Genomic DNA, 288,035 nt, shown 5'->3' on the forward strand with positions numbered 1-288,035 from the left:
ATAAAGATTTTTTTTTTTGGCTGGAGATAGTAAAGCAGGTAAAGTGATTGCCTTGCGTGTAACCAACCCGGATTCAATCCCTGGCATTTCATATGGTCCCCCAAACGCTATCATGAGTGATTTCTGAGTGCAGAACCAGAAGTACCCCCTAAGCATTGCCATGTAGTCCCCTCCCCCCAAAAAAATCCAACTATTTTTCAAATGTAGTTTATCTTTTTGATGCATTCAGAGCACCAAGTCTAAACTTTATCATATATCATTTTACATATTTGCTTAGTACACCTTATTATGATCAACAGCAGGCTTGTTTTGTTAAACTTTTGTCAAACGTGATAATTGTGAGCCATAAAAATAACTAACTAAAAAAATAAAAAATATTATTTTTGTAGTACATTAAACCATTCAAATTTCTTGGGCCTATTCTTTTCTTTTTTTTTACTATGTATTCTCGTTTATTCTTCCCTAAAGATTCAAGACACATTTAAGAATACCCATCAGAATTCGACTAAAAAGGCCATATTTTTCCACATTTTTGGATTTCTCTTAGGAATCGTGGTTTCCCAGAGCCATCCGTAACCTCTTGGTCCTGATTGCACAGCCACCTTTCTTATCTAGGATTATAGATTTTGAGCATTTCTGGGTCATCCCTGCTTATCATATAATATCCTTGCCTCCGGCATGCACCTGCCTTTCTTGTTAAACAATCTTTTCAGTACCTTCTCTTAGGTTAGCTTTACATGCCCCCAATTTTGAACACATTCATACCTTGCATGTTAATGCCTCACTAACTTAACTCATACTTTCAATGAGGATTCTGTGAAAGTCTCTTCATCCTGAACAAAAAGGCTTAGAAATTACGGAGAAAATTTTATATTATATCTGTATCTATTGCTGCAATGACGCATTTTTTCACCTGACCTATCTGATATCATTCTCTCAACCACCCTGGAGGAGATAAGCTGTTCTATTAGCAAACAGGGCAACTTGTGTCTTCTTGGATTTCACCAAACTGAACTAGATTTCCACTAATTAAATTGTCCTCCATCTACTGGAGAACCACGGGTTGAATTGGAGGCTTCCTTCTAAACTTCTTCTTTTTTTAATATGTTTATTTTTTTAATTTGTGAGTCACTGTGAGGGTATAGTTACAAATTTACCCATTTTTGTGCTTGTGTTTCCCTCATACAATGTTTGAGAACCCATCCCTTCACCAGTGTCCATTCTCCACCACCAATGAACCCAGTATCCTTCCAACTCTCCAATCCCGTCCTCCCCACCGCATCCCGCCTCTGTGGCAGGGTATTCCATTTTGTCCTCTCTCTCCTTTTGGATGTTGTGGTTTGTGATAGGGGTATTGAGTGGCCATCGTGTTCAGTCTCTATTCTACTTTCTGCATGCATCTCCCTTCCCGCGCAGGATGTCCAACCACATTTTACTTGGTGTTCCCTTCTCTATCCGGGCCGCCTTTCCCCCAGCATGTGAGGCCAGCTTCCAAGCCATGGAGCCAACCTTGGTATTATATACTACTATTCTTGGGTGTTAGTCTCCTACTCTGTTATTTTATATTCCACAGATGAGTGCAGTCTTACTATGTCTGTCCCTCTCTTTCTGACTCATTTCACTTAGCATGATACTTTCCATGTTGTTCCACTTATATGCAAAGTTCATGACTTCACCTTTTCTAACAGCTGCATAATATTTCATTGTATAGATGTACCAAAGTTTCTTTAACCAGTCATCTGTTCTAGGGCACTCAGGTTTTTTCCAGATTCTTGCTATTGTAAGCAGTGCTGCGATGAACATATAAGTGCAGATGTCATTTTGACTATATATTTTTTGTTTGTCCAGGATATATTCCCAGAAGTGGTATTGCTGGATCAAATGGAAGCTCAATTTCTAGTTGTTTGAGAAGCGTCCATTTTGTTTTCCAAAGGGGCTGAACCAGTCGGCATTCCCACTAGAAGTGTAGAAGGGTCCCTTTTTCCCCACATCCTCTCCAGCAGTGGTTGCTTTTGTTCTTTTGGATGTGTGCCATTCTCTATGGTGTGAGGTGGTATCTCATGGTTGTTTTGGTCTGCATCTCCGTGATGATTAGTGATGTAGAGCACTTTTTCATGTGCCCTTTGGCCATTCGTATCTCTTCCTTGGGAAAGTTTCTGTTTATTTCTTCGTCCCATTTTCTGATGGGGTTGGATGTTTTCTTCTTGTAGAGTTCAACCAGTGCTTTATATACCCTTGATATCAACCCCTTATCGGATGGGTATTGGGTGAATATCCTTTCCCATTCTGTAGATTGTCTTTGTATTTTGGTCATGGTATCTTTTGCGGTGCAGAAGCTTCTTAGTTTAATATAGTCCCATTTGTTTATCTCTGTTTCCACTTGGTTGGTTAGTTGCATGTCATCTTTGAAGATACCTTTAGCTTCAATATCGTGGAGGGTTTTGCCGACCTTGTCTTCGATGTACCTTATGGACTGTGGTCTGATGTTGAGATCTTTAATCCATTTTGATCTGATTTTTGTGCCTGGTGTCAGGTCGAGGTCTAAGCCCATTTTTTTGCATGTGGTTGCCCAGGTATGCCAGCACCATTTGTTAAAGAGGCTTTCCTTGCTCCACTTCACATTTCTTGCTCCCTTATCAAAGATTAGATGATCATACATTTGAGGTTGTTCTTGGGCTTATTCTTATGCTTCTCTAACTCAGGGTTGAATTATCTAATAGCTGCATTATTATGTCTGCAAACTTTATTAAATAGTTTCTCTGATAAACCTAAAGAAGATCCAAATACATGTGATTTGTTTGACATACCAGGAACTAATCTCATAGCCATCCCAATGATACATTATGAAAAGTTTTCAAATGTTAATAGTGATTGATGGCATTAATATTTTTCAATTAGCTTGTAACAGTTATAAGATAGATTCTAACATGGACCTTAGTGTTAAATTGTGTTATTAAAAGAGTAAAACTATCAGCACAAAGAATAAATTATTAAATTAGTTCAGTGTTTATATAAACCAATAAGCATGAAGAGCAGGTAGACATTAAGAAAGGTATATTTTACTCAAAAAGTGTAGACTTTAAATCAGAATTTGGAACTTGCTCAATTTTAATCTTAATTTTTCTCTATCTAAAACACTCCTCCTTAATCATAGAGGAAGGTCACTTATCTCTAAGATGCATGTTATTTAAGTCAGCTGTGCATCAATCCTGTCCTGTGGCTGAATCACAGACCCAAGGTTAGTTAGTTTTTAATGATCTGAAATACTTTCAGATTCACAGAATACAGTTGGAACCAGATTATGTTGAATTCATAACTCAACATACTTCAATTCTGAATTCCTAGAAATCAGAATTGCTAGAATTCTGAAGCAGAACCAGGAGTAACCCCTGAGCATGGCTGGGAATGGCCAAAAAATAAAACAGAAGTCATTGTTGATCTGTAAAGAGTCTAACTGGGCAGCAAATATTTCTCTTGAATACTAGGCATTTGGTCCTTGGGGACCAGTGGAATAATCATATTATTATTGTTTATGTGTTTGCTTGTTTGGGGGCATACTCAGAGGTGCTCAAAGTTTACTCCTGACTTTGTGTTCAGGGGTCAGGCCTGGTAAGGCTTGAGGGACCCTATGGGGTGCTGGGGATCAGACCCAGGTTGGCTGCGTAGAAGACAAGTACTTTATCTACTCTACTGTCACTCTGCCCTCCAGTGGAATAATCCTAAATACATGTACTGAGTGAATTTATCTATAGCTATTAAATTAGTATATATATGTATATATGTATGTATGTATGTATATATATATATATATATATATATATATACATAACATACATGTAGAGCGGCCGGAGCGATAGCACAGTGGTTGGTCATTCACCTTTCACGCAGCTGACCCAAATTCGATTCCTCCGCCCCTCTCAGAGAGCCTGGCAAGCTACTGAGAGTATCGAGCCCTCACGGCAGAGCCTGGCAAGCTACCCATGCGTATTGGATATGCCAAAAACAGTAACAATAAGTCTCTCAATGAGAGACATTACTGGTGCCCGCTTGAGCAAATCGATGAGCAACGGGATGACAGTGACAGTGACATATAGAGTAATATATATACATATATGTATATATGTATATATATATATATACACACACACACACATATACATATACCTCTCTGAGAGCCCGGCAAACTACTGAGACAATCCCACTCACATGGGCAGAGCCTGGCAAGCTACCTGTGGTGTATTCAATATGCCAAAAGCAGTAATGATAGGTTTCATTCTCTTGACCCTGAAAGAGTCTCTAGTCATTGGGAAAGATGAGTAAGGAGAGGCTGCAAAATCTCTGGGCTTTGAGGAATGGAGACCTTATTGGTGCCTGTTCGAGTAAATAGATGAACAATGGGATGACAGTGATACTGACATGTACTGAGCTTCATGCCTTATTTATTCTGAATAAATAGTGATGACCACTTCATTTCTCCTTTTGTCAATCACTGTCACTGTCATCCCATTGCTCATCGATTTGTTCGAGCGGGCACCAGTAACGTCTCTCATTGAGAGACTTATTGTTACTGTTTTTGGCATATCCAATACGCACGGGTAGCTTGCCAGGCTCTACCTCGAGGGCTCGATACTCTCGGTAGCTTGCCGGGCACTCCGAGAGAGGCGAAGGAATCGAACTCGGGTCATCCGCGTGAAAGGCGAATGCCCAACCGCAGTGCTATCGCTCCAGCCAGCCTTTTGTCAATCATAGGTGTAAATTTAGGGTTTCCCTGTTCCCTGTCCCACCATATGGCATTCATTTACTGATTACTTATTTGCTTGCCTGGGATTTCTGTCTGTCGATGCTCCCAAAATTCTCCCCAGTCATCTTTCATGATGACAAGCAAGCTCTTTCTTTTTGACAGATGAGGAAGAGTCCATAAGCAACACCAAAGGGGACTTCATGAAGGTTTTACAGGCCCGAAAGACGACAACCAGCACCGAGCTAACCATTGAATCGGAGAACACCTCGCCAGAGAGAAACAGCATGTCCCTTTTAGTGAACGAGCAGCTAGACGTGAATGATGAGAGTGATACCATTACTGGGCTAAATTACGTAGTGCCTTTTCTCCTGGATGGGAACATAGGAGATTTTGAATCAACATTGTTATCCTTCGTTAAGCTCCTTTTTTCAGATATGCAAGATGGAGCAAATCCTCTGGAACATTTGAAGAATAGCACAATTCCGATGTCTCTACAGCTCGAATCCAACAATACAACATACAATAAGTCGAAAAGTCTCCATTTTCTGGAAAGCTTGATAAATGTAGGAACTCAAGCAAAAGTTCACAAAGCTAGAAAGAGAGAGAAAACTGCCACGCTGGTCAGTTCCATACTTTTCGGGCCCAAACTGAAACATCAAATCTTTCCGAAGAAATTGAAAACTGTCTGGCCAAAGAGAAAGCACTTAGGAAAGGTGGAGGAGGGGGAGAGGCAACCACTGCAGATGAGCAGCACGATCAAGAACCCCGGGGGCCTCCAGAAGAGGCGCTTCAAAGAAGGGGGCAATCAGCACAGCCTAAGGAAAGGGGAGGCTCTGCCCGCGACGGGGAACATTGCCCAAAAAATAAGGCTCATGCAGCCGGCCCCAAGAGAACCGAAAGAGCTTCCCTTGGCAGGGACGCCCAGGAAATGGGTGGAAAACTCCTTCAATGAAGAGGCCTCCTCCATCCAGGAGCACAAGGCGGTGTTCTCCATGCCCCTGAAAGAATTCTCCATGGGCAGCCCATCTGCCGCCACTCCTAAAGTCCCACCCGAGAACCCCAAAGACCTAAGGGACATTCTCCGCGTTTTAGAAGACGCAGATGCCAGGGTTCAGAACATGAAGTTTCCCAGGCCCATCCCACACAATGGAACAAATTATAATTTTCAGAAATCTTACTCTCACCTGGGACGCAGAAGGGCCAAAGCCAGATCGAATACAGAGACGAAGGAATCAGCACCGGAGAGGCCGGTGCGAGACGCCAAGCGGCCTCCTTTCGCTGCAGTGAAGAGCCTCATCAAGTCCCCGCCAAGAGAGGAGTCTCTGTCTTGGAGAGATCAGGACAAACCTTTGCTCCAGTCCTTTCAACCTTCACACTCATCTGCAGGAAAAAGGACTGCAGAAAGCACGCATGCTGCAAATGGGACAAACACCAGAGGCATCACGGTGCCAGAGAAAACTGTCGGTAGCAAAGGCACCTCCCATGAGATGGAAGCCCCAATGGTGGACAACCTCACGCCGACTGTCAAGCAGTCCAGCGAGATGCAGTGGGAATATCACAACGTGGCCACAGACATCGTCTCTGCCACACAAAGACCAGACCCAAGAGAACAACTGGAGATGGAATACATCCAGCAGCTGCGGTCCCTTATCCCCAACAATAACGTGAGGAAGCTCATTGCTCACATGATGCGGACTCTAAAAACGGACTGCTCTGAGCCTCAGTTGAAGCTGGCATGTGCCAAGCTCCTCTCTGAAACCGGCCTCCTGATGAAGCGTCTCAGTGAGCAGGAGGAAGGAAAGGTTCCCAAGCCAGAATGGGATACGGACCAGTGGAAGACTGAGAACTTCATCAGTGACAATACCGAAGGCCAGGATGAACAGAAACAGCCAGAGGAAAGTGAGGTGAGGACAGATTTTTTTTCATAGAGTCTCATAAGTGAAATAAGTCAGAAGAAGGACAAACAGAATGATTGCACTCATTTATGGGATGTTAAAAAATAAATTAAATCTTAGTATGAGATTAACACCCAAGGACATTTAGAAACAATGACCAGGATGAACAGTCCACAGTTGAAAGCCTGCCTCAAGGGCTGGGAGAGAGGGCAGCTGGGATAGAGAAGGGATCACGATAACAATGATAGTTGGAAGGGATCCCTCTGGATGGGAGTCGTGTGCTGAAAGTGGGTAAAGGATCAAACATGATGACCTCTCAGTATCTGCATTGCAAACCATAATGTCCAACAGGAGGGTGTGGAGTGAGAGGAGAGAGGAGACAGTTAGAGAGAAGGGAGAGGGAAGAAGGAAAGAGAGGAAAGAGAGGCGGAAATAAAAGGTGAAAGAGAGGGACAGAGAGGAGAGAGAGAGAGAGAAAGAGAGAGAGAGGTGGGTTGAGGGCGGGGGGAGGTGGCAGGAGGGATACGGGGATGTTGATGGGGGGTAATGTACACTGGTGGAGGGTCGGGTGTTGGAGCACTGTATGGCTGAAACTGGCTCACAATCAGGAAAGCTCTGTAACTGTATCTCACAGTGACCAGGCTCAGGGGCTTCTGGGGCTCTCAGGCCATGCCATGAAAGAACACGAGCAGGAAGACCAGGGTCTCTTGGCTCTCCCTCTTTTACTTGCTCGCTCTCTTTTTTGTGGCCACACAATTTTGACTACAATAATGATGGTCCCTGTGCTCATTTATAGAAAGGTAGCACTGTTCCTAGGAGAGGTAAGAGAGGACCTAACACACCAGATAAATAAATTGTAGAAGGAAAGGCTACAGACAAGATGGTGTAACGTATCTGGTGTGCTCTGTAAGAACATATTGGGGCCAAGGAGAAAGTTCAACACGAGTGCCCCTGAGCACTGAGCCAGCAGTAGCTCTGAGGACCCTGGGTATGGGCTGAAAACAAAAACAAAACAACCCCAAAACATATCAAACAAAAGCCTATAGTCCACTCATTTGAGAGAATGGGATTTTAGACTGTATAAGAATAGTTAGCCATTCTTTCTAATGTGCTTAAGAATCCTTCCCATTTTTTTGTCTAATTGTTCTTGGGTGCTGGGGCAATAGTACAGTGGGTTAGGCACTTGCCTTGCATGCCAACACCCCAAATCCTATCCCCAGCATCCCTTTTGGTCCTCCAGGAGTGATTTCGAAGTGCAGAGCCAGGAGTAACCCCTGATCATCACTGGGTGTGGCCCCCAAAAAATAATGCATAAAAATAACTGTTCTTTTTCTTTCAGCTCACAAAAGAAGTTCCAGGATATGGCTATAATAACAAATTATTCTTGGCAATATCTGTGACTGTACTCGTGATGATATTGATTATAATTTTCTGTCTCATTGAGGTAAGAACAGTTCATTCAGACTTCCAGGATTTAATCTGTCTTATAATAGATTCAGGGGCTACAAATGGAAAATAGAAGCCCCTTTTCCTCCTATGACACTTGATTTTCCTCTTCAATCTTGAGTAATGAGGTGTGCTTGCTTTTCATATTGCAAAGATGATCCCAGGGCTTGTGAAGAAACCTGACTCCTGGGAGGTCACTGTGGAAGTGAAACCAAAATAACAAGCTCTTAGATAACTTTGAAGATAAGAAGGATACAGATGAAACAAAAAGATGAACCCCCTGTGTGCTGTTTGCGGACTACACCCTGCAATGTTCAGGTCCTGCCCCCCAGCTCAGTGTGGGGGGCGGGTGGGGGGAGTGTCACTTCTGGTGGTGCTCAGGGCACCTTGCAGAGCTAGGGATCCAGCATGGACCTTCTGCATGCAAAGCATGCACTCTGACCATCAGCTCTCTCACTCTCTGGTCCCAATATAAACTTTTTTTCCTCTTTTAAATTCAAAAGAATGTCAGTGGTTTGATGTACTCACCACTCACTGACATTCTTCTACTGATTACTTTCCTTGTTGACTGGATGGATCAAAATGGAGAGTCACCACCCTCCTGGGACTGAAAGATAAAGGTTTTGTTGTCCTGCTGATCAGTGCAGTAGCCCTCTTTAGGTTTAAGGTCCGTCCTGGTAGATGAAGTTAAAACTGCAGCTAAGACAGGGGTGATAGCTCCGAGGGCTAGTTTCCATACTTTGCATGACGGAGACCTGGATTCTATCCTCAGCACTACATGGTCCCGCAGACCCACCAGGGCCATCAGGAGCTCCTCCCAAAGAGCAAATCAAGTTGTTCCTGCATATGCTGGGTGGGTCCCAAACCAAACATACACATACTGCAGCCTGAGCCCTCATTGGGCTACTCTGATCATGGCAGGCGTGCAGTAGTTACTCCAAGGAGCTCAGCTACATCTGTCTACTGTTCAATTACACACCACTGACTTTTCCCAGCAGGCACATTAAATAAGTGATTTAAGGGCCAGGGAGATAATTCAAAAGACTAAAACTTCAACTCACTTTGCACATGGGAACCCCAGGTGCTAGCCATAGTGCTACCTGGTCCCTGAGTACCACTCCAGAAGTAGCCCCCACAAGTACCAACTGCCAGGTAGAGCCTTAAAAAAAAACCAACAGCAAAATGTGATTGAAGGGGTTCGGGATCTAGGTTTGTGGTGTTGCACTTGTCTTGCGTGTGTGAGGCCCTGGGTTCGATCCCTGGCACCACCACAACAACCAACAAAGAATTAGAATAAATTAGAAGTGACGGTGCTGAGGAAGAGCTCTCTGAGCCTTTGATATGTGTAAGCTGCTCGTCTGTGACATCACCAGCAAGCAGCACTGATTTATGCCAACCACAGTACAAGGCGTTTCCTATATGTTGTCTGGTTTAATCCTCGCAGTCCTCTAAGGGCAGCATTAGCATCCCTCCATTCTTGCTGTTCTTGTCATGCTGGGTACCAAACCCCCGTCTCCTGCATGCAAGGCAGGCATTCTCCCACTGAGCTACCTCCCCAGCCCCATCATCCCACTTTCAAACATGAGGGTCACATGCAAAGCAGCCCGTGCTCCTTATTCCACTGTTCCATTTTATCTCCTTAAGGACAAAAACACGGAAATGTTTAAAGTATTGAAATTTCAGTCAAAGTCGCTCAAAGAGTTGACATATTTATTTATTTATTCATTTATTTATTTATTGGGGGCTATCTGTGCTCAGGGCTTATTCCTGGCTCTGCTCTCAGGGATCACTCCCAATAGGGTTCAGGGAACTATCTGGGGTCCTGGGATCGAATCTGGGTCAACCACGTTCAAGGCAAGTGCCCCATCCACTGTATGATATTTATAGCTCCAGGAATCGACATATATCATAGAAGCTTTATTGGATTTGGTTTGTTTGGGGAGGAAACATTGCAATTGCAACCAAGTTTTGTCTCCTGTAAGACTCGACTCTGCTCGTTGCATTGAGGAGGACTCCTCACTGGGGATGAATAGTGGTAATGGGAAAGGCATCAGACTGGTTCTTGACATTGTTTAGAAAACACTGTTAAAAAGAATCTTTCTGTGTTTGGGTATTGGCAGATACTTTGTTTCCTACCTCAGTTTTTTATTTTAAATCTGGATTAATGTGCTGAATTTATCTAAAACAGTCACTAAGCTGTATTCCTAACTGTGCCCCTTAAGTCATGTGCTGTAGGAGAGTCCAGGGACTATTAATCAGGAGAAAATTCCTGTTCTCAAAAAGTGACATCAGTGAGTAGGTACAGCAAAATCAATGGAATTAAGAAGGTTGTATAGAGATTGGTCACCGCGATAATCATGATCATATTTTTTTAAACAGATTTATTCTCATAGACCAGAGGAGTGTAAAGATGGAAGATCCAGGTAAATATTAGTCTGTCAATCTTTCATTTACCTTGGAGTGTCCTTCCCAGCCGTGCTTAGGGACTCTGGAGCCCTTCCGTGTGCTACTTGGCCCTGTGACCTGGCCTGAGTTGAGCATTAGTGTCTTAGGGCCCCATAAGGCCAGGCTGCTCAGTCCCCCATGTGGGGTGGCTCTGCTCTCAGGGATCACAGCCCACCTGTGCTCAGGGAGGCCATATGGTGCCAGAGACCAAAGTTGGAGGCTCACTCCCAAAAGGCCCTTTTAACTCTCTTTCCAGTAGCTTGGGGCTACTCTAGCCTCAGCGCTCAGTGTGGTGCCAGGAATTGAACCCAGGGCCTCACACATGGAAGCCAAGTACTTTACCATTGAGGCACATCCCACAACCTCTGTCTCTAACTCTTATAAGAAAGAACCGAGGGAAAATGGAAACTACCTTGCCCTTGGGGGTGCACTGCTGGTGAGTGGGAAAGAGCATGGTCCCTGTCCCTTGGGGCCTCTCCATTGATAACCAGAGTCCTTGAACTGGGAGCTGCATTTCTTGCCTCCACTCAGCGCCCTCTTGCTCTGTACACACGCACTGCCTGTAAACCGCGAGACTGCTCTCTCCTCTGTTCACACTCAAAACCCATCGCCGTGCCTCAGTGTGGTTCCTGCCTTTGATGCTGATACCTGTGGCTTCTTTGCTCACTGGCGATTGTCTGCAGGATGAAAGCTAGTGTGCTAAAGAGCTTGGCTAACTGCACACAGGCATTAACTCTAGTTCAGCATCTGGGATAAAGCAGCTGGGACGATAGAATCATCTCCCCCAACCCAACTTCCGGTAAAGGGTGCTTGAGAGACTAAATCCAGAGGCAACCAGTGGAAAGGCTTCTGAACAGACTCTAGTGCTTTCTCTCAGTGTGGTGGGCAGTTTGTTCATTGCACAGGGCATTTGCTGGGGCCATGGTGGTTAGCACAACTACATATAATTCCTGTTTTTCTAGCCAGGCTACATGTAATGGTCTCTTGAGAGACTGTGTGGTCCCTTTGGAAGGACCCAAAAAATGTCTAAAAACTGCCACAGGTATGCATGGAAACTTTGTCAAGGTGTCAGGTCATAGTGGTTTGACTCATTATGGCTCCAGACCAAGGTACCGATGTAGTTATCCTAACAAGACCAGAGACCTCCATCCTAGGAAGCATGGGAAATGGGCGAATGATGAATGATGTGTGTCCGTATTTTCCTCCAAGGATCTTCTTTGGATTATTGTTTCGTAGGAGAAGTTCAGTGGAACATGAGCCTCAGGTAAGCAATGGGAGGGAGGGGCACTGAGGCAGGACAGGAGTGGGCCGGGGTACAGGATCACGAGCTCCCCTTGCCTTTTCCAGGAGGACTTTTTCTGGCGAAGGCGGCCCCTGTGGTTGAGGGACATGTATCAGCCACTCAATGCCACACGTCAGAAAAACATGGCACGGAAGCTACACGACAAAGATTCCTCTGATGAGGATGAGACTTTCAACAGAAACCAAGGGTAAATGATGGGACAGGTCCAATACCAAATTGAAGTCAGGAAGAGGTGCAGAGGGGGGACGTCCATTGCGAGAGCTGACTGTATTCTTCTTGTTCCAGGGAGCTCAGGGAGGTCGGAGTAGTGAAAACAGCAGAACTGACTCCTGAGGAGAAAGCAGCCAAGGAGACCAAGGCAGCCATGAAGTCCCAGGGAGCACGGAAGACTCAGGCATCTCAGCGCCCCCCACCACCACTTGTCCCCCTGGCACGACAGACCAGCAAATCTCTACATGACACCCCGACACCACAGACTCCCCCCCAGTCACGACAGTCCATCAGGTCTTCACAGCCCCTCTCAGCACGACAGTCCATCAAGGCTCCACAGGTCCTCCGTGCACGAGAGTCCTTCAGATCCCAGGAGATCCTGTCATCACTGGAGATCTCAACTCAGATTGATGAGGAGCAATAGGAACCATCACCGGAGGACATGGTGTTAGAGGCCCCACAGTGAACGCAAAAGTTTTTAAATGTGCTACCAGTATAAAATGCGTTACCAGTATATCCTGGCCATTACCAGTCTTACAGGATTCTGGAATACCAAATTGAAAAAATTGACTAAAACAATGACATGATACATTATTAAAGGCCTCGTCAGTTTGTAACGTTTCAAAGATCAGACCTAAATACGTGTCCTCAGAAACATAAATAAATTTCAATTTTGCAAATTAAGGATCATGAGTAACATCCATTTGCCATAATTCATTAGGAAGGAGTCCTCTTGGATTAACCCCATCAGAAACTATTCTGAAATGACGTGCACAGGCAGGGCAATTTTTAACAATTTTTGCCTTTCTAGTAAGTCCAAATTGATATTGAAAGGCTTTTGCATTTTGAGGATGTAATTTATTTGACTGTTCAGGTGTAGCGATAGCCTGGGCTGGAGTGATAGCCTAGCAGCTAGGGCATTTGCTTAGCATGTGGCCAACATGGGTTCGATTCCTCTGCCCCTCTCGGAGAACCTGGCAAGCTACCAAGTGTATCTCGCCCACATGGCAGAGCCTGGCAAGCTACCCGTGGCATATTTGATATGCCAAAAACAGTAACAACAAGTCTCACAATGGAGATATTACTGGTGCCCACTCGAGCAAATCTATGAGCAACAGGATGACAGTGACAGTTCAGGTGTAAGAATAGTATGATATCTAAGAGCAAGGTCTGCTTGCTCATTGCCTTCAGATAAAGGACCTGGTAACTCTGAATGGGCTCTGATATGTCCTATATAGACACCACACGTCTCTGATATGTCCTATATACACCCTAGAGGTCCGGGCTTGCAAGCATTGCTGATTATTAATAAACAAAGTAACAATGGGAGAGGTACTCATTTGAGACAAAATGCCTGTTTCTACTGCTGGCAAATTTTTTGCTATATAGTAGCTATCCATAAAAATATTCAAAGTGTCTTTCCATAATTGCAAAGTTTTCCAAATAGCATATAATTCACTGCTGTGCAGATGCAATAGAAATAGAAAACAACTGAAGTGTATCTTTCACACTATACTAGCAAATCCTTTAGAGGTGCCCTCAGTAAATACAGTTAAGGCCCCTGCAATAGAAGTCTTTAACAACATGGGGAAAGATAAAAGATGTCTTTAAGGCAAGTTGTAACAATCTATCACCAGGATAATGATGATTATAATTCAAGTATTTTTGCTGAGCCGCTTGAAGATACTCCTCTACTGCTTCTAATGCCAAGGAAGCTTCTGGAGTTAACTCCCTGGGGGATAAAGGATCAGCATCTCCTTTTAACATATCAAAGAGAGGTTTTAATTTCCCAGTAGTTAATTTTAAATCAGGTAGAATCCAATTAATATCTCCAAGTGATTTTTAATAATTATTTAAAGTTTTCAAACAATCTCTCCAAATTTGCACTTTTTGTGGCACAATTCGGTTTTGTAATAACCTATAGCTGAAATATTCATATGGGGCTTTCCATTGGATTTTATCTGGTGCTATTACAAGTCCCCATTTCTTAAGATTATCTTGTAATGCCACATATGCTTCTTTTATTAAATCTTCAATTCTGGCAGCCATAAGAATAACATTCAGGGAGCTGGAGTGACAGCACAGCGGGTAGGGTGTTTGCCTGGCACGCAGCCAACCCAGGTTTGATTCCCAGCATCCCATAGGATCCCCCGAGCACCGTCAGGAGTAATTCCCTGAGTGCATGAGCCAGGAGTAACCCCTGTGCATCGCCGGGTTTGACCCAAAAAGCAAATATATATATATATATATATATATATATACACATATATCATTCATATCATGTAATATAATGACACGCTCATATAATTTTCTTATAGGCTGAATAGCTTTAGCTACAAACTTTTGACACAAAGTAGGGCTGTTTTCATTCCTTGGGGTAAAACAACCCAATAATAATGTTCATAAGGTTTTGTAAATTAATGTCAGGAACACAAAAGGCAAAGCAACAACAATATTTTTCTTGCAAAGGTGTAGTAAAAAAGCAATCTTTTAAATCCAAAACAACTTTGTAATACAGACCAGGAATAGCAACAGGACTTGGCAGGCCAGCTGCAGAGCTCCCATAGTCTGCCTATGTCATCAGCTGCTCTAAGATCTCGTCGCCTCCTCCACTTACCAGATTTCTTTTTTATTACAAAAATTGGTGAGTTCCAGGGAGAATTAGAAGGCACGATATGTCCCAAATATAATTGTCCTTGAACTATTCTGCAGCAGCGAGATTTTCTTTATTAAGTGGCCACTGCTCAATTCAGACAGGTGTATCAGAAAGCCAAACTACTGGGTCTGCTCACTCGACAGTGACCGTGGGGGAAAATCCAGGGAGGGTGCGACCCAAACCACACCCATTTAATTTCCTTGAGGGTAAGACTATTATGCACACGGTTTCCTTGCACATTCAGTCTGACAGGATATAGAGTAAATTCCCTGACATCCTCTCCTGCTGCTGTAGCCTTTGCAATCGCTTCCTCCCACACAGATTGCCTCCCAGAATATGGAGGAAGAAGCTGAGTATTTCCTTCTTGAGTCTTAATAGGAATATCACTTGTATCACTTGTCATCCCATTGACCTTCTATTTGCTCTAGTGGGCACCAGTAACATTTCCATTTGTCCCTGTCGCATTCTAGTGTAGCCCAATGACATCTGCTAGCTCCAGGAACAGGAAGAGCCTCAAACTGTTCATTCAGGGTTTTGATGAAGAAGTCTGAACATCTCATTGGTGGGCGGCACGGGGTCTTCTGATGTCCCATGGAATCCAGTCGGTAACAATTCTAGACCAGTCTCTGAATCGCATTACATGTCCGGCCCATCTGATTTTTGATGCCTTGGCAAATGAGACATCGTCCCTGATTCTTGACCGTTGACGGAGGTCTGAACTCCGGATTCCTTCTCTCACTTGAGTGAGACGTGATACTCCTAGCATAGCTCTTTTGATTCCTCTTTGGGATACCCGAATAGCATTCTCATCCTGTTTAATAGGAACAACAGTTAATTTTTGTAACAGATCTGCTATAAGATTGTTAGTACTTTCTTCTAAAACAGCTACTATAGGAGCTGTGGAAGTGGGAGGACCCGAAGGACTGTCCCTTGTTCTGGCTCCTCCTTAGTTTCTATTTTCTCCCTTTTTTGTTCTGGAACACATTTTTCTTCCTGGAAGCAGATCCCTTCCATAATAAATGTCCAGAGAGCAAAATTATCTACTGGAGTTTTATCAGGACCACAATTATTAAAATGCTGCTGGAGATCTTGATCCAAGCTCTTGTTTCCGAGTTGGCTCATTTAGAATTCCTTGGCTAGGAAACCAAGGAGAAACAGAATGTACATGCTGCAAAAATTTTACAATCTGACTTTATTTTACTTTAAACCTCCACTTTGAATCATTAAAGCAAGCATCTGTGCAAACAGTTTTTGATTACTTAATTGTTGCTCCATTGTCCCCCCTTACTCAGCAATATCTGTCCCACCCCAGACTTCCTTACCTATTCCGCAGCTGCCTTGTCTTTTCCAGGCCACACACCTCTGTTCCTCTTGCCCTTAGTTCTGGCACCACTTAGAGGGCATGCGGGCTGTCAAAGGAATGGGCTAAGAGGGAAGGTGAGGATCTTAAAGAGACAGACAAATAAGTGGTTGAGAGGTCTGAGTGCTTGTGGACCAGCAGCCTCGATCTTTATTTCAAGCAGCCTTTTCTACATCTCTATCAGGAACTTGGCAAGCATTGTCATCCATTGTAATGGCAAAAAGCATATTCCTAAGATCATACATTTCTTTGATCTTAACAAAATGCAATGGGGAACAACCTGATCATTCCTAAACCTTTTAATGATTAGCAGACCGTACAGCTACGTGTGTATCCTACTAATCTATTCACTGTCACTATATCACTGTCATCCCGTTGTTCATCGATTTGCTTGAGCGGGCACCAGTAAAGTCTCCATTCATCCCAACCCTGAGATTTTAGTAGCCTCTCCTTGCTTGTCTTTCCCAATGATTGGAGGCTTTTTCGGGGTCAAGGGAATGAGACCTTTAACTATTACTGTATTTGGCATATCGATTATGCCACGGGGAGCTTGCCAGGCTCTTCCATGTGGGCGGTATACTCTCGGTGTTTGCCAGACTCTCTGAGAGGAATGGAGAGTGTATATCAGTGAATAGAAGCAAGTTTGTTAAAACCTAACACATGGGTGTTGCTTTAGGCACATCAGTGGGCTAGACTATAAGTGGTTGTGCAGCCACAAAGTGGCCTCATGCTTCTGGGAGATTTGTTTCATATTGTCTCTGGATCTTGGCCCTTGATGGGATTACTAATCTATTAACACATCTATATCCTGTTAACTTCTCAGCAGGCTAAGGGTGGGAATGTATTAATCTCTATAGGCTTGGGTTGGCAATATAATAGCTTCTCTGCGTACTGGGGGTGGCAGTACAGGGAACTATGCCAAGTGTTCTTGGCCCTCTGTGTGAGGCAGCTCCTAGGGCTATGTCCAAATAAGGACCCTGCATGAGCAGGCAGCTCCCTGCAACACACCACCTGGAAATTTTATTTTCTGAAGAGCCTCTCAGCATTTCCTGTAAAATACCTATTTCCTCACTTTAAAATGCATACATGAATAAGTCCAGCGATGGGCTTGGGAAGTAAAGCCGAAAAGGTCAACGTTCATGTAACCAATAAAGGCTGTTGGCAGGAAATGCTGGACATGAGCTGGAATCCCTCCCCGAGGCGGGGATGAGGTCCACGAGGAGTGGGAGAATGGAAGGATGGGAGCCTCTCCTGTGGCCCCAGAATAATCGTTCCTGAAAAGCTGTTAAAGCCATCATCCTCCAGCAGGGATGAGTATTAAAGCAAATCACAAGCAGTCCTGTCGTTCTGTCCAAGTGCTCCCCAAGTGCCAAAGCAATTAATGACAGCAGATTCAATTCCTACCCCTACTTATGGTCACACTCTCGGGCTCTTGAAATGGTTAGAACTTTTGCAGCTGTGTCTATACTGCTGTTGATGCTAAAGGCCTGTCTGTTTTCCCAAGCTCTCAGACTTATTCACAAGTGCATGCCCTATCTTAGTATTGAAGGTTCTCCTCCCTTAAAACCTTGCAGAAAATTTTCTTTTTTTGGGGGGGGGGGCTTGGTATTCTTTTAAAACACAAACACAATGAAAAACATAGTTTTCCAGGCTGGAAAGAGAGCCCTTTCCTTACAGGTTACTGACCAATGTGTAATTCACTCCCAGCACCACCTCTGGTCCCCCAAGCCCAATTAGGAGTCACCCCTGAATACAGAGCATTAAATATCCTCTGACCACCACCAGGTTGGGACGAAGCCCCACTTCTCTAAAAGCTAAACAAACCAAACCCCTCAGTCCGCAGTGAGCAGGATGCCCAGAGGCACAGAGTAAAGATGAATGTGTGAGCAGTAGTTGACTAAGATGATATTTCTCCACCTCGATTTCAGAAAACATTGGTGGAGGGATGGGAGTAATAGACCAGTGGGTAGGGCACTTGTTTTGCACCCAAGTGACCTGAGTTTGATCCGTGACCCTACAATATGATCCCCTGAACCTTGCCAGTAGTGATCCACAAGCACAGAGCCAAGAGTAAGACCTGGATAGGTATGGCCCCAAAATATTTTTTTAAAAATTAAGAGGGGTCAGAGAGACAGTAGGAAAGGTGGTTGTCTTCCGTGCTGCTGACATGGTTTGATCTCTGGCATCTCATATGGTCCCCGAGCACGGTCAGGTGTGACTCCTGAGTGCAGTCAGGAGAACCCCCTGAGCATTTCCAGGTGTGGCCCCAAAACCAAAAATTGGTGCAGCCAGGTACTGCCCGAGGCTCTCCTGGGTCCAGTGGGCTTATCCCAGTCTCATGCACCCCACCTTCCATCCCACCTGAGATAGATCTGTGGCAGCAAGAACCCCAGTAGCAGTGGAAGAAGCACAGATCTCCCTCTCCAACAAAGATACTCATAACTTCTAGTTACTCCAAAATAATGATCTTTGGGGTCTGAAACAATAGTACAGTGGGTAGGGAATTTGCCTTGAAAACAACTGACCCAGGTTCGATTCCCACATCCCATATGGTCCCCCAAGCACTGCCAGAAGTAATTCCTGAGTGCGAGCCAGAAGTATCCCCTGTGCATCACCGGGTGTGACCCAAAAAGAAAAGTAATCATCTTGATATATCACCCGTGCACTTGTAAGCCAGGAAAAGTTGAATACAAGAGCGAGGAAAATGAGCAGTGAGCCAGATTTGATCACCTACCTAAAGGAGCACAACATCAATGCTGACACTCTGGACATATGAAATGAGTGTGTTGCAAGGAGCCTGGGGCCAGCACATTCTGCAGGTCAGTGTGCTGAGTGAACTGCCCGTCACTTTCTTGTCAGGGCTCTCAGTTTGTGGATGCGGAGCAAGGGATGGCTGTTCTCTAGACAGCCAGTGCTCAAGTGCTCAAGCTCACACATCCAAGTCCATGAGCTGGGGTTGAATTCTGAAGCCTCCCAACTCTCACCCCGCCCTGCAGGGAAGGATAAGTTGGGGCTGCCATCAAAGGTCACACAGGCTGCAGAGATTGCCTTCACTGGCTGAGCACAGAGTTTGCATGCTGGAGGCCAGGGTTCGATCCACAACACTTCATGGTCCCAGAAACGCTGCCAGGAGTGACCATTTCCCAACCACAGACCTGAGAGTGATCTCCACATCCCACCCGGAAAAAGGAGCCAAAGTACTGATTCGTATTTTTATATGTCAGGGAGGTTATTCTGGGTCTCTTCTCCTGACTAATCTGTCCTGATAATCTCCAGATCTATCCACATAAGCAGCAGATTACATGCTATCATCTTTTCTTAGAGCTGAGTAGTATTCCATTCTAGATGTACCTTTAAAGATAGAGACAGCTTCTTTAACCAGTCCTCAATTCTTGGACATTTGGGTCGGCTCTAGATTTTGGCCATTGTGAATAGTGCTGCAAAGACCAGAAGGGTGCAAATGTCTTGGGTCTTTGGGACAGATGCCAAACAGTTGACTATAAAACATCGCGGTGGGCTTTCAGGGCGCGCTCCTGCGCTCCTGTTATAAGGAGTAGGGAAAACACGTTTTCCTGAGAGCCCCCTGGGCAGGAAGGTGCTTGAGCTCTGTTGGTCCCCAGCGCCAACACCCTGGGAAAGCAAAGACGGGCGGCTTCACAAGTGGGCAAGCTTCACTCACAGAAGCCCAGACGGCCCGATCCTTACACAGAAGGTGGCCGGCAAGGGAAGGTAGCCAGTAGGATCTAGAGCCTAAGACACCTGCGACAGTGGCAAGCCCCACTAGGGGGAAGGTCTTCAGGCTCCTCCGGGATCTGGGGCGAAGCCCCTAATGACTGGCCCCGCCCTCAACCTCCTCGGGGCTCCGCGATTGGGCCGTCGCGTGGGGGCGTGGCCCGACCTCCAGACGACGTGCTTGCGTCATCGCCGCGGGCGCTGCTTCCTGTTGTCTGAGGCTGCGAGGCGGCCACCGGGTCCGGAGCGAAGCTGAGGGGCTGCCGCGGCCCTGAGCGCCCGTCACCGCCTCCCGGCTCCCTGTGGTGAGTGACGACTGAGGGGGCGAGCAGAGGGGAAGCGTCGCGGCGGCGGGGAGCCCCCGCGGATCCCCCCGGGCGCCCGCCCCGAGCCCGGCGTCTGCCAGCCCCTTCCCCACCCGAGCCCGCGAGCCCGACCCCGGCCCGCCATCGCCCCGCGACCCCGGGGGCCGCCCTCGCCGCTCTGCCCCTCGCGGGCTCGGCTCCCTTAGCCCAGTTTCCCTCAGCTCCCTGCAGTGCACCCCGAGGCCCGCCCGGGGACCCGGGTTCGATCCCCCGCGGCATCGCGTATGGGATTCCTGAGTGTGGAGCGCAGGACTGAGCCCTGAGCACTGTCGGGTGTCTACCCCAAAAAAGCCAAAAACCAGGGGCTCCTCCTCCAAGCCCCCCTCCACCTCCGCTGGCCACACGTTTACCAGCACAGCCAAGGCGAGTGGCCGGTGGAGCCCAGCGCTTTGGTGACAACCTGGACCAGCCCTTAAATGTGCCCGAGCTCAGCGCCTCACTCCCGTGTCCTCCCGGTTCTCCCTGGCCCCCGTCTCCGCTTCTTCATCGGTCTCATGACAAACCCAGCAAGGTCCTTGCACCTCTGCCCGCGGCCTCAGCTCCGCACCCATCGCCCCTTGACCCAGTCCCCATGCGGTCTGAGAAAGTTCAGAGCCCTCTGCCAACCCCCATCACTGCCCCACAGCAGCCAAATACAGACGCTTGCGCACAACCTGGCAGTGAAGGGGGCTGGCTGGACTGGCCCCTGAAGGTCTCCAGTGGTCAGCTAGCATGGGGGGCCGCCCCTGTTGTGTAGCCAGAGTTTCTCCTCACCTTCTGTCTCCCTGGGCTGTCCTGGGGTTTGTGTGTCTGGCACTGGTGTTGGACTCCCTGTGCTGGCCACCCACCTGGTAGGCAGCAGCCAAATCCCTGAAGGTGAGTGCTGGTGCCTCAGTCGCTCACTCCACTGCAGCTGCAGGACCCAGTCCTTCCAGTCACGTTGCTGGCCTGGGGAAGTGGAGATGCCACTGTGTGGTGGCAGAATGGTGTGTGAGTTGTCCTGCACATGTTAAGGCTCCTCACCTTGTGCTCCCCCAGCCTCCCCTCTCACATGATGTCCATTCCTTTCCATGTAGTCGAAAGACTACCTCCTTCTGGCCCTTGCAAGGGGACCTGTTGGTGGCTGTGGGCCTGGGCTCTCCTGGCCTCTCCATGGGCCCTGCATTCCCTGGGAGAGGCAGAGTGTGAGAACGATGTTTGGATTGTCTGGAAACCAAATTCTGAGGTGTCTTCCTGGGAGAAGCTGAGCTTGCTTTCTCTCCTTGCTGATGTTCCATAATTCTGAGAACTTTCTGCCAGCAAAGAACTTCGAGCTTCAGTTGTGTCTTCTCTCCTCCTGGCCACTGGGACGTCTGTTCCATAGGCTGGTTCTCCTCGGAAGGCCGTTCGCTATGCCACCTTCTCAGTGCTCCTCAGAGGTTGGGCAGAGCCACTGGCTGGCTCTGCATCCTGACAAGGACTGAGTCTTTAGGCAGTAGGCTTCTGGTGCATATGTGCCTTCGTCGTCTATTCCTACCCTACCCTGTCGCACGCCGCTTCGACCAGCGAAGAAACACACAACTCGGAGATCCTTCTTGCCACGATTTATTCAGGGACTTTCAATGAAACGAAAAAACGGAACGAGGAGAGAGGGACCAACAACGGGGAACCGACTAGCTAGGCAGCTTCCCTCCTTATATACCTGTCGCTGCTTGTTTACGCCCAAGTGTCTGCAGCTGATAGGCTAGTTACACCTTGTGGGTGTGACAGGACATCCTGTTTCCTTATTAGGAGTTATTTTCGAAGCACGTTGCAATTAACAAGAAACAGGCGTTGTTTACAAAGCACGGTCCCGTGGAGGCTCTCCACACTATCCCTTAGAAGTTCAGCTGAAGGAAGCATTGTATCTTTGTTTTGTTTTTGTTTGGGGGCCATACCTAGTGGTGCTCAGAGCTTACTGAGCTTACTCCTGGCTTTGCATTCAGGGATCACCTGGCAGCCTCAAGCTCATAGAAGGTACCAGTTGTTAAACCCAGGCCAGTTGCTTATAAGACAAGCGCTACGTACTACATTATCACTCTGACCCCTGATTGGACCTTCTATATAATATAGTAATACTATCTAATGTAGAAAGAAAATTTTAGTTGAACTTCCATAAAGATTTAAAATCCTTTATTCATGGGGGGGAGGAGGTGGGGCATTGGGCACCAGCACTGCTCAGGGTTCAATCCTGGCTCTGTGCCCAGTAAATATTTCTTGCAGTGTTTGGGAGCCCATATGTGGTACGAGCAAATAGAATTGGAGTCTGCCACATGGGAGACAAGTGCCATAACCCCCATACTGTGTCTCTGGCCCAACATCAAAACCTTAAAAGGGTCTCATAGCCAGAATATATAAAGGCCTTTCATACTTCCACAATAAAAAGCAGATCCAGTTAAAAATAAAGGATTTAAAGACATGCTTCTCAAGGTAATATATTAAAATAGTCAATGAGTACATATATGGCATGACATGTACTCATCAGAAATACACAGGTCAGTGGTTTTTAGTTTATTCACACAACTGTGCCACCTACTGTTGCCGCAATCTAAGTTTAGAATATTTGCACCCCCTTGAAAGAAGTACTGCAGCACCCAGTAGCAGTTCCTCCTCTTCCCCTTTCCCTCGGTCTCTGGCAGCCATGCAGATGTTTTCTATTTCTATAGATATTCCAGTTCTGAACATCTCTTGTAAATTAATTGTCGCATCATGGAACCATTTGTGATGCTCTTCATGCTTAGCCCAGAGGTGCTAGCAGGGCACCATGGCAATATTTCGGTGATTTCAGACCATCAGAACAGCATGCCGAGGGGGCCATATGGTGCCGGCACCTACTTAAACTGTCTCCCCTGCCCTCCTTCAAGTTTGTTTATTCTTGATTTCCAGGCCACACTCAGCAGTGCTCAAAGTTCAGGAGCTACTCCTAAGACTTGTGGTGCTCAGGGTTCATGCAGTACTGGGGATCAAACCTAGGTCCCCCACATGCAAAGGCCTTGAGCCATCACCTCTGCCCCACTTAATTTCTTCTTTCAGCAAATACTTACTGAGAGCTTCCATGTACCAGGAACTGTGCCAAATGAGGAGGACAGAAAAGTACATTAAAAACTCCAGCCATGGGGCTGGATCAATAGCACAGCAGGTAGGGCATTTGCCTTGCACGTGGCCAACCCGGGTTCAATTTCCAGCATTCCATCTGGTCCCCTGAGCACCACCAGGAGTAATTCCTGGGTGCAGGACTAGGAGTAACCCCGGTGCATCACGAGTGTGACCCCAAAATGCAAACAAACAAAAAATCCAGCCTTGCCCTCAGTGTAGTAATTTCAGTGCTATAGATGAGGAAATTTATTTCCATCTGATAGAAATTGGGACTCAGGAACCTGAAGTGTCTAGATGTTCCAACTGGTGACAGGCACAGCCGGACTAAATTCAGGCCTCTGCAGTCTCACGTCTTTCTCCCTCTTGGGTGGGAGTGAGGCTCCAGCAGTGCTGCTCTCCACCAGCGGTGCGCCGGAGTTCCTGCATGCGGTGTAGAGGATTGATTGTCAGGCCCTGTACATGCCAGGTATCATGTGCTCAGCCCTTTGAGCATCTCCAACGCCCTAGAATCCTTTCCTGTATTTTGTTTGGGGGCCACATCTGGCGTATGCTCAGGACTTACTCCCGGCTTATACTCAGGAATCACTCCTGCAGGGCTCAGATCATATGCAGGGCAAGGGTCAGCCCTGCTCTATTATTTACCTGGTCCCTGGACTCTTTCTTACCATAGAAAGAAATGCCTGTCTTTCCTTAGTTTTCTGGCTCTAATGCAGTACTTTTTCCTCTTACTGATGCTCTGCAGTCTAGGTCTAGCATCAGGTGAAAAGCTCAGCCCTGCCTAGAGGCATTCCCCAGGCTCCGGAGCAGTCCCTCTGAGGGAGTCTGCCTCTGAATCCCCGTTCCACGTGGCTCTAAGCCCATGTTTCAGAAATAGAGAAGGTGGCCAGTGGCCAAGCTCTTGTCTTTAAGGCCCTGATTTTGAGCCCAGTCACTGCATCCCCAAAACATTCTCAGGCCCACCCAGCGATGCATAACAGGAATAGCCTCTGTTTAAGAAAAAAAAACACACACACACCAAGGGCTATAGGTGGTCCAGTGGCTTAAAGCCTAAATGAGGTCACAAGCTCCTGAGGCCACAAGTCCAAACCCTGGTGCTACTACATGTGCTAAAGTCATCCTGGCAGCCCATTTTCTGGAAGCTTTGGAAAGAGGAAGCATAAAAAACATTTTGTTGGGTAATTTTTGGTGGGGCCACACAGGTGGTGCTCAAGGGCTATTCCTGGATGGGTGTGGCGGGCGGGTGTTGGGGCCTACTCCTGGTGGTGCTCGGCTGGACCCAAGCCTCCTGCTTGTGAAGGTTATGCCCCTTCTGTTGCATAGCTCCCTGGCCCTTGAAAAACTTTTTTTTTTTTTTTTTGGTTTCTGGGTCACACCCAGCGATGCACAGGGGTTACTCCTGGCTCATGCACTCAGGAATCACTCCTGGCGGTGCTGGGGGGACCCTATGGGATGCTGGGAATCGAACCCTGGTCGACCGCATGCAAGGAAAACACCCTACCCGCTGTGCTATTGCTCCAGTCCCTGAAAAACTTTTTAATTGCTACTTGGGACCAGAACAGAGTATAGCAGTTAGGGCAACTCTTAGTGTGCACCTGACCTAGGTTTCATTCTTAGAACCCCTAGCCTCCCAGCATCAGTGGGCATGGCTTGGTGGCACCCAGAATCCAGGGGTGACCCAGCTAATGCCCAGCACTGCACAGTACAGGTAGCACAGACCCTCAGGCCCTCGCTCTGAACTGCCATGCCAGTTACTGAGAATCACTGGAGGGGCCCTTGGGCCTCCTGAAATCCACGTTCTCCACCCCGTATCCAAATAAGTAAACAACCTAACAAACAGCGGCTTCCTCTGAGTGGTGTGTATGTGTGATTTTTCCTTCTGTGCCTCTAGCCTCAAGTGGTGCTAGTTCAGTAGTTCAGCAGGACAAAGCGTTGTTGTGGGTGTGTCTCATCCCGTGTTTGGTGGAGGACAGAGTGGCATTCGAGGGGTGCCACCAACCTCGTGTTTGTCTGCGCCATCCTCCAGGTCATCAAGAAGAGGCTTGTGGGCTCCATGAAGGCCTTGCAGAAGCAGTACGTGTCCTGGGACACGGTGGTGACGAGTGAGGATGCCGACGCCAACACCGTGTACAGTGCCCTGGAGGCCATGTTCATCCACTGTCTGCACACCAAGCACATCCTCGCCGAGGAGGGAGACGAAAGGAAGAAGCATGCTCAGTGGAAGCCCTTGTCGCAGCCTGCCTTCTGGCTCCTCTGAAAGCCATCACCCACAGGTGAGCTTTGGCTGTGGGGTGGGGGCAAAAATGGGGTGGGGGTGGAGCCATCACTGTGCGGGGAAAATCCCCAGCAGTGCCAAGTTCTAGAGCACACAGGGGGCCTCTTACACTCTTTCCACTCGCCGCCCCTCTTGGCTTCTGAGATGCCACCCTGCGCAAGTGCTGCCAGAAGCACCTCGGGTTCGTGAGGAGCTTGATTTTGAATGAGTGCTCAGTTCAGAAAGCTTTTCCTGGGCCAGAGAGATAGGAGAGCGGGGAGAGCACTTGCTTTGCACATGGCCAACCCAGGTTTGACCCTGGCACCTTCTACAGTTCCCCGAACCCTGCAAGGAGTGATCCTTGAGCTCAGACCCAGGAGTCAGCCCTGCGCATCGCCAGGTAAGGCCCCCAAAATAATAACTCTCCTGTGGCCCACATGCTCACAACCCTCTCACATTCAGTTTCCGTGAGTTACCCTAAGGGCTCATGAGCTACAGTCTAAGAAGTTGGGAGCACTAACACAAATGCACAGCAGGGAAGGGGAGGGTGTTGTGCCACACCCTCCCATGCTCAGAGGCTATTTCTGGCTCTGTCCTCAGTGATATTGGGGGGGCATGTGGTACCAGGGATCAAACCGGATTCGCCACATACAGGGTAAGTGTATTAACCCCTCCCTGTACTGTCTCTCCAGCCCTTGGAGTATATGTTGTAGTGTTTAAGATTTTCACCAACATTTACTATATAATTTCTGATAATAACATATAAGTTGGGATGACAAGATAGTATAGCTGGTAGCGCTCATACCTTGCAGCCAATCCAGGCTTGAACTTCAACATACCAGGAGTGATCCCTGAGCGCTGCCAGGTGTGGCCCACAAACTAACAAAAAACTGCCAAAAATTGACAAGTAGAAAATGTTTTGAAAATCCTCCTCTACAACATATATAGACCCAGGACCATTTCACTCTTACCCTCCCTAAATGAACTTTCTTAAACTTGTTTTGAAATTTTTCTTTTTGTCTTTCCCGTTTTTTGGTTTTATTTGTTTAGTTATTTATTTTGGAGGTGTCGTAGACTTAGCGGTGCTCAGGGGTTATTTCTGACTCTGCACTCAGGCAGTGTTCAGAGGACCATATGGGATGCCAGGGATCAAACCCAGGTTGGCCACACTAAAGGCAAACACCCTCCCCACTGTACTATCACTCCAAACCCTCCTGTTGGTTTAACGTCAGCAGCACAAAACCAAAATTTGTTTAACAAGAACAAAAATATTGGCATCCAGATATTTTGGTGCCCTTGATTAAAAAGCTGACCATAAATGTGTAGGTGATCCCCTATTACCTTTGTTTTGTTTTGTTTGGCTGCACTCAGCAATGATCAGGGTTTACTCCTGACTCTGTGCTCAGGGATCACTCCAGGTGGGGGAGTATTTAGGGTGCCCCCAATTGAACTGGGGGAATTGAACCCAAGTCAGCAGTGTGCAAGGCAGATGCCCTGCTCACTGTGCTATGGCTCCAGCCTCTAATCACCTCTTCTTGACTAGGATGTTTTGAAAGATCTGATTCATGAAGGTAGGTCAGAGTAAAGCTCAGCTAGGAGACTATCAGATAAAAGTCTTCTTTCCCATGAGCCCACATTTGGGCGTTTGCACTCTCAGCCACAGGGGCAGATGTGGGCCACCGTTAGGCTACTGTCTCTTGGCCCTACAATAAGAGAAACCTCCACAAGGGAAGAGAAAACACTAGCCTAGTGCCCATTCTAGAAGGCTGAGAAGGAGACTCGTGTGCCTGAATGTGTAAGGGTGTGCGTCCACAGAGACAGGGACACTGGCTCCCTGTGGCCCCAGAAGCATGCAGAGAGGAGAGAAGGCCTTGCTCAAACCCCCTGGGGGGGGACTGAGTGGTGCCCTCCCCCATGTCTGTACTTGTGCCCACATGAAAAGCCTTGAGCTCTGGGCGCAGAGACCAGGAAACAAATGCACTCTGTCCCCACAGCACAGAGGTAAACCAGCAGCACCTCACTGCTCTGAGAATAAAATGGTCCCCACGTGACCAAATTCCAAGTCCCAGGAAGGAGTCTTGGGGCCTGGGCTTCTGATCTAACTGCAGGCCCACAGTTAGGCTGCTTAGGAGTTCAAAGGTACTTACTTCCCTTTCCCATCGCATCCTTTGTCTCTGCTCTGTCAGCTTCCTTTGCCCGAGGTTCTCAGCTCTCATACCTGCTGCCCTCTGTGCTGGGGGAGCAGAGGGACTGCGGGGGAGGAGGCCTGTCCCCATGGGGAGGGCTCAGAGAGATGTTTGCTCTGTGCTCAGATCACAAAGCAGCATATCTCCCTACTTACGATTTCCGTGGTGGGCATCCTAGTGGGCAACTTGTCATACAGGGTATTTTTTTGTTTAAAACTTCCAAAGGTGTTGTCAGAATTCAGCAAAGCCCAGAAGGACTCTGTGCCAACCTGCCAACTAACCCAGGAAGCAGCAAATCCTGTGCCGCCCCGTCCACACCCCATTACATCAGTTCAGCCCTGCCTGACCCAGCCTTTTCTTTTTTAAAAAATTTATTTATTTATTTTTTTATTGAATCACCATGTGGAAAGTTACAAAGCTTTCAGGCTTAAATCTCAGTTAAACAATGCTCGAACACCCATCCCTTCACCAGTGCACATATTCCACCACGAAGAACCACAGTAAACCTTCCCTCCACGCCCCCCTCAGCCCCCCACCCCGCCTGTGTAGCTGATAAATTTCACTTTACTTTCACTTTACTTTGATGACATTCAATATTTCAACAAAAACTCACTATTATTCTTTGGAGTCCCCCCCGCCCCCTGAAGTTGGACCTGCTGAAAAGGAAGCATTTGATAATTCCGAGCATCCTTAGACGGTGGCTCCCGGACTTGCCACCACTGGGAACTCCCCCTGTTGTCTCTGCAGGGAGGACTCCATGCCAGCAGCATTCGGGTCTGGTGGGCGAGCTGACCAGCGCAGCCTGCCAGGGGAGCAGCCAGCCAGAACCTCGGGAGGATGGAGCCGAACTGAGCATCGTGGTTCCCTCACCCGCAAGCCCAGTGAGTTGGGCAAGCTCTGGGCGGGGCTGAAGGGCCCCATGAAGTGAATCAGCTAGTGACTCTGAGTGGTCCCTGCCTTTTCCCCATTAGCCCTGGGTTCCCTCCCAGTGCTGGGATTCATTGCCTGGCAATGATGGAGCCCGGGCTTCTGGGTGTGAGTCGAGGAGATGAGGCAGACACAGTGCTAGACACTTCCTGTAGGTGTGTCCTGTCAACACATATCAGCCCTGGGGGAAGCTAATGCTCATCTGACCACAGACTTCGTGCTGAGGCTCATCTGTGCCAAGACACTTTCCTAAGGCAAGACACTTTGCTCACTGAGCCTTTATTTTCCCCTTAGCCCATGTTAAATTAACAGTTCATATAAATCTCATTCTGCGACATGAATCAGGTTTAGAACCACACACTCTTCAGGGACTGGAGCGATAGTACAGTGGGGAGGGAGCTTGTCTTGTGACATGGCCAACCCATGTTTGATCCCCGACAGCCCATATAGTCCCCAAGCACTACCAGGAGTGATTCCTGAGTGCAGAGTCCGAAGTAACCACTGAGCATTGCCACGTAGGGTACAAAAGACAAAGGAACCACATTGTCTAATAATGTGGTTAGACACTTGAAAGACGGCTAGTCCTGAGCTGGGGAGATAGCTCTGTGGTCATGGGTTACAGGCCTTGCATGCACAGGGACTCATTTATAAGTCCCAGTTCCTCATGCTTCATTCACCACATGGCATGAGCCCTAACATTGGCCCGTGCAGACCAGTTGGCCGAGTATCGCTGCAGTAGTCCAGTGTGTTGATCATCCAAGGGAACCAGCCCTAGACAGCTCCTGGGAGAACCCTGCATGGGCCCTTGTGAGCTTAGACCAGGACCCAGTAGTTCAGCTGGGTGGCCACACCCTTGCCGTTTCCCATTCTCAGGAAACCGGTAAAGATTCCTAGAGAGAATTATGGATCTTTTATAGTGACCCATCTGTTTGAAAGAGAACTTGAAACTTTATTAGACAGGTAGCAGTAAAGGATGCATAGAAAATAAACTCTGTGATTTTACTTAACACCAAATAGATTAATGTGTACTGTCTTAGGGTGTTTTTTGGCACATTCCTCTGGTGCTCGGTTTTTACTCCTGGTGTGGTGCTCTGGATACCATGGGGTGCCGGGGACTAAACCTGGAGCTGCTACAAGCAAAGCAAATACTACAGGTCTTTCAGCTATCTCTCCAGCCCTTACTGAAGTTTTTAATTTGATTATTTGTTTTCTTCGGGCCACACCCAACAGTGCTCAGGAGTTACTCCTGACTCTGTACTCAAGGATCACTCCTGGTGATGCTCAGGAGACCATATGGGATGCTGGGGATCAAACTGAGGTCAGCCGCATGCAAGGCAAGCCCCCTACCCACTGTACTGTCTCTGCCCACCCCACCCCACTATTTTTTTGTAAAATCAAGAAATCTGAAACTTCCAATTAGAGCCTCTCATTAGCACCACATAACCAGGTTAGCAACTTTGAAATTATAGGATGTGAGAAAACACAAATTTTGAAAGCTTTGTGTAATCTGCAAACACTTTGTGACTCAGTAAATGTGTTACCTCAGACTGTGTATCACATGTGCTCAGAAACCAAAATGGGTACAAGGCTTAATATATGAAAGAAAATTATGTGGCCCCTCTATATTTCAAGGGAAATAATGCCAACTCTCAAAATGGGCACGAACAAGTGCCCAGGTCACTAACCTCCAAGGAAGAATGTAGCAGTGTGTTAGTCAAAGGGACAGATGTTCCGTGGTTGTTGATTTGACTTGAGCATTGGTGGAAAAGGTCCAGTGTGAGGTCAGCTCCAGATGGCTGGGCCAGGGAAAGGGAAGGCAGCTGCCCAATGATGCTCAGGGGTTACTCTAGCTCTGTGCTCAGAAGGGTCCAAGGCAAATGCCCTACCGCTGTGCTATCACTCCAACTCTACTTCTTAGATTTATAATTCTTTAACATGTTTATTTTGTGTGTGTGCATATGTGATCCGAGGGGTTGAACCTAGGACCTCACACTTAGAAGCCTGTGCTCTGCCACTGAGCCATATCCCTTCCCTCCGGCCCTCACTGCTAGCACTTTCATGTACATACATACATGCCCTTCATTTTAAGAATAGCTTTATTGGGCTCTAATTCACCAATTAAAGTGTAAAATTTAATTTTTGAATAGACTCACAGGATTGTGTAGCCATTACCAAAGTTTAATTTCTTTTGGTCCTGTGGCCACACCCACCAACACTCAGACTGCTCCAGGATGTATATTTGGCAGCACTTGGGGGCTCAGAGCTGCCAGGAATACCGCCTGGGCCTCCTGTGTGAAAAGCCAGCTCTGTAGCCTGCTGAGCTGTCTCTTGAACCCCACAGTTTCACTTTAAAACCTTGTCATCCCCCCGCTGAAGGAAACACCTTCAATTACCAGTCTCTCTCCAGTTCTCTCTCTGCCCTTGGCCTGTGGCCTTCCCTCAGCCACTTTGCTAGTAGTCAGGCCTGTTCAGGAGGGTCCCTTATAGTGGCATGAACCATACAACTTGCCCTACTGTCACCCCATGACAGGCTCAGCCTTGGAGCAGCATCATTCCCTTTTATTGTCGACTGACATTCCTGTGTAGGTGGCATTGTACGGCCAGGTTACATTTTATTTATCACTGGCTGATGGACTTTCCTCTGCCACTTTTGCAATTATATTTGTGTCTGTATGTTTTTATTTCTCCTCAGTGCATGTAAAGTGGAATATTGGGGGAATCCAGTTTACTTCTTTTGTACTTATTTATTTACTTAACATTTTGTTTTTATTTCTATTTTCATTTTTATATTAAAACAGAAAATGTGGGTTGTTTTATACTTAATACTTTCAAATGACTTCTCACTACCTATATAATGTTCAAACTCCTTAACAAGCTCCTATATAATCTGCTCCAATATCCCCCTCTAGTCACAGTCTGCTCATTCCCTTGTTTAGATTCATTTTGGGCCTTGCAAACACATGCACTTCTAAACTTCTCTTATCTGCTTTTTAAAAAAAAAATTAATTATTTATTTATTTATTTTAATTTTTTTTATTTTAATGAATCATCGTGAGGTACATTTACAGACTTACAGACTTTCATGATTGCATTTCAGTCAAACAATGTTCAAGCACCCATCCCTCCACTGGTGCCCATTCCCAACCCCCAATGTTCCCAGTATCCCTCCCCCCACCCCCAACCCAACCCCTTCCCACCTCCTGCCTCTGTGGCAGACACAATCCCTCTTACTCTCTCTGTCCTTTTGGGTGTTGTTATGGTTTGCAATACATGTAACAAGCAGCCATCATGTTTGGTCCATAATCTACTTTCAACATGCATCTACTATCCCCAGCGATCCCTCCAACCATTATTTATTTAGTGCTCCTCTCTCCAACCCAGCTACCTTTTCACCTAGAGCATGAGATTGGCTATCAAGCCTTGGGGCAGTGCTCCTGACCTTTACTATCCTTTAGTGTTAGTCTCCTGACCCTTACTTAACTATCCTTTGGTGTTAGTCTCCTATTATGTTACTTTGTAGCCCACAAAGGAATGCAGTCCTTTTATGTCTGTCCCTCTCTATCAGACTCATTTCACTTAGCATGATACTCTCCATGTTGATCTACTTCTATGCAAATTTCATGACTTCATTTTTTTTCTACAGCTACATAATATTCCTTTGTGTAGATATACCAAGGTTTCTTTAAGCAGTGGTCTGTTCTCAGGCACTAGGGTTGTTTCTAGATTCTAGCTCTTGTAAATAGTGCTGCAATAGACATACAAGTGCCTATGTCATTTCTACTGTACCTTTTTGCATCTCTGGGCTATATTCCCAGAAATGTTATTGCTGTGTCAAGTGGGAACTGATTTCTAGTTTTTGAGAAGTGTCCTTATTGTTTTCCTGAAAGGCTGAACCAGTAGGCATCTGCATCTCTCTGATGATTAGTGACAAAGAGCATTTTTTCATGTGTCTTTTGGCCATTCAGATTTCTTCTTTGAGGAAGAAGAAAAAGGATTTCTTCTTCTGTTCATTTCATTGCCCCATTTTCTGATGGGGTTGGATGTTTTCTTCTTGTGGAGTTCAACCAGTGCCTTTTATATCCTTGATATGAACCCCTTCTATAGAGGGGCATTGTGTGAATAACCTTTCCCATTGTGTAGACTGTTTTTGTCTCAGCAAAATGGAAATTGAAGAAACTTTTTCAATATACTCAAAGCCATCTACCATAAACCCACGACAAGCTTTATACTCAATGGAGAAAAACTAAGATCCTTCCCTGTAAGATCAGGGACAGGACAAGAATGCCCACTCTTACCACTACTATTTAATATAGTTCTGGAAGTACTTGCCATAGCAGTTAGTCAAGAAAAAAAAAACATTAAGGGTATCCAAATCAGAAAGGAAGAAAAAAAACTCTCATCATTTGCAGATGACATGATACTATATTTAGAGAACCCTAAAGCCTCTACCAAGAAATTCCTAGAAGCAGTAAACATGTAAAGTCGCAGGCTATAAAATCAATACCCATATGTCCATGGCTTTCCTATACACAAATAACGAGAGAGAAGAAAGTGATATGAAAAAGGTCATCCCATTTGTAATCATGCCTCAGAAAATCAAGTACCTCGGAATCAGCTTAATGAAGGAGGTAAAGGACTTATACAAAGAAAACTACAAAATGCTACTTCAAGAAATTTCTGTACATCAAAAGAAATAGTGACCAGAATACCAAGACTATCTACAGAATGGGAATCCAGTTTAATTCCAGGTTTAACCTTTTTCATTTGTTTGTTTTAGTTAGGGGGCACACACAGAGGTGCTCAGGGCCTACACCCAGCTCAGTGCTCAGGGGTGGCTCCTGGAGCTGCTAGGACTGGGGGCTGGGGGAGACCCTCTGCTGCCAGGGATGGAATGTGCATCTCCCAAACATGGACTGTGTGCCCCAGACTATTAAACTCTCCCTCTGGTCCCTCTGGTTAGTCTCTTGAGTACTATCACATTGTTAAAAACTAAAAGGTACAGGGGCTGGAGCAATAGCACAGCAGGTAGGGCATTTGCCTTGCACACAGCCAACCCGGGTTCTATTCCCAGCATCCCATATTGCTCCCTAAGCACCACCAGGAATAATTCATGAGTGCAAAGCCAGGAGTAATCCCTGTGCATCGCCGGGTGTCACCCAAAAAGGAAAAAAAACCTAAAAGGTACAGTACGTTTTACATATCTTCACCACCAATTTTGATTGTCTCTCTCCTTCATTGCTGCCAGCCTCCTGGTGAAAGGGACAGCTCGCCCTGGTTTGGTGTATTTTTTTAAAATTTAATTTAACTTTGTTTTTGAAATTTTATTTTCCCTTACCTTATAGAGACACTATAGTCAATTCTGGGTTGGTTACATGCAAGGCAAGTGTCCTACCTGCTGTACTATCACCCTGACAGAACCTTGAACTTCACAATTTTAGAGCTGTCTTCCTACCAAGAAGCTCAGGGGTATGGGGATGGGAACAGTGTTTCTCCTATTTGGGGATAACAATCTTCTTTGTTCCAAAGTAATCTTTCAAGTATAGATCATGTGTAATCTTCCATTATCCCAGCAAAATCTTCATCTAGATAATGAAATAAACTAATATAAATGTTTTTCCCCCAGAATCTATGGCACTTAGGCTTAGGATATTCAGTCAAAGGCAGGCTGTTAGTGAAAGAACTGGAACAGACTCTGGTAGTTGAATCTTAGGGAGAAAGAAGCTCATCTATGCTACTAACAAATCTTTCTCAAGCTTCTGTTTTTATTTTTAATTTAATTTTATAGAGTAATTCACAATATTTTACTATATTCAATATTTGAACACCAATTCCACCACCATTACACCTTCCTACCACTGTATTTTGGATGTTTTCATCCCAATCCCAAACCCCAGGCCCAAAGCAAAATGAACGAATTCATTTTGTATTGTTTGTTCTGAATCAACTGCTGAAAATGCTCCAAAAGTTTCCTTAGAGGAAAGTATGTGAAGTTTGTTGTATTTCCCCCAGGCACCATTAAGCCTTTCAATAAGAGCTTACTGACATGTTGTTAAAGGCTGTGCCTCCTATGCTTTTATATATACATATATATATATATGTATATATCACATGTATCACTTGTCATCCTGTTGATCTTCAATTTGCTCAAGCGGGCTCCAGTAATGTCTGCATTCGTCTCTGTCACGTGCTAGTGTAGCCCAATGATATCTGCTCACTCCAGGAACACAAAGAGCCTCAAACCGTTCATTCAGGGTTTTGACAAAGAAGTGTGGCCATTCATTGGTGGGTGGCCATGCGGTCTTTTGACGTCCCATGGAATCCAGTCAGTAACAGCTCTAGTCCAGTGGTTGTCTCTGAATCCCATTACACGTCCGGCCCATCTGATTTTTGACGCCTTGACAAACGAGACATCGTCCCTGATTCTTGACCGTTGACGGATGTCTGGACTCCGGATTCCTTCTTTCACTTGAGTGAAACATGATACTCCAAGCATGGCTCTTTCAGTTCCTCTTTGGGATACCTGAATATCGTTCTCATCCTGTTTTTGTAGGGCCCAGGTCTCTGAGGCCTATGTTAGTGCAGGAAGAACCATGGAGTTGAAAAGTGGTGGCCAGCTGGAGGTTCTTTGTCCTCTTAACCACTTCCTCGATGCTCTTGAAAGTGTTCCACACTGCTCTCTTCCTCCTGGGCAATTCTGGCACCAAGTAGTTTCTCATGTTGAGTTCTTGACCCAGGTACACATAACTGCTGCATTCGGAGATCTATGTTCCATTGAGAGCAAATGGAATGTCAGGGACTAGTTCGTTTTTCATGAATACTGTTTTGCTGAGATTCAACTGCAGTCCGACCTTTCATACTCGCAGTTGAAGTCGGCCAGCATTTGTGCCGCTTGCTAATGTTTGGTGTTATGAGAACAATGTCAGTAGCGAAGCAGAGGGGGTATAGTTGCCAACCATCTATATTCACTCCCATTCCTTCCCATTCCAGTAGTTGCATGATGTTCTCGAGGAATATATATTCCCTAAGTTTGGTTGCCTTCTATTTTAAACCCCATCCAATCTGGAGTTCTACTCTTGGAATATTAGCAGTATGAGATATGTCAAATTCTGTTCTCTTTTATCATTCCTTGATTTATTCTCTCAACCAACGAACGATTGATACACTTCTGGTAACAAACTTTTCTCACTTCAAAGAATGAGAAAGGATACAATATGGATCCTTTGAGCACTCAAGGTGCTTATAAACTGGTAATAGTGATAGGCACATAAATCAATAATTAATATTGCTTTGCTTTTATTTGTATTTAAATTGTTTTTCTTTTTTGTTTGGCAGTGCTCAGGGCTTTCTTCTGACTCTGCTCTCAGGGATCACTCCTGGCAGGTTTGGCGACACCATATGGGGTGCTGAGGATCGAATCCAGATTGTCCATATGCAATGCAAAAATTCCTTACCCATTGGACTATCTCTCCACCCTTGCATTTGAATTTTTATAATATGTTCATATACTACATGCTGGCTGAAAGTTGAATTTGACATTTAAGAACTAATGATGTAAGAAGTCCACAATAATGTGTATCTAGAGAATTAATAACAGACATAGCTTTTATTTCATAAGGAAGCTCTTATGCAGATGAGAGTTACTCATAAATTGCTATAAAAATAACTATACTGTAGTCTCTTCTGGACTGGAGCGATAGCCCAGAGGGTAGGGCATTTACTTTGCACGCAGCTGACCCGGGTTCGATTCCTCTGTCCCTCTCGGAGAGCCCAGCAAACTACCAAGAATATCCCGCCCACAGGGCAGAGCCTGGCAAGCTACCCATGGTGTATTCAATATGCCAAAACAGGTAACAAGAAGTCTCACAATAGAGACGTTACTGGTGCACACTAGAGCAAATCGATGAGCAAGGGGATGACAGTGCTACGACAGTGCTGCATAGTCTCTTCTAGCAAGGCTAATAATTTGGAGAGGGGAGTGTTACACATGGAGGTCCTTCCTTGGGGGCATGTCTGTCTTAGCTCTCCTTCAGCTTATAGTTTCAGACAAGAGCTGCTAGATAGAATCACTGAAGCAATTTACTTCTTTTGCTTATCTACAGTCTTGAAGATCTTCCTGACTTATACTTTCACTGACCAGCAGAATCAGGGAAACAAACGCTCAAATTAATGGGAGACTATGGAAATAATGCAGAAAAGTACCATGGCTTGAAAATGAGTATTAGTCCTTACTATGAACTTAATGCCTAAAATGTTTAAGGACCAAAGAAATAGGCCAGGAGTTAATGTGCTGACCTTGCTGCTGCCAGCTCAGTTCTATACCCAGTAGCATATATGATTGCCCCAACCACCACCTGGAGTGATCCCAGAGCACAGAGCTAGGAGTAACTGATTACTGCTGAGTATGGCTCTAAAACAACAGCAACCACCAAAGTTTGTTTGATTTGCTCTTCACAGCCACTTTATGAAAGTTGTATTGAGAAGTCTTGGGTCAGCTGAATTAGATCTCTGTGGCAAGTCGTTCCTATCCTCGAGTATGTCTCTTATGTCTTTAGGTTCGTCTCAGCAGACATAAAGCAGTTCAACATCGTGTCCTTGCCCTAAACAGCTCCCAGTGCCAGGAACTGGCAGACTACTATTTTGGTTTCAATGGATGGTATAAAAGGATTGTCAAGGTGGAAGTGGAGAGAGAGTTCAAGTGTAGAGTCTGTGCTGAAAGTTCAAGTGCAGAGCCTGTGCTGAAAGTGAAAGTTTCTGAGCACCGTTCACACCCCAGAATCAATCAAGATCTCAGTGAATTGATGGTGGTGTCATATAGCACTTTTGTGCTCTGTATGTGCGTGGCTGGTGTAGTTCATGGAAAGTTTGGCTTAATGTTGAAGTCACAGGTTACTTCAACTGTTAGCACGGATTGCTGGAATTGAGGTTTTGCTTTTAATTAAACAGTTTAAAATCTGCATTGAGATGTTCAGAAGGACCTTCAATCTAAAATCCAGCTTCAGGATCTTTCTGACCTTGAAGAAAGGGAAAATGAAGATATTGTGGCACCATTTCAGAAGAAAAGCATAAAGATCTTCTGTGCTTAGAGGTGGTATTGTCACCCTTTGATTGCAAGAGCCCTGGAGTTGGCATAGCTGAGGAGACTTTGGATAAACTGTGAGGTCTCTGTGGGGACTGGAATGGGGGTGTGGGTAAGAATTCTCTCTCTCTCTCTCTCTCTCTCTCTCTCTCTCTCGCTCGCTCGCTCTCTCTCTCTCTCGCTCGCTCTCTCTCTCTCTCTCTCTCTCTGTCTCCCCCCCCTCTCTCTCTCTTTCTCTCTCTCCCCCTCCCTCATCATATTTTCAGATACATCAGAAACAGCCCTCTCCTTGCTAAACTGCTAAAGCCTTAGGCAGATGTTTTTAACAATACTTGTTTAAACCTTAGGTAGTAACGAACAGAATTTTTGGGGGTGGGGTGGGGGAAGTGGACGTACTGGGGACACCTAATGATGCTCCTGGCTCAGCACTCAGAAATCACTCCTGACGGTGCTCAGAGGACTCTGTGGGATGCTGGAGATCAAACCTGGGTTGGCTACATGCAAGGCAAGTGCTCTACCTGCTGTACTATCACTCTGACAGAACCTTAACTTCACAATTTGAGAGCTGTCTTCCTACCACGAAGATTAGGGGCATGGGGATGGGAACAGTGTTTCTCCTATTTGGGGCAACAATCTTCTTTGTTCCAAAGTAATCTTTCAAGTATAGATCATGTGTAATCTTCTGTTATCCCAGCAAAACCTTCATCTAGATAATGAAATAAACTAATTAAATGTTTTCCCCCCAGAATCTATGGCACTTAGGCCTAGGGTATACAGTCAAAAAAACCGGGCTGTTAGAAAAAGAACTGGAACAGACTCTAGTAAGTGAATCTCAGGGAGAAACCAGCTCATCTATGCCACTACCAAACCTTTCTCAAGATCCTGTTTTCTTTTTAAATTTATAGAGTAATTCACAATATTTTATTACATTTAATATTTAAATACCTCCACCATTACACCTTCCTATCATGGTATTTTGGATGTTTCCATCCCGATTCCGAACTCCAGCCCCAAAGCAGAACAAAAGAATTTATTTTGTATTGTTTGTTCTGAATCCCGTTGCTCATCGATTTATTCGAGCGGGCACCAGTAACGTCTCTCATTGAGAGACTTATTGTTACTGTTTTTGGCATGTCCAATACGCACGGGTAGCTTGCCAGGCTCTGCCTCGCAGGCTCAATACTCTTGGTAGCTTGCTGGGCTCTCTGAGAGGGGCGGAGGAATCGAACTCGGGTCATCCGAGTGAAAGGTGAACGCCCAACCGCTGTGCTATCGCTCCAACTGTTGAAAATGCTCCAAAAATGTTTCCTTAGAGAAAGTATGTGAAGATTGTTGTATTTCCCCCAGGGACCATTAAGCCCTTCAGTAAGAGCTTACTGACATATTGTTAACAGTTGAGCCTGTTGTGCTTATATATATATATATATATATACACACATATATATACATACATACATGCATACATATATATACATATATATGTTATATATATTTTTTCCTCGAAGGAAACTGAAGAATCAGTAGAGAATCCACAAACAGAATTGCTCTCCTTGCTCTATATACCTGCAGTCTTAGAAATTTTAAGTTGTCAGAGATCTTATATTGTTACACGAGTTGACGCTGGGTTGACTTCAGCCTTGTAGTCTGGGCAGTTCTTCTAGTAAAAGTGACTTCGTTGGTCATCTAGTAAAATTTCTATCAACTATAAGAACCTTTAAGAACCATTCAGGGCTTAAGAAGATGGTACTGGAGCCAAGGTACCTGCCTTGTATATCCCTGGCACAGCATGTGGTCCCCTCTAGCACCACCAGGGAGCACAGAGCCAGAAATAGCCCCTGAGTACCAGAGGATATGATCCCTACACCCAAAATATAAAAGAAGTAAAAGAAGCAGTGGGTGGGAAAGATAGCTCAGAAGACTGAGTACACTCTTGGCGTGCAGGATGCATAGTTTCAGTTCCAGCTCAGCACAGCATTGCCAGGAGTGACTCCCAAGTTCTAAGTGGGTAAAATTCTTGAACACCATTGAGTCTGGCCCAAAACAGAGAAACAAAAAGAACCAAACTTAATGTCTGCATTGAAAAGGAAAATGCTCTTATTTTATGCTTTCAAAATAAAATTATTGGGGGGGGGGTGTCGCTGTAGCGATAGCACAGCGGGTAGGGTGTTTGCCTTGCACTCGGCCACCCAGGTTAGATTTCCAGCATCCCGTATGGTCCTCCAAGCACCATCAAGAGTAATTCCTGAGTTCATGAGACTGGATAACCCCTGTGCATCGCTGGGCATGACCGAAAAAGCAAAAAATAAATAAAATTATTTGATGTATAAAGGAAGAACACACCTAATATCATTGAGTACTACCTTCAGAGAAAGGTCATTTTAGACAATTATTTTGAATTGATCTCTGTTAACTCTATTTCAGAAAGTGGTCAAATAGCTGTGGAAGATAGGACTTTTGAGGAGCTTACTGAAGGACTCAATTGTTTGAACTATTGACCTAGTTTTGAACAATAATTTTTAAAATAGTTAAATCAAACTCATCAAGAAAATTCAAACACCTACAATGGAGTCTTAACAAGACTAGCTTAGGGGCCTGAGACACAGTTCATCAGGCTGGAGCATGGACTGGACTGTGCGTGAGGGAGACCTGGGTTTGATACCTGCCACTGCATGGCCTCCAGAGCACTGCCAGGAGCAACCTCAAACACCTCCAGGTGTGGCCCCCAAACAAACAAAAAACGTCCACCTTACTGTGAAACGTGAGAAGACATTTAGTCCTAATGCCAAAGAATTCAGAAAACTAACATCCATCCCTAAATGAGGCCACTCTTGGAACCAACTCCATTCAAAGCTCTCTACTCAATTAGACACTGGGAGGAAGCCCCTTCTCACTGAATTTATATTCTAGAAGTGTGAGATAATGAGAACTGAAAATGATGAGAAGGACTGTGAAGAAAGTAAATTGGGTGCTAGTCACAGTATGGCAAGAGAGTCTTGTTACATTCTGATGTTAGGGTCTTCAGTGGTCTCTCTAGGAGTGCTAGAAAGGCAGGCAGCCCTCTAGAAAGGGGCTTGCTACTTTTTCTCTATGGTTAATGTTGAGCTCCATGCAAGACAAGGGGATTTTCCCCAGGCCTGTGTAAAGGAGTGTATATGAGTGTTCATTCAGTTTAAGGTCGGTCTCCCAGAATAAACTGTTTATGGCCCCAGATCTTTCCTTCAGAAAATTTTGGGTCATTGATTCCATGCTATCCCCTCTCTCGGAGACTGATAAATAATCAGAGATACTGAGAGTTCAAAGGAAATGAGAAGGGGCTGGAGCAATAGCACAGCGGGTAGGGCATTTGCCTTGCACCTGGCCAACCCGGGTTCGATTTCCAGCATCCCATATGGTCCCCAGAGCACCACCAGGAGTAATTCCTGAGTGCATGACCCAGGAGTAACCCCTGTGCATCGCCGGGTGTGACCCAAAAAGCAAAAAAAAAAAAAATAATAAAGGAAATGAGAACATTTGTGAATCCCCATCCACCCTAAGTAGTGCTCCTTTTGCAGGTCAGCTAGCTTTCTTGGAAGCAGGATGGCCAAGGGGTGGAAGAATGTGTCTCGGATTTCAGTAGTGAGGAGGACGCACCAAGACCACCACAAGTGGACTAGTACTGTTGAATTCGCCAGCGTGCCCACCCAGGGACACACTGTTCCTTCCCCTCCTCACCTCCACCATGGGGCTAGGCCCAGAGTAGTTGGCAGTCCCAGTCCTGTTTGGCTGGCAGGGGTGGGGAGGGGAAGCTGGGGGTGGGCGGAGGGGGTGGGAAGAGGACCTGATTGAACATCTTTTGTGCCTGCCAGGGAGGAAGGAAAGCCTGGCTCCTGCTGTTTACAGGGACCAGGCTCTGCCTGGACCCAATAAAGGCTGCTTAAGGGCGGCATAAAGGTGCTCGGGGGACGGGCTTGCAGTTGCTAAGGTCAAGCAGTGCCTAAGTGTGCGCGCATGCATCTCCAGGCTGCCATAATGGCTGGCCTCAGGTCAGGACGCCAGCGCCCTAGTCGCTTGGACTATGTCTCTCCAGTTAATCCACGTGTCATGTCCTGGTGATGTCGGTGGGCCCCACAGGTGACTCGACGGTCACTTTCTCCCCAACCGCCTCTACCACCCAGGACCCAGGGTTACTTGGTTCTTGTCTCACTTGCGGTAAAGAATTTCAGGAGAAGACAAGCAGTGAAGTAAATTGATTTTATTCAGAGATTTCTGAGGATAGGAGGAAGGGATAAAAGAAAGGGAGAGACAGGTAAGAGTAACGCGATCAGGAGAGAACAGGGTCTTCTCCAAGGGTGGAGGAAGCCCCGACACATAACCGAGCTTTAGACACAAAAGTATGAAAGCATGAAAGTACACATCTCAAGAGGGGAGATGCGGGCAACACATGTGCTTGGGCGACACATGTGCTCGGCCACGTGGGCACAAGCAGCACAGGGGCTCAGGCAGCTTCCTTTGTTCAAGGTGTCTTTTATAGGGTTTCTTCAACCTGCCCCCACGTGGGGTTTCTTTCTAGGTAAAAGTTCCTTGCTAAGGTTACCAGGGAGGTTGGGAGTGCTGATGGCCTTCTTTGGGAAACTTCCTGGGGAGGGGCCCATTATCCTCAGGGTCTGCTGATGGTTTCCTCTGGGTCTTTTGTTTTCTTGAATCTGCAAGTCTTAAGATTCTCCTTCCCAGAGACTGTTAAATCTAAATTTTCATTGCCCAGGGCTTTTCCCTATCTACCTGCCTATATCATATCCCCCCCCCCCCCTCAGAGATTTCACCACCTTAAATCTTTAAGGGAAAATGGCTGAAGGTCCATCTTCTGGAGCTGCTTCATGCTGACAAAGGGGCGCTGGCCCTGCCTGCACAAGGGGTGAAACCTCATGCTACCTTAGTTTTAGTGGGCCCCAGGCAATGAACTGGTTGGGTTCCTGAAGTTATCTGAAAGACAAGATCAGATCAATTAGACTGAGGGATGGCACTTTGAAATGATTAGACCCTGGAGATGTGGAAGGTCCTTTCTGACCTAGTAAGGACAGAATAGTTTGCTGTCTTAGGAAACATTAAGAGTTAAAGCAACAGAAACCAAAGCAATATAATGCCATACCTATTTCTGTCATAAAAACAATGGAAAGGAATAACTGCTTCACCCATGGTTGATAGAAAATGGCTTATATCCAGACTTTTCTAGTGGCATAGAAGCACCAAGCTACTTCTCAGATTTGAAAAGCTACCCATACACTGAAGCTATCAACTGGAATCAGTAGATATTTATACCTTGAATATGAGCGTTTGATCATTTGCATGTCAAGCTGCCAATCCTCTCCTTGGTAAGTTCCTTGACGCTGAACAAGTGTTAGGAAAGGAGGCCCAGGTTTTCCACTAGGTTCAGTAATGGCACAGAAAGCACAGTTCTGAGTTCCTCCCCATGAATGAAGGCTTTCACCAGTGTTATTAAAGCAATCTCTTCCCATGTTGGAAGCTTAGTGTAACCCTTTATCTGTCAATTTCCTTTTGAAAACCTTGTTCCAATGCCTATTGTTCCTCTTTTGCAGAGTATCTTATATGAGTATTCTCTGGATGGGGTATTAATCCCATGATGGACGAGAATTAAGAGCTGTTAAAAAAAATTCTAGTTCTCTCCAAATGACTGTGTTCATAGAACTAAAATTGAATACTTAGAACCAGTTTAGATGTCCACTCTTGGCACTATAGCCAATTGACAAGTTGGGGGAAATCAATTAATTCTGCACTTTGAGCTGAGGTTCCCCCTACTAAAGCTCTGGCTTCCAATACCCTGGTCAGACTAGTGACAGCTTGTTCAACCTTGAGTCCCAAAGACTAGGCTGCTTACTTTACAGTTGGTAAAACACATTTTACCTGAATTACCCAAAGGGGATACCTTTTAGATCAAGATTAGAATACATTTACTAGATCACTCTGTAGAATTTGAATCTGATTCTTTAAAAAGCAAGTTACAGAAACATGGTTTTCTCTCCACCCTCATTTTAAAATTTGCCTCATGGCTTAACAAATCTGACTTGTTCCTTTGCATAAATACAGCAAGATTGGAGAACTCTCCATTTGGGGTACCCCAGTTATTTACTCAGAAGTCCTGGTGGTTGGCTAAAGACAGGAAACACCAATAATGGCATTAATCTTATGTGTCACGTCAGAGTTACCCAGGCCTGACCTGTCCCACGATGAACTGGATGGCCTCAAGTCTTCAGGTTGAACTGGAGGTGGCCTTGGGCCTCATTTTCCATAGAGGCATCCTGGCAGAAAGGAGTCCATCCCCTCCTTCTTCAGGGCTGGGAGAGATCCTGGTCTCCAGGATTTTTCTTGATGCTAAGAGTAGGCCCAGGCTGTGTCAGTCACACAGATTTCCGGATTCCTCATTCTCCATAGCAGTGGTGATTTCCATTCTTTCTTTGAGCCAGCCGGCCTCTAGGGTCTCCCTGAGGTTTGTAGAGTCCTTGAAACAGTACCTGTTAAATACCTGCTCCTGTCATTTAGACCAATCCCTTGACTGTTTCCCTGAAAGAGGGCTTTGGGGTCCCATAACTGATTTTCCTGTCTGCAGAGGGGTAGACCCTATTACAGAGAGGAAAGACTTTTATCTGGATTTATGCAAACCAACATAGTGCCATGAAGCATCAAAAACATACTGAAGGTACAAAAGAAGAGAAAAGCAAACATTTCACTTTACTCACAATGAGATGCAATACACCCATTTGTTGTGGGTCCTAGTCAAAGAAGCTAAAATCTGTAGAGATAAAGTATACAATTTAACATCATATTTAACCCATTCAATCCCATGTTGAAAACCTTGACTTCCCATTAATAAGAGCACTGTACCAGAAGTCCAGTGTAGAGTAAAACATGTCTAAACCATTTAATCACATTTGAAAAAACTTTGATTTCCTGCAACTTTTGAAGAATTCTATTCCCTAAGAGCACTGTAATAGGAGTCCAGATAATCCATCCAATATCGTCTTCATAGATTCTACCAAAAAGGTACTAGAACAAGATTTCACACTTGTGTATGAAGGTCTCTGAAGGTCAAGAGACAAAACTTTGTCTGGTGACAAAACTTTGCATGGAATAAAGTTATCAGAATAATAACATGCATTTTTATGTACTGGACAGACTGATTAACAGCCAGTCTGATTAACAATAGTCAGTAAAAGTTCCCACATTTTCCACAAAAATCTCCATTCTTATCTCAAGCTTTAACCTAGGCGCAATGCTATGGCTTCAGACTATCAGACTGACACCTGAGATTAATCTATTATAATTCTTTGCTAAGTATCTCTAGAAAGTTTAGTTACCAAAAGTCTCAGAGATCAAATAAAATACAGTAGGATAAGTTTTGCAACCAAATTCATACCTCTAGAAACTCATATTTTAACTAAACCATTACTCTTTGAACCTGTTTTTCCACAATTATTTCAGCTCACATTCTAATAATCCAATGCAGATGCATATGTACATTGACACAACAGCATAAGACCATCGATTTTTTTTAAAACCATCAATTTTTATGAAACATGAGTAAACCTTCTTTGGCTTAAGTTCAATAGTTCTTGTACCTTAGTTATTTCAAATCATGAGCTTTCTAACTTTAACAATTCCACAATACAAACATGCTTTCAGACACAGAAAGAACCCTTTGTTTTTTTGTTTTTTGTTTTTTGTTTTTAACCAAACTTTGATATAGCATAGAAAAAACACTTGGACTGTCAATGTTTATGGAAACATAAGAAAACTTAATTTTGATAGCTTCTGTACCTCTGTTACTTGTAAAACAGCTAAATTCCTCATTAAGATTGGCTGAGGCTTGTAAGATAAAGCCTTGCATCCTCTGAACTCTTATTTCACTTTAGTTTTAGTTTTACTTCCGCAGCTCTTCCTAGATAGTACAGATTCTGAAGTTCAGAAGAATTACAACTTTTAATAGCCATTTTAATAGCCATTTCTTACAATAAGAAATCTAGATTGAGAATTTTGCTTTCTCTGTAGGCTCAACATTCTCATAAGAAATCTTTGTTTAAACCTGGTCTAACAAGTTCCAAAAAGCACCTCTTTGACCCTTTAAATTGCTGGACTGCATATCACTTTGATCTCTTGTGGTGATCCTGCTTCCCCAGGTCTAATTTTTACTACTGATTTTCACTCTGGCTCCAACACTCGAGTATACAACATAGAGACAGACAGACAGACAGACAGACAATGAACTGACTAAAAAAACACCACTACATGTGCACACGTCTGTAGTTGATTGATCGATCTAACCCTTCAAAAATGGCAGGGAGAAAACTGATATACTGAGAAAGGAAGGAGCAGTCCCCAGGGCAAAGTTAAGCCCTGTCAGCTTAACTGTTAAATCTAAATTTTCATTGCCCAGGGATTTTCCCTATCTACCTGCCTACATCATTGGCAACAGCTATATGTCCTATGTCTCATGTCTCCTCATGTGGCGACCAATGTGGTTGCTGATGCAGGGACCTCTGATCCTGAAGCAGGTCCTGCACCCAGTCCTGCTGATACGCAACCCCTCAGGGCCCTCCAAGCCCTGGATTTCACCTTCCCGTGTTCTTGCACCTGAATTGCCTCATGCCCTTCAACTCCAGACCAAGTCCGGGTTTTTTCATCACCATTTCACCTCAACTGTTCCCTGGATGTTGTTACCGCCACAGAAGTTTAAGAGTTTCATTCCCACCCTGGATGAAGATTCAGGTAAAGAATTACCCTCTGTAGGGGGCTGGAGCGATAGCACAGCGGGTAGGGCATTTGCCTTGCACACGACCGACCCAGGTTCGATTCCCAGCATCCCCTATGGTCCCCTGAGCACCGCCAGGGGTGATTTCTGAGTGTAGAGCCAGGAGTGACCCCTGTGTATCGCTGGGTATGACCCAAAAAGCAAAACAACAACAAAAACAAAAACAAAAACCCAGAATTACCCTCTACATCCCATCGATTTGCCATTCCACACCAGGGTTTGAATGACAAGCTGGCAACACATCAGAGGCTCCCAGTTGATCCAATGATAAGATGGACTCAGGATCAGAGTCCACCTCTAGATTTGTCTCCTAGAGGGACAAGCACAATTCCAACTGTAGATCTAGAACAACCTGAAGACCAGACATTTGAAATGCCTGCTCCACCTCTAGTGCACAGATTCCAAAAGTACTAAACTTCATTATTTCTCCTGAAAACAGGAGGGAGGGTCTAGTTGGCCGTCACCATGCCGCTAAAATTGTTGGAACTCCCAGAAAATCTAAGAGACCCCATCGTCTGCCACAGCAAATGCAGAATGATTTAGATTCTGGTATGGATATCTTATCCTGAGTAGAGTGAAACTTTGGATGTACTGGGAGGTTCAGAGCAACATCCACAGATCCCTCACAAGATTGAATCCTTTTCATCCCAGTCCCAACATCCAGAACCCTCTGAAAAGATAGAACAGCTTCCCTTTAAGGCCCTGGAAGCTGAAGTTTCAGCAAGCACACAACAGACCCCAGCTGCACTTCCAGTATCTCCTAGAAACAAAACCCTCTTTAGTTCAGGACTCAGATTTGCTGTCCAGTACCCCTGAAGAGGGTCATACTGCTTCAGTCCTGCCAAAAACCCTAGTTCAGCCTACATTGGCTGCTGAGGAAGGGGGATCTCCAGTGCCTCAGGAGGTGGAAGCTCAGCCTTCAGAGTCAGGCCCGAAACTTGTAGTGCAGTCTTTACTGCAGCATCCAAAGAATGAGCTGTCTGCAATCCAGAAAGAAGCCCATCTTTCAAATATATCTTCTGTCACCATCAAACCTGCCTATCTGCAGATTACCAGAACTCCAAGAGTCATCAATGAGGGTGAAACATCAAGCCAGCCAGAAACCCTAAATCTAATTCACACTGCAGAGAGACTTGAAGAGAATAAACAATCTCTAGGCTAAGAGGAGGCCCTGCAGTGAATCTACTTCCTGGAACTTTGATGCTACACGTTGTGGAGAAGGGAATGTCTAGAGCTGGGAATGTTCCCTGATTTTGTGGGGCCTGGGGCTGGCCCCACTGTAAGTTTCCCGAATTGGGGTCACCAGCCACGCCAAGATGGGAGGGACAATCTCTGGCCCAATGGATGTTTTCCCTTACAACATCATGGACGAGGTCCAGGTGGTGGTCTCACAGTGGCACTGTTTGGAGGTGCCCTGCAGTCCTTATGGAAGTGGCCTGATCTCCCACAATTAAAACATTTGCCCTGATCTGTCCTCTGTATGGCATAGGCCTCAACAGCATTCATAGGTGCCTGGTGCTTGATAGAACCAACATTCCCACATGCCTTAAAGTACCCCATAATGTCCTCCTCCTCCTCCTTAATGGGGCACAGCACGGCCTGGCAATCCTCATTAGCATCTTCAAAGGCCAGTTCTTTTGACAGAAGCTCCTGAGTTTCCTTACCCTTCACCTGCTTTTCTATGGCTTCCATCAACCTCCCTGTGAAGTCTGCATAGGGTTCTGAGGCACCCTGAATAATCTTAGTATAGCTTATTATAGCTTAGTATAGCTTCCCTTCAATTCTGCACTGCCTTGGATATTCCCTGCCGTGATACAGTTACCATTTCTCCCACCCAGAGTCCCCACAGATTAAATTCTGGTGTACAGGGACAAGATTTGAGCCCTGAGGTAGAAAGGGAGCTTGTTCAAGAGAACCTTAGAAGCAGCACATCAGGTTTTCACGGTTGTCTGGAGGATTCCCTGACAGTGCAGGTAAAGGCGTCTCTGATCCCTGACTCCATTCCTCATGGAGCATCTAGAGGCTCACCGACAAGTGAGCCTTCAGGGAACAAGAAGCTATCCCACACATGGGATATGCGGAGCTGAGTTCTGTACCTGATGGGCATCAGGTTCTGAGCCAGGTTTTGAGCCACGACAAAGACTACATTTTCATCATATGAAAGCACCGACCTCACAGTGCTCGGGGAACCTTCTGTCCTACATGAAGTGCAGACTCAAGGACCAGAGCACCCAGAGAAAAGCTTTTCTACTATGGAGCAAGAATCGTCCCAGCCTGTAGAGAACCTTCATGATTACCTTCATAACCACTCAAGGGGATCTGCTCCACCCTCTATCTGGGACTGGCTCCCTGTCATCCAAGTTTTCTTTATCAGCACCTAAAATTTCCAAAAGTTATCAGTTGCTACCTCAGACTGCAAGGAGGTATAAGGCTCATCGTAAGAAACCTGAAAGTAACAAATCTGAGACCACTAAAACTGGTTTATCTTCCGCAACCCAGCAGGACGTCATGCTTAAGATTCCTGAACATCTTGAGGTAGTCATTTCTTCGACTCAGCCAGGCACCTCTCCTAAAACTCCAAACTCTCCAGCTCAGACTTACGAAGCATTCCCAAGCCAGACTCTGGAGAATCAGAAGATGACAGTTTCACCAAGACCCCCTCACGCTTCACCTTCACACATCCCCAGTGTCGTGATTGAACCTGCCAAAGTGGTTGTTGCCGTAACAGTGCACCCCAGTACAGTAGCAGGGCATTCTCCACGTGGGCAGCAGGCTACAACACACTCAGCCCCTCTTTATAATATGGAATCTTTAACCCCGAATGAGGCCCCGCCCCCTTACCCAAAAAGGGAACCACAAATCAAAATCTAGGGCTCTCTAATGAAATAACTTATCCTCCAGAACCTGATGTGTCAACAGATTCTGTTGTGAGTCGGGATCAACCTCTGCCTCTGACATTGCCCAAAGTTAAATCTGAGGCTCAGAGGGTTAGCACAACTTCACCACCCCAGTGAGAGACCCCAGCCAACTCTCTGGTTTCCACAGGAAAGCTGGGACTTTTGGCACTGCAACAAGATGGCCCAGATCTGTATTCAACTCCCTCTGAAATGATGAGGGAATCATTTCATACTTTCTTCAGTCAATCAAGAAGTCCCGACACAGTCTGAAGGACTTCAGTCTTCTCAAATTCAGCAGGAGGGCCCACTTAAGAATCCAAGCTGACAGTGAGGTTCCAAGGTGCACAAAGTGTAGATCTGTCTACAGAGTTAACTATGGATCCTGTAGCTAAATCTGTACATCAGAATGTCACAGCGTCACCTCTAGATCTGGGTGAAGCTCAGCAACCACAACCAGTGTTATCTAAAATGACACTTTCTCTAGGTTCGGGGTCCATGAGGAAGACTCTGATCACCCTGCAGTCAGCCTTGAAAAGATTGAAGCTACGCCAGGTCAACAAGGGGCCATTGCTCAGACTCCAGATCTTCCTGAGGTGAACACTTATGCAGTCTCTCAGGAGATCCCAAAAAACTCACTAGAGCACCCTGAGATTAAACCATTTGTTCAGGATCCGGTCTCAGCTCGTCCTCTACAGACTACTGCAACAACCAGATCTGTAACCCAGAAAGAAACCCCACCGCAACATTCAGTCTCTCAGGAGGACTTGACTACAGATGAGCCTTCGAATGATTCTCAAATATTTTTATTCCAACAAGAAAATGCAGCTTAGGGCCGGAGCGATAGCACAGCGGGTAGGGCGTTTGCCTTGCACGCGGACGACCCGGGTTCGATCCCTGGCATCCCATATGGTCCCCCAAGCACTGCCAGGAGCAATTCCTGAGTGCAAAGCCAGGAGTAACCCCTGAGAATTGCTGAGTGTGACCCAAAAAGAAAAAAAAAAAAAAGAAAACGCAGCTCAGTCTACAGAGCACCCTGAGATGATAGCATCACAGTCTGTTCCCCAAGAGAGCCAAGCGCAATCTCCAGGCTTCTAGGAGAACCCAACTCTGTTTCCTGGATCTCCCCAGGAGGATGAATCATCTCCATCTCAGGAGGTCCTGGCTTCATTTCCAGGCCTCTCTGAGAACATGGAATTATCTGGCAGGCAGATTGTATCTTCAACCACTTCAGAAACACAGATGTTCCAGAGTGAGAGGGTAGTTCTACATTCAGGACAGACTCAAACTCAGCTTTCACCAGACAAGGAACCTGCTGAGGAAATGGAAATTTCTTCACCTATGCAGGAGACCCTCACCCAGCTTTCAAAGCTACCAACTGATATCCTTTTGCCTCAGGCTCCAGAGCATTTGGAACAAACAGTTTCAGCATCAACTCAGCATCCATCATCAGCCCATGTCACGACTATCACGGCAGAACCAAGTAGGAAGAGCAAAGGTTCTGCGACCCTGAAGAAGACTACCACTCCCACAGAGCACACCGTGACAAAACCATCAGGGCATGTGCAGACTCATTCAATCTGGCCAACTAAAGTTTCAGCTCTACCCAGTCTGGGGGTTCAAATCAATATTTGGCTGTAACTCCAGAACGCGCAGTGAAGAATAAACCCTTGCAACCCTGACGAGTACCAGTGCTACAGAACACTCAAATGAGACACCTATCACACCGTCTCTGAGTCCTCATTCAAACCTGAGTAAAGTTGCATATCCACCTATAAACAAGAATGTTACTGTCACTGAAGGCAGTTCAGTTATATCTCCATCGTGCAAGAGACTCCAGGTCAGCCTACAAAGGCCCCAAAGAAAGCTGAGGTAGCATATCAACAAGTATCACTTCGACAATCCCCACACAGGGATTGCCATCAGAACAGCGTCAGCAGCAGCACACAGATCTGGGTGAACACACATCTGTATCTTTGGACGAAACTCCACAACCAGAAACATCAACCAGGACAGCTCATTCTTCCCTGTCTCACTCTTCTGCCCTGCCCTGTGTACGATCTTCTTCAGAAAAGGCACATGTAGATTTTCCTGAGCAACTGGAACAGAATGTACCCATGACCTTCAACATATGTGAGCTCTTTACCTGCACAAAGAATACCCTCTCCTGTACTGGTCTCAGTCCAGAGAAGTGGCTCGTAGGATGCTTGTGCCAAGGACCAACATCAATAGCACCTTCACTATACTGTACGAATCACTATACTGTAAGAAATATGTTTTTTTGTCTTTTTGTCACATGTATTAGTACAGCACACTGGCTTGTGAATGTGGGCAGATTGGTCTGTTTAATAGATATTTAGAAATGGATTTTCTGGGCTGAAGAATGTGTCGTTAAGAAAATTTAGTTGACATAAAGATATTTGTGCTAATTTAACTGTTTATGAAAGCATTGATTCTCCATGCCATCCACCTCTGGACATTCTTCATTTGGGGGCTGGTCTGATGACTGTACAAAAGGGATCCAGTCCATATTTTAATTTTTCTCTTTATTTTTAAATTTAAATACTTTTCATGTTCACTGAACCTTTTTTGAATTGGTGGTCCTTTGCCCATTTTACTGTGTTTATTGCTTTTTTATTGATAAGTCACTTTAGACACAAGTGATATATAGAAAAATATTGACATCCAAAGTAGCCGACTTGAGTTTTGTATGTCATTAAACTTGAATACAACTTGAATACAAGCAATAAATGACGTTTTAGCTAATGAAAGCATGGTAATCATAGGAATTTGATGCCAATTGGCAAGAATGGAAAAGGCTATAACTAGTTAGTTCATATCTTAAAATATCTTTTTATGTAGCCATTATGGTTTACTGTTTTACAGTACTGTCCATGGTAGTGTTTCATGGTAGTTGCTCATGAGTAGGTTTCAGTCGTATACTGTTTCAACACCCATCCCTCCACCAGTGTGCATTTCCCAGCATTAGTGTTCCCATGTTCCCTCCCATCACCCCACCCCCCACACTCTGCCTGCCTTAAGGCAGGCACTTTTCTTCTCTCTGTCTCTGCCTCTCTGTCTCTGTCTCTCTGCTTTTGGGAATTGTGTTTGCAATATTGATACTGAAGGTTATCAAGAATATCCCCTTATCTACCTTCAACACTCAATGTTTGTCCAATGTGATCATTCCCAACAATTACTGTCATACTGGCGTCTTCTCTTTCTTGCATACCCTCTGCCCCACACACATCTGTGGTTGAGTTCAACCATTGACCCAGTCTTCCTAGCCCGTTTTCCCTGGTTGTTGGTGTACAACATCCCAGAATCTCTGGCCTAGCTAGGCTTGAATGTAAATATCGTTTTCCTGTGCATAACACAATTCTCTCCCTACTTTTATCCATAAATCTAAATTGAAATTTTCCATATTTTTTGACTTAAACCAATGACAGTACTTTTGTATTCTCTCAAGGAGGCATCTTATTATCTGTTCCTTTAAAGGCAGACCAGCTGCTTTTGTTAGAGAGTTCAAAGTGTCAACATAGGCATCCTGCTGAGATGTTACAGAATTACCCATTGCCCTTTTTTCCCTTTCTTCCTTTATTTATTCTTTATTTCTTTCTCCCTTTCTTTCTCCTTTTCTTCTTTTCCCTTTTTTTCTTAAGTCCTGCTTATCTTTCTTTGTTCCCTTTCTTTCTCTTTTTGTTTTTCTGCCTTTTTTTCTACCTATATTTCTTTAATCCCTTTCCTTTTCTTCCCTTTCTTTTTTCTCTATCTATATTTCTTTATTCCCTTTCTACTTTTCTTCTTCCTTTCTTCACTCTTTCTTTCTTTTCTCTCTTTCTTTCTTTCCTTTCTCTCTTTCTCTCTTTCTTTCTTTCTTTCTTTCTTTCTTTCTTTCTTTCTTTCTTTCTTTCTTTCTTTCTTTCTTTCTTTCTTTCTTTCTTTCTTTCTTTCCTTTCTTTTCTTTCTTTCCTTCTTTCTTTCTCTCTCTCTCTTTCTCTCTTTCGTCACACCCAGCGATGCACAACGGTTACTCCTGGCTCTGCACTCAGGAATTACCCCTGGCGGTGCTCAGGGGACCATATGGGATGCTCGGAATTGAACCTGGATCGGCCTCGTGCAAGGCAAACGCCCTACCCGCTGTGCAATCACTCCAGCTGCATTGGGCACCATGTGTTGCAATAATGTTGCTGTAAGGTTTGGTCAGACAGTCTGAGGCATTTAAGATATGAATGCAAAAGAAATATACATTTTCTGGGAGGATCACATAACTGTCTCCAGCGTTTTTGTGTTGTGGCCTGCTGGAGAGCAGCCTGTTCAGTCCCCTTTTATTAACTAGGTTGATGTTTTAACCAATGATATTCAGCCACATAGGCAGAATATGCAAATTAACTTCCTCAACGGAAACAGTATCAAAGTCAGTTACAGCCCTTAGTATGGTCCGTTAAAGTTACAGCAACAGGAAAAACGATTTTTTTTTTTTTTTACTTTACTTCCAAGCCTAGCTAGGCCTGAGATTATGGGATGTGTACACCAACATTTCCCCCTTTTTTGTTTAAAATGATCAGTAATAAAAAATACAAACATTTTCACAAATCCTTCCAGTAATACCTCAAGAAAATCTTAAGAAAATCTAAACTTATTCTACAGAAATTGTTTTTCATTTTACAATACAGAGTTTACACACATTAAGCAATATATCAGTTCCAGTCCTCGTTCAGAGACATTTGTCAAAAAAGACCGATTAGTCTCTAAACAAAAACAACACTTTCATGCCTTTTTGGACGAACTTCACAGTCCAGCTTTTTCTACAATCAGTAACTGCCGAAACACTCTCGGTATCAGATTCTTCTTTCATAGACAAAGAAGAATCGCCAGCATCCATAAGCCAAATTAGAAACTTCCTCTTTCTCAAACTTCACAGATGCCCGGATAAAATATGCATGGAATATCATCCAGTCTTATATAATAAACCTGTTTTCTCTTAAAACTTATGTTTTGAACTAAACCAGTATCTTTTGAACCTACTTTTATGTACAATTATTTCAATTCTCTTTTTAACAACTCAATATAATGCAGATACAAACAAAAATTATAATGTACATATTTAGAGAAAAAATGTACTGACTAATAAAAACTTGTATTATTTTTACAAAGCATGAGGAAAACATCTTTTTAATTAATTTTAATAGTTCTTATACTTTAGATATTTCAAATCATGAATCTTTTACACCAATCTTTAACAATTTTTACCTTGGTTTCATGCTCTAATTTTACAAGTCTTCATAAGCTCCAAAAAACAGTCAAACTTTAAAAAATTTTTTGGAGTACTTATTACTTACCTTTAATTCTGATTTCAATCTGACTTCAATATTTAAACACTTAACACAGACAGACATACAGAAAAGGCTACAAAATCATATGCATGTGCATTCATACATACCTGATCGATCGATCTAACCCTCCAAGAACCAGGGAAGAAAATCTGATGGACAGAGAAAGGAAGGGCAGTCCCCAGGGTAAAAATTTCCCCCTAAGATTGGTTACCTTTTACTTTAAACCCCATTAAATGTGGAGTGCTACTCTTGGAATATTAGCCTTGTGAGGTATGTCAAGTTTTTGCTTTCTAGTAGAGTAGTCTATAGGTGTCAAGTTTCAATTTGCCCATTTGAAATATATCATCAGTGTGAGATCTGTGCCATGATCTTGACTAATTTCTCCCTTCCCATTGACCTATTCAGGAATGTCCAGAATAGATCAGACGTCAAAACTGTATGGTAATAGCACTGACAGAATATACCTACCACAGAGCCTTTGAGACATAGCCTTGTATAGTGCCTTCCCTTTGTCACTAAAATCATGATTTAGTTCTCTTTTTAATTTTTTTAATTTTAATTCTTGTTTTTTTATTTTTTGCTTTTTTGGGTCACACCTGGGTGTGGCCCCCAAACAAAACAAAGCACCAAAGGAACCCCACCAAATAATAAAGAAATGTTCATTAAAGCCAGTGGTGTGTGATAGAGGAAAGTGTGATGGGGAGGGGCACATTTGGGGCCTCTGTGAATCTGTACTTCTTGTCAGGAATATGTCTTGGGGCCTTTGCTTTACTGTTCTTTCATGTTGGGGGGTGCACAGCCACTGGTTCTGGGCTCAAGGTTTACTCCTGAGGGATCATATGGGGTGCCGGGTCTGACCCAGTAAGCCATGTGCAAGGCAAACGCCCTCCCCTCTGTACTATTGCTCTGGCCTCAATCGTTCTTGAGTATTTGTCATGTGCATTTTGTGCTCATTTTACTTCCCAGAACAACAACAAAAATTTAATGGTGTTCAGTTTCGAAGGGTTTCCTTTACAGGCTTAATTTTATTCTTTATGAGGTATCCAGAGTAATGTTTGGGAAGAGAGGAGGGAGTGGCAATCCTGTGGTCCTGGTGTCACTCAGAATTTGGATCTGACAGATTTTGTGACCTAGATAATATGCTTTATATAGGTTACTTGGTGAGAAGAGTCAATAGCTGTGTTGTGTGCATGATGGATATAAGTGTGGACAAAACAAAGAGTATAAATAGAGATCACTATTCCTAAGTTAAATAAGAATTGGGGTCTTTAGAAAGCACCATTATTATGTGTAAGAATTAGTCTTATGTAGTAAATAGTCATAGTTATTTTGCATTTTGGTCCAGAAATAATTTTTCCATTTCTCAGATTTCTCAGTGACAATTCTTTGACTGAATTACATAAGGATTCATTTGAAGGTCTGCTATCCCTCAAGTACTTGTAAGTTAATCATTTATTTATGAGTTTCTAGATCTGTTGCTTATAAAACAAAGGGTGTACAAGTTAATCTTTATCATTTCTTCCAGCAATACTATTCCATAGTTTTGTGATTATAGCATTAACAACCTCTCATGTCATTTCTGGCACTAAATTACATTTGCCTGTACATGTATATATATATATATATATATATATATACATGTACATATATAAAAAACCTCTAGGCTTACTCTTCAAGCCCATGTTCTCCCTGGATCATGTACTTTTCTTACTTGTCCCCATGACTCTTTGTTTGCTTTTTCTGCTCTGGAGAATTCTGGGTTATCTCGTGAACACATTCTTTCTCTTTCCCACCCTCCACATCTTTCTAAGAAAGTTTCTTTCAATATAAACTATTTTGCTTCACAAAAGGTTTTTTTTCAAATTTTACTAATAGATGAAAAGTACTTATATCTGTAACACCCATATAAACCTAAAGTAAGTGCTAATTTACCATCTCTTCTATGTCCATGTAGAGTTCCTTTAATCCTGAATCCAATCCAACACATGGTCCTGTTTTACATAGCCCATTAAGTTAAGAATTGTTTTTGTCAGCTGGGGAGATTGCACAAATGGTGAGTGTGATGCTTAGCAACAGGAGGCCCAGGATGGACTCCCAGCAGGACATGGTTCTGGGCTCTCCATTCCCTGACCCCCCAGTAATGTCCCTGAAGTAGCCCCTGAGCACTACTAAATAAAAACAAAGATCTATGCAAATATGTTCATGTTTTTATTTTTAATTTTTACTTATTTATTTATTTATTGCTTTTTGGATCACACTCAGCGATGCTCAGGGGTTCCTGCTGGCTCTGCACTCAGGAAACTCAGTAATTACTCCTGGCAGTGCTGGGGGGACCATATGAGATGCCCGGGATCAAACCCGGGTCAGCAGCGTGCAAGGCAAACGCCCCACCCGCTGTACTATCCCTCCGGCCCCATGTTTTTATTTATTTTTTTAAATTTTGTCTCTGAAGCAAGATAGATTTTATTAAAACTTATTTAGAAAGATGTGAGGGAGAGAAATTAAGAAGTATGTGTTCAAGAGAGAACACAGGCTCTCCAGAGTGCAAATAAGCCAGCAAAGAAACAGAGAAAGAAGCAAGTGAGATATTCAGGGCGTGAAGAGCAAGCCCTGAGAACTTTCAGGAGGTGCTTTTATTCAATCCTTCCAAAAGGTTGTTCTCTCTCCTTTGGGTGTTGTGGTTTGCGATAGGGGTATTGAGTGGCCATCTTGTTCTTTCCTGGAGTTGTGCATACTAAAACTTAGTCTGGGTGTTGAACAGGAATGTCTTGCACTGTTGATGTTCTCTTTATAATCTCATGGATTCTTGTGTAACTTCTCCTTTTCTGAGGGGACCAGCCCTTTCTGGGTGGGGCCTTGGATTTTTGCATCCTGGTGGTACCTCAGTTTCTCTTCCAAGAGCTCAGGATTTGTATTTCAAATGATGTGATCATCAAGCCTTGAGCTACTTTGGGGCTAGGGAATTTCTTCTTTAGTTTTATTATTCCCACAAAGCACATCTGCCAGCCTGCACCAGCAGGAACAGGAAAGCAGTCCTAACCTCATCACAGGCATCCTGGGTCCACCACCTGTCCCTTGCAGGAAAGAATTTCAAGAGGTGCAACAGTGAAGCAGGTTAGTTTTTATTGAATGAAACGTGCTGAGAAAGATGTGGGAGGAGAGAAAAGAGGGCGATGTTGGAGAGAGAGCACCGGCTTTTCCAGAGTGCAAGTGAATAAGCCAAGGAACATAGTTGCTAGCAAGCGAGACACACGGGAGAGCACAGCTTGAAGAGGAAGCTCAAACTATGTTTGTGTATATAAAGTCGATGTTTGTGTTTTTCTGTAAAAGAAAAAAAATCATAAAAATATGCTCTGCAAAACCTAGAATATTATTATTTTTAAATTTCTGACCTTTATTGAAAACTTTTAAAAGCCGGTTTAATAAAAAAATTATTTTAAAAATGAAAATAAACCTGAATTATAGAAAAAAAATAAAGAACTTAACTTGAATCCCATTAGCCCAGAATTTTAAAACATATGTGTAGTTTCATCATTGTGATTTACAATACATTCTTTTTTTTTTTTTTTTTTTTTTTTTGCTTTTTGGGTCACACCCAGCGATGCTCAGGGGTTACTCCTGGCTTTGCACTCAGGAATTACTCCTGGCGGTGCTTGGGGGACCATATGGGATGCCGGGAATCGAACCTGGGTCGGCCGCGTGCAAGGCAAACGCCCTACCCGCTGTGCTATCGCTCCGGCCCCTACAATACATTCTTAAACCCTATGTCAACATATTTCTGAATTATCTATAACTTAAATGAAAATTTAAATATGAAATACTTGGGTTAAACAGAGTGATTCTATAGCAGTAGTATTAAGAACATGGGAGATTATCACGAGGAGAGTTCTGTTGTAGGAATAGTTGGGCTATTGTCAGACAGACATCTTGGACAGAATCTTGTAAAAAGAGAGTGGGAGAAAGGTAGAACACAGGAAAAACACCACAATGCTCTCAGAATACCAAAAAAAGGGTAGACACCTAGACCCAGGAGTTGTAAGCCAGGGCTAGCATGCAGAGCTCCCTCGTGCCCACCTGCGCTGCGTCACTCAGGCCTGCAGTAGATCACTTGGAGGGCCTGTTAACCCCCCACCACAGTTCCCGCTTCAGCTGATTTGGAGTAGGTTGATTAGAGAACAGGCATCTTCAATCAGCTCCCAAGTGAGACTGGTGTTTGAGAACTATTTGGAAAGTTAATACATGACGGTGTGCATTGTGGGTCAGAAAAGGAAAGCCTGGGACTGGAGTGATAGGACAGGGGTAAGGGGCTTGCTTCTGCACATGGGTGACCCAGATTTGATCCCCAGCACCATGCAGGGTCCCCTGAGCCCCCCAGAGTGATGTGTGTGCAGTCAGGAGTGAGCCCTCAGCACTGCTAAGGAAGGGAAGAAAGGCAAGAAGGGAGGCAAGAGGAAGAAGAGGAATGAGTTTGAAGATAGTTATACCCATCTTAGTCATATGTGAAAGAACTTAAGTAGAATTCATAGATATAAAACAGTCAACTGTAATCAAATAAAAATTGAGCACTCTGCTTTTGTTTGTTCCACCACTGTATAAAGAAAGCAGTGAAATTCATGAAATATTCAGAAAATAAAAATTTAGAAAATAAAATAATAATTTTCTTTTATATTATATAAATGATATAATTTTGTTTTATATTTTAATTTTAATATATTATATATCTATTTATATATTTTATTTATTATCTTTTATCTATTGTTTATTATAAATTTTAATATATTTTATTTAATTCAAGATATTCAGAAAATATTCAAAACTAAAAATTCAGAAAGTAAAATAAAAGTTGAATTTCTATTATGATAGAAAAGTTTATTTCTAAATTAGTTCAAAATTCTGTCTGAAAGAGTAACTTCATCTCATATTATCTGAAAATGGGTCAACGTTTTAGCCTAGAAAACAGTTAAATAGTAAGGTATATAAACATGAGATTGTTTATATGAATTTTTGAAATAATTATATTAAATTTAGTAATTTTACATGAAGATAAAAAAATTGAATTCCATCTATCATTGAGAACATAAAAATCACCGAATCAATTCTCTGCTCTGAGAAAAGTTTAAGTCCAATATTAGAACCAAGTAGTCATATACTTTATTCATGAAGATTTGTGGTTGAGAGAAATGAAAGCAAGGTTAGGAGTTCTGGAACATTCAAATCTACTCATTCAATACTATTTTTTCTTTACTGGTTATTCCTAAAATTTGATATTTGGTAGTTAATTGGAGCAATATTTTCCTTTTCCTTTTTCTAGAGATTTATCCTGCAATAAAATACAGTTTATTAAAGGCATATATTTGAAGCACTACTATATCTGCAGTATGTGTAAGTTAAAAATATGCTTCATTATTTTTGGAATTTTTAGAACACTTAAATGTCAGCTTCTGTTATTCATTTGAATATCATTAGAACATTATAAATAGCTACGAAAACTGTACAGCAAATCCATTTTGCCTGTAAGTAAGGATTACTATGAGAATTACTAGTCAGAGCAATGTGAACAACAGAACCGTGGCCCTCAACCAGGATGATTTTGTACCCACATGACCCTTGATAGTGCCTTGAGGGTTTTTTTATTGCTTTAATGATCAGATCTATAATGATACTGTTGGTACCTAGTGAGCAGAGGCCTCCAGATACACTGCTGAATAGCTACAATGCAATGGACAGCCCCCCCATAACTAGCCAGCCCCCATGTGGCAGTAGTGCTGAAGTCATGAATCCCTGTTTTAGAGAAATTAAGTATTTGTTAAGCATTTGCTATTTTGTGTCTAATGCCCCCACAGCATCATAAACATCAAATAATAAACCTTAAGCTTAGGTCTTCCACAGTGATGTTTAGTGCATGAAATGCTGTGTTTATGTGAATTGAAAGTAACGCCTGGTGTGACCCCAAAAGAAAAAATATTTCTTCTTTTTCTTCTTTCTCTTCTTCCTCTTCAACTGCTTCTTCCTCCTCTTCCTCTTCCTCCTCTTCCTCCTCTTCCTCTTCCTCCTCTTTCTTTTCCTCTTCTTTCTCCTCTTCCTCCTCTTCCTCTTCTTCCTCCTCTTCCTCTTCCTCCTCTTCCTCCTTTTCCTCTTCCTTTTCCTCTTCTTTCTCCTCTTTCTCCTCTTCCTCTTCTTCTTCCTCTTCCTCTTCTTCCTCTTCCTCTTCTTCCTCCTCTTCCTCTTCCTCCTCTTCATCTTCTTCTTCCTCTTCCTCTTCTTCCTCCTCTTCCTATTCCTCTTCTACCTCTTCCTCCTCTGCCTCTTCCTCTTCCTCATCTCCATCCTCTTCCTCTTCCTCGTCTTCTTACTCTTCCTCGTCTCCTTCCTCCTTTTCCTCTTCTTCCTCTTCTTCGTCTTCTTCCTCCTCTTCTTCCTCCTCTTCCTCTTCCTCTTCTTCCTGCTTCCTCTTCCTTTTTTCCCTTACTCCTCCTCCTCCTTCTTTATCTTCTTCTTCTTCTTCCTTCTCCTCTCTTTCTTCTTGCTCTTCATTCTTCTTCTTCCTTCTTCCTTTTCCTTCTTCCTCTTCTTTTTGTTTTTGTCTTCATCTTCTTCCTCACCCTCCTCCTCTCTTTCTTCTTCCTTTTTCCTTCTTCCTACTTCCTCTTCCTTCTTCTTATTCCTCCTTTTTCTTCTTCCTTCTTCTGTCTTCTTTCTTCCTTCTTCATTCTTCTTCTTTCTTCTTTTTCTCCTTCCTTTTTCTTCTTTCTTCTTTTTTCTACTGCTGCTGCTTTTATTTTTTCTTTTTCTCTTTGATAGGAATCTTGGTTGCGAGTTAATCACCGAACTGAGCTTTGGAACGTTTCAGTCTGGCATGGAATGACTTTTTACAAAAGATGAAAGTGAAAAAAGCAGATAAATATATATTGAAACTGTGCATAAAAACATCACACAGTTATTATTAACTCACTGGTATAAGGCCAGTGTGAACTCTAACAAGTATGTCCTGAGATCCAATCCCTTTTTTTCAAATGAGGAAACTAAGGAGGCCAGGAGATCTGCATGGGGCGTGGCAGGCTTTGCTTTCCCTATTATTGATTATTGGCGCGAGCACTAACAGAAAGGCACCTGTTAGCATTGTCACTGGTATGCGCTGAATTGTGAATGAGATTTTAAATTCCCAATTTAGTCCCAACTTTGGTTCCTGTTCATGTGCAAAGTTCCAAACCACTTAAACGTATGCAACAAAGATAGGTCATTTTATTACGTATCTGACAAATGACTGGGTTGATTAGAGGCTGGGTTGATCATAATTTACTCCCTGCATTAAATATAGCTGAGGAAAGGTCAAGGTGAGAGCCAGACAGAGAGCTCAGTGGGCTGAGGCATGCCAGGTGTAATCCAAACCTAAGCACAAACAAAACAAAAAGGTCCAGCTGAGGTGAATTGATAAGGAATTAAAGGAAGCTGAACTCCAAACCTTACTTGCAAGATCTCGGGAAGATCCCAGCAATTTTTATATTAATAATTTTGCATTTCATTAATTTGTTAAACAGGATTTTAATAAACTAGATGAATTTCAGGGCCCACAAAACCTTAATTCTTCCTGGGTTCCGGGTAATTATCTCTCAGTCAGTTTCTTGAATGAAGCATCTATAATATTAATAGACATTGAGTGGTGAACATGTCAGTTAAATAAAAATCAGGTCACCTACAATATGCCATAATAATTTGCAACTGTAAATTAATAAATTTTCCATAAATTGTCAAAATATTAATAAGATGCCATTGTTTTTGAAAGGGTGATAATCACATCTCTTACAGATGAAATCAGGAATGAAGTATGTTATGGAAATCCAACAGTGTTTGCTAATCCTAAATGTTCAGTATCTCTTTTTTTTCTTTTGTTTTTGTTTTGGGGCCACATGGCCATGCTCAGGCAGGGGTTGTTCCTGACTCTCTTCTCAGGAATTACTCCTGGCGGTGTCTGGGGAACCATATGTCATGCCAGGAATTAAACCCAACTCAGCTGTGTGCAAGGCAAACGCCCTACCTGCTGTTCCTCCTGTACGATTGCTCCAGCCCCAAGAATTTTTTTTTCCTTCTGACTTTCAAGTGTTTCTTCATTCACCTACACAGGTCTACACTGATGACTTGTTTAAAAAATTCTTTTAGTCATTTCATCGGTACAAGTTCCATGATTGTAGCAACTGAAGACTTGACAAAGTAGAAAGGCGATGCCTTACTCAGACAGAGCAGTGGACACTCTGGCTTGTTTGTGGAACATCAGTATTTTGCCAAGACATAAGTACTAAGAGAGAACAAAGGAAACCCAAACCTTGTTCCTACTGACCGCTTGACCCCACTGTGGAGATTGTCAGTGAGGTGGGGAGCTGCACTGTGAAGGCAGACGGAGCTGGGGTCACCTCGAGGCCCTCACGCTCTCCCAGCCACATAGCATAATGGCCTGTCTTTAGATGAGTGTCCACACGAGAGCTTACTCTAAGGCATTGTTATCACTTTGGGGTATGTACTGAAATCCTGGCAGCAGCTTCTCACCGTTCAAAAGCTTCTACCTTAAAGATGAAGACCACTCAGGACCTTGGAATGGTTTAGGGGTGACTGGATTCTTTGTTATAGTTGGAAAGTTGAGGAGTTGATCACATTCAGCAACTGAAAGCATCTGTTCTCCCAAGTGCGTCTTTTCCTTCCCATCTTCATAAGGAGATATCTTCTGTTTCAACTTACAGTGCTGCTGGAGCACTGTAGGGGTCACATCTGAGCACCACCCAGATGTGGTCCAGCTGCTCCCTTTAGGCTCCCTGCTGCCCCCACACCCCCAAACAGGTTCTACCTTCACTCCTCATCTTTATTGTTGAGAGATGTCTGAGGGTCATACACACCCCTGGCTGTGATGCTCAAATTCAGTTGCGGTGCTCACTGGAAATCCTACATCAGGGCCAGGCACTTGCCCCCTGGGCTGATGTTTGCTAAAGGCCTCCATGCTTTGGGGTGGGGGGGGAGGGCGGGAGGCTCACACACACACGACCAACAGGTGTCGCTCTTCTAATCCTCGTGTATTAGAGCACCTTCTATGAGCCATGCTCACACCTGTGCTTGTCAGAGGCACCACTTCTCGGCATGGTTCTTGCACACCCTTTCTCTTTTATATCAAAGATCAGCAAAGACCTTTGTTGCCTGAATTTTGAGGTGGATTTATATGCTTCTTGGGGTCTTGCTTTTCCTGAGACTGAACTCCACCCATGCCCACTGGCAGAGAGCCATCTGCTCAGCCACAGTGACCTAGGCAGGAAGCCAAGACAGGGTCTGTGGTTTCTAGCAACAGAGGGCAGTGTCCCCAGATAAGATCTATTTTAAAAAGTCATTTAAAGTAATATTGGCTGGAGCCGGAGAGATGGTACAGTTGGGAGAGCACTTGCCTTGCATGTCACTGACCCATGTGTAATCCCCAAAACTGAATGTGCTCCCCAGAGCACCACCGGGGTTGATCCTTTAGTGCACGGCCAGGAGTCAGCCCTGAGCACAGCTGGGTGTGGCCCAGTAACCAAAAGAAAGGTTTTTGGTTACTGAAAGAGATCAGTCTTTTTTACTGTTTTTGGACTATACCCTGCAGTGCTCATGGGGTGCTGGTCCCTGAGGGGGTGCTTGAAGGGGGCCAGGTAGTGCCATGAACCTGCCCACCCCACCCCCTTGGGCAAGGCATTTACCCCAGCCCTTTTTGGTTTGTTTGTTTGAACCCTCTTTTTGTTGATTTTTAAATAGGATTCTCCAATAATGTCCAAAGGACCTAGGAACCAATTATGGTGGTGCTCACGGATCTGATTATACCAGGAGTCAAACTCAACCCCTCGCAAATGCCAGGCATCTGCTCTGCCACTTTGAGCGAACTCCCCAACTCAGTCATGCTCTCTGAGATTGATAAAAACTGTTGCTCCTTTATTTGCCGGGCTGGGGATAGAAGCTCAGATTTTATTCCTGCAAGACAAGTGTTTTACCTCTGAGCCATACTTCTTAGTCCTTTTGCCACAGTTTACTCCATAAAGCATAAAGATAAGGTCATGAATATAAAAGAGGCAATGAATGAGCTAGGCGTGCGCATACATTTATTTTAAAATGCAGAATAAGTCAGCCAGAGAAAGTACTGATATGCAAAGCATGTGCTCAGGTGCCCCTTCCATTTTTCAACTATGAATACTCATTTTTGTATAGATACATTTCCATTTTTCTTGGGCACATATCCAGGTATTACATTGCTGAGTCTTTGGTAACTATGGCTAACTTTTTTTAGGGAGCATCAAGCTTTTCTGCAGTGCCTCTTTTTATATTTTCACCAGCAGTGCATAAGGATTTCAATTTCTCCATCACCCTGGTTGCACTTTTGTCTGCTTTTAGCCATCTTACTGAGTATGAAGTAGTATCTGATGTGACTTGGATTTGTGTTCTGCTAATGGCAAGACATTAACTATCTTCTCAGGCTTATTATAATCATTTTAAAATCCACTTTGGGAGCTGAGCGATAGTACAGCGGGTAGGGCACTTGCCTTGCTGTGGACAATCTGTTTTTATCCCCGGTACCACAGATGGTCCTTTAGCACCTCCACAAGAGACCCTTGAACACAGAGCCTGGAATAAGCCCGGAATCCTGCTAGATGTATCCCTGACCTCCATAAATAAATAAATAAATAAAGCTGGGATTTGTACAAAGATGATACTAAAAGCATAGCTCAGTTTGATGAATACTATCACCAATAGGGTTCTGGCCAGGACGTGTCTTTCTGTTTATTTCCATCTTTAATGTCTCCCAGGTATTTTTAAATTTATGTTTGGTTTTTGGGTTTTGTTCACTTGGGGACCACACCCAGCAACATGCTTTGAGGCCCCGGGATATCTTTGGCCTACTTCTCCCTCTGGGAGAAACTGGCAATGCTCTGAGAGTTTCCTGCCCACATGGGACAGCCTTGCAAGCTTCCCATGGTGTATTCATATGCAATTCATATGCAAAATCCAGTAACAAGCTGGATCTCATTCCCCTGACCCTGAAGAGCCCCCAGAGCAACAACTTTAGGAGGGCCGAGTCCAGATGGATTTCTAAGATCTCAGGGAAAGGTCAAAATGAGATGTTACTGAGCCCGCTTGAGAAATCGGTGATTAATGGGATATCATGATCGTAATCGTGAATGTCTCCCAGGTATTTTTAAATTTATGGGTGGTTTTTGGGTTTTGTTCGTTTGGGGACCACACCCAGCAGCTCCCAGGGCCATTCCTGGCTCTCTGTACTCAGGAATGACTATTGGTGGTAACCATCTGGGTGTGGGGGATTCAACCCTGGGTCAGTGGATGCAAGACAAGCACCTTAACCCATGTATGCTCTCTCCAGTCCCTTTATCCTTTAAAAAATTTTGTTTTGAATCCCTGTGAATTACAAAGTTACAAAGATATTTATGATTGAGATGCAGGCATACATTGTTCTAACACCAATCTCTTCACTAGTGTCCACTACTCTCCACCCGTCTCCCCTGCTCCCCCTTACCCCCTCTGCCCCTGTAGCAGGCACTTTATCCAGCCATCTCATTGTCCTACTGTTCCCCTCACAAACTTTTCTCCCACCTCTGCCCCAGTGGCAAGTTCCTACTGAAGACCAGTTCAGCTCATTGTTTCCATTGCCATTGGACATTTGAGGTTCCCCTACAAAGTTTGAGATAGATGGTTCTGAGTCCTTTCCTCTCCCTCTGACTCATTTCACTCAACACGATGCTCTTCAGATCCATCCACATTGCAGCAAATTGCATGACTGTATCTCCTATATGGCTGGGCAATATTCTATTGTGAATCTATACCATAGCTTCTTTATCCAGTCATCTATTCGTGGGTATTTGGACTGTTGTCATATTTTGGCGGTTGTATATAGTGCTGCAATGAACCTAGGAGTGCAGACGTCTTTTATGCATTGTGCTTTTGGGCCCTTAGGATATATTCACAAGAGTGGAATTTCTGGGTCATCACTGTATCACTGTCATCCCGTTGTTCGTCGATTTAGTCGAGCGGGCACCAGTAACGTCTCTATTTCTCTCAGCCCTGAGATTTTAGCAGTCTCTTCTTACTCATCTTTCCCAATGAATGGAGGCTCTTTCAGGGTCAGGGGAATGAGACCTAGCTTTACTGTTTTTGGCATATTGAATACGCCACGTGTAGCTTACGAGGTTCTGCCCGAATGGGCGGGATACTCTCAGTAGCTTGCTGGGCTTTCTGCAAGTATGTATTACTGTCATCCCGTTGATCAACGATTGCTTGAGCGGGCCCAGTAATGGCTCCTTCATCCTAGTCCTGAGATTTTAGCAGCCTCTCTTTACTTGTCCTTCCCAACGGTGCCTCATTAGAGGCTAGTCAGGGTCAGGAGAATGAGACCCATCATTCTTATTCTATTTGGCATGTGAATACATCATGGGGAGCTTGCCAAGCTTTCCCGTGTGGGCAGTAAACTCTCGGTAACTTGCCAGGTTTTCCAAGAGGGATAACTAGGGTATCAGATGTTGTGTGATTGCATCCGCACGCTTCTGGGAGCTTGGTTTTATATTCTCTGGATGTTGGCTGTTGAAGGGATTACATGGTATGTGTGTGTGTGTGGGAGCTGGGGTGGGAGGTTTCTGGGTGTGACTGCCTAGCTATGGGAAAATGGAGAATCTGTTTAGAAGAGGCCCAGTCCCAATCTGAGCAGCCTTGGAGATCTAGGCCCCAGGTCCCACACACCTGGGTTCCTTTGCCAGTCATATGGAAGTTTAATTCTTAGTGTTTTGAGGAATGTTCATATTGTCTTCCCAGAAAGGCTGGGTCAGTTAGCATTCTCACAGCAGTGAATGAGGAGCCCTGTTCCCCCAAATCCTCGTAAACACTAGTTATTGTTGTTCTCTTTGATGAGTACCAGTCTCTGTGGCATGAGATGATCTCCAACTGTTGCTCTGATCTTCATTTCTCTGATGATTAGTGATATAGAACATTTTTTCCATATGCATTTTGGTCATTTGTATTTATTTTGGGCTGGGAGTTGGGCCATATTTGGCGATATTCAGGGCTTACTCCCAGCTCTGCACTTAGTTATCACTCTTGATGCTGCTTGGGGAACCATATGGGATGCTGGGGATTGAACCCAGGTTTGCTGCATCCAAGCAAACACCTTACCCACTATGCTATCTCTCGGACCCTGACCATTTGTATTCTTTTTCGAGGAAGTTCCTGTTCATCTCTTCTCCTGTTTATCATTTTTTATGACATTATATATGAAACCTTTAAAATTTATTTTTTAAAATTATTTTTCTTTTTGAGCCACATTGGGTGACAAATTGAGTGACACATTGGGTGACTTCCTCCTGGCTCTGCACTCAAGGATATCTGCTGAAGTGTTGTGGGGGACAATAGGATTTACCAGGGACCACACCCAGATCAGCTGCATGCAAAGCAAACGCTGTACCCGCTGTACTATAGCTCTGAGCCCTTTATGTGAAACTTGAAAAAATGTTCATCTTTAATTACTTCTAGCGAGTGTCTAGAAATATGACTAATTTTGGCATATTGCTCCTGTATCTTACAACCTCATGGAATTCATCTATTAATGATAGTAGTCTTTTTTGCTACAGTCACATACACTTTGGGTCTCATGGTCTAGTTTCCCAGGAATTTGCCAGAGCATTTAAAAAAATTTTTTTTAATCTTTATTGGTGAATCACCGTGAGATACAGTTACAAACTTATGAACTTCCATGTTTGCATTTCATTTACATCCCTCTAAAATTTTTTATTAATGAATCACCATGAGGTACAGTTACAGACTTACAACTTTTTATGCTTATGTTTCAGTCACACAATGCTTGAGTACCCATCCTTCTACCAGTGCCCATTCTCCACCACCGATGATCCCAGTATCCCTCTCACCCCCTCCCCACCCTACCCCCCTCACCCACCCAGCCTCTGTGGTAGGGCATTCCCTTTTGTTCTCTCTCTACTTTCAGGTGTTGTGGTTTGCAATAGAGGTATTGAGTAGCCATCGTGTTTGATCCATATTCCACTTTCAGCGCGTATCTCCCATCCCCAGTGGGTCCTTGGACCACCCTTTACCTGGTATTCCCTTCTCTATCTGAGCTGCCTTTTCTTCCAACTTGTTTGGCCAGCTTCCAAGCCGTGGGCAGACCTCCTGTTACTTACCGATACTACTCTTGGGTGCTAGTCTCCCATTCTCTTACTTTATATTTTACAGGTGAGTGCGATCTTTCTATGTCTGACTCTCTGTTTTTGACTCATTTCCCTTAGCATGATACTTTCCATGTTGATCCACTTATATGCAAGGGTCATGACTTCATTATTTTTCTAACAGCTGCATAGTTATCCATTGTGTAGATGTACCAAAGTATCTTTAACCAGTCATCTGTTCTCGGGAACTCGGGTATTTTCCAGATTCTGGCTATTGTGAGCAGTGCTGCAATGAACATTCGAGTGCAGATGTCATTTCGACAATACTTTTTTTTTTTTTTTTTGCTTTTTGGGTCACACCCGGCGATGCACAGGGGGTACTCCTGGCTCATGCACTCAAAAATCACTCCTGGCGGTGCTCAGGGCACCATATGGGATGCTGGGAATTGAACCGAGGTTGATCACGTGCAAGGAAAACGCCCTACCCGCTGTGCTATCGCTCCAGCCCCACGACAACACTTTTTTGCCTCTCTGGGATATATTCTCAGGAGTGGTATTGCTGGGTCAAATAGGAGCTCAATGTCTAATTTTTTGAGAAGCATCCATACTGTTTTCCAAAAGGGCTGAACTAGTCAGCATTCCCACCAGCAGTGTAGGAGAGTCCCTTTCTCCCCACATCCACGCCAACAGCAGTTGCTTTTGTTCTTTTGGATGGGTGCCAGTCTCTGTGGTGAGAGGTGGTATCTCATAGCTGTTTTGATCTGCATCTCTCTGATGATTCGTGATGAAGACCTTTTCTGTTTTTCCTTTTGCTCTTTGTGTCACACCCCGAAATGCACAGGGGTTACTCTTGGCTCTGCACTCAGGAATTACCCCTGGCGGTGCTCAGGAGGCCATATGGGATGCTGGGAATCGAAGTCAGGTTGGCCGCATGCAAGGCAAATGTCCTATCTGCTGTGTTATTGCTTCAGTTCCTTGGAACAAAATTTTTTTTGTCAAAAATGAGCTGCTTCTGGGACTGGACTGAGAATATAGCAGGAAAAGAGTTTGCTTTGCAGGTGGCTGACCCAGGTTCATGCCTGGCATTCCCTATGTTCCCCTAAGCACCATCAGGAGTAATCACTGAGCATTCCTGGGTGTGGCCCACAAACCAAAGAAAGAGAGAAAGTAGTGAGGAACTGAGGGAGGGAGGGAGGGAAGGAACTGGTTCATTTGACCAATATATCCATAATGTTTTTTCTGAAGTATCTAGTAACTACCGGATATTGTCAGACCAGTGACAGTCAAGTGGCCCTGGCATTCAAGAAATTGAAAATTCAGGAGGCTGACAGGTGAGTCAGTGATCACATACAGTGTGATAAAGGTCAGGGCACAGAGATCTCTGTGGGAATGACTGGTGACATGACAGCTCCCACCAGCTCCTCTTAGAGTGACCCTGTCTTCTTTGTTCAAAACCAAGGATTGACCCTACTTTTATCTTTAGCTGGTTATGTTAAGCCATGAAATGGTTTGAATTTCTCAGGGTGTAAGAAACATTTTGAATTGTAGTGGCAGCCATTATAAATATCTGTGGGGGTATGATGCCACCAGCAGATCAACCTGTACCTGGGGCAAGTGTATCAACAGCCTGATGGTGCCTTCAGATTTCCATTTACCCCAAAATTGCTGCAGTGCCTTTGGCCAGACCCCAACTACTTGGGGCCAAGTTTACCAAGAACTTAAATGGCCAAAAGTTAGGTATGTGGGAGTCACACCCACAGACCACATCCGGCTCAGCTTTATAAGCTCATTTATTGGCCTTATTTCAGATGCCCATAAATCTCAAAAGATATCAAAAGACACAGTTAGGGCCCATAGTGCAGAGGTAGGCAGGAACCCATGCCACGCTCAAGGCTGCTCCCCACACGCTCTGGCCGAGTTCACGCATGAGTGAAGTCCTATATGACCTAGGTAATGCAGAACTTTGTGACCTTGGACTCTAGATTCAATGGGACCAGGAGAGGAGATCTTCTGCTCACTTTCTCCAGTCTCCGGTGACCAGGGGTCATGCCATAAGCCACCTCCTGCTGGCGCCAGATAATCTCATCATCAGCCACTGTCCAGATGACATGGCTGCTTCTCCCGAAAGGGAGCATAACATGAGTTCCCCATAACCATGCCACTGGACTCCGCACCAGGCTGTTTCACACAGTGCACCCCAGAGGGGTGTGGGTGAGAGCCCTTCCCACCCCAAGGACCCAGCTCTGGCAGCCAAAAACCTCCACAACCCAACAGCCGCCACACTCAAGGCCGTGCCCCATGCACTCAGGCTGTGCCTCACCTATGAGCAAACATATTCCTGGATTGTGCAGCGGCAAAAGTGGCCTCGCAACACATCGTGCAACACTTCCTACCCATTCTCCATAATTACCACACCACATTTGATGGAGTTCAGATAGTAGACAATAAAAAATAGGGGGAAATGTATATATATATATATATATATATATATATATATGCACATATATACATATTTTCAGAGATGTACACCAAAGTTCATGCCACACAAACTTCAACAACATGTTAGTGATATCCTCCAGAATGCCTTAATGGTTCCTGCCAAAATAGAACAATCTTCACGCTGTTTCCTATATGAATACTTTTTTGTAAGCATGTTCAGCAGTTCTTCATAACAACACAAAATATATTACTTCGGTTGTGTTTTGTGACAGGGCTTGGGGCTTGGGATGGAAACATCCGAAATTTGGTGGACAGAAGGTATAATGGTGGTGGGATTGGTGTTTGAATGTTGAGTGTAATCAAACATTGTGAACTAACTTATAAAATTAAAAATTTTTTAAACGTAATGTGGAGTTTATGCCCAATTTAATCAGCTTAACCAATGGCTGAATAAATAGCAGTGCTCCTATGTAGTGGGATTGCTTAGAGCACATAGACTAGAGACTAGAGACCAGCGTGGGACAATGAACTTTGTATGACCTGCACTGGGGGCTTGGGAGAGTCCTGTGCAGAGGGCCTCTTGAAAGAGGGGCCTTGAAGGTAAAATCTACCAGCAAGATAAGCAGGACACATCCTGCACGTACATACTCCTCGTGCTCTAAGTAACCTTGGGAATAATCTGACTTGGTATTTTTTAATGAGAGCATCCTGAGACAAACACAAAATATGTCTGTTTGGTGTATAACTCATGAGAACATCTTTTGACTTGGCTACGTGCCTGGGCAAATGTATGTTAAGAATATAAAAACTGCTTGCTTGAGAAAAAACCTTGCCTTCAGCCTCGATAGCTGCTGGTCAATGCTTCATCTCTGAGTCGGTGGTCTTCATGCCGGAGCTGGACTCCGGCACTCCTACATTATAAAACTTTTTTAAAAAGAAAAAGAAATAATATTTGCTGCAGAGCAAGGACTTCCTGCAGACATCATCACTCCTCGGGTTTTCTTTCTTATTTGGTGATGGGGTGATGGGAAGACACAACCAGTGGTTCTCAGGGCTTGCTCCTGACTCTGTGCTCAGAGATCACTCCTAGGATGTTCTGGGGCCTATATAAGATTCCAGGAATGAAACATACAAGTCAACTGCATGCAAGGCAAGTGCCCCACTTGCTGTACTATGCTGTACTATTTGGCCCCTATCACAGAGTTTTCAACATGGAAAAATTTGTTAGCATATTTTTTTTGCTGTACATTTGTTTTGTTTCCCCCCTCCCGCCCACCCCCACCCCCACCCCCATTTGCCCTTCACTTTATCATCTTGAGAAGTGGCTGTTTCCCAAAGGGAGAATGCTTAGTGCTGGAGAAATAGCACAGCAGGTAGGGTGGTTGCCTGGCATACAGCTGACCCGGATTCAATTCCCAGTACCCCATATGGTCCCCCAAGCACCACCAGGAGTAATTCCTGAGTGTATGAGCCAGAAGTAACCCCCTGTGGATCACTGGTGTGACCCAAAAACAAACCAAAAAAAAGGGGGAGAATGCTTTATGGATTCTAAGTGTGATTATAGATAATCACAGAAAATAAAGTTTTTCACCTTCAAGTTCCATGCCAGTAATATAAATATAAGCTTTAATGCTAGCTACTGATTATGCAGATAATTTTCATTTTATTGTACTTTTTTAGAATTCTCAGTCATAATCCTCGAACAACTATGGAAGATTCATATCTTTTTCAATTGCCAGCATTAAAATATCTGTAAGTATTGTAATAGTTTGTAGCTCATATGATTTTTGCTATAACTTGTGGTCTTTAATTTTCTCCATTTTTGTCAAAGATTAAGTGTCTTGCATTGAATTTAAAAGTTATCATTTGAATTTTAACACTGGATTGTTGAAATGAGATTTATTGTCAAAGGAAAAGATTAAAAAAGAATGTACACGGGTAACAGCCAACAGAGCAAAAGAGCAATGTTGAGTACATATAGATAAGAACATACAGATGCATGTAGAAGTATTATTTATTCCAGAAAGTAACAAGTAATAATGTAAACATTATTTTTAAAAAGAAAATAAAGAAAAGAGGACCGGATAGGTCAGTGGTTGGAACCCATGCACTGCGTGCTAGAGGCCTGGATTCAATCTCTGGCACCATATGTGTTCCCTGGAGTCCTACTCAGAGCAACCCACAAGTACAGCACCCAACATATCTCCCAAGTACTGCCAGATGGGGCCAAAATCCAAGGCCACCCCCAGCTCACATGAAAAAGAAACATTAAAAGAAGTAGATGCAATTTAGAATGAGAAGTCTAAATTGACAAGAGAAGGAAGGACAAGAGAAGGGAGGTAGGAAGGGAGGGAGGGAGCAAGGGAAGGAGGGAACAAGGGAAGGAAGGAAGGAAGGACGGAAGGAAGGAAGGAAGGAAGGAAGGAAGGAAGGAAGGAAGGAAGGAAGGAAGGAAGGAAGGAAGGAAGGAAGGAAGGAAGGAAGGAAGGAAGGAAGGAAGGAAGGAAGGAAGGAAGGAAGGAAGGAAGGAAGGAAGGAAGGAAGGAAGGAAATTTATTTAGTCTACCAAATTGTAATTAATTTGGTGACAAAGAAATCTCTTATCAGTAAGAGCTCTCTGGAATTATGGTCTAGAGTAAACCATTGACCTGACTTTACAGCAAGGCCAGAATCAAAGTTATGCCTCTTTAATCTCATCTATGTAACTCTAGAGCTTCTGTATTTGGATTCACATCATGCTTGTGCTTTCTCCCTCAGAGACATGGGAGCAACACAAGTGTCACTTGGACCAGTCCAAAACATCCTCATGATGACTCTTAAATTGGAAAAACTGTAAGTTGATTTTTCTGACATTTATTTTCACTTTGTTTTTTAAGGCTTTTTATTTTTGTTTCTCTCGCTCTCTTTTTTAATGTAAGAGTACTGCTATTTATTCAGCCATTAAGCTAATACAACATGGCATGAACTCCACATTACTATTTTTTATTCAGAATGTTAATTTAATTTATTTTTTAATTTTTTTTGAATCACCGTGAAATACAGTCACAAAGCTTTCCTTGTTGAGTGTCAGTCATACAATGATAGGATACCCAACCCTCCACCAGTGCACATCTTCCACCACCAGTGTTCCCAGGATCCACCTTCTCATCCCACCAGACAATCTTCCCCATACTCTCTTTTGTAATGCTTGTTATAAATAGTATAAGATGTCATACGGCCACAAGAGCGGCTGTGTGCTCCTGGAATTCTAAAAGTTTAGACAATTAAGGTGTGGAGAAACCTCTGCAGAGAACTTCTCAGTTAAGAGATTATTTTGTGTGTCTCTGGATCGTGGCCCTTGTTTTCATCTTTTCCAGAGAAATAACTATTGGCATATGCCCTGCAGAGTATGCCCGCTTGGCCGTAGGGTGCCTCACGACCAGCCCTAATTGCAGCTTTTGATCTCTTTTGAGATTTATGGGTCTCTGAAATATGGCCAGTAAATGAGCTTGTATAACTGAGCAAGACGTGCTTTGTGGGTGTGGTTCCAACATACCAAACTTTTGGCAGTTTAGTTTCTTGGTAAACTTGCCCTAAGTTGTTGGAGTTCGGCCACAGGTACATCAGCAATTTCGGGTTATCAGGAAGCCAGAAGGCTCCATCTGGCTGCTGCTGCACTTGCCTCACAGGTATAGATTGACATTCTGGTGGCACCATACCCCTTCTTGTTTATTTTTCTTAAGCTATGTTTAATTGAGATGTAATTTTATTTTTAAAAAATATATTTTTTTAAAAATTCTTTTATTGAATCACCATGTGGAAAGTTACAAAGCTTTCAGATATAAGTCTCAGTTATCCAATGCTCAAACACCCATCCCTTCACCAACGCACTAAAAAATATTTTTAAAATGAGATAGTCAAGAATCATTTTTGGTGTCTCATGGATGCTGCGATCAAACCCAGGTCGACCGTGTTCAAAGCAAATGCCAGACCTGCAATACTATAATATTACTCTAGTCCCTGTTTTTTCAAAGTCTGGAAAAGTGATTTCAGATTTCCCCAGGTGATAACTGGAATTTTTATCATTATGTGGGAGCTGGAGAGATAGAATAGTGATTACGTATTTGCCTTGCATGTGGCTAACCCTTGTTCAGTCTTTGGCACTGTCTGTAGTTCTCTGAGGCCTGCAAGGAATCGTTCTTGAGCCAAGAGCCGAGAGCAACCCCTGAGCACCACCAGATATGACTAAAGAACAAAACTCAATTTTCTGAGAGCTGAAGTGATAGTAGAGGAGTTCAGGTACAAGCTTTGCATGTACCACCTCCCAGTTGGGTTCCCACCACCACCGAGTTCGAGCAGCACCTCATTCCTGGTTCTCAGGAACATTTTGAATAGCTGCACAATGGCTTTGGCTGCCTCTTCTACCTATTTAAAGTAACCCCTTTACTCTGCACTTAATTCTCTGTGTTTCCATTCATAGGATATTACCTAGGCATCTCACCTGCTGCCTCTGCCAATTTAAGAATAAAATAGACTCTGTCTGCAAAGTAGTCAAACTACATTGTGAATGTACCAGCAGCACACACTGCGGTGAGTCTGAATTGCCTGCTGATAGCTTTTTAATTTATGTTTCATTTTAATTTTAATCACTGAGGGTCCATTGTAAACTGATTATGCAGTTGCATTATTTTTATTAGAGTTCAACTCCCTATATTTCTAAGAACTATTTCTCTTGGTAAAAGTCAGAATCTCAGTTACATCATTACCTTAGCAGTCTATTCATGACCTGAGACATCAGAGGAATGGAAGAAAAGGATGGAAGAAGGGAAGGGAGCTAACGATAATGGTCACAAATGAGGGCCACACTCTGGGCAAGGTACTGGTCCTCCAGATGAGAGCTCAGCCACAGAATGCAGATCTCAAGTTCCCTTTTCTTCATAGGACAGGTGTAAGTATTTTATTGCATGTGTTTTTGTAATTTTATAGGCAAGTACAAGTCATACTGTCTTATGAAAGTTTTGCTTAGAGCCTGAGAATTTCTGGTTTTCTAAGCAGAGGTTGCCACTCAATCCTTCTAATGATGGATGGGCTCGTGGATTCTTAGACCATCCTCACCTTTGGGCCTACTTTGAATTTTAACCCTTCCATCTACAAAGCACTCAGGTGCTCTTAAGTATCTTTCCACATAGTAAGTTTACTGACCTTAGCTTGATAACTTCCAAAATGTGCTTTTAGGGGCCCAGGAAAATAGATCAATAGGTTGTACCACATGCTTTTCATGTGGGAGGTGGGGATTCAACCCCCCACAAAACAGTTTCCCAAGCACTGCTGGGAGTATCCCTTGGGCACCGCTGAGTGTGGCACATTCACGAGTGCCCACGCACTCACGCGAGCACACACACACATACACACACACCCCACCCATAAAAGTGTTTTCACGCTGGAATATTATGAATCAGATTCGCTATCAGCAATTGGGCACATCAAATCACTTTGCTTCTTACACAAAGATAGTGTTATTTTCAAAATAAACTTTTCGCAATCTACCACTCTCTTCTCAGACTCTCTTCTGCATTCTGTGGCTGAGCTCTCCTCTGGAGGACCAGCACCTTGCCTAGAGTGTGGCCCTCATTTGTGACCATTATCGTTAGCTCCCTTCCCTACTTCCATCCCTTTCTTCCATTCCTCTGATGTCTCAGGTCATGCATAGACTGCTAAGGTAATGATGTAACTGAGATTCTGACTTTTACCAAGGGAAATAGTTCTTAGAAATATAAGGAGTTGAACTCTACCACTCTCTTCTCAGAGGTGGGCATAAGAATCATTTACGAATCACCTTTCATAAGATGAACATCAAACCTGGGGATTTGTTGGGGGTGGCGGGGAGAAGAGGGAGAAGAGTCAGACTGGAGGTGCTGTAAGGACCATGGTGTCTCGGCACTTCAGCGGTGGTCCAGGTGAAGTTTACTTTGTACATGGAAACCAATAGCATTGGTACTATTAAAACCATGTTACTCCAACTGCAATAATGTTTTAGAGAATAACTAAACCAAATAATAAAAATTCAGAATAAAATACTAATAACATTTTTTTAGGTGAGGAAAAGCAAAACTAAAAGTGTTAAATGTGCCTAATGCCTAGGTCTTGTGATCCCAGTCTTGGATTCTCTGCAAGTCCATGCTTCTTCCTCACTTCCCTTAACTCCCCCTCTAAACATCACTCCACCAAAAGCACTTTGAATTCTTCAGTAAAGGCTGGTTGGAGAGATAGTCTAGTAGCTATGACACTTGCCTTCCATACAGCAGACCTGGATTTGATCCCTAGCATTCCAGACGATCCTAATTACTAGCAGCAGTGATCCCTGAGCACAGAGAGAGAAGTAACCCCTGAACATTTCTGGATTTGGCCCCACTGTCCCCCCTAGAGAAACCCAACTGCACAATGTTATACTTGACCTTGAAGCAGTCAGAAACTTTCTATGGTTCCCTAAGTAGAGATGAAAATAGTAGGAAGTAGGTGAAGGCAAAATACACATCTAATCAGAGTTGTTTTCCCCCAATTTTGGGAGCTCAAATATTATTTCAGGAGCCAGAGAGATAGTACAGTGGGTAGGGGACTTGCCTTGCACACAGAAGACCTGGGTTCCATTGCCGGCATCCTATACAGTTTCCCAAGCACCACCAGAAGTGATTTCCTGAGCACGGAACCTGGAGTAACCCCTGAGCATTACCGAGTGTTGCCCCCAAACAAAACAAAACAAATCATTTTCTAGATTTTCTCAACATTGCACATTGACATATACTCTGGCAAATCCATTAACATATCCTTAGACATCTTCCCAGATTCAACAATATGAGACTAAGGCCTAGTAAGCAAAGGAATTAGTGGATAGTGGAGGAAGGGTGCATTCAGATAAGGACCTGATTTCTGGAGGAATTTCTTTGTTGGCTGTGATGGTAATAAGAATATTAGCACACGAAAGAGGTAAAGAGAAAGAGCCCTCTCTCCTCATGTGGGCAGGACAGGATAAAGGTATGGGAGTATAATAAGTCATAGTTGAGGGTCTAGAGAGATGGTATAATGGAGAAGGTGCTTGCATTTTTCTTTTTATGCTTTTTGGCGTCACACTTTGGCGATGCACATGGGTTACTCCTGGCTCTGGCTGTGTTCAGGGAACAATATGGGATGCTGGGAATCGAACCCGGATTGGCTACATGCAAGGCAAACAACCTATCTACTATGCTATTGCTCCAGCCCCAGGGTGCTTCCTTTCATGCAGTCAACCGAGTTTCATTCCCAGATTCCCATGTGGTCCCCCAGGCACCACCCAGAATAATTTCTGAGAGCAGCACTGTAGCACTGTAGTACTGTTGTCCGTTGTTCATCGATTTACTTGAGCGGGCACCAGTAATGTCTCCATTGTGAGACTTGTTGTTATTGTTTTAGGCATACCAAATAGCCACGGGGAGCTTGCCAGGCTCTGCCATGTGGGTGGGATACTTTGGTAGCTTGTCAGGCTCTCCGAGAGGAATGGAGGAATCGAACCCGGGTCAGCCAGGTGGAAGACAAATGCCCTACCTGCTGTTCTTATCGCTCCAGCCTGGTGGCCATAATTAGCAAAAAAAGATTTGTTGATTAGTTTTTAATTTGCTTTTGGGAGAAACACGCATTAATGCTCAGAGATTACTCCTGGCTCTGCACTCAGGAATTACTTCTGCTGGTGTTCAGGGAACATGTGGGATTCCAGGGATCAAATCTGGGTTGGACACATGCAAGGTGAATGCTCTACCTTCTGTACTCTCTCTCTAGCCCTGCATTTATCTACTTTCATAAGGTGGTTCTAGATTACTTAAAAAGTATGCTATCAACAATTATGCAAACAAGTATAAGTAATAGACACATGTAAAATTTAATTAAAGTAAAAATTTAGCCATTATAAAAATGTTTTCTCTTGGGCTGGAGATAGTAAAGTGGGTAAGGTGATTGCCTTGCATGTAACCAACCCGGATTCAATCCCCAGCATCTCAAATAGCTCCCAAACACTATCATGAGTGATTTCTGAGTGCAAAACCAGAAGTAACCCCTAGGCATTGCTAGGTAGCCCCCCCAAAAAAAACCTCAATTATTTTTCAAGTGTAGTTTATATTTGGATGAATTCTGAGCACCAAGTATAAACTTTATCATGTATCTTTTTACCTATTTGATTAGTACACCTTGTTATGATCAAGAGCAGGATAGTTTTATTAAACTTTTGTTAGACATGTGATAATTGTGAGCCATAAGAAAACTAACTAAAAAATGATTATTTTTGTAGTCCATTAAACCATTCAAAGTTCTTGAGCTTAGCTACTCTAGCTCGGTGTTGAATTATCTAATAACTCCATTATTATATCTGTAAACTTTATTAAATGGTTTCTCTGATAAACCTGAAGAAGATCCAAATACGTGTGATTTGTTTGAAATACCAGGAACTAATCTCATTGCTCTCCCTGTGATACATTATATAAAGTTTTCAAATGTTAATAGTGATTGATGGTATTAATATTTCTTCAATTAGCTTATAAGTTATAAGATAGATTCTAACATGGACTTTAGGGTTAAATTGTGTTACTAAAAAAGTTAAAACTATCAGCATAAAGAATAAATTATTAAATTAGTTCAATGTTTAACTCTATATAAACCAATAAGCATTGAGAGCAGGTAGACATTAAAAAAGGTATTTCTTAACAAAAAATGTAGACTTTAAAACAGAATTTGGAACTTGCTCAGTTTTAATCTTCAATTTTATCTATCTAAAACTCCTCCTTAATCATAAAGGAAGGTCATTTATCTCTAAGATGCATGTTATTTAAGTCATCTGTTCTTCAATTCTGTGTGCTGTGGCTGAATCACAGACCCAAAGTTAGTTAGTTTTTAATGATCTGAAATACTTTCAGATTCACAGTATACAGTTGGAAACAGATCATGTTGAATTCAAGAACTCTGAGAGCAGAACCAAGAACAACCCCTAAGCATGGCTGGGAATGGCCAAAAAATAAAACAGAAGTCAGTTGATCTGTAAAGAGTCTAACTGAACAGCAAATATTTGTCTTGAATACTGGGTACTTGGTCCTTGGGGACCAGTGGAATAATCAAATTATTATTGTTTGAGTGTTTGCTTGTTTGGGGGCATACTCAGAGGTAGTCAAAGTTTACTTCTGACTTTGTGTTCAGGAATCAGTCCTGGTAAGGCTTGAGGGACAGTATGGGTGCTGGGGAACAGACTCAGGTTGGCTGCGTACAAGATAGATACTTTATCTGCTCTTCTGTCACTCTGCCCCCCAGTGGGATAATCCTAAATACATGCACTAAACTTCATGCCCTATTTATTCTGAATAAATAGTGATGATCACTTTGTTTCTCCTTCTGTTCTTGCCAATCACAGGTGTAAACTTAAGGCTTCCCTGTGCCCCCCTCCCCCAATATGGCTCTTGTTTCCTGATTACTAATTTGCTTGTCTGGAATTTATGTCTGTGCTCCCAAAATTATACCCAGTTACCTTTCTTGATCAAAAGCAAGCTCTTTTTTTGATAGAGGAGGAAGAGTCCATAAGTACCACGAAAAGGGAGTTCATGAAGGTTTTACAGACTCGAAAGAAGAATACCAGCACCGAGCTGACCATTGAACCGGAGGAGGCCTCAGCATAGAGAAACAGCCTGTCCGTTCTCATGAATGAGCAGCTAGACTTAGGGAACATTGCCTGAGAGAGAAGGCTCAGGAGTCGGCCCCAAGAGAACCAAAAGAGCTTCCCTTGGCGGAACACCCAGGAAATGGGTGGGAAACTCCTTCAATGAGGAGTCCTCCTCCATCCAGGAGCACGAGGCGGTGGTGTCCACCACCTGGAGCAGTTCTCCGTGGGCAGCCCGTCTGCCGCCACTTCTCCGAAAATCCCAGCCTAGGCGAAAAACAAACCCAAAGACTTGAAAATCACGCTCCTCGTTTTGGAAGACGCAGACGCTCGAGTTCGGAACATGAAGTTTCCCAGCCCCGTGTCACACACTGAAAAAAATTACCGTTTTCATAAATCTTACTCTCGGCTTTGCCCAGAATGCCCAAAGCCAGAGTGAGTACAGAGACGAAGGAATCAGCACCCGAGAGGCCGGTGCGAGTCGCCAAGCGGCCTCCTTTCGCTGCGGTGAGAACCTCATCAAGTCCCCGCCAAGAGAGGAGTCTCTGTCTTGGAGAGATCAGGACGAACCTTGGCTCCAGTCCTTTCAACCTTCACACTCATCTGCAGGAAAGAAGACCGCAGAAAGCACGCATGCTGCAAATGGGGCGAACACCAGAGGCATCGCGCTGCCAGAGAAAACCGTCGGTAGCAAAGGCACCGCCCATGAGAAGGACGCCGGGATGCCGGGCAACCTCGTGCCGGCTGTCAAGCAGTCCAGCGAGACGCAGTGGGAATATCACAACGTGGCCACCGACATCGTCTCTGCCACACAGAAACCACACCCCGGAGACCAACTGGACATGCAACTCATCCAGCAGCTGTGGTCCCTCATCCCCAACAGTGACGTGAGGAAGCTCATTGCTCACGAGATCCGGACTCTGAAATGGACCGCTCTGAGCCCCAGGTGAGGCTGGCGTGTGCCAAGCTCCTCTCCGGAACCGGCCTCCTGATGAAGCGTCTCAGTGAGCAGCAGGAAGTAAAGGTTCCCGAGGGAGAATGGGATACAGACCAGTGGAAGACTGAGAACTACATCAGTGAGAGAAGGAAGACCAGGGTGAGCAGAACAGCCAGAGGCAAGTGAAGTGAGAACAGATCTTTCTTTCTTTCTTTCTTTCTTTCTTTCTTTCTTTCTTTCTTTCTTTCTTTCTTTCTTTCTTTCTTTCTTTCTTTCTTTCTTTCTTTCTTTCTTTCTTTCTTTCTTTCTTTCTTTCTTTCTTTCTTTTTCTCTCTCTCTCTTTCTTTCTTTCTTTCTTTCTTCTTTCCTTCTTTCTCTCTCTCTTTCTTTCTTTCTCTCTCTCTTTCTTTCTTTCTTTCTTTCTTTCTTTCTTTCTTTCTTTCTTTCTTTCTTTCTTTCTTTCTTTCTTTCTTTCTTTTTTCTTTCTTTCTTTCTTCTTTTTCTTTCTTTCTTTCTTTCTCTCTCTCTTTCTCTCTCTCTCTCTTTCTTTCTTTCTTTCTTTCTTTCTTTCTTTCTTTCTTTCTTTCTCTCTTTCTTTCTTTCTCTCTTTATCTCTTTCTTTCTCTCTCTCTCTTTCTCTTTCTTTCTTTCTTTCTTTCTTTCTTTCTTTCTTTCTTTCTTTCTTTCTTTCTTTCTTTCTTTCTTTCTTTCTTTCTTTCTTTCTTTCTTTCTTTCTTTCTTTCTTTCTTTCTTTCTTTCTTTCTTTCTTTCTTTCTTTCTGTGTAAAACTAAAGTTCGTCGTGGAGTGAGTGCACTTGCGGCCTCCGGGCGGCTCTGTCTCACCGCCCACGTTCGGTGCCCTGGAACCACAGTGTGTAGACTGGATTGGGACAGCCAGTGGTCAAGGAAAGGCGAAGGAAGAACGAAGACCATGCTGGTTCCTGATTAGTTACCGTTTATTCAATCTTTAATCTTCCATCTCCCGCACTCCCAGCTCCGGCCTCTCTCTGGATCTACCGCCACCTCCTTCTCTAGTCTCTCCTCCCTTGTCCCTCTCTGGGAACCCCTTTTACTCAACCCCGCACTTCCAAAGGGTGCAATACATTGAAGTCACCAAAGGCACCAAAAGATCTTACAGGAAGAACATTGAGGCAACATTATTCTCTTGTATCTGCAGGCCATTAATCTAGCCCCCCCCCCCCAAAGAAGATACAAAACCAAAATGGAAGCCTTCCTTGGGCTGAAAGCACTCGGATTTACATCCCAAAGACATCCCAAAGACTGGGCTAGGCTGCCACAGGAAATGTACATGTCAATTACAAACTGGACAGCACCTGAAATTTACATCCCAAAGACTAGGCTGGGCCAGAGCCTGGAATCTACAATGTCAAGTCAGGCCTGGCTAGCACCTAAGATCTGCATGTCAAAGACCAGCTAGGCTTCTTGTGAAAAAAGGGAAACTGCCTCTGAAATTATCTCCAGAAGGCAGCTTTTCAGGAAAAATATTCCAACATATTCTTTCTTTCTTTCTTTCTTTCTTTCTTTCTTTCTTTCTTTCTTTCTTTCTTTCTTTCTTTCTTTCTTTCTTTCTTTCTTTCTTTCTTTCTTTCTTTCTTTCTCTTTCTTTCTTTCTCTCTTTCTCCCTTTCTCTCTTTCTCTCTCTCTCTTTCTCTCTTTCTTTCTTTCTTTCTTTCTTTCTTTCTCTCTTTCTTTCTTTCTTTCTTTCTTTCTTTCTTTCTTTCTTTCTTTCTTTTTTAAATTTTTTATTGAATCACCATGTGGAAAGTTACAAAGTTCTCAGGTTTATGTCTCAGTTATACAATACTCAAACACCCATCCCTTCACCCGTGCCCATATTCTACCACCAAAGACCCCAGTATACCTCCCACCCCCCGTCCCCCGCCCCCATCCCTGCCTGCTTAGTTGATAAATTTCACTTCATTTTTACTTTACCTTGATTACATTCCATATTTCAACACAACATTCAGTATTGTTGGAGTTTTCACCCAAGAAAGACAGCCCTACTGCCAATGCAGCATTTGATAATTAGTTTTCCATTGTTGAGACTGGAGAGATGTGGGGTCCCCCCTGCAGGCATCATCCTGTCCCGCAGGGAGGACCCTTCGTGGGGCTAAGGAGGGGACGTAACCGAATGAACAGACGCAGAGCCAGAAGGAGGAGGAGGAGCGAGAGAGAGAGTTTATTCACAGCAGTTGCAATACTTATACCTCTTGGTTGGGGGGGGGGGCGGTATGCATGCTTGGACCCCCATAGGAACAATAGTAAAATGCAGATCAGGCATGGGCATTGGGCAGATCAGGCATGGGCGTTGGCTAGTGAGAGAGGAATGGCGAACTGATAAGATCAGTAAGGTCAGCAGTGGTGACCTTGTTACAGGAATCCCAAGTAAGCCTCCACTTGACTAGAGGATAAGAGCCGGGCTTGTAAAATGTCTCCCTATAGAGAGATATGAAGTCCCATTGCTTCAAGTACATAGAATTTTTCCCCCCTCCTTCCTGCGCCACCAAGTTCATGCCTGCTTAATGAATAGTCCTCATATTATGGCTGACACCACGCCACCCGACGAGAAAAAAGGATATTTCCAGTTCTCAGCCGGCGTGGGGCTATGGCTTAGTTTAGTCTAGAGACCTGGTTGCAAGTAGTTTCTGGAACCGGAAGTAGTCTAGTTAGGCTCTGGATTCTGGTTGATCAGCAGCATCGCAACCACACAAAAGTATGGCCACCCGGGTCGAGTCTCGGCGGAGCATGCACTGGTATGGGCCTGAGACTTCCCAAGCATCCCGCTGTTCCAAGTATATAGTTGTTTTTTTTTTTCCCCCTCCCATTCCCGCGCCTCTAAGTTTGTGCCTGCTTAATAGACTTCATAATATGGTGGACACCACACCGCATTTCTCCCAGAAAAGGGAAAAGAATCGAGAAAGAAGGATATTTCCTCACCTCAGCCGGTATGGGGCTTTGGCTTAGTTCACAGTCTAAAGAAATAGCTGCTACTTTGATTACCTTCAATACTTCAACAACAAACTCAGTACTATTGATTGGAGTTTCCCCCTACAGTAAGACCTGCTAAAAAGGAACCTTTTCACGTTGCTGACAATCAAGAGATATTAGGTCACGTGGCTGCAACAGCAGCCTCGAGGTTTTGGATTTCTATATGAAGTCCAGGGAAAATTCTTTTGGTAATTGCATCACTGCAATCTTTTACTTCCCTTTTGTGGTGCTCACATGATGGAGGAGGCTGGAGAGAAGAACCATGCCCCGCTGGAGGCGCATGGGCCAGTAGCTCCGATCACACAATTTGGAGGCATTTTGGGAGCGCTGCTCGTGTCCAAAGTAGTTCAGTTGCCTCCGGGGTCGAGCTCCTGCGGTGGCAGAAAGGAACGTACCTACATGGCCCTGTGCTTAAATATCGGCACAGGGCGGATCTGGAAATCCTGCCCCCTCGGCTTTCCCGGGCTTCCCGTGGGTACCTGCATACTCTAAAAACCGGCAGTTGCCTCGCTGCGTTCAATAAGAAAGAGTTGAGAGAGAAAAGACCGTACCCCGCTGGAGGCACATGGGCCAGTAGCTCCAATCACACAGTTTGGAGGCATTTTGGGGGCGCTGCTCGTGTCCAAAGTAGTTCAGTTGCCTCCGGGGTCAAGCTCGTGCGGCGGCAGACTCTTTCTTTCTTTCTTTCTTTCTTTCTTTCTTTCTTTCTTTCTTTCTTTCTTTCTTTCTTTCTTTCTTTCTTTCTTTCTTTCTTTCTTTCTTTCTTTCTTTCGTTCTTTCTTTCTTTCTTCATTCGTTTCTCTTTCTTTCTTTCCTTTTTTCTTTCTTCCTTTCTCTTTCTTTCCTTCTTTCTTTCTTTTTTTTAAAAAAATAATAACCACTTTATTATGCTTGATTTTAGATATCAAAATTACTAGAGGAAAAATACACAAACAATACAAATGTATCAGTATACAAGGCAATTTGAATGGAATTACAAAACTACCTGTATTAACAATGGTGTAATGGATGACTAAAACAGTATAATTAAAGTCATAAACAATCTATGCAAATATGCTTTGCTACGCACTATAATTTTAACCAAATAATCTTCTAAAGCTATTTTGAACCAGAGAGATAGCTCAACGAGCTAGAGTGAATTCTTTGTATGTAGGAGGCCCAGGTTCTATCTCCAGCCCCAAGGACCCCCCACCCAAAACAGTACCTATAGTGAGTCCAAGTGCAAAGCAGAGAGTAGCCTTTAAATGACATCGGGATTGATGTCTTACCACTCCCATGATCTCAGTTGAAACAATGATAATTGATATTTATCAAGAAACCATGATATTTCATTCAATAATTAAAGTGATTTTCATGCTCCCTCTCTTTTTGAGATAACTCCTCATGAGAAAACTGCAGAACAAACAGGTTGAATTCTCAGGATCACCAGAAGATTTCATATGTAAAACTAAATGCTCTCTTTTGAGGAAAGTCTTGAAATTGTTACCAGAAAGTCAGAAGGACATTTTAAAACCAAGGTCTGGGCTACAGAGATAGCTCAAGGAGATTGGGTGTCATGTTTAATGTCCCTAGTTACAGTCAGGTACCACATGGTTTGTTGAGCATCATTGGGAAAGACTCAATGGCTCTTAGCACCCAGCCATGCAGCATTGAGTTGTCCAGGTGGGCACCAAATTGTTAGAACCATACTGCTTACTAAGTATCCCTGTGAGTTCACCTAGGTTCTGAACATTGCAGGGAAGCCTCTGAACCCTCCAGAAGGTAAGGCCTGTTTGTTTGAAACAAAATGATTGAAATTCAGGATATATAAATTCAGGGAGAAATTTAAAAGGTGCCCCAAGTCAGATGTTTATGTTTTTATTGGTTTTGGTGTTTTGTTGCAGTTTTGGTCTTTGGGTCCCACCCAGCTATGCTCAGGGCTTACTCCTGGCTTTGCGCTGACCTTCCTTCTTTCTTTCTTCCTTTCTCTCTTTCTTTCATTCTTTCCTTCTTTCTTTCTTCCTTCCTTCCCTTCTTTCTTTCTCTTTCTTTCTTTCTTCCTTTCTTTCTTCCTTTTTCTTTCCTTTCTTTCTTCCTTTCTCTCTTTCTTTCTCTCTCCTTTCTTTCTTTCCTTCTTTCTTTCTTCCTTTCTCTCTTTCTCTCTCTTTCTTTCTCTCTCTCTTTCTTTCTTTCTTCCTTTATTTCTTCCTTCCTCTTTCTTTCTTTCCTTCTTTCTTTCTTCCTATCTCTCTTTCTCTCTTTCTTTCTCTCTTTCTGTCTCTCTTTCTTTCTTCCTTTCTTTCTTCCTTTCTCTTTCTTTCTTTCCTTCTTTCTTTCTTTCCTTCTTTCTTTCTTCCTTTCTCCCTTTCTCTCTTTTTCTTTCTTTCTTTCTTTCTTTCTTTCTTTCTTTCTTTCTTTCTTTCTTTCTCTCTCTCTTTCTTTCTTTCACGAAGAGGCCTATGCTGAGTGAACAGAACAGCCAGAGGCAAATGAAGTGAAAACAGATTTCTTTCTTTCTTTCTTTCTTTCTTTCTTTCTTTCTTTCTTTCTTTCTTTCTTTCTTTCTTTCTTTCTTTCTTTCTTTCTTTCTTTCTTTTATTCTTTCATTCCTTTCTTTCTTTCTCTTTCTTTCCTTTTTTCTTTCTTCCTTTCTCTCTTTCTTTCTCTTTCTTTACTTCTTTCTTTCTTCCCTTCTTTCTTTCTTCCTTTCTTCCTTCCTTTCTTTCTTCCTTTCTCTCTTTCTTCTTTCTCTCTTTCTTCCTTTCATGGAGAGGCTCATGCTGAGTGAAATAAGTCAGAAGAAGGACAGACATAGAATGATTGGGCTCATTTATGGGACGTAAAAAAAAGTAAAAAGATAGTATGAGATTAACACCCAAGGACAGTTAGCAACAAGGGCCAGGATGAATGGTCCGTGGTTGGAAGCCTGCCTCAAGGGCTGGGAGAGAGGGCAGCTGGGATAGAGAAGGGATCACGATAACAATGATAGTTGGAAGGGATCACTCTGGATGGGAGATGTGTGCTGAAAGTGGGTAAAGGATGAAACATGATGACACTGGTGGGGGGAGGGGTGTTCTAGCATTGTATGGCTGAAATTGGTTCACAATCAGGAAAGCTTTGAAACTCTATCTCACTGTGACCAGGCTCAGGGGTTTCCGGGCTCTCAGGCCATGCCATGAAAGAGCACAAGCAGGAAGACCACGGTCTCCTTCCTGACTCTCCCTCTCTTGCTTGCTCTCTTTTTTCATGGCCACACAACTTTTTTTTTAATTCAGAAAGTTCACTGTCATCCCATTGCTCATCGATTTGTTTGAGCGGGCACCAGTAACGTCTCTCATTGAGAGACTTATTGTTACTGTTTTTGGCATATCCAATACGCACGGGTAGCTTGCCAGGCTCTGCCCTGCGGGCTCCATACTCTCAGTAGCTTGCCGGGCTCTCGGAGAGGGGCGGAGGAATCGAACACGGGTTGGCCTCGTGAAAGGTGAAAGCCCAACCACTGTGCTATCACTCCAGCCCCAGAATGTTAGGTTACCATATTATTTTATTATTACTTCCCTGCTTTTAATTGATTCACCGTGAGATAGTTACAAAGCTTTCATGTTTGACCTTCGGTCATATAATCATCAAACACCCATCCGTTCACTAATGCACATTTTCCACCATCAAAATCCCCAGTATTCCCCCCAAACCCCATTCCAACCCCTCCCCTGCCTGGTGGTAAACAATTTCCCCCATACTCTCTCTCTACTTTGGTTACATCCGATATTTAGACACCAGTCCCACCATGACTCAAACCTGCCAGAAAGACAATGCTAGAATTTCATGGCATTCCTATACACAAATAACGAGAGGAGAAAAAAGTGATATGAAAAAGGCAACCCCGGGGCTGGAGCGATAGCACAGCGGGTAGGGCATTTGCCTTGCACGTGGCCGACCTGGGTTTGATTCCCAGCATCCCATATGGTCCCCTGAGCCCGCCAGGAGTAATTTCTGAGTGCAAGCCAGGAGTAACCCCTGTGCATCGCCAGGTGTGACCCAAAAAAGCAAAAAAGAAAAAGAAAAAGAAAAAGGCAACCTCATTCACAATCATGCCTCAGAAAATCAAATACCTTGGAATCAGCTTAACTAAGGAGGTAAAGGAACTGTACAAAGAAAACTACAAAACACTATTTCAAAAATAAAAGAGAACACAAGTAAATGGAAACACATCTCCTGTTCATGGATTCGGAGAATTAACAATGTCGAAATGGCAGTGCTCCCCAAAGTATTATACAGATTCAGTGCGATCCCTATATGGGTACCTGTCCCAAGAGTGCACTCGCCCCTCGGCGAGCTTTAGTTTTTTTACAGGTACCCATGTCATTCTTCAAAGACATGAATCAAACACTCCTGAAATTCATATGGAACAACAAGCACCACAAATAGCTAAAGCAATTCTCCAGAAGAAGAAGATGGGAGAGGGCATCACCTTCCCAAACTTCAAACTGTACTTCAAAGCAGTAATAATTAAAACAGCATGGTATTGGGACAAAAGTAGACCCGCAGACCAGTGGAATAGGATTGAACATCCTTACACATACCCTCAAATATATGAGCATATAATCTATGATAACAGCAAGAAATGAGAAGTAGAGAAAGGAAAGTCTCCTTAACAAATGATGCTGGCAAAACTGGACAACCACATGCCAAACAATGGGTGCAGACCTCTACTTAACACCATGCACAAAAATCACATCAAAGTGGATTAAAGAGCTCAACATCAGACCCGAATCCATAAGGTACATTGAGGAAAAGGTCGGCAAAACCCTCTACGACATTGAAGCCAAAGGTATGTTCAAGAACGAAATGCCATTGACCAAACAAGTGGAAACAGAGATGAACAAATGGGACTATCTTAAGCTACTAAGTTTCTGTACCTCAAAGAAACCGTGACCAGAATACAAAGACAGTCTACAGAATGGGAATCCAGTTTAATTCCAGGTTTAACCTTTTTCATTTGTTTGTTTTAGTTAGGGGGCACACACAGAGGTGCTCAGGGCCTACTCCCAGCTCAGTGCTCAGGGGTGGCTCCTGGAGCTGCTTGGAGTTGAGGACTCGGAGGTACCATCTGCTGCCAGAGATGAAATCTCATCTCCCAAGCATGTACCATGTGCCCCAGACTGTTAAACTCTCCCTCTGGTCCCTCTGTTTAGTCTTTTGAGTACTACCACATTCTGAAAAACTAAAAGGTACAGTATGTTTTTCCACCTCTTCGCCACCAATTTTGATTGTCTGCCTCTTTCATTGCTGCCAGCCTCCTGGTGAAAAGGGACAGCTCGACCTGGTTTGGTGTGTTTTTTCTTTTTGTTTTTAACTTAACTTTTTTTTTTATTTTATTTTCCCTTACCTTATATAGACACTGTGGCTTACAAAATTGTTCATGATGATTTGTTACAGACATTCAATTCCACCATCACTGCACCTTCCCACCACAAATGATCTCCAGTTTTTCCAATCATCCCTTCAGCCTATCCCCAAAGCAGGTACTCAGTAATTTATTTTATATTGCTTCTTATAATTTGCTAAAAGAATAATGAAAAAATATTTCCTCAGAAGAAAATTAGTGAAGATTGTGTATCTCACCCTGAAGCTGTTTTTTTAGTTATTTTTAGTTTTGGGTGTTTTTTTGTTTTTTGTTTTTGCCTTTTGGGTCACACTTGGCGATGGACAGGGGTTACTTCTCGCTCTACACTCAGGAATTTCTGCTGTTGGTGCTCAGGGGACCATATGGGATGCTGGGACTTGAACCTGGGTTGGTCGCGTACAAAGAAAATTCCCTACCTGCTGTGCTATCATTCCAGCCCCTTACCCTGTAGCTATTAAGCAATTGTACAAGACATGGCTAAGATATTGTTATAGGGTATGCTTTCTATGTTGGTACTTTCCTAATCAAGATTGGATGCCTTCTACTTTACATCCCACCCAGTCTGGTGTGCTACTCCTGGCTAATCAGTGTTTTATAGTTTGAGGTGTCACGTGGCTGCAATGCCCCTGTGCATTCCAGTAAGTCCAAAGTTTTCAAGGGTGTGATAGAGGTGGAGTGAAATTTTTAACTGCTCATCTAGCCAAGGCATGCGATTCCGTGCCAGAGCGAAAGAATGAGGTCCTTTTGTGCCAGAGACCACCAGTGTGACAGTGATCCTCAAGGGTCTCCAGAGCTATACCTAGTGATGCTTAGAGTCACATGGTGCCCGGCGTCAAATCCAGGCCTGGTATGCACCACGGCCCCTAAACTTGGTCTTTATCATTTGCCACATAAATGTTTTCAGTTTATTTCAGTTTTGGGACCATACCCGGTGGCACTTAGGGCTTACTCCTGGCTCTGTGCTCAGGGGTCACTGCTGGCTGAACACCGGAGACCATATATGGTGCTGGGGATCGAACCCAGGCTGTTCATATGCAAGGCAAATGGCTTACCCCCGTCCCATAGCTCCATGAAAAGTTTTGAGTTTTTATGTAGACCAGTGTCTATTTCCTTTTGTCACTTTGGGTTTGAGTGTTTGTAATTAAGATCCTAATTGCCAGGTGTAAGGTCATGAAAATTTATTTCTGTGCTTTTTCTCGGGAACGTGATTATTTTCTTTGGACTAGTTGTATAGGGAGACGACTCTTGGCTCTCTGTTTGGGGGTCACCCTGGCGATGCTGAGGGGAACCTGCCATGCTGGGGATCAAACTGGGCTTCCCCTGTACAACTCATGCATTCAGTCTTCTGGGCAGCCCTCTGGCCCACCGCTTCATAGTTACGGAGTTAGCTCTTATTTTTAGATCCATGAGCCGCTTGAGCTCCCTTCTATGTCTGTTGTAAAAGGCCCAGCGTCCGCTTACCCCTGCCCAGTCACTGAAGTCTGTTTTTCCTGCCTCTTCCTCGCCCCCTTAACATTTCTCTGTATTTACAGTTCCCTTATTTTTGTGTACACCTCAGTAATATTTACATAGGGCATATACTCTGTGGCTACTTTCTGTATCCAATTCTGGAACATTTGTAGCCCACGACAACAGTGGTTTCCCAACCCGGGGTCTGTGGGTAGGTGCCAACCTGTCCTGCCAGAAGGTTTCTGCCACTTTGTGACAAGTGATGGCCACTTTCCATGTGGCAAACCAGAGGCACGATTTTCACTTTGTAATGTTAGACTTTAAAATGAATCCACAAAGTGACATTATAAATAATGCCTTTTGTTCCTGCCTTGTTGGTCTGCAAAAGATCACTCCCCTTTTCGCTGGTTCCACAGAAAAGGGTTGAAAACCACTGGCCCCCTGCCTTGGTTGTAACTGCCGGGCTTTGGACTATGTGCAGGACAGCTGTCGGCCCACCATTGTGACAAGGTCAAAGAACGCTGCTCTCGAAGGTTCCCTCCCCCACACAGAAAACACACTCTGACTGATCCCTTTTCCCCGGATGGCAGCACACAGAGTCTACTGTTTATGCCTGACATCTTCGGCTGAGTGAAATGACCGGGATCCACCTGTAAATACAGCAGGAGGCTGCGCTTGTCAGTTTTCCCTCTGTGCAGTAGTATCTATCCCCTAGGAATACTCTAGCCAAATGTATTATCCATTCTTTCCTTAACAGGCAGTTGGATTATTTCCAGGGTTAGGTTATTATGAAGAAAGTTTCAGAGGTGGACATTGGTTGTTGTTCTGTTGACACAGCCAGGTGTGTGGTCTGGGACTGAGGATTGGGTCCCCACATCCAACATGCCAAGCATGCGCTCCAGCCCTTTCGACTATCTCCCCAGCCCAGCTTTTGTGTTTTGTCATGGTGGCCATCCACGTGGGGCTGGGGCTGATGGTGCCTGCGCATTGAGGGCCGACCAGTCTCTTCCTGGGTGACAGAGTGTCCCCTGGAATGAGGCGGGGGAAGCCGGCCTGCTGTGGAGTTTTCCAGAACTACTCTTGCTCCTCACTTGGGGATTCTCCATTTCTTTTGTCCTTTGCTTTCATTCTCTATCACTTTCTTCCCTTCCCCTTCACAAGCCAAATGGAGCCAGAGCCCCAGGACTACAGGGTTTCCAAGGGCTGCCTCCTCATTCCCATGCAAGTCCGGGCCCCTAGCTCCTGACTGTCATTCGTAAAACCAAGGCGACCCCAATGAAATGTCTATATTTGGGGGTTCATTAAAGTATTCCTTGTACGAAGAAAGCGTTCACATTTTCCTGATTGAATTTGAGTGTCAAGGGCAATCGGATCACTCAGGGTACTAAAAGAAAGATAAAACTATTGTCTGCGAATGTTCATTTTGAAGTAGAGACCTGTGTGAACAGTTTCACAGGGTATTGGGAGAGGCAGTGAACTCTGCAATTACTGGTTTGAAACAATATCAGACTCCAGGTAACATATCCAAAGCCAATCGTTTTTTATGGAGAGAGAAAGCTCGGGTACAGCTTAGTGATCTGGTATTGATTGAGGCATAGAAAATAGTGGTGGGTGGAGGAAGTGTGTCAGAATGCCAAAGATTTCAGCCTGCTCTGGAAGAATGAACTCGAATTCAGATCATCTTTACAAAGTCCTGGATAGGGCTGGAGCAATAGCACAGCAAATATTTGCCTTGCACGCAGCCAATCCAGGTTTGATTCCCAGCATCCCATATGGTTCTCTGAGCGCTGCCAGGACTAATTCCTGAGTGCATGAGCCAGGAGTAATCCCTGTGCATCACCAGGTGTGACACAAAAAAGCAAAAAAAATATATTAAAAAGAGCTGGATCTATATCTATATCTATATCTCTGTTTTGTTTGGGGCAGGGCTATTTGGCACCACACCCAAGTGTCTGGGGCTATTCCTGAATGTCTTGCTCAGGAGTGACCCCTTGGAGTGCTGGGGATACACTCCCAGTCATCAGCCAAAAAACAGGAACATTAATGATTAAGGTGATCCTTTCTAAAAAGACGAGGGTGGGGGGCTCCCAACATGTTCCTTTGTATTTGACATACTATTCCAAGGATCAGAGTTGGGTTGGCCACATGCAAGGCAAGCAGCCCCTCTGTCCTATCTATCTTACCCAAGATCTAACTTTTTTGTTTTTGCACCACACCCAGTGATGTTCAGGGATTACTCTTGACTGTGCATTCAGGAATCACTCTTGGCAGTGTTCAGGAGACCATATGGGATGCCGGGGAATGAACCAGGTCAGTCACATGCAAGGCAAGCACCCTACCACTGTCGATTTCATTTTCTTAGGAGGTGCCAATATGGAATAAAAACAGGGCAATTTTCAGAAAAGGATCAGATGGAGGCATGTCCTACATGTAGCAGCTATCAGTCTTGATAAAACTGGGGTGTGCCTTGAATCACTCATGTTCCTACTTCTGAGTCTTAACTACAGCAGCCATAAAATGAGAAATGATGATGTGGTAGTTTCTAGACATCTAGTTTCTAGAACAGAAATAACAAGATTAAAATTAAGACCATGATCAAAGATTTTCCATTTTTAAAGCAACTTTAAGACTGAAGGGAATCAATTAAAATATTTTTTAAATTCTTCTCTATAAAACAATTATTAGCATTGTAAAGAGGTCACACTTGACTAATGGACTCAGTTTTTGTCTTAGAAAAGAAGAACATTGGTTATATTATCCTTTATGTTTTTTGGGAGGGGCCAAACCTGGCAATGCTCAGGGGTTTCTCCTAGCTCTGCACTCAGGAATTACTCCTGGTGGTCCTCAGGGGACCATATGGGATGTTAGGGATTGAACCTGATCAGCTGCATGCAAGGCAAATAAATACTCTCCCTGCTGTACTATTGCTATTGCTCTGACCCCTGATTATATTATCCTTTTTTTCAAGGACTAGGGAACGTTTCACAGATGGAATTTGGTGCTGTCCTGACTCTGCTGACCAGGATTCAATTTCCAGCTCCATAAATGGTCCCCCAAGCCCTGCCAGGGGTTCAGTTATGCCTGAGCACAAAGCCAGAAGTCAGCTTTGAGCATCACTGAGTGTGGTCCCAAAACAAATGAACACAGTTCCATCTGACACTAACATTTTTTTTTGACATTTTTCGGTCACAGGGGTTACTCCTGACTCTGCCCTCAGGAATTGCTCCTGGTGGTGCTCGGGGGACCATATGGGGTGCTGGGAATCAAAGCCAGGTCAGCCACATGCAATGCAAATGCCTTACCAGCTGTGCTATCACTCCAGCTCCCGACAGTAATATTTTTGAATTACAGATGGGTAAGACCTGCTTGCCTTCTCAGGCCCTTGCTCCACCAAATAGCAACAAGAAAGCTAAGAGTAGTCTCTCGGGTGGGCTGCAGTGATAGCACAGTGGTAGGGCGTTCGCCTTTCTCGTGGCAGACCGGTGTTTGATTCCTCTGCCCTCTCGGAGAGGCCACAAGCTACCGAGAGTATCGCTCCCACCTGGCAGAGCCTGGCAAGCTACCCATGGCGTATTAGATATGCCAAAAGCAGCAACAAATAAGTCTCACAATGAGAGACGTTACTGGTGCCTGCTCGAAAATTGATGAGAAACGGGACCCACAACTTGAATCAACTAGATTCCCCAGTTTCTGCCCTGCTCTCAGCTCCCACATCATCCCAGCCCCACAAACACAACTTCACAATGGTCCAGTATCATGTGGGGTCGGGATGGGGTGAGGAGGAAAGAAATTGTTTTTTAAGGATTCAGGGGGACTACCAATCACAAAGATTTTTATGACTTGCCTCTTCCAGGGTAGTTTTCCACACAAAGTCAGTGCTCCTCATTTTCCAGTTTCACTAGGTGGTGCTCTCTGTCTGCTACCCAAGTGTCCAGGATGAACAAGAACCAGCTGCTTCCTAGAGGTCCTTGCCCCTAGGTCCTTAAATTAGCTCTCTGGTCTCTAATCCCGGGACTCAATGGTAACAAGATGACATACAATTTTCACACACTTTCCTCTAAGGAAACCGTTTTGCATCATGTTTAGTCTATTATTTATAACAAGCAATTCTTTAACAAAACAAATTCTTTAACATCTTTTTGGACAGAATTGGGTCGTGGTATGAAAACTCAAAATAAAGGTAGTTGGAAAGGTGTAACGGAGGTGGAACTGGTGTTGAAATATTGAACGTAACCAATTACTACGAACAACTCTTAGAACAAAAAAAGAAAGAAAATTAGCCATCTGGCCTCTTCAAGAAAGACTTGTGCTGATTGGACTCCATGGAGTTCTAAGGTGGGGATTTAGCACCTCGCCCTGCACACTGTGGGCTGGGCCTGGCCACAGTAGACCCGCCCCCAGCACGCCCCACCCCTCGGGCGCGCCCCCTTTAAAAAAGCGCGGGCGAGTCCTGCGCAGGCGCAGTGCCGCCATGAGCCTGGTCACTCAGGCACAGTGAAGCCGAGGAGGGCTGAGGTGGTACCTTTCACGGTTCCCAGCAAGAGTGACAAAACCCTGTTGGTGTGGGAGCTGAGCCTTGACCCTACGGTCAAAGCCTTGCATGTGAGCCGGGTCCGGAGGGCAGGACGGGGTGTTCCGGGAAAGGCGACCCCGGAGCCCGACTTCCCGCCGTGGCCCCGCGCCCTGCACTGTGCCAAGGGAACCGTGGCTGTCAGCTCGCCGCGACACTTTCTGCTGCTGCACCTCGGCCCGTGGCCGTGCGACTCTGCTGCAGCCCGGGCTTGCAGAGTGCAGCGTGCTGGGGATGTGGCCCCCCGCGCGGGGCCGGGGCGTGTGCGGGGAGGGTGGCCTCGCATGCCAGACTGTACGGTGGGTGACCGCGGCGGCCCCGCATCGTTCTCTGTCTGCAGCCTTTTCCCGCTTCGCCTTCTGTGTGCGGTGCGCGTCTTCCCCAACGCTGTGGCCGCCCCGCCCGGTTTTTACGCAGCGGTCATTTTATTCTGCGCGCGCTGCTCACTCAGCCCAAGGGGCCTGCGGCCGGCAGCCGCTCTTCCAGTTCTCTCCGCTGAAGGTGGGTCGTCACTTGGCAGGGGCCCCGTGGGAAGCAGTGCTGGGCGGGGGCACCTTACACTGGCAGCTAGCCGCCCCCACCCACCAGCCTCCCGCTGCCTTGCAGAGTGTCCCCCAGAATCCGGGTAGCAGGCAGCCTGTCCCCCAGGGCTGCTGCTGCAGAAAGGCCAGGGCTGGTTGCAGGAAGAGACTCGCTGACAGGGTCAGAGCCAGTTCCCAGCCTCCTCTGGGCTTTGATGGGGTCCACGTGTGCGCTTGGCAGTCCTGTTGGCTGGAGGAACTCGTGGCCAGAGTCATCGCTCTGTCTTAAGCCAACCATTCCCGATGCCCAGCCCCAGTTCCCAGTTCCCACTGTAAACTTCCTTCCCTTGGCGTGCACCCCAGCTCCGCGGTCTCCAGCTCCAGAATTCCGTCTCACTTGGGCCTCATTTTAGTCCCATTCTTTTGTCTGGCCCATTTCCATTCTTCTGTGGTTCGTTTCAGTTTTGGTGGTGCAGGGTTGGGTGTGGAGGGGATGGGGGTAAGAACCTAGTGGTCTGCCGATCCGCTGTTTTCCCGTATATACCCCCCACACTTCCCATGCCTCTGAATATATGAATGAGAATTTTTTTTCAAACCTTTCACTTGATAATTCTAAACCTTCTCTGATTGACTCCCCGAACTGGCTTCTCACTCCTTGTCTTACAGCTCATTCTCACTCCCCGTCCTTTCCTCCATGCCTGCGCCTTCATCAGACATGAGAGCACCCCTCCATGGTGACCATAGACTCAGCTGTTCAGATTAATCAGAGACTATGGAAATAATGCAGAAAAGTACCATGGCTTGAAAATAATGAGTATTAGTCTTTAGTATGAACATAATGTCTAAACTGTTTAAGGAACAAAGAAATAGGTCAGGAGTTAATGTGCTGACCTTGCTTGCTGCTAACCCAGTTCTATACCCAGCAACACATAGATTCCCCCAACCAACATGTGGAGTATACCCAGAGCACAGAGCTAGGAGTAACTGATTACTGCTGAGTATGGCTCTGAAACAAGAGCAACCACCAAAGTTTGCTTGATTTGCTCTTCACAGCCACTTTATGAAACTTGTATTGAGAAGTCTTGGTCGGCTGAATTAGATCTCTGTGGCAAGTCATTCCTATCCTTGAGTATGTCTCTTATGTCTTTAGGTTCGTCTCAGCAGACATAAACCACTTCAGCATTGGACACTTGCCCTAAAATGTTCCCAATGCCAGGAACTGGCAAAATGCTATCTTGGTTTCAATGGATGGTCTGAAAGGATTGTCAGCTTTGGAAGTGGAGATAGAGTTCAAGTGCAAAGCCTGTGCCCGCCGTGTTCAAGGCCCTGGCTTTTGTCCTGAGTACTTCATGACTCCACAGCACTGTGAGGTGTGACCCCAGCGGGCCCTGAGGACCGACAGACCTGCCAGATGGGAGTTGTCTAAGTGAAAGTGTCTGAGCATCGGTCACACCCCAGAGTCAGTAAAGATCTCAGTGAATTGACGTGTTGTCCATATTCTACAACACTTGTGTGCTCTGCATGTGCATGGTTGGTGTAGTTCATGGAAAGTTTTGCTTACTGTTGAAGTCACAGGTTACTTCAACTATTGGCAAGGATTGCTGGAATTTAGTTATTACTTCTAATTAAACTTTTTAAAATCTACATTGATGGGATTATACGGCAGCTGGGGGCAGTTTCTGGGTATGACTGCCTAGCGACTGGAAAATGGAGAATCTGGGTGGAAGAGGCCCAGTCCCGAACATCCACACTATAAAACCAAGCTCCCAGAAGCATGCGGCCATGATGCGGCCACAGGACATCTGATAGGCTAGTTCTCCCTCTTGTAGAACCTGGCAATCTATGAGAGTTTACTGCCTGCATGGGGGAGAGACCTTGTCAAGCTCCCTGTGGTGTATTCATATGCCAAATACAGTAACAATGATGGGTCTCATTCCCCTGACCCTAAAGACCTCAAATGCGGCACCACTGGGAAGGACGAGTAAAGAGAGGCTGCAAAAATCTCAGGGCTAGGATGAATGGACGTTATTGGGCCCGCTCAGGCAAATCGATGATCAATGGAGTGACAGTGACAGTGAAAATCTACATTGAGATATTCAGAAGGACCTTTAATCTAAAATCCTAACAGCTTCAGGATCTTTCTGACCTTGAAGAAAGGGAAAACGAAGATATTGTGGCACCACTTCAGAAGCAAAGTGTGAAGTTCTGTGCTTTAGAGGTGGTATTGTCATCTTTTGATTGCAAGAGCCCTGGAGTTGGCATAGCCGAGACTTTGGATAAACTGGAAGGTCTCTGTGGGGACTGGAATAAGGGTATGCGTAAGAACTCATTCTCTATCTCTCTCTTTCTCTATCTCTCCTCTCTCTCCTTGTCTCCTCTCTCTCTCTTTCTCTCTCATCATATTTTCAGATATATCAGAAATAGCCCTCTCCTTGCCAAGCTGCTAAAGCCTTGGGCAGATGTTTTTTAGCAATACTTGTTTAAATCTTAGGTAATAGCCAACAGAACTGAAATTTCTGGAGGGGGTGTATGCTGGGGACACCTGATGATGCTCCTGGCTCAGTACTCAGAAATCACTCCTGGCAGTGCTCAGAGGACTCTGTGGGATGCTGGGGATCAAACCTGGATTGGCTACATGCAAGGCAAGTATCCTACCTGCTGTGCTATCACTCTGACAGAACCTTGAACTTCACAATTTTAGAGCTGTCTTTCTACCAAGAAGCTTAGGGGTATGGAGATGGGAACAATGTTTCTCCTATTTGGGGTAAGAATCTTCTTTGTTCCAAAGTAATCTTTCAAATATGAATCATGTGTGATCTTCTGTTATCCCAGAAAAATGTTCATCTAGATAATGAAATAAACTAATACAAATGTTTTTACCCCCAGAATCTATGGCACGTAGGCTTAGGGTATACAGTCAAAGGCAGGGCTGTTAGTGAAAGAACTGGAACAGCCTCTGGTAGGTGAATCTTAGGGAGAGACCAGCTCATCTATGCCACTACCAACCCTTTCTCAAGCTCCTGTTTTTTCTTTTAATTTAATTTTATAGAGTAATTCACAATATTTGATTACATTTAATATTAGAACACCAATCCCACCACCATTACACCTTCCTACCACCGTACTTTGGATGTTTCCATCCCGAACCCGAACCCCTGTCCCAAAGCAGAACTGAAAGAATTTATTTTGTATTGTTTGTTCTGAATCAACTGCCAAAAATGCTCCAAAAAAAGCTTCCTTAGAGGAACGTATGTGAATATTTTTGTATTTCCCCCAGGGACTATTAAGCCCTTCAATAAAGCTTACTGACATGTTGTTAAAGGTTGAGCCTTCTGTGCTTTTATATATGTTTCCCTCTAAGATTGGTTGCCTTCTACTTTAAACGCCATCAATTGTGGAGTGCTACTCTTGAAATATTGGTGTTGTGAGGTATGTCAAGTTCCTGGTTTATAGTAGAGTAGTCTATAGGTGTCTAGCTTCCATTTGCCCATTTGAAATATATCATCAGTGTGAGCTCTGTGCCATGATCTTGACTAATTTCTCCCTTCTAGTTGACCAATTCAGGAATGTCCAGAATAGATCAGACAGCAAAAATGTATGATAATAGCCCTGACAGAATATACCTAGCACAGTGGCTGGAGAGATAGCACAGCGGATAGGGAGTTTGCCTTGCACACGGCCGACCCGGATTTGATTCCCAGCATCCCATATGGTCCCCCAAGCACCGCCAGGAGTGATTCCTGAGTGCAAAGCCAGGAGTAACCCTGAGCATTGCCGGGTGTGACCCAAAAAGAAAAAAAAAAAGAATATACCTACCACAGAGCCTTTGACACATAGCTTTGTGTGGTGCCTTCCTTAATCACTAAGATCATGATGTAGTTCTCTGGGGTTTTTTTTGTTGTTTTATTTATTTTTATTTTTTATTTTTTGGGTCACACCCAGTAATGCTCAGGGGTTCCTCCTGACTCTGAACTCAAGAATTACTCCTGGAGGTACTGGGCAGACCAAATGGGATGCCACGATCGAACCCGGGTTGGCCACGTACAGGCAAATGCCCCACCTGCTGTATTATCGCTCCAGTCCCAGTTCTCTTTTTAGACTTCATAAAAATCAGTTATACATATTGACATGGTAAATCTATTTGTTTTGGTCAGATTTAGGACTATTATCATTCCGTATGAAAAGAAAGATGACTCAGAAGTTTGCTATTTAAAAGGCTATGTCCCATGCATTTCAGAAACTGCTCATTGTGGTTTTAGGTAAGACTTTTCTTGTCTGTCCTCGAAGTACTGGAGTTTTCTTCTTTGAAGAGCAAATAAATTGATTTTGAGAAGTCAATTACAATGAAAATAATGGAAATATAAGTATTTCCTATTCTTTTAGTCACTAGATGCTTTTCAGAAGTAGTCTCAAATTTGTCCTTTGTGGAATCTGTGAAAAATAATTACAGCAATTACCCCCAATGTATAAACGTAGAATAGTTTAGATTGTAGAGAGTATTTGATCCAATTCTTCTTTCTCAACTGCTTGTCAATAAAGCAGAATAGTATAGTGGTTATAAACTTCAGAGTCCTCTATTTAAGTACTAACTGTTCCCTTTTTTCATTTTTTCTTTTCTTGTTTTTTTGGGCCACACCTGCTGATGTTTAGGGTTTACTCCTGGCTCCTCAGTCAGGGACCACTGCTAGCAGGACTCGGGGAACCATATGGGGTGCCAGGGACTGAACCTGTGTTGGCTGCATGCAGGGCAAATGTCCTGCCCACTGTAAAAGCACTCTGGCCCCTCTGTCAAATTTTTTAAAGGCAACTGAAGGTCTTCTATTCAGATATGTGAAGGTATTTCTAAGCTGTAATTTTCTGAAAAATTTGACTTTGTCATTTAGCTTAACTTATGGGCAATATGATAAAAGTCAAATACTTAAAACATACCTAGAATTTAGCAGTGGACAAACTATTCCAATTATTGCTACTATTTCCTACTGAAGAGAAAACATAACTGGAATCAGCTCAGGGTTGGTTTTCAGCACTGACATATTGAGTGGCTGTGATCCTGTGTAACACCAACTATGTATTGTGAACCTTCACGGTGATTCTGCTGGGGCCAGGAAGACAGCTGAGAGGCCTCGTGCACATGCTGTACATGTAGAAGGCCAAGGTTGGGTTCCTGGCAACACATGAGTGTCCAGGAGCAAACCCAAGTACACAGCTCGGGAGAAGACTCTAAACACTTCTGGGTGTGACCCCCAACAACAACAACAAAAATAGTGGTCATACTATTTAAGATTTTTGAATTTTCTCCTCTTACGGAATTGTAGAGTGCGATGAATATTACTGGCTATGCCCAAAGGAAACTGAATAGTCAGTAGTGAATCCACAAACAGAATTGCTCTCTTTGCTCTATAGCCCTGCGGTCTTCATCATCATCACCATCATCCCGTTGATTGGCTATTTTCTCGAGCGGTCTCAGTAACGTCTCCATTCGTCCTAGCCCTGACATTCTATCAGCCTCTCTTTACTCGTCCTTTCCAACGGTGCTGCATTGGAGGCTCTTTTAGGGTCAGGGGAATGAGACCCATCATTGTTACTGGTTTTGGCATCTAATACGCCACAGGGAGCTTGCCAGGCTTTCCCATGCGAGCAGAAAACTCTCGGTAGCTTGCCAGGTTCTCTGAGAGGGAGAACTAGGCTATTAAAAAGATAATTTTACATATCTTTAAGAATACTCTTCAGAAAAGTGTGGTTATGGTCATCTGTTTTAGTTTGTTTTGGTTTTAGGATCATATCTGGCAGTGGTAGCTATGCTACTCCTAGCTTTGTGCTCCAGGAACCATCTGGTACTGGGATCAAACTGCAACCTGTAGTCTGCAGAGCATGTACCCAGCCTAGTGAGATCTCTTTTGAGCCCAACTTCTTTTAATATCTGCACTGAAGCCTCAGCGCTTGGTGAGGTTTCCCTGACTCCCTAGCACCCTGCTCTACTTGTCTGTCTCCCATACAACTGGAGATTCCTTTGGTACGGGAGACATCTGTGCTTCTGGTACTCCCAATCATATGTTGTTTGGAGGTAGGAGACCATGTACATTGTATAAATGAAAAGGAAATTCCCTTCTTCTCCAGGAACCCCGGAACCTCCAGCATTCTAGATGTTAACAGTTCTGCAAATATCTAAGGGAAGAATTTTCGTGGGGCTGGAGTTTTAGAACATCAGGTAGTAGCTCTTGCCTTGCACGCAGCCAACCAGGGTATGATTCCTGGCATCCTATATGATACCCTGAGCACTGCCAGTAGTGATCCCTGAATGCAGAGCCAGGAGCGCTGCCAGATGTAGCCCTGCAGTCTTAGAGGCAGAAATTTTAAGTTGTCAGAGACCTTATATAGTTACATGAGTAGACTTTGGGTTGACTTCAGCCTTGAAGTCTGGGCAAGTCTTCTAGTAAAAGTGACTTCTTTGGTCATCTAGTAAAATTTCTATCAACTAGAAGAATCTTTAAGAACCAATGGGGGCGGTGGAGCAGGTGGGATCCATCGCACAATGTAGGGCATTTACCTTGCACGAACCAACCCGGGTTCGATTCCCAGCATCCCATATGGTCCTCTGAGCACTACCAGGAGTAATTCCTGAGTACAGAGCCAGGAGTAACACCTGTGTATTGCTGGTGTGACCCAAAAAGAAAAAAAAAACAATGGGAGCTTAAGAAGATGGTACTGGAGCCAAGGCACCTACCTAGCATATCCCTGGCACGGTATATGGTCCCCTCTAGCACCACCAGGGAGCACAGAGCCAGCAATAGCCCCTGAGTACCAGAGGATATGATCCCCACACCCAAAATATAAAAGAAATAAAAGAAGAAGTGGGTTGGAGAGATAGCTCAGCAGACTGGGCACATTCTTGGCATAAAGGAAGCATAGTTTCAGTTCCAGCTCAGCACGGCGTTGCCAGGAGTGACTCCCAAGTACTAAGTGGGTAAAATTCTGTTTTTTTGGGGGGTCACACCCAGCAATGCACAGGGGTTACTCCTGGCTCTGCAGTCAGGAATTACCCCTGGCAGTGCTCAGGGGACCATATGGGATGCTGGGAATCAAACCCGGGTTGTCTGCGTGCAAGGCAAACACCCTACCTGATATGCTATCGGTCCAGTACCCAAACTGGGTAAAATTCTTGAACACCATGAGTCTGACCCCAAAACAGAGAAACAAAAAAAACCAAACTTAATGTCTGCATTGAAAAGGAAAATGTTCTTATTTTATGATTTAAAACTAAAATTATTGGAGGGGCTGGAGTGATAGCACAGCGGGTAGGGTGTTTGCCTTGCACGCGGCCACCCAGGTTCGATTTCCAGCATCCCTTATGGTCCCCCAAGCACCGCCTGGAGTAATTCCTGAGTACATGATACAGGATAACCCCTGTGCATCACAGGGTAACTGAAAAAGCAATAAATAAATAAATAAATAAATAAATAAACAAATAAATAAAATTATTGGATGTATAAAGGAAGTACACACCCAGTATCATTGTGCTCTACCTTCATAGAAAGAACATTTTAGACAATAATTTTGAATTGTTCCTTGTTAACTTTATTTCAGAAAGTGGTAAAATAGCTGTGGAATATAGGCCTTTGAGGAAGTCACTGTTGCCAGAACTGAAGGACTCCGTGATTTAATTCAAAGTATGTGAAGAGAAAAATGTAAGGATGACATACATTGGATGGCTGTAATTCAGAATAAAGAGCAGATTTTGGAAGTTTTTAGCATATGTAGTCAATTCTATCATCCGCAGGAAACTATGAAACTCTAAAACTGTATTTGAGGGAATTTCTGGAGTTTTTCTGAAGTCCTGACCGTTGGTTCTAAACCCTTATTTGAAATTTGGAGAGTTCTGAGTGCCCTCTGAGTTCTGTCAGACAAATAACTTTTTGAACTCCCCTTAAAAAGAATCCTAGTGATTTGGGGCCTTAAATGTGATTATGTTAGAGCATTTGAAAAGTTACGTTTTTTTTTTTTCAAGTACTTAGAGCTCAGCATCTCATGCATATCTTACATGAAATATTTTATGAAAGAACCTTTCTGTTAAACAATTGCACTGTGTTGCAAATTAGGAATTAATTTACTAATTTCCAGGAGAACACATGAATGCACTATTTGAATGTGTGTTCTAGTGATGGGGGTGTGGAGGGGGTGGAACAAAATGTGTTTCATATCATTGGTAACAAATTTGGAGTTGGATAAATGTAATTAACTTGGCTCATAGTCAGAAAATTTGTTTCCAAGGTTAGGGAAAGAAAAGGAGAGAAAAGGTGGTTGTGTTCCTCTTGTTGAAATTTTTTTTTCTTTGTAAAATAATTTTTTGTGTGTGGGGGGAAGGTAGCGTGGCTCACACTTGGCAGTGCTCAGGAATTACCCAGCCTGGCTCTTTGTAATAATCACTTGTTGTATTGCTCAAGGGACCAGGTGATGGTAGGGAGCAAATTCAAACCTTTCTCATGCAAAGCATGTGCTCAATCTTTTGAACTATTGACCTAGGTTTGAAAAATAATTTTTAAAATAGTTTAAATCAAACCCATCAAGAAAACCTCAAACGCCCAAAATTGGGTCTTAAGAAGATTAGCTTAGGAGTCTGAGACACAGTTCGTCAGGCTGAAGCATGGACTGTGCGTGAGGGAGACCTGGGTTTGATACCTGCCACTGCATGGCCTCCGGAGCACTGCCAGGAGAAACCTCAAACACCTCCAGGTGTGGCCCCCAAACAAACAAAAAACATCCACCTTACTATGAAACATGAGAAGACATTTAGTTCTAATGCCAAAGAATTCAGAAAACTAACATCCATCCCTAAATGAGGACTCTCTTGGAACAAACTCCATTCAAAGGTCTCTACTCAACTAGACCCTGGGAAGTAGCCCCTTCTCATAGAATGTTTATTCTAGAAGTCTGAGATAATGAGAACTGAAATCCATGAGAAGAAGGACTGTGAAGAAAGTTAAATGGGTGCGAGTCACAGTATTGCAAGAGAGCCTTGTTACATTCTGACGTTAAGGTCTTCAGTGGTCTCTCCAGGAGTGCTAGACAGGCAGGCAGCCCTCTAGAAAGGGGCTTGCTACTTTTTCTCTATGAATTAATGTTGAGCTCCATGCAAGAAAGGGGGATTTGCCCCAGGCCGGTGTAAAGGAGTGTATATGAGTGTTCATTCGTTTATGGTCGGTCTCCCAGAATAAACTGTTTATGGCCCCAGAGCCCTCCTTCAGAAAATTTTGGGTCAGTGATTCCATGCTATCCCCTCTCTCAGGGACTGATAAATAATCAGAGATACTGAGAGTTTAAAGGTAATGAGAACATTTGGGAACCCCCATCCATCCTAAGTAGTGCTCCTTTTGCAGGTTAGCTAGCTTTCTTGGAAGCAGGATGGCCCAGGGGAGGAAGAATGTGTCTCGGATTTCAGTAGTGAGGAGGACGCACCAAGACCACCACAACTGGACTAGTACTGTTGAATTCGCCAGTGTTCCCAATGGGGGACACACTGTTCCTTCCCCTCCCCACCCCCACCACGGGGTTTGGCTCAGAGTAGTTGGCAGTCCCAGTCCTGTTTGGCTGGCAGGGGTGGGGAGGGGAGGCTGGAGTTGGGCAGAGGAGGTGGGAAGAGGACCTGATTGGACGTCTTTGGTGCCTTTCAGGGAGAAAGGAAAGTCTGGGTCCTGCTGGTTACCCAATAAGGGCTGCATCAAGGCAGCATAAAGGGGCTGCGGGGGAGGGGCGCGGGGTTGCTAAGGGTGTGTCGTTGCTAAGGTTGCACAGTGCATAAGGGCGCTCGCCCGCCTATCCTGGCTGCCACAATGGCTGGCCGCAGGGTAGGATGCCTGCCCTCTAGTCGCTTGGACTTGTCCTGGCCACGAATTTATATAATATCTGTGTTAATAGGGCGACCAGCATGGCTGCTGGGAGCTCCGATCCTAACGCAGATTCTGCACCCCGTCCTGCTGATCCCCGACCCGTCCGTCCCCAAGCCCTGGATTTCTCCTTCCCGTGCTCCTGCACTTGAATCCCCTCATGCCCTTCAACCCCGGGCCAAGTCCGGGTTTTTTGATCGTTTCACCTCGACTGTTGGCCGGATGTTGTTCCCGCCGCAGAAGTTTAAAGGTTTCATTCCCATCCGGGATGAATACTCAGGTAAAGGGTTGCCCTCTGCGTCCCATCGATTTGCCCTTCCACACCAGGGATTGAATGACCAGCCGGCAACACATCAGAGGCTCCCAGTTGATCCAATGATAAGATGGACTCAGGATCAGAGTCCACCTCTAGCTTTGTCTCCTAGAGGGACAAGTACAAGTCCAACTTCAGGTCTAGATCAACCTGAAGATCAGACATCTGAAATGCCTGCTCCACCTCTAGGTGGACAGGTTCCAAAACTACTAAACTTTATTATTTCTCCTGCAAACAGGAGGGAGGGTCTAGTTAATGTTGGGTCCGGAGCCGCAAGAAGCAGAGACGGGCCAGTCTTGCAAGACAAAAGTTTATTCAGACCAACATGCGGGGGCTGCACCTCTAGTAGATGCAGCGGTTTGTGCTAGTTAGGGCAGCCTTTTTATAGGGCTTGTGTCCTCCAGGCCAGTCACGTTAGTCACGTAGCCTCGCCCGGAGCCACTATCTTGGGATTCGTGTGTCTGGAGACATTCTTTCATTCTTCTTGCCCTTCGTCAGGAGTTACTTTCTGTAGAGCCCTGGGACCGGAGTCACTATCTGGGCTCTGTGTCAGGGGCCGGAGTCACTATCTACTGGGCCGGATTCACTATCTGCTGGGCCGTGGGACCGGAGTCACTATCTGGGCTCCTTGTTCTCAGCAACTCCTTCTGTGAGCGGGTCCCTATCTTTTAGGTACATACGTGAATTCCAGCCCAACCGACAGGCAGATGTCAGGATGTATGTGACAGGACCCAGGCATAGTACATTATTATATACAGTTCAGGGTCATAAGCATGGTTACAGAAGCAGAACAAAGCGAGGTTACAAAGGTCAAGAGTGGGCTTTAACCCAATATAATTTCTTTTAACTTAACAGTTGGAACTCCCAGAAAGTCTAAGAAACCTCATCATCGACCACAACAGATGCAGGATGAGGACTTAGATTCCAGTATGGATATCTTTTATCCCGAGGGGAGAGAACCCTTGGATGTACTGGGAGATTCAGAGAAACACCCACAGATCCCTCACAAGACTGAATCCTTTTCACCCCAGTCCCAGCATCCAGAACCCTCTGAAGAGCTAGAACAGCTTCCCTTTAAGGCCCTGGAAGCTGAAGTTTCAGCAAGCACACAACAGACCCCAGCTGCACTTCCAGGATCTCCTGAGGAATCGAAACCTTTAGTTCAGGACTTAGATTTGCTGTCCAGTACCCCTGAAGAGGGTGATACTGCTTCAGTCCTGCCAGAAATCCTAGTTCAGCCTACATTGGGTCCTGAGGAAATGGGGTCTTCAGTACCTCAGGAGGTGGAAGCTCAGTCTTCAGAGTCAGGTCTGAAAGCTCAGTCTTTACTGCATCATCAGCCAAATGAACTGTCTCCAGTCCAGAAAGAAGCCCATCTTTCAAATATATCTACTGTCATCATCAAACCTGCCTATCTGCAGATTACCGGAACTCCAAGAGTCAACAAGCAGGATGAAATTTCAACCCAGCCAGAAACCCTAAGTCTAAGTCACACAGGAGAGACCCGTGAAGAGAATGAACACTCTCTAGCTCAAGAGGTGGCCCAGTCTCAGCCTCTAGAGAGCCCTAAGGGTGACTCTGCCATACAGCAGGAGGCAGTGGCTCAAGCTCCAGAGATCCTTGAGGTGACTGAATCTTCTATCCAGCAGGAATCCCTAGCTCAGCCTCCTGAATCTTCTATGGAGTTGGAAGCTCAACCATTTCTTCATCCTGCGGAAAATCTTCCAACTCCAAATCAGAATGGAACTTCACACTTAAACTTGCCCCATGTCACTGCTCAGCATTTGAGTGTGACATTTTCCATTTTTTCAGAGGTTGGTGATGAGCTTGAATCTTCTCCAGTGCCACAGGAGGCCCTGGATCAGCCGTCTGAGCCATCTGAGGAATCTGTCACTAATCCACCTCCGCATCCCGAAGAGTTTATTACATCTTCACGTCACAATGAATCCCCAAGCTTAAATTTGACATATGTCAGTGCTAAAGCTATTGGTGTGACATTTTCCATATCTACAGAGATCAGTAATGAGGATGAACCTTCAGTCCAGCAGGAGATGCAGGCTCAGTCTCCTGAGCCATCTGAGGAATCAGTCACTCACCCTTTCCCGCATTCTGAAGAAAATATTCCATCTCCAAGTCACAGTAAAGCTCCACACATCAACTTGCCCAGTGTCACTTCTAATCCTAAGGGTGTGACTATTTCTGAAACTACAGAGGTCATAAATGAGGTCAAACCTTCAGTTCAGCAGGAGGCCCAGGCTCAACCTCCATCCCAAGAGGTCCAGGCTTCATTTCCAGGCCTCTCTGAGAACATGGAATTATCTGGCTGGCAGATTGTATCATCAACCATTTCTGAAACACAGAAGTTCCAGAGTGAGATGGTAGCTCTACATTTGGGTCAGACTCTAACTCAGCTTTCGCCAGACAAGGAACCTGCTGAGAAAATGGAAATTTCTTCAGCTGTGCAGGAGACCCTCACTCAGCTTTCAGAGTTACCAACAGATATCGTTTTGGCTCAGGCTTCAGAGCATTTGGAAGGACCACTTTCAGCATCAACTCGGCATCCATCATCAGTCTGGGTCACGACTCTCACGGCAGAACCAAGTAGGGAGAGCAAAGCTTCTACGACCCTGAAGAAGACTACCGCTCCCACAGAGCACACTGTGACAAAACCAACAGGGAATGTGCGGACTCATTCAATCGCCACTAAGATTTCAGCTCTACCCAGTCTGGGGGTTTTGAAGACAGTACCTTCTCCAACCACACAAAAGACTACAGGTCAGACTTCTCATCAAAATCAACCTTCTACACACCAATATATAACTGTAACTCCGGAACGCACTGTGAAGACTAAACCCTCGACAACCCTGACAAGTACCAGTGCTACAGAACACTCAGATGTGACACCTATCACACCATCTCTGAGTCCTCATTCAAACCTGAGTGAAGTCACGTATCCACCTATAAACAAGGACGTTCCTGTCACTGAAGGCAGGTCAGTTACAGCTCCAACCATGCAAGAGACTGGAGTTCCGTCTTCAAAGGCCCCAAAGAAAGCCGAGGTAACAGTTTCAACAAGTACCACTCTGACAACCCCCACAGAGGGATTGCTGTCAGAACAGGGTCAGCATCAACACACAGATCTGAGTGAACAGACATCTATAACTTTGGACGAAACGCCACAACCAGAAACATCAAGGACAGCTTCCCTGACTCACTCTTCAGCCCTATCTTCTGGACGATCTACTTCCGAAAAGGCACATGTAGATTTCCCTGAGCAACTACAACAGAATGAACACATGACCTTCAACATATGTGAGCTTTGTACCTGCACAGAGGATACCCTCTCCTGCACCGGTCTCAGTCCAGAGAAGAGACTCCGTAGAGTGCCTGTGCCAGGGCCCAACATCAACAGGACCTTCACTATACTGTAAGAATCACCTTTCCTCTCATCTCTGCATTCTGCCTATTGACGTAGCAAGCCTTTGCTTCAATGTCTTCCTGTATCTGCCTCATCCCCCATGGCCACGTTAAATGATTCTCTCTCTTTTTTCATCTTTTGTCAGTCAAAAGATATCCTCATTCTTCTTATCTGTTGTTTCTTCTTCCCCAGTCTTTTGCTTATAATTGTCCATACTCTCTTTCCTTCACTATTTTTATCTCACCCTCAACCTATCCTTCATCCCATCAGCTGTTCATTTAATTCCTTAACCTTTGTTTTCTCTTTACTCCAGCCTCTTTTTTTTTTAACAATAGTATGTTCTCCTTATCTTTTATTGCTGGTGTCACAACGTGTGCTATGGACATGATTTCTGGAGCCAGACTACCCGAGTTTGTCATTTGTTAGCTTTGTTTATTTAGCTCTGTGACTCAGTTCCTTTTTCTTTACGTGGAGATTATGGTAAGTTTTCACCTCCTAGTATTTTGATACTTGTTCATTTTGATACTTATGAAATTAGTACCTTTAAACAACTTTCACATTAATCCCTATGGAGATGAGGCCAAGGTGGTGGAGAAGGGTTGATTGTGAGATCTAGCCAGCTCCAATGGCAATCAAAGTAATACTTAAGAAATCGATGTAAATACTTTGGGCCAGAGTGATTGTACAGTAGGTAGAGCATTTGCTTGCACTTGTTCCAACTGATCTGATTCCCCAGCGTCCCATAGGGTCCCCTGAGCACCACCAGAGGTGATTCCTGAGTGCAGAGCCTGGAGTAACACCTGAGTATTGCCGGGTGTGGCTCCCCACAAAACTATAGACTTAAATTGGGAACTAGCATATACATGAATGCTGTCTGTTATTGTTACTTAATCTCTCATTTCAGAGTTAAATTTTTTACATCGACTTTTCATAGAAAGCATCCATTTCCCCCAACCTAGCCACAAGAATATGTCATCAGCTCTTAAACATGATGCTGTTGGGGAGAAAGGGAATACACACAAAAGGAAAGGCAGCACCAACAGAGGCACAAAAATGTACAGTGTCTCCTCAGTTGGGGAAAGCTGCAGAGAGCTGACATGGAGCAACTTTAGCTGGGAATTAGAGGTTGATGGTAATTTGTTAAATCAAGTGTGTGGGGGTGGGGGAAGGGAGAGTAAAGTCTAAGAAAAAGCATAGCTCTAGAAAGTTCTGGGATTTAAAAAACAGGCAGACTAAAAAATATCTGTTAGAGGCTGGAGAGGTGGTACACAGGCTAAGGCATTTGTCTTGTATGTGGCAATGGCAGCTACCATGGTTTGAATCCCAGCACCACGTATGGCTCCTGATCATCATCAGATTGTGGTTCCTGACCACTGCTGGATGTGCCATGCCCTGCAAAAAAAATTGAACTGAGTTAGGAAGTAATGAAAATATGCTTGTGAAAAATCTGAAGTATCAGGTATGGGGTTTGAAATTTGCATTGTGAGGTATAGAGTGCTATTGAAAGTTTTCAAGCAAGAGAGATAAATAAGAATCGTTTTAGATTCTATATGTAGAGAAATCTAAGAGGAAAGTCGGTTGAAAAAAGACCAAATGTGCTCTTAATAAACTCTAGGAGTAAAGTGAGAAGGGGCTGAATAAGCGATTGTAGCAAGAGTAGAAAAACATCCTGGATGGGGGAGAGAGCTCAAAAGGCTGAGCACAGGCTGTGCATGTGGGAACCCAGGGTTTGATCCCTGGCACCTCATGGTTCTCTGAGCACCACCAGAGTGACCCCTCCAAAGCACTGAGCCAAGGGTGGTCCCTGAGCACCAGAGGCTGAGCCTCCCCAAAGCCCAAAAAGATACAAAGAAAATCCTGAGGACATTACAAAGAAAGAACCAATCAAAGTTAGTAACTGCCCAGTTGAGGGAGAAGGAAGGAGAAAAATCCAATATGATTGAAGTTTGTGTTCTTATTGAGAGAATGATAATGGTGTTAAGGTGGAAATATAGTAGGTAGGAGGGACAGCCAGTCTGATGAGACACACTGAGTTCCAGGCATCTTTTTTTTTAATATTTATTTAATTTTATTGAATCACCATGACAAAAGTTACCAAGCTTTCAGGTTTAAATCCCAGTCATATAATGACCAAACCCCCATCCCTTCACCTGTTCCCCCACCAAGAACCCCAATCTACCCCCCTCGCTCCTCCCCCGCACTAAAGTGGCCAGTGATCTTCACTTTATTCTCTCTATAATTTGGATACATTCAATATTTCAACAGAGAACTGACTGTTATTATTTGGAATTTTCCCCCAACAATCAAACCTGCAAAAAAGGAACCATTTGATAGTTTGTATTCCATTGCTGAAAATGAATATTATAGGATCTCGCGCAGCCGCTTTCGCGTCTAGGCATCTTTTTTAGGTTAAAAAATGATTGATGTGCTTGGCCTATGAAAAACGGTGCATGTTAGGTATGACTTATGTGTTTGGAGATAAGTAATATACCTGTGAAACAGTTACTAATCTGTGCCTTAAACAGATCCCTCAACTTGTGGCCTAGGCATCATAAAGCAGCCAGAAGATTTGATGGAAATGTCCACTAGGTTGATGGCACAGGTTTCTGTTTCAACATTTTCACCTGAAAATGTGTGCATAAACTTATTAGGTTTATATTTGGATTATATACATGTTTGCAGTTGATATACACATGTTGCTGGGGGAAGTTGACAAAACTAGATTCAAAGTGATCCACAGAGTTAGTGGTTAAAACTGAACTCAGGGAGCCAGAGTCACAGCACAGTCATACCAAGGGCTCTTGCCTTGCATGTGGCCAACCCAGGTTCATCCCAGGCACCCCATATGGTCCCCCTCCATCACCACCAGGAGTTTAATTAAAAATTATTGACACAGAAAAAAAATGATAGACCCTGAGTCCAGAGCCAGGGGTAAATCCTGAGCACCATCCCCTCCCCCACCCCCACCCCACACTCCCACCAACTGCATTCATCTATACATGTGTAAATTCATGAACATATTCTCTTTGTTACAATAGGTCAGTAAAGTTAACAGGATAATGCGTGAAAATCCCACTTTCCCACTCTACCACCTGTGTGACTACCGCACAGTAACTCCTGTTACCATCTTGGGTTTTCTTCTACTCTCTTTCCTGTGCATTTTCCCCGCACTGAAGGTCATTCTTTGTGATTTGTTCTTTTCCTGGTGAAGTATGTTGAATATATCTCTCCTCACTAGTCCCCCTCATTTTCTCATTTCCCTAGTCTCTATCTAGAAATTTCTACTATCTCGAAATTTCAACAGAGAACATTGACCAAAATCTTTGGTGGTCTCTGGCAATATTTTTAAATATGTATTTGCTGGTAATTTTATTCATTTCTCTGTATAATTATGAAATTAAACTTTCTCTATTGATTTACAGGAGGAGTTACAATAGGTGTGAGCTTGGAAAAATGACTTACATGCTAACTAGCTGGCATTATTGAGCTACTCCAGGAATTAGGAAGTTCAGATTGTGAGATATTTCAATGTTTGACCAGTGGCCCCACATCATGTCTTTAGTTGGGCAAAATGGGAAGCTGATAGCTGTGGAAAGAAGCTGGTGTTTTCTGTGTTTCCATGATTCTTTTACTTAGCCTGTTCATTCTTTTCCTACCTATTCAAGACTGTAAACTGTGTTTCTTTACAGGAATTTCCAAGGAAACTCTATTTCTTCCATTGATGGAAATACATGGAAGGCATACCCTTGGGTTGAGAAACTGTGAGTATATTCTCTCCAAATATGAATATTAAAAAATAATTGCACCATAAATCCTCCTTAGTGGGACTGGAGCGATAGCACAGCAGGTAGGGCATTTGCCTTGCACGTATGTGGTCAACCAGGGTTCGATTCCCAGCATCCCATATGGTCCCCCGAGCACTGCCAGGAGTAATTCCTGAGTGCATGAGCCAGGACTAAACTCTATGCATCGCCAGGCGTGACCCAAAAAGAAAAAGAAATCCTCCTTAGTATACAATTTAAGATTAATACCTCTGATAAAAGGTATTCTCCCCTCATGTCCCAAAACAACCTCTGTTAGTTATAATGGTTTTTTTCTTTTAAAAATTTTAGTTTACCAAGATCCTATTTAAAATGTCTTTTTGTTTTCCATTCTATAACAAGTAGAGTTAATTTTATACACACACATACATATGCATATATAAGAATCAGAAAACAGACCACCAAAAAATGATTGATAGCAGTTATAAGGTTTTTTCTTTGAGTATATTAAATATCGCATGCAATATCTTTAGCCTACTTCTCCCTCTGGGAGAAACTGGCAATCTTCTGAGAGTTTCCTGCCCACATGGGACAGCCTTGCAAGCTTCCCATGGTGTATTCATATGCAAAATCCAGTAACAAGCTAGATCTCATTCCCCTGACCCTGAAGAGCCCCCAGTGCAACACTGTTAGGAGGGCCGAGTCAAGATGGACTTCTAAGATCTCAGGGAAAGGTCGAAATGAGATGTTACTGAGCCCACCCGAGAAATCGATGATTAACGGGATTTTGTGATTCGTCATATTAAATAATACATATTGGTATATCTAACAACCACCTGTATGTCTAACAACTAACTTCAAATTTTTGATGAAAAACCAAAAGTTTGAGATGTCTATAGTAAATGCAATGTGAAAAGTATCTATGGTTTCTATTAGAGGCCAAATGAATGATATTGCTAATCTGTCATTGTCGGTTGACATTCATAATGTGAGAAATGACCATTTTAGGGCCAGTGCGATAGTACTGCGGGTAGGGTGTTTGCCTTGCACGTGGCCTACCTGGGTTCACTCCCCAGCACCACATAGGGCCCTCCAGCCCTGCCATTAGTGATCCCTGAGCACAGAGCCAGGAATAAGCCTTGAGCACAGCCAGGTGTGAGCCAAAATCAAAACCAAAACCAAACAAAGACTGTTCCAGTGTGTTTATTTTCATCCAGTCTATGAACCTTAGACCTAGAGAGAAAGTCTACAAATAGAAATCGCTTGCATACTTTGCTAAGTGTTAAAAAAGTGGAAATTCTGGATTTTTTTCTTTTTCTTTTTTTTTTTTCAATTTTGCTTTAGGGCCACACCAGTGGTGCTCAGGGGTTACCCTTAGCTCTGAAAGGTGGAATTTTCTAAACAAAAGGGGACATTGGAGCAGGGAATCCAAATCACAATTGGTAAGAACTGTAGGTTTCCATCATGGGAATCCCCCAACAGACAGTAAGAGCTTTCCAGTTCTGGGGCCAGGGATGGTGGCAGACAGTGTGGTGAGATGCCCTTTGACACTTGATGGGAAGGGAAGCCGAATTTCAAGTCTTTGTTTGAAAATCTTGGTTAGCTTTCCTGCCCTCTGGTCCTGCCTGTCCAAGACAACCCAAGTCCATGGACCAGGACAAACTCTGCCTCTGGAAAGGCTTCTTTGCTTTGCAGACTGCTGATCAGAGTTTGATCCCCAGCACCCCATACGGTCCCTTGAGCAGCACCAGAAATGATCCCTGAGTGCAGAGCCAGGATTAACCACTGAGCACTCCTGGATGTGGCCCCAAAACAAAACAAAGCACCAAGTAAACCCCAAAATAACAAATGCTCATTAAAGTCAGGGGCGTGTGACAGAGGAGGGTGTGATTGGTAGGGCCACACTAGGGTCCTCTATGAAGCTGTGTTTCTTGTAAGGAATATGTCTTGGGGCCTTTGCTTTACTGTTCTTTCGTGTTGGGGGGTGCACAGCCACTGGTTCTGGGCTCAAAGTTTACTCCTGGGGGATCATATGGTTGCCCGGGCTGACCCAGGTAAGCCATGTGCAAGCCAAGTACCCCTCCCACTGTACTATTGCTCTGGCCTCAATAATTCTTGAGTGTTTGTCATGTGCATTTTGTGCTCATTTTAATTCCCAGAACAAAAAAAATTAATGGTGTTAAGTTTCAAAGGGTTTTCTTTACAGACTTAATTTCATTCTTCATGGGGTATCCAGAGTAATGTTTGGGAAGAGAGGAGGGAGTGGCAATTCTGTGGTTCTGGTGTCACCCAGAATTTAGATCTGACATTTTGTGACCTAGAGAATATGCTTTGTAGAGGTTATTTGGTGAGAAGAGTCAATAGCTATGTTCGTGTGCATGATGGATAGATATCAGTGAGGAAAAAGCAAAGAGCCTAAACAGAGATCACTATCCCCAAGTTAAATAAGAATTGGGATCTTTAGAAAGCACCATTATTATGTGTAAGAATTAGTCCTATGTAGTAAATAGTCATAGTTATTTTGCATTTTGGTCCAGAAATAATTTTTCCATTTCTCAGAATCCTCAGTGACAATTCTTTGACTGAATTACATAAGGATTCATTTGAAGGCCTGCTATCCCTCAAGTACTTGTAAGTTAATCATTTATTTATGAGTTTCTAGATCTGTTGTTTATAAAACAAAGGGTGTACAAGTTAATCTTTATCATTTCTTCCAGCAATACAATTCTATAGTTTTATGATTCTAGCATTAAAAACCTTTCATGTCATTTCTGGCACTAAATTACATTTGCATGTACATATATATATAAATACATATATGTACATATATAGAAAAAACTTTAGGCTTACTCTTCAAGCCCATGTTCTCCCTGGATCATGTACTTTTCTTACTTGTCCCCATGACTCTTTGCTTTTTCTTCTCTGGAGAATTCCAGGTTATCTCGTGAACACATTCTTTCTCTTTCCCACCCCTCACATCTAAGAAAGTTTCTTTCAGTATAAACTATCTTGCTTCACAAGAGTTTTTTTTCAAACTTTACTATATAAACCTAAAGTAAGTGCTAATTTACCATCTCCTCTATGTCCATGTAGAGTTCCTTTATGTCCCCTGAATCCAATCCAACACATGGTCCTGTTTTACATAGCCCATTAACTTAAGAATTGTTTTTGTCTTTAAACTTTAATAATAAATGAAAAGTACTTATATTTGCATCACCCATGTAAACTTAACTTAGAGTGCTAGTATACCATCTCCTCTATGTTAATATAGAGTTCCTTTATGTCCCCATGGATCAAAACCAATGCATGGTCCAGTTTTACATAGCCCATTAACTTAAGAATTGTTTTTGTCAGCTGGGGAGATTGCACAAATGTTGAGTGTGATGCTTAGCAACAGGAGGCCCAGGTTGGTTTCCCAGCAGAACGAGGTTCTGGGCTCCGCATTCCCTGACCCCCCAGTAATGTCCCTGAAGTAGCCCCTGAGCACTACTAAATAAAAACAAAGATCTATGCAAATATGTTCATGTTTTTATTTTTTAATTTTTACTTATTTATTTATTTATTTATTTATTTATGTATGTATTTATTTATTGTTTTTTGGATCACACTCAGTGATGCTCAGGGGTTCCTCCTGGCTCTGCACTCAGGAAACTCAGAAATTACTCCTGGCAGTGCTGGGGGGACCATATGAGATGCCCGGGATCAAACCCAGGTCAGCTGCCTGCAAGGCAAACGCCCCACCCACTGTACTATCGCTCCAGCCCCATGTTCTTTTTTTTTTTTTTAATTTTGTGTATGAAGCAAGACAGCTTTTATTAAAACTTATTTAGAAAGATGTGAGGGAGAGAAATTAAGAAGTATGTGTTCAAGAGAGAACACAGGCTCTCCAGAGTGGAAATAAACAAGCAAAGGAACAGAGAAAGAAGCAGGTGAGATATTCAGGGCTTGAAGAGCAAGCCCTGAGGACTTTCAGGAGGTGCTTTTATTCAATTCTTCCAAAAGGGTTGTTCTTTCCTGGAGTTTTGCATACTAAAATTTAGGCTGGGTGTTGTCACAGGAATGTCTTGCACTGTTGATGTTCTCTTTATAATCTCATGGATTCTTGTGTAACTTCTTTTCTGGGGGGACCAGCCTTTTCTGGGTGGGGCCTTGGATTTTTGCATCCTGGTGGTACCTCAGTTTCTCTTCCAAGAATTCAGGATTTGCATTTCAAATGATGTGATCATCAAGCCCTTGAGTTATTTTGGGGCTAGGGAATTTCTTCTTGAGTATTATTATTCCCCCAAAGTACATCTGCCAGCCTGCACCAGCAGGAAAGGGAAGGCAGTCCCAACCTCATCACAGGCATCCTGGGTCCACTGCCTGTCCCTTGCAGGAAAGAACTTAAAGAGGTGCAACAGTGAAGCAGGTTAGTTTTTATTGAATGAAACGTGCTGAGGAAGATGTGGGAGGAGAGAAAGGAGGGCGATGTTGGAGAGAGAGCACCGGCTTTTCCAGAGTGCAAGTGAATAAGCCAAGGAACATAGACTCTACAAGCGAGACACACGGGAGAGCACAGCTTGAAGAGCAAGCTCAAACTATGCTTGTGTTTATAAACTTGATGTTTGTGTTTTTCTGCAAATGAAAAAAATCATAAAAATATGCTCTGCAAAATCTAGAATATTATTATTTTTAAATTTCTAGCCTTTATAGAAAACTTTAAAAAGTTGGCTTAATAAAAAAATTATTTAAAAAATGAAAATAAACCTGAATTATTGAACAAGAAAATAAAGAACTTGAATGCCATTAGCCCAGATTTTTTTTAAAAAAACTTTAGTTTTCTCATTGTGATTTGCAATACAACATTCTAACACCCTATGTCAGCATATTTCCAAATTATCTAGAACTTAAACAAACATTTAAATATGAAATACTTGGCTAAAACAGTGATTCTATAGCAGTAGTATTAAGAACATGGGAGATTATCACGAGGAGAGTTCTGTTGTAGGAATTGTTGGGCTATTGTCAGACAGACATCTTGGACAGAATCTTGTAAAAAGAGAGTAGGAGAAAGGTAGAACACAGGAAAAACACCACAATGCTCTCAGAATACCAAAAAAGAGGGTAGACACCTAGACCCAGGAGTTGTAAGCCAGGGCTAGCATGCAGAGCTCCCTCGTGCCCACCTGCGCTGGGTCACTCAGGCCTGCAGTAGATCACTTGGAGGGCCTGTTAACCCCCCACCACAGTTCCTGCTCCAGCTGATTTGGAGTAGGTTGATTGGAGAACAGGCATCTTCAATCAGCTCCCAAGTGAGACTGGTGTTTGAGAACTATTTGGAAAGTTAATATATGACGGTGTGCATTGTGGGTCAGAAAAGGAAAGCCTGGGACTGGAGTGATAGGACAGGGGTAAGGGGCTTGCTTCTGCACATGGGTGACCCAGGTTTGATCCCCAGCACCATGCAGGGTCCCCTGAGCCCCCCCCCCCCCCGAGTGATCTGAGTGCAGTCAGAAGTGAGCCCTGAGCACTGCCAGGGAAGGGAAGGAAGGCAAGAGGAAAAAGAGGGATGAGCTAGAAGATAGTTATACGCATCTTGGTCATATGTGAAAGAACTTAAGTAGAATTCATAGATATAAAACAGTCAACTGTAATCAAATAAAAATTCAGCACTGTGATGATTTTGTTTGTTCCACCACTGTACAATGAAAGCAGTGAAATTCATGGAATATTCAGAAAATATAGAACCAAAAATTCAATTTCTATTATGATAGAAAAGTTTAATTCTAGGGGCTGGAGCAATAGCACAGCAGGTAGGGCATTTGCCTTGCATGCAGCTGACCCGGGTTCAATTCCCAGCATCCCATATGGTTCCCCGAGCACCGTCAGGAGTAACCCCTGAGCATAGCTGGATGTGACCCAAAAAAAGCAAAAAAAAAAAAAAAAAGTTTAATTCTAAATTAAGTTCTGGCTGAAAGGAGTAACTTCATTTCAATTATATGAAAATGGGCCATTTTTTAGCCTAGAAAGCAGCTAAATAGGAATGCATATAAACGTGAGATTATTCATATGAATATTTGAAATAATTATATTAAATATAGAATTTTACATGAAGATAAAAAATTGAACTCCATCTGTCATTGAGAACATAAAAATCACCGAATCAATTCTCTGCTCTGAGAAAAGTTAAAGTCCAATATTAGAACCAAGTAATCATACATTTTATTCATGAAGATTTGTGGTTGAACTGAAAGCAAGGTTAGGAGTTCTGGAACATTCAAATCTACTCATTCAATATTATTTTGACTTCTACTGGTTATTCCTAAAATTAGATATTTGGTAGTTAATTGAAGAAATATTTTCCTTTTCCTTTTCCTAGAGATTTATCCTGCAATAAAATACAGTTTATTGAAAGGCGTACATTTGAAGAACTACCATATCTGCAGTATATGTAAGTTAAAAATATGCTTCATTATTTTTGGAATTTTTAGAACACTTAAATGTCAGATTCTGTTATTCATTTGAATATTATTAGAACATTATAAATAGCTATGAAAACTGTACAGCAAATCCATTTTGCCTGTAAGTAAGGATTACTATGAGAATTACTAGTCAGAGCAATGTGAACAATAGAACCGTGGCCCTCAACCAGGATGATTTTGTACCCACATGACCCTTGATAGTGCCTTGAGGGTTTTTTTTTTATTGTTTTAATTGTCAGATCTATAATGATGCTGTTGGTACCTAGTGAGCAGATGCCTCCAGATACACTGCTGAATAGCTACAATGCACTGGACAGCCCCCCCATAACTATCCAGCCCCCATGTGGCAGTAGTGCTGAAGTCATGAATCCCTGTTATAGAGAAATTAATTAAGTATTTGTTAAGCATTTGCTATTTTGTGTCTAATGCCCCCACAGCATCATAATCATCAAAGAATAAACCTTAAGCTTAGGTCTTCCACAGTGATGTTTAGCGCATAAAATGTTGTGGTTCTGTGAATTAAAAGTAATACTGGGTGTGACCCAAAAAGAAAAAGAATATTATTTCTTCTCTTCTTCCTCCTCCTCCTCCTCTTCCTCCTCCTCCTCTTCCTTCTTCCTTCTTCCTTTCTTTTTCCTTCCTTCTTCTTTCTCTTCTTCTTCCTTCTTCCTCTTCCTCTTCTTTCTCTTCTTCCACTTCCACTTTCTCTTCTACTTCCTCCTCGCTTTCTTCTTCCTCCTTCTTCCTTCTTCTTTCTTCCTCTTATTCCTCCTTTTTCTTCTTCCTTCTTCTGTCTTCTTTCTTTCATGTTCCTTCTTCTTCCTTCTTTTTTTTTTTTAACTTTTTGGGTCACACTTGGCGACACACAGGAGTCACTCCTGGCTCTGCCCTGAGAAATTACTCCTGGTGGTGCTCAGGGGACCATATGGGATGCTGGGAATCAAACCTGGGTCAGCCGCATGTAAGGCAAACACCCTATCTGCTGTGCTATCGCTCCAACCCCTTCTTTCTTCTTTTCCTCCTTCCTTTTTCTTCTTTCTTCTAAAAACTGCTGCTGCTTTTATCTTTTTTTTCTTTGTTTTCTTTGGTAGGAATCTTAGTTGCAATTTAATCACCGAACTGAGCTTTGGAACGTTTCAGGCCTGGCATGGAATGCAGTTTTTACATAAGATGTAAGTCAAAAAGCAGATAAGTATACATAATAACACTGTGCATAAAAGCATCATGCAGTCATTATTGCCTGACTGGTATAAGGCCAGTGTGAACTCTAGTAAGTATGTCTTGAGATCCAGTTCTTTTTGTTCAAATGAAGAAACTAAGGTACAAAGAGTCCAAGAGATTTGCATGACACCTGGCATGCTTTGCTTTTTTTTATTAATGATTATTGGAGCGAGCACTAACAGAAACGTATTCGTTAGCATTGTCTTGTGATTCCCACTGGTACGGCGCTGAACTGTGAATGAGGCTTTAAATTCCCAGTTTAATTCCAACTTTGGTTCCTGTTCATGTGCAAAGTTCCTAACCACTTAAATGTATGCAACAAAGAGCCGGGAAGAAGTAAGTATAACAGTTTTTACTGGGAGTTGGCTGGGAAGGAGAGTTATGGATTTATTCCTAGCTGGTAGCTTCTTTTACATGGTGAAGCCAAAGGGTTCCTGAACATCTATCTTAGCATAGTTCCCTCCCTAATACTCTAGAACATTCTTTTGAAGAAAAAAATATATATGAATATATACATAAAGTGAATTCACTGTGGTCACTATAAAGCTTTTTTTTTTTTTTTTGGTATTTGGGTCACACCTGGTGATGCACGGGGGTTACTCCTGGCTCTGCACTCAGGAGTCACCCCTGGCGGTGCTCAGGGGACCATATGGGATGCTGGGAATTGAACCTGGGTCAGCCCCATGCAAGGCAAACGCCCTACCCCGCTGTGCTATTGCTCCAGCCCCGGTCACTATAAAGCTTTGAGCTGTGGTAAAAGGTGGTAAAAAGCTATGGTAAAAACACTCCATAGACTTCGCACCTGGCAGTGCTGGGATCCAGGATCACTCCTGGCAAAACTGGCATCACACTGGCCAGCTGAGCTAGAAGGCGGCCATGGGAGGCACCTGGAGTTCTGTGGTGTGGTGGGATCAAACTCTGGGTTTATACATGGCAGACATGTGCTCCATCTCTGAAACTATCTCTGTGACCCCAAAAGTGTTTGTGTTACATCAGAGTGAGTGAAAAGCATTCATCAAACATACATTGCTGGGGGCTGGAGCAATAGCACAGCAGGTAGGGCATTTGCCTTGCACGCGGACGACCCGGGTTCGATTCCCAGCATCCCATATGGTCCCCTGAGCACCGCCAGGATTAATTCCTGAGTGCAGAGCCAGGAGTAATCCCTGTGCGTCGCCAAGTGTGACCCAAAACGCAAAAAGCAAAACAAACAAACAAAAAAACCAAAAACCAACATTGCTGTTGTCTAATTTCATTATACTTACTTTTCTAATTACTCGTGTGTAAGAAGCGTGTGGTTCTATACCCTTTGGGTGAAAAGGTCCCTCTGATTTCTCTCTGATTTGATGTAACACAAGCAGATCAAAATTCAGATCAGAGGCTTAAAGGGAATTCTGTACTCAAGCGGAAGATCCTCCTTTCAGTCTGACTTTGAAAAAGGGTCTTCACCTGCTTGTGTTTCAGAAATCCAGTTTTACACAGCTTCCTGCAGATTAGATGAAGGAAGGGCAGGAAGGCAGCTCGGTGATTCTGCATGGGTATAAACCTGAGTTGATCCCCCGGCAGACAGATTTGATGAGGCAGGCGAGGGGTTGGAATGTGTCTGGGTCGGGGTCACGGTTCCTGCACGTGCCCACCTGTAGCAGCTCCCCTTCACCAATCCTTAATTGACTGACAATGTGGGAAAGAACCCTGAAGACCAGTTGTCTTTTTTTACTTTTTGGGTCACACCCGGCGATGCACAGGGGTCACTCCTGACTCATGCACTCAGGAATTACTCCTGGCGGTGCTCAGGGGACCATATGGAATGCTGGGAATTGAACCCGGGTCGAACACATGCAAGGCAAACAAACGCCCTGCCCGCTGTGCTATCTAACTCCAGTGCTAACTGTGCTAACTCCAGCCCAGACCAGTTTTGTAAGAAGCAGGCTTTGAGATTATAGTCACCTCAGTGCCTTTAATGCCACATTTTTACTAAGCATTTTATTATACCAAGCATCACAAGAACCCCAGTTTCGGTATAGTTTTGTAGGAGACAGTGGGGGCAGGGGGAAAATGGCATCTTAGTTCATAAAAATTAAGACATTCAAGAACATTCACAGAGTGCCATTTCTTCTGAGTGTCAGGCCTATCTATATGGAAGAATAGAGCAGGGTGTTTGTCACCAAGAACCTTGAGTACTGGAAGAAAGAAGACAGATGCTGGTGGGAAAACATGAGAGCCCTACTGCTAGTGCAGACAGCAGGGTAACAAGATAGTGGGGTGACACTGGAGATAATGGTGGGTGGTGTACTGAGAAGGACTCATCATGAATGAGGTTGAGGAGACAGCTCAGAGAGCTGGAGCCTGAGCTTTGCATTGCCAGCAGTCACTCCCATTCACACCTCCAAATGTGGTCCCCAAACAATGAGAAGAAAACCCAACGAATTTATAATGGAGAAGGTGATGATTTACTTGTATTGCATATATTGAAATTTTACTCTCAAATGAGAGAAAAAGGTAATGAAAGAATCATAGATACCTGGAAAGAAATGATCATCCCAGTCATGTGATTTAAATAGAACTAACTCTTAAGATTAATTCAGTCACCTCAGCAGATTGTCATGGAGTCTGGGGAGATGGTGCACACTCTAGGTGCTGGAGTCCCAGGTTCAAGCCCCTGCACGACATGGTTCCCCAGCACTGCACCGAGTAAGCCCCAAACACCAAGTATGGCACTACCCACCCACCCCAGCACCGAATGTGTTGGGGCCCAAATGTGTTGGGGGGTGGACTCCTTTCTTTGGGGCCCAATCTTTCCAAATGACCAAGCTCATTCCTTTCACATACAATTTGCCTGCGTGATCAAAACTCTGTGTCTGGAGCGCAAGTACAGTGGGTGTGTGACTTGCCTTGCACATGGCTGACCTGGGTTCAGCCTCAGCACCCCACATGCTCTTCCTGAGCACAGCCAGGAGTAAGCCCTGAGCACCCTGCTATGTGTGGCCGAAAAACAAGAGGAAATAATGTTACATCTCTTTCCAAAGGCAAGGGATGCTGGTCCTTCAGTTAGGTCTTTTTATTACCTATCTGACAAATGACTGGGTTGATTGGAAACTGCGTTGATCATAATTTACTCCCTGCATTAAATAGATCTGGGGAAAGGTCGAAGTGAGAACCAGATAGAGCTCAGTGGGCTGAGGGCATGCCAGGTGTAACCCAAACCTAAGCACAAACAAAACAAAAAGACCCATCTGAGGTGAATTGATAAGGAATTAAAGGAAGCTGAACTCCAAACCTTACTTGCAAGATCTCAGGGAAGATCCCAACAATTTTTATACTCATAATTTTGCATTTTATTTATTTTGTTAAACAGAATTTTGATAAACTAGATGAAATTCAGGGCCCACAAAAACCTTAATTCTTCCTGGGTTCTGGGTAATTATCACTCAGTGAGTTTCTTGAATGAAACATCTATATTAATAAACATTGAGTGGTGAGTACATTATCAGTTGAATGAAAAACAGATCACCTTCAATATGCCATAATAATTTGTAACTGTAAATTAATAAATTTTCCATAAACTGTCAAAATATTAATAAGATGCCATTGTTTTTGAAAGGGTGATAATCACATCTCTTACAGATGAAATCAGGAATGAAGTATGTTATGGAAATCCTACAGTGTTTGCTAATCCTAAATGTTCAGTATCTCTTTTTTTCTTTTGTTTTTATTTTGGGGCCATACCTCCATGCTCAGGGTTTGTTCCTGGCTCTCCTCTCAGGAATTACTCCTGGCGGTGTCTGGGGAACCATATGTGATGCCAGGAATTAAACCCAGGTCAGCTGTGTGCAAGGCAAATGCCCTACCTGCTGTACCTGCTGTACGATTGCACCAGCCCCAACTATCTTTTTTTTCCCCTTCTGAATTTCAAGTGTTTCTTCATTCACCTACACAGGTCTACACTGATGACTTGTTTAAAAAATTCTTTTAGTCATTTCATCGGTACAAGTTCCATGATGGTAGCAACTGCAGACTTGACAAAGTAGAAAGGCGATGCCTTACTCAGACAGAGCAGTGGACACTCTGGCTTGTTTGTGGAACATCAGTATTTTGCCAAGACATAAGTACTAAGAGAGAACAAAGGAAACCCAAACCTTGTTCCTACTGACCGCTTGACCCCACTGTGGAGATTGTCAGTGAGGTGGGGAGCTGCACTGTGAAGGCAGACGGAGCTGGGGTCACAGCGAAGCCCTCACGCTCTCCCAGCCATATAGCATAATGGCCTGTCTTTAGATGAGTGTCCACACGAGAGCTTACTCTAAGGCATTGTTATCACTTTGGGGTATGTACTGAAATCCTGGCAGCAGCTTCTCACCGTTCAAAAGCTTCTACCTTAAAGAGGAAGACCGCTCAGGACCTTGGAATGGTTTAGGGGTGACTGATTTCTTTGTTATTGTTAGAAAATTAAGTTTGTCACATTCAGCAAGAACTGTCTCCCAAGTGTGTCTTTTCCTTCCCATCCTTATAGGGAGATATCTTCTATTTCAACTTAGTACTGCTGCTGGAGCACTGTAGGGGTCACACCTGACCATCACCCAGATGTGGTCCAGCTGTTCCCTTTAGTCTTCCGCTGCCGCCCCCCCCCCAGCCCCAAACAGGTTTTACCTTTCCTCCTCATCTTTATTGTTGCGAGATGTCTGAGGGTCATACGCCCTGGCTGTGATGCTCATATTCAGTTGAGGTGCTCACCGGAAATCCTACATCAGGGCCAGGCATTTGCCCCCTGGGCTGATGTTTGCTAAAGGCCTCTGTGCTTTTGGGGGCGGGGAGCTCACACACACAGCCACCAGGGGTCGCTCTTCTATTCGTGTACAAGAACATTCTAAGAGCAGTGTTCACACCTGTGCTTGTCAGGGGCGCCACTTCTTGGCATGGTTCTTGTGCACCATTTCTCTTTTATATCAAAGATCAGCAAAGACCTTCGTTGCCTGAATTTCAAAGTGGATTCATGTGTCTCTTGGGGGTCTTGCTTTTCCTGAGACTGAACTCCACCGTGCCCACTGGCAGAGAGCCATCTGCTCAGCCACAGTGACCTGGGATGGAAGCCACTACAGGGTCTGTGGTCCCTAGCAAGAGGACAGTGTGACTCTGTCCCCAACTAAGTATCCATGTTCATTCAGGTATCCTGGGGGATTGGGGGACAGACATGAAGTCCACTGTGTGCACATCTCTTTTTTTAAAATATATTTAAAGAACCACGATTTACAAAGTTATTGAGAGTTGGGGTTTTGTTTGTTTCTTATTGAATCACTGTGAGCTACAGTTACAAACCTTTCATATCTGAGTTTCAGTCATACAATGATTGAACACCCATTCCTCCACCAGTGCACTTTCTCCACCATCAATGTCCCCAGTATCTTCCCTCTCCACAATCCCAATCCCCTCCCCGCCTCTATGGCAATGTTCCCCATACTCTCTCTATACTTTGGGGCATTATAATTTGCAATATAGATAATGAGAGATCGTCGCATTTGATTTTTTTAATCTACTTTCAGTACACATCTCCCATCTCGAATGATCCCTCGAACCATCATTGACTTAGTGATCCCTTCTCTATTCCAGCTGCCTTCTCTCCCAGCTCATGAGGCAGGCTTCCAACCCAGAGCAATATTCCTGGCCCTTCTCTCTACTCTCCTTGGTTATCAGTCTCATGTTATTTTATATTCCACAAATGGGTGCAGCCATTCTTTGTCTGCCCCTCTCTTTCTGACTCATTTCACTTAGCATGATACTCTCCATGACCATCCACTTATAAGCAAATTTTATGACTTCATCTTTCCTAACAGCTGCATAGTATTCATTGTGTAGATATACCAAAGTTTCTTTCACCAGTTGTCTGTTCTCGGACACTTTGGTTGTTTCCAGATTTTGGCTATTGTGAACACTGCTGCAATGAACACACAGGTGCAGATGTCATTTCTACTGTGCTTTTATGTACCCTTGGAATATATTACCAGAAGTGGTATTGTGGGCTCGTATGGAAGCTCAATTTCTAGTTTTTTAAGGAATGCCCATATTGTTTTCCAAAAAGAGTGGACCAGTCGGCATTTCCACCATGGTTGTTAGGTTTTAGGCATACAATATTTTGACACCAATCCCACCACCAGTGTTCCTACACTTCCCTTCACCAGTGTTCCTACACCCAATCTGCCACATTGACAGGCACATTTCAAGGTTCAGTGGTTATAGTTTATTTGGGGGGGGGGGGCAGGGGAGTACACCCAATGGTGCTCAGGGATTACTCCTGGCTCTGTACTCAGGGATTGCTCCTCACAGGCTCAGGAGACCATATAGGTTGCTGGAGATTGAAGCCAGTTCAGCCATGTGCAAGGCAAGAGCCTTACCTGTTGGGCTGTTGCTCTGACCCAGTGGTGGTTCTTTAAGGCTCATGTTTTCAGTGTTGAGCCTGTGCTTTGGGTAGAGAGCTATACCACTTTCCCATATCATTGGTAAAATAAAGCCCTGGCCCTTGTTCCGCCCTTTATCTTCTACCACCTGTTGATTTCTTTGCTTTGCTCTCATTCTCCTCCCTGTACTCTGGGGTCAAGACTGATCTAGCCATCCTCTTCTACTGCATTGCATTCCCTCATCCAGTTATTCTATCTACCACAGAGAAGTGAGATCATCCTTTATCTATCCTCATCTGACTTCACTCAATATGATGTCTTCTGGTTCCTAGCAGGTTGCAGCAAATTACACGATTTCATCGTTTCTTGCAGCTGCATAGTATTTCACTGCATATCTATTCCACATCTTCACAAACCTGTCGTTGGACACCTACGTTGATTCCGTATCTTAGCTATTGCACTGAGTGCTGCGAAGAATGTGTGTTCGTGTGTCCTTTTGAATGTTTTTCTATCCTGAGGTAGCATACTCAACAGTGTTTCCACACCTTTTAGTAGTGTTGCCTGCCAGGGATTGGGCCTCTTTTGTTGTGATGTTAAGGTCCTTCTGACTGACTGCAGTGCAACTGGTAAACAATTGCCAGGGACAAGGAATGGCAGAGCTGCAAGACTCAGACCCCCCCAGAGCTGCCAGGAATCTCACTCAGCCAATGTGGTGACACGGGGGATTGAATTCCAGGCTGAATGCTTGCAGTGAGGGGGTCAAGCCGGAGTCCCCAGATAAGATCTATTTCAAAAGGGCATTTGAAGTAATACTGCCTGGGGCCAGAGAGATGGTACAGTTGGGAGGGCACTTGCCTTGCACGTCACTGACCCATATGTAATCCCCAGCACTGAATGTGCTCCCCAGAGCACCACTGGGGCTGATCCCTTAGTGCACAGCCAGGAGTCAGCCCTGAGCACAGCTGGGTGTGGCCCAGTAACCCAAAGAAAGGTTTTTAGTCACTGAAAGAGATCAGTCTTTTTTACTGTTTTTGGACTATACCCTGCAGTGCTCATGGGGTGCTGGGCCTTGAGGGGGTGCTTGAGGGGGGCCATGTAGTGCCATGAACCTGCCCACCCCACCCCCTTGGGCAAGGCATTTACACCAGCCCTTTTTGGTTTGTTTGTTTGAACCCTCTTTTTGTTGATTTTTAAATAGGATTCTCCAATAATGTCCAAAGGACCTAGGAACCAATTATGGTGGTGCTCACGGATCTGATTATACCAGGAGTCAAATTCAGCCCCTCGCAAATGCCAGGCATCTGCTCTGCCACTTTGAGCGAACTCCCCAACTCAGTCATGCCCTCTGAGATTGATAAAAACTGTTGCTCCTTTATTTGCCGGGCTGGGGATAGAACCTCAGATTTTATTCCTGCAAGACAAGTGTTTTACCTCTAAGTCATACTTCTTAGTCCTTTTGCCACAGTTTACTCCATAAAGCATAAAGATAAGGTCATGAATATAAAAGAGGCAATGAATGAGCTAGGCGTGCGCATACATTTTAAAATGCAGAAGAAGTCAGCCAGAGAAAGTACTGATATGCAAAGCATGTGCTCAGGTGCCCCTTCCATTTTTCGACTATGAATACTCATTTTTGAGTATTTACACGTTTCCATTTTTCTTGGGCACATATCCAGGTATTACATTGCTGAGTCTTTGGTAACTATGGCTAACTTTTTTGAGGGACCATCAAGCTTTTCTGCAGTGCCTCTTTTTATATTTTCACCAGCAGTGCATAAGGATTTCAATTTCTCCATCACCCTGGTTGCACTTTTGTCTGCTTTTAGCCATCTTACTGGGTATGAAGTAGTATCTGATTGTGGCTTGGATTTATGTTCTGCTAATGGCAAGACATTAACTATCTTCTCATGCTTATTATAGTCATTTTAAAATTCACTTTGGGAGCTGTGAATTTTAAGTGCCCTACTCACTGTACACCCATCTCCCCCACTCCCTCCCCCACGCCCCCTCTGCCCCTGTACCAGGCGCTTTCTCCAGCCATCTCATTGTCCTACTGTTCCCCTCACTAACTTATCTCCCACCTCTGCCCCAGTGGCAAGTTTCCTACTGAAGATCAGTTCAGCTCTTTGTTTCCGTGGCATTGGACATTTGAGGTTCCCCTACAAAGTTTGAGATAGATGGTTCTGAGTCCGTTCCTCTCCCTCTGACTGATTTCACTCAGCATGAAACTCTTCAGATCTATCCACATTGCAGCAAATTGCATGACTGTATCTCCTCTTATAGCTGGGTAATATTCTATTGTGTATCTATACCATAGTTTATCCAGTCATCTGTTTGTTGGTATTTGGACTGTTGCCATATTTTGGCTGTTGTATATAGTGCTGCAATGAACCTAGGAGTGCAGACGTCTTTTATGCATTGTGCTTTTGGGCCCTTAGGATATATTCACAAGAGTGGAATTTCTGGGTCATCACTGTATCACTGTCATCCCATTGTTCGTCGATTTACTCGAGCGGGCACCAGTAACGTCTCTATTCCTCTCAACCCTAAGATTTTAGCAGTCTCTTCTTACTTGTCTTTCCCAATGATTGGAGGCTCTTTCAGGGTCAGGAGAATGGAACCTATTGTTACTGTTTTTGGCATATCGAATACGCCACAGGTAGCTTACCAGGCTCTGCCCAAGTGGGCAGTATACTCTCGGTAGCTTGCCGGGCTTTCTGCGAGGTATGTATATACTGTCATCCCATTGATCAGTGATTTGCTTGAGTGGGCCCAGTCACGTCTCCATTCATCCTAGTCCTGAGATTTTAGCAGCCTCTCTTTACTTGTCCTTCCCAATGGTGCCTCATTAGAGGCTATTCAGGGTCAGGAGAATGAGACCCATCATTGTTACTGTATTTGGCATATGAATACGCCACACGGAGCTTGTCAGGCTTTCCTTAATGGCAGTAAACTCTCAGTAATTTGCCAGGTTTTCCAAGAGGGATAACTAGGCTATCAGATGTTGTGTGATTGCATCTGCACGCTTCAGAAAGCTTGGTTTTATATTCTCTGGATGTTTGCATTGAAGGGATTACATGGTGTGTGTGTGTGTTGGGGGAGATTTCTGGGTGTGACTGTCTAGCTACTGGAAAATGGAGAATCTGGGTGCAAGAGGCCTAGTCCCGATCCGAGCAGCCTTGGAGATCTAAGCCCCGGGTCCCGCACACCTGGGTTCCTCTGCCAGTCATATGGAAGTTTAATTCTTAGTGTTTTGAGGAATGTCCATATTGTCTTCCCAAAAAGGCTGGATCAGTTAGCATTCTCACAGCAGTGAATGAGGGGCCCTGTTCCCCCAAATGCTCGTCAATACTAGTTATTGTTGTTCTCTTTGATGAGTACCAGTCTCTGTGGTATGAGATGATATCTCACTGTTGCTTTGATCTTCATTTCTCTGATAATTAGTGATATAGAACCTTTTTTTCCATATGCATTTTGGTCATTTGTATTTCTTTTGGGCTGGGAGTTGGGCCATAGTTGGCCATGTTCAGGGCTTACTCCCAACTCTGCACTTAGTAATCACTCTTGATGTTGCTTGGGGGGCCATATGGGATGCTGGGGATTGAACCCAGGTTTGCTGCATCCAAGCAAGCACCTTACCCACTATGCTATCTCTCGGTCCCTGACCATTTGTATTCTTTTTTGAGGAAGTTCCTGTTCATCTCTTCTCCTGTTTATCACTTTTTATGCCCCATGCGCTTGGGCTGTGCCTCACCTATGAGCAAACATATTCCTGGATTGTGCAGCGGCAAAAGTGGCAGCACAACACGTCATAAAACACTTCCTACCCATTCTCCATAATTACCACACCACATTTGATGGAGTTCAGATAGTAGGCAATAAGTCATATGGGGAAATATGGGGAAATATATATATGCATATATACATATTTTCAGATATGTATACCAAAGTTCACACCACATGCTAGTGATATCCTCCAGAATGTCTTAATGGTTTCTGCCAAAATAGAACAATGTTCACACTGTTTCCTATATGAACACTTTTTTGTAAGAATGCTCAGCAGTTCTTCATAACAGACAATACAAAATATATTACTTCGGTTGTGCTTTGTGACAGGGTTCAGGGCTTGGGATGGAAACATCCCAAATTTGGTGGAGGGAAGGTATAATGGTGGTGGCATTGGTGTTTGAATGTTGAGTGAAATCAAACATTGTGAACTAACTTATAGAATTAAAAAATTTTAAAAAAAGTAATGTGGAGCTAATGCCCAATTTAATCAGCTTAATCAATGGCTGAATAACTAGCAGTACTCCTACATTATAAATTTTTTTTAAAAAAAGAAAAAGAAATAATATTTGCTGCAGAGCAAGGACTTCCTGCAGACATCATCACTCCTCGGGTTTTCTTACTTCTTTGGGGGTGATGGGAAGACACACCCAGTGGTTCCCAGGGCTTACTCCTGACTCTGTGCTCAGGGATCACTCCTGGTGTGTTCTGGGGCCTATATAAGATTCCAGGGATGAAACGTACAAGTCAGCTGCATGCAAGGCAAGTGCCCCACTTGCTGTACTATTTGGCCCCTATTCCTAGGGTTTTCAACTTGGGAAAATTTGTTAGCATATATATTTTTCTTTGGTAGATTTGTTTTGTTTCCCACTCCTCCCCACCCACCCCACCCCCGTTTCCCCTTTACTTTATCATCTAGAGACTTGAGTGTTTCCCAAAGGGAGAATGCTTAGTGCTGGAGAAATAGCACAGCAGGTAGGGCGGTTGCTTGGCACACAGGTGACCCGGATTCAATTCCCAGTATCCCATATGGTCCCCCAAGCACCACCAGGAGTAATTCCTGAGTGCATGAGCCAGAAGTAACCCATGTGCATCACTGGCGTGACCAAAAAAGATTAAAAAAAGGGAGGGGGAATGCTTTATGGATTCTAAGTGTGATTATAGATAATCACAGAAAATAATGTTTTTTACCTTCAAGTTCCATGCCAGTAAAATAAATAAAAACTTCAATCCTACTTACTGATTATGCAGATAATTTTCGTTTTATTGTATTTTTTTAGAATTCTCAGTCATAATCCTCTAACAGCTATTGAAGATTCATATCTTTTTCAATTACCAGCATTAAAATATCTGTAAGTATTGTAATAGCTTTGTAGCTCATATGATTTCTGCTATGATTTGCTGTCTTTATTTTTCTCCATTTCTGTCATAGATTATGTGTCTTGCATTGAATTTCAAAGTTATATTTTTAATTTTAATACTGGATTGTTGAAATGAGATTTCTTTTCAAAGGAAAACATTAAGAAAGAATGTACATGGGTAACAGCCAAAAGAGGAAAAGAGCAATGTTGAGTACATATAGATAAGAAACATACAGATGCGTGTAGAAGTATTATTTATTCCAGAAAATAACGAGTAATAATGTAAACATTATTTAAAAAAGAAAGTAAATAAAAGAGGACCAGATAGGTGAGTGGTTGGAGCCTGTGCACTGGGTGCTGGAGGCCTGGATTCAATCTCTGGCACCTTATGTGTTCCCCAGAGTTCTACTCAGAGCAACCCACAAGTACAGCACCCAACATATCTCCCAAGTACTGCCAGATGTGGCCAAAATCCAAGGCCACCCCCAGCTCACATGAAAAAGAAACATTAAACGAAGTAGATGCAATTTAGAAAGAGAAGTCTAAATTGACAAGAGAAGGAAGAGACAAGAGAAGGGAGGGAGGAAGGAAGGGAGGGAAGGAAGGAAGGAAGGAAGGAAGGAAGGAAGGAAGGAAGGAAGGAAGGAAGGAAGGAAGGAAGGAAGGAAGGAAGGGAGGGAGGGAGGGAGGGAGGGAGGGAGAGGAGGGAGGGAGGAAGGAAGGAAGGAAGGAAGGAAGGAAGGAAGGAAGGAAGGAAGGAAGGAAATTTATTTAGTCTACCAAATTGTCATGAATTTGATGATAGAGAAATCTCTTATTTCTGTAAGAGCTCTCTGGAATTATGGTCTAGAGTAAGCAGTTGACCTGGCTTTACAGCGAAGCCAGAATCAAAGTTATGCCTCTTTAATCTCATCTATTTAACTCTAGAGTTTCTGTATTTGGATTCTCATCATGCTTGTGCTTTCTCCCTCAGAGACATGGGAGCAACACAAGTGTCGCTTGGACCAGTCCAAAACATCCTCATGATGACTCTTGAATTGGAAAAACTGTAAGTTGATTTTTCTGACATTTATTTTCACTTTGTTTTTTAAGACTTTTTATTTTTGTTTCTCTTTTTTTTTTAATGTAGGAGTACTACTATTTATTCAGCCATTAATTAAGCTAATTCAATTTGGCATGAACTCCACATTACTATTTTTTATTCAGAATGTTAATTTAATTTTTTAAATTTTTTTTAATCACCGTAAGATACAGTCACAAAGCTTCCCTGTTTGAGTTTCAGTCATACAGTGATAAGACACCCAACCCTCCACCAGTGCACATCTTCCACCACCAATGTCCCCAGTATCCCTCCCAGTCCCACCCGTCCCCCTGCCTCTGGCTGACAGTCTCCCCCATGCTCTTTTGCATTGCTTGTTATGAATAGTATAAGATGTCATACGGCCACAAGAGGGCTGTGTGCTCCTGGAATTCTAAAAGTTTAAATAATTAGGGTGTGGAGAAATCTCTGCAGAGAGCTGCTCAGTTCAGAGATTGTGTATCTCTGGATCATGATCATTAAAGAGCTTAAGTGGCAGCCGAAGGCAGTTTGTGGGCATGACCTCCAGGTTCCCACGGGGACTCGGGGGCATGAGAGGGACAGGCCCATCCCCTATCCCTTGAGGCCTGGAATTTGCTGTCACTGAACCTTCGTACCTGCACTTCTCATTGGGTTCTGGAAGTTGGTGGCTGTCGGGGTTTTTAAGGGGCAGGTGGAGGGATGACGCCTGCCTCTGTCTGAGGCTCCCCAGTGAAGTTGGCCTGGCTTAAAGTCCGGAGGCATCTCGCAGAGAGCTGCTCGGTTCAGAGATTCTTTTGTGTGTCTCTGGATCGTGGCCCTTGTTTCTATCTTTTCCAGAGAAATAAACTATTGGCATATGCTCTGCAGGGTATGCCGGCTTGGCCGTAGGGCGCCTCACGACCAGCCCTAAGTGCGGCTTTTGATCTCTTTTTGAGATTTATGGGTCTCTGAAATATGGCCGGTAAATTAACTTGTATAACTGAGCCAGAGGTGTTTTGTGGGTTGGCTCCCACATACCAAACTTTTGGCTGCTTAGTTTCTTGGTAAACTTGCCCTAAGTTGTTGGAGTTCAGCCACAGGTACATCAGCAATTTTGGGTTATCAGGAAGACAGAAGGGTCCATCTGGCTGCTGATGCACTCGCTCCGCAGGTATAGACTGACCTGCTGCTGGCATCATACCCCTGCTTGTTTATTTTTCTTAAGCTATGTTTAATTGAGGTGTAATTTTATTTTTTTTCAATTTTTTTTAATTAGTGATTCACAGTGAGGGTACAGTTACAGATTCACACATTTTCGTACTTGTTTTTCCCTCATGCAGTGTTTAAGAGCCCATCCCTCCACCAGTGTCCATTCTCCACATTCTCCACCACCAATAAACCCAGTATCACTCCCACCCCACCCCCAATACCATCCCCCCCACCCACCCCACCTCTGTGGCGGGGCATTCCAATTTGATATCTCTCTTTCCTTTTGGGTGTTGTGGTTTGCAATAGGTGTATTGAGTGGTCATCCTGTTCAGTCTCTAGTCTGCTTTCAGCACGCATCTCCCTTCCGAGCAGGATCTCCAATCACATATTACTTGGTGTTCCCCTCTCTATCTGGGATGACTTTCCCTCAGCATGTGAGGCCAGATTCCAAGCTATGGAGCCAACCTCCTGGTATTATATACTACTGTTCTTGGGTATTAGTCTCCTACTCTGTTGTTCTATATTCCACAGATGAGTGCAATCTACCAAGTTTCTTTAACCAGTCATCTGTTCTCGGGCACTCGGGTTTTTTCCAGATTCTGGCTATTGTAAACAGTGCTGCGATGAACATATAAGTGCAGATGTCATTTCGACTATACTTTTTTGTTTCTCCAGAATATATTCCCAGTAGTGGTATTGCTGGATTAAATGGAAGCTCAATTTCTAATTTTTTGAGAAGCGTTCATATTGTTTTCCAAAGGGGCTGAACCAGTCGGCATTCCCACCAGCAGTGTAGAAGGGTCCCCTTCTCCCCACATCCTCTCCAACAGCGGTTGCTTTTGTTCTTTTGGATGTGTGCCATTCTCTGTGGTGTGAGGTGGTATCTCATGGTTGTTTTGATTTGCATCTCCCTGATGATTAGTGATGCAGAGCATTGTTTCATGTGCCTTTTGGTCATTCATATCTCTTCCTTGGAAAAGTTTCTGTTCATTTCTTCGGCCCATTAAAAAATATTTTTAAATTGAGATACTCAAGAGTCACTTTTGGTGTCTCATGGATACTGGGGATCAAACCCAGGTCGACCATGCTCAAAGCAAATGCCAGACCTGCTACACTATACTATTACTCTAGTCCCTGTTTTTTTTACAGTCTGGAAAAGTGCTTTCAGATTTCCCCAGGTTATAACTGGCATTTTTATGTTATCGTTATCTGGGAGCTGGAGAGATAAGATAGTGAATTAGGTATTTGCTTTGCATGTGAATAACCCTTGTTCAGTCTTTGGCACTGTCTATGCATTCTCTGCCTGCAAGGAATGATCCCTGAGCGGACTGCCAGAGAAACCCCTGAGCACCACCAGATATGACTCAAAAACAAAACTCAATTTTCTGAGGGCTGAAGTGATAGTAGAGGAGTTCAGGTACACACTTTGCATGCATCACCTCCCAGTTGGGTTCCCACCACCACCGAGTTCGAGCAGCGCCTCATCCATGGTTCTCAGGAACATTTTGAATAGCTGCACGGTGGCTTTGGCTGCCTCTTCTACCTATTACAGTAACCCCTTTACTCTGCACTTATTTCTCTGTGTTTTCATTCATAGGATCTTACCTAGGCATCTCACCTGCTGCCTCTGCCAATTTAAGAATAAAATAGACTCTGTCTGCAAAGTAGTCAGACTACATTGTGAATGTACCAGCAGCACACACTGTGGTGAGTCTGAATTGCCTGCTGATAGCTTTTTAATTTATGTTTCATTTTAATTTTAATCACTGATGGTCCATTTTAAACTGATTATGCAGTTGCATTATTTTTATTCAGAGTTCAACTCCCTATATTTCTAAGAACGATTTCCCTTGGTAAAAGTCTGCATCTCAGTCACATCGTTACCTTAACAGTCTATGCATGACCTGAAGACAAGAGGAATGGAAGAAAAGAGATGAAAGTGGGGAAGGGAGCTAACACTAATGGTCACAAATGAGGGCCAGACTCTGGGCAAGGTACTGGTCCTCCAGATGAGAGCTCAGCCACAGAATGCAGTTTGTAAGCAGATTTTATATAGAACAGATCTCAAGAGCCCTTTTCTTCACAGGACAGGTGTAGGTATTTTATTGCATGTGTTTTTGTAATTTTATAGGCAAGTACAAGTCATACTGTCTTATGAAAGTTTTGCTTAGAGACTGAGAATTTCTGGTTTTCTAAGCAGAGGTTGCCACTCAGTCCTTCTAAGGATGTATGGTCTCCTGGATTCTTAGACCATCCCCACCTCTGAGACTTTTTTGAATTTTAACCCTTCCATCTACAAAGCACTCAGGTGCTCTTAAGTATCTTTCCACACAGTAAGTTTACTGACCTTAGCTTCATAACTTCCAAAATGTGCTTTTAGGAAAATAGATCAATAGGTTGCACCACATGCTTTTCATGTGGGAGGTGTGGGTTCAACCCCCACAAAAGTCTCCCAAGCACTGCTGGGAGTATCCCTTGGGCACCGCTGAGTGTCGCACATTCACACATGCTCACGCACTCACGCGCACACACACACACACACACACACATACACACACACATACACATACCCCGCCCACAAAAGTGTTTTCACCCTGGGATATTATGAATCAGATTCGCTATCAGCAATTGGGCACATCAAATCACTTTGCTTCTTACACAAAGCTAGTGTTATTTTTAAAATCAACTTTTAGAAAGTCTATTACTCCCTTTTCAGAGGTGGGCAGAAGAATCATTTAGGAATCACCTTTCATAAGATGAACATCAAACCTAGTGGGGTGGCGGGAAGAAGAGTCAGACTGGAGGTGCTGTACGGACCATGGTGTCTCGGCACTTCAGCGGTGGTCCAGGGAAGTTCACTTTGTACATGGAAACCAATTGCATTGGTACTATTATAACCACGTTACCCCAACTGCAGTGATTTTATTTAGAGAATAACTAAACCAAGCAATCAAAATTCAGAATACAATACTAATATTTTTTTTTTTAGGTGAGGAACAGCAAAACTAAAAGTGTTAAATGTGCCTAATGCCTACATCGTGTGATCCCAGTCTGGGACTCTCTGCAAGTCCATGCTTCTTCCTCACTTCCTTTAACTCCCCCTCTAAACTTCACCACCACCAAAAGCATTTCATTAAAGTTTGGTTGGAGAGAGTCTAGCAGCTAGGGCACTTGCCCTCCATACAGTAGACCTCGGTTGGATCCCTAGCATTCCAGATGGTCCCCAATTACTGCCAGGAGTGATCCCTGAGCACAGAGACAGAAGTAACCCCTGAACATTTCTGGGTTTGGCCCCACTTCCCCCCAAAAGAAACCCAACTGTACAATGTTATACTTGATCTTCAAGCAGTCAGAAACTTTGTACGGTTCCCTAAAGTAGAGCTGAAAATAGTAGGAAGTAGGTAAAGGCAAAATACACATCTAATAAGAGTTGTTTTCCCCAATTTTGGGAGCTCCAATATTATTTCCGGGGCCAGAGAGATAGTACAGTGGGTAGGGGACTTGCCTTGCACACAGATGACCTGGGTTCCATTGCCGGCATCCTATACAGTTTCCCAAGCATCTAGATTTTCTCAACATTGCACATTGACATATACTCTGGCAAATCCATTAACATATCCTTAGACATCTGCCCAGATTCAACAATATGAGGCTAAGGGCTAATCAGCAAAAGATTTAGTGGGTAGGGGGAGAAAGGGTGCATTCAGATGAGGACCTGATTTCTGGAGGAATTTCTTCTTCGTCTATGATGGTAATAAGAATATTAGCACCCAAAAGAGGTAGAGAGAAAAGTCCTCTCTCTTTATATGGGCAGGACAGGATAAAGGTATGGGAGTATAATAAATCATAGTTGAGGGACTAGAGAGATGGTATAGTGGAGAGGGTGCTTGCCTTTTTTTTTATGCTTTTTTGAGTCACACTTGACGATGCACAGGGGTTACTCCTGGCTCTGGCAGTGTTCGGGGAACCATATAGAATACTGGGATTCGAACGCAGATTGGCTGCATGCAAGGCAAACAACCTACCAGCTGTGCTATTGCTCCAGACCGAGGGTGCTTATCTTTCATGCAGTCAACCCAAGTTTCCTTCCCAGATTCCCATGTGGTCCCCCAGGCACCACCCAGAATAATTTCTGAGAGCAGCACTGTAGCACTGTCGTCCTTTGTTCATCGATTTGCTCGAGCGGGCACCAGTAATGTCTCCATTGTGAGACTTGTTGCTATTGTTTTAGGCATACCAAATACGCCACAGGGAGCTTGCCAGGCTCTGCCATGTGGGTGGGATACTTTGGTAGCTTGTCAGGCTCTCCGAGAGGAATGGAGGAATCGAACCCGGGTCAGCCAGGTGCAAGGCAAACGCCCTACCTGCTGTTCTTATCGCTCCAGCCTGGTGGCCATAATTACCAAAAAAAGATTTGTTGATTAATTTTTAATTTGCTTTTGGGAGCAACACGCATTAATGCTCAGAGATTACTCCTGGCTCTGCACTCAAGAATTACTTCTGCTGGTGTTCAGGGAACACGTGGGATTCCAGGGATCAAATCTGGGTTGGACACATGCAAGGTGAATGCTTTACCTTCTGTACTCTCTCTCTAGCCCTGCATTTATCTACTTTCATAAGGTGGTTCTAGATTACTTAAAAAGTATGCTATCAACAATTATGCAAACAAGTATATGTAATAGACACATGTAAAATTTAATTAAAGTAAAAATTTAACCATTATAAAGATGTTTTCTCTTGGGCTAGAGATAGTAAAGCGGGTAAGGTGATTGCCTTGCATGTAACCAACCCGGATTCAATCCCCAGCATCTCAAATGGCCCCCCAAACACTATCATGAGTCATTTCTGAGTGTAAAACCAGAAGTAACCCCTAGGCATTGCTAGGTAGCCCCCCAAAAAAAACCTCAATTATTTTTCAAGTGTAGTTTATCTTTTCGATGAATTCTGAGCACCAAGTATAAACTTTATCATATATCTTTTTACATATTTGATTAGTACATATTATGATCAAGATCAGGCTAGTTTTATTAAACTTTTGTCAGACACGTGATAATTGTGAGCCATAAGAAAACTAACTAAAAATGATTATTTTTGTAGTCCATTAAACTATTCAAAGTTCTTGGGCTTATTCTTATGCTTCTCTAACTCAGGGTTGAATTATCTAATAACTCCATTATTATATCTGTAAAATTTATTAAATAGTTTCTCTGATAAACCTAAAGAAGAGCCAAATATATGTGATTTGTTTGAAGTACCAGGAACTAATCCCGTTGCTCTCCCTGTGATACATTATGTAAAGTTTTCAAATGTTAATAGTGATTGATGGTACTATTTTTCAATTAGCTCATAACAGTGATAAGATAAACTCTAACATGGATTTAAGTATTAAATTGGGTTATTAAAAGAGTAAAACTATCAGCATAAAGAATAAATTATTAAAGTAGTTCAATGTTTAACTCTATATAAACCAATAAGCATTGAGAGCAGGTAGACATTAAAATAGGCATTTTTTACTCAAAAAATGTAGATTTTAAAACAGAATTTGGAACTTGCGCAGTTTTAATCTTCAATTTTATCTATCTAAAACACTCCGCCCTAATCATAGAGGAAGGTCACTTATCTCTAAGATGCATGTTATTTAAGTCATCTGTGCTTCAATCCTGTGTGCTGTGGCTGAATCACAAACCCAAGGTTAGTTAGTTTTTAATGATCTGAAATACCTTCAGATTCACAGAATACAGTTGGAAACAGATTATGTTGAATTCAAAATTCAATTCTAAATTCCTAGAATTCTAAGAGCAGAACCAGGAGCAACCCCTCAGCATGGCTGGGAATGGCCAAAAAATAAAACAGAAGTCATAGTTGATCTGTAAAGAGTCTAACTGAGCAGCAAATATTTGTCTTGAATTCTGGGCACTTGATCCTTTGGGACCAGTAGAATAATCATATCATTATTGTTTCTGTGTTTGTTTGTTTGTTTGTTTGTTTGTTTGGGGGCATACTCAGGTGCTCAAAGTTTACTCCTGACTTTGTGTTCAGGGGTCAGGCCTGGTAAGGCTTGAGGGACCCTATAGGGTGCTGGGGATCAGACCCAGGTTGGCTGCATACAAGACAAATATTTATCTGCTCTTCTGTCACTCTGTCCCCCAGTGGAATAATCCAAAAGACATGTACTGAACTTCATACCCTATTTATTCTGAATCAATAGCGATGACCACTTTGTTTCTCCTTTTGTTGTTGTCAATCATAGGTGTCAATTTAGGGTTTCCCTGTGCCTCCCCCCCACCAATACAGCACTTGTTTACTGATTACTCATTTACTTGCCTGAAATTTATGTCTGTAGATGCTCCCAAAATATTCCCCAGTTATCTTTCATGATCAAAAGCAAGCTCTTCCTTTTTGACAGATGAGGAATCCATAAATAATATAGAAGGGGAGTTCATGGAGACTTTACAGGCCCGAAAAAAGAACACTAGCACCGAACTGACCATAGAACCGGACAAGGCCTCATCAGAGAGAGACAGAATGTCCTTTTTCATAAATGAGCAGCTGGACTTCAATGATAATGATATGATGAATAAGCTAAATTACATAATGCCTTTTTTCCAGGAAGGTAACATAAAAGATGTTGAATCAACCTTGTTACCCTTCCTTAAGCTCCTTTTTAAAGATGTAAAAGACAAAGCAAATCCTGGGGTTCATTTGAAGAACAGCACAATTCCGATGTCTCTACAGCTTGAATCCAACAATTCAACATACAATAAGTTGAAAAGTCTCCATTTTCTGAAAAGCTTGATAAATGCAGCAACTCAAGCAAAAGTCCACAAAGCTAGGAAGAGAGAGAAAACTGCCACGCTGGTCCGTTCCATACTTTTCGGGCCCAAATTGAACCGTCAGATCTTTCCGAAGAAATTGAAAACTGTCTGGCCAAAGAGAAAACACTTAGGGAAGGTGGCAGAGAGGGAGAGGAAACCACTGCAGATGAGCAGCGTGCTCAAGGACCCCGGGGGCCTCCAGAAAAAAGAGCTTCCCTTAGCGGGGAGGCCCAGGAAATGGGTGGAAAACCCCTTCAATGAGGAGTCAAACTCCATCCAGGAGCACAAGGCGGTGTTCTCCATGCCCCTGGAAGAATTCTCCATGGGCAGGCCATCTGCTGCCACTTCTAAAGTCCCACCCGAGAACCCCAAAGACCTAAGAGACACTTTCCGCGTTTTAGAAGACGCAGATGCCAGGGTTCGGAACATGAAGTTTCCCAGCCCCGTGCCACACAATAAAATAAATTATAATTTTCAGAAATCTTATTCTCACCTGGGAAGCAGAAGGGCTAAAGCCAGCACGAATAGAGACACGAAAGAATCAGCACCCGAGAGGCCGGTGCGGGTCGCCAAGCGGCCTCCTTTCGCTGCGGTGAAGAGCCTCATCAAGTCCCCGCCAAGAGAGGAGTCTCTGTCTTGGAGAGATCAGAACAAACCTTTGCTCCAGTCCTTTCAACCTTCACACTCATCTGCAGGAAAGAAGACCGCAGAAAGCACGCATGCTGCAAATGGGGCGAACACCAGAGGCATCACGGTGCCAGAGAAAACGGTCGGTAGCAAAGGCACCTCCCATGAGAAGGACGCCCCGATGGTGGACAACCTCACGCCGACTGTCAAGCAGTCCAGCGAGATACAGTGGGAATATCACAACGTGGCCACGGACATCGTCTCTGCCACACAAAGACCAGACCCAGGAGACAAGCTGGAGATGGAATACATCCAGCAGCTGCGGTCCCTTATCCCCAACAACAACGTGAGGAAGTTCATTGCTCACTTGATGCGGACTCTCAAAATGGACTGCTCTAAGCCCCAGGTGCAGGTGGCGTGTGCGAAGATCCTCTCTGAAACCGGCCTCCTGATGAAGCTTCTCAGTGAGCAGGAGGAAGGAAAGGTTCCCAAGCCAGAATGGGATACGGAACAGTGGAAGACTGAGAACTACATTAGTGAGAATACCGAAGGCCAGAGTGAACAGAAACAGCCAGACGAAAGTGAGGTGAGGACAGACTTTTTTTTTTTTCCATAGAGTCTCACAAGTGAAATAAGTCAGAAGAAGGACAAACGTAGAATGATTGCACTCATTTATGGGATGTAAAAAAAAATTAAAACTTAGTATGAGATTAACACCCAAGAACAGTTAGAAACAACAACCAGGATGAATGGTCCACAGTTGAAAGCCTGCCTCAAGGGCTGGGAGAGAGGCAGCTGGGATAGAGAAGGGATCACGATAACAATGATAGTTGGAAGGGATCGTCTGGATGGGAGACGTGTGCTGAAAGTGGGTAAAGGATCAAACCTCTCAGTATCTGCATTGCAAACTATAATGTCCAACAGGGGGGTGTGGAGTGAGAGGAGAGAGGAGACAGCAAGAGAGAAGGGAGAGGGAAGAAGCAGGAAAAGAGAGAGGCGGAAAGAAAAGGTGAAAGAGAGGGACAGAGAGGAGAGAGAGAAAGAGAGAGAGAGAGAGAGAGAGAGAGAGAGGTGGGTTGAGGGTGGGGGGAGGTGGCAGGAGGGATACGGGGATGTTGTTGGGGGGTAATGTACACTGGTGGAAGGTCGGGTGTTGGAGCACTGAATGGCTGAAACTGGCTGGCTCACAATCAGGAAAGCTCTGTAACTGTATCTCACAGAGACCAGGCTCAGGGGCTTCTGGGGCTCTCAGGCCATGCCATGAAAGAACACGAGCAGGAAGACCAGGGTCTCTTGGCTCTCCCTCTTTTACTTGCTCGCTCTCTTTTTTTGTGGCCACACAATTTTGACTACAATAATGATGGTCCCTGTGCTCATTTATAGAAAGGTAGCACTGTTCCAAGGAGAGGTGTGAGAGGACCTAACACACCAGATAAATAAATTGTAGAAGGAAAGGCTACAGACAAGATGGTGTAACATATCTGGTGTGCTCTGTAAGAACATATTGGGGCCAAGGAAAAAGTTCAACACGAGTGCCCCTGAGCACTGAGCCAGCAGTAGCTCTGAGGACCCTGGGAATAGGCTGAAAACAAAAACAAAACAACCCTAAAACATACAAAACAAAAACCTATAGTCCACTCATATGAGAGAATGGGGTTTTAGACTGCATAAGAATAATTAGTCATTCTTTAGAATAGGTTTAAGAATCCTTCCCATCTTTTTGTCTAATTGTTCTTGGGTGCTGGAGCAATAGGATAGTGGGTAAGCCTCTTGCCTTGCATGCCGCCAACCCAATTTTTTTTTTTTTTTTTTTTTTTTTGCTTTTTGGACTGGAGCAATAGCACAGCGGGTAGGGTAGAGGGTTTGCCTTGCACGCAGCCGATTCCTCCATTCCTCTCAGAGAGCCCGGCAAGCTACTGAGAGTATCTCGCCCACACAACAAAGCCTGGCAAGCTACCCATGGTGTATTTGATATGCCAAAAACAGTAACAAGTCTCACAGTGGAGACATTACTGGTGCCCACCCAAGCAAATCAATGAGTAACGGGATGACAGTGATACAGTGATACAGTGCTTTTTGAGTCATACCCGGCAATGCACAGGGGTTGCTAATGGTTCATGCACTCAGAAAATACTCCTGGCGGTTCTCAGGGGACCATATGGGATGCTGGGAATCGAACCTGGGTCTGCCACGTGCAAGGCAAACGCCCCACCCACTGTGCTAACGCTCCAGCCCCCTCGCCAACCCAAATTCGATCCCCAGCATCCCTTTTGTTCCCCCAGGAGTGATTTCTGAGTGCAGAGCCAGGAGTAACCCCTGATCATCGCTGGGTGTGGACCCCCAAAAATAATGCATAAAAAAAATTGTTCTTTTTCTTTCAGCTCACAAAAGAAGTTCCAGGATATGGCTATCATGATGGCTATCATGAGGCCAAAGCAATCGTGGTAATATTTGTGATTGTAGTCGTGATGATATTGATTATAATTATCGGTCTCATTGAGGTAAGAACAGTTTATTCAGACTTCCAAGATGTTTTTTTTTTCTTTTTGGGTCACACCCAGCAATGCACAGGGGTTACTCCTGGGTCTGCACTCAGGAATTACTCCTGGCGGTTCTCAGGGGACCATATGGGATGCTGGGAATCGAACCTGGGTTGGCCGAGTTTAAGGTAAACGCCCTACCCGCTGGTGCTATCGCTCCAGCCCCAAGACTTCCAAGACTCAATCTGTCTTTACAATCGATTCAAGGGCTACAAATGGAAAATAAATGCCCCTTTTCCTCCTACTGAGGCTTGATTTTCCTCTTCAGTCTTGAGGTGTGTTTGCTTCTCATATTGCAAAGATGATCCCAGGGCTTGTCAAAGGAACCTGACTCCCTGGAGGTCCCTGTGGAAGTGAAACCAAAATAAGAAGCTCTTAGATAATTTTGAAAAGTTAAGATAAGAAAGCTGGAGCTGAAACAAAAAGCAGTCTTCCTGTGTGCAATCTGGAGACTACACCCTGCGATGTTCAGGGCCTACCCCCAGCTCAGTGTGGAGGGGGGAGGGGGTGTCACTTCTGGTGGTGCTCAGGGGACCTTGCAGAGCTAGGGATCCAGCCTGGCCCTTCTGCATGCAAAGCATGCACTCTGACCATTCAGCGCTCTCTCTGGTCTCAACATAGACTTTTTTTCTTTTTAATTCAAAAGAGATTCTGGGGATCAAACCTGAGTCAGCCACATGCCAGGCAAACACTCTATCCCCTGTACTATTGTTCTGGCCCCATGTTTTTTATGTATAGTTCCCTCACCTCTGCATCACAAAAACATCCAAAACCTTGACCAATGCCCTTAGGTCATGGCCTCAAAAGATTTGGGGGCTTGAGATAGTACAATGGATAGGGCATTTGCCTTGCATGTGGCTGACCAGAGTTAGAACCCTGGCACTCGGTATGGTTTCCCAAACCTGCCAGGAGTAATGCCTGAGCACAAAGCCAAGAGTAAGACCTGAATCGCCCCGGTTCCTCAAGCCCCATATTGGGTTCATTTAGACTGTAACAGAGATAGTTCGGGTGATAAGGCACTTGCTTTGCATGCTGCAGCCAACCTCAAGTCAATCCCCAGCACCACGTATGGTCCCCAGGCACAACGAGGAGTTGCTCCTGAGCACTGAGCCAGGTACTTGAAACTGGATATATTAAAGAATGCCTTCCAAGGCTCTCAAACTTTTGGCAATCATCAGAATGACCCAAAGAACTTGCTGAAACACAAACTATTGGGATCTAACTGAATTTCAATACTTTGTTCAGTACATTAAGTTTGAGGTGAGCAGGGTATTTCGCACTTTTCAAAAGTCCCCAGGAGATGGTGATGTGCTAGCACAGGAATCACAGACTAAGAACCAATCTGAAGTTAACGATTCTCCCCCTCCTAAGCAGTGCTCGGGGCGGTGTTGGGGCACTCCCAGCTATGCTTCTCTAAGCATGTTCGGGACGGAGGATATAGAACTTGTGGTGGGTGCCGTGTCGATTGCACTGGGGCACCATGGATGGAGTGGGTGTTCTCTCTCTGCCTATTCCAAATGAACCCCTGGCAGTCACAAACTTTTAGAAGAAAAGCACAGGTACACGGAACCAGAGACTGAAGCCTCCAGGCCACAGGGGGCGGGGACTGGCTGGTCCTTCCTGACTCCCGCCCTTCGGGGTCCTGGCTCTCAGGCCCACAAACTGCCTCCGGGAGCCACTTAAGAACACTAATGGCCTTGGGGGCTGGAGTGATAGCACAGCGGGTAGGGCGTTTGCCTTGCACATGGCTGACCCAGGTTCAATTCCCAGCATCCCATATGGTCCCCGGAGCACCACCAGAAGTTATTTCTGAGTGCATGAGCCAGGAGTAACCCCTGTGCATCACCGGGTGTGACCCAAAAAGCAAAAAAAAAAAAAAAAAATGGCCTTGATCCAGAGACTCACAAATGAATCTTGGAATGGATTCGCTCACTGTAGAGGTGTCTCCGGACCCCAATCATTTCCAAATTTAGAATTCCAGGAGCACACAGCTGCTTTCGCAGCCATGCGACATGTCATGATATTCATAAAAAGCAATAGAAAATAAACTATCTAGCATCTGCCTGTGGCAGGTAGGCTTAAGTAGTGGTGGGAAAATTTGAAATAAGGATGGTGGGAAGATGTAATGGTGGTGGGATTGGTGTTGAAATACTGAATGTAATCAATTCATGTGAACAACCTTATGAAAGTACAATTAGAAAAAAAAACTGTTGGGGGCCTACAGTGCTAAGGATCACACCTGGTGGGGGTGCTCAGGGACCACATGTGGGGAAGACCCAACACAGGCACCTCTAACTGCTGAGCTATCTACCTGGCCCCAGTTAATGGTTTTTATTTATTTTATTTACTCTTTTGCTTTTTATATGGTTCCCTGAGCACCACCAGGAGTGATTCCTGAGTACAGAGCCAGGAGTAACCCCTGAACATCACCGGGTGTGACCCAAAAAGGAAAAAAAAATCATTAAAGTCAGCACTCTGTGGGTCTGGAGTGATAGCACAGCGGGTAGGGCGTTTGCCTTGCACGCAGCCAACCCGGGTTCGAATCCCAGCATCTCATATGGTCCCCTGAGCACCGCCAGGAGTAATTCCTGAGTGCATGAGCCAGGAGTGACCCCTGTGCATCGCCAGGTGTGACCCAAAAAGAAAAAAAACACACATAAAGTCAGCACTCCGTAAGCATGTGGCCCAAACTATGTCACTGTCACTGTCATGTCACTGTCATCCCGTTGCTCATCTATTTGTTCGAGTGGGCACCAGTAATGTCTCTTGATTGTGAGACTTATTTGTTACTGTTTTTGGCAAATCCAATACGCCACGGGTAGCTTGCCAGGCTCTGCTATGCGGGCGCGATACTCGGTAGCTTGCCGGGAGGAGGTGAGAGGGGCGGAGGAATCGAACAGGGGTCGGCCGCGTGAAAGGCGAACGCCCTACCGCTGTGCTATTGCTCCAGCCCAAACTATAATAAGTAAATTAAAAAGCAAAGCATGAGTTTGCAAAGGAAGTGGGGTGGATAAAGGGACAGCCTCAGGTCTTGATTAGTGTAGGAATGTTGACACTAGAGGGGGCTTTGGAGTTAACATTGATATTGCCTTAAACTCTATTATTAATGGTTTTACAAATCACAATGTCTAAATTTTTTTTCACCAGTAATTTTTGAATTGGCTCTAATTACCTGAGAACTATGTTAAGTCATTATTTTTACTGTTTTAAAAGGTACATTGCTATGGTCTTTAAGGGAGAATTAAGGAAATTGAAGGCAGTTTTTTATTGACTATGAATGAGGGAAAAGTACAAAAATAAACATGTGTAGCACTATGACAAGCATACATATTTTCTTTCAGTGTTAGATGTATTTCTGTTTGATAAATACAAGGTCAGCAGATTTTTCAACTAAAAACTTGGATTTGCTTAGACTGTACACCAAAGAACAAAAGAGTACCTTTATAGCATGAAAGGTATCATGTCTTCTCATCAGTGTAGCTGACTCTTTTAATGATCTTCTTCCTAGTTATAATTACTAATAGCTAAAACATGGAGTATTAATCTCTTCTCCTTTTGTTTTCAGGAAGCAGTTACTATACTTATGTCATTTCCCCTTTGCCTTGAAAAAACAGTTTAGTTCTGATTAGAATATAGTTTATTTTTCAGAACCAGAGTAATAGCACAGTGGGTAGGGTGTTTGCTTTGCACACAGCCGACCTGGGTTTGATTCCTCTGTCCCTTTTGGAGAGCCCAGCAAGCTACCAACAGTATCCTGCCTGTAGGGCAGAGCCTGGCAAGCTACCCGTGGTGTATTCAATATACCAAAAACAGTAACAACGAGTCTCACAAAGGAGATATTACTGGTGCCCACTCAAGCAAATCAATGAACAACGGGATGACGGTGCTACAGTGCAATTCAAAAGAATGTCAGTGGTTTGATGTACTCACCACTCACTGACATTCTTCTACTCATTGATTACTTTCCTTGTTGACTGGAAGGATCAAAAATGTAGAGTCTCCACCCTCCTGGGACTGAAAGATAAAGGTGTTATCTTGCTGATCCAGTGCAGTAAGATCTCTTTACTTTTGTTTTTTAATTTATTTTATTGAATCACCATGTGGAAAGTTACAAAGTTCTCAGGCTTATGTCTCAGTTATACAATGCTCAAACACCCGTCCTTTCACCAGCGCACATATTCCACAACCCCCCCCAAAAAAAAACCCGATATACCTCCCAACCCCCCACTCCCCAACTCCCCACCCCCCTAGGTAAAGAGAAAAGGAAGTGAAATTTATCTCTTTAGGTTAAAGCGCCATCTCAGTAGATGAAGTTAAAACATTGCAGCTAAGACTGGGGAGATAGCTCCCTCCAAGGGCTAGTTTCATGCTTTGCGTGAGGAAGACCTGGGTTCGATCCTCGGCAGTACACGCCCTCACCCCTAGAGCCACCAGGGCCACCAAGAGCTACTCCTAAACAGCAAATAAAATTGTTCCTGCATATTGCTGGGTGGCTCCCAAACCAAACATACCCGCACTGCAGCCTGAGCCCGCGCTGGGCTACTCTGATCATGGCAGGCGAGCGGTAGTTACTCCAGGAGCTCGCCCACATCTGTCTTCTGTTCAAGTACGCACCACTGACTTTTCCCAGCAGGCTCATTAAAAAAGTGATTTGAGGGCCAAGGAGATGACTCAAAAGACTAAAACTTCAACTCACCTTGCAAGTGGGAAGCCCAGGTGCTAGCCATAGCGCTACCTGGTCCCTGAGCACCACCCCAGAAGTAGCCCTCCCGCAAGCACCAACTGCCAGGGAGAGCCTCAAAAAATAAACAACAGCAAACTGTGATTGAAGGGGTTCGGGATCTAGGTTAGTGGTGTTGCACTTGTCTTGCGTGTGTGAGGCCCTGGGTTCGATCCCTGGCACCACCACAACAACCAACAAAGAATTAGAATAAATTAGAAGTGACAGTGCTGAGGAAGAGCTCTCTGAGCCTTTGATACGTGTAAGCTGCTCGTCTGTGACATCACCAGCAAGCAGCACTGATTTATGCCAACCACAGTACAAGGAGTTTCCTATATGTTGTCTGGTTTAATCCTCGCAGTCCTCTAAGGGCAGCATTAGCATCCCTCCATTCTTGCTGTTCTTGTCATGCTGGGTACCAAACCCCCGTCTCCTGCATGCAAGGCAGGCATTCTCCCACTGAGCTACCTCCCCAGCCCCATCATCCCACTTTCAAACATGAGGGTCACATGCAAAGCAGCCCGTGCTCCTTATTCCACTGTTCCATTTTATCTCCTTAAGGACAAAAACACGGAAATGTTTAAAGTATTGAAAGTTCAGTCGAAGTCGCTCTAACAGTTGACATATTGATTTACTTATTTATTGGGGGCCACAGCCATCTGTGCTCAGGGCTTATTCCTGGCTCTGCTCTCAGGGATCACTCCCAATGGGGGCTGAGGGAACCATCTGGGGTCCTGGGATTGAATCTGGGTCAGTCACGTTCAAGGCAAGTGCCCCACCCACAGTGTGATATCTATAGCCCCAGGAATCAACATATCTCCTAGAACCTTTATTGGTTTTGGTTTGTTTGGGGAGGAATCATTGCAAATGCAGCCAAGTTTTGTCTCCCGTAAGACTCGACTCTGCGCGCTGCATTGATGAGGACTCCTCACGGGGGATAATAGCGGCGATGGGAAAGGCATCAGACTGGTTCTTGGCATTGTTTAGAACACAGTCACTGTTAAAAGGATGTTTCTGTGTTTGGGGCTTGGCAGATACTTTTAGTTTCCTACTTCATAGTTTTTTATCCGGATTAATGTGCTGAATTTCTCTAAAACAGTCACTAAGCTGTATTCCTAACTGTGCCCCTTAAGTCATGCCCAGGGACCATTGAACAGGAGAGAACTCCTGCTCTTAAAAAGTGATGTCAGTGGGTAGGTACAGCAAAAAGCAATGGAATTAATAAGGCTGTATAGAGATTGGTCACCGCGATAATCATGATTTTTTTTTCAAAACAGATATATGGTCAGAGACGAAGAAAATTTAAAAATGGAAGATCCAGGTAAATATTAGTCTGAGAACCTTTCATTTATACTGGAGTGTCCTCCCCCCGGTGCTTGGGGACCCTGGAGCCCTTCCGTGTGCTACTTGGCCCTGTGACCTGGGCCTGAGTTCAGTGTTAGTGTCTTAGGGCCCCACAAGGCCAGGCTGCTCAGTCCCCCATGTGGGGTGGCTCTGCTCTCAGGGATCACAGCCCACCTGTGCTCAGGGAGGCCATACGGTGCCATCGGCCAAAGTTGGAGTCTCATGCCCAAAAGGCCCTTTTAACTATCTTTCCAGTAGCTCGGGGCTACTCCAGCCTCAGTGTTCAGTGTGGTGCCAGGAATTGAACCCAGGGCCTCACACATGCAAGCCTCACACATGCAAGTACTTTACCATTGAGCCATATCCCCCAACCTCTATCTCTAGCTCTTATAAAAAGGAACAGAGGGAAAATGGAAACTAGGCAAGGCCCTTGGGGGTGCACTGCTGGTGAGTGGGAAAGAGCATGGTCCCTGTCCCTTGGGACCTCTCCATTGATGACCAGAGTCCTTGCGCTGGGAGCTCCGTTTCTTGCCTATACTCAGCGCCCTCTTGCTCTGTACACACGCACTGCCTGTAAAGCGCGAGACTGCTCTCTCTTCTGTTCACACTCAAAACCCATCGCCGTGCCTCAGTGTGGTTCCTGCCTTTGATGCTGATACCTGTGGCTTCTTTGCTCACCGGCGATTGTCTGCAGGATGAAAGCTAGTGTGCTAAAGAACTTGGCTAACTGCACACAGGCATTTACTCTACTTCAGCATCTGGGATAAAGCAGCTAGGACGATAGAATCACCTCCCCCAACGCAACTTCCGGTAAAGGGTGCTTGAGAGACTAAATTCAGAGGCGACCAGTGGAAAGGCTTCTGGACAGACTCTAGTGCTTTCTCTCAGTGTGGTGGGCAGTTTGTTCTTTGCACACAGCATTTGCTGGGGCCACGGTGGTGAGCAGAACTAAATATCCTGCCTGTTTTCCAAGCCAGGCTACATATCAAGTTCTCTCAAGAGACAATGGGGTCCCTTTGGATGGACCCAACAAATGTCTAAAAACCGCCACAGGTATGCATGGAATCTCTCTCAAGGTGTCAGGTCATAGTGGTTGGACTCATCATGGCTCCAGACCGAGGTACCCATGTTGTTGTCCTAACAAGACCAGAGACCTCCATCCTAGGAAGCATGGGAAATGGGTGAATGACGAATGATGTGTGTCCGTGTTTTCCTCCAAGGCCCTCTGGAAGTTCTCATAAGAGAGTAGAAAGAAGAAAGAGTCAGGTAAGCACAGGGAGGAGGGGGCACTGAGGCAGGACAGGAGTGGACCGGGGTGCAGAATCATGAGCTTCCCTTGCCTTTTCCAGGGGGGCTTCATCTGGCGAAGGTGGCCCCTGTGCGTGAGAGACACATACCGGCCACTCAGTGTCACACATAAGAAAAGCAAAAAACTGCATGACAAGGATTCCTCTGATGAGGACATAATTTTCAGCAGATATCCAGGGTAAACAATGGGGACAGTTCCAATACCTGCCTGAAGTCAGGAAGTGATGCAGAGGGGGCAGGTCCCTTGTGAGAGCTGACTGTATTCTTCTTGTTCCAGGGAGCTCAAGGAGGTCATAGTAAGAAAAACAACGGAATTGACTCCGGAGGAGAAAGCAGCCAAGAAGACCAAGGCAGCCAAGAAGACCCAGGGAGCACAGGAACCTCAGCGCCCCCCAACACGTGTCCCCCTGGCACGACAGACCGGCAAATCTCCACTTGGAACCCCGACATCACAGACACCCCAGTCACAACTGTCCATCAAGGCTCCACAGGCCCCCCATGCACTCGAGTCCTTCAGATCCCAGGAGATCCTGTCATCACAGGAGATCTCAACTCAGATTGAGGAAGTACAGGACTCCTCAAAAGGAGCCACCGTGTCCGAATGAACGGCTCCCGCCTCAGACCACCTGGAAATTTGTCTTTCATAGTGAAAGACTCCATGCTCTTCTAATAAAATCACGACGAGCCACATCCAAGTACTGTACTAATAAGTTCTTTACATGCTTGGAATTTGAAACCTCATAACAACCCTATACTTTATTACAAAACAGAGGCTTGGTTAGGTTACATAATGTCCCATATTCTTACTACTTACAATGCCTAGATCTAAATCTTTGAAATGACTGTCTATACTCATGATCAGTATTCATCCTTTTTCTTGTCCTTTGCTAGATCTCCAATCAAGTCTCCTAAAACATTTTTTAAAAATCATCTTACCAATCATCTTTTTTAAAAATCATTTGAAAAAAAATCATCTTACCTCTGCCTGCTTCCCCCAATCTTATCGACCCAGGGGTCACACCCATAAGCCACCTCCTGTAGGCACCAGATAATCATCTCATCAGCCACTGTCCAGAATTCTGCTGCTTCTCCTGGAAGGGAGAATAAAATGAGGCCTCCCGTAGCCATGCTACCGGACTCCTCACCAGGCTGTTTACATTCAGGGGTGCACAAGAGGGGCGCAGGTGAGAGCCCTCCCCACCCCAAGGGTCTCAGCCCTGGCAGCCGACCTCCACTACCCAACCGCCGCCATACTCTGAGCCGCTTTTCACATGCTTGGGCCGAGCCTTACGCATGAGTGGACATATTCCTGGATCTCGCAGCAACTTGATGGCCGTGTGACACATCATCATAGAGGGAAATTTATGTAAATGCCTCTTGGAGAGCCCAGCAAGCTACCAATAGTATCCTGCCCACATGGCGGAGCCTGGTAAGCTCCCTGTGGTGAATTCAATATGCCAAAAAATAAACAATAACAGGTCTCATTCTCCTGACCCCAAAAGAGCCTCCAATCATTGGGAAAGACGAGTAAGGAGAGGCTGCTAAAATCTCAGGGCTGGTCGAGTGGAGACGTTACTGGCACCTGCCCAAGTAAATCAATGAACAACAGGATGACAGTGATGCAGTAAAGAGCTTCTCAGCAATTCCTATAAAATACTTATTTTATCATTTAAAAATGAATATATGAGTAAGTCCAGCAATGGACTTGGGAATTAAAGCTAAAAAAAGAGGTCAACATTCGTGTAACCAATAAAGGCCATTGGCAGGATGCAGGACTGGAGCTGGAATCCCTCCCCTAGCAGGGATGAGGTCCGAGAGGAATGGGTGGGATGGGAGGATGGGAGCCTCTCCTCATGCCCCCAGAATAATCGTCCCTGAAGAGCTGTTAAAACCACCATGCTCCAGCAGGGATGAGTATTAAAGCAAAACACAGCCAATCCTGTCGTTCTCTCCAAGGGCTCCCCAAGTGCCACAGCAGTTAATGACAGCAGACTCAACTCCTGCCCCTACTTATGGGGTCACTCTAACGGGCTCTTGAAATGACCAGAACTTTTGCAGCAGTGTCTATACCGCTGTTGATGCTAAGACCTGTCTGTTTTCCCAAACTCTCAAACTTATCCACAAGTGCATGCCTGTAGGATAACATAGCCTCTGATAGTTTAGATTTATTGGGTTACTCCCGTTACGGTGCTCCCATTCCTCTGTGTTTATTTGTAGTTTCTTAGTATTCTGTTGACTTGTAAATATTGTTTTGTATTTCTGTTCTCCTTGAGTCCTTTGCATAGTTTATTCAGAGCCATGTCCTTTCTTGTATAGACACAAGAAGACAATATTATGCCTTTGTAACTTGGGACTTAATTGGCCTCGAATATTATTCCCTCCCGGGCATCTGCTTTCTCCAGTTAAACCTCAGTTGCCCTCAGTTCCTAGCACCCCCAAAACAGGGTCCCGATGAGGGATGGGATGGATCCAGGGCAAGCGGTGAGTTATGTGCTACCCTGGCATCCAGATGGGCCTGGCCAAAGTGCCTAATTCTTTTTTCTTTTTTTTTTTTAATATGGAACTCTTCGCGAATTTGCGTGTCATCCTTGCGCAGGCCATGGTAATCTTCTCTGTGTCGTTCCAATTTTAGTATATGTGCTGCCGAAGCGAGCACCAAAGTGCCTAATCTAAACTATAAGTTAAGAGCTTGATCATGGGCAAATGCTATCATGATCCAAAAGTAATGACGAGACTAGGACCCTGTTAGGGATAGGAAAGACTAATCTGGCTTGAGCACTGTAGTCTGAGATCGAGATGGCTCCAGGAGAGCAATTCTATAAGCTTTAATACATTTCTTATAGTGTCCATACAAAATGATTAATATTATGAATGCTTATATGCTTGCTAGATGAGGAGAAGAGAAACACACTCATGGGTCTCCGCCCTTGGGTGGATCCTCCTGCTGAAAGAGAATCAGTCCTAGGAGAAGCATCCCCTGAGGGAAAGGAACCTTACCCCTATTGATTGTGACCACACCTCTGTGTAAGCCCCAACCCCCTCATGCTGGGGGGATTTAACTAGGCTGTAAAAGTGGGTTGGGGGGCCAGATCCACAGATCCAGGGAGAGATCTAGAACTGGGACAGAAGCAGAGAGTGAGAATGAAATAAACTGATCGAGCAACCAGTTTGGCCTTCTCCTTCCTTCGCCAGCCCTTGACCGACAGCCACACACAGTGGTTCCAGAGCACCGAACGCGGGCAGTGCGACAGAGCTGCCCGGAGAGCCTGCGAGTGGCACACCCGACAGCGTGCCTTAGTTTTTTACACATGCCCTATCTTGGTACTGAAGGTTCTTCTCCCTTAAAACCTAGCAGAAAATTCGCTTGGGGTGTTTTGTCTTGATTTTCTTTTTAAAAATAAACAAAACAAGGCCCTGCCCTCCACGCAAAGGGGACCCTGAGCAGCCGCCCAGGATCGGCTCCTCCTCTCCTGATCCCAGAGTCACACAAACCAATCTCAGAACGCAGCGGCTGCTGGCAGAAATCCCTCTGGACTTAATTACTAAAATACCAGAAATCCAAAAAAGACATCATATGCACTTCATTATCAGCAATCGAAAGCAAATGATTTAATGATGCTTTTTCGGCACGTCTGATTGTTGGGGGGAATATTCCAAGTTATAGTGGATTTTCTGTTGAACATTGAATGTAAACAAAGCAAAGAGTAAAGTGAAAGTCATCTGCCACACAGGCAGGGTGGGGGTGGGAGGGTATAATGGGATTCTTGGTGGTGCAATATGTGCACTGGTGAAGGGATGGGTGTTTGATAATTGTATGATTGAGACTTGTAACTGTTCTCACGGTAATTTAATAATAATTTTTTTAAGTGTTCAAAAAAAAAAAAACCCCAAAACGTAGTTTTCAAGGCTGGATAATTAGCCCTTGCCTTACAGGTGATCAACCCATGTGTAGTGTAGCCCCAGCACCACCTCTGGTCCCCCAAGCCCAGTTAGCAGTCGCCCCTGAATACAGAGCAATGAGTAGCCCCTGACGACCACCAGATTGGGCACCAAGCCCCACGTCACCAAAAACTAAACAAGCCAAAACCCCTCAGTCCTCAGTGAGCAGGATGCTGGGAGGCACAGAGTAAAGAAGAATGTGTGAGCAGTAGTTGACTAAAATGGCCTTTCTCCACCTCGATTTCAGAAAACATTGGTGGAGGGACAGGAGTAATAGTACAGTGGGTAGGGCACTTGTTTTTCACACAAGTGACCTGGGTTTGATCCCTGATCCTACAGTATGATGCCCTGAACCTTGCCAGTAGTGATCCCTGAGCACAGAGCCACGAGTAAGACCTGGATAGGTGTGGCCCCAAAATACTGGAAAAAAATTAAGAAGAGAGGGGCCAGACAGATAGTACAGTGGGGAGGGCGGCTGCCTTGCATGCGGCTGACCTGATTTGATCTCTGGCATCCCGTATGGTCCCCAAGCATGGCCAGGAGTGACTCCTGAGTGCAGAGCCAGGAGAAACTCCTGAGCATCTCCAGGTGTGGCCCGAAAACCAAACATTTGTGCAGCCAGGTACTGTCTGAGGTTCTTCTGGACCCACCAGGCTTATCCCAGCCGCAGGCACCCCACCTTCCTTCCCTGCCTGAGACAGATCCGGGGTAGCAAGAACTGCAGCAGCAGTGGAAGTAGCACAGACCTCCTCCTCCTCAACAAAGATAATCATAACCTTTTTATACTCGAAAATAATTGTCTTCAGGGGCTGGAGCAATAGCACAGCGGGTAGGGCGTTTGCCTTGCATGGGGCTGACCCTGGTATATTCTTCGGGTCAGTGTGATCAAATTTAGCTAACTACTAATTTTTCTCACTAATGTATTTAACTTTTCCTGGCTTACTAGTGCACAAGGTGACATGTCATTGACGATTTTTTTGTCTTTTTGGGTCACACCCGGCAATGCACAGGGGTTACTCCTGGCTCTGCACTCAGGAATTACTTCTGACGGTGCTCAGGGGACCATGTGGAATGCTGAAGATCAAGCCCAGGTTGGCCATATGCAAGGCAAAGGCCCTTCCTGCTGTACTATCACTCCAGCCCCTGCTCTGCATTTTAAGTGAACTTCTACATTTTTAGGTTGGGACTCCCAACAGTCCCAACAGTCTCAGAAGACTCTGTAGATTCCCTTTCCAAACAGCTAATACCTGCCACTAAGATGTCATTTGAAATGGATATGACTGTCATGACCAAGGAGAGCCCAACAAGAAGGTTGTCAGAACAGCGTAGCTTTGATCAGGGAACTGCATGCAGTTGAAGATGAGTTTAAGAAAAATAAAATTCAGTGTCACAGTTCTTTTAGAATTAATTAATCTGGCAGGTTTTCTGATTCTTACCAGAAATTCCCCACACCTACACCCAATGCAAAAAAAAAAAATAGAGAGAGAGAGATTTGCCATCAGAGGTCCATAGCTTCCCCACAGCCCTTCTCAACTTTTCATTGGCCCCAAGGACCAGGGCACAAGCCAGCTGCTCTATTGAGAAGCCTACAGCTCTTTGAGCCCTTACTGAAGTTTTTTGTTTGTTTGATTTTTATTCTTTGGGCCACAACCAACAGTGCTCAGGAGTTACTCCTGGCTCTGCACTCAGGGATCACTCCTGGCAGTGCTCAGGGGACCATATGGGATGCTGGGGATCAAATCCAGGTCAGGCGCATGCAAGGCAAGACCCTATGCACTGTACTAACTCTGCCCCTGCCACTTTAAAATTTTTTTTTATTTTCATATATTTACTTATTTGTTTGTGGGTTTTTGAGTCACACCAGGGAACGCTCAGGGGTTACTCCTTGATCGTGCACTCAGGAATTAGCCCAGGAGGTGCTCAGGGGACCATATGGGATGCTGGGAATCGAACATGGGTCAGCCACGGGCAAGGCAAACTCCCTAACCTCTGTACTACCACTCCAGCCTCCTGCTACTTTTCTTTTTAAATCAAGAAATCTGAAGCTTCCAATTAGAGCCTCTCATTAGCACCACATAACTAGGTTGGCAACTTTGAAATCATAGAATGCGAGTAAACACAATTTATAAAAACTTTGTGTAATCTGCAAACACTTTGTGACTCGGTAAATGTTTTGTCCTCAGGCTCTGTATCATATGGGTTTGCAAACCAAAATGGGTACGAAGTTTAATATATGAAATAAAATTATGTGCCCCCTCTGTATTCAGAGGGGAATAATGCCAAGTTCTTAGAATGGGCACAGACAAATGCCAGATCACTAACCCTCAGGGAAGAATGTAGCAGTGTGTTGAAGGGACAGATGTTCCGTGGTTGATTTGACTTGAGCATTGGTGGAAAAGGTCCGGTGTGAGGTCAGCTCCAGGTGGCTGGGCCAGGGAAAGGGAAGGCAGCTGCCCAGGGATGCTCAGGGGTTACTCCAGGCTTTGCGCTCAGAAATTATTGGCAGTTCATGGGGGACCAGATGGGGTACAAGCCAAATGCCCTACCGCTGTACTATCTCTCCAGCTCCACTTCTTAGATGTTATGATTCTTTGACGTGTTTATTTTGTGTGTGTGCATATGTGTCCGAGGGATTGAACCTAGGACCTCACACTTAGAAGCCTGAGCCATATCCCTGTGACACTTGCACACACACACACACACACACACACACACACACACACACATACATACCCCTCATTTTAAGAACAGCTTTATTGGGCTCTAAGTCACCAATTAAAGTGTAGAATTTAATTTTTAAATAGACTCACAGGATTGTGTAGCCATTACCAGAGTATTAATTTATTTTGGTCCCGTGGCCACACCCACCGTCACTCAGGCTGCTCCAGGATGTGTATTTGGCAGCACTTGGGGGCTCAGAGCTGCCAGGAATACCGCCTGGGCCTCCTGTGTGAAAAGCCAGCTCTGTAGCCTGCTGAGCTGTCTCTTGAACCCCACAACTCAATTTTAAAACCTTGTCATCCCCTGCTGAAGGAAACACCGATCCCTGTCCAGTTCTCTGCTCTTAGCCTCTGGCCATCCCTCAGCCACTCTGCTGGTAGTCAGGCCTGTTCTGGAGGGTCACGTTAATAGTGGCATGAACCACACAGCTTGTCCTGCTGTCACCCTATGACAGGCTCAGCCTTGGAACAACATCATTCCCTTTTGTTGACTGACATTCCTGTGTAGGTGGCATTGTACGGCCAGGTTCCATTTTATTTATTACTGGCTGATGGACTTTGCCCTGTCTAATTTGCTATTATATTTGTGTCTATGTATTTATTTCTCCTCAGTTCATGCAAAGTGCAATTTGTGGGGAATCCAGTTTAATTCCAGTATTAACCTTTTTTGTTTGTTTTGGTTGGGGAGCAACCAGAGAGTTGCTCAGGACCTACTCCCAGCTCAGTGCTCAGGGTTGGCTCCTGGTGGTGCTAGGAGTTGGGGCGTGGATGAGACCATCTGCTGCCAGAGATGGAGCCTGCATCTCCCAAGCATGCACGGTGTGCCCCAGACTGTTAAGCTCTCCCTCTGGTCCCTCTGTTTAGTCTCTTGTTTAGTACAACCGCATTGTTAAAATCTAGAAGGTGCAGTATGTTTTTCCACATCTTCACCACCAATTTTGATTGTCTCCTCTTTTATTGCTGCCAGCCTCCTGGTGAAAAAGGAGCTCACCTTGGTTTGGGTTTGGTTTATTTTTTTTTAATTAACTTTGATTTTTAATTTTATTTTCCCTTACCATATATAGACACTGTGGTCTACAAAATCGTTCATGATGATTTGTTACAGACATTCAAACCCACCACCATTGCACCTTCTGTCCACTATGATCTGCAATTTTTCCAATCATCTCTTCCCCCAGAGCAGATCCTCAGTAATTTACTTTATATTGCCTGTTTTGATTTACTAAAAGAAGAATGAAAAATATTTCCTCAAAATAAAATTAGTGAAGATTGTGTATCTCACCCTGTAGCTATTAAGCAATTGTACAAAAGATTGCTAAGATGTTCCAGGTTAAGCCTTCTATGTTGGTACTTTCCTAATCAAGATTGGATGCCTTCTACTTTACATCCCATCCGGTCTGGTGTGCTGCTCCTTGTTTATCTTTGTTGTACAGTTTGAAGTGTCACGTGGCTGCAAATGCCCCTGCGCATTGCAGTAAGTTCAGTTTTCAGCGGGATGACAATAGGTGCAGTTACTTTCTTTTCTTTTTGGGTCACACCTGGCAATGCAGAGGGGTTACTTCTGGCTCTGCACTCAGAAATGACTCCTGGTTGTGCTCGGGAGACCATATGGGATGCTGGGAATCGAGCCCCTGGTCGGCTGCATGCAGGGCAAACGCCTTACCACTCCAGCCCCAGTGCAGTTAAATTTTTAACTGCTCATCTAGCCAAGGCATGCAATTTGGTACCAGGGCTTAAGAATGAGGTCCTTTTGGGGCCGGAGCCATAGTACAGGGGTCGGGCATTTACCTTGCACGCAGCCGACCCAGGTTCGATCCCCAGCATCCCATATGGTCCCCCAAGGACCGCCAGGAGTAATTCCTGAGTGCAGAGCCAGGAGTAACCCTTGAGCATCACTGGGTATGACCCAAAAAGCAAAAAGAAAAAAAAATAAGAATGAGGATGAGGTCCTTTTGGGCCAGAGACTACCATTGTGACCTGGTGATATTCAAGTAGGGCTATACCCAGTCATGCTTAAGAGAGGATCACAGGACTGGATCGATAGCACAGCAGGTAGGGCATTTGCCTTGCATGTGGCTGACCCGGGTTTGATTCCCAGCATCCCATATGGTCTCCCGAGCACTGCCAGGAGTAATTCCTGAGTGCATGAGCCAGGAGTAACCACTGGGTGTAACCCAAAAAGCCAAAAAAAAAAAAAAAAAGAGGATCACCTGGTGCCAAGGGGTCAAATCCAGGCCTGGTGTGCACCGCAACCCCTGAGCTCTGTCTTTATCATCTGCCACATAAATGTTTTTAGTTTGTTTCGGTTTGGGGACCATACCTGGTGGCACTCAGGCCTTACTCCTGGCTCTGTGCTCAGGGGTCACTTCTGGCAGAACACCAGGGACCTTATGTGGTGCTGGGGATCAAACCCAGGTTGGCTGTATGCAAGGCAAATGCCTTACCCGCTGTCCCATAGTTCCATCCAGAGTTTTCAGTTTTGATGTAATCCAGCCTATTTTCTTTTGTCCAGTCTATTTTCTTTTGTCACTTAGGGTTTGGGTGTTATAATTAAGATCCTAATTTCCAAGTCTAAGGTCATGAAGATTTATTTCTGTGCATTTTCTCAGGAACTTGATTATTTGCTTTGGGACCACAGCTAGTTGTATAGGAAGGCGACTCTTGGCTCTCTGTTTGGAGGTCACTCCTGGCAATGCTGAGGGGAACCTGCCATGCTGGGGATCAAACTGGGCCTCGCGTATACAACACAGGTATTCAGTCTGCTGGGCAGCCCTCTGACCCTCTGCTTCATCGTTACGGACTTAGCTCTTACTTTTAGGTCCATGAGCTACTTGAACTCCCTTCTGTGTCTGGTGTAAAAGGCCCCACAAAGGCCCAGCGTCCACTTACCCCAGTCCACTTACTGAAGTCTGTTCTTTCTGCTTTTTCCTCGGCCCCCTTAACATTCCTTTGTGTTTACAGTTCCCTTATTGTTTGTGTAAACCTCAATAATATTTGCATATGGCATATATTCTGTGGCTACTTTTTGTATCAAATTCTGAACCATCTGAACCCACGACAATAGTGGTTTCCCAACCCCTGGTCTGTGGGGGTTGTGAATAATGATTTTTGTTCCCGCCTTGTTGGTCTGCAAAGTTTTCTCCCCTTTTCTCTGGTTCCGCAGAAAAAGGTTGAAAACCACTGGCCCCCTGTCCTGGTTGTTACCACCGGGCTTCAGACTATGTGCAGGACAGCTGTCAGTCCACAGGTGTGACAAGGTCGAAGAATGCTGCTCTGGAAAGTTCCCTGCCGCCAACAGAAACCATTGATTTTCCTGGGATGGCAGCACACAGAGTGTACTGTTTATGCCTGACATCTTGTCTGAGAGAAATGACCGGGATCCACCTGTAAATACAGCAGGAGGCTGCGCTTGTCAGTTTTCCCTCTGTGCAGTAGTATCCCCTAGGAATACTCTAGCCAAATGTATTATCCATTCTTTCCTTAACAGGCAGTTGGATTATTTCCAGGGTTAGGTTATTATGGAGAAAGCTTCAGAGGTGGACATTGGCTGTCCTGTTGCCAGAGCCAGGTGTGTGGTCAGGGACTGGGGATTGGGTCCCCGCCTCCTGCATGCCAAGCATAAGCATGCGCTCCAGCCCTTTCGACTCTCTCCCCAGCCCAGCTTTTGTGTTTTGTCATGGTGGCCATCCACGTGGGGCTGGGGCTGATGGTGCCTGAAGTCCCCGTGCATCGCTGCTCACCCTGGCTCTGCAGGCCTGATGCTCTGGCACCCAGAGGTGTGGTACTTGAGCCTGACGGGACTTAGGCCTGGAGGTGTTTGAGTCCACCAGAACTCCTCCTGACTGTGCATGGGAGAGCACACGAGTTGGCCATGGAACCCTGGCCTCGCACATGCCAGCCCTATGCTCCACCGCTGAGCCCTACCCTGGCCAAGTCTAAAACCTGAGAGCCACTGGCTTTGCTTCTTTACCAAAAAGAAGATGGTGGCTGGAGAGAGAGTGCAGCAGGTAGGGCACTTCCTGGCGTGCATAACCTGGGTTTAACCCTCAGCACACATATGGTATGTTTAGCCCACCTGGAGTGATCCCTGAGCACAGAGCCAGGAGTAATATCTGAGCACCACTGGGTGAGGCCAAAAAACCAATAATAAAAATAATACTACAGAGAAGAAAAGGAGTGGAGCTATAGTACGATCGGGAGGGCGTTTGCCTTGCTGTGGCTGACCCGGGTTCAATCCCCAGCATCCCATATGGCCACACGTCCCACCCCACCCACACCAGAACCACCAGGAGTGATTCCTGAGTGCAGAGCCAGGAATAACTCCTGAACATCACTAGGTGGGATCCAAGAAATTAAAAAAAAAAAAGAGTGAGAGGAAAGGAGCCAGCCCAGAAGCTAGCTGGAGGCACTGGGATGAGGAAAGCCCAGGAGAGGCCCTGTTGGGAAAGGTCCTAGAGCCACTCCCTCCCTGCCCCCACCCGTTTTCCTCGGGGAGTTGTGCCAGTGACTCTGGCAGCTTTGTTCAAGGCTGTGCTGTGAATGGGCCCCAGTGACATGCTGTCCCCGTCACCAGCGAGGAAGCACCTGTGGGTCTGAGGGTGGAAGCCCAGGAGGCTTAGTGCTGAGGCTCCCCAGTGCCTGGCTCAGGTCCCATCTCTCTGGGCCCAGGGAGCCGAACCCCCCGGGAGCCTCGCCCCTGCTGGGCTGCAGCAGAAGGTGGGCAGTCCTGATGGGCATGTTGGAAACTGCGGCAGCAGGCGGAGGTGTGTGTGCTGGGCCCAGCCTTCACGTGACAATTTTCTCCCTGGTCAGCCACTGCGGGCGCCCAGCCAGCTTCCTGGCCTCTGCCCTCCCATGCCAGGCACCAGAAAGCAGGGAGGGCTTGGAAAAATGAGAAAAGAAACCAGAAAGGGGCTGGAGTCCATTCTCCCGAGCTCAGTGCCCCAGCCAGCGAGTCACTGGCGACAGGAGAGACAGTCATGGCAGGGAAGGGGCCGGGTCTGGCCATCCGCAGCTCACATCCACATGCAGGGCCTAAATGTCCACGACCCATTGAACAAACAATGCTGGACTCACTAGAGGCCCCCATGCCAAAGTCAGAGGTGGACCCCTTCCTCAGAACACACACACAAGTGCGCTCAGAGTGTGAAGTGGAACGATTAAGCTCTGAGTGGACAGGACTGGAGCAATAGGATAGTGGGTAGGGCACTTGCCTTGTATCCAACTGACCCAGGTTCAATCCCCAACACCACACAGGATGCTCTGCGTCCCGCCTGGAGAGAGGACGAGGAGTCTTATTTTTACAAATTGTATTTAATTTATTCACGTCACACCCAGCAGTGCTCAAGGGTTACTACTGGCTCTGCACTCAGGAATTACTCCTGGCAGTGCTCTGGGGACTTTATGGGATGCTCAGGATCAAACCTGGGTTGGCCGCATAGAGGGCAAATGCCTTACCCATTGTACTCTCTCTCCGACCCAAAAAATGAGCAGTCTTACAGAGCCCAGCCAAGGGGCTCAGGGGAACCTGGGGAAACAAATGGAAGTAAATCTGCAAAGCTGCAAAGTGTTTGCAGGAGGAGCCAGAGCCACAGTGGGTAAGGAGCTTCCTTAGCATGCAGCTGACCCGGGTATGATGCCCAGCATCCTTTAAGGTCCCCTGAGGCTGGCAGGAGTAATTCCTGAGTGCAGAGCCAGCCAGGTGGGACCAAAAACCTGACTCAGCCTGCCTCTGCTTCTCTGGGAACCAGGCTCCACAGCGCTCCCTGCACTCCAGCTTTCTCCACCCCTGATGGGCCCTCAAGTTCCACCACTAAAATCTTAAGCAGCCATGAGGGTGGCTTTGGTCCAGCCTAAGTACCTGGGATGCAAAGTCCGATGGATCAGCTCTTGGTTCCGTAGTTGGAGCCATGGGAGCATTTGCACCAAAGAGTTGTGTCTGGTCTCAGCTAGCCACAACATTTTTAGTGGAAAAAAGAAATGTCTCATTCCCCAGAGAGGTAGACACCCTCAAACAGTCAGCTCAGCCATGGCGGGTGTTCCCATGGTTACTGAACTTCACTGCCCTTCACGGTGAACAGATAAAGTAATTGTAGAAGGGCCTGTCCTCTCCGGGTGACTGTGTGGTGTTGGGCAAACTCAGGTACCTCAGGGGTACTTATGACTGACTCTTTCGAGAGAGAGAGTCTGTGGGGCAAGGGTGGGGGCGACGTTTTTTTTAGTAACTCTCAGCCCAAGCAAATAGGGCCCATTCCTGTCATGGGAGAAAACTGTTTAAAATGTGGAAGCCTCCGAATGGGGTAGAGCAAAGGCCACAGATGAGGGCAATTAACAGGAAGCATCAGAAGGGCCACAAGAGGCTGGAGCAGAGATCCACAAAGGAGACCCAAGGAGTGGCCACGGGGGCTCACAGAGCACTGGGTCAGGATGGATGAAGCCAGAACCAGTGTTTTGTCTCTACAGGCTGATGTGGAAGCTGCACAGTGAGGGCCGACCACTCTCTTCCTGGGTGACAGAGTGTCCCCTGGAATGAGGTGGGGGAAGCCGGCCTGCTGTGGAGTTTTCCAGAACTACTCTTGCTCCTCACTTGGGGATTCTCCATTTCTTCTGTCCTTTGCTTTCATTCTCTGTCATTTTCTTCTCTTCCCCATCACAAGCCAAATGGAGCCAGAGCCCCAGGACTACAGGGTTTCCAAGGGCTGCCTCCTCATTCCCATGCAAGTCCGGGCCCCTAGCTCCTGACTGTCATTCGTAAAACCTAGGGGACCCCGATGAAATGTCTATTTGGGGGATTATGGAAGTATTCCTTGTACGAAGAAACCGTTCACACTTTCCTGATCAAATTTGAGTGTCAAAGGCAAACAGAGCCCTCAAGGTACTAAAAGGAAGATAAAAACCTATTGTCCGTGAATGTTCATGGTGAAGTGGAGACCTGTGTGAACAGTTTCACAGGGTGTTGGGAGAGGCAATGAACTCTGTAATTACTGGTTTGAAACAATATCAGAGTCCAGTTACCATATCCAAAGCCAATCTTTTTTATGGAGAGAGAAAGCTCAGGTGCAGTTTAATGATCTGGTATTGAGGCATAGAAAATAGTGGTGGGTGGAGGAAGTATGTAAGAATGCCAAAGATTTCAGCCTGCTCTGGAAGAATGAACTAGAATTCAGATCATCTTTACAAAGTCCTGGATAGTGCTGGAGCTATAGCACTGCAAATAGGGTGTTTGCCTTGCATGCGGCCAACCCAGGTTTGATTCCCAGCATCCCATATGGTCCTCTGAGCACTGCCTGGACTAATTCCTTAGTGCATGAGCCAAGAGTAATCCCTGTGCATCACAGGGTGTGACACAAAAAAGCAAAAAAAAAAAAAAAAAGGGCTGGATGGAATCTATGTCTCTGTTTTGTTTGGGGGAGGGGTATTTGGGACCACACCCAAGTGTCTGGGGCTATTCCTGAATGTCTTGCTCAGGAGTGACCCCTTGGAATGCTGAGGATACACTCCCAGTCATCAACCAAAAACAGGAACATTAATGATTAGGGATGATCCTTTCTTAAAAGAGGAGGGTGGGGGGCTCCCAACATGTTCCTTTGTATTTTACATACTCTTCCAAGGATCAGACTTGGGTTGGCCACATGCAAGGCCAGCACCTTACCCTCTGTCGTATCTATCTTACCCAGGATCTTTTTTTGTATGCTGTTTTTGCACCATACCTAGCAATGTTCAGGGGTTACTCTTGACTGGTCATGTAGGAATCACTCCTGGCAGTGCTCAGGAGACCACATGAGATGCCGGGGAAGGAACCAGGTTAGTCACACGCAAGGCAAGCACCCTATCACTGTTGATTTAATTTTCTTAGGAGGTGCCGATATGGAAAAAAACCCGCTTAAGGACCATACAGGGCAATTTGCAGAAAAGGGACAGATGGAGGCATGTCCTACGTGTAGCAGCTATCAGTCCTGATAAAACTGGGGTGTGCCTTGAATCACTCATGTTCCTACTTCTGAGTTTTAACTACAGCAGCCATAAACTGACAAATGATGATGTGGTAGTTTCCAGACATCTAGTTTCCAGAACAGAAAAAACAGAATAAAATTAAGATCATGAAAAAAGTATTAAGATCATGATCGAAGATTTTCCATTTTTAAAGCAACTTTAACTGAAGGGAATCAATTAAAATATTCTTTTAAATTCTTCTTTATAAAACAATTATTAGCATTCTAGAGAGGTCACACTTGACTAAAGGAATCACTTTTAGTCCTAGAAAAGAAGAACATTAGTTATATTATCCTTTATGTTTTGGGGGAGGGGCCAAACCTGGCAATGCTTAGGGGTTTCCCCTAGCTCTGTACCCAGGAATTACTCCTGGTGGTTCTCAGGGGACCATATGGGATGCTAGGGATTGAACCTGATCAGCTGCATGCGAGGCAAATAAATACTCTCCCTGCTGTACTATTGCTCTGACCCCTGATATTATTATCCCTTTTTCAAGGACTAGGGAAAGTTTCACAGATGGAATTTGGTGCTGTCCTGCCTCTGCTGACCTGGATTCAATTCCCAGCTCCATACATGGTCCCCTAAGCCCTGCGAGGGGTTCAGTTATGCGTGAGCACAAAGCCAGGAGTCACCCTTGAGCATCACTGAGTGTGGCCCCAAAACAAATGAACACAATTCCATCTGACACTAACATTTTTTTTTAACATTTTTTGGTTACAGGAGTTACTCCTGGCTCTGCTCTCAGGAATTACTCCTGGCGGTGCTCGGGGGACCATGAGCTCCCATATTGGACCCACAAGTTGAATCAACTCAATTCCCCAGTTTCTGCCCTGCTCTCAGCTCCCACATCATCCCAGCTCCACAAACACAACTTCACAGTGGTCCAGTATTATGTTGGGTCCGGATGGGGCGAGGAGGAAGGAATTTGTTTTTTAAGGATTCAGGGGGGACTACCAATCACAAAGATTTTTATGACCTGTCTCTTCCAGGGTAGTTTTCCACACAAAGTCAGCGCTCCTCATTTTCCAGTTTCACTAGGTGGTGCTCTCTACCCAAATGTCCAGGATGAACAAGAACCAGCTGCTTCCTAGAGGTCCTTGCCCCTACATCCTTAAATTAGCTCTCTGGTCTCTAATCTTGGGACTCAATGGCAACAAGATGAGATAGAACAATTTTCACACACTTTCCTCTAAAGAAGAGGGCAGGTTAAGGGTTAAATTTGCCTTTGTAACTGCTTGTCTGCTTTGAAAGATGTTTTTGCAACCTGCCGCTGGGCAGGAAACTGTCACCAAATGGACCAACAAACTGCCCTAGGAACTGTAAGCAAACATTTGCAGGGAAACAGTCAACAGTCAACAAATGTTGAGATAGTCCCATTTATTTATTTCTGTTTTCACCTGCTTTGCCAGTGGTGTGTCAGCTTTGAAGATACCAGTATCTTCAATGTTGTGGAGGGTTTTTCCGACCTTGTCTTCAATGTACCTTATGGTTTGTGGTCTGATGTTGAGGTCTTTAATCCATTTTGATCTGACTTTTATACATGGTGATAGGTGGAGGTCTAAGCCCATTTTTTTGCATGTAGCTGTCCAGTTTTGCCAGCACAATTTGTTAAACATGCTTTCCTTGCTCCACTTCACATTTCTTGCTCCCTTATCAAAGATTAGATGGTCATATATTTGGGGGGATGTGTCAGAGTATTCAACCCTGTTCCGTTGGTCTGCTGCTCTGCCTTTGTTCCAGTACCAAGCTGTTTTAATGACTACTGCTTTGTAGTAGAGTTGGAAGTTGGGGAGGTTGATTCCTCCCATTTTCTTTATCCCAAGAATTGCTTTAGCTATTCGTGGGGGCTTATTGTTCCATGTGAATTTCAGGAGCACCTGCTCCATTTCTTTGAAGAACGATAAGGGTATCCCTATAGGGATCGCATTGAATTTGGACAATGCTTTGGGGAGAATTGCCATTTTGACAATATTAATTCTTCCAATCCATGAGCAGGGGATATTTTTCCATTTCCTCGTGTCTTCTTTTATTTCCTGAAGTAGCGTTTTGTAGTTTTCATTATACAAGTCCTTTACCTCCTTAGTTAAGCTGATTCCAAGGTATTTGATTTTTTGAGGCACAATTGTGAATGGGATTGCTTTTATCATGTTGCTTTCTTCTCTCTCACTATTTGCATATAAGAAAGCCATGGACTTTTGGGTATTGATTTTATAGCCTGCAACTTTACTATATGAGTCTACTGTTTCTAGGAGTTTCTTGGTAGAGGTTTTAGGGTTTTCTAAGTATAATATCATATCATCAGCGAATAGTGAGAGCTTGATTTCTTCCTTTCCTACCTGAATGCCCTTAATATCTTTTCCTTGCCTAATCGCTATTGCAAGAACTTCCAGTACTATAATGAACAGAAGAGGAGAGAGTGGGCATCCTTGTCTTGTCCCTGTTCTCAGTGGGAAGGGTCTTAGTTTTTCCCCATTGAGGATGATGCTTGCCGTAGGCTTGTGGTAGATGGCTTTGGCTATATTGAGGAAGGTCCCTTCTATACCCATTTTGGCGAGAGTTTTCATCATAAACGGGTGCTGGATCTTGTCAAATGCTTTCTCTGCATCTATTGATATGATTATATGATTTTTATCTTTTCTTTTGTTGATATGATGGATTATGTTGATTGATTTCCGGATGTTAAACCATCCTTGCATCCTCAGCACCTCAAGAGAAACAGTGACCAAAGTACAAAGACAATCTACAGAATGGGAAAGGATATTTACGCAGTACCTATCCAATAAAGGGTTGATATCAAGGATATACAATGCACTGGTTGAACTCCACAAGAAGAAAACTGCCAACCCAATCAAAAAATGGGGTGATGAAATGAACAGAAATTTTCCCAAAGAAGAAATCCGAATGGCTGAGAGGCACATGAGAAAATGTTCAACATCACTAATCATCAGGGAGATGCAGATCAAAACAACAATGAGATATCATCTCACACCACAGAGACTGGCCCACATCCCAAAAAACCAAAACAACCGGTGTTGGCGTGGATGTGGGGAGAAAGGGACTCTTCTTCACTGCTGGTGGGAATGCCGACTCGATCAGCCCTTTTGGAAAACAATATGGACAATTCTCAAAAAATTAGAAATTGAGCTTCCATTTGACCCAGCAATACCCTCTTGGGAATATATCCCGGAGAGGCAAAAAAGTATAGTAGAGATGGCATCTGCATTTCTATGTTCATTGCAGCACTGTTCACAATAGCCAGAATCTGGAAAAAAACAGAGTGCTCCAAAACAGATGACTGGTTAAAGAAATTCTGGTACATATACACAATGAAATACTATGTAGCTGTCAGAAAACACGAAGTCATGAAATTTGCATATAAATGGATCAACATGGAAAGTATCATGTTGAGTGAAATGAGTCAGAAAGAAAGAGACAGACATAGAAAGATTGCACTCATATGCGGAATATAATATAATTGAGAAGAGCAAGTTTGCAGTTATGCAATTCCTGGCAGATATTTCTCTGGACTTAGTTACTAAAATACTAAAATACAGAAACCCAAAACCATGAGGCCACTAGGTGCGGTCACTCGACCTCATACCTCTTCATTCTCAGCAATGGAAAACAAATTGTCAAATGCTTCCTTTTCAGCAGGTCTGACTTTAGGGGGGAGACTCTCCAAACAATAATAGTGAGTTCTGTTGAAATATTGAATGCAATCAAAGTGAAAGTAAAGTGAAATTTATCAGTTACACAGGCAAGGGGGGGGGCTAGGGGTGGTGGAGGGCTAGGGATGTGGGGGGGCTAGGGGTGTGGGGGGACGGGGTGGAGCTATACTGTGATTCTTGGTGGTGGAATATATGCACTGGTGAAGGGATGGGTGTTCAAGCATTGTATAACTGAGACTTAAACCTGAAAACTTTGTAACTTTCCACATGGTGACTCAATAAAAAAATTAAAAAAAACACAAATGTTGAGATAAGCAAATTAAGTGACCTATGTGTGATTCCCTTTGATTCAATAGGTGTGATTGTTTCCCTTTGATCCAATAATATGTGTGATTCCCTTTGTAATATGTGTGTTTCCCTTTTCACCCCAAAAGGGTATAAAAACAGCTCGCTTTTTGAGTTCGGAGCCTTCAGCTATGCAGCGCTATTCAGGCACAGTTGGGCTTGAATAAACCCCGTGCCTTTGCAGAAAGAGTTGTCTTGATTTTGTTCTTTTGTTTCTCCGAGCCTCCCCCGGGGCAGAGATCTGCCACCCCTAACACCTCTAAGGAAACCTTTTTGCATCATGTTTAGTCAATTATTTATAACATGCGATGCAAAATAAATTCTTTAACATCTTTTTGGGCAGTCTTTGGTAGTGGTAGGAAAACTCAAAATAAAGGTGGTGGAAAGGTGTAACGGTGGTGGAATTGGTGTTGAAATATTGAACGTCACCACTTACTATGAACAACTCTTAGAACAAAAAAAGAAAGAAAATTAGCCATCTGGCCTCTTCAAGAAAGACTTGGGCTGACTGGACTCCATGGAGTTCTAAGGTGGGGATTTAGCACCTAGCCCTGCACACTGTGGGCTGGGCCTGGCCACGGTAGTCCCGCCCCCAGCACGCCCCACCCCTCGGGCGCGCCCCCTTTGAAAAAGCCTCCTTGAGGCTGGGGCGCGCAGGCGCAGTGAAGCCGAGGAGGGCTGAGGTGGTACCTTTCACGGTTCCCAGCAAGAGTGACAAAACCCTATTGGTGTGGGAGCTGAGCCCTGACCCCACGGTCAGAGCCTTGCATGTGATCCGTGTGGGAGGGCAGGGCGGGGTGTTTCTGAAAAGGCTCCCCTCCAGCCGCGACTTCCCGCCGTGGCCCCACGCCGTGACCTATGACGAGGGAAACATGGCTGTCAGCTCGCCGCGACACTTTCTCGGGCTGCACCTCGGGGCCGTGGCCGTGACACGCTGCTGCAGCCCGGGCTTGCAGAGTGCAGCGTGCTGGGGACTTCCCCCACACACACACCTGCGCAGGACCGGGGAGTGTGCGGGGAGGGTGGGCCTCGGCCGCACACTGTGCGGTGGGTGACCACGGCGGCCCCGCAGCATTCTCTGTCCGCAGCCTTCCCCCGCTTCTGGAATTACAGTCAAATACTGATTTGTAGAAGGTTAATTTTAATTAGAAGTCTGAGCGTGGTCTTCTGTGTGGTTGGAGAAGGTCCTGTCTTCAAAACCCCCAGACTGGGTAGAGCTGAAACTTTGGTCGGGATTGAATGAGTCTGCACATGCCCTGACGGTTTTGTCACGGTGTGCTCTGTGGGAGCGCTAGTCTTCTTCAGGGTCGTAGAACCTTTGCTCTCCCTACTTGGTTCTGCCGAGATAGTCGTGACCCGGACTGATGATGGATGCTGAGTTGACGCTGAAACTGTTCCTTCCAAATGCTTGGGAGCCTGAGGCAAAAAGTATCAGTTGGTAGCTCTGAGAGCTGGGTGAGGGTCTCCTGCATAGCTGAAGAAATTTCTATTTCCTCAGCAGGTCCCTTGTCTGGTGAAAGCTGAGTTTGAGTCTGTCCCAAATGTAGAACTACCCTCTCACTCTGGAACATCTGTGTTTCTGAAGTGGTTGATGATACAATCTGCCAGCCAGATAATTCCATGTTCTCAGAGAGGCCTGGAAATGAAGCCTGGACCTCCTGAGCTGGAGATGATTCATCCTGGGGAGATCCAGGAAACAGAGTTGGGTTCTCCTGGGAGCCTGGCTCTCTTGGGGAACAGAATAATTCTATCTTCTCAGGGTACTCTGTAGACTTAAGTGCGTTTTCTTGTTGGGATAAAAATATTTTCAGTCTCATTTGGAGGCTCATATGTAGTCAAGTCCTCCTGAGAGACTGAATGTTGAGGTGGGGTCTCTTTCTGGGTTACAGATCTGGTTGTTGCAGGAGTCTTTAGAGGATGAGCTGAGGCCAGATCCTGAGCAAGTGGTCTAATCTCAGGTTGCTCTAATGAGTTATTTGGGATCTCCTGAAAGACTGTGTTAAGTGTCCACCTCAGGAAGATCTAGAGTCTGAGCAATGGTCTCTTGTTGACCTGGAGTAGATTCGGTCTTTTCAAGGGTGACTGCAGGGTGATCAGAGTCTTCCTCATGGACTGGAAAAGGGCCAATTTCAGTTGTGGCCCCCGTACGTGTAGAGACTCATTTTAGATAAAACTGGTGGCTGAGATTCCCCCAGACCTAGAGGTGAGGTTGTGACATTCTGATGTAGTGATTTACTACAAGATCCATAGTTACCTCCGTAGATAGAGCTGGTTGTGCACTTTGGAACCCCACCGTGGGCTCTGGATACTTAAGTTGGCCCTCCTGCTGACTTTGAGGAGACTGAAGTCCATCAGACTGTGTTGGGACTTTCTGATTGACTGAAGGAAGTATCATCATTTCAGAGGGAGTGAATACATCTGGAAATCTTATTGCAGTGCCAAAAGTCCCAACTTTCCTGTGGAAACCAGAGAGTTGGCTGGGGTCTCTCACTGGGGTGGTGAAGTTGTGCTAACCCTCTGAGCCTCAGATTTCACTTTGGGCAATGTCAGAGGCAGAGGTTGATCCCGACTCACAATAGAATCTGTTGACACATCAGGTTCAGGAGGATAAGTTATTTCATTAGAGCCCTAGAGAATGATTTGTCGTTCCCTTCTTGGGTAAGTAGATGGGGTCCTCATTCTGGGTTAAAGGTTCCATATTATAAAGGGGGGCTGAGTGAGTTGTAGCCTGCTGCCCACTCGGAGAATGCCCTGCTATTGTTCTGGGGTGTACTGTTATGGCAACAACCACATTGGCAGGTTCAATCACAACACTGGGGTTGTGTGAATGTGAGGCGTGAGGGGGACCTGGTGAACCGTGGCTGTCAGCTCGCCGCGACACTTTCTCGGGCTGCACCTCGGGCCCCGTGGCCGTGGCCGTGCAACGCTGCTGCAGCCCGGGCTTGCAGAGTGCAGCGTGCTGGGGATGCAGGTTGTGTGCGGGGAAGGTAGGCCTCGGCCGCACACTGTGCGATGGGTGACCACGGCGGCCCCGCAGCATTCTCTGTCCGCAGACTTCTCCCGCTTCTGGGGTTACAGTCAAATACTGATTTGTAGAAGGTTGATTTTGATTAGAAGTCTGAGCGTGGTCTTCTCTGTGGTTGGAGAAGATACTGTCTTCAAAACCCCCAGACTGGGTAGAGCTGAAACTTTAGTTGAGATTGAATGAGTCTGCACATGCCCTGATGGTTTTTGTACGTTTTGCAGAGGTCTCAAGGTAACGCCACGCCTTTAGACAGGTGTTATTAACAGCTTCTAAAATGTTTGCCTCTAAACAGACTTGTTCTTCCACTAAAGCCTAGTTGCCAGTGCCTAAAATCTGGTTCACAATGTTATCAGCTTGTTTTGGTGTTTTAATTCTAGCAAATTTCTCAACCTCTTCCCTCCACCAAGGTTTAAATTGTACAGATTGAGAATTTTCTAACACTGCCTCTGCAAGAGTTTGCCAATCAAGCGGAATTACAGTATTAGCTTCTGCAAAATTTTCAAGAAGGGCTAAAACATAGTTAGAAGTAACACCATAGGTGGTCACAGCTTGCTTAAATGAGGAAAGAAACTTAAAAGGAACAGGCTCTATTCCCCTTCCTGGTTTTTTCCTTGCACATCAGGATTACAAACGACTGGAAAAGCCATAAACTGACTGAGCAGGCTGTTGGCTCAATTTTGCTTTATATAAAGGAGCTTCATATTTTTGCATCAGAGAATGCAACTCAGGAGTAAGCTTAAAAAGGGAACACAGAGATTCCTCTTTTCTATTCTTATAATAGCGAGGGGAAAGAACTGCTAAAGGGTCAGGATCAGTGATACCCTGTACAGCAGGCATTATCTTTCTTTCAGAAGGGTGGTGCATCTCAAGGTACTTCATTTGTCTAATTAATTTAACTAGGTTTTAATTAAATTTTCTCAATTCTTGGGCGCTTACAACCTCTTTTGAGACTGAATTTTCTGTGTCTGTCTTGACGCTGTCAGACTCAGACCGGGCAGGTGAATCATCAATTTGATATGAATCACCAGACAATACAGATGCTGTTGGCTTAGCACAAAATTTTGGCAATATCAGAGATTCTTCCCCACTTTTCTCCTCTAACACAGGAGTTTCTCTGTAAGTTGCCTTGAAAACTTGTGCATGATGCAACTTTCCCTTACTTTTTCCCATAGTTTTAAATTAAATTGTTCTCTTTTTGCTTAAATAAATGACAATACTTTTTTACCCTCTCAATGAGGCGTAGCTTTATCTGTTCCTTTAAAAGCAGACCAGCTGCTTTTGTTAGAGAGTTCAGAGTGTCAACATAGGTATTCTGCTGTGATGTTACAGAATTATCCATTGCCCTTTTTTCCTTTTCTTCCTTTATTTATTCTTTATTTCTTTCTCTTTTTTTCCCTTTCTTTCTTTCTTTCTTTCTTTCTTTCTTTCTTTCTTTCTTTCTTTCTTTCTTTCTTTCTTTCTTTCTTTCTTTCTTTCTTTCTTTCTTTCTTTCTTTCTTTCCTTCTTTCTTTATTTCTTTTTTTCTTTCTTTCTTTCTGTATTTTCTTTCTCTTTTTCTTCTTCTACCTTTCTATCTATATTTCTTTAATCCCTTTCTTTCCTTTTCCTTCGTTTCTTTCTTTTTTCTCTATATTTCTTTATTCCCTTTCTTTCTCCTTTTCTTCTTCCTTTCTTTCTATTTCTTTGCTTCCTTTCTATCTGTATTTCTTCTTTCTCCCTTTCTTTCTATTTCTTCCTTTCTATTTCTTTACTTCCTTTCTTTCTATGTTTCTTCTTTCTCCCTTTCTTTTTCTCTTTCTTCTTCTTCCTTCCTTTCTTTCTTTCTATCTATAGTTCTTCTTTCTCCCTTTCTTTTTCTTCTTCTTCTTTTCTATTTCTTTGCTTGCTTTCTATTTTCTTTCTTTCTTTCTTTCTTTCTTTCTTTCTTTCTTTCTTTCTTTCTTTCTTTCTTTCTTTCTTTCTTTCTTTCCTCCTTTCTTTCTTTCTTTCTTTCTTTCTTTCTTTCTTTCTTTCTTTCTTTCTTTCTTTCTTTCTTTCTTTCTTTCTATGTTTCTTCTTTCTCCCTTTCTTTTTTTTTTTTTTGCTTTTTGGGTCACACCTGGCAATGTACAGGGGTTACTCCTGGCTCTGCACTCAGGAATTACCCCTGGCCGTGCTCAGGGGACCATATGGGATGCTGGGATCTGAACCTGGGTCGGCCGCATGCAAGGCAAACGCCCTACCCGCTGTGCTATCTCTCCAGCCCCTTCTTTCTCCCTTTCTTTCTCTTTTTCTTCTTCTTCCTTCCTTTGTTTCATTTTCTTTCTATCTATGTTTCTTCTTTCTCCCTTTTTTCTTCTTTCTATCTATATTTCTTCATTTCTTTCTCTTTCCTTTTTTCTCTTCTCTTTCTCTCTATTTATTTCTTTGTCCCTTTCTCTTTTTCTTCTCTTCTTTACTTCTATCTCTATTTCTTTATTCCCTTTTTTCTTCTTCCTTTATATTTCTATATACTCTTTTTCTTCTTCCTTCTATTTCTTTCTTTCTATCTCTTCCCTTTTTTCTTCTTTTCTCTCTCTCTTTTTCTTTCTTTCTTTCTCTTTCTATATCTCTTTATCCCCTTTCTTTTTCTTCTTTCCTTTCTTTCCATCTATATTTCTTTATTTTTTCTTTCTCTTTGCTTCTTTCTCCCTTTCTCTTTTTCTTCTTTCCTTTCTTTCTATCTCTATTTCTTTACCCCCTTTCTTTTTCTTCTTTGCTTTCTTTCTTTCTACCTCTATTTCTTAATTCCCTTTCTTTTTTTTTTTTTTTGCTTTTTGGGTCACACCCGGCAATGCACAGGGGTCATTCCTGGCTCATGCACTCAGGAATTACCCCTGGTGGTGCTCAGGGGACCATATGGGATGCTGGGATTCGAACCCGGGTCGGCCACGTGCAAGGCAAAGGCCCTACCCGCTCTGCTATCACTCCAGCCCTTAATTCCCTTTCTTTTTCTTCTTTCCTTTTTTTCATTCTATCTTTCTAGACAGTCTGAGGCATTTAAGATATGCACACAAAAGAAATATACATTTTTGGGGAGGATCACATAACTGTCTCCGGAGTTTTTTGTGTTGTGGCCTGCCAGAGAGCAGCCTGTTCAGCCCCCTTTTATTAACTAGGTTAATGTTTTAACCAATGATATTCAGCCACATAAGCAGAATATGCAAATTAACTTAGTCAAGGGAAACAGAATCAAAGTCAGTTACATAGCCATTAATAGCTCTTAGCATAGTCCCTTAAAGCAACAGTAACAAAAACAAAAAAGCAACAGTAACAGAAAAACAATGTTTACATCCAAGCCTAGCTAGGCCTGGGATTATGGAATGTTGTACACCAACACATGTTGCTGGGGAAGTTGACAAACCTAGATTCAAAGTGATCCACAGAGTTAGTGGTTAAAACTGAACTCAGGGGCTGGAATGATAGCGTAGCGGGTAGGGCGTTTGCCTTGCACGCGGCCTACACGGGTTCAAATCCCAGCATCCCATATGGTCCCCTGAGTACCGCCAGGAGTAATTCTTGAGTGCAGAGCCAGGAGTAACCCCTGTGCATCGCCAGGTGTGATCCAAAACAAACAAACAAAAATAAATAAATAAATAAATAAAACTGAACTCAGGGAGCCAGAGTCATAGCACAGTCATACCAAGGGCTCTTGCCTTGCATGTGGTTCAATCCCAGGCACCCCATATGGTCCCCATCCATCACCTCCAGGAGTTTAATTAAAAATTATTATTATTATTATTATTATTATTATTATTATTATTATTATTATTTTCTTTATGGGTCACACCTGGCTCTGCACTCAGGAATCACCCCTGGCGGTGCTCAGAGGACCATATGGGATGCTGGGAATCGAACCCGGGTCGGCCACGTGCAAGGCAAAAGCCCTACCCGCTGTACTATTGCTCCAGCCCCTAATTAAAATTTATTGACGCAGAAAAAAAATATAGGCCCTGAGTCCAGAGCCAAGGGTAAATCCTGAGCACCATCACCTCCACCACCTCCACCCCTACTCCCACCAACTTCATTCATCTATACATGTGTAAATTCATGAGCATATTCTCCTTGTTACAATACATCAGTAAATTTAACAGGGTAATGTGTGAAAATCCCACTTTCCCACTCTACCACCTGTGTGACTACCGCACAGTAACTCCTGTTACCATCTTGGGGTTTTTTCTAGTCTCTTTCCTGTGCATTTTCCCCCCACTGAAGGTAATTCTTTGTGATTTGTTCTTTTCCTGGTGAAGTACGTTGAATATATCTCTCCTCACTAGTCCCCCTCATTTTCTAATTTCCCTAGTCTCTACCTAGAAATTTCTACTATCTCAAAATGTCAGCAGAGAACATTGACCAAAAACTTTGGTGGTCTCTGACAATATTTCTAAATATGTATTTACTGAAAATTTTATTCATTTCTCTGTGTAATTATGAAATTAAAACTTTCTCTATTGATTTGCAGGAGGAGTTACAATAGGTGTGAGTTTGGAAAAATGACTTACATGCTAACTAGCTGGCATTATTTAGCTACTCCAGGAATTTGAAGTTCAGATTGTGAGATATTTCATTGTTTGACCAGTGGGCCCACATTATGTGTTTAGTTGGGCAAAATGGGAAGCTGATAGCTGTGGAAAGAAGCTGGTGTTTTCTGTGTTTCCATGATTCTTTTACTTATCCTGTTCATTCTTTTCCTACCCATTCAAGACTGTGAATTGTGTTTCTTCACAGACATTTCCAAGGAAACTCTGTTTCTTCCATTGATGGAAATACATGGAAGGCATACCCTTGGGTTGAGAAACTGTGAGTATATTCTCTCCAAATATGAATATTAAAAAATAATTGCACCATAAAATCCTCCTTAGTGGGGCTGGAGCGATAGCACAGCAGGTAGGGCATTTGCCTTGCACGTACGTGGTCAACCAGGGTTCGATTCCCAGCATCCCATATGGTCCCCTGAGCACTGCCAGGAGTAATTCCTGAGTGCATGAGCCAGGAGTAAGCCCTATGCATTGCTGGGCATGACCCAAAAAGAAAAAAAATTCCTCCTTAGTAAACAATTTAAGATCAATACCTCTCATAAAACATACATTTAAGTGGTTAGGAACTTTGCACATGAACAGGAACCTAAGTTGGGATTAAACTGGGAATTTAAAGCCTCATTCACAGTACAGCACGTACCAGTGACAATGCTAACAGGTGCTTTTCTGTTCATGCTCCTGCCAATAATCAGTAATAGGGAAAGCAAAGCCTGCCATGCACCATGCAGATCTCCTGGCCTCTTTGTTCCTTAGTTTCCTCATTTGAAAAAAAGGTATTGGATCTCAGGACATACTTGTTATAGTTCACACTGGCCTTATACCAATGCATTATTAATAACTGTGTGATGTTTTTATGCACAGTTTCAACATATATTTATCTGCTTTTCCACTTACATCTTTTGTAAAAAACGCATTCCAGAACTAAAATGTTCCAAAGCTCAGTTCGGTGATTAAATTGCAACCAAGATTCCTAACAAAGAAAAAAAGAAAAAATAAATAAAAGCAGCAGCAGCAGAAAAAAAAGGATGAAGAAAAAGGAAGAAGAAAAAGAAGAAAGATGAAGAAAGAAGGAAGAAGAAGGAAGACGGAAGAAAGAAGACAGAAGAAGGAAGAAGAAAAAGGAGGAATAAGAAGAAGGAAGAGGAAGAAGGAAGAGGAAGAAGAGGAAGGAAGACGGAAAAAGAAACCGAGGAGGAGGAATAGAAAGAAGATGAAGACAAAAACAAAGAAGAAGAAGAGAAAGAAGAGGAAGAGGAAGAAGGAAAGGGAGAAGGAAGAGGAAGAAGGAAGAAGAGAGGAGGAGGAAGACAAAGAAGAAGAAGAAGGAAGAACAAAAAGAAGAAGAAGGAGGAGGAGGAGGAGGAGGAGGAACAGGAGGAGGAGGAAGGGGAGGAAGAGGAGGAAGAGGAGGAAGAGGAAGAAGGGGAAGAGGATGAAGAAGAAGAGGAAGAAGAGAAAGAAGAAATATTCTTTTTTTCCTTTTTGGGTCACACTGGGCGTTACTTTTAATTCACATAACCACAACATTTCATGCGCTAAACATCACTGTGGAAGACCTAAGCTTAAAATTTTATTCTTTGATGTTTATGATGCTATACGGACTTAGACACAAAATAGCAAATACTTAACAAATACTTAACTAATGAAGTTCTCTAGAACAGGGATTCATGACTACAGCTCTACTGCCACATGGGGGCTGGATAGTTATGGGGGGGCTGTCCAGTGCATTGTAGCTATTCAGCAGTGTATCTGGAGGCCTCTGCTCACTAGGTACCAACAGAATCATTATAGATCTGACAATTAAAACAATAAAAAAACCCTCAGGGCACTATCAAGGGTCATGTGGGTACAAAATCATCCTGGTTGAGGGCCACGGTTCTATTGTTCACATTGCTCTGACTAGTATTCTCATACTAATCCTTACTTACAGGAAAAACAGATTTGCTGTACAGTTTTCATAGCTATTTATAATGTTCTAATGATATTCAAATGAATAACAGAAGCTGACATTTAAGTGTTCTAAAAATTCCAAAAATAATGAAGCATATTTTTAACTTACACATACTGCAGATATGGTAGTGCTTCAAATGTATGCCTTTCAATAAACTGTATTTTATTGCAGGATAAATCTCTAGGAAAAGGAAAAGGAAAATATTGCTTCAATTAACTACCAAATATCTAATTTTAGGAATAACCAGCAAAGTCAAAATAATATTGAATGAGTAGATTTGAATGATCCAGAACCCCTAACCTTGCTTTCCTTTCTCTCAACCACAAATCTTCATGAACAAAATATATGACTATTTGGTTCTAATATTGGACTTTAACTTCTCTCAAAGCAGAGAATTGATTAGGTGATTTTTATGTTCTCAATGATAGGTGGAGTTCAATATTTTATCTTCATGTAAAATTGCTATATTTAATATAATTGTTTGAGCTTGCTCTTCAAGCTGTGCTCTCCCGTGTGTCTCGCTTGCTAGAGTCTATGTTCCTTGGCTTATTCACTTGCACTCTGGAAAAGCCGGTGCTCTCTCTCCAACATCGCCCTGCTTTCTCTCCTCCCACATCTTCCTCAGCACGTTTCATTCAATAAAAACTAACCTGCTTCACTGTTGCACCTCTTTAAATTCTTTCCTCAAGGGACAGGCTGTTGACCCACTATGCCTGTGGTGAGACATTGGGACTGCTTTTTCCCTTCTTGCTGGTGCAGGCTGGCAGATATACTTTGGGGGAATAATAAAACTAAAGAACAAATTCCCTAGCCCCAAAGTAGCTCAAGGGCTTGATGATCACATCATTTGAAATGCAAATCCTGAGTTCTTGGAAGAGAAACTGAGGTATCACCAGGATGCAAAAATCCAAAGCCCCACCCAGAAAAGGCTGGTCCCCTCAGAAAAGGAGAAGTTACACAAGAATCCATGAGATTATAAAGAGAACATCAACAGTGCAAGACATTCCTGTGACAACACCCAGACTAAGTTTTAGCATGCAAAACTCCAGGAAAGAACAACCCTTTTGGAAGGATTGAATAAAAGCACCTCCTGAAAGTCCTCGGGGCATGTCACTTGCTTCTTTCTCTGTTTCTTTGCTGGTTTATTTCCACTCTGGAGAGCCTGTGTTCTCTCTTGAACACATACTTCTTAAATTCTCTCCCTCACATCTTTCTAAATAAGCTTTAATAAAAGCTGTCTTGCTTCATACACAAAATTAAAAAAATAAATAAATAAAAACATGGGGCTGGAGCGATAGTACAGCGGGTGGAGCGTTTGCCTTGCAGGCAGCTGACCTGCCTTTGATCCTGGGCATCTCATATGGTCCCCCCAGCACTGCCAGGAGTAATTTCTGAGTTTCCTCAGTGCAGAGCCAGGAGGAACCCCTGAGCATCGCTGAGTGTGATCCAAAAAGCAATAAATAAATAGATAAATAAATAAGTAAAAAATAAAAAATAAAAACGTGAACATATTTGCAAAGATCTTTGTTTTTATTTAGTAGTGCTCAGGGGCTACTTCAGGGACACTACTGGGGGCTCAGGGAATGGGGATCCCAGAACCATGTCCTGCTGGGAATCCATCCTGGGCCTCCTGTTGCGAAGCATCACACTCACCATTTGTGCAATCTCCCCAGCTGACAAAAAACAATTCTTAAGTTAATGGGCTATGTAAAACAGGACCATGCCTTGGTTTGGATTCAGGGGACATAAAGGAACTCTACAGAGACACAGAGGAGATGGTAAATTAGCACTTATGTTAGTTTTATATGGGTGATGCAGGTATAAGTACTTTTTTCATCTATTAGGAAAGTTTGAAAAAAAACTCTTGCGAAGCAAGGCAGTTTCTATTGAAAGAAACTTTCTTAGACAGATGGGGAGGGTGGGAAAGAGAAAAAATGTGTTCAGGAGATAACACGGGCTTCTGCAGAGCAGAAAAAGCAAACAAAAAGTCGTGGGGACAAGTAAGAAAAGTACATGATCCAGGGAGAACATGGGCTTGAAGAGTAAGCCTAAAGTTTTTTATATATGTACATATATATATTTATACATATATATATACATGCAAATGTAATTTAGTGCCAGATATGACATGAGAGGTTTTTAATGCTGTAATCACAAAACTATAGAATTGTTTTGCTGGAAGAAATGATAAAGATTAACTTGTACACCCTTTGTTTTATAAGCAACAGAGCTAAAAACTCATAAATAAATGATTAACTTACAAGTACTCGAGGGATTGCAGGCCTTAAATGAATCCTTATGTAATTCAGTCAAAGAATTGTCACTGAGGATTCTGAGAAATGGAAAAATTATTTCTGGACCAAAATGCAAAATAACTATGACTATTTACTACATACCACTAATTCTTACACATAATAATGGTGCTTTCTAAAGATCTTAATTCTTATTTAACTTAGGGATAGTGATCTCTGGTTAAACTCTTTGTTTTGTCCTCACTTATATCCATCATGCACATGAACACAGCTACTGACTCGTCTCACCAAGTAACCTACACAAAGCATATTCTCTAGGTCACAAAATCTGTCAGATCCAAATTCTGGGTGACACCAGAACCACAGGATTGCCACTCCCTCCTCTCTTCCCAAACATTACTCTGGATACCCCATGAAGAATGAAACTAAGTCTGTAAAGGAAGCCCTTTGAAACTTAACACCATTAATTTTTTGTTCTGGGAAGTAAAATGAGCACAAAATGCACATGACAAATACTCAAGAACGATTGAGGCCAGAGCAATAGTACAGTGGGGAGGGCGTTTGCCTTGTACATGGCTTACCTGGGTCAGACCCGGCACCCCATATGATCCCCCAGAAGTAAACCTTGAGCCCAGAACCAGTGGCTGTGCACACCCCAACATGAAAGAACAATAAAGCAAAGGCACCAAGACGTATTCCTGACAAGAAACACAGATTCACAGAGGCCCCATATATGCCCCTACCAATCACACTTTCCTCTATCACACACCCCTGACTTTAATGAACATTTCTTTGTTATTTGGGGGCGGGGGGTTCCTTTGGTGCTTTTTTTTTGTTTGGGGACCACACCCAGGTGTGACCCAAAAAAGCAAAAAAATATAAAAACAAGAATAAAAATTAAAAAAATTAAAAAGAGAACTAAATTATGATCTTAGTGACAAAGGGAAGGCACCATACAAGGCTATGTCTCAAAGGCTCTGTGGTAGGTATATTCTGTCAGTGCTATTACCATACAGTTTTGCTGTCTGATCTATTCTGGACATTCCTGAATAGGTCAATGGGAAGGGAGAAATTAGTCAAGATCATGGCACAGATCTCACACTGATGATATATTTCAAATGGGCAAATTGAAACTAGATACCTATAGACTACTCTACTAGAAACCAGAAACTTGACATACCTTGCAACGTTAATATTCCAAGAGTAGCACTCCACATTGAATGGGATTTAAAGTAGAAGGTAACCAATATTAGGGGGAAATTTTTACGCTGGGGACTGCCCTTCCTTTCTCTGTCCATCAGTTTTTCTTCCCTGGTTCTTGGAGGGTCAGATCGATCGATCAGGTATGTATGAATGCACATGCATGTGATTTTGCCGTCTTTCTGTATGTCTGTCTGTGTTAAGTGTTTAAATACTGAAGTCAGATTGAAATCAGAAGTAAAGGTTAGTAATAAGTACCCCCAAATTTTTTTAAAAGTTTGAATGTTTTTTGGAGCTTATTAAGAGTTGTAAAATTAGAGCATGAAACCAAGATAAAAATTGTTAAAGACTGGTGTAAAAGATTCATGATTTGAAATATCTAAAGCATAAGAACTATTAAAATTAATTAAAAAGATGTTTTCCTCATGCTTTTTTGGGAGCTGCTTTACAACTAGTCTGGCTCTTATTTCCTAGTCAGACAGCCTGGCTCTTCTGATTCAAACAGAGGCTTGTATCAAGGTTGCCACTATAGTTGCCATTTGTTTCTCAATAGCCTATTGACAAAGGGACATGTCAATCTGCATCTGTATGTGGGTCCAGACACCATTTCCTCCCAGCTGAGAGGTATAAGTATTGTAACTGCCAGTAGAATAGACTCTCTCTCTTCCTCCTTCTTGATTTCTGGCTCTGTGTCTGTTCATTTGGCTGAGTCCCCTTCTCAGCCCCACATGCGGTCCTCCCTGCTGGACAGGATGGGACCCCACAATGCTTTGTAAAAATGATACAAGTTTTTATTAGTACATTTTTTCTCTAAATATTTATATTATAATTTTTGTTTGTATCTGCATTATATTGAGTTGTTAAAAAGAGACTTGAAATAATTGCACATAAAAATAGGTTCAAAACGTAAGTTTTAAGAGAAAACAGGTTTATTATATAAGACTGGATGATATTCCATGTATATTTTATCGGGGCCTCTATGAAGTTTGAGAAAGAGGAAGTTTCTAATTTGACTTATGGATGCCCATGAAAGAAGAATCTGATAACGGGAGTGTTTCGGCAGTTACTGATTGTGGGAAAACCTGGACTGTGAAGTTTGTCCAAAAATGGCATGAAAGTGTTGTTTTTGTTTAGAGACTAATTGGTCTTTTTTGACAAATGTCTCTGAACCAGAACTGGGACTGAAATATTGCTAAATGTGTGTAAACTCTGTATTGTAAAATGGAAAACAATTTCTGTAGAATAAGGTTAGACTTTCTTAAGATTTTCTTGAGGTATTACTAGAAAGATTTGTGAAAATGTTTGTATTGTTTATTACTGGTCATTTTAAACAAAAAAGGGGGAAATGTTGGTGTACACATCCCATAATCTCAGGCCTAGTTAGGCTTGGAAGTAAATATTGCCTTTTCTATTGCTGTTACTTTAAAGGACCATACTAACGGCTGTAACTGACTTTGATACTGTTTCCGTTGACTAAGTTAATTTGCATATTCTGCCTATGTGGCTGAATATCATTGGTTAAAACATAAACCTAGGTGATTAAAGGGGGCTGAACAGGCTGCTCTCCAGCAGGCCACAACACAAAAAACTCCGGAGACAGTTATGTGATCCTCCCAGAAAACGTATATTTCTTTCGTGTGCATATCTTAAATGCCTCAGACTGTCTAACCAAACCTTACAACAACATTATTGCAACACATGACGCCCACAATGCGAGGCTCGAGGCTCGAAGATAAAGGCCCGGTATGGAAGAAATAGAGAAAGCGGAGAGATAAAAAAAGGGAATAAAGATAGAAAGAAGAAAAATAAATGGAGAAAGGAGAAAGAAAGAAAGAAAGAAAGAAAGAAAGAAAGAAAGAAAGAAAGAAAGAAAGAAAGAAAGAAAGAAAGAAAGAAAGAAAGAAAGAAAGAAAGAAAGGGAATGAGGGAGGGAGGGAGGGAGGGAGGGAGGAAGAGAGGGAGGGAGGGAGGGAGGGAGGAAGAGAGGGAGGGAGGGAGGGAGGGAGGAAGGAAGGAAGGAAGAAAAAGAGAGAAAGAAAGAAATAAAAAGAAGAAAAGGAGAAAGAAAGGGAATAAAGAAATATAGAGAAAAAAGAAAGGAAGAAAAAGAAAGGGATTAAAGAAATATATATTGAAAGAAAGGTAGAAAAACAAAAAGAGAAAGAAAGGGAACAAAGAAAGATAGGAATTAAGAAAGAAAGGGAAAAGAAGAAAAGGAGAAAGAAAGGGAGAAAGAAATAAAGAATAAATAAAGGAAGAAAAGGAAAAAAGGGCAATGGGTAATTCTGTTACTTCTCAGCAGGATGCCTATGTTTATACTTTGAACTCTCTAACAAAAGCAGCTGGTCTGCCTTTAAAGGAGCAGATAATAAGATGCCTCCTTGAGAGGATATAGAAGTATTGTCATTGGTTTAAGCCACAAAATATAGAAAAACTCAATTTAGATTCATGGATAAAGGTAGGGAGAGAATTGTGTTATGCACAGAAAAATGATATTTACATCCAAGGCTAGCTAGGCCTGAGATTATGGGATGTTGTACACCAACAACTAGGGAAAACAGGCTAGGAAGACTGGGTTAATGGTTGAACTCAAGCACAGATGTATGTGGGGCAGAGGGTATGCAAGAAAGAGAAGAGGCCAGTATGACAATAATTGTTGGGAATGATCACATTGGACAAAAATTGAGTGTTGAAGGTAGATAAAGGGGTATTCTTGATAACCTTCAGTATCAATATTGCAACCACAATCCCAAAGGAGAGAGACAGAGACAGAGACAGAGAGGGAGAGAAGAAAAGTGCTTGCCTTAAGTCAGTCACGGTGTGGGGGGTGAGGGTGATGGGAGGGAACCTGGGAACACTAATGCTGGGAAATGCACGCTGGTGGAGGGATGGGGGTTGAAACAGTGTATGACTGAAACTTAATCATGAGCAATTACCATGAAACACTACTATGGACAGTACTATAAAACTAAACCATGATGGCTAAAATAAAAAGATATTTTTGTTGTTGTTGTTGTTGTTGTTGTTTTTTACTTTTGGGTCACACCCGGCAATGCACAGGGGTTACTCCTGGCTCTGTACTCAGGAATCACCCCTGGCGGCGCTCAGGGGACCATATGGGATGCTGGGAATCGAACCCGGGTCGGCACGTACAAGGCAAACGCCCTACCCGCTGTGCTACTGCTCCAGCCCCCCAATAAAAAGATATTTTAAAATATGAACTAATTATAGCCTTTTCCTCTCTGCCAATTGGCATCAAATGCCTATAACTACCATGCTTTTATTAGCTTAAATGTCCTTTATTGCTTGTATTCAAGTTTAATGACATACAAAACTCAAGAAACATTAGTCTGCTACTTTGGATGTCAATATTTTTCTATACATCCCTTGTGTATAAACTGACTTATCAATAAAAAAGCAATAAATATCAGGAAAATGGGCAAAGGACCATCAATACAAAAAAGGTCCAGTGAACATAAAGTATTTAAATTCAAAAATAACCAGAATTTGATTCAGCAATACCACTTCTGGGAATATATCCTGGAGAAACAAAAAAGTATAGTTGAAATGACATCTGCACTTATATGTTCATCGCGGCACTGTTTACAATAGCCAGAATCTGGAAAAAATCCGAGTGCCCTAGAACAGATGGCTGGTTAAAGAAACTTTGGTACATCTATACAATGGAATACTATGCAGCTGTTAGAAAAGATGAAGTCATGAACTTTGCATATAAGTGGATCAACATGGAAAGTATCATGCTAAGTGAAATGAGCCAGAAAGAGAAGGACAGGCATAGAAAGATTGCACTCATCTGTGGAATATAAAACAACAGAGTAGGAGACTAATACCCAATGTAGTATATAATACCTGGAGGTTGGCTCCATAGCTTGGAAGCTGGCCTCACATGCTGGGGGAAAGTCATCCTAGATAGAGAAGGGAACTCCAAGTAAAATGTGATTGGTGATCCTGCACGGGGAGGGAGATGCGTGCTGAAAGTAGACTAGAGACTGAACATGATGGCCACTCAGTGCCCCTACTGCAATCCACAACACCCAAAAGGAGAGAGAGAGAGAACAAATTGGAATGCCCTGCCACAGAGGCGGGGTGGGGCGGAGGGAATGGGATTGGGGGGGGCGTGGGGGGGGAGGGATACTGGGTTCATTGGTGGTGGAGAATGGACACTGGTAGAGGGATGGGCTCCCGAATACTGCATGAGGGAAAAACAAGCACGAAAAGGTGTGAATCTGTAACTGTACCCTCACTGTGACTCAATAAAAAAAAATTTTAAAAAACCAGAAAAATTAAAATATGGACTGGATCCCTTTTGTACAGTCATCAGACGAGTCCCCAAATGAAGAATGCCCAGAGGTGGATGGGCATGGAGAATCAATGCTTTCATGAACAGTTAAACTAACACAAATATTTTGAGGTCAATTAAATGTTCTTAACTACATACTCTTCAGCCCAGAAAATCCATTTCTAAATATCTATATAACAGACCTATCTGCCCACATTCACAAGCCAGTGTGCTGTACTAATACATGTGACAAAAATAAAAATAAAAACATCTTTCTTACAGAATAGTGATTCTTACAGTATAGTGAAGGTGCTGTTGATATTGGGCCCTGGCACAGGCACTCTACGGAGCCTCTTCTCTGGACTGAGACCAGCACAGGAGAGGATATCTTCTGTGCAATATAGAGCTCACATATGTTGAAGATCATGGGTACATTCTGTTCCAGTTGCTCAGGGAAATCTACATGTGCCTTTTCTGAAGTAGATTGTACAGAAGGCAGGGCTGAAGAGTGAGTCGGGGAAGAATGAGCTGTCCTTGATGTTTCTGGTTGTGGAGTTTTGTCCAAAGATACAGATGTGTGTTCACCAAGATCTGTGTGCTGCTGCTGACGCTGTTCTGATGGCAATCCCTGTGTAGGGGTTGTCAGAGTGGTACTTGTTGAAACTGTTACCTCCGCTTTCTTTGGGGCCTTTGCAGGCTGAGTTGGAGTCTCTTGCAAGTTGTAGATGTAACTGAACTGCCTTTAGTGACAGTAACATCCTTGTTTGTAGGTGGATATGTGACTTTACTCAGGTTTGAATGAGGACTCAGACAGTGTGATAGGTGTCTCATTTGAGTTGGGTTCTCCTGGGAGCCTGGAGATTGCACTTGGCTCTTTTGGGGAACAGAGTATGATTCTATCTTCTCAGCTGTAGTCTGAGCTGGTTCCTGAGCTTCACCCAGACCTAGAGGAGAGGCTGTGACATTCCGATATATTGATTTAGCTACAAGATCCATATTTAACTCTGTAGACAGATCTGGTTGTGCACTTTGGAACCCCACTGTGGGCTTTGGATACTTAAGTTGGCCCTCCTGTTGACTTTGAGAGTAGTGAAGTCCTTCAGACTGTGTTCGGACTTCCAGATTGACTGAAGAAAGTATCATCATTTGAGAGGGAGTTGGATTATCTTGTTACAGTGCCAAAAGTCCCAACTTTCCTGGGGAAACCAGGGATTTGGCTGGGGTCGCATGTTGGGGTGGTGAAGTTGTGCTAACCCTCAGAGCCTCAGATTTAACTTTGGGCAATGTCAGAGGCAGAGGTTGATCCCAACTCACAATAGAATCTGTTGACACATCATTTCATTAGAGAGCCCTAGAGATTGATTTGTGGTTCCCTTCGTGGGTAAGGGGATGGGGGCCTCATTTGAGGTTAAAGGTTCCATATTATAAAGGGGGGCTGAATGCATTGTAGCCTGCTGCCCACTCGGAGAATGCCCTGCTACTGTACTGGGGTGTACTGTTACGGCAACAACCACGTTGGCAGGTTCAATCACGACACTGGGGATGTGTGAAGGTGAAGCGTGAGGGGGACCTGGTGAAACTGTCATCCTCTGATTCTCCAGAGTCTGGATTGGGAATGCTTTGTGAGTCTGAGTTGGAGAGTCTGGAGCCTTAGGAGAGGTGCCTTGCTGAGTCTAAAAAATGAATCCTCAACTCCCTCTGAAATGATGAGGGAATCATTTCATACTTTCTTCAGTAAATCAGGAATCTTAAGCACGACATCCTACTGGGTTTCAGAAGATAAACCAGACTTGTTACTTTGAGATTTCTTATGATGAGCCTGATACCTCTTTGCAGTCTGACATAGCAACTGATAACTTTTGGAAATTTTAGATGTTGATAAGGATAATATGGATGTGTTGATAAAGGTGTTGATAAAGAAAACTTGGATGACAGGGACCCAGTTCCAGAGAGAGGGTGGAGCAGATCCCCTTGAGTGGTTATGACATAATCATGAAGGTTCTCTTTAGGCTGTGACGATTCTTGCTCCATAGTAGAAAAGCTTTTCTGTAGTCCTTGAGTCTGCACTTCCTGTAGGACTAAAGATTCCCCACCTGCCATGAGGTCAGTGCTTTCATATGATGAAAGTATAGTCTTTGTCCTGGCTCAAAACCTGGCTCAAAACCTGATGCCCATCAGGTACAGAACTCAGCTCCACATATCCCATATGCGGGATAGCTTCTTGTTCCCTGAAGGCTCACGGCTCACTTGTCGGTGAGCCTCTAGATGCTCCATGAGGAATGGAGTCAGGGATCAGAGGCGCCTTTACCTGCACTGTCAGGGAATCCTCCAGACAACCTAAGGTTTGCTGCTTCTAAGGTTCACTTGAACAAGATCCCTTTCTACCCCAGGGCTCAAATCTTGTCTCTGTACACCAGAAATTAATCTGTAGGGACTCTGGGTGGGAGAAATGGTAACTGTATCAGGGCAGGGAATATCCAAGGCAGTGCTCCCTGCCGTGGCCGGTTGAAGCGAATCTACTGACTGGAGCTCTGAAGCTCCACGTAGGGGAGAAGGGATGCAGCTGGGAATGTCCCCTGATTTTGCAGGGCCAGGGGCTGGCCCCACTGCAAGTTTTCAGAATAGGGGTCACCAGCCTTGCTAAGATGGGAGGGACAATCTCTGGCCCAATGGTTTCCCTATGTCATCATGGACGAGGTCCAGCTGGTGTTCTCACAGTGGCACTGTTTGGAGGTTCCCTGCAGTACTTACGGAAGTGGCCTGATCCCCACAATTAAAACATTTGCCCTGATCTTGCCTCTGTATGGCATAGGCCTCAACAGCATTCATAGGTGCCTAGTGTTTGATAGAACCCACATTCCCACATGCCTTCAAGTACCCCATAATGTCCTCCTCTTCCTTAATGGGGCACCGCATGGCCTGGCAATCCTCATTAGCATTTTCAAAGGCCAATTGTTTGGACAAAAGCTCCTGAGTTTCCTTACCCTTCACCTGCTTTCCTATGGCTTCCATCAACCTCCCTGTGAAGTCCTCATAGGGTTCTGTGGCACCCTGAATAATCTTAGTATAGCTCCCCTTCAATTCAGCATCTGCATCAATCTTCTCCCAGGCTCACAAGGTGGCGTCACGGACATGAGTAAAAACAGCAGGAGGCAAGGTGACTTGCTTTAGGGTCGTGCCATTTCCCTTCACCTATTAACATCTCATAAATCAATTTAGTCCCTGACAATTTTCGTCCAGCATGGCCTTGGGTCTATAGTTTTACCTTGGCCTCACCACTGAACTACATCCTCCATTGCATATACTGAGAAGGGCTTAAGCAAGTCTTAGCAACCACATGAAAAGCTTGAGGTACCCAATGAGCCTTTTTACTCCAGCCTGTAAAGATACTCCTTACAGTATGGATGTGTAGGTCCATATGAGGCACAGGCCTTTTTTAAATTACTGAGTGAGTCCATTCTTAACCCTTCCTAAGATGGAGACTGATTTTCCTCCACCTGGATGGGAAAAAAGAGAGACGGAGCTCATGGGGCCTGGGTGGGATTGACCATTTACGGTCGAGAGGTCTCAACTGTAAGCTTCTATCGGGAGCATGTCCCGAGCTACTGGGAGGTCGCTTGGTTGAAGGGCGGTGGCTCCTGTGAAATGCCTTGCGTACCATGCCGCTCTCAGGCTCTCAGACTCAGAATCTGAGCAAACTGGTAGCTGGCTCATCATACCCATCACTTTCTTCTGATTCACTGGAAGTGCAGTCACACCAGGGAGGTGGTGGTCTCTCTGGCTTAACATCAGTAGGGAACGTTAACTCATGAGTGGCAGAGAGATTTTTGCTCTGAGAACGTGTTTGCACTGGAAATGCCTTGAGCTGCTTTCAAGGCATGGGTACGGGTGTAGCCAAGCCTTGAACATTGGGCTCAATGAGAAATGAGAATCATTTCAGTTGGGCAGGGGGAGTGAGGCAGATACAGGAAGACACTGAAGCAAAGGCTTGCTACGTCAATAGGCAGAATGCAGAGATGAGAGGAAAGGTGATTCTTACAGTATAGTGAAGGTGCTGTTGATGTTGGGCCTTGGCACAGGCACTCTACGGAGCCTCTTCTCTGGAACGAGACCGGTGCAGGAGAGGGTATCCTCTGCGCAGATACAGAGCTCACATATGTTGAAGATCATGGGTACATTCTGTTCCAGTTGCTCAGGGAAATCTGCATCTGCCTTTTCTGAAGTAGATCGTACACAGTGCAGGGCAGAAGAGTGAGACGAGGAAGAATGAGCTGTCCTTGATGTTTCTGGTTGTGGAGTTTTGTCCAAAGATACAGATGTGTGCTCACCCAGATCTGTGTGCTGATGCTGACACTGTTCTGACGGCAATCCCAGTGTGGGGTTGTCGGAGTGATACTTGCTGAAACTGTTACCTCCGCTTTCCTTGGGGCCTTTGCCGACTGAGCAGGAGTTTCTTTCATGGTTGGAGATGTAACTGAACTGCCTTTAGTGACAGTAACATCCTTGTTTGCAGGTAAACACGTGACTTTACTCAGGTTTGAATGAGGACTCAGAGACGTTGTGATATGTGTTGTTAGGGCAAGGTTCTGGATCTCTGACCGCCGATAAGGACCACACAGGAATGCAATTAGCAAGCGGGTAGTTTATGAAGCTGGCTAGCCAGGGTCGTGCACTTGCACACAGCGACACGCAGGTCCCATGTGCCAGGCACGGCCCCAACCCAGGGTGCAGGGGTAACTTCGTTAGGCCCATGTTGGCCGTTTCTGCGAGAGTGTGAACCCCCGCGCATTCCCTGGCCAATAAGTTCATAATTTGAAAAAAAGGGGCTGGAGTGATAGCACAGCGGGTAGGACGTTTGCCTTGCACGCGGCCGACTCGGGTTCGAATCCCAGCATCCCATATGGTCCCCTGAGCACCGCCAGGAGTAATTCCTGAGTGCATGAGCCAGGAGTAACCCCTGGGCATCGCCGGGTTTGACCCAAAAAGAAAAAAAAAAAGTTCATAATTTGACATGCCTCTCCCTCCAATCCCATTAGGCCCATCTGCTTGTCCAGCCTATAGATTTACAGGTCACAATTGCATGAGCACCCGCACGGGTCCGAGGGCTGAGCCTGGGTCTGGGAGGCTATCTGTTTAGATTATATCCTTATATGGTCGTAGCTCAGGAGCCCGCACATTCCTCTTGGAGAAAGCACATAGCAGAAGGCTGAGGGGAAAATATACGGTTTTCATTGTCTTTGGCCCAGCCCTGGGCCGACCTGCCCTGTTAGTGTCTCATTTGAGTGTTCTGTAGCACTGGTACTTGTCAGGGTTGTCGAGGGTCTAGTCTTCACAGTGTGTTCTGGGGTTACAGTCAAATGTTGATTTGAAACCCCAGACTGAGTAGAGCTGAAACTTTAGTTGAGCCAGATTGAATGAGTCTGCACATGCCCTGACGGTTTTGTCACAGTGTGCTCTGTAGGAGTGGTAGTCTTCTTCAGGGTCACAGAACCTTTGCTCTCCCTACTTGGTTCTGCCGTGATAGTCGTGACATGGGCTGAGGATGGATATTGAGTTGATGCTGAAACTGTTCGTTCCAGATGCTCTGGAGCCTGAGCCAAAACGATATCAGTTGGTAGCTCTGAAAGCTGAGTGAGGGTCTCCTGCACAGGTGAAGAAATGTCCATTTCCTCAGCAGGTTCCTTGTCTGGTGAAAGCTGAGTTTGAGTCTGTCCCAAATGTAGAACTACCTTCTCACTCTGAAACATCTGTTTTTCTGAAATTGTTGGAAGATAAAATTTGCCTGCCAGAAAATTCCATGTTCTCAGAGAGGCCTGGAAATGAAGCCAGGACCTCCAGAGATGGAGATATTCATCCTCATGGGGAGATCCAGGAAACAGAGTTGGGTTCTCCTGGGAGCCTGGAGATTGCGCTTGGCTCTCTTGGGGAACAGACTGTGATGCTGCCATCTCAGGGTGCTCTGTAGACTGAGCTGCGTTTTCTTGTTGGGATAAAAATATTTGAGAATCATTTGAAGGCTCATCTGTAGTCAAGTCCTCCTGAGAGACTGAATGTTGAGGTGGGGTCTCTTTCTGGGTTACAGATCTGGTTGTTGCAGTAGTCGTTAGAGGATGAGCTGAGACTGGATCCTGAGCAAATGGTTTAATCTCAGGGTGCTCTAGTGAGTTATTTGGGATCTCCTGAGAGACTGTGTAAGTGTCCACCTCAGGAAGATCTGGAGTCAGAGCAATGGTCTCTTGTTGACCTAACGTAGCTTCAATCTTTTCAAGGCTGATTGCAGGGTGATCAGTCTTCCTCATGGACTGGAAAAGGGCCAATTTCTGTGGTGGCCCCATACCTGGAGAAACTGTCATTTTAGATAACACTGGTTACTGAGCTTCCCCCAGACCTAGAGGTGAGGTGTGACATTCTGATGTACAGATTTAGCAACAGGATCCATAGTTAACTCTGTAGACAGATCTACACTTTTTGCACTTTGGTACCCCACTGTGGGCTTGGATTCTTAACTGGGCCCTCCTGCTGACTTTGAGAAGACTGAAGTCTTTCAGACTATGTTGAGACTTCCTGATTGACTGAAGAAAGTATGAAATGACTCCCTCATCATTTCAGAGGGAGTTGAATACAGATCTGGACAATCTGTTGCAGTGCCAAAAGTCGCAGCTTTTCTGGGGGAATCAGGGAGTTGGCTGGGGTTGCATGCTAGGGTGGTGAAGTTGTGCTAACCCTCTGAGCCTCAGATTTCACTTTGGGCAATGTCAGAGGCAGAGGCTGATCCCGACTCACAATAAAATCTGTTGATACATCATATGAGAAAGATTTCACTCATATGTGGAATATAATGTAACTGAGAAGTACAAGTTGGCAACGATGCAACTTCTGGCAGATATCCCTGTTGACCTCTTTTTTTGGCTTTAATTCCCAAGTCCATTGCTGGACTTACTCATATATTCATTTTTAAATGATAAAATAAGTATTTTATAGGAATTGCTGAGAAGCTCTTTACTGTATCACTGTATCACTGTCATCCTGTTGTTCATTGATTTACTTGGGCAGGCGCCAGTAACGTCTCCACTCGTCCCAGCCCTGAGATTTTAGCAGCCTCTCCTTACTCATCAAAGGGTTTTTAAAGTCAAAGGGTTTTTATGAGGTTTCAAATTCCAAGCATGTAAAGCATGTAAAGAACTTATTTTTTTTTAACTCTTTATTATATCACCATGTGGAAAGTTACAAAGTTCTCAGGTTTATGTCTCAGTTATACAATATTCAAACACCCATCCCTTCACCAGTGCCCATATTCCACCACCAAAAACCCCAGTATACCCCCCGCCCCCACCCCCTACCCCCTACTGTATAACTAATGAATTTCACTCCATTTTCTCTTTACCTTGATTACATTCCATAATTCAACACAAAACTCACTATAGTTGTTGGAGTTTCCACCCAAGAGAGACCTACCTACTACCAAGGAAGCATTTGATAATTAGTTTTCCATTGCTGGAAATGATGAGATATGTAGCCCCACTGCTACCAGTACATAACTCTTTTTTTTTCCTTTTTCCCTTTTTTTTTTCCCCCTCATCCCCCTTCCCGCGCCTCATAGTATGGTGTACGCCATGCCGCGTCGGCCAGCGTGGGGCTTTTGCTTAGTTCACAGTCCAGAGAGGTGGCTGCTACATTAATAACCTTCAATATTTCAACAAAAACTTACTGTTATTATTTGGAGTTCCCCCGCCCCCCAAGTCAGACCTGTTCAAAAGGAACCATTTCACATTGCTGACAATTATAAATGTTAATTCGCGCGGACGCAGCAGCCGAAATACAGGGTAAACAATGGGGACAGTTCCAATACCATGCGGTATTGGAACTGCAGCAGCGTCCGCGCGGCTTTGGATTTCTGTATAAGGTCCAGAGAAAATTCTGCCAGAAATTGCATAGCCCAGCTCACAGTCCCAGTGCATTGCTATAAGAAGTCTGGAATCAAAGTCTTCAGGCGCAGAGGGTCCGCTTCATTCTCAGCAGCTCGGGATTTATCTGGGCCAAGGTCGTGCCAGTTACGCCCCCTTCCCATGAGTCCCTGGGAGCCCCAAGTGTAAAAATCGAATACCTCTGGGTTTGGAGTCTTAGAAGACGGTGCCTGCCAAGTGGGTGCCGCCAAGCCGCCATTTTCCGTGCAGGAAGACAAGGTGGGGAGGAAAAAATCCACCCCCGGGCAGCACAGAGTTGTAGCCCAGTTCGCAGTCCCAGTGCATTGCTATTAGATGCTCCCTTTGAGGAGTCCTATAGTTCCTCAGTCTGAGTTGAGATCTCCTGTGATGAGGAGATCTCCTGTGCTCGAGTGCATGGGGGGCCTGTGGAGCCTTGATGGACAGTCCTGACTGGGGAGTCTGTGCTGTTGGGGTGCCAAGTAGAGACTTGCTTGTCTGTCGTGCCAGGGGGACAAGTGTTGGGGGGCGCTGAGGTTCCTGTGCTCCCTGGATCTTCTTGGCTGCCTTGGTGTTCTTGGTTGCTTTCTCCTCAGGAGTCAATGCTTCTGTTTTGGTTACCATAAACTCCTTGAGCTCCCTGGAACAAGAAGAATACAGTCAGCTCTCACAAGGGACCTGCCCCCTCTGCGTCACTTCCTGATTTCAGGCAGGTATTGGAACTGTCCCCATTGTTCACCCTGTATTTCGGCTGAAAATTATGTCCTATTAAGAGGAATCCTTGTCATGCAGTTTTTTGCTTTTCTTATGTGTGACACTGAGTGGCCGATATGTGTCTCTCACGCACAGAGGCCACCTTCGCCAGATGAAGCCCCCCTGGAAAAGGCAAGGGGAGCTCATGATTCTGCACCCCGGTCCACTCCTGTCCTGCCTCAGTGCCCCCTCCTCCCATGCTGAACTGCCCCTGGTGTTCCACTGCATTTCTTCTATTTGAACTTCCAGAGGTTCTTGGAGGAAAACACAGACACACATCATTCATCATTTACCCATTTCCCTTGCTTCCTAGGATGGAGTTCTCTGGTCTTGTTAGGACAACAACATGGGTACCTCGGTCTGGAGCCATGATGAGTCCAACCACTATGACCTGACACCTTGAGAGAGATTCCATGCATACCTGTGGCGGTTTTCAGACATTTGTTGGGTCCATCCAAAGGGACCCCATTGTCTCTTGAGAGACCTTGATATGTAGCCTGGCTTGGAAAACAGGCAGGATATTTAGTTCTGCTCACCACTGTGGCCCCAGCAGATGCTGTGTGCAAAGAACAAACTGCCCACCACACTGAGAGAAAGCACTAGTCTGTCCAGAAGCGTTTCCACTGGTCGCCTCTGAATTTAGTCTCTCAGGCACCTTTTACCGGAAGTTTGGGTTGGGGGGGAACTGATTCTATATCTCCTAGCTGCTTTATCCCAGGTGCTGAACCAGAGTAAACGATGGGACCGTATGGCCTCCCCGAGCACAGATGGGCTGTGATCCCTGAGAGCAGAGCCACCCCACATGGGGGACTGAGCAGCCTGGCCATGTGGGGCCCTAAGACACTAACACTGAACTCAGGCCCAGGTCACAGGGCCAAGTAGCACACGGAAGGGCTCCAGGGTCCCCAAGCACCGGCGGGAGGACACTCCAGTATAAATGAAAGGTTGTCAGACTAATATTTACCTGGATCTTCCATTTTTAGTTTTTATTCTTCTCTGACCGTATATCTGTTTTGAAAAAAAAAGTCATGATTATCGCGGTGACCAATCTCTATACAACCTTATTAATTCCATTGCTTTTGCTGTACCTACCCACTGACATCACTTTTTAAGAATAGGAGTTCTCTCTTGTTCAGTGGTCCCTGGCCATGACTTAAGGGGCACAGTTAGGAATACAGATTAGTGACTGTTTTAGAGAAATTCAGCACATTAATCCGGATAAAAAACTATGCAGTAGGAAACTAAAAGTATCTGCCAAGACCCAAACACAGAAACATCCTTTTAACAGTGTGTTCTAAACAATGCCAAGAACCAGTCTGTTGCCTTTCCCATCGCCGCTATTATCCCCCGTGAGGAGTCCTCATCAATGCAGCACGCAGAGTTGAGTCTTACGGGAGACAAAACTTGGCTGCATTTCCAATGACTCCTCCCCAAACAAACCAAAACCAATAAAGTTTCTAGGAGATATGTTGATTCCTGGGGCTATAGATATCACACTGTGGGTGGGGCACTTGCCTTGAACGTGACTGACCCAGATTCAATCCCAGGACCCCAGATTCCCTCAGCCCCCATTGGGAGTGATCCCTGAGAACAGAGCCAGGAATAAGCCCTGAGCACAGATGGCTGTGGCCCCCAATAAATAAGTAAATCGATATGTCAACTGTTAGAGCGACTTCGACTGAACTTTCAATACTTTAAACATTTCCGTGTTTTTGTCCTTAAGGAGATAAAATGGAACAGTGGAATAAGGAGCACGGGCTGCTTTGCATGTGACCCTCATGTTTGAAAGTGGGATGATGGGGCTGGGGAGGTAGCTCAGTGGGAGAATGCCTGCCTTGCATGCAGGAGACGTGGGCTGGGTAGCCAGCATGACAAGAACAGCAAGAATGGAGGGATGCTAATGCTGCCCTTAGAGGACTGCGAGGATTAAACCAGACAACATATAGGAAACTCCTTGTACTGTGGTTGGCATAAATCAGTGCTGCTTTCTGGTGATGTCACAAAGGAGCAGCTTTGATATGTGTAGACTTAGCTACACATATCAAAGGCTCAGAGAGCTCTTCCTCAGCACCGTCACTTCTAATTTATTCTAATTCTATGTTGTTGTTTTTTTTTGGTTTTTGGGTCACACCTGGTGATGCACAGGGGTTACTCCTGGCTCTTCACTCAGGAATTACTCCTGGCGGTGCTCAGGGGACCATATGTGATGCTGGGATTAGAACCCGGGTCGGCCGCGTGCAAGGCAAACGCCCTACCCGCTGTTCTATCGCTCCAGCCCCTCTATTCTTTGTTGGTTTTTGTGGTCGTGCCAGGGATTGAACCCAGGGCCTCACACACGCAAGACAAGTGCAATACCGCTAACCTAGATCCCGAACCCCTTCAATCACATTTTGCTGTTGTTTATTTTTTGAGGCTGTCCCTGGCAGTTGGTGCTTGCGGGAGGGCTACTTCTGGGGTGGTGCTCAGGGACCAGGTAGTGCTATGGCTAGCACCTGGGCTTCCCACTTGCAAGGTGAGTTGAAGTTTTAGTCTTTTGATTCATCTTCTTGGCCCTTAAAGCACTTTTTTAATGTGCCTGCTGGGAAAAGTCAGTGGTGTGTACTTGAACAGAAGACAGATGTGGGCGAGCTCCTGGAGTAACTACCGCTCACCTGCCATGACAGAATAGCCCAGCGGGGGTCAGGCTGCAGTGCGGGTATGTTTGGTTTGGGAGCCACCCAGCAATAGCAGGAACAATTTTATTTGCTGTTTAGGAGTAGCTCTTGGTGGCCCTGGTGGCTCTAGGGGTGAGGATCAAACCCAGGTCTCCCTCACGCAAAGCATGAAACTTGCCCTGGGAGGGAGCTATCTCCCCAGTCTTAGCTGCAGTGTTTTAACTTCATCTACTGAGATGGTGCTTAACCGTAAAGAGAGCTACTGCACTGGATCAGCAAGATAACACCTTTATCTTTCATCCCAGGAGGGTGGAGACTCTACATTTTTGATCCTTCCAGTCAACAAGGAAAGTAATCAATGAGTAGAAGAATGTCAGTGAGTGGTGAGTACATCAAACCACTGACATTCTTTTGAATTGCACTGTAGCACCGTCATCCCGTTGTTCACTGATTTGCTTGAGTGGGCACCAGTAAGGTCTCCTTTGTGAGGCTCGTTGTTACTGTTTTTGGCATATTGAATACACCACGGGTAGCTTGCCAGGCTGTGCCGTGCAGGCAGGATACTGTTGGTAGCTTGCTGGGCTCTCCAGGAGGGACAGAGGAATCGAACCCGGGTCAGCTGTGTGCAAGGCAAACGTCCTACCCGCTGTACTATTGCTCCGGTCACAAAAAATAAAACTATATTCTAATCAGACCTAAACTGTTTTTTCAAGGCAAAGAGGAAATGACATATGTATAGTTACTGCTTCCTGAAAACAAACGGAGAAGAGATTAATACTCCATGTTTTAGCAATTAGTAATTATAACTAGGAAGATGATCATTAAAAGAGTCACTGATGAGAAGACATGATACCTTTCATGCTATAAAGGTACTCTTTTGTTCTTTGGTGTACAATCTAAGCAAATCCAAGTTTTTAGTTGAAAAATCTGCCGACCTTGTATTTATCAAACACAGAAATACATCTAACACTGAAAGAAAATATGTTTGTATGCTTGTGGTAGTGCTACACAGGTTTATATTTGCACTTTTCCCTCATTCATGGTCAATAAAAAACTGCCTTCAATTTCCTTAATTCTCCCTTAAAGACCACAGTAGTGTACCTTTTAAAACAGTAAAAATAATAACTTAATATAGTTCTCAGGTAATTAGAGCCAATTCAATAATTACTGGTGAAAAAAAGTTAAACATGATTTGTAAAACCATTAATAACAGTTTAAGGCAATATCAATGTTAACTCCAAAGCCCCCTCTAGAGTCAATATTCCTACACTAATTAACAACCTGAGGCTCTCCCTTTATCCACCCCACTTCCTTTGCACACTCATGCTTTCCTTTTTTTTTTTTTTTCTTTTTGGGTCACACCCAGCGATGCTCAGGGGTTACTCCTGGTTCTGCACTCAGGAATTACTCCTGGCAGTGCTTGGGGGACCATATGGGATGCCAGGGATTGAACCCAGGTCGGCCGTGTGCAAGGCAAACGCCCTACCCTCTGTGCTATCGCTCCATCCCCACATGCTTTCCTTTTTGATTTACTTATTATCCTATGGGCTGGAGCGATAGCACAGCGGTAGGCCGTTCGTCTTTCACACGGCGGACCCTTGTTCGATTCCTCCGCCCCTCTCGGAGAGCCCGGCAAGCTACCGAGAGTATCAAGCCCACATGGCAGAGCCTGGCAAGCTACCCGTGGCGTGTTGGATTTGCCAAAAACAGTAGCAAATAAGTCTCACAATCAAGAGACATTACTGGTGCCCGTTTGAGCAAATTGATGAGCAACGGGATGAGAGTGACATGACAGTGACACTGACACAGTTTGGGCCACATGCTTACGGAGTGCTGACTTTAATGATTTTTTTTTTCCTTTTTTGGGTCACACCTGGTGATGTTCAGGGGTTATTCCTGGGTCTGTACTCAGGAATCACTCCTGGCAGTGCTCAGGGGACCATATAAAAAGCAAAAGAGTAAATAAAAGAAATAAAAACCATTAACTGGGGCCAGGTAGATCGCTCAGCAGTTAGAGGTGCCACATGTGGTCCCTGAGCACCCCCACCAGGTGTGATCCTTAGCACTGCACGCCCCCAACAGTTTTTTTTTCTAATTTTTCTTTCATAAGGTTGTTCACATGAATTGATTACATTCAGTATTTCCACACCAATCCCACCACCATTACATCTTCCCACCATCCTTATTTCAAATTTTCCCACCACTACTTAAGCCTGCTTGCCACAGGCAGATGCTAGACTATTTTCTATTGCTTTTTCTGAATATCATGACATGTCGCATGGCCGTGCAAGCAGCTGTGTGCTCCTGGAATTCTAAATTTGGAAATGATTGGGGTCCGCAGACACCTCTGAAGTGAGCTAATCCATTCCAAGATTCATTTGTGAGTCTCTGGATCAAGGCCATTAGTGTTCTTAAGTGGCTCCCGGAGGCAGTTTGTGGGCCTGAGAGCCAGGACCCCGAAGGGCGGGAGACAGGAAGGACCAGCCAGTCCCCGCCCCCTGTGGCCTGGAGGCTTCAGTCTCTGGTTCCGTGTACCTGTGCTTTTCTTCTAAAAGTCTGTGACCGCAGGGGTTCATTCGGAGTAGGCAGAGAGAGAACACCCGCTCCATCCATGGTGCCCCAGTGCAATCGACACGGCACCCACCAACAGTTCTATATCCTCCGTCCCGAACATGCTTAGAGAAGCATTGCTGGGAGTGCCCCAACACCGCCCCGAGCACTGCTTAGAAGGGGGAGAATCGTTAACTTCAGATTGGTTCTTAGTCTGTGATTCCTGTGCTAGCACATCACCATCTCCTGGGAACTTTTGAAAAGTGTGAAATACCCTGCTCACCTCAAACTTAATGTATTGAACAAAGTATTGAAATTCAGTTAGATCCCAATAGTTTGTGTTTCAGCAAGTTCTTTGGGTCATTCTGATGATTGCCAAAAGTTTGAGAGCCTTGGAAGGCATTCTTTAATATTTCCAGTTTCAAGTACCTGGCTCAGTGCTCAGGAGCAACTCCTTGTTGTGCCTGGGGACCATACGTGGTGCTGGGGATTGACTTGAGGTTGGCTGCAGCATGCAAAGCAAGTGCCTTAACACCCGAACTATCTCTGTTACAGTCTAAATGAACCCAATATGGGGCTTGAGGAACCGGGGGGTTCAGGTCTTATTCTTGGCTTTGCGCTCAGACATCACTCCCAGCAGGTTTGGGGAACCATACCGAGTGCCAGGCTTCTAACCCTGGTCAGCCACATGCAAGGCAAATGCCCTATCCATTGTACTATCTCAAGCCCCCAAATATTTTGAGGTCCTGACATAGGGACATTGGTCAAGGTTTTGGATGTTTTTGTGATGCAGAGGTGAGGGAACTATACATAAAAAACATGGGGCCAGAACAATAGTACAGGGGATAGAGTGTTTGCCTGGCATGTGGCTGACTCGGGTTTGATCCCCAGAATCTCTTTTGAATTAAAAAAAAAGTCTATGTTGAGAACAGAGAGAGCGCTGAATGGTCAGAGTGCATGCTTTGCATGCACAAGGGCCAGGCTGGATCCCTAGCTCTGCAAGGCCCCCTGAGCACCACCAGAAGTGACACCCCCTCCCCCCTCCGCACTGAGCTGGGGGCAGGCCCTGAACATCGCAGGGTGTAGTCCCCAGATTGCACACAGGAAGACTGCTTTTTGTTTCAGCTCCAGCTTTCTTATCTTAACTTTTCAAAATTATCTAAGAGCTTGTTATTTTGGTTTCACTTCCACAGGCATGTCCAGGGAGTCAGGTTCCTTCGACTAGCCCTGGGGTCATCTTTGCAATATGAGAAACAAGCACACCTCAAGACTGAAGAGGAAAATCGAGCCTCAGTAGGAGGAAAAGGGGCATTCCTTTTCCATTTGTAGCCCTTGAATCGATTATAAAGACAGATTGAATCTTGGAAGTCTTGGGGCTAGAACGATAGACAGCGGGTAGGGCGTTTACCTTAATGGAACCGGCCGACCCAGGTTCGATTCCCAGCATCCCATATGGTCCCCTGAGAACCGCCAGGAGTAATTCCTGAGTGCAGACCCAGGAGTAACCCCTGTGCATTGCCGGGTGTGACCCAAAAAGAAAAAAAATCTTGGAAGTCTGAATAAATTGTTCTTACCTCAATGAGACAGATAATTATAATCAATATCATCATGACTACAATCACAGATATTGCCACGATTACTTTGGCATCATGATAGCCATCATGATAGCCATATCCTGGAACTTCATTTGTGAGCTGAAAGAAAAAGAACAATTATTTTTATGCATTAGTTTTGGGGGTCCACACCCAGCAATGATCAGGGGTTACTCCTGGCTCTGCACTCAGAAATCACTCCTGGTGGGACAAAAGGGATGCTGGGGATAGAATTTTGGTTGGCGAGGGGGCTGGAGCGTTTGCCTTGCACGTGGCAGAACCAGTTTCAATTCCCAGCATCCCATATGGTCCCCTGAGAACCGCCAGGAATAATAGTAATTCCTGAGTTCATGAACCAGGAGTAACCCCTGTGCATCGCTGGGTGTGACCCAAAAAGCAAAAAAAAAAAAAAAAAGAGAGAGCCTTAGATTTTGATTTGTGATTCCCTTATTGGGTAAGAGTGCAGGGGCCTCATTAGGGGTTAAAGCTTCCATATTATAAAGGGGGGCTGAGTGCGTTGTAGCCTGCTGCCCACTCGGAGAATGCCCTGCTACTTACTGTACTGGGGTGTACTGTTACGGCAACAACCTCGTTGGCAGGTTCAATCACGACACTGGGGATGTGTGAAGGTGAAGCGTGAGGGGGACCTGGTGAAACTGTCATCCTCTGATTCTCCAGAGTCTGGATTGGGAATGCTTTGTGAGTCTGAGTTGGAGAGTCTGGAGCCTTAGGAGAGGTGCCTTGCTGAGTCTAAAAAATGAATCCTTAACTCCCTCTGAAATGATGAGGGAATCATTTCATAGTTTCTTCAGTAAATCAGGAATCTTAAGCACGACATCCTTCTGGGTTTCAGAAGATAAACCAGACTTGTTACTTTGAGATTTCTTATGATGAGCCTGATACCTCTTTAAGGTGTGAGATAGCAACTGATAACTTTTGGAAATTTTAGGTGTTGATAAAACTTGGATGACAGGGACCCAGTTCCAGCGAGAGGGTGGAGCAGATCCCCTTGAGTGGTTATGATATAATCATGAAGGTTCTCTTTAGGCTGGGATGATTCTTGCTCCATAGTAGAAAAGCTTTTCTGTAGTCCTTGAGTCTGCACTTCCTGTAGGACTAAAGATTCCCCACCTGCCATGAGGTCAGTGCTTTCATATGAGGAAAGTATAGTCTTTGTCCTGTCTCAAAACCTGGCTCAAAATCTGATGCCCATCAAGTACAGAACTCAGCTCCACATATCCCATATGCAGGATTGCTTCTTGTTCCCTGAAGGCTCACTTGTCAGTGAGCCTCTAGATGCTCCATGAGGAATGGAGTCAGGGATCAGAGGCGCCTTTACCTGCACTGTCAGGGAATCCTCCAGACAACCGTGAAAACCTGATGTGCTGCTTCTAAGGTTCACTTGAACAAGCTCCCTTTCTACCCCAGGGCTCAAATCTTGTCCCTGTACACCAGAATTTAATCTGTAGGGACTCTGGGTGGGAGAAATGGTAACTGTACCAGGACAGGGAATATCCAAGGCAGCGCTCCCTGCCGTGGCCGGTTGAAGCGAATCTACTGACTGGAGCTCTGAAGCTCCACGTAGGGGAGAAGGGATGCAGCTCGGAATGTCCCCTGATTTTGCGGGGCCTGGGGCTGGCCCCACTGCAAGTTTCCCGAATAGGGGTCACCAGCCAGGCCAAGATGGGGGGGACAATCTCTGACCCAGTGGTGTCCCTTTCGCCATCGTGGACGAGGTCCAGCTGGTGTTCTCACAGTGGCACTGTTTGGAGGTCCCCTGTAGTCCTTACAGAAGTGGCCTGAACTCCCACAATTAAAACATTTGCCCTGATCTTGCCTCTGTATGGCATAGGCCTCAACAGCATTTATAGGTGCCTAGTGTTTGATAGAATCCACATTCCCACATGCCTTCAAGTACCCCATAATGTCCTCCTCCTCCTTAATGGGGCACAGCATGGCCTGGCAATCCTCATTAGCATTTTCAAAGGCCAATTGTTTGGACAAAAGCTCCTGAGTTTCCTTACCCTTCACCTGCTTTCCTATGGCTTCCATCAACCTCCCTGTGAAGTCCACATAGGGTTCTGTGGCACCCTGAATAATCTTAGTATAGCTCCCCTTCAATTCAGCATCTGCATCAATCTTCTCCCAGGCCCACAAGGCGACGTCAGGGACATGAGTAAAAACAGCATGAGGCAAGGTGACTTGCTTTTTAGGGTCGTGCCATTTCCCTTCACCTATTAACATCTCATAAGTCAATTTAGTCCCTGACAATTTTCGTCCAGCATGGCCTTGGGTCTATAGTTTTACCTTGGCCTCACCACTGAACTACATCATCCATTGCATATACTGAGAAGGGCTTAAGCAAGTCTTAGCAACCACATGAAAAGCTTGAGGTACCCAATGAGCCTTTTTACTCCAGCCTGTAAGATACTCCTTACAGTATGGATGTGTAGGTCCATATGAGGCACAGGCCTTTTTAAATTACTGAGTGAGTCCATTCTTAATCCTTCCTAAGATGGAGACTGATTTTCCTCCACCTGGATGGGAAAAAAGAGACGGAGCTCATGGGGCCTGGGTGGGAGTGACCATTTACAGTCGAAAGATCTCAGTTGTCAGCTTTTATTGGGAGAATGTCCTGAGCTACCTGGAGGTCACTTGGCTGAAGGGCAGCGGCTCCTGTGAGAAGCCTTCTCTACCATGCTGCTCTTGGACTCAGAATCTGAGGAACTGGTAGCTGGCTCATCAGACCCATCACTTTCCTGTGATTCACTGGAAGTGCAGTCACACAAGGGAGGTGGTGGTCTCTCTGGCTTAACATCAGTAGGGAACGTTAACTCATGAGTGGCAGAGAGATTTTTGCTCTGAGAACATGTTTGCACTGGAAACGCCTTGATCTGCTTTCGAGGCTTAGGTACGAGAGTAGCCAAGATTTGACCATTGGGCTTCTTTCTAGGCTTGTGTATGGGAGGAGCTGAGGGTAAGGCTCTCTCCATAGTAGAAACTTTCTTTACTTCATCCTTATACTTAAGATCCTCTCTGTTTAACTCTTGAGGAACGTCTCCCATAGTATATCTAACATCCTCCTCCTCAGAGGTACCTTTCAAAGCCTTGAAAATGGAGTTAACAATTTCCCAAGTTACCCAGAATTGTTTGGGGATTCTAGCCCCTTCTTTAAATTCCTTGAAGATATTATCCTTAATCTTTCCCCAAACCTTAGGCTCCAAAGTATCCTTATCTGGAAACCAAGGATGAAATTTGTAGACAATTTTTATGCAGGACCGGAATTGGTCCGAGAAACAGGTTGTCCAGTTCTCTTTGCAAAATGCTTAATCAATTCAATAAAAAACTTGCCAGGTTTAGTTTGCCTCGAAAGTATTTGAACGGGCTTCATGCGGCACTGTTTTTGTCCCATCTTAGTGGGGGCGTATGACTAGTATTTAACCACAAAATCCTGTTCTCCCCCTAAACTTTTTTAGAGTGGGGTTCTACTGAATGCTATTCTTACCTTTAGTTGCACACCAGTTGGATGTTCGTGCCCGCCCAAGGACGCCAGTTGTGTAAACACACAAAAAGGGGGGGTTGCACACTGGGCACAGAGCAGCGGCGCTCTATCTCTCCCTCCACCCGCATTCGGTACTCTCTAGCTGCTTTTCCCCCTCCCCGGGGAGGTTGATGGTGATGATGAGGCAGGCGAAGGAAGGAAAGAGGACCAGGCTGGTTTTCTCAGTTGCAGTTTATTCCATTCCCATCTCCATTCTCCACTGATTCTCCTCCTGCTTCTTCCTCCCCCATGCTGCTTCATTCTCCTCCTCTGGATCTGGATCTGGCGTCTCCAGATCTGGCACTGGGACCCCCAGCCCACTCTTACAGCCTAGTTAAATCCCCCAGCATGAGGGCTTGTGGCTTACACATAGGTGTGGTCACAATCAATAGGGGTAAAGTTCTTTCCCTTGGGGGATGCTACTTCTAGGACAGATTCTCTTTCAGCAGGACACCCGCCCAAGAGGGGAATCCCATGGGTGTGTTTCTCCTCTCCTTGTCCAACTAACATATAAGCATTCATAATATCAATCATTTTGTATGGACACAGCTAAAAACGAATTAAGCTTATAGAATTGCTCTCCTGGAGTCATCTCGATCTCATACTACAGTGCTCAGGCCAGATTAGTCTTTCCTATCCCTAGCAGGGTCCTAGTCTCATCATTACTTTTGGATCATGACAGCATTTGTCCATGACCAAGCTCTTAACATATAGTAAAAGATCAGGCACTTTGGCCAGGCCCATCTCAATGCCAGGGTAACACATAACTCACCACTTGCCCTGGGTCCATCTCGTCCCTTGTCGGGACCCTGCCTTTGGGGTGCTAGGAACTAAGGGCAACTGAGGCTTAAGTCAGATGCCCAGGAATAAATAATATTCAAAGCCAATTAAATCCCAAGTTATAAAGCATATTAACAACAGTCTTTCTTTGTCGATACAAATAGGACATTGCTTTAAAGTAAACTATTCAAAAAACACAAGTAGAGGAGAAAGGCAATATTAACTTAAAATACAAATTCAGTGTCCTAGAAAGATCTGAACTTACAAATTAACAGTCTTATTGGGGGGGGGGAAAGTTGATTAACTGGCTGTGGAAGGGAGCATAGAGAAGTGGTTACAGATAGACAAAGGAATGGAAGTGACTCGGGAGCACTTTGAGGGGTGTGACCCAATAAACTTAAGCTCCTTATGGCAAGGGGAACAGGACATACCAATGTTGTCTTAAAATGTTTAGAGACTATTACCAGATAAACCTAAACTCATTGTGGCAAGGTAAAAAGGACAAACTAATGATATCCTACAATTACTGACCTCTGTAGTTACAGTAATAGTCACACCCATAGGTTTAGCAGTGACATAGGGCAAATTTAAGCTTACAGCTTCATTCTGACTTGGAGATGGAACATTTTCTTCTGAATGCAGAAATGCTCAGATGGTTCAGGAGGCTGATCAAGGACCCCTTGTGGCACTGGAGAAGGTTCAGTCTCATTACTGATTTTTTAAAAGATAGAAACTCCTCCGAACTGTGCATGGGAGAACACATGAGTTTGCCATGGAACCCCAGCCTCGCACATGCCAGCCCTATGCTCCACCACTGATCCCTACCCGGCCAAGTCTAAAACCTGAGAGCCACTGGCTTTGCTTCTTTACCAAAAAGAAGATGGGGCTGGAGAGACAGTGCAGCAGGTAGCCAGTCCAGAAGCTAGCTGGAGGCACTGGGATGGGGGAAGCCCAGCACAGGCCCTGTTGGGAAAGGTCCTAGAGGCACTCCCTCCCTGCCCCCTCCTGTTTTTCTCGGGGAGTTGTGCCAGCGACTCTGGCAGGTTTGTTCAAAGGCTGTGCTGTGAATGGGCCCCAGTGACATGCTGTCCCTGTCACCAGTGAGGAAGCACAAGTGGGTCTGAGTGTGGAAGCCCAGGAGGCTTAGTGCTGAGGCTCCCCAGTGCCTGACTCAGGTCCCATCTCTCTGGGCCCAGGGAGCTGAGCCCCCCAGGAGCCGCACCCCTGCTGGGCTGCAGCCCCAGGTGGCAGTCCTGATGGGCATGTGGGAAACTGCGGCAGCAGGGGGAGGTGTGTGTGCTGGGCCCTCAGGTGACAATTTCCTCCCTGGTCAGCCACTGCGGGTGCCCAGCCAGCTTCCTGGCCTCTGCCCTCCCATGCCAGGCACCAGAAGGCAGGGAGGTCTTGGAAAAGTGAGAAAAGAAACCAGAAAGGGGCTGGAGTCCATTCTCCCGAGCTCAGTGCCCCAGCCAGCGAGTCACTGGTGACAGGAGAGACAGTCATGGCAGGGAAGGGGCCGGGTCTGGCCATCCGCAGATCACATCCACATGCAGGGCCTAAATCTCCACGACCCATGAACAAACAATGCTGGGCTCACTAGAGGCCCCCATGCCAAAGATCAGAGGCGGACCCCTTCCTCAGAACACACACACAAGTGTGCTCAGGGTGTGAAGTGGCACGATTAAGCTCTGAGTGGACAGGACTGGAGCAATAGGATAGTGGGTAGGGCACTTGCCTTGTATCCAACTGACCCAGGTTCAATCCCCAAGACCACACATGATGCTCTGCATCCCGCCAGGAGTGATCCCTGAGCTCATAGCCAGGAGTAAGCCCTGAACACCACTGACTGTGGCTCAGAACCATAATAAATTAAGCTTTATAAGTTCATAAAGAAGACCAGAAGCAGTTTAGCAGTTGCTTAGGACAAGAGCATAGAGACCAAAAACAGGCTAGTTCTAGTGGACATCCTCAAAACAAAAACCTCGTTAGTTCCTAAGGTGCCATCAGGAAAGTAAAAACACAGCCCAAGACATAAGCAGTTGGGCCAGAGCTGTAGCATACTGGGCTGGTGTTTACCTTGCAGCACCTGACCAGGTTTGATCCCCACCACCCCACAATTTTGATAACTCCTGAGCATATCCAGATGTGACTGGGAAGAAAAAATCAATGCAAGCTTAGTATTGCTTCTATAGATGCAACCATCACCATCAGAGTGACCTAGTGGCATAGTGTTTCCCACTGGTCTGTGGTGGGCCTGGGGACACAGGGTCAGCTGGAGCCACAGGAGTCCAAGCAGGTGTGGAAAACGGCCCCTGAACTAAGACTCGGGGAGATGAGCAGCATCTGAGGATGTGGCGACAGAGGAAGGAGCAGTGGGCAGGAACTGGCAGAGCCTAGCGAGCTTTGACTCACAGGGCCTGGGATTTTCTGGTTCTTTCTTGGATACAGTGTGGAGCAACCCTGGGTTGGTTGCAGTAAGCGACCCACTTAAGCTAGAGGAGGGAGAGCACGAGGAATACCAATTGTATTTAATTAATTTATTTTGTTTTGTACGTCACACCCAGCAGTGCTCAAGGTTTACTACTGGCTCTGCACTCAGGAATTACTCCTGGCAGTATTCTGGGGACTGTATGGGATGCTCAGGATCAAACCTGGGTCGGCCGCATGGAGGGCAAATGCCTTACCCATTGTACTATCTCTCCGACCCCGAAAATGAAAATGAGCAGTCTTGCAGAGGCCAGCCAAGGGGCTCAGGGGAGCCTGGGGAAACAAGTGGAAGTAAATCTGCAAAGCGGCAAAGTGTTTGCAGGAGGGGCCAGAGCCACCGTGTAAGGAGCTTCCTTAGCATGCAGCTGACCCGGGTTTGATCCCCCAGCATCCTTTAAGGTCCCCTGAGGCTGGTAGGAGTAATTCCTGAGTGCAGAGCCAGCCAGGTGGGACCAAAAACCTGAGTCAGCCTGCCTCTGCTTCTCTGGGAACCAGGCTCCACAGCGCCCCCTGCACTCCAGCTTTCTCCACTCCTGATGGGCCCCTCAAGTTCCACCACTAAAGTCTTAAGCAGCCATGAGGGTGGCTTTGGTCCAGCCTAAGTACCTGGGATGCAAAGTCTGCTGGATCAGCTCTTGGTTCCATAGTTGGAGCCACGGGAGCATTTGCACCAAACAATCGTGTCTGGTCTCAGCTAGCCACAACATTTTCAGTGGAAAAAGAAATGTCCCATTCCCCAGAGAGGTAGACACCCTCAAACAGTCAGCTCAGCCATGGCGGGTGTTCCCATGGTTACCGAACTTCACTGCCCTTCACGGTGAACAGATAAAGTAATTGTAGAAGCGCCTGTCCTCTCCGGGTGACTGTGTGGTGTTGGGCAAACTCAGGTACCTCAGGGGTACTTATGACTGACTCTTTCGAGAGAGAGTCTGTGGGTCAAGGGTGGGGGCAACATTTTTCTTTAGTAACTCTCAGCCCAAGCAAACAGGGCCCATTCCTGTCATGGGAGAAAACTGTTTAAAATGTGGAAGCCCCTGAATGGGGTAGAGCAAAGGCCACAAATGAGGGCAATTGACAGGAACCATCAGAAGGGCCACAGGAGGCCGGAGCAGAGATCCACAAAGGAGACCCAAGGAGTGGCCCTAGGGCCTCACAGAGCACTGGGTCAGGATGGATGAAGCCAGAACCAGTGTTTTGTCTCTACAGGCTGATGTGGAAGCTGCGCAGTGAGGGCCGACCACTCTCCACCTGGATGACAGAGTGTCCCCTGGAATGAGGTGGGGGAAGCCGGCCTGCTGTGGAGTTTTCCCAGAACTACTCTCGCTCCTCACTTGGGGATTCTCCATTTCTTCTGTCCTTTGCTTTCATTCTCTGTCACTTTCTTCCCTTCCCCTTCACAAGACAAATGGAGCCAGAGCCCCAGGACTACAGGGTTTCCAAGGGCTGCCTCCTCATTCCCATGCAAGTCAGGGCCCCTAGCTCCTGACTGTCATTCCTAAAACCAAGGGGACCCCGATGAAATGTCTATATTTGGGGGATTATTAAAGTATTCCTTGTAGGAAGAAAGCGTTCACATTTTCCTGATCAAATTTGAGTGTCAAGGGCAATCGGGGCGCTCAGGGTACTAAAAGGAAGATAACACCTATTGTCCGCGAATGTTCATGGTGAAGTGGAGACCTGTGTGAACAGTTTCACAGGGTGTTGGGAGAGGCAATGAACTCTAATTACTGGTTTGAAACAATATCAGGCTCCAGGTAACATATCCAAAGCCAATCGTTTTTTATGGAGAGAGAAAGCTCAGGTACAGCTTAATGATCTGGTTTTGATTGAGGCATAGAAAATAGTGGTGGGTGGAGGAAGTGTGTCAGAATGCCAAAGATTTCAGCCTGTTCTGAAAGAATGAACTAGAATTCAGATCATCTTTACAAAGTCCTGGATGGGGCTGAAGCTATAGCACAGCAAAAAGGGTGTTTGCCTTGCACGCGGCCTACCCAGGTTTGATTCCCAGCATCCCATATGGTCCACTGAACGCTGCCAGGACTAATTCCTGAGTGCATGAGCCAGGAGTAATTCCTGTGCATCACCAGGTGTGACACAAAAAAAGCAAAAAAAAAAAAAAAAAAAAAAGGTGCTGGATGGAATCTATATCTCTGTTTTGTTTGAGGCAGGGGTATTTGGCACCACACCCAAGTGTCTGGGGCTATTCCTGAATGTCTTGCTCAGGAGTGACCCCTTGGAGTGCTGAGGATACACTCCCAGTCATCAACCAAAAACAGGAACATTAATGATTAGGGATGATCCTTTCTAAAAAGATGAGGGTGGGGGGCTTCCAACATGTTCCTTTATATTTTACATACTCTTCCAAGTATCAGAGTTGGGTTGGCCACATGCGAGGCAAGCACTTTACCCTCTGTCCTATCTATCTTACCCAGGATCTATTTTTTTCTTGCTTTTTGGGTCACACCCAGCGATGCTCAGGGGTTACTCCTGGTTCTGCACTCAGGGATCACTCCCGGTGGTACTCAGGGGACCATATGGGATGCTGGGATTTGAACCCGGGTCGGCCGCGTGCAAGGCAAACACCCTACCCTCTGTGCTATCACTCCAGCCCCGGATCTAATTTTTTTGTTTTTGCACCACACCCAGTGATGTTCAGGGGTTGGGTTACTCTTGTCTGTGCACTCAGGAATCACTCCTGGCAGTGCTCAGGAGACCATATGGGATGCCGGGGAACGAACCAGGCCAGTCACATGCAAGGCAAGCCCCCTACCACTGTTGATTTCATTTTCTTAGGAGGTGCCAATATGGAATAAAACCTGCTTAAGGACAATACAGGGCAATTTGCAGAAAAGGGACTGATGGAGGCATGTCCTACAGGTAGCAGCCATCAATCCTGATAAAACTGGGATGTGCCTTGAATCACTCATGTTCCTACTTTTGAATTTTAACTGCAGCAGCCATAAAATGAGAAATGATGATGTGGTAGTTTCTAGACTGTTGGATATCATTGGTTTGTCCTTTCCCCCTTGCCACTAGGAGCTTAGGTTTATCAGTCACACTCATCAAAGTGCTCCCGAGTCACTCCCATTCCTTTGTTTATCTGTAACCAATTCTACCAGTTTATCTGCTCTTCCCTTAATCAAACTCTGTTAATTGGTAAGGTCAGAACTTCCTAGGACACTGAATATTATAACATTGCCTTTCTCTCCTCTTTATGCCTTTTGAATAATTTACTTTAAAGCTATGTCTTTTTTGTATAGACACAAGAAGACAATATTATGTTTTTATAACTTAAGACTTAATTGGCCTCGATATTCCCTCCTGGGCATCTGCTTTCTCCACTTAAGCCTCAGTTGCCCTCAGTTCCTAGCACCCCAAAGTAGGGTCCCCGACGTGGGACGGGAAGGATCCAGGGCAAGCGGTGAGTTATGTGCTACCCTGGCATCGAGATGGGCCTGGCCAAAGTGCCTAATTCTTAACTATAAGTTAAGAGCTTGATCATAGATAAATGCTGTCATGATCCAATAGTAATTATGAGACTGGGACCCTGCCAGGGATAGGAAAGACTGATCTGGCCTGAGCACTATAGTCTGAGATTGAGATGGCCCCAGGAGAGCAATTCTATAAGCTTTAATGCATCTCTTATTGTGTCCATACAAAATAATTAATATTATGAATTCTTATATGTTTGCTGGCTGAGGAGAAGAGAAACACATTCATGGGACTCTGCCCTTGGGTGGATCCTCCTGCTGAAAGAGAATTAAGTCCTAGGAGAAGCATCCCCTGAGGGAAAAGAACCTTACCCTATTGCTGACCACACCTAGGTGTATGCCCCAACCCCCTCATGCTGTGGAGATTTAACTAGGCTGTAAGAGTGGGTTGGGGCCCAGATCCACGGAGCCAGATCCACGGCGCCAGATCCACCGGGGCCAGATCCATGGGAGCCAGATCCACCGGGGCCAGATCCACGGGGCCAGATCCACAGATCGAGAGAGAGACCGAGAGCCGGGAGAGAGGCAGAGAGAGAGAGAATGAAGTAGGATGGGGGAGAAAGAAGCAGGAGGAGAATCAGAGGAGAATGGAGATGGACATGAAATAAACCGATCGAGCAACCAGCTTGGCCTTCTTCCTTCCTTCGCCTGCCTCGCCCGCCCGCGCGCCTTTTCTTTTTCTTTTTCTTTTTATACACTAGACTTCTAGGTTTCCAGAACAGAAAAAACAAGAATAAAATTAAGACCACGATTAAAGATTTTCCATTTGTAAAGCAACTTTAGACTGAAGGGAATTAATTATTTTTATAATTCTTCTCTATAAAACAATTATTAGCATTGTAGAGAAGTCCCACTTGACTAATGCAATCAGTTTTTGTCTTAGAAAAGAAGAACATTGGTTATATTATCCTTTATGTTTTTTGGGAGGGGCCAAACCTGGCAATGCTCAGGGGTTTCTTCTAGCTCTGCACTCAGGAATTACTCCTGGTGGTCCTCAGGAGACCATATGGGATGCTAGGGATTGAATCTGATCAGCTGCATGCAAGGCAAATAAATTAACTCTCCCTGCTGTACTATTGCTCTGACCCCTGATTATATTATCCTTTTTTCAAGTGTAAAAAACTGAGCAAGCTGAAGGGCATGTGCACTCACGGGCTCTCAGGGAGGCTCTGTCTCACCGCCCGCATTTGGTGCTCTGGAACCGCTGTGTATGGGCTGGATCGGGACGGCTGTTGGCCAAGGACAGGCGAAGGAAGAAGGAGGACCAAGCTGGTTGCCGATCAGTTACCGTTTATTCAATCTTCCATCTTTCTCATCTCCTGCACTCCTAGCTCTGCCCTCTCTCTGGATCTACTGCAGCCTCTATCATCTCTTCTTTTTCTCTCTCCCTTTGCCCCTAGGCTACACACAGCCAGGTAGCAAAGTCAACATAAGAAAGCCCTTCCTGAGGGCTCTCAGGTTCAAAGCCAATACTACCTAAGGTCATTCCAAAGCCCTTCCCCACTGTCAGCAGGCAAAATACCTCTTAAGGTGTTTTTCTCCTTTCCTTCCTCCAAGAACTTATTCACGTCTTAATACTAGTTATTTTTGTATGGACATAGCAAGAGATACACTGAGGCTTGCAAGGCAGCTCTCCTGGCAACATCTTGCCACAGACTCAGACTACAGCACTCAGGTTAGATTAATCACTCCTAACCCTAGCAGGGTCCAAATCTAGTTATCACAGTTCGGATCATAACAGCATTTGTCCATGACCAAGCTCTTCACTTATAGTTAAGCATTGGGCACTTTAGCCAGGCCCATCCCGATACCAGGGTAGCACACAACTCACTGCTTGCCCTGGGTCCATCCCGTCCCTCGTAGGGACCTTGCTTTTGGGGGTGCTAGGAAGTAAGGGCAGCTGAGGCTTAGGTCAGAGAACAGATGCCCAGGAGGAAAATATGTAGAGTCAAATGACTCCCAGGTTACAAAAGCATAGCATTTGCTAAGTCTTCCTGTGTCCATGCAAAAGGACATGGCTCTGAATAAATTATGCAAAGGACTCAAGAAGAGAAAAACAATATTTACAAGTCAACAGAACACAAAGAAAGAAGTTATAAATAAACACAGAGGAATGGGAGCACTGTGATGAGAGTAACCTAATAAACCTAAACTACCTGAGACTATGTTATCCTACATATCCCCCTTTTTCTTTTACAAAAACACAAAAATTTGAATAAGGAACAATTCCAAATCACAACATAATTCCAAATCACAGTACAATCTTATTAGTTGTACTACGATTTCAGTCCAACCCTGGGCCCAGAGCAGTGCTTGTAGTAAAGCGTCCAATTGTCCTGCACTTTCCAGTGCTGATAAGAGTCACCAATGATAAGTCATTTAGTCCCATTTTGAAGAAATGAAGTGTCTGGATCAAAATTGAAGAGTTGTTCCTATAACAGCATCAGTAGTAGTTGCAGCAATGAGTCTCAGGGGAGCAGCTATTAGGAGTCTGATAAATTTCAGGAATCAGTCAGGGAGCACTGGAACAGGAGCATCACAACTCCTGGCAGGAGAACTTCAGCAGGGGAATGCAGCCATTCTTTGGTCAGGTTCCTCGGTAGTCCTAGAGGTGCAACCTAGCTTATGTCTGAGAAAAAACACTTTTTTAAAGTTATCAGAGGCTTTGACAGTTGAGGTTTGGTCTCCATGCCTGTGAATAGAAAGAGTCAGAGGGAAGCTCCAATACAAATGGATATCCTAGAGAGAAATGAAAAGGTGTTCCTGTTAAAAGCCATTCCTTTCTCCTTCAGGAAACTGTGAATTCCAAGGAAAGAGTAAAAGTAAAATACTGTTAATTCAGGATACTTGGTGTGGCATTGTCCAATCCATAACCTGTAAAAGAGGGTATAAGAGATGCTCTTAATGTGATCTCATGTTATTTTAAAGGAGTAAGAGGCCTTTTCTTCAGGTCCTCTGACGCTGGCTCATCTTCTTTCCTTGTGATTTCCAGCTTGGAGCTGGAATTTGAAGGGTTGTGAGTCTCTGGAGGTCTGAGATCCAAATCAGGTGGATGAATTCTACTTCTGATGAAACATAATGGGATCCAAAGTTTCTCAGTGGGGTTATCATCTGTTGAAACAAAAGCATAGCCTTTTCCTTGAATGAGAAGTTTTCCTGCTACATTCAATTGAGAAAATACCTCCTTTTTGTATTTGATTTAACATTCCATATGTCCACTGAAAATGCAGAGGTGGTGGGCTTATTGAAAAGGGGTTGTAGTAACTGTACTGGGGCAGGAAATATCCAACGCTGCGCTTCCTGCCGTCACTGGCTGCAGCAATTATACTGATTGGAGCTCTGAAACTCCACACTGGGAAGAGGGGCTGAAACTGAGAACATTCCCAGATTTTGTGGGGCCTGACTCTGGCCCCCTTGCAGGTGTCCCGAGTTGGGGTCACCCACTGCATCAAAATTAAAGCGACAATCTCTGGCCCAATGATTTCCCCTCTTACACCGGGGACAGGGCCCAGGACGTGCTCTCACAGTAGCACGGATGGGGGGCGTTCTGCAATCTTTACAAAAGTGGCCTGGTTTTCCACAATTAAAACATTTTTTTTCTGAGCTTGTCTCTGTAAGGCATAGACCTGCACCATATGTTTAACAGAACCAACATTCCAGCATGCTTTCAAGTATCCCATTATGTCTTCCTTCTCCTTAATAGGGCGCAGAACAGCCTGGTGATCCTCACTGGCATTTTCAAAGGCCTATAGTTTAGGGGCTGGAGCAATAGCACAGTGGGTAGGGCGCTTGCCTTGCACGCGGCCGACCCGGGTTCGAATCCCAGCATCCCATATGGTCCCCCGAGCACCGCCAGGAGTAATTCCTGAGTGCATGAGCCAGGAGTAACCCCTGTGCATCGCCGGGTGTGACCCAAAAACCAAAAAAAAAAAAAAAAAAAAAACCAACAAAGTCCTATAGTTTAGTAACAGCTCCTGAGTTTCCTTGTCCTTAACCTGCATTTCAATGGCTTTCATCAACCTTCCTATGAAATCTGCATAAGGTTCTGAGGCTCTCTGGAAAATCTTTGTAAAACTTCCCTTAAATTCTGCATCTGGGGCTGGAGTGATAGCACAGTGGGCAGGGCGTTTGCCTTGCATGCGGCTGACCCAGGTTCGATTCCCAGCATCGCATATGGTCCCCTGAGCACGGCCAGGGGTAATTCCTGAGTGCAGAGCCAGGAGTGACCCCTGAGCATTGCTGGATGTGACCCAAAAAGCAAAAAAAATAAAATCGGTATCTGCATCAGCCTTCTCCCATGCACGCAGGGCTGCATCATGGATATGAGCAAAAACAGCACACGGCAAGGTGACTTGCCATTCTGGGTCACGCCATTTCCCTTTACCAATTAACATCTCATCAATCAACTTAATTCCTGAAAAGTTTTGTCCAGCATGGCCTAGGCCTTGAAGCTTTGCCTTGGCCTCATCACTGAGCCACATTCTCCACTCCAAGTACTGAGAAGGGGTTAAGCAAGTCTTAGCAACCACATGAAAATCTTGAGATACTCAGTAGGTCTTTTTGCTCCAGTCTGTAAGATACTCCCTACAGTATGAAGATGTAGGCCCATATGAGACACAGGCCTTTTTGAAATGACTGAGAGAATCCATCCTTAACCTGCGATAAGATGGATGCTGCTGCTTCTCTGCCTGGACTGGGCGATTGGGAGCATGTCCCAAGTGGTCTGGAGTCCCTCTCGGACTCAGAATCTGAGTAAGTGGTAGCAGACTCATAACCCGCATCACTTTCATCTGATGCACTGGAAGTAGAACTATATTCACCAGCCTCAGAAATATTTTTACTATGAAAACCCTTTCGAGACTTAGGTGTGGAAGGAGCTGAGGTCGTATTATTTATAATATTCTCCTCCACATCAATTGTACTTTTCAAAAACAGGAGAATAGAATTAACAATCTCCCATGTAATCCAGAATCCCACGGGGATCTTAGTCCCTTCCTTAGATGCCTTGTAGGCATTATTCTTAACTTTTTTCCAAGTCTTGGTTTCTAGAGTTCCTTCATCTGGGAACCACGGGTTAACCTTATAAACTACTTTAAAGCAGGACCGGAGTTGGTCTCTGGAAATGCAGAGTTCTGGGTCTCCTGTTCTGCGGGAGAAAAATGGAATCAAATCCATAAATGGTCTGCCCTGTTCAGTCTGGCTCGAGAAAATATGAAAGATGTTGGGAAGGCCCAGAATCTGCCCCATCTTAGCGGGGGAATGCTGTTAGGATTCTAATCCCCAGCACACTAAAAATCCTGTTCTCCCACTCACTTTCTAGACTGGGGGTGCACCGAACGCTATTCTTACCTTTAGCCTGGGGCGCGCAGATGCAGTGAAGCCGAGGAGGGCTGAGGTGGTACCTTTCACGGTTCCCAGCGAGAGTGACAAAACCCTGTTGGTGTGGGAGCTGAGCCCTGACCCCAAGGTCAAAGCCTTGCATGTGAGCTGGGTCCGGAGGGCAGGACGGGGTGTTTCGGGAAAGGCGCCTCGAGCCCTGACTTCCTACCGACCGTGGCCCCGAGCCCTGCACTGTGCCAAGGGAACCGTGGCTGTCAGCTCGCCGCGACACTTTCTCCTGCTGCACCTCGGGCCCCGTGGCAGTGGCCGTGCGACGCTGCTGCAGCCGGGGCTTGCAGAGTGCAGCGTGCTGGGGATGTGGCCCCCCGCGCGGGGCCGGGGCGTGTGCGGGGAGGGTGGGCCTCGGCCGCGCACTCTGCGGTGGGTGACCTCAGCGGCCCCGCATCGTTCTCTGTCCTCAGCCTTCTCCCGCTTTGGCCTCCTGTACGCGGTGCGCGTCTTCGCCAATGCTGCGGCCGCCCCGCCGGGTTTTTACGCAGCGGTCATTTTTTTTTAAAATTTATTTATTTTTAATTAGTGAATCACCGTGAGGGTACAGTTACAGATTTATACACTTTTGTGCTTATGCTTCTCTCATACAAAGTTCGGGAACCCATCCCTTCACCAGTGCCCATTCTCCACCACCAGTAAACCTAGCCTCCCTCCCACCCTCCCCAATCCCATCTCCCCCCACCCCACCCTGCCACTGTGGCAGGGCATTCCCTTCTGTTCTCTCTCTCTAATTAGCTGTTGTGGTTTGCAATAAAGGTGTTGAGTGGCCACTGTGCTCAGTCTCTAGCCCTCATTCAGCCCGCAACTCCCTTCCCCCACATGGCCTTCGACTACATTATAGTTGGTGATCCCTTCTCTGAGTTGCCCTTTCCCCAGAATGTGAGGCCAGCCTCCAAGCCATGGAGTCAACCTCCTGGTACTTATTTCTACAATTCTTGGGTGTTAGTCTCTCACTCTGTTATTCTATATTCCACAGATGAGTGCAATCTTTCTATGTCTGACTTTCTCTTTCTGACTCATTTCACTTAGCATGAAACTTTTCATGCCCATCCACTTAAATACAAAATTCATGACCTCCTTTTTTCTAACAGCTGCATAGTATTCCATTGTATGGATGTACCAAAGTTTCTTCAGCCAGTCATCCGTTCTAGGGCATTCGGGTTTTTTCCAGATTCTGGCTATTGTAAACAGTGCTGCGATGAACATACATGTGCAGATGTCGTTTTGATTATACTTTTTTGCCTCTCTGGGATATATTCCCAGCAGTGGTATTGCTGGGTCAAATGGGAGCTCAACCTCTAATTTTTTGAGAGTCGTCCATATTGTTTTCCAGAAGTGCTGAACGAGTCGGCATTCCCACCAGCAGTGTAGAAGGGTCCCTTTCTCCCCACATCCTCTCCAACAGTGGTTGCTTTTGTTCTTTTGGATGTGTGCTAGTCTCTGTGGTGTGAGGTGGTATCTTGTGGTTGTTTTGATCTGCATCTCTCTGATGCTTAGTGATGTAGAACACTTTTTCATGTGCACTTTTTTGCCAAAAGCAATTTTGGCCATTCGTATTTCTTCCTTGGTAAAGTTTCTGTTCATTTCTTCGCCCCATTTTTTGATGGGGTTGGATGTTTTCTTCTTGTAGAGTTCAACCAGTGCTTTATATACCATTGATATCAACCCCTTATCTGATGGGTATTGTGTAAATATCCTTTCCCATTCTGTGGATAGTCTTTGTATTCTGGTCACTGTATCTTTTGCAGCACAGCGGTCATTTTATTCTGCGCGCGCCGCTCACTCAGCCCAAGGGGCCTGCGGCCGGCAGCTGCTCTTCCAGTCTTCTCCGCTGAAGGTGGGTCGGCACTTGGCGGGGGCCGGGGCCCGTAGGAAGCAGTGCTGGGCGGGGGCATCTTACACTGGCAGCTAGCCACCCTCACCTAACAGCCTCCCGAAGCCTTGCAGAGTGTCCACCAGAATCTGGGCAGCACGGCCGGTCCCCCAGGGCTGCTGCTGCAGAAACGCCAGGGCTGGTTGCAGTAAGAGACTCGCTGACAGGGTCAGAGCCTGTTCCCAGCCTCCTCTGGACTTTGATGAGATCCACGTGTGTGCTTGACAGTCCTGTTGGCTGGAGGGACTCGCGGCCACTGTCATCGCTCTGTCTTAAGCCAGCCGTTCCCGATGCCCACCCCCAGTTTCCCACTGTAAACTTTCTTCCCTTTGCGTGCACCCCGGCTCCACAGTCTCCAGCTCCTGAATTCCGTCTCGCTTGGGCCTCATTTTGGTCCCATTCTTTTGTCTGGCCCATTTGTTGGGTGTGGAGGGGATGGGGATAAGAACCTAGGGGTCCCCCTCTCTGCTGTTTTCCCGTGCATGCCCCCACCACTTCCCATGCCTCTGAATATATGAATGAGGATTATTCTTTTACAAAACTTTCATTTGATAATTCTAAGCCTTCTCTGATTAGCTCCCTGAACTGGCTTCTCACACCTCATCTTGCTGGTCATTCCCACTCCCCATCCTTTCCTCCTTGCCTGCGCCTTCACAGACATGAGAACACCCCTCCGTGGTGAACATAGACTCTGCTGCTCCTCTGCAGGCTCAACGCCTGCTTCAGTCCCTACTCTATGCCCTATACATACCTATACCCAGGAGCACATATGATTGCCCCAACCACCACCTGGAATGATCCCAAAGCACAGAGCTACAAGTAACTGATTATTGCTGAGTATGGGTCTGAAACAAGAGCAACCACCAAAGTTTGTACAATTTGCTCTTCACAGCCATCTTATGAAACTTGTGTTGAGAAGTCTTGGGTCGGCTGAATTAGATCTCTGTGGCAATTTGTTCCTATCCTCGAGCATGTGTCTTATGTCGTTAGGTTTGTCTCAGCAGACATAAAGCAGTTCAACATCGTGCCCTTGCCCTAAACAGCTCCCAATGCCAGGAACTGGCAAGCTACTATTTTGGTTTCAATGGATGGTCTGAAAGGATTGTCAGGGTAGGAAGTGGAGAGAGTTCAAGTGCAGAGCCTGTGCCCACCGTGTTCAAGGCCCTGGCTTTTGTCCTGAGTACTGCACGACTCCACAGCACTGTGGGTTGTGACCCCAGCAGGCCCTGTGGACCGACAGATCTGGCAGATGAGAGTTGTCTAAGTGAAAGTGTCTGAGCCTCGGTCACACCCCAGAATCAGTAAAGATCTCAGTGAATTGACGGTGTTGTCCATATTCTACAACACTTGTGTGCTCTGCATGTGCATGGTTGGTGTAGTTCATAGGAAGTTTTGCTTAATGTTGAAGTCACAGGTTACTTCAAGTGTTAGCCTGGATTGCTGGAGTTTCATTTTTATTTCTAATTAAACATTTTAAAGTCTACATTGAGATGTCCAGAAGGACCTTCAATCTAAAATCCAGCTTCAGGATCTTTCTGACCTCGAAGAAAGGGAAAATGAAGATATTGTGGCACCACTTCAGAAGCAAAGCATGAAGATCTTCTGTGCTTTAGAGGTGGTATTGTCACCCTTTGATTGCAAGAGCCCTGGAGTTGGCATAGCCAAGGAGATTTTGGATAAACTGGAAGGTCTCTGTGGGGACTGGAATGGGGGTGTGGGTAAGAATTCATTCTCTCTCTCTCTCTCTCTCTCATCACATTTTCAGACATCAGAAAAAGCCCTTTCCTTGCTAAGCTGCTAAAGCCTTGGGCAGATGTTTTTAACAATACTTGTTCAAATCTTAGGTAGTAACCACAGAACCATTTGTTGTTTTTTGGGAGGGGAGGTGCTAGGGACACCTGATGATACTCCTTGCTCAGCACTCGAAATCACTCCTGGAGGTGCTCAGAGGACTCTGTGGAATGCTGGAGATCAAGCCTGGGTTGGCAAGTGCCCTACCTGCTGTTCTGTCACTCTGACAGAACCTTGAACTTCACAATTTTAGAGCTGTCTTCCTACCAAGAAGCTTAGGGGTATGGAGATGGGAACAGTGTTTCTCCTATTTGGAGTAATAATCTTCTTTGTTCCAAAGTATCTTTCAAGTATAGATCATGTGTAATCTTCTGTTATCCCAGCAAATTCTTCATCTAGATAACGAAATAAACTAATATAAATGTTTTTTTCCCCCAGAATCTGTGGCACGTAGGCTTAGGGTATTCAGTCAAAGGCAGGGCTGTTAGTGAAAGAACTGGAACAGACTCTTGTAGGTGGATCTTAGGGAGAGACCAGCTCATCTATGCCACTACCAACCCTTTCTCAAGCTCCTTCCTACCACCTTATTTTGGGTGTTTCCATCCCGATCCCGAACTCCAGCCCCAAAGCAGAAAGAAAGAATTTATTTTGTATTGTTTGCTCTGAATCAACTGTTGAATATGCTCCAAAAAAGTTTCCTTAGAGGAAAGTATGTGAAGATTGCTGTATTTCCCTCAGGGACCATTAAGCCCTACAATAAGAGATTATTGATAATCTCTTATTAAAGGTTGAGCCTTGTGTAAAATGTAAAATGTATTTCCCTCTGTAAAAATGTATTTCCCTCTAAGATTGGTTGCCTCCTACTTCAAACCCCATCAACTGTGGTGTACTGCTCTTGGAATATTAGTGATGCGAGGCATGTCAACTTCCTAGTTTATAGTAGTGTAATCTGTAGGTGTCTAGCTTCACTTTGCCTATTTGAAATACATAATCAGTGTGAGCTCTGTGCCATGATCTTGACTGATTTCTCCCATCTAGTTCACTTATTCAGGAATGTACAGAATACATCAGACAGCAAAAATGTATGGTAATAGCCCTGACAGAATATACCTACCACAGAGCCTTTGAGACATAGCCTTGTTGAGCGGTTTGGGCCATGTAGCAGCAAAGGATAGGGTTAATGTTTTGCTAACTTGCTTGATTGCTTTCTGTAACTTGCTAAATTGCCTTCTGTAACTTGCTAACTTACTTGATCACTCTCTGTAAAACAATACCTTGCAGTATGACCTAAGCTACACAAAACAAGGACCTGTTTCAGGAAATGAAACTGCCCAGACGCCTGGTAATGTCCAGGAAAGGCACGGACATATGGCGAAATTTTCTCTAGCAAAGCAGAATGTCCCTTGATCCCAAAAAATGAGGATGTTGATCTAAGTGACCTGGGAAAAATGAAGATGTTGATCAAAGTTACCTTGGAAAAATGGGAAAAATGAGAATAATGATCAAAGTAATCTTATTTACTAAGGTGTATAAAAAGAGTCTGAACTCTGTATACGGGGCTCTCTTTCTCTCTCTCTCTAACCCTCCTCTGCGTAGGAGTGAAAGCAGAGGGAGAGCCCCAGCGCGTTGGCCTGAATAAATCCCCTTGCTGTTGCAGAAAGAGCAGTTTCAGTTTTGTTCCTTCACGCCTCTCCCTGGCAGAGATCTGCTCGACCCTAACATTGTGTGGTGCCTTCCCTTACTCACTAAGATCATGATGTAGTTCTCTTTTTATTTATTTATTTATTTATTTATTTATTTATTTATTTATTTATTTATCTGTCTATCTATCTATCTATCTATTTATTTATTTATTTATTTCCCTCACAGCAGAGCCTGGCACGCTACCAGTGGTATATTCAATATGCCAAAAACTGTAACAAGTCTCAAAATGGAGACATTACTGGTGCCCGCTGGAGCAAATCAATGAGCAAAGGGATGAGAGTGATACAGTGATAGAGTGATTTATTTATTTTTAATTTTTAAAAAGTTTTGGGTCACACCCAGCAATGCTCAGGGGTTACTCCTGGCTCCGAACTCAGAAATTACTTTTGGCAGTCCTGGCTCTGCACTCAGAAATTACTTTTGGCAGTGCAGGGGAAACCAAATGTGATTCCGGGGATCGAACATGGGTCCGCTGCATACAAGGCAGAGTCCATACCTCCTGTAGTATTGCTTCATCTCCAGTTCTCTTTTTAGACTTCATTTAAGTCAGTGAATACAGATTGGCATTGTAAATCTATTTGTTTTGGTTGGATTTAGGATCATAATTACGACTCAGAAGTTTGCTATTCAAAAGGCTGTGTCAGATGCATTTCAGAAACTGCTCATTGTGGTTTTAGGTAAGACTTTTCTCAGTTGTCCTTGAAGTACTGCAGTTTTCTTATTTGAAGAGCAAATAAATCGAATTTGAGAAGTCAATTTTATTGAAAATGCACTATGGCACTGTCATCCCATTGTTCATCGATTTGCTCAAGCACGCACCAGTAACATCTCCATTTTGAGATTTGTTGTTACTGTTTTTGGCATATTGAATGCGCCATGGTTAGCTTGCCAGGCTCTGCCGTGTGGTTCAGATACTCTCGGTAGCTTGCCGGGCTCTCTGAGAGGGAAGGAATAATCGAACCCAGGTTGGCCGTGTGCAAGGCAAATGCCCTACCTGCTTTGCTATTGCTCCAGCCCTATATTGAAAATAATGGAAATAGTACTACTTCCTATTCTTTTATTCACTAGATGCTTTTCAGAAGTCTCAAATTTGTTCTTTGTGGAACCTGTGAAAAATAATTACAGTAAATATTACCCCCAATGTATAAATATAGGATAGTTTAGATTGTAGAGTATTTGATCCAATTCTTCTTTCTCAATTGTTAGTCAATAAAACATAATAGTATAGTGGTTATAAACTTCAGACTCCTGTTTAAGTACTAGCTCTGTTCATTTTTCTGCCTTTGGACTGGAGCAATAGCACAGCGGGTAGGGTGCTTCCCTTGCATGAGGCCGACCCAGGTTCTATTCCACTGTCCCTCTCGGAGAGCCCAGTGAGCTACTGAGAGTATCCTGCCCGCACAGCAGAGCCTGGCAAGCTACCCGTGGCATATTCGATATGCCAAAAACAGTAACAACAAATCTCACAATGGAGATGTTACTGGTGCCTGCTCAAGCAAATCGATGAACAACGGGATGACAGTACTCCAGGGCTCCTTACTTTTCTGGGTTTTGGGCCACACCTGCTGATGCTTAGGGCTGACTCCTGGCTCTGTGTTCAGGGACCACTGCTAGCAGGACTTGGGGAACCACATGGGATTCCGGCACTCAACCTGGGTTGGCTTCATGCAGGGCGAATGTACTATCCACTGTAATATTACTCTGGCCCCTCTGTCTCAGTTTTTAAATGTAACTGTAGGTCTTCTAAACAGATATGTGAAGGTATTTCTAAGCTACAGTTTTCTGAAAAAATATACTTTTAATTTAGCTGACCTTATGGGCAATATTGTAAAAGTAAATACTTAACGGTTACATTTGTGGAATATAAAGTAACAGTGGGAGACTAGCACCCAAGGATAGTAGAGAATGAGACCAGGAGGATTGTTCCACAGCTTGGATGCTAGCCTCACATGCTGGTGCATGTGAGACAGCTCAGATAGAGAAGGGACCACCAAGTCAAGAGTGCTTGGAGGGCCCATTTGGGATGGGAGATGTGTGCTGGAGGTAGACTACAGACCAAACATGATGGCCACTTAATGCCTATATTGCTAACCACAATACCCAAAGGAAGAGAGTAAAAGGGAATGTACCTACCACAGAGTGGGAGGAGGGGGGTCATGGAGGGATACTGGGAACATTGGCAGTGGAGGATGGGCACTGGTGGAGGAATGGGTACTCAGTCATTCTATGGCTGAAACGTAAGCATGAAAGTTTGTTCGTCTGTAACTGTTGTACCTCACAGTGATTCATTAAAAACAAGAAAATAAAGACATCAAATAATAAAAATTAACAAATAATATTTAAAAAACTTACCTAGAATTTAGTAACAGAGAAAATATTCTAATTATTGCTACTGTTTTCCTACTGAACAGGAAACTCAACTGGCATCAGTTCAGGGTTGGTTTTCAGCACTGACATATTGAGTGGTTGTGATTTTATATGACAACCAACTATGTATTGTGAATCTTCACTGTGATTCTGCTGGGGCCAGGAAACAGCTGAGAGACGTAGTGCACATGCTGTGCATGTGGAAGGCCAAGGTTGGATTCCTGGCAACACATGGGTATCCAGGAGCACCCCCAAGTACCCAGCTCGGGAGAAGACTCTAAACACTGCTGGGTGTGATCCCAAACAAAAACAAATAATGGCCATACTATTTAAGATTTTAAAATTTTCTCCTCTTATGAAATTTAATAGTGTTATGAATATTGCCGGCTGCGCCAGAAGGAAACTGAAGAATCAGTAGAGAATCCACAAACAGAATTGCTCTCCTTGCTCTATAGCCCTGCAGTCTTAGAGACAGAAATTTTAAGTTGTCAGAGACCTTATTTACTTACACGAGTAGACCCGGAGTTGACTTCAGCCTTCCAGTCTGGGTAATTCTTCTAGGAAAAGTGACTTCTTTGGTCAGTTGGTAGAATTTCTGTCAACTATAAGAACATTTAAGAACCAATGGGGGCTTAAGAAGATGGTACTGGAGCCAAGGCACCTGCCATGCACATCCCTGCCATGGCATATGGTCCCCTCTAGCACCACCAGGGAGCACAGAGCCAGCAATAGCCCCTGAGTACCAGAAGATATGATCCCCACACCCAAAATTTAAAGAAATAAAAGAAGCAGTGGGTTGGACAGATAGCTCAGCAGACTGGGCACATTCTTGGCATGCAGGAAGCATAGTTTCAGTTCCAGCTCAGCATGGTATTGCTAGGAGTGACTCCCAAGTACGAAGTGGGTATAATCCCTGAGCACCATCGAGTCTGACTTCAAATCAGAGAAACAAAAAGAACCAAACTTAATGTCTGCATAGAAAAGGAAAATGCTCTTATTTTATGCTTTAAAAATAAAATTATTGGATGTATAACGGGAGTACACACCAGCATCATTGTATACTGCCTTTATAGAAATAACATTTTAGACAGTAATTTTTCTTTTTTTGCTTTTTGGGTCACACCTGGCAATGCACAGGGGTTACTCCTGGCTCTGCACTCAGGAATTACTCCTGGCGGTGTTCAGGGGACCGTATGGGATGCTGGGGATCGAACCCGGGTTGGCCTCGTGCAAGGCAAATGCCCTACCCAATTTAGACAGTAATTTTGAATTTATCCTTGTTAACTTTATTTCAGAAAGTGGTAAAATACCTGTGGAATATAGGCCTTTTGAGGAGCTCACTGATGCCAGAACTACATGATTTAATTCAAGTCTGTGAAGAGAAAAACACAAGGATGACATACAGAGGATGGCTGTAATTCAAAATAATGAGCCGACCTTGGAAGTTTTTAGCATATGCAGTCAATTCTACCATCCCCAGAAAAATATGAACTCTAAAACTTTATTTGAGGGAATTTCTGAAGTTTTCCTGAAGTCCTGGCCCTTGGTTCTAAACTCTTATTTGAAATTTGGAGAGTTTTAAGTGCCCTCTGAGTTCTGTCAGAGAAATACCTTTTTGAAATCCCCTTAAACAGGATCTAGGGATTTTGGCCTTAATTGTGATTATGTTGCAGCATTTGAAAAGTTACATTTTTTTCAAGTAAGATACAATACCTAGAGCTCAGCATCTCATATATATCTTGTATGAAACATTTTATGAAAGAACGATTCTCTTAAACAAGTGCACCGTATTCCAAATTAGGAATTAATTTGCTAATTTCCAGGAGAAAATATAAATGCACTATTTAACTGTGTGTGTTCTAGTGATGGCGGAAGGAGGGGCTGGGTGCAGAGGGGTGGGAGTGGGCTGAAAAATGTGTTTCATACCATTGGGATTAAATTTGGAGTTGGACATATGTAATTAATGTGGCTCAAAATCAGAAAATGTATTTTCAAATTTAGGAAAAGAAAGGGAGAGAAAAGGTGTTGTGTTCCTCTTTTTAAAAATATTATTTTGTTTGTAAAATAATTTTTATTTGTGGAGTAGGTAGCGTGGCTCACACTTGGCACTGATCAGAAATTACCCGGCCTGGCTCTTTGTTATAATCACTTGTCAAAGTACTCAGAGGACCAGGTGATGGTAGGAAGCAAATTCAAACCTTTCTCCTGCAAAGCATGTGCTCAGTCTTTTGAACTCTTGATCTAGTTGTGCAAAATAATTTTTCAAATAGTTTAAAACAAACACATCAAGAAAACTTCAAACACCTGTACTTGGATCTTAACAAGACTAGCTCAGGAGGCTGAGACATAGTTATTCAGGCTGGAGCATGGACTGTGCGTGAGGGAGACCTGGGTTTGATACCTGCCACTGCATGGCCTCCGGAGCACTGCCAGGAGCAACCTCAAACACCTCCAGGTGTGGCCCCCAAACAAACAAAAACGTCCACCTTACTATGAAACGTGAGAAGACATTTAGTAGTAATGCCAAAGAATTCAGAAAACTAACATCCACCCCTAAATGAGGACTCTCTTGGAACCAACTCCATTCAAAGCTCTCTACTCAACTAGACACTGGGAGGAAGCCCCTTCTCATGGAATGTATATTCTAGAAGTGTGAGATACTAAGAACTGAAATCCATGAGAAGAAAGACTGTGAAGAAAGTTAAATGGGTGCTAGTCACAGTATTGCAAGAGAGCCGTTACATTCTGACATTAAGCTCTTCAGTGGTCTCTCCAAGAGTGCTAGAAAGGCAGGCAGCCCTCTAGAAAGGGGCTTGCTACTTTTTCTCTATGAATTAATGTTGAGCTCCATGCAAGAAAGGGGGATTTGCCCCAGGCCAGTGTAAAGGAGTGTATATGACTGTTCATTCAGTTTAAGGTCGGTCTCCCAGAATAAACTGTTTATGGCCCCAGAGCCCTCCTTCAGAAAATTTTGGGTCAGTGGTTCCATGCTATCCCCTCTCTAGGAGAGTATTAATCAGAGATACTGAGAGTTTAAAGGAAATGAGAACATTTGGGAACCCCCATCCATCCTAAGTAGTGCTCCTTTTGCAGGTCAGCTAGCTTTCTTGGAAGCAGGATGGCCCAGGGGAGGAAGAATGTATCTCGGATTTCAGTAGTGAGGAGGACGCACCAAGACCACCACAACTGGACTAGTACTGTTGAATTCGCCAGTGTGCCCAATGGGGGACACACTGTTCCTTCCCCTCCCCATCCCCACCACAGGGCTAGGCCCAGAGTCGTTGGCAGTCCCAGTTCTGTTTGGCTGGCAGGGGAGGCTGGGGGTGGGCGGAGAAGGTGGGAAGAGGACGTGATTGGACGTCTTTGGTGCCTTTCAAGTGCCTTTCTGGGTCCTGCTGGTTCCCCAATAAAGGCAGCATAAAGGGGCTGTGGGGGAGGGGCGCGGGGTTGCTAAGGGTGTGCCGTTGCTAAGGTCCTCAGTGCCTAAGGGTGCCACGGATCTCCTGGCTGCCACAATGGCTGGCCTCGGGTCCGGACGCCTGCGCCCTAGTGGCTCGGACCATGGCTCTCGAGTTAATCCGAGTGTCATGTCCTGGCAACGGCTATATGTCCTGTGTCTACTCTTGTGGCCACCAATGTGGCTGCTTGTGCAGGGAGCTCCGATCATGAAGCAGGTCCTGCACTCAGTCCCGCTGATCCCCGACCCCTCCACCCCCAAGCCCTGGATTTCACCTTCCCGTGCTCCTGCACCTGAATCGCTTCATGCCCTTCAACCACGGGTCAAGTCCGGGTTTTTTCAACGTTTCACCCCGACTGTTGGCCGGATGTTGTTACCGCCGCAGAAGTTTAAAGGTTTCATCCCCATCCTGCATGAATACTCAGGTAAAGGGTTGCCCTCTGCATCCCATCGATTTGCCCTTCCACACCAGGGTTTGAATGACAAGCCAGGAACACATCAGAGGCTCCCAGTTGATCCAATGATATGATGGACTCAGGATCAGAGTCCACTTCTAGCTTTGTCTCCAGAGGGGCAAGTACAAGTATAGGTCTAGGTCAACCTGAAGATCAGACATCTGAAATGCCTGCTCCACCTCTAGGTGGACAGGTTCCAAAACTACTAAACTTCATTATTTCTCCTAAAAACAGGAGGGAGGGTCTAGTTGGCCATCACCATGCTGCTGAAATTGTTGTGTTGGGTCCAGAGCCGCAAGAAGCAGAGACGGGCCAGACTTGCAAGGAAAAGGTTTATTCAAACCAACATGCTGGGGCTGCACCTCAAGTGGATGCAGCGGTTTGTGCTAGTTAGGGCAGTCTTTTTATAGGGCTCAAGTCCTCTGGGCCAGTCACGTTAGTCACGTAGCCTCGTCCAGAACCACTATCTCGGAATTTGTGTGTCTGGAGACATTCTTTCATTGTTCTTGCCCTTCGTCAGGAGTTACTATCTGTAGAGCCCTGGGACCGGAGTCACTATCTGGGCTCTGTGTCAGGGGCCGGAGTCACTATCTACTGGGCCGTGGGACCAGAGTCACTATCTACTGGGCCGGATTCACTATCTGCTGGGCCGTGGGACCGGAGTCACTATCTGGGCTCCTTGTTCTCAGCAACTCCTTCTGTGAGCGGGTCCCTATCTTTTAGGCACATACGTGAATTCCAGCCCAACCGACAGGCAGATGTCAGGATGTATGTGACAGGACCCAGGCATAGTACATTATTATATACAGTTCAGGGTCATAAGCATGGTTACAGAAGCAGAACAAAGCGAGGTTACAAAGGTCAAGAGTGGGCTTTAACCCAATATAATTTCTTTTAACTTAACAGTTGGAACTCCCAGAAAATCTAAGAGACCTCATCATCGACCACAACAGATGCAGGATGAGGACTTAGATTCCGGTATGGATATCTTTTATCCCGAGGGGAATGAACCCTTGGATGTACTGGGAGATTCAGAGCAACATCCACAGATCCCTCACAAGACTGAATCCTTTTCACCCCAGTCCCAGCATCCAGAAGAACCCTCTGAAGAGCTAGAACAGCTTCCCTTTAAGGCCCTGGAAGCGGAAGTTTCAGCAAGCACACAACAGACCGAAGCTGCACTTCCAGGATTTCCCGAGGAATCGAAACCTTTAGTTCCAGACTCAGATTTGCTATCCAGTACCCCTGAAGAGGGTGATACTGCTTCAGTCCTGCCAGAAATCCTAGTTCAGCCTACATTGGCTCCTGAAGAAAGGGGGTCTTCAGTACCTCAGGAGATGGAAGTTCAGTCTTCAGAGTCAGGTCTGAAAGCGCAGTCTTTACTTCATCATCACCCAAATGAACTGTCTCCAGTCCAGAAAGAAGCCCATCTTTCAAATATATCTACTGTCATCATCAAACCTGCCTATCTGCAGATTACCGGAACTCCAAGAGTCAACAAGCAGGATGAAATTTCAACCCAGCCAGAAACCCTAAGTCTAAGTCACACAGGAGAGAACCGTGAAGAGAATGAACACTCTCTAGCTCAAGAGGTGGCCCAGTCTCAGCCTCTAGAGAGCCCTAAGGGTGACTCTGCCATACAGCAGGAGGCAGTGGCTCAAACTCCAGAGATCCTTGAGGTGACTGAATCTTCAATCCAGCAGGAATCCCTAGCTCAGCCTCCTGAATCTTCTATGGAGTTGGAAGCTCAACCATTTCTTCATCCTGCGGAAAATCTTCCAACTCCAAGTCAGAATGGAACTTCACACTTAAACTTGCCCCATGTCACTGCTCAGCATTTGAGTGTGACATTTTCCATTTTTTCAGAGGTTGGTGATGAGGTTGAATCTTCTCCAGTGCCACAGGAGGCCCTGGATCAGCCGTCTGAGCCATCTGAGGAATCTGTCACTAACCCACCTCTGCATCCCGAAGAGTTTATTACATCTCCACGTCACAATGAATCCCCAAGCTTAAATTTGACATATGTCAGTGCTAAACCTATTGGTGTGACATTTTCCATATCTACAGAGATCAGTAATGAGGATGAACCTTCAGTCCAGCAGGAGATGCAGGCTCAATCTCCTGAGCCATCTGAGGAATCCGTCACTCACCCTTTCCCGCATTCTGAAGAAAATATTCCATCTCCAAGTCACAGTAAAGCTCCACACATCAACTTGCCCAGTGTCACTTCTAATCCTAAGGGTGTGACTATTTCTGAAACTACAGAGGTCATAAATGAGGTCAAACCTTCAGTTCAGCAGGAGGCCCAGGCTCAACCTCCATCCCAGGAGGTCCAGGCTTCATTTCCAGGCCTCTCTGAGAACATGGAATTATCTGGCTGGCAGATTGTATCATCAACCATATCAGAAACACAGAAGTTCCAGAGTGAGATGGTAGCTCTACACTTGGGTCAGACTCTAACTCAGCTTTCGCCAGACAAGGAACCTGCTGAGGAAATGGAAATTTCTTCACCTGTGCAGGAGACCCTCACTCAGCTTTCAGAGTTACCAACAGATATCGTTTTGGCTCAGGCTTCAGAGCATTTGGAAGGACCAGTTGCAGCATCAACTCGGCATCCATCATCAGTCCTGGTCACGACTCTCATGGCAGAACCAAGTAGGGAGAGCAAAGCTTCTACGACCCTGAAGAAGACTAGCGCTCCCACAGAGCACACTGTGACAAAACCAACAGGGAATGTGCAGACTCATTCAATCGCCACTAAAATTTCAGCTCTACCCAGTCTGGGGGTTTTGAAGACAGTACCTTCTCCAACCACACAGAAGACCACAGGTCAGACTTCTAATCAAAATCAACCTTCTACACATCAATATATAACTGTAACTTCAGAACACACTGTGATGACTAAACCCTCGACAACCCTCACATGGACCAGTGCCACAGAACACTCAAATGTGACACCTATCACACCATCTCTGAGTCCTCATTCAAACCTGAGTGAAGTCACATATCCACCTATAAACAAGGACGTTCCTGTCACTGAAGGCAGTTCAGTTACAGCTCCAACCATGCAAGAGACTCCGGTTCCGTCTTCAAAGGCCCCAAAGAAAGCTGAGGTAACAGTTTCAACAAGTACCACTCTGACAACCCCCACAGAGGGATTGCTGTCAGAACAGCGTCAGCATCAACACACAGATCTGAGTGAACACACATCTGCAACTTTGGACGAAACGCCACAACCAGAAACATCAAGGACAGCTTCCCTGACTCACTCTTCAGCCTTACCTTCTGGACAATCTACTTCAGAAAAGGCACATGTAGATTTCCCTGAGCAACTGCAACAGAATGAACACATGACCTTCAACATATGTGAGCTCTGTACCTGCACAGAGGATACCCTCTCCTGCACCGGTCTCAGTCCAGAGAAGAGACTCCGTAGAGTGCCTGTGCCAGGGCCCAACATCAACAGGACCTTCACTATACTGTAAGAATCACCTTTCCTCTCATCTCTGCATTCTGCCTATTGACGTAGCAAGCCTTTGCTTCAATGTCTTCCTGTATCTGCCTCATCCCCCAGGTCCACGTTAAATGATTCTCTCTCTTTTTTCATATTTTGTTGGTCAAAGGATATCCTCATTCTTTGGGGCTGGAGTGATAGCACAGCGGGTAGGGCATTTGCCTTGCACTCAGCCGACCCAGATTCGATCCCCAGCATCCCATATGGTCCCCCAAGCACTGCCAGGAGCAATTCTTGAGTGCAAAGCCAGGAGTAACCCCTGAGCATCGCTGGGTGTGACCCAAAAAGCAAAAAAAAAAAAAAAAAATATCCTCATTCTTCTTATCTGTTGTTTCTTCTTCTCCAGTCTTTTTCTTATAATTGTCCATACTCTCTTTCCTTCCCTATTTTTGTCTCACCCTCATCCCCTCATTCCTTCATTTAATTCCCTAACCTTTGTTTTCTTTTTTGCCCTAGCTTTTTTTTTTTTAGAAAAATAGTATGTCTTCCTTATCTTTTTTTGCTAGTGCCACACCCTGTGCTTATGGACATGATTTCTGGAGCCAGACTGCCTGAGTTTGTCATTTGTTAGCTTTGTTACCTTGGACAAGTCATTTAGCTCTGTGACTCAGTTCCCTTTTCTTTAGGTGGGGAGTATGGTAAATTATCACTTCCTGGTATTGCTGTGATACTTGTTCATTTTGATACTTATGAAGTTAAGTACCAGGGGTAAGTCCTCAGCACCATCCCCCGCACCCCTACCAATTTCATGCATCTATACATGTGTAAGTTCATAAACTTTGGTACAATAGGTCAGTAAAGTAAACAGGATAATGTGTGAAAATCCCACTTTCCCACTCTCCCAGCTGTATGACTACCGCACAGTAACTCCTGTTACCATCTTGGGTTTTCTTCTACTTTCTTTCCTGTGTATTTTTTCCCCACTAAAGATAATTTTTTGTGATTTGTTCTTTTCCTAGTGAAGTACATTGAATATATCTCTCCTCACTAGTCCCCTTCATTTTCTAATTTCCCTAGTCTGTCTAGAAATTTCTACTATCTCGAACTTTGAATAGAGATTATAGATCTAAAACTTTGGTGTTCTCTGGCAATGTTTTTTAAATATTTATTTGCTGATAATTTTGTTCATTTCCCTGTATATTATACTTTTGAAATTAAAATTTTCTCCATTGATTTGCAGTAGGAGTTACAATAGGTGTGAGTTTGTAAAAATGACTTACATGCTAATTAATTGGCATTTATTTTAGCTACTCAAGGAATTAGGAAGTTTAGGTTGTGAGATATTTCATTGTTTGACTAGTCACCCCACATTATGTCTCTAGTGGGGCAAAATGGGAATCTGATAGCTGTGGAAATAAGCTGGTGTCTTCTGTGTTTTCTTTATTCTTTTACTTATACTGTTTTGTTTTGTTTTGCTTTTGGGGTCACACCCTGCAATGCTCAGGGGTTATTCCTGGCTTTGCACTCAGGAATTACTCCTGGCAGTGCTCGGAGGTCCATATGTGAAGCTGGAAATCAAACCCAGATCAGCTGTGTGCAAGGCAAACGCCCTCTCTGCTGTGCTCTCGCTTCAGCCCCTCTTTTACTTATTCTGTTCATTCTTTTCCTACCTATTCAAGTCTGTGAACTGTGTTTCTTCATAGAAATTTCCAAGGAAACTCTATTTCTTCCATTGATGGAAATACATGGAAGGCATACCCTTGGGTTGAGAAACTGTGAGTATATTCTCTCCAAATATGAATATTAAAAAGTAATTGCACCATAAAATCCTCCTTAGTATACAATTTTAAGATCAATACCTCTGATAAAAGGAATTTCCCCCTCACGTCCCAAAACAACCTCCATTAGTTATAATAGTTTACTTCTTTAAAAATTTTTAGTTTACTGGGCTGGAGCGATAGCACAGCGGGTAGGGCGTTTGCCTTGCATGCGACCAACCCGGGTTTGAATCCCAGCATTCCATATGGTCCCCTGAGCACTTCCAAGGGTAATTCTTGATTGCAGATCCAGGAGTAACCCCTGTGCATTGCCGGGTGTGACCCAAAAAGCAAAAATAAATGAATAAATAAAAAATTTTTAGTTTGCCAAGCTCTTATTTAAAATGTCTCTTTGTTTTCCATTCTGTAACTAATAGAGTTAATTTTATACACACGTATACATATATGTATATATTTTGGTGATGCAGCTGGTTTTTATTGAAACTTACTTTAGAAAGATGTGAGAGGAGAAAAAGAGAAGTACATGTTTTAGAGACAGCCCACACAGATGAACAAACATGATATGTGTTCACATTCTTTTTTATTTTTTGCTTTTTGGGTCACACTTGGCAATGCACAGGGGTTAGTCCTGGCTCTGCACTCAGGAATTACCCTTGGGGGTGCTCGGGGGAGCATATGGGATGCTAGGATTCGAAACTGGATTGGCTGCGTGCAAGGCAAACGCCCTACCTGCTGTTCTATCACTCCAGCCCCATGACTACATTCTTAATTAAAATTTAAAAAATGATTCATAGTGCAAAATTTAATCTTCTGATTTGTTTTTTTCCCTGTAAATATAATATCTGCCCCTTTTTACTTTAGACTTTAGACTTCTTTCTTTAGACTTCTTTCTTTCTTTACTTTGCTTTAGACTTCTTTCCCTTATGGTACATAAAGGTTTACCCCATCCATTTGAACTCCTGTTTAATAGTAATTGTATTGAAAGATGTTTTGATTTTTTTTTAATTTTTATTTTTTTGTTTTTTGGGTCACACCCGGCAATGCGCAGGGATTACTCCTGGCTCTACACACAGGAATTACTCCTGGTGGTGCTCGGGACCATATGGGATGCGGGAATTGAACCTGGGTTGGCCACGTGCAAGGCAAATGCCCTACCCACTGTGCTATCGCTCCAGCCCCCTTGATTTTTTTTTCACATGAATTACTGCAGCTCATGGCCTTGTGAATATGGGCAAATAGGTCTGTTAAATAGATAAATAGATATAGATTTGCTGGGCTGAAGGATATGTAGTTATAAAAATTTAATTGACCTCAAAATAGTTGTGCTAATTTAACAGTTCATGAAAGCATTGATTCTCCATGCCCATCGACCTCTGAGCATTCTTCATTCGGGGGCTGGTCTGATGAATGAATAAAAGGGATCCCATCTGTATTTTAATTTTTCTGGTTATTTTTGAATTTAAATACTTTTACACGTTCACTGAACCTTTGCATTTTTTGAATGGATGGTCCTTTGCCCATTTTTCTGATGTTTATTGCTTTTTTAATTGTGTCAATTGAGACACAAGTGATGTATAAAAAATATTGACATCGAAGTAGTAGACTAATGTTTTATGAGTTTTGTATGTCATTAAACTTGAATATGAGTAATAAATGATGTTTAAATTAATGAAAGCATGATAGTCATAGGAATTTGATACTTACTGGCAAGAGCAGAAAAGGCTATAATTAATTCATTTTAAAAAATATCTTTTTATTTTAGCTATTTTGCTTTACGGTTTTACAGTATTGTCCATGGTAGTGTTTCATGGTTGTTCATGGTTAGGTTTCAATCGTACACTGTTTCAACACCCATCCCTCCACCAGTGTACATTTCCCAGCACCAGTATCCCTAGGTTCCTCCCATCACCCCCAACCCCCCACACCGTGCCTGCTTTAGACAGGCACTCTTCTTCTCTCTGTCTTTGTCTCTGTCTCTGTCTCTGTCTTTCTCCTTTTGGGTATTGGGGTTGCAATATTGATACTGAAAGGTTATCAAGAATATCCCCTTATCTACCTTGAACACTCAATTCTTGTCCAGCATGATCACTGGCCTCAATCATTCTTGAATATTTGTCATGTGCACTTTGTGCACATTTTACTTCCCAGAACAAAAAAAGTTAATGGTGTTAAGTTTTAAAGGGCTTCCTTTACAGATTTAATTTCATTCTTCATGGGGTATCCAGAGTAATGTTTGGGAAGAGAGGAGGGAGTGGCAATCCTGTGGTTCCTGTGTCACCCAGAATTTGGATCTGACAGATTTGTGACCTAGAGAATATGCTTTGAATAAGTTACTTGGTGTGAAGAGTCAATAGCTGTGCTTGTGTGATGGATATAAATATATGATGGATATAAGTGAGGACAAAACAAAGAGTATAAACAGAGATCACTATCCCTAAGTTAAATAAGAATTGGGGTCTTTAGAAAGCACCATTATTATGTGTAAGAATTAGTCCTATGTAGTAAATAGTCATAGTTATTTTGCATTTTGGTCCAGAAATAATTTTTCCATTTCTCAGAATCCTCAGTGACATTTCTTTGACTGAATTACATAAGGATTCATTTGAAGGCCTGCTATCCCTCAAGTACTTGTAAGTTAGTTAATCATTCATTTATGAGATTTTAGCTCTGTTGTTTATAAAACAAAGGGTGTGCATGTTAATCTTTATCATTTCTTCCAGTAATACAATTCTGTAGTTTTGTGATTATAGCATTAAAAACCTCTCATGTTATTTCTGGCACTAAATTATATTTGCATTTATGTATATAAATATCTACATGTGCATATATAAAAAAACTTTAGGCTTATTCTTCAAGCCCATGTTCTCCCTGGATCGTGTACTTTGCTTACTTGTCCCCATGTGTCTTTGTTTGCTTTTTTTGGTCTGGAGAAACCCGGGTTATCTTTCGAACAAATTCTTTCTCTTTGCAACCCCCCCCCATCTTTCTAAGAAAGTCTCTTTCAATATAAACCGTCTTGCTTCACAAAAGTTTTTCTTTAAACTTTAATAATAAATGAAAAGTACTTATATTTGCATCACCCATGTAAACTTAACTTAGAGTGCTAATATACCATCTCCTCTATGTTCATATAGAGTTCCTTTATGTCCCCATGGATCAAAACCAATGCATGGTCCAGTTTTACATAGCCCATTAACTTAAGAATTGTTTTTGTCAGCTGGGGAGATTGCACAAATGTTGAGTGTGATGCTTAGCAACAGGAGGCCCAGGTTGGTTTCCCAGCAGAACGAGGTTCTGGTCTCCCCATTCCCTGACCCACCAGTAATGTTCCTGAAGCATCCTCTGAGCACTACTAAATAAAAACAAAGAGCTATGCAAATATGTTCCTGTTTTTATTTTTTAATTTTTATGTATGTATGTATGTGTGTATGTATTACTTTTGGATCACACTCAGGGATGCCCAGGGGTTACTCCTGGCTCTAAATTCAGGAATTACTCCTGGCAGTGCTGGGGGGACCATATGAGATACTGGGGATCAAACCCGGGTCAGCTGCATGCCAGGCAAACACCCCACCCGCTGTACTATGACTCTGGCTTCATTATTTATTTATTTATTTTTAAAAATTTTGTGCATGAAGCAAGATAGATTTTATTAAAACTTATTTAGAAAGTTGTGAGGGAGAGGAAGTAAGAAGTATGTGTCCAAGAGAGAACACAGGTGAGACAGAGTGGAAATAAACAAGCAAAGAAGCAGAAAGAAGCAAGTGAGATAGGCCCTGAAGAGCAAGCCCTGAGGACTTTCAGAAGGTGCTTTTATTCAATCCTTCCAAAAAGGTTGTCCTTTCCTGGAGTTTTGCATACTAAAAATTAGTCTGGGTGTTGTCACAGGAATGTCTTGCACTGTTGATGTTCTCTTTATAATCTCATGGATTCTTGTGTAACTTCTTTTCTGAGGGGACCAGCCTTTTCTGGGTGGGGCCTTGGATTTTTGCATCCTGGTGGTTCCTCAGTTTCTCCTCCAAGAGCTCAGGATTTGCATTTCAAATGATGTGACTCAAGCTCTTGAGCTACTTTGGGGCTAGGGAATGTCTTCTTTATTTTTATTATTCCCCCAAAGTACATCTGCCAGCCTGCACCAGCAGGAATGGGAAGGCAGTCCCAACCTCATCACAGGCATCCTGGGTCCACCACCTGTCCCTTGCAGGAAAGAATTTCAAGAGGTGCAACAGTGAAGCAGGTTAGTTTTTATTGAATGAAACGTGCTTAGGAAGATGTGGGAGGAGAGTGCAAGTGAATAAGCCAAGGAACATAGACTCTAGCAAGCAAGACACACGGGAGAGCACAGCTTGAAGAGCAAGCTCAAACTATGCTTGTGTTTATAAAGTCGATGTTTGTGTTTTTCTGTAAAAGAAAAAAATCATAAAAATATGCTCTGCAAAATCTAGAATATTATTATTTTTAAATTTCTGGCCTTTATAGAAAACTTTTAAAAGTTGGCTTAATAAAAAATTATTTAAAAAATAAAAATAAACTTGAATTATAGAACAAGAAAATAAAGAACTTTACTTGAATCCCATTAGCCCAGAATTTTAAAAAATATGTGTAGTTTCATCATTGTGATTTGCAGTACATTCTTATACCCTATGTCAGCATATTTCTGAATTATCTATAACTTAAATGAAAATTTAAATATGAAATACTTGGCCAAAACAGAGTGATTCTATAGCAGTAGTATTAAGAACATGTGAGATTATCACGAGGAGAGTTCTGTTGTAGGAATTGTTGGGCTATTGTCAGACAGACATCTTGACAGAATCTTGTAAAAAGAGAGTAGGAGAAAGGTAGAACACAGGAAAAACACCTCAATGCTCTCAGAATACCAAAAAAGAAAGTAGACACCTAGACCCAGGAGTTATAAGCCAGGGCTAGCATGCAGAGCTCCCTCGTGCCCACCTGCGCTGGGTCACTCAGGCCTGCAGTAGATCACTTGGAGGGCCTGTTAACCCCCCACCACAGTTCCTGCTTCAGCTGATTTGGAGTAGGTTGATTGGAGAACAGGCATCTTCAATCAGCTCCCAAGTGAGACTGGTGTTTGAGAACTATTTGGAAAGTTAATACATGATGGTGTGCATTGTGGGTCAGAAAAGGAAAGCCTGGGACTGGAGTGATAGGACAGGGGTAAGGGGCTTGCTTCTGCACATGGGTGACCCAGGTTTGATACCCTGCACCATGCAGGGTCCCCTGAGCCCCCTAGAGTGATGTGTGTGTAGTCAGGAGTGATCCCTGAGCAGTGCCAAGGAAGGGAATGAAAGAAAGAACAGAGGCAAGAAGAAGAGGGATGAGCTAGGAGATAGTTATACCCATCTTGGTCATATGTGAAAGAACTTAAGGAGAATTAATAGATATAAAACAGTCAACTGTAGTCAAATAAAAATTGAGCACTCTGATTTTGTTTGTTTCACCCCTGTACAATGAAAGCAGTGAATTCATGGAATATTCAGAAAATATAGAACCAAAAATTGAATTTCTATTATGATAAAAAAGTTTAATTCTAAATTAGTTCAAAGTTCTGTCTGAAAGGTGTAATTTCATTTCATATTATATGAAAAAGGATCATTTTATTAGCCTAGCTAAACAGGAAGGTATATAAACATGAGACTGTTCATTTGAATATTTGAAATGATTATATTAAATATAGTAATTTCACATGGAGGTAAAAAAAATTGAACTCCAAGTAGAATTGAGAACATAAAAATCACCTAATCAATTCTCTGCTCCAAGAAAAGTTTAACTCCAATATTAGAACCAAGTAGTCATACAATTAATTCATGAAGATTTGTGGTTGAGAGAAATGAAAGAAGGTTAGGGGTTCTGGAACATTCAAATCTACTCATTCAATATTATTTTGACTTCTACTAGATATTTCTAATATTATATATTTGGTAGTTAATTGAAACAGTATTTTCCTCTTCCTTTTTCTAGAGATTTATCTTGCAATAAAATACAGTTTATTGAAAGGTGTACATTTGAAGCACTACCATTTTTGCAGCATGTGTAAGTTAAAAATCACTGTCACTGTCACTGTCATCCTGTTCATCATTGATTTGTTCCAGCAGGCCCAGTAACGTCTCCATTATCCTAGCCCTGAGATTTTAGCAGCCTCTCTTTACTCGTCCTTCCCAGTGGCATTGCATTAGAGGCTCTTCAGGGTCAGGGGTTTGAGACCCATCATTATTACTGTATTTGGCATATGAATACACCACAGGGAGCTTGCCAGGCTCTCCCCCCATGTGGGCAGTAAACTCTCAGTAGCTTGCCAGGTTCTCCAAGTTACTTGAGTTATGATAACCATGCATAAACTAGCTAAGAAAAACTACAGCAATTTGTTCTCAACACAATAGTTAGAAAAGTAAACTAGTTTTCAGGAAGTACTGGAAATGTTTAAAGTCTTCTATTCTGTAGATTCTCAAATGTAGGATGAGGCAATGTCCCTAATTTCTCCTGAAAAGAGGAATATCCAGGTATTTTTAAAGACTTCATATTATAGAGCATTCCCTAACTACTTTATTTAAAGAATTAAGTGAAGCTTGGGTGAAGACTCATTAGCCTATGGTGACCTCAGTCGATCCTTATTTGGGATGCTTTGAAAAGTCACTTGACAGAATCAGCTACAGAAGAGCACAGAGATTTAATATAGACTGAGTTATTGTTCCTTGAATGAGGCCTAACAATGCAAATATTTAATATCACTGTAAACAAGTATTTGAAAAATAATCAGCTAAGCAAGTCTAGTGCACATTTCTTTTACATTTACTTTATTTCTGGGTTCAAATTCAATGCTATTGTAATACAAATTTCTTTTTTATTATTTTCAGAAGACACACTCTCCTTCTACCACAGTAATTATGACTGAGACAGCATTTTACAGCTTACATACACTCCCCCAAATGTCACCACATTTGATTACACTCGTACAGTCAAAGAATGAACAGGGACAGAACTGAAGAAAATTGGACAGTATCAATTTTAATATGTGTGCACAAGAAAGCAACCCTTTGTTTGCTAGCAACTTCTTAAGATCTGTTTTATTAGGGGAAATATTTTTATAATTATTTCTAACAAAACTGTTAATAACAGGGTCAGGAAATCAATTAGCAATAGAGTCCCACTTCCAAAAATAACATGTTTTTTATAAGCATCATAAAGATGATTCCATTCCTTGTACAACTTTTTTTACTCTTTTCCGAGGCTAAGAAACACTGTTTAATATCACATACAGAAAGGGTTTCATTAGCATCATTGCACAGGCCTCATTGCATCCCTCCCTGCTCCCAACTTCACACACAATGCTAGACTCTAGCTTGGGAGACACATTTTAGCCCAGAAAGAGGCCAGTCGTGCAATGAAATCCAAAATAAAACCTTATGTTTGAGTTACTAAACAGTTCCCCTAACATTGTCAACACAGCGAATTTTAAAAGCTGCAAAGATCTTCACTTAACTAAGTTTGAAAGATTTTTTTTCCTTCTTACCCCTAGTAGCTTCAGCTACTAAAACTGTACAGCAAATCCTTTTTTGCCTGTAAGGATTAGTATGAGAATTACTAGTCAGAGCAATGTGAACAATAGAACCGTGGCCCTCAACCTGAATGATTTTGTGCCCACATGACCCTTGATAGTGCCGTGAGGTAGTTTTTATTGTTTTAATTGTCAGATCTATAATGATGCTGTTGGTACCTAGTGAGCAGAGGCCTCCAGATACACTGCTGAATAGCTACAATGCACTGGACAGCCCCCCCATAACTATCCAGCCCCCATGTGGCAGTAGTACTGAAGTCATGAATCCCTGTTCTAGAGAACTTCATTAGTGAAGTATTTGTTAAGCATTTGCTATTTTGTGTCATAAACATCAAAGAATAAACCTTAAAGGTCTTTCACAGTGATGTTTAGTGCATGAAATGTGGCTATGTGAATTAGAAGTAATGCCTCCTCCTTCTCCTTCTCCTTCTCCTTCTCCTTCTCCTTCTCCTTCTCCTTCTCCTTCTCCTTCTCCATCTCCCTCTCCTCCTCCTCCCCCTCCTCCTTCTGCATCTCCTTCTTCTCTTTCTCCTCCTCCTTCTGCTCCTCCTCCTTTTTCCTCTACCTCTCCCTCCTCCTCCTCTTCCTCTTTCTTCTTCCTTCTTTCTCTTGTTCTCCTCCTCCTTCTTCTCCCTCTTCTCCTCCTCGTCTTCCTCCTCCTTCTCCTTTTGCATCTTCTCCTTCTGCATCTCCTTCTTCTCCTTCTCCTCCTCTTTCTTCTGCTCCTCCTCCTTTTTCCTCTTTCTCTTCTTCCTCCTCCTCCTCTTCCTCTTCTTCCTTCTTTCTTCTTGTTCCTCCTCCTCCTCCTTCTTCTCCTTCTCCCTCTTTTCCTCCTCCTCCTTCTCTTTCTGCATCTCCTCCTCCTCCTCTTCCTCCTCCTCCTCCTCCTTCGGCTCCTCCTTTATTTCCTCTTCCCCTTCCTCCTCCTCTTCCTCTTTCTTTTTCCTTATTTCTTCTTCTTGTTCTTCCTCTTTCTCTTCCTTCTTCCTTCTTCGTCTTCTTCCTTCTTCCACCTTCCTTCTTTCTTCTTTCTTCCTTCTTCTTCCTTCTTCTTCTTTCTTCTTCTGCTGCTGCTTTTGTCTTCTTTTTTTTTCCTGTGTTTTTTCTTTGGTAGGAATCTTGGTTGCAATTTAATCACTGAACTGAGCTTTGGAACGTTTCAGTCCTGGCATGGAATGCAGTTTTTACACAAGATGTAAGTAAAAAAGCTGATAAATATACATAATAACACTGCATCAAAACATCATACAGTTATTATTAACTAACTGGTGCAAGGCCAGTGTGAACTCTATGTCTTGAGATCCAATTCTTTTTGTTCAAACGAAGAAACTAAGGAACAAAGAGGCCAAGAGATTTGCATGATGCCTGGCATGCTTTGCTTTCTCTATTATTGATTATTGGCTCGAGCACTAACAGAAAGGTATCCATTAGCATTGTCTTGTGATTCCCACTGGTATGTCCCTGAACTGTGAATGAGGCTTTGAATTCCCAGTTTAATTCCAACTTTGGTTCCTGTTCATGCGCAAAGTTTCTAACCACTTAAATGTATGCAACAAAGAGCCGGGAAGAACTAGGTATAACAGTTTTTACTGGGAGTTGGCTGGGAAGGAGAGTTATGGATTCATTCCTAGCTGGTAGCTTCTTTCACATGAGGAAGCAAAAGAGTTCCTGAACATCTGTCTTAGCATATTTCCCTCCCTCATAATCTAGACCATTATTTTGAAGAAAAAAGTACATATGTGTATATATATATATATATATATATATATATACACACATATAGATACACACCTCTAAAGTGAATTCACTGTGGTCAGTATAAAGCTTTGAGCTGTGGTAAAAGGTGGTAAAGAGCTATGATAAAAACATTCCATAGGCTTCACACCTGGCAGTGCTGGGGAGGGATCCAGGATCACTCCTGGCAAAACTGGCATCACACTGGCCAGCTGAGCTAGAAGGCGGCCATGGGAGGCACCTGGAGTTCTGTGGTGTGGTGGGATCAAACTCTGGGCTTATACATGGAAGACATGTGCTCCATCTCTGAAACTATCTCTGTGACCCCAAAAGTGTTTGTGTTACATCAGAGTGAGTGAAAAACATTCATCAAACATACATTATTCTTGCCTAATTTCATTGTACTTACTTTTCTGATTACTCATGTGTAAGAAGCGTGTGGTTTTATACCACTTGGGTGAAAAGTTCCCTCTGATTTCTCTCTGATTTAATGTGACACAAGCAGATCAAAATTCAGAGGCTTAAAGGAAATTCTGTACTCAAGCGGAAGGTCCTCCTTTCAGTCTGACTTTGAAAAAGAGTCTTCACTTGCTTGTGTTTCAGAAATCCAGTTTTATACCTTTCCTGCAGATTAGATGAAGGAAGGGCAGGAAGGCAGCTCGGTGATTCTGCATGGGTATAAACCTGAGTCCATCCTCCGGCAGACAGATTAGATGGGGCGGGTGAGGGGTTGGAGTGTGTCTGGGCCGGGGTCACAGTTCCTGCAGGTGCCCACCTGTAGCAGCTCCCCTTCACCTCCTTAATTTACTGACAATGGCAAAAAGAACCCTGAAGACCAGTTTAGTAAGGAGCAGGCTTAGAGATTATTGTCACCTCAGTGCCTCTAATGCCACATTTTTACTAAGCATTTTGTTATACCAAGCACCGTAAGAACCTCAGTTTTGGTATAGTTTTGTAGGAGACAGCGGGGGCGGGGTGGAATGGCATCATACTTTATAAAAATTAAGACATTCAAGAACATTCACAGAATGCCATTCCTTCTGAGTGTCAGGCCTATCTATATGGAAGAATAGAGCAGGGTGTTTGTCACCAAGAACCTTGAATACTGGAAGAAAGAAGACAGATGCTGGTGGGAAAACATGAGAGCCCTACTGCTAGTGCAGACAGCAGGGTAACAAGATAGTGGGGTGACACTGGAGATAATGGTGGGTGGTGTACTGAGAACAACTCATGAATGAGGTTGAGGAGACAGCTCAGAGAGCTGGAGCTTGAGCTTTGCATTGCCAGCAGTCACTCCCATTCACACCTCCAAATGTGGTCCCCAAACAATGAGAAGAAAACCGAACAAATTTATAATGGAGAAGGTGACGATTTATTTGAATTGCATATGTTGAAATTTTACTCTCAAATGAGAGAAAAAGGTAATGAAAGAATCATAGATACCTGGAAAGAAATGATCATCCCTGTCATGTGATGTAAATAGAACTAGCTCCTAAGAGTAATTCAGTCACCTCAGCAGATTGTCATGGAGTCTGGGGAGATAGCGCACTCTTTAGGTGCTGGAGCCCCAGGGTTAAGCCCCTGCACGACATGGTTCCCCAGCACTCATGGAGTGCCCAAGTATGGCACTACCCACCCCAGCACCGAAAGTGTGGGAGCCCAAATGTGCTGGGGGATGGGCTCCTTTCTTTGGGGCCCAATCTTTCTAAGTGACCTAGCTCATTCCTTTCAGGTACAAGTTGCCTGCGTGATCAAAACTCTGTGTCTGGAGCACAAGTACAGTGGGTGCATGACTTGCCTTGCACATGGCTGATCTGGGTTCAAGTCTCAGCACCCACATGCTCTCCCTGAGCACAACCAGGAGTAATCCCTGAGCACCCCGCTATGTGTGGCCGAAAAACAAGGGAAAATAATGTTACATCTCTTTCCAAAGGCAAGGGATGCTGGTCATTCAGTTAGCTCATTTTATTACCTATCTGACAAATGACTGGGTTGATTAGAGGCTGGGTTGATCATAATTTACTCCCTGCATTAAATATATCTGGGGAAAGGTAGAGGTGAGAGCCAGAAGAGCTCAGTCAGCTGAGGGCATGCCAGGTGTAACCCAAACCTAAGCACAAACAAAACAAAAAGGCCCAGCTGAGGTGAATTGATAAGGAATTAAAGGAAGCTGAACTCCAAACCTTACTTGCAGGATCTCGGGGAAGATCCCAGCGATTTTTATATTCATGACTTTGCATTTCATTTATTTTGTTAAACAGGATTTTAATAAACTAGATGAAATTTAGGGTCCACAAAACCTTGATTCTTCCTGGGTTCCAGGTAATTATCACTCAGTGAGTTTTTTGAATGAAGCATCTATAATATTAATAAACACTGAATGGCGAACACATTATCAGTTGAATGAGTAACAGGTCACCTACAATATGCCATAATTATTTGCAAATGTAAATTAATAAATTTTCCATAAATTGCCAAAATATTAGTAAGATGCTATTGTTTTTGTTTCTTTTTTTTAGATGCCATTGTTTTTGAAAGGGAGCTAATCACATCTCTTACAGATGAAATCAGGAATGACATATGTTATGGAAATCCAACAGCGTTTGCTAATCCTAAACGTTCAGTATCTTTTTGTTTCCTTTTTGTTTTGGGGCCACATCGCCATGCTCAGGGGTTGTTCCTGGCTCTCCTCTCAGGAATTACATATGGGATGGGGGATCAAACACGGGTCAGCTGTGTGTAAGGCAAACACCCTACCTGCTGTACGATTGCTCCAGGCCCAAGCATCTTTTTTTTCCCTTTTGACTTTCAAGTGTTTCTTCGTTCACCTACACAGGTCTACACTGATGGCTTGTTTAAAAAATTCTTTTAGTCTTTTCATCAGTTCTAAGGTTACAAGTTCCATGATTGTAGCAACTGCAGACTTGACAAAGTAGAAAGGCCATGCCTTACTCAGACAGAGCAGTGGACACTCTGGCTTGTTTGTGGAACATCAGTATTTTGCCAAGACATAAGTACTAAGAGAGAACAAAGGAAACCCAAACCTTGTTCCTACTGACCGCTTGACCCCACTGTGGAGATTGTCAGTGAGGTGGGGAGCTGCACTGTGAAGGCAGACGGAGCTGGGGTCACAGCGAGGCCCTCACGCTCTCCCAGCCACATAGCATAATGGCCTGTCTTTAGATGAGTGTCCACACGAGAGCTTACTCTAAGGCATTGTTATCACTTTGGGGTATGTACTGAAATCCTGGCAGCAGCTTCTCATCGTTCAAAAGCTTCTACCTTAAAGATGAAGACCACTCAGGACCTTGGAATGGTTTAGGGGTGACTGGAGTTTTTGTAATAATTTGGGAAGTTGAGGAGTTGGTCACATTCAGCAACTACTCTGGTCTCCCAAGTGCATCTTTTCCTTCCCATCTTTATAAGGGGATATTCTCTGTTTCAACTTAGTGCTGCCAGAGCACTGCCGGGGTCACACCTGAGCACCACCCAGATTTGGTCCAGCTCCCCGATGCCCCCATACCTCCAATCGGGTTTTACCTTTCTTCCTATCTTTTTTGTTGCGAGATGTCTGAGGGTGATACACACCTCTGGCTGTGATGCTCCCATATTCAATTGCGGTGCTCACCAGAAATCCTACATCAGAGCCAGGAGCTTGCCCCCTGAGCTGATGATTGCTGCAGGCCTCCATCCATTTGGGAAGGGGGTGTGTGTATATGGGGGGCTCTCACACACGACCACCAGGGGTTGCTCTTCTACTCGTGTTACTCGTGTATAAGAACCTTCTAAGAGCTGTGCTCACACCTGTGCTTATCAGAGGCGCCACTTCTCAGCGTGATTCTTGCTCATCGTTTCTCTTTTATATCAGAGAGCAGCAAAGACCTTCCTTGCCTGAATTTCGAGGTGGATTCATGTGTCTCTTGGGGTCTTGCTTTTCCTGAGACTGAACTCCACCCGTGCCCACTGGCAGAGAGCCATCTGCTCAGCTACAGTGGCCTGGGCTGGAAGCCACTACAGGGTCTGTGGTCCCTAGCAAGAGGACAGTGTGGCTCTGTCACAAACAAAGTATCCATGTTCGTTCAGATAACCTGGGGGATTGGGAGACAGACATGAAGTCCACTGTGTGCACATCTCTTTTAAAAAAATACTTAAAGAACATGATTTACAAAGTTATTGAGTTGGGTTTTTTTTTTAATTGAATCACTGTGAGCTACAGTTACAGAGCTTTCATATTTGAGTTTCAGTTACACAATGATCGAACACCCATCCCGCCACCAGTGCACATTTTTCACCATCAATATCCCCATTATCTCCCCCATACAAATCCCAACCCTCCTCATACCTCTATGGCAGACAATTTTCTCTATACTCTCTCTCTACTTTAGGACATTATGATTTGCAATATAGATACTGAGAGACCATCACATTTGATTTTTTATCTACTTTCAGTACACATCTCCCATCCCGAATGATCTCTCCAACCATCATTGACGTAGTGATCCCTTCTCTATTCCAGCTGCCTCCTCCCCAGCTCATGAGGCAGGCTTCCAACTATGGAGCAATATTCCTGACCCTTGTCTCTGCTGTCCTTGGGTGTCAGTCTCATATTATGTTATTTTATATTCCACAAATGAGTGCAGCATTCTATGTCTGTCCCCTTCTTTCTGTTTCTGACTCATTTCATTTAGCATGATACTCTCCATGACCATCCACTTACAAGCAAAAAAAATTTTTTTTTTTGCTTTTTGGGTCGCACCCGGCGATGCTTAGGGGTCACTCCTGGTTCTGCACTTAGGAATTTCCCCTGGTGGTGCTCAGGGGACCATATGGGATGCTGGAAATTGAACCCAGGTTGCGGCATGCAAGGCCAAAGGCATGCAAGGCAAACGCCCTACCCACTGTGTATAGCTCCAGCCCTTAAAAGCAAATTTGATGACGTCTTCTTTCCTAACAGCTACATAGTATTCCATTGTGTAGGTGTACCAAGGTTTTCTTAACCAGTCGTCTGTTCTTGGGCACTTCGGTAGTTTCCAGATTCTTGCTATTGTGGATAATGCTGCAATGAACATACAGGTGCAGATGTAATTTCTACTGTGCTTTTTTGTACTCTTGGAATATATTCCCAGAAGTGGTATTGTGGGGTCATAGGGAAGCTCTATTTCTAGTTTTTTAAGGAATGCCCATATTGTTTTCCAAAAAGGGTGGATCAGTTGGCATTTCCACCATGTTGTTGGGTTTTAGCTATACAATATTTTGACCCCAATCCCACCATCAGTGTTCCTACACCCAATCTGCAATCTTGACAGGCACATTTCAAGGCCAGTGGTTGTAGGGTTTTTTGCGGGGGTGGGGGTTCGGGGAAGCACACCCAATGGTGCTCAGGGATTACTCCTGGCTCTGCGCTCCGGAATCACTCCTCACAGGCTCAGGAGACCATATGGGTTGCTGGAGACTGAACCCAGGTCAGCCGTGTGCAAGGCAAGCGCCTTACCTGTTGGGCTGTTGCTCTGTCCCAGTGGTGGTTGTTTAAGTCTCATATTTTAAGTGTTGAGCCTGTGCTTTGAGTAGAGAGCTATACCACTTTCCCATATCATTGGTAAAATAAAGCCCTGACCCTTGTCCCGCCCTTTATTTTCTACCACCTGTTGATTTCTTTGCTTCTCTGTCATTCTCCTTCCTGTACTCTGGGGTCAAGACTGATGTAGGCATCCCCTTCTACTGCATTGCATTTCCTCATCCAATTATTCTATCTACCACAGAGAAGTGAGATCAACCTGTATGTATCCTCATCTGACTTCACTCAATATGATATCCTCCAGTTCCAACCAGGTTGCAGCAAATTACATGATTTCATCGTTTCTTGCAGCTGCATATTATTTCACTGCATATCTATTCCACATCTTCACAAAACAGTGACCTGTCGTTGGACACCTACGTTGATTCCGTATCTTAGCTATTGCACTGAGTGCTGCAATGAATGTGTGTTCATGTGTCCTTTTGAATGTTTTTCTAACCTGGGGTAACACACTCAACAGTGTTTCCACAACCTTTTACTGGTGTTGCTTGCCAGGGATTTGGCCTCTTTTCTTGTGATGTTAATGTCCTCCTGACTGACTGCAGTGCAACTGAAAATCAGTTGCTGGGACGAGGAATGGCAGAGCTGCAAGACAGACCCCAGAGCTGCCAGGAATCTCATTCAGCCAATGTGGTGACACAGGGGATCGAATTCGAGGCTGCATGCTTGCAGTGAGGGGGTCAAGCCGGAGTCCCCAGATAAGATCTATTTCAAAAGGTCATTGAAAGTAATATTGCCTGGGGCCAGAGAGATGGTACAGTTGGCAGGCACTTGCCTTGCATATCACTGACCCATGTGTAATCCCCAGCACTGAATGTGCTCCCCAGAGCACCACCAGGGCTGACCCCTTTGTGCACAGCCAGGAGTCAGCCCTGAGCACAGCTGGGTGTGGCCGAGTAACCAAAAGAAAGGGAAGGGAAAGAGATCAGTCTTTTTTATTGTTTTTGGATTATACCCTGCAGTGCTCATGGGGTGCTGGTCCTTGAGGGGGTGCTTGAGGGGGGCCATGTAGTGCCTTGAACCTGCCCCACCCCTCCCCCTCAGGCAAGGCATTTACCCCAGCCCTTCTTTCTTTGCTTGTTTGAACCCTATTTTTGTTTTTATTTAGTTATCTATCTATTTATTTATTTGTTTACTTTCTGGGTCATACCCAGGAGTGCTCAGGGGTTCCTCCAGGCTCTGCACTTAGGAATCACTCCTGGCGGTGCTGAGGAACCATATGGGATGCTGAGAATCGAACCTGGATTGGCTGCATGCAAGGCAAACCTGCTGTGCTGTTGTTCCAGCCCCTTCGTTTATTTTAAAATAGGATTCTCCAATAATGTCCAAAGGACCTAGGCACCAATTATGGTGGTGAACACGGATCTGATGATACCAGGAGTCAAACTCAGCACCTCACAAATGCCAGGCATCTGCTCTGCCACTTTGAGCAAACTCCTCAACTCAGTCATGGTCTCTGAGACTGATAGAAACTGTTGCTCCTTTATTTATGGGGCTGGGGATAGACCCTCAGACTTTATATCTGCAAGACAAGTGTTTTACTTCTGAGCCTTACTTCTTAGTTCTTTTGCCACAGTTTATTCCATAATGCATAAAAATAAGTTCATGAATGTATAAGAGGCAATGGATGAACTAGGCATGCACATACATTTATCTATAAAATGCAGAATGAAGTCAGCCAGAGAAAGAACTGACATGCAGAGCAGGTGTTCAGGTGCCCTTTCCATTTTTTGACTGAATACTCACTTCTTTTGTATAGACATGTTTTCATTTTTTGTGGGCACATACCCAGGTATTAAATTGCTGAGTCTTTGGTAACTATGGCTAACTTTTTTGAGGAACCATCAAGCTTTCCTGCAGTGCCTCTTTTTATATTTTCACCAGCAGTGCATAAGGATTTCAATTTCTCCATCACCCTGGTTGCACTTACTATCTGTTTTTAGCCATCTTACTGAGTATAAAGCAGTATCTAATTGTGATTGGATATGTGTTTTGATAATGGCAAGATATTAACTATCTTCTATTTAAAAAAAATTTTAATGACTCACCGTGGGATATAGTTACAGACTTACAAACTTTCGTGCTTACGTTTCAGTCATACAATGATCGAGTAACCATCCCTTCACCAATGCCTATTCTCCACCACCGATGATCTCAGTATCTCTCCCACCACTCCCACCCCATCCCCACTACGCCGCCCCGTCTCTGTGACAGGGCATTCCCTTTTGCTCTCTCTCTCCTTATGAGTGTTGTGACTCTCAATAGAGGTATTGAATTGCTATCATTTGGTTTGAGGTCTACTTTTAGCACGCATCTCCTATCCCGAGCGGGCCCTCCAAGCACCCCATAGTTGGTGTTCCCTTTTCTATCTGAGCTGCCTTTCCCCCCTACATGTGAGGCCAGCTTCCAAGCCATGGAACAGTCCTCATGGTATTCATCTCTACTATTCTTGGGTGTAAGTCTCCCATTCTGTTTCTATATATTTCACAAATGAGTGCAATCTTTCTGTGTCTGTTCCTTTCTTTCTGACTCATTTCACTTAGCATGATGCTCTCCATGTAGATCCACATACATGCAAATTGTATGACTTTATCCTTTCTAACAGCTGTATAGTATTCCATCGTGTAGATGTACAAAATTTTGTTAACCAGTCATCTGTTCCTGGGCACTTGGGTTTTTTCCAAATTCTGGCTATTGTAAACAATGCTGCAATGAACATACAAGTGTAGATGTCATTTCTTCTATGTTTTTTGTATCTCCGTGATATATTCCCAGAAGTGGTATTGTTGGATCAAATGGGAGCTCAATTTCTACTTTTTGAGGATCATCCTTAGTGTTTTCCAAAAGGGTTGGGCCAGTCGGCATTCTCACCAGCAGTGAAGGAGAGTCCCTTTCTTGCCACACCCGCGCCAACACCGGTTGCTTTTGTTCTTTTGGACGTGGGCAAGTCTCTGTGGTGTGAGATGATATCTCACTGTTGTTTTAATCTGCATCTCCCTGATGATTAATAATAAAGAGCATTTTTTCATGTGCCCTTTGGCCCTTCGGATTTCTTCTTTGAGAAAGTTTCTGTTCATTTCTTCACCCCATTTTCTTATGGTGTTGGGTGTTTTCTTCTTGTAGAGTCCAACAAGCACCTTGAATATCCTTGATATCAATTCCTTATCAGATGGGCATTGGGTGGATATCCTTTCTCACTCTGTAGATTGTCTTTGTATTCTGGTCACTGTATGTTTTGACGTGTAGAAGCTTCTTAGTTTAAGATAGTTCCATTTGTTTATGTCCGTTTCCACTTGCTTGGTCAGTGGGGTGTTATCTTTGAAGACACCTTTAGCTACAATGTCATGGAGGGTTTTGCCAAACTTGTCTTCAATGTACCTAATGAATTCTGGTCTGATGTTGAGGTCTTTAATCCATTTTGATCTGACTTTTGTGGCTGGTGTTAGGTAGAGGTCTGAGCCCAATGTTTTGCACATTGCTGTCCAGTTTTGCCAGCATTATTTGTTAAAGAGGCTTTCCTTGCTCCACTTCACATTTCTTGTTCCCTTATTAAAGGTTAAATGATCATATATTTGAGGGTGTGCATCAGGATATTTGACCCTATTCCATTGACCTGCAGCTCTGCCTTTGTTCCAGTACCATGCTGTTTTAGTTATAACTGCATTGTAGTAGAGTTTGAGGTTGGGGAAGGTGATGCCTCCCATCTTCTTTTTCCTAAGAATTCCTGTAGCTATTTTAGGGGATTTATTGTTTCATATGAATTTCAGGAGTGTGTGTGATCCATTTCTTTGAAGAATTTCATAGGTATTCTTATGAGGATCTCATTGAATGTGTACAGGGCTTTGGGCGAGTATTCCCATTTTGACAATGTTACTTCTCCCAATCCATGAGCAGGGGATATGTGTCCATTTCCTCGTGTCTTCTTTCATTTCATGAAGTAGCGTTTTGTAATTTTCTTTGTACAGGTCCCTTACCTCCTAAGTTAAGCTGATTCTGTGGTACTTGATTTTCTAAGGTATGACTGTAAACGGGATTGCTTTTTTTATGCCACTTTCCTCTCTCTCATTGTTCGCATAGCCTGCAACTTTACTATACAAGTCAATAGTTTCTAGGAGTTTCTTGGTAGAGGCTTTAGGTTTCTCTAAATATAGTATCATATCATCTGCAAATAGTGAGAGCTTGATTTCTTCCTTTCCTATCTGGATGCCCTTAATATCTTTTTCTTGCCTAATCGCTATTGCAAGTACTTTCAGTACTATATTGAACAGAAATGTTGAGAGTGGGCATCCTTGTCTTGTCCCTGACCTTAGGGGGAAGGCTCTTAGCTTTTCCCCATTGAGGATAATGCTTGCCATTGGCTTGTGGTAGATAGCTTTGACTATATTGAGGAAGGTTTTTTTAAAACCCATTTTGGTGAGAGTTTTCATCATACACGGGTGCTGGATCTTGTCATATGCTTTCTCTGCATCTATTGATATGCTCATATGGTTTTATCTTTTCTTTTGTTAATATGATGAATTATGTTGATTGATTTGTGTGTGAAACAACCCTTGCATCACCAGGATGAATCCCACTTGGTCGTGGCCTATGATCTTTTTGATAATTTGTTGGATTCTATTTGCTAATATTTTGTTGAGGAAGACATAGAAGAGAGAGGGCTAACAGATCTATACAGGGCATTCCATCCCCAAAAGAAAGGATACCCATTCTTTTCCAGTGCACATGGAACATTCTCCAAAATAGACCACGTGCTGGGCCACAAAACGTACCTCAATAGAATCAGGAAGGTAAAAATTGTATCAAATATCTTTTCAGACCATGATGCACTGAAGATAGAAGTCAATCACTCACAGATGCGGAGAACTAAATCAAACACCTGGAAATTAAATAATTCAGTGTTGAACAACAAGTGGGTCAGGAAGGAAATCAAAGAAGAAATCAAAAGATACCTGGAAACAAATGATAATGAAGACACGAGTTACCAAAACCTATGGGATGCAGCGAAAGCCATATTAAGGGGGAAATTTATAGCGCTGTATGCATTTCTCAGGAAAGAAGAAAAGACCTACATAAATAATTGACTTCACACCTCAAGATCTTAGAAAAGGACCAGTAAAAAGATCCCAAAACAGGCAGAAGGAAAAAAATAGCAAAACTTAGAGCAGAGGGGCTGGAGTGATAGCACAGAGGGTAGGGTGTTTGCCTTGCACGCGGCTGACCCAGGTCCTATTCCCAGCATCCCATATGGTCCCCTGAGCACCGCCAGGGGTGATTCCTGAGTGCAGAGCCAGGAGTAACCCCTGTGCATTGCCAGGTGTGACCAAAAAAGCGAAAAAAAAAAAAGTTAGAGCAGAAATTAACCACATGGAAACCCAAAAAACAATTCAAAAGATAAACCAAGAGCTGGTTCTTTGAGAAAATAAAGAAGATTGACAAACCACTAGCAAGACTCACAAAGAGAGAGAGAGAGAGAGACCCAAATAAACCGAATCAGAAATGAAAACGAGGATATCAAAACAGAAACCAAAGAAATTCAAGAGATCATCAGAGACTACTTTGAAAGGCTATATGCCATGAAACATGAGAACTTTGAAGAAATGAACAAATTCCTGAATTCCTGTATTCTCCCAAGACTGAACCAAGAAGATGTGGAATACCTGAATAGACCTATCACTATCAAGAAAATTGAAACTGTAATCAAAAGTCTTCCCCCAAACAAAAGTTCAGGTCCAGATGGATTCACTAGCAAATTCTTTCAAACCTTTAAAGAGGACCTACTGTCAGTTCTTTTCAAGATTTCCCAGGAAATTGGAGAAACAGACATTCTCCCAAACAGTTTCTATGAGACCCATATTTCCCTAATACCAAAAACAAAGACACCCCCAAAAAAGAAAACTACAGGCCAATATCCCTGGTGAATATGGAGATACATTAACTATCTCCTCACGCTTATTATAGATATTTTAAAATCCTCTTTGGGAGCTGAGTGATAGTACAGCGGGTAGGGCGCTTGCCTTGCATGTGGACAATCTTTTTGTCCTCAGTACCACAGATGGTCCTTTAGCGCCTCCAGGAGAGACCCTTGAACAGAGCCTGGAATAAGCCCTGAACACTGCTGGATGTATCCATGAGCTCCAAAATAATAATAATAATAATAATAATGATGATGATGATGATGATGATGATGATGATAATGATGATGATGATAATATTAAAGCTGGGATTTGTACAAAGATGATACTAAAAACACAGCTCAGTTTGATGAATGCTATCAGTAATAGGGTTCTGGTCAGGACGCGTCTTTCCATTTATTTCCATCTTTAATGTCTCCCAGGTATTTTTAAATTTATGTGTGGTTTTGGGGGTTTGGGGACCACACCCAGCAGCATGCAGGGCCATTCCTGGCTCCCTGTACTCAGGAGTGTCCCTTGGTGGGAACCATCTGGGTGTGGGGGATTCAACCCTGGGTCAGTGGATGCAAGACAAGCACCTTAACCCCTGTATGCTCTCTCCTGTCCTTTATCCTTTAAAAAAATTATTTTTAATCCCTGTGAATTACAAAGTTACAAAGATATTTGTGATTGAGTTGCAGGCATACATTGTTCTAGCACTAACCCCTTCACCAGAGTCCACTACTTTCCACCCGTCTCCCCGCCTCCCCCCTTCCCCCCCCCCCCCGCCCCCTTTGCCCCTGTAGCAGGCGCTTTGTCCAGCCATCTCATTGTCCTACTGTTCTCCCTAACTTATCTCCCACCCCCATCTCTGCCCCAGTGGCAAGTTTCCTACTGAAGACCAGTTCAGCTGTTTGTTTCTGTTGCCATTGGGCATTTGAGGTTCCCCTACAAAGTTTGAGAGAGATGGTTCTGAGTCTGTTCCTCTCCCTCTGACTGATTTCACTCAACACAATACTCTCCAGATCTATCCACATTGCAGCAAATTGCATGACTCTATCTCCTCTTATAACTGGGTAATATTCCATTATGTGTATATATACCATAGTTTCTTTATCTAGTCATCTGTTTGTGGGAATTTGTGCTGTTGCCATATTTTGGCTGTTGTATATATTGCTGCAATGAACCTAGGAGTGCAGATGCCTTTTATGCACTGTGCTTTTGGGCCCTTAGGATATATTCACAAGAGTGGAATTTCTGGATCATATGGAAGTTTAATTCCTAGTTTTTTTGTGGAATGTCCATATTGTCTTCCAAAAGGTTGGATCAGTTAGCATTCTCACCAGCAGTGAATGAGAGGCCCTGTTCCCCCAAATCCTCGTCAACACTAGTTCTTGTTCTTTTTGATGAGTACCAGTCTCTGTTGCATGTGGCCGACCCGGCTTTGATTTCTCCACCTCTCTCGGAGAGCCTGGCATGCTACCGAGAATATCTCACCCGCACGGCAGAGCCTGGCAACCTATCCGTAACATATTCGATATGCCAAAAACAGTAACAAGTCTCACAATGGAGACATTACTGGTGCCTGCTTGAGCAAATCGATGAGCAAGGGAATGACAGTGATACAGTGATACCAGTCTCTGTGGTATTAGATGATAACTCACTATTGCTTTGATCTTCATTTCTCTGATGATTAGTGATATAAAACATTTTTTGCCATATGCATTTTGGTCATTTGTATCTCCTTTGGGCTGGGAGTTGGGCCATATTAGGCGATGTTTGGGCTTATTCCCAGTTCTGCACTTAGTCATCACTCTTGATGCTGCTCGGGGACCATATGGGATGCTGGGGATTGAACCCAGGTTTACTGCATCCAAGCAAGCACCTTACCCACTATGCTGTCTCTCGGTCCTTGGCCATTTGTATTCTTCTTTGAAAAAGTTCCTGTTCATCTCTTCTCCTGTTTTTCATATTTTGTGTCATTATATATGAAACCTTTTAAATTTATTTTTTAATTATTTTGTTTATTGGGCCACACTTGGTGATACTCAGGACTTCCTCCTGGCTTTGCACTCAAGTGTTGAAGTGTTGGGGAGACCATATGGGATACCAGGGATCACACCCAGATCAGCTGTGTGCAAGGCAAACACCATACCCGCTGTACTATATCTCTGGGCCGTATATCTGAAACTTTAAAAAATTTAATCTTTAATTACTTCTAGCTAGTGTCTAGAAATATGACCAATTTAGGCATATTGCTCCTGTATCTTACAACCTGGTGGAATTTGTTTATTAATGATAGTAGTCTTTTTTTCTATAGTCACATAGACTTTGTGTCTCATGGTCCAGTTCCCCAGCAATTTGCCAGAGCATTTTGAAGTCTCTCTGGATCTCTCATTCCTCAGCTTCACCTTTGAAGTCTTTTGGTTCGGATGACTTTTGTGCCTTAGCTTTTATCCATTGCCTCTTAAAGAGCAGCCATGTTGAAATACTTACCTATGACTGTTTTCCAAAAATTCCCTGTAGGGAGAGGCTTTTAGCTATGTATAGCTTCTCCATCAGGAGGTGCTCAAGGCTTGCTCCTGGATCCTAAAACAAGACTCACTCTGGCAGTGCTCACGGGACCAGCTATGGGATGAAATATTTTTAAAAATAGGCAAATGGAAAAATAGGGATGGAATCTGGCTTGGTTGTGTACAAGGCAAGTGCCTCAACACCCTGTAAAATAGTGCCTCAGTCCAAAGACAAGCCTTTCTCATGGAAATTCACCAGAGAAGTAAAATTCTGACAGTTCTTTGAGAATGCTGCTTTGAAGGGACCCCAGCTGCATTCTGCTCCCACTGATCCTGGGGGAAGTGGATGCTTTTTAAGCTCCCCTCAGAATGGAGAGTAAATGTCTGAAAAGTTAAAGCAATATCCATCTTACTATTCTTACAGGAATTTGTCTTTTTTCTCAACTGAATGTTCCTGGGTTTTTGGTATAAACCCACTTACTAAAATTCAAGAATTCTGAAAATACGATTCTATCAAATATTCCAGTTGTTAATTTTGTGAAAGAGGAAATGAAGTTTTAGATTCTATCCTTTTCACTGATTCACCAATAGCCCGGTTTCAATTCTCTAAAGTCTTGATGACTATAGCTAATTAAATATTTACTCATGGCAGATCATTAGAAGAAGGAAATAGAGAGTTTTTGTTTGGGAGTGCTACACCAGGTCATGCTTTGGGGGATACACCTCCCGTGCTCAGGGGTCGCCAATAGGTGGGGATCTGTGGCTCATGTAGTTCTGGGGATGGTACCTGGGCAAAACCTGCATGCAGCCATATAAGCTGTCTCTTCAGTCTCCAAATGTAATTGTTATATTCTCTCCAAGATGGGAAGATAAAGCACGTAAGGGTTTTTGCTCTGTGCTCTGGGATCACTCCTGGCGGGCTCAAGGGACCATATGGGGTGCTGGGAATAAAAATCTCCAGACGTGACTCCAGTCGCCAGCTAAAGTTTTCGGCATGGGCAGCTCCTCGCAGAATGTCTGCAGCCTAAGAACTAAGCCACGGCCCCATGCCCGCCCAGGAGGGGAAAGGTATTTCTCTCGCCTCTTCCTTGCCGGGGGTGAAGGGCACGGTGATCAACATATTATGACGACCACAGATGGGGTTTACAAGCTTGCAATGATCCAATATCTGGAAGAAATCTCCCTGGACTTAGTTGCTAAAGTACAGCAATCCAAAACCACGCTGCCGCAGACCTCATATCTCTTCAAAACAGGTCTGTCTCTAGTGGGGTACTCCTAACAATAATAGTGAGGCTTGTGTTGAAATATTGAATGTAACCAAAGTAAATAGAAAGTAAAGTGAAATTTATATCAGTTTCAAGGTGGGGGGGTAAGGGGGGGCAGGATGGGAGGTGTACTGTGTTGTTTTATTTTTTTGTGGTGAGATATGGGCACTGGTGAAGGGATGGTTGTTTCAGCATTGTATAACTGAGACTTAAGCCTGAAAGCATTGTAATTTTCCACATGGTGATTCAATAAAATAAAATTCTTAAAGAAAAAAAAATTCCAGAGCAAACACTGCCCATTGTACAGTCACTTGGACTCCCAGGAAGGTGGTTTGAAAGGGTATTTCTGCATTGAGTGCCCTGAGAAAATTAAGCTTACACAATCTTTTAAACCCCTTCTCATCATTCAACAGGTTAAACAGGCTTTTGAGTCTGAACTGAATTTAAATCCCAGCTCTGCTTTTTACCAGCTTGATGGCTAGAAAAAGTTATATATAACTGCTCTGTGGCTCAGTTTCCTCATTTGTAAAGCAGGCTAACAATATCTATCAGTAAAGTTATTGTGACGATTAAATGTGAAGTGCTGATCACAGATACCAGGCATCTGGCAATAGATATTAGCTTTGTCTTTATATATATATATGTGTATATATATACATATATATTCTAATATACATGTGTATATATATTAGGGTATCCTAATGTGTATATATATTAGGGTATGCTAATGCTAATGTTTCTTGAATAGAGTTTACTGAAAATTTCTTTGTTTTTTTCCCCTCCTGTGTATTTGTCTGCTTGTTTTAAAAAGTTTGCCTATTTTTAAAAAGAAAATTCATTCTAGCATCTTGGAACAAAATTTTTTGTCAAAAATGAACTGCTTCTGGGACTGAAGTGATAATATAGCAGGAAAGGTGCTTGCTTTGCAGGCGGCTGACCCAGGTTCATGCTTGGCATTCCATATGGTCCCCTAAGCACCATCAGGAGTAATCCCTGAGCATTCCTGGGTGTGGCCCACAAACCAAAGAAAGAAAAGAGAGAGGAACTGAGGGAGGGAGGGAAGGAACTGGTTCATTTTACCAATATATCCATAATGTTCGCACAGCAGAGCCTGGCAAGCTCCCCGTGACTTATTCGATATGCCAAAAACAGTAAAAACAAGTCTCACAATGGAGACATTACTGGTGCCTGCTCGAGCACATCAGTGAACAATGGGACGACAGTGCTACAGTGCTATCCATAATGTTATTTCTGAAGTATCTAGTAACTACCCAATATTGTCAGACCAGTGACAGTCAAGGTGACCCTGGCATTCAAGAAGCTGAAAGTCCAGGAGACTGACAGGTGAGCCAGTGATCACATACAGTGTGACAAAGGTCAGGGCACAAAGATCTCTGTGAGAATGACTGGCAAAAAGACTGCTTCCACCATATCCTCTTAGAAAACCTCCGTAACCCAAGCGCCGCAATGCTCAAGGCTGCTCCCTACGTGCTCAGGCCGAACCTCACATATGAGCAAAAATATTCCTGGACTGTGCAGCGGCAAAACTGGCAGCACAACACGTCATAAAACACTCCCTACCCATTCTCCATAATTACCACACCACATTTGATGGGGTTCAGTTTGTAGGCAATAAATCATAGAGGGAAATATATGTATATATGCATACATATATATTTTCAGGGGTGTAATGATAGCACAGTGGGTAGGGCATTTGCCTTGCATGCGGTCAACCCAGGTTCAATTCCTCCACCTCTCTAGAAGAGCCTGGCAAGCTACCGAGAGTATCTCACCCGCATGGCAAAGGCTGGCAAGCTACCCGTGGCGTATTTGATATGTCAAAAACCAGTAACAATAAGTCTCACAATGGAGGCGTTACTGGTGCCCGCTCGAGCAAATTGATGAGCAACAAGATGACAGTGATACAGTTATACATATTTTCAGATATGTATACCAAAGCTCACACCACCCAAACTTCAACAACTTGTTAGTGATATCCTATAGAATGTCTTAATGGTTCCTGCCAAAATAGAACAATCTTCACACTCTTTCTTATGTGAACACTTTTTTTGTAAGCCTGTTCAGCAGTTCTTCATAACAGACAATATGAAATATATTACTTCGTTTGTGTTTTGTGACAGGGATTGGGATTGGGATGGAAACATCCCGAATTTGATGGAGGGAAGATGTAACGGTGGTGGGATTGGTGTTTGAATATTCAGTGTAATCAAACATTGTGGACTAACTTGTAAAGTTAAAAAAAATTTGAAAAAGTAATATGGAGTTTATGCCCTATATAAAATTTTAAAAAAGAAGAAAAATAATATTTGCTGCAGAGCAAGGACTTCCTGCAGACATCATCACTCTCTGGGTTTTCTTTCATCTTTGGGGGTGATAGGGAGACACACCCAGTGGTGCCCAGGGCTTACTCCTGACTCTGTGCTCAGGGATCACTCCTGGTGTATTGTGGGGCCTATATAAGGTGCCAGGAATGGAACACAAGTGGGCTGCATGCAAGGCAAGTACCCCACATGCTGTATTATTTGGCCTCTCTTCCTAGGGTTTTCAACTTGGAAAAATTTGTTAGCATATTTTTAATTTGTTCTACATTTGTGTTTCTCTCCACCCTCCCACCCTCTTCCCTCTTCACTTTATCATCTAGAGACTTGAGTGTTCCCCAAAGGGAGAATGTTTGGGGCTGGAGCAGTAGCACAGCGGGTAGGGCATTTGCCTTGCACGCGGCCAACCTGGATTCAATTCCCAGTATCCCATATGGTCCCCAAGCACCACCAGGAGTAATTCCTGAGTGCATGAGCCAGGGATAACCCCATGCATTGCCGGGTGTGACCCAAAAAGCAAAAAAAAAATGCTTTATGGATTCTAAGCATGATTATAGATAATGACAGAAAATGTTTTTTCACCTTCTAGTCCCATGCTAATAAAATAAATATAAACTTTAATGCTAGTTACTGATTATGCCTATAATTTTAATTTTATTGTATATGTTTTAGAATTCTCAGTCATAATCCTCTAACAACTATTGAAGATTCATATCTTTTTAAATTGCCAGCATTAAAATATCTGTAAGTATTATAATAGTTTTGTAGCTCATATGGTTTCTGCTATAATTTGCGGTCTTTATTTTTCTCCATTTTTGCCAAAGATTGTGTTTTGCATTGAATTTAAAAGTTATAATTTGAATTTTAACACTGGATTGTTGAATTGAGATTCATTGTCAAAGGAAAAGATTAAGAAAGAATGTACATGGGTAACAGCCAACAGAGGAAAAGAGAAATGTTGAGTACATATAGATAAGAAATATACATGTAGAAGTATTATTTATTCCAGAAAGTAATGAGTAATAATGTAAACATTACTTAAAAAAAGAAAGTAAAGAGGACCAGATAGGTGAGTGGTTGGAGCCCATGCACTGCATGCTAGAGGCCTGGATTCGACCTCTGGCGCCATACGTGTTTCTCAGAGCTCTATTCAGAGCAACCCACAAGTATAGCACCTAGCATATCTCCCAAGTACTGCCAGATGTGGCCAAAATCCAAGGCCACTCCCAGATCACATGAAAAAAAAATTAAAAGAAGTAGATGAAATTTAGAATGATAAGTCAGACAAGAGGGAGGGAAGGAAGGAAGGGAGGGAGGGAGGGAGGGAGGGAGGGAGGAAGGAAGGGAGGAAGGAAGGGAGGAAGGAAGGAAGGAAGGAAGGAAGGAAGGAAGGAAGGAAGAAAGGAAGGAAGGAAATTTATTTAGTCTACCAAATTGTCATTAATTTGATGATAGAGAAATCTCTTATTTCTGTAAGAGCTCTCTGGAATTATGGTCTAGAGTAAACAGTTGACCTGGCTTTAGAGCAAAGCCAGAATCAAAGATATGCTTCATTAATCTCATCTACTTAACTCTAAAGCTTCTGCATTTGGATTCACATCATGCTTGTGTTTTCTCCCTCAGGGACATGGGAGCAACATCAGTGTCGCTTGGACCAGTCCAAAACATCCTCATGATGACTCTTGAATTAGAAAAACTGTAAGTTGATTTTTCTGACATTTATTTTCACTTAGGTTTTTAAGGCTTTTTATTTTTGTTTCTCAATCTTGGAGAGCCTGGCAAGCAACTGAGTGTATCCCGCCCACAAGGCAGAGCCTGGCGTATTCGATATGTCAAAAACAGTAACATGTCTCACAATGGACACGTAACTAGTTCCCGCTCGAGCAAATCAATGAACAACGGGATGACAGTGCTACAGTGCTACAGATTTCTTTAAATGTTGGAGTACTGCTATTTATTCATCCATTGATTAGGCTAATTGAATTTGGCATGCACTCCACAATACATTTTTTTTATTCAGAATGTTAATTTAATTTAATTAAAAAAATTTAAATTGAATCATTGTGAGATACAGTTACAAAGCTTTCATGTTTGAGTTTCAGTCATACAATGATAGGACACCCAACCCTCCACCAGTGCCCACCATCCACTACCAATGTCCCCAGGATCCACCCCCTCGTCCCACCCCTACTCCTGCCTCTATGGCAGACAATCTCCCCCATACTGTCTTTTGTTGGACTGGAGTGCTAGCACAGCGGGTAGGGCATTTGCCTTGCACGCAGCCAACTGGGGTTCTATTCCTCTGTCCCTCTCAGAGAGCCTGGCAAGCTACTGAGAGTATCCCGCCCGCACAGCAGTCTGGCAAGCTACCCGTGGCATATTCGATATGCCAAAAACAGTAACTAGTCTCACCATGCAGACATTACTGGTACCCGCTTGAGCAAATCGATGAGCAACATGACGACAGTGCTACAGTGCTATTCTCTCTTGTGTTGCTTGTTATGAATAGTGTAAGATGTCATGAGACCAGAGGAGTGGCTGTGTGCTCCTCAAATTTTAAAAGTTTAGATAATTAAGGTGTGGAGAAATCTCTGCAGAGAGCTGCTCAGTTCAGAGTTTCTTTGTGTATCTGGATTTTGACCATTAAGGAGCTTAAGTGGCAGCCAAGGGCAGTTTGTGGGCATGACCTCCAGGTTCCCTCGGGGAGAGGGGGGCCAATGAGAGGGACCGGCCCATCCCCTATCCCTTGAGGCCTGGAGTTTGCTGTCACTGAACCTGTGTGCCTGCACTTTTCATTGTGTTCTGAAAGTTGGTGCCTGTCGGGGTTTTTAAGGGGCAGGTGGAGGGATGATGCCTGCCCCTGTCTGAGGCTCCCCAGTGAAGTTGGCCTGGCTTAAAGTCCGGAGGCATGTTGCAGAGAGCTGCTCAGTTCAGAGATTCTTTTGTGTGTCTCTGGATGGTGGCCCTTGTTTCCATCTTCTCAGAGAAATAAACTATTGGCATATGCCCTGCAGGATATGCCCGCTTGGCCGTAGGGCACCTCACCACCAGCCCTAACTGTGGCTTTTATCTCTTTCGAGATTTATGGGGCTCTGAAATATGGTTGGTAACTGAGCTTGTATAACTGAGCCAGACGTAGTTTGTGGGTTGGCTCCCACATACCAAACTTTTGCTGTTTAGTTTCTTGGTAAACTTGCCCTAAGTTGTTGGGGTTCAGTCACAGGTACATCAGCAATTTTGGGTTATCAGGAAGCCAGAAGGCTCCATCTGGCTGCTGATGCTCTTGCCCCGCAGGTACAGGTTGACCTGCTGGTGGCACCATACCCCAGCTTGTTTATTTTTCTTAAGCTATGTTTAATTGAGTTTAAATTTTTATATAAATATATATTTTTAAGCTGAGATATTCAAGAATCCCTTTTGGTGTCTCATGGACACTGGGGATCAAACCCAGGTCAACTGTGTTCAAAGCAAATGCCAGAGCTGCAATACTATACTATTACTCTAGTCCCTATTTTCTCATAGTCTGAAAAAGTGCTTTCAGATTTCCCCAGGTTATAACTGGTATTTTTATCATTCTCTGGGAACTGGAGAGATAGGATAGTGAGTTAGATATTTGCCTTGCATGTGGCTAACTCTTGTTCAGTCTGGCACTGTCTATGGTTCCCCAAGGCCTGCAAGAAATGATCCCTGAGTCGAGAGACCAGAGTAATCCCTGAGCACCACCAGATATGACTCAAAAACAAAACTCAATTTTCTGAGGGCTAAAGTGATAGTTAGAGGGGTTAAGGTACACGCTTTGCATGCATCACCTCCCAGTTGGGTTCCCACCACCACTGAGTTCGAGCAGCACCTCATCCATGGTTCTCAGGAACATTTTGAATAGCTGCACAGTGGCTTTGGCTGCCTCTTCTACCTACTTAAAGTAACCCCTTTACTCTGCACTTAATTCTCTGTGTTTCCATTCATAGGATATTACCTAGGCATCTCACCTGCTGCCTCTGTCAATTTAAAGTTATTATTGAAATCATGTGCGAGACAGTCAAACTACATTGTACCACTCAATGTTCTACCAGTACCACACACTGTGGTGAGTCTGAATTGCCTGCTGATAGATTTTTAATTTATGTTTTATTTTAATTTTAATCACTGATGGCCCATTTTAAACTGATTATGTAGTTGCATTATTTCTATTAAGACTTCAACTCCCTATATTTCTAAGAACTATTTCCCTTGGTAAAAGTCAGAATCTCAGTTACGTCTTTACCTTAGCAGTCTATGCATGACCTGAGACATCAGAGGAATGGAAGAAAGGGATGGAAGTGGGGAAGGGAGCTAACACTAATGGTCACAAATGAGGGCCGCACTGTGGGCAAGGTACTGGTCCTCCAGATGAGACTCAGCCACAGGATGCAGTTTGTAAACAGATTTTATATACAACAGATCTCAAGCGCCCTTTTCTTCATAGGACAGGTGTCGCTACTTTATTGCATGTGTTTTTGTAATTTTATAGGCAAGTACAAGTCATACTGTCTTATGAAAATTTTGCTTAGAGCCTGAGAATTTCTGGTTTTCTAAGCAGAGGTTGCCACTCAATCCTTCTAAGGATGGATGGCCTTGTGGTTTCTTAGACCATCCCCACCTCTGAGCCTATTTAGAACTTTAAACCTTCCATCTACAAAGCACTCAGGCGCCCTTAAGTATTTTTCCACATAGTAAGTTTACTGACGTTAGCTTGATAACTTCCAAAATGTGTTTTTAAGGGCCCAGGAAAATAGAACAATAGGTTAAAACACATAGTTTTCATGTGGGAGGTGTGAGTGCACCCCCCACAAAACAGTTTCTGAAGCACTGCTGGGAGTATTCCTTGGGTATTACTGAATATGGGGCATGCATGCATGCGCGGCGCGCGCGCGCGCACGCACACACACACACACACACACACATGAAACACCCAAAAAAGTGTTTTCATGCCGGGATAGTATGACTCTGATTTGCTAACAGTAATTGGGCACATCGATCACTTTGCTTCTTACACAAAGATAGTGTTATTGTTAAAATCAACTTTTAGCAAGTCTATCACTCCCTTCACAAAGGTGGGCATAACAATCATTTTCAAATCACCTTTCATAAGATGAACATCAATCCTGGGGAATTTGGGGGGTGTGGCGGGGAGAAGAATCAGACTAAAAGGGATGTACAAACTGTGGTGTCTCGACACTTCGGTGGTGGTCCAGGTGAGGTTTACTTTGTACATGGAAACCAATAGCGTTGGTACTATTGTAACCATGTTACTCCAACTGCAATAATGTTATTTAGAGAATAACTAAACCAAATAATCGAAATCAGAATAAAATACTAATAACGTTTTTTTATTTTAGGTGAAGATAAGCAAAACTAAAAGTGTTAAATGTGTCTAATGCCTAGATTGCGTGTTCCCAGTCTGGGACTCTTTGCAAGTCCATGCTTCTTCCTCACTTCCCTTAACTCCCTCTCTAAACTTCACCACCACCAAAAGCACTTTGAATTCTTCAGTAGAGTTTGGTCGGAGAGATCATCTAGCAGCTACAACACTTGCCTTCCATACGGCAGACTTGAGTTGGATACCTAGCATCCCAGATGGTCCCAATTACTAGCTGCAGTGATCCCTGAGCACAGAGAGAGAAGTAACCCCTGAACATTGCTGGGTTTGGCCCCACCTCCCCCCAAAAGAAACCCAACTACACAATGTTATACTTGACCTTCTAGCAGTCAGAAATTTTGTATGGTCCCCTAACTAGAGCTGGAAATAATAGGAAGTAAGTGAAGACAAAATACACATCTTATAAGAGCTGTATTCCCCAATTTTGGTAGCTCTGATATTATTTCAGGAGCCAGAGAGATAGTACAGTGAGTAGGGGACTTGCCTTGCACACAGATGACCTGGGTTCCATTGCCGGCATCCTATATAGTTTCCCAAGCACCACCAGCAGTGATTTCCTGAGTACGGAATCAGGAGTAACCCCTGAGCATCACCAATTGTGGTCCACAAACAATACAAAAAAGATTATTTTCTAGATTTTATCAACATTGCACATTGACATATACTCTGGCAAATCCATTAACCTATCCTTAGACATCTGCCCAGATTCAACAACATCACACTAAAGGCTAATAAGCGAAAGAATTAGTGGGTAGGTGGAGGAAGGGTGCATTCAGATGAGGATCTGATTTTTGGAAGAATTTCTTCTTCGTCTATGATGGTAATAAGAATATTATCACCCAAAAGAGGTAGAGAGAAAAGTCCTCTATATGGGCAGGACAGGATAAAGGTATGGGAGTATAACAAGTCATAGTTAAGGGACTGGAGAGATGATCTAATGGAAAGAGTGCTTGCCTTTTTTTTTTCTTTATTGGGTCACAACCGGTGATACACAGGGGTTACTCCTGGCTCTGGCAGTGCTCAGGGGACCATATGGGATGCTGGGATTTGAATCCGGACTGACCACATGCAAAGCAAATGACCTACCTGCTGTGCTATCGCTCCAGTCCCTGGGTGCTTCCCTTTCATGCAGTCAACCTGGATTCGATTCCCAGCATCCCATGTGGTCCCCCAGGCACCACCCAGAATAGTTTCTGAGAGCAGCACTGTAGCACTGTAGCACTGTTGTCTCGTTGTTCATCGAGTTGCTGAGAGGGCATCACTAACGTCTCCATTGTGAGACTTGTTGTTACTGTTTTTGGCATATCGAATAAGCCACGGGAGCTTACCAGGCTCTGCCGTGCAGGTGGGATACTCTCAGTAGCTTGCCAGGCTCTCCTGAGGGACGGAGGAATCGAACCCGGGTTGGCTGCATTCAAGGCAAATGCCCTACCCACTGTTCTATTGATAACTCCAGCCTGATGGACATAATTACCTTAAAAAAAGATTTTAAAATTAATTTTTAATTTGCTTTTGGGGGCCATACCCATTAATGCTCAGGGCTTACTCCTGGCTCTGCACTCAGGAATTACTTCTGCTAGTGTTCAGGGAACACGTGAGATTCCAGGGATCAAATCTTTGTTGGACACATGCAAGGTGAATGCTCTACCTTCTGTACTCTCTCTCTAGCCCTGCATTTATCTACTTTTATAAGGCGGTTCTATATTATTTAAAAAGAATACTATCAACAATTATGCAAACAAGTATAAGTAATAGGCACATGTAAAATTTAATTAAAGTAAATATTTAGCCATTATAAAGATTTTTTTTTTTGGCTGGAGATAGTAAAGCAGGTAAAGTGATTGCCTTGCGTGTAACCAACCCGGATTCAATCCCTGGCATTTCATATGGTCCCCCAAACGCTATCATGAGTGATTTCTGAGTGCAGAACCAGAAGTACCCCCTAAGCATTGCCATGTAGTCCCCTCCCCCCAAAAAAATCCAACTATTTTTCAAATGTAGTTTATCTTTTTGATGCATTCAGAGCACCAAGTCTAAACTTTATCATATATCATTTTACATATTTGCTTAGTACACCTTATTATGATCAACAGCAGGCTTGTTTTGTTAAACGTTTGTCAAACGTGATAATTGTGAGCCATAAAAATAACTAACTAAAAAAATAAAAAATATTATTTTTGTAGTACATTAAACCATTCAAATTTCTTGGGCTTATTCTTTTCTTTTTTTTTACTATGTATTCTCGTTTATTCTTCCCTAAAGATTCAAGACACATTTAAGAATACCCATCAGAATTCGACTAAAAAGGCCATATTTTTCCACATTTTTGGATTTCTCTTAGGAATCGTGGTTTCCCAGAGCCATCCGTAACCTCTTGGTCCTGATTGCACAGCCACCTTTCTTATCTAGGATTATAGATTTTGAGCATTTCTGGGTCATCCCTGCTTATCATATAATATCCTTGCCTCCGGCATGCACCTGCCTTTCTTGTTAAACAATCTTTTCAGTACCTTCTCTTAGGTTAGCTTTACATGCCCCCAATTTTGAACACATTCATACCTTGCATGTTAATGCCTCACTAACTTAACTCATACTTTCAATGAGGATTCTGTGAAAGTCTCTTCATCCTGAACAAAAAGGCTTAGAAATTACGGAGAAAATTTTATATTATATCTGTATCTATTGCTGCAATGACGCATTTTTTCACCTGACCTATCTGATATCATTCTCTCAACCACCCTGGAAGAGATAAGCTGTTCTATTAGCAAACAGGGCAACTTGTGTCTTCTTGGATTTCACCAAACTGAACTAGATTTCCACTAATTAAATTGTCCTCCATCTACTGGAGAACCACGGGTTGAATTGGAGGCTTCCTTTTAAACTTCTTCTTTTTTTAATATGTTTATTTTTTTAATTTGTGAGTCACTGTGAGGGTATAGTTACAAATTTACCCATTTTTGTGCTTGTGTTTCCCTCATACAATGTTTGAGAACCCATCCCTTCACCAGTGTCCATTCTCCACCACCAATGAACCCAGTATCCCTCCAACTCTCCAATCCCGTCCTCCCCACCGCATCCCGCCTCTGTGGCAGGGTATTCCATTTTGTCCTCTCTCTCCTTTTGGATGTTGTGGTTTGTGATAGGGGTATTGAGTGGCCATCGTGTTCAGTCTCTATTCTACTTTCTGCATGCATCTCCCTTCCCGCGCCGGATGTCCAACCACATTTTACTTGGTGTTCCCTTCTCTATCCGGGCCGCCTTTCCCCCAGCATGTGAGGCCAGCTTCCAAGCCATGGAGCCAACCTTGGTATTATATACTACTATTCTTGGGTGTTAGTCTCCTACTCTGTTATTTTATATTCCACAGATGAGTGCAGTCTTACTATGTCTGTCCCTCTCTTTCTGACTCATTTCACTTAGCATGATACTTTCCATGTTGTTCCACTTATATGCAAAGTTCATGACTTCACCTTTTCTAACAGCTGCATAATATTTCATTGTATAGCTGTACCAAAGTTTCTTTAACCAGTCATCTGTTCTAGGGCACTCAGGTTTTTTCCAGATTCTTGCTATTGTAAGCAGTGCTGCGATGAACATATAAGTGCAGATGTCATTTTGACTATATATTTTTTGTTTGTCCAGGATATATTCCCAGAAGTGGTATTGCTGGATCAAATGGAAGCTCAATTTCTAGTTGTTTGAGAAGCGTCCATTTTGTTTTCCAAAGGGGCTGAACCAGTCGGCATTCCCACTAGAAGTGTAGAAGGGTCCCTTTTTCCCCACATCCTCTCCAGCAGTGGTTGCTTTTGTTCTTTTGGATGTGTGCCATTCTCTATGGTGTGAGGTGGTATCTCATGGTTGTTTTGGTCTGCATCTCCGTGATGATTAGTGATGTAGAGCACTTTTTCATGTGCCCTTTGGCCATTCGTATCTCTTCCTTGGGAAAGTTTCTGTTTATTTCTTCGTCCCATTTTCTGATGGGGTTGGATGTTTTCTTCTTGTAGAGTTCAACCAGTGCTTTATATACCCTTGATATCAACCCCTTATCGGATGGGTATTGGGTGAATATCCTTTCCCATTCTGTAGATTGTCTTTGTATTTTGGTCATGGTATCTTTTGCGGTGCAGAAGCTTCTTAGTTTAATATAGTCCCATTTGTTTATCTCTGTTTCCACTTGGTTGGTTAGTTGCATGTCATCTTTGAAGATACCTTTAGCTTCAATATCGTGGAGGGTTTTGCCGACCTTGTCTTCGATGTACCTTATGGACTGTGGTCTGATGTTGAGATCTTTAATCCATTTTGATCTGATTTTTGTGCCTGGTGTCAGGTCGAGGTCTAAGCCCATTTTTTTGCATGTGGTTGCCCAGGTATGCCAGCACCATTTGTTAAAGAGGCTTTCCTTGCTCCACTTCACATTTCTTGCTCCCTTATCAAAGATTAGATGATCATACATTTGAGGTTGTTCTTGGGCTTATTCTTATGCTTCTCTAACTCAGGGTTGAATTATCTAATAGCTGCATTATTATGTTTGCAAACTTTATTAAATAGTTTCTCTGATAAACCTAAAGAAGATCCAAATACATGTGATTTGTTTGACATACCAGGAACTAATCTCATAGCCATCCCAATGATACATTATGAAAAGTTTTCAAATGTTAATAGTGATTGATGGCATTAATATTTTTCAATTAGCTTGTAACAGTTATAAGATAGATTCTAACATGGACCTTAGTGTTAAATTGTGTTATTAAAAGAGTAAAACTATCAGCACAAAGAATAAATTATTAAATTAGTTCAGTGTTTATATAAACCAATAAGCATGAAGAGCAGGTAGACATTAAGAAAGGTATATTTTACTCAAAAAGTGTAGACTTTAAATCAGAATTTGGAACTTGCTCAATTTTAATCTTAATTTTTCTCTATCTAAAACACTCCTCCTTAATCATAGAGGAAGGTCACTTATCTCTAAGATGCATGTTATTTAAGTCAGCTGTGCATCAATCCTGTCCTGTGGCTGAATCACAGACCCAAGGTTAGTTAGTTTTTAATGATCTGAAATACTTTCAGATTCACAGAATACAGTTGGAACCAGATTATGTTGAATTCATAACTCAACATACTTCAATTCTGAATTCCTAGAAATCATAATTGCTAGAATTCTGAAGCAGAACCAGGAGTAACCCCTGAGCATGGCTGGGAATGGCCAAAAAATAAAACAGAAGTCATTGTTGATCTGTAAAGAGTCTAACTGGGCAGCAAATATTTGTCTTGAATACTAGGAATTTGGTCCTTGGGGACCAGTGGAATAATCATATTATTATTGTTTATGTGTTTGCTTGTTTGGGGGCATACTCAGAGGTGCTCAAAGTTTACTCCTGACTTTGTGTTCAGGGGTCAGGCCTGGTAAGGCTTGAGGGACCCTATGGGGTGCTGGGGATCAGACCCAGGTTGGCTGCGTAGAAGACAAGTACTTTATCTACTCTACTGTCACTCTGCCCTCCAGTGGAATAATCCTAAATACATGTACTGAGTGAATTTATCTATAGCTATTAAATTAGTATATATATGTATATATGTATGTATGTATGTATGTATATATATATATATATATATATATATACATAACATACATGTAGAGCGGCCGGAGCGATAGCACAGTGGTTGGTCATTCACCTTTCACGCAGCTGACCCAAATTCAATTCCTCCGCCCCTCTCAGAGAGCCTGGCAAGCTACTGAGAGTATCGAGCCCTCACGGCAGAGCCTGGCAAGCTACCCATGCGTATTGGATATGCCAAAAACAGTAACAATAAGTCTCTCAATGAGAGACATTACTGGTGCCCGCTTGAGCAAATCGATGAGCAACGGGATGACAGTGACAGTGACATATAGAGTAATATATATACATATATGTATATATGTATATATATATATACACACACACACACACATATACATATACCTCTCTGAGAGCCCGGCAAACTACTGAGACAATCCCACTCACATGGGCAGAGCCTGGCAAGCTACCTGTGGTGTATTCAATATGCCAAAAGCAGTAATGATAGGTTTCATTCTCCTGACCCTGAAAGAGTCTCTAGTCATTGGGAAAGATGAGTAAGGAGAGGCTGCAAAATCTCTGGGCTTTGAGGAATGGAGACCTTATTGGTGCCTGTTCGAGTAAATAGATGAACAATGGGATGACAGTGATACTGACATGTACTGAGCTTCATGCCTTATTTATTCTGAATAAATAGTGATGACCACTTCATTTCTCCTTTTGTCAATCACTGTCACTGTCATCCCATTGCTCATCGATTTGTTCGAGCGGGCACCAGTAACGTCTCTCATTGAGAGACTTATTGTTACTGTTTTTGGCATATCCAATACGCACGGGTAGCTTGCCAGGCTCTACCTCGAGGGCTCGATACTCTCGGTAGCTTGCCGGGCACTCCGAGAGAGGCGAAGGAATCGAACTCGGGTCATCCACGTGAAAGGCGAATGCCAAACCGCAGTGCTATCGCTCCAGCCAGCCTTTTGTCAATCATAGGTGTAAATTTAGGGTTTCCCTGTTCCCCGTCCCACCATATGGCATTCATTTACTGATTACTTATTTGCTTGCCTGGGATTTCTGTCTGTCGATGCTCCCAAAATTCTCCCCAGTCATCTTTCATGATGACAAGCAAGCTCTTTCTTTTTGACAGATGAGGAAGAGTCCATAAGCAACACCAAAGGGGACTTCATGAAGGTTTTACAGGCCCGAAAGATGACAACCAGCACCGAGCTAACCATTGAATCGGAGAACACCTCGCCAGAGAGAAACAGCATGTCCCTTTTAGTGAACGAGCAGCTAGACGTGAATGATGAGAGTGATACCATTACTGGGCTAAATTACGTAGTGCCTTTTCTCCTGGATGGGAACATAGGAGATTTTGAATCAACATTGTTATCCTTCGTTAAGCTCCTTTTTTCAGATATGCAAGATGGAGCAAATCCTCTGGAACATTTGAAGAATAGCACAATTCCGATGTCTCTACAGCTCGAATCCAACAATACAACATACAATAAGTCGAAAAGTCTCCATTTTCTGGAAAGCTTGATAAATGTAGGAACTCAAGCAAAAGTTCACAAAGCTAGAAAGAGAGAGAAAACTGCCACGCTGGTCAGTTCCATACTTTTCGGGCCCAAACTGAAACATCAAATCTTTCCGAAGAAATTGAAAACTGTCTGGCCAAAGAGAAAGCACTTAGGAAAGGTGGAGGAGGGGGAGAGGCAACCACTGCAGATGAGCAGCACGATCAAGAACCCCGGGGGCCTCCAGAAGAGGCGCTTCAAAGAAGGGGGCAATCAGCACAGCCTAAGGAAAGGGGAGGCTCTGCCCGCGACGGGGAACATTGCCCAAAAAATAAGGCTCATGCAGCCGGCCCCAAGAGAACCGAAAGAGCTTCCCTTGGCAGGGAGGCCCAGGAAATGGGTGGAAAACTCCTTCAATGAAGAGGCCTCCTCCATCCAGGAGCACAAGGCGGTGTTCTCCATGCCCCTGAAAGAATTCTCCATGGGCAGCCCATCTGCCGCCACTCCTAAAGTCCCACCCGAGAACCCCAAAGACCTAAGGGACATTCTCCGCGTTTTAGAAGACGCAGATGCCAGGGTTCGGAACATGAAGTTTCCCAGGCCCATCCCACACAATGGAACAAATTATAATTTTCAGAAATCTTACTCTCACCTGGGACGCAGAAGGGCCAAAGCCAGATCGAATACAGAGACGAAGGAATCAGCACCGGAGAGGCCGGTGCGAGACGCCAAGCGGCCTCCTTTCGCTGCAGTGAAGAGCCTCATCAAGTCCCCGCCAAGAGAGGAGTCTCTGTCTTGGAGAGATCAGGACAAACCTCTGCTCCAGTCCTTTCAACCTTCACACTCATCTGCAGGAAAAAGGACTGCAGAAAGCACGCATGCTGCAAATGGGACAAACACCAGAGGCATCACGGTGCCAGAGAAAACTGTCGGTAGCAAAGGCACCTCCCATGAGATGGAAGCCCCGATGGTGGACAACCTCACGCCGACTGTCAAGCAGTCCAGCGAGATGCAGTGGGAATATCACAACGTGGCCACAGACATCGTCTCTGCCACACAAAGACCAGACCCAAGAGAACAACTGGAGATGGAATACATCCAGCAGCTGCGGTCCCTTATCCCCAACAACAACGTGAGGAAGCTCATTGCTCACATGATGCGGACTCTAAAAACGGACTGCTCTGAGCCTCAGTTGAAGCTGGCATGTGCCACGCTCCTCTCTGAAACCGGCCTCCTGATGAAGCGTCTCAGTGAGCAGGAGGAAGGAAAGGTTCCCAAGCCAGAATGGGATACGGACCAGTGGAAGACTGAGAACTTCATCAGTGACAATACCGAAGGCCAGGATGAACAGAAACAGCCAGAGGAAAGTGAGGTGAGGACAGATTTTTTTTCATAGAGTCTCATAAGTGAAATAAGTCAGAAGAAGGACAAACAGAATGATTGCACTCATTTATGGGATGTTAAAAAATAAATTAAATCTTAGTATGAGATTAACACCCAAGGACATTTAGAAACAATGACCAGGATGAATGGTCCACAGTTGAAAGCCTGCCTCAAGGGCTGGGAGAGAGGGCAGCTGGGATAGAGAAGGGATCACGATAACAATGATAGTTGGAAGGGATCCCTCTGGATGGGAGTCGTGTGCTGAAAGTGGGTAAAGGATCAAACATGATGACCTCTCAGTATCTGCATTGCAAACCATAATGTCCAACAGGAGGGTGTGGAGTGAGAGGAGAGAGGAGACAGTTAGAGAGAAGGGAGAGGGAAGAAGGAAAGAGAGGAAAGAGAGGCGGAAATAAAAGGTGAAAGAGAGGGACAGAGAGGAGAGAGAGAGAGAGAAAGAGAGAGAGAGAGAGGTGGGTTGAGGGCGGGGGGAGGTGGCAGGAGGGATACGGGGATGTTGTTGGGGGGTAATGTACACTGGTGGAGGGTCGGGTGTTGGAGCACTGTATGGCTGAAACTGGCTCACAATCAGGAAAGCTCTGTAACTGTATATCACAGTGACCAGGCTCAGGGGCTTCTGGGGCTCTCAGGCCATGCCATGAAAGAACACGAGCAGGAAGACCAGGGTCTCTTGGCTCTCCCTCTTTTACTTGCTCGCTCTCTTTTTTGTGGCCACACAATTTTGACTACAATAATGATGGTCCCTGTGCTCATTTATAGAAAGGTAGCACTGTTCCTAGGAGAGGTAAGAGAGGACCTAACACACCAGATAAATAAATTGTAGAAGGAAAGGCTACAGACAAGATGGTGTAACGTATCTGGTGTGCTCTGTAAGAACATATTGGGGCCAAGGAGAAAGTTCAACACGAGTGCCCCTGAGCACTGAGCCAGCAGTAGCTCTGAGGACCCTGGGTATGGGCTGAAAACAAAAACAAAACAACCCCAAAACATATCAAACAAAAGCCTATAGTCCACTCATTTGAGAGAATGGGATTTTAGACTGTATAAGAATAGTTAGCCATTCTTTCTAATGTGCTTAAGAATCCTTCCCATTTTTTTGTCTAATTGTTCTTGGGTGCTGGGGCAATAGTACAGTGGGTTAGGCACTTGCCTTGCATGCCAACACCCCAAATCCTATCCCCAGCATCCCTTTTGGTCCTCCAGGAGTGATTTCGAAGTGCAGAGCCAGGAGTAACCCCTGATCATCACTGGGTGTGGCCCCCAAAAAATAATGCATAAAAATAACTGTTCTTTTTCTTTCAGCTCACAAAAGAAGTTCCAGGATATGGCTATAATAACAAATTATTCTTGGCAATATCTGTGACTGTACTCGTGATGATATTGATTATAATTTTCTGTCTCATTGAGGTAAGAACAGTTCATTCAGACTTCCAGGATTTAATCTGTCTTATAATAGATTCAGGGGCTACAAATGGAAAATAGAAGCCCCTTTTCCTCCTATGACACTTGATTTTCCTCTTCAATCTTGAGTAATGAGGTGTGCTTGCTTCTCATATTGCAAAGATGATCCCAGGGCTTGTGAAGAAACCTGACTCCTGGGAGGTCACTGTGGAAGTGAAACCAAAATAACAAGCTCTTAGATAACTTTGAAGATAAGAAGGATACAGATGAAACAAAAAGATGAACCCCCTGTGTGCTGTTTGCGGACTACACCCTGCAATGTTCAGGTCCTGCCCCCCAGCTCAGTGTGGGGGGCGGGTGGGGGGAGTGTCACTTCTGGTGGTGCTCAGGGCACCTTGCAGAGCTAGGGATCCAGCATGGACCTTCTGCATGCAAAGCATGCACTCTGACCATCAGCTCTCTCACTCTCTGGTCCCAATATAAACTTTTTTTCCTCTTTTAAATTCAAAAGAATGTCAGTGGTTTGATGTACTCACCACTCACTGACATTCTTCTACTGATTACTTTCCTTGTTGACTGGATGGATCAAAATGGAGAGTCACCACCCTCCTGGGACTGAAAGATAAAGGTTTTGTTGTCCTGCTGATCAGTGCAGTAGCCCTCTTTAGGTTTAAGGTCCGTCCTGGTAGATGAAGTTAAAACTGCAGCTAAGACAGGGGTGATAGCTCCGAGGGCTAGTTTCCATACTTTGCATGACGGAGACCTGGATTCTATCCTCAGCACTACATGGTCCCGCAGACCCACCAGGGCCATCAGGAGCTCCTCCCAAAGAGGAAATCAAGTTGTTCCTGCATATGCTGGGTGGGTCCCAAACCAAACATACACATACTGCAGCCTGAGCCCTCATTGGGCTACTCTGATCATGGCAGGCGTGCAGTAGTTACTCCAAGGAGCTCAGCTACATCTGTCTACTGTTCAATTACACACCACTGACTTTTCCCAGCAGGCACATTAAATAAGTGATTTAAGGGCCAGGGAGATAATTCAAAAGACTAAAACTTCAACTCACTTTGCACATGGGAACCCCAGGTGCTAGCCATAGTGCTACCTGGTCCCTGAGTACCACTCCAGAAGTAGCCCCCACAAGTACCAACTGCCAGGTAGAGCCTTAAAAAAAAACCAACAGCAAAATGTGATTGAAGGGGTTCGGGATCTAGGTTTGTGGTGTTGCACTTGTCTTGCGTGTGTGAGGCCCTGGGTTCGATCCCTGGCACCACCACAACAACCAACAAAGAATTAGAATAAATTAGAAGTGACGGTGCTGAGGAAGAGCTCTCTGAGCCTTTGATATGTGTAAGCTGCTCGTCTGTGACATCACCAGCAAGCAGCACTGATTTATGCCAACCACAGTACAAGGCGTTTCCTATATGTTGTCTGGTTTAATCCTCGCAGTCCTCTAAGGGCAGCATTAGCATCCCTCCATTCTTGCTGTTCTTGTCATGCTGGCTACCCAGCCCACGTCTCCTGCATGCAAGGCAGGCATTCTCCCACTGAGCTACCTCCCCAGCCCCATCATCCCACTTTCAAACATGAGGGTCACATGCAAAGCAGCCCGTGCTCCTTATTCCACTGTTCCATTTTATCTCCTTAAGGACAAAAACACGGAAATGTTTAAAGTATTGAAATTTCAGTCAAAGTCGCTCAAAGAGTTGACATATTTATTTATTTATTTATTTATTGGGGGCTATCTGTGCTCAGGGCTTATTCCTGGCTCTGCTCTCAGGGATCACTCCCAATAGGGTTCAGGGAACTATCTGGGGTCCTGGGATCGAATCTGGGTCAACCACGTTCAAGGCAAGTGCCCCATCCACTGTATGATATTTATAGCTCCAGGAATCGACATATATCATAGAAGCTTTATTGGATTTGGTTTGTTTGGGGAGGAAACATTGCAATTGCAACCAAGTTTTGTCTCCTGTAAGACTCGACTCTGCTCGTTGCATTGAGGAGGACTCCTCACTGGGGATGAATAGTGGTAATGGGAAAGGCATCAGACTGGTTCTTGACATTGTTTAGAAAACACTGTTAAAAAGAATCTTTCTGTGTTTGGGTATTGGCAGATACTTTGTTTCCTACCTCAGTTTTTTATTTTAAATCTGGATTAATGTGCTGAATTTATCTAAAACAGTCACTAAGCTGTATTCCTAACTGTGCCCCTTAAGTCATGTGCTGTAGGAGAGTCCAGGGACTATTAATCAGGAGAAAATTCCTGTTCTCAAAAAGTGACATCAGGGGCTGGAGTGATAGCACAGCGGGTAGGGCATTTGCCTTGCACGCGGCCGACCCGGGTTCGATTCCCAGCATCCCATATGGTCCCCTGAGCACCGCCAGGGGTGATTCCTGAGTGCAGAGCCAGGAGTGACCCTTGTGCATCGCCAGGTGTGACCCAAAAAAGCAAAAAAAAAAAGTGACATCAGTGAGTAGGTACAGCAAAATCAATGGAATTAAGAAGGTTGTATAGAGATTGGTCACCGCGATAATCATGATCATATTTTTTTAAACAGATTTATTCTCATAGACCAGAGGAGTGTAAAGATGGAAGATCCAGGTAAATATTAGTCTGTCAATCTTTCATTTACCTTGGAGTGTCCTTCCCAGCCGTGCTTAGGGACTCTGGAGCCCTTCCGTGTGCTACTTGGCCCTGTGACCTGGCCTGAGTTGAGCATTAGTGTCTTAGGGCCCCATAAGGCCAGGCTGCTCAGTCCCCCATGTGGGGTGGCTCTGCTCTCAGGGATCACAGCCCACCTGTGCTCAGGGAGGCCATATGGTGCCAGAGACCAAAGTTGGAGGCTCACTCCCAAAAGGCCCTTTTAACTCTCTTTCCAGTAGCTTGGGACTACTCTAGCCTCAGCGCTCAGTGTGGTGCCAGGAATTGAACCCAGGGCCTCACACATGGAAGCCAAGTACTTTACCATTGAGGCACATCCCACAACCTCTGTCTCTAACTCTTATAAGAAAGAACCGAGGGAAAATGGAAACTACCTTGCCCTTGGGGGTGCACTGCTGGTGAGTGGGAAAGAGCATGGTCCCTGTCCCTTGGGGCCTCTCCATTGATAACCAGAGTCCTTGAACTGGGAGCTGCATTTCTTGCCTCCACTCAGCGCCCTCTTGCTCTGTACACACGCACTGCCTGTAAAGCGCGAGACTGCTCTCTCCTCTGTTCACACTCAAAACCCATCGCCGTGCCTCAGTGTGGTTCCTGCCTTTGATGCTGATACCTGTGGCTTCTTTGCTCACTGGCGATTGTCTGCAGGATGAAAGCTAGTGTGCTAAAGAGCTTGGCTAACTGCACACAGGCATTAACTCTAGTTCAGCATCTGGGATAAAGCAGCTGGGACGATAGAATCATCTCCCCCAACCCAACTTCCGGTAAAGGGTGCTTGAGAGACTAAATCCAGAGGCAACCAGTGGAAAGGCTTCTGAACAGACTCTAGTGCTTTCTCTCAGTGTGGTGGGCAGTTTGTTCATTGCACAGGGCATTTGCTGGGGCCATGGTGGTTAGCACAACTACATATAATTCCTGTTTTTCTAGCCAGGCTACATGTAATGGTCTCTTGAGAGACTGTGTGGTCCCTTTGGAAGGACCCAAAAAATGTCTAAAAACTGCCACAGGTATGCATGGAAACTTTGTCAAGGTGTCAGGTCATAGTGGTTTGACTCATTATGGCTCCAGACCAAGGTACCGATGTAGTTATCCTAACAAGACCAGAGACCTCCATCCTAGGAAGCATGGGAAATGGGCGAATGATGAATGATGTGTGTCCGTATTTTCCTCCAAGGATCTTCTTTGGATTATTGTTTCGTAGGAGAAGTTTAGTGGAACATGAGCCTCAGGTAAGCAATGGGAGGGAGGGGCACTGAGGCAGGACAGGAGTGGGCCGGGGTACAGGATCACGAGCTCCCCTTGCCTTTTCCAGGAGGACTTTTTCTGGCGAAGGTGGCCCCTGTGGTTGAGGGACATGTATCAGCCACTCAATGCCACACGTCAGAAAAACATGGCACGGAAGCTACACGACAAAGATTCCTCTGATGAGGATGAGACTTTCAACAGAAACCAAGGGTAAATGATGGGACAGGTCCAATACCAAATTGAAGTCAGGAAGAGGTGCAGAGGGGGGACGTCCATTGCGAGAGCTGACTGTATTCTTCTTGTTCCAGGGAGCTCAGGGAGGTCGGAGTAGTGAAAACAGCAGAACTGACTCCTGAGGAGAAAGCAGCCAAGGAGACCAAGGCAGCCATGAAGTCCCAGGGAGCACGGAAGACTCAGGCATCTCAGCGCCCCCCAACACCACTTGTCCCCCTGGCACGACAGACCAGCAAATCTCTACATGACACCCCGACACCACAGACTCCCCCCCAGTCACGACAGTCCATCAGGTCTTCACAGCCCCTCTCAGCACGACAGTCCATCAAGGCTCCACAGGTCCTCCGTGCACGAGAGTCCTTCAGATCCCAGGAGATCCTGTCATCACTGGAGATCTCAACTCAGATTGATGAGGAGCAATAGGAACCATCACCGGAGGACATGGTGTTAGAGGCCCCACAGTGAACGCAAAAGTTTTTAAATGTGCTACCAGTATAAAATGCGTTACCAGTATATCCTGGCCATTACCAGTCTTACAGGATTCTGGAATACCAAATTGAAAAAATTGACTAAAACAATGACATGATACATTATTAAAGGCCTCGTCAGTTTGTAACGTTTCAAAGATCAGACCTAAATATGTGTCCTCAGAAACATAAATAAATTTCAATTTTGCAAATTAAGGATCATGAGTAACATCCATTTGCCATAATTCATTAGGAAGGAGTCCTCTTGGATTAACCCCATCAGAAACTATTCTGAAATGACGTGCACAGGCAGGGCAATTTTTAACAATTTTTGCCTTTCTAGTAAGTCCAAATTGATATTGAAAGGCTTTTGCATTTTGAGGATGTAATTTATTTGACTGTTCAGGTGTAGCGATAGCCTGGGCTGGAGTGATAGCCTAGCAGCTAGGGCGTTTGCTTAGCATGTGGCCAACATGGGTTCGATTCCTCTGCCCCTCTCGGAGAACCTGGCAAGCTACCAAGTGTATCTCGCCCACATGGCAGAGCCTGGCAAGCTACCCGTGGCATATTTGATATGCCAAAAACAGTAACAACAAGTCTCACAATGGAGATGTTACTGGTGCCCACTCGAGCAAATCTATGAGCAACAGGATGACAGTGACAGTTCAGGTGTAAGAATAGTATGATATCTAAGAGCAAGGTCTGCTTGCTCATTGCCTTCAGATAAAGGACCTGGTAACTCTGAATGGGCTCTGATATGTCCTATATAGACACCACACGTCTCTGATATGTCCTATATACACCCTAGAGGTCCGGGCTTGCAAGCATTGCTGATTATTAATAAACAAAGTAACAATGGGAGAGGTACTCATTTGAGACAAAATGCCTGTTTCTACTGCTGGCAAATTTTTTGCTATATAGTAGCTATCCATAAAAATATTCAAAGTGTCTTGGGGCCGGAGAGATAGCACAGCGGGTAGGGCGTTTGCCTTGCACGCGGCCGACCCGGGTTCGATCCCCGGCATCCCATATGGTCCCCCAAGCACCGCCAGGAGTAATTCCTGAGTGCAAAGCCAGGAGTAACCCCTGAGCATCGCTGGGTGTGACCCAAAAAGCAAAAAAATATATATATATATTCAAAGTGTCTTTCCATAATTGCAAAGTTTTCCAAATAGCATATAATTCACTGCTGTGCAGATGCAATAGAAATAGAAAACAACTGAAGTGTATCTTTCACACTATACTAGCAAATCCTTTAGAGGTGCCCTCAGTAAATACAGTTAAGGCCCCTGCAATAGAAGTCTTTAACAACATGGGGAAAGATAAAAGATGTCTTTAAGGCAAGTTGTAACAATCTATCACCAGGATAATGATGATTATAATTCAAGTATTTTTGCTGAGCCGCTTGAAGATACTCCTCTACTGCTTCTAATGCCAAGGAAGCTTCTGGAGTTAACTCCCTGGGGGATAAAGGATCAGCATCTCCTTTTAACATATCAAAGAGAGGTTTTAATTTCCCAGTAGTTAATTTTAAATCAGGTAGAATCCAATTAATATCTCCAAGTGATTTTTAATAATTATTTAAAGTTTTCAAACAATCTCTCCAAATTTGCACTTTTTGTGGCACAATTCGGTTTTGTAATAACCTATAGCTGAAATATTCATATGGGGCTTTCCATTGGATTTTATCTGGTGCTATTACAAGTCCCCATTTCTTAAGATTATCTTGTAATGCCACATATGCTTCTTTTATTAAATCTTCAATTCTGGCAGCCATAAGAATAACATTCAGGGAGCTGGAGTGACAGCACAGCGGGTAGGGTGTTTGCCTGGCACGCAGCCAACCCAGGTTTGATTCCCAGCATCCCATAGGATCCCCCGAGCACCGTCAGGAGTAATTCCCTGAGTGCATGAGCCAGGAGTAACCCCTGTGCATCGCCGGGTTTGACCCAAAAAGCAAATATATATATATATATATATATATATATATATATATACACATATATCATTCATATCATGTAATATAATGACACGCTCATATAATTTTCTTATAGGCTGAATAGCTTTAGCTACAAACTTTTGACACAAAGTGGGGCTGTTTTCATTCCTTGGGGTAAAACAACCCAATAATAATGTTCATAAGGTTTTGTAAATTAATGTCAGGAACACAAAAGGCAAAGCAACAACAATATTTTTCTTGCAAAGGTGTAGTAAAAAAGCAATCTTTTAAATCCAAAACAACTTTGTAATACAGACCAGGAATAGCAACAGGACTTGGCAGGCCAGCTGCAGAGCTCCCATAGTCTGCCTATGTCATCAGCTGCTCTAAGATCTCGTCGCCTCCTCCACTTACCAGATTTCTTTTTTATTACAAAAATTGGTGAGTTCCAGGGAGAATTAGAAGGCACGATATGTCCCAAATATAATTGTCCTTGAACTATTCTGCAGCAGCGAGATTTTCTTTATTAAGTGGCCACTGCTCAATTCAGACAGGTGTATCAGAAAGCCAAACTACTGGGTCTGCTCACTCGACAGTGACCGTGGGGGAAAATCCAGGGAGGGTGCGACCCAAACCACACCCATTTAATTTCCTTGAGGGTAAGACTATTATGCACACGGTTTCCTTGCACATTCAGTCTGACAGGATATAGAGTAAATTCCCTGACATCCTCTCCTGCTGCTGTAGCCTTTGCAATCGCTTCCTCCCACACAGATTGCCTCCCAGAATATGGAGGAAGAAGCTGAGTATTTCCTTCTTGAGTCTTAATAGGAATATCACTTGTATCACTTGTCATCCCATTGACCTTCTATTTGCTCTAGTGGGCACCAGTAACATTTCCATTTGTCCCTGTCGCATTCTAGTGTAGCCCAATGACATCTGCTAGCTCCAGGAACAGGAAGAGCCTCAAACTGTTCATTCAGGGTTTTGATGAAGAAGTCTGAACATCTCATTGGTGGGCGGCACGGGGTCTTCTGATGTCCCGTGGAATCCAGTCGGTAACAATTCTAGACCAGTCTCTGAATCGCATTACATGTCCGGCCCATCTGATTTTTGATGCCTTGGCAAATGAGACATCGTCCCTGATTCTTGACCGTTGACGGAGGTCTGAACTCCAGATTCCTTCTCTCACTTGAGTGAGACGTGATACTCCTAGCATAGCTCTTTTGATTCCTCTTTGGGATACCCGAATAGCATTCTCATCCTGTTTAATAGGAACAACAGTTAATTTTTGTAACAGATCTGCTATAAGATTGTTAGTACTTTCTTCTTCTAAAACAGCTACTATAGGAGCTGTGGAAGTGGGAGGACCCGAAGGACTGTCCCTTGTTCTGGCTCCTCCTTAGTTTCTATTTTCTCCCTTTTTTGTTCTGGAACACATTTTTCTTCCTGGAAGCAGATCCCTTCCATAATAAATGTCCAGAGAGCAAAATTATCTACTGGAGTTTTATCAGGACCACAATTATTAAAATGCTGCTGGAGATCTTGATCCAAGCTCTTGTTTCCGAGTTGGCTCATTTAGAATTCCTTGGCTAGGAAACCAAGGAGAAACAGAATGTACATGCTGCAAAAATTTTACAATCTGACTTTATTTTACTTTAAACCTCCACTTTGAATCATGAAAGCAAGCATCTGTGCAAACAGTTTTTGATTACTTAATTGTTGCTCCATTGTCCCCCCTTACTCAGCAATAACTGTCCCGCCCCAGACTTCCTTACCTATTCCGCAGCTGCCTTGTCTTTTCCAGGCCACACACCTCTGTTCCTCTTGCCCTTAGTTCTGGCACCACTTAGAGGGCATGCGGGCTGTCAAAGGAATGGGCTAAGACGGAAGGTGAGGATCTTAAAGAGACAGACAAATAAGTGGTTGAGAGGTCTGAGTGCTTGTGGACCAGCAGCCTCGATCTTTATTTGAAGCAGCCTTTTCTACATCTCTATCAGGAACTTGGCAAGCATTGTCATCCATTGTAATGGCAAAAAGCATATTCCTAAGATCATACATTTCTTTGATCATAACAAAATGCAATGGGGAACAACCTGATCATTCCTAAACCTTTTAATGATTAGCAGACCGTACAGCTACGTGTGTATCCTAATAATCTATTCACTATCACTATATCACTGTCATCCCGTTGTTCATCGATTTGCTTGAGCGGGCACCAGTAAAGTCTCCATTCATCCCAGCCCTGAGATTTTAGTAGCC

General features: G+C 44.2%; 2 protein-coding genes, 1 long non-coding RNA gene and 1 other non-coding gene across 15 annotated transcripts; 3 read left to right on the forward strand and 1 right to left on the reverse strand.

The window, feature by feature from the left end:
* The first annotated feature begins 19,967 nt into the window (after positions 1 to 19,967).
* Positions 19,968 to 156,215, forward strand: LOC129403390 (leucine-rich repeat-containing protein 37A2-like). 12 transcript variants are annotated; one of them, XM_055130873.1, is made up of 23 exons: positions 19,968 to 20,093; positions 25,270 to 25,516; positions 25,832 to 25,897; positions 28,431 to 28,564; positions 70,145 to 70,230; positions 73,019 to 73,090; positions 74,096 to 74,170; positions 75,798 to 75,907; positions 106,769 to 107,017; positions 107,906 to 110,477; positions 114,158 to 114,229; positions 116,789 to 116,860; positions 120,588 to 120,659; positions 121,782 to 121,862; positions 133,367 to 133,438; positions 134,421 to 134,495; positions 137,293 to 137,402; positions 142,102 to 143,723; positions 145,519 to 145,638; positions 151,675 to 151,718; positions 152,962 to 153,007; positions 153,091 to 153,227; positions 153,327 to 156,215. In XM_055130873.1, exons 6-23 carry the CDS (start codon positions 73,047 to 73,049, stop codon positions 153,652 to 153,654), a joined length of 5,901 nt encoding a protein of 1,966 aa, XP_054986848.1. In that variant the 5' UTR covers positions 19,968 to 20,093; positions 25,270 to 25,516; positions 25,832 to 25,897; positions 28,431 to 28,564; positions 70,145 to 70,230; positions 73,019 to 73,046; the 3' UTR covers positions 153,655 to 156,215. The 12 variants fall into 12 exon arrangements, with proteins under 12 accessions (XP_054986848.1, XP_054986850.1, XP_054986847.1 ...); XM_055130875.1 differs by lacking the exon at positions 28,431 to 28,564; XM_055130872.1 differs by lacking the exon at positions 25,832 to 25,897.
* LOC129403391 (uncharacterized) lies at positions 96,172 to 98,144 on the forward strand. The gene is made up of 3 exons (XR_008629170.1): positions 96,172 to 96,367; positions 96,676 to 96,836; positions 98,007 to 98,144. It is a non-coding gene; the product is annotated as an uncharacterized LOC129403391 (long non-coding RNA).
* LOC129403840 (U6 spliceosomal RNA) lies at positions 155,601 to 155,705 on the reverse strand. Its single transcript, XR_008629500.1, has one exon. It is a non-coding gene; the product is annotated as a U6 spliceosomal RNA (small nuclear RNA).
* A 56,231-nt stretch (positions 156,216 to 212,446) lies between the features above and the next one.
* Positions 212,447 to 229,253, forward strand: LOC129403532 (RAD52 motif-containing protein 1-like). The gene is made up of 9 exons (XM_055132259.1): positions 212,447 to 212,502; positions 220,123 to 220,245; positions 220,549 to 220,648; positions 221,912 to 221,995; positions 223,022 to 223,141; positions 223,554 to 223,725; positions 224,022 to 224,034; positions 226,124 to 226,203; positions 229,189 to 229,253. The coding sequence occupies exons 1-9, from the start codon at positions 212,447 to 212,449 to the stop codon at positions 229,251 to 229,253; spliced, it is 813 nt and encodes a 270-aa protein (XP_054988234.1).
* Positions 229,254 to 288,035: the final 58,782 nt, after the last annotated feature.

The sequence above is a fragment of the Sorex araneus genome, chromosome 3, assembly GCF_027595985.1.
Source record: "Sorex araneus isolate mSorAra2 chromosome 3, mSorAra2.pri, whole genome shotgun sequence".
NCBI lineage: Eukaryota > Metazoa > Chordata > Mammalia > Eulipotyphla > Soricidae > Sorex > Sorex araneus.

Bases quoted from the DNA above. Each gene is read 5' to 3' on its own strand.
- LOC129403390 (XM_055130867.1), top strand. From the start codon at position 25,352: ATGCCGACGCCAACACCGTGTACAGTGCCCTGGAGGCCATGTTCATCC. The intron at 134,496-137,292 runs GTAAGTTGATTT...TTTCATTCATAG, and splicing joins ACTCTTGAATTGGAAAAACT to GATCTTACCTAGGCATCTCA. The intron at 153,228-153,326 runs GTAAACAATGGG...TTCTTGTTCCAG, and splicing joins ATTTTCAGCAGATATCCAGG to GGAGCTCAAGGAGGTCATAG.
- LOC129403532 (XM_055132259.1), top strand. From the start codon at position 212,447: ATGGATGAAGCCAGAACCAGTGTTTTGTCTCTACAGGCTGATGTGGAA. The intron at 220,649-221,911 runs GTCATTTTTTTT...TTTGCAGCACAG, and splicing joins CGCCGGGTTTTTACGCAGCG to CGGTCATTTTATTCTGCGCG. The intron at 221,996-223,021 runs GTGGGTCGGCAC...TTATGTCGTTAG, and splicing joins TCCAGTCTTCTCCGCTGAAG to GTTTGTCTCAGCAGACATAA.